The sequence below is a fragment of the Numenius arquata genome, chromosome 1, assembly GCF_964106895.1.
Source record: "Numenius arquata chromosome 1, bNumArq3.hap1.1, whole genome shotgun sequence".
In the NCBI taxonomy this organism is placed as follows: Eukaryota; Metazoa; Chordata; class Aves; order Charadriiformes; family Scolopacidae; genus Numenius; species Numenius arquata.
This window is the reverse complement of record NC_133576.1, coordinates 123963349-124251706: the sequence shown is the minus strand read 5'-3', so window position 1 is coordinate 124251706 and position 288358 is coordinate 123963349. Positions and strand designations below refer to the sequence as shown.

Here is a 288358-nt window from a genome sequence, read left to right as displayed (position 1 = left end):
AACACATGTTTAGCTTACCTCAGTACCCCAGCCCTGGCAGGACTGGATGTTTGTTTTCTCCAACACGATTCTGTCAAATTCTGAGTAACACACAGAGTGACATCCTAGGGAAAAGCACCAAAAAATCTGAATGAATATTTTATAGAATTTATAAATATTTTTTCAGCAGTGAGAGCTCATTACAAAGTTACTTTATGCACAGGGCAGAGCATTATTTACAGGCTTCATTTCCCATGCTAGATCATATGGACTATTTTTCTCTTGAATGTAAATAGGAGAGCTTGACACTACACAGGTTTACACTTTTTAATCAAGTAAAAATGAAAGGAATAAATCTTGTTTGAATATTATTATATTTATTCTGTAAATTATATTCTAGATACTTAATTCTTGTTAATTAAAAATTTTAACTAAAATGGATGTCCATGATCATGTTTAGCTGCACACTTTCAAGAAGGAAAGTTGTTAGTGTTTTCTAAGTGTCTTTCCAAAGGTCTTCCTGGCATTTTGTCGATACTAAATGCAACATTGTGCAGAGAATGTCAATAGGAAGATTTCCTTGTTGATCTCATTTATATTGACAAGCATAGCTCATGCCTGTTACGTACACAGCATTTATTGACCTTATCATGCATCATGACAAGCATCATTTTCTGCTATTGTACTAATTCATGTCTGAGAAGGTGGGTTTGCTAATATGCCTGCAGACACTTTAATATTAAAGTCATGTAGTGGCTATGCTTCCAAATTTTTTATTCAAACAAACAAAAAAAGACAAAACATATTTATACGCAGGCTGTATGGGCAATATTGGAATCCCAGGCTTCATTAGAAGCTCCTTGAAGTCCAAATGATTCTTCCATTTTACCCATAAAGGTTGCAGACAGAGGTTTGGTCATCTCACTTCATATCTTTACTGAAATGTTATTAGATAAGCTTACTTTAATGTTTTAACCATGATATATGGACTGAAGGTGATGAAACTCCTGCTGCCCTTAAAATTCCTTTTGGCTTTCAGGAAGTAGATCACCAAACACAAAATTCTTGTCAGAAACACCTTCCACTGCAGACAACTGAGGACACGACAGAGGGGTTTGTCATTCCATCAGTATGGGAACTGCTTCATTGGAGAATATCAGAGCTGGAGGTTAGGCGACCTTGAAGGTTATGTCTGGAGTACCTCCATGCATGAGCTTGTTGACTGAAGAAGTCAGTTAGGGTCACCTTTATTTTTCCCTCTAATCATGCCTAGTCAAGTGGCCATAAATACAGAGTTTTCCAGCCAGCAGGCGCTGAATGTTATACTGAAATGTACCAGAGTGGGGAGAAATTGCTCTAAAATTTGCTTTGAAGTTGCTAAGGAAACCATCTGCCTCCTACCATATTGGTTCAGTGTAGCTTTAAAACACAGCTTTAGCTCCCAGATGTCTATACAGGGGACTTTTCACTGTCAAGGGAGGAACTGAAGAAAAAGAATGAAAGGTTTACCTACCACCAGCATATAAATGATAATTGTTTCTGGGTGAGTTCAAAGTCTAATTTGTGGCATGAATCATGGGGCTCTATCTTGGGACTAGACACCTATCGTTTGACCCATGCTTTTAGCTCCAGCTCACCCAAAAATAATTGTGAGGAGGAAGCCTGGAAGACCTTTTTTTCCTTTTTCTTGTCTCCTGGCCAGAAAGAAGCTTTCTGTTTCAAAAAACAGTAAACATTCATTCCTTTAAAGTTCCACCTTTTGAAACGTCTGCCTGAATTTTGGCAACTGGAGATGATAGATTAGCTTCCACAGTCCCTTCAGTCGAAGAAGGTGAAAGGAGAATTTAAGAGTCATCACAAGCTCTTTTAATAAGCAACAAGCTTATTCCAGCTGAAGAACTGGATCCTTTTGGAAACAACTATAGCAGGCAGAAGAAAGCAGGCTTCCAGGAATTCACCAGAAAAGCTGAGGATTGGAAAAGTCAGATTTGTTTTTAGATGGGAGTAAAAGAGCATGCAAAGCCAAGAGCTTGCAGGCTATTAAAAAAAAGTAGACTTTTCTAGAAGTCTGACCTTGATACCAATGAATGATAAAAGAATATCATTATCCAAAAACGATAGGAGGAAATTTGAGCTGGAATGAGACAGGCACAGTTAGAGGGATGCCTCTGAGCAGGGCCCTGGGGCTGCATGCTCACAGAAACATAGATCCTGCAATATCTTCTTTCTAGATACCATATACCATCTCCTAGGTATCACATGCTGATCCCTCAGCCCTGGTCATACTGATAAGCATAAGGAAATAGTAATTTATTTCTCACAGCAAACCTGCCTGGCACACTCATTACAGTGTGATCCAAGAGGAAAGAATGATTCATATGATGAATTAGTCCTATGAAAAACATAATTCTATCTCTCAACCCGTGTTTAACAGCAGTGGAAAAAAACCCCCAGCCTTAGTCTTTGTTGTTTATATACTGGTCTAACAGATGTTCACAGTCTTTGTGCCCTTTTTTCTCCCACGTGAATCTCTGTACCACCACATCGTAACTCGTCAGGGCATAAAGTGTTTAATTCAGTGGCTGGCCAAAATGAAATACTACTACTATTTAAATTAATAAATACTACATTCCTATTATAAATAATACATGACTATTTCTATTTTTAGTGGTAACCAGGAATGTTAAACAAGGACTACTGTACCAGACAAGCATGAGTTACTGTACTAGACACCAGAGGAAAAAGTCCTGCCATCTACAGTGCTGGCAGGTGATAATGTCAGACAGATAAATAAATAGATAAACGTTGGACAGAAGGTGGGAAGATTTGCATAAATCAGTCACAACAGAGAGTACAGACATCATGCTCTACAGTAGTTCCTTCCCTGTAGGAAATCATGCTTCTTCACATTGCTGTGTCCCAACTTTCAGTGGCACAGATAATGTCTGCAGACTTAAAGAAATGCTAGATGTAACTTCTGTATTATTCCACAGGGGTTTTAATTCTAATACATCTTTATTCATTAGAAATGTGTTGGCTTTCATTCCTTCTTATATCCCATACTCACACAAAAAATTATTCTCATTTCTGCCACTTGAAAGTACAAAGTTGACTCCCTCCAAGCAGAGATGCAGCAACAAAGAAATGCAAATGAGCAAGTGTATACAAAAGTCTCCCCCAAGATTTCTGATCTTCTTTCCTGAAACCAAAACAAAGAAGTTTTGCTGAAGGTGAAGGCTATTCCTGACAACAGAAGATGTCATGGCCTGAACTGTTAGTGTCCAGCTACAGGAAAAATCACTGACTCAGGCACACATATAACTCTCAGTCCCAGCCGACACTTGAAGTCCAGAGATGCTGTTCAGCTGAAGTGGGGACAGACTTTGCCCAGGCACCCAGATATTCTCCAAGCAACACTAGAAGAGAAACCTTGGGTCTGCACTACTCATTAATGTGGACAGAAGCAAGCACTCTTGCAGAGTTTCTCTAGGACAACCGTGCTCAGTCTGACCATGAGATATCCCACGTGCCTCCACCACATGACCACATGACTGTCAGGCAAACAAGATAATCCAGGGTCCTTTCTCACATGACCCTAAAGGTGCACGGCACAGGGCTACCCAGGATTTGTAGACAGCTTGATCTTTATACACTGTGGTAAGGGAGTGATTGGTGGTGCAGGTACCAAGAATTCATGAGTCTGTATTTGGGAGTGTGCTAAGATGTGGACTAAGTTCTGTCTGAACAGTGTTCCCAAAAGCAGTGCAGTGATAGCACTGAAATTAGTTCCTGATTCAAACTAGTTTATTTAGAGTTATACACTTTTTCTGGAATGGTAATGGTTAAAAACAGCGTTAAAGCAATAAGAAACATTTGCGACTCAAATGCAGATATTAAGGCTGAGGGAGACCACATTTCATGTTTCCTGTGGTTTGCCTCAGAGCCTATGGCACATTATACTCAGATTTTGTCAAATAAGTTTGACTAAAGCTCACTTTCTACACAAAAGACTTTGAGTGATATGAATCATCATCACCTAGAAGCTCCTTTCATAACATTATATTAAATTAAACAAAAGAGAACAACGAACTAGATTAGACTTTGGGAACCACTGAATCTAGTCTCCTGTTCTTCAGATGAGAGTTTAGATGAGCTGTTCTGTCTTAATATAAACTAGTGAAGAGATAGGCTGAAAGTTCCAACAAAAAAGATACCTTTTAGAAATTAAAAAAAAAAAGAAAAATAATGTTATTATACAATAAAAAATCTCAGTAACAATAATAACACAGTTGCAACCATTAGCCACATATTTCCATGTGTGAATACAGCACCCCTCTTCCTGCTGCTATGGTCAGGCTGCCACTGCGCCTCTGACTCATAGGTTGATGGCTTCAGTCTGGTGTGAGTGGAGGGGGTTCAGGAAGTTGTCAGCATCCGGAGTCCTTCACCAGGTGGAGTGGATTTCTCTTTCTTCACTCTAGGATCTACTTGGGGTCATTCTATAGGTTTGTTAGCTCATCTATACACTTCCTTTTTCTTCATGGGCCTAAAATGCCATGTTACGTATGAATTTACTGTATATGGTGCATTTTAACGCTAGGTACTTGTTCTTTGTTACTCCTAAACCCAGTTTTGTCCAGCTCTACATCTACATTTCTTTAAATAACCACTGATGAGAGACTCTATTGCACTACAGACATGGGGTCTTTAGTGCAAAACCTGTACCCCATCTCTTAATCATCTCATGCTTGCAGTCCTATCCACTGCATCCTGCAGACCCATTTTCCAGGTCTCTGCTATCTGAAAGACTGGAATTTATCCACACCACATTATAAGTCACAATCATAAATATTTCATTCTACATAGAATGCCTACTGGCTACTACCATCTATATAAAAATTATAGTTATACCACATACAGGTAAGCAACAGTAAAAACAAGTTATACACGACTAATTGATCATTAGGAAAATTGCTGTTGTGGTTAAAAGAAAACAAAGCTCTAGGAAAGTCAAGAGAAATTTAGAGAAAACCTTGCCAACTCAGTACAAATCCTGTGGCCTGTTACTAGTAGCAGCAGCATTGTATTACTAGGCTGCAGGGCTACAGATGAGACAATCATGATGTGACTTCGTGGTGGGTCTCTGAGCTTTTACTCTTTTGGCATTTCAGATAATTGTACTGTTCTCTACTTCTGTTGTTAATTCTTTGGCTGTTTTTTTCCATTGATCTAATTGTTATTTTTATTTTCATGACATTTTAGATATACATATGTATAAATATAAAATGAATACCTGAGTAATGAAGGAGTTTTGAAAGTGGGACCAAATTAATCCATTGCCAATGAAAGAGTTACACGGGAAAAGAATTTTTCTGCAGAGGTTTTAATTTCAGAAGAATTTCTGTCCTATTAAGTCCCACTAGCAATAATATTAAAATGAAAATGGAGTAATGGGTCTTGTAGAAAGATCTAGAGGGGAAATAAAATTGAATTAAGGACAAATTACTTGGTCCAGTTTTGATGAACACATGGACTTAATATGATGAGCAAAGATCAGAAGCTTAATTCAGTGGCCTCATTTGAGAGTTAAAGAAAGGCTTCAAGCTACATTACATGCAAGTCAATCCAATCTGCTTATGAAAAAAAAAATAATGTTATCCCATTCTATCTGTTTCCCTGAAGGAGTGGATCTCAAAAGTGTTTAGTGTATATGCACATCTCAACCACAAGAAAACAGAGAATGGAAAATGTAGATAAGCAATTTATCTGGGTTTAGGTGGTTAGGTACGCTTATTTATATGAATTTATATGAAGAGGAATAGGACAGGGGATGAGTAGAGAAGTTTTGTCTCTGCTTGCAAATCTTTGACCTGGAGGGTGAGAGCCCACTCTCCGTGGGCATGTCAGGAGGAGACAGGAGGAGTAGAGATCTGCTGTGTTTAGATTATGGCAATTTACTCCTCACCTGTTGTTCCTAGCACTGACTGATAATCACAGAATCACAGAATCACAGAATTACATGGGGTTGGAAGGGACCTCTGGAGATCATCTAGTCCAACTCCCCTGCCAGAGCAGGTCCACCTAGAGCAGGTTGCACAGGAACTTGTCCAGGCGGGTTTTGAATGTCTCCAGAGAAAGAGACTCCTTCACCTCAAAGTTCGGTGCTTTCTATTACCTGCAATAAAAATGCTGGCATTCAAGCTATATCAGCATATTTAGAATTAAGCACAAAAGAATCAAACAGTTCCTATTCTCAAAAAAAAAAACAAAACCAACCCCACCCCAAAATGATGTATATCTTTACCAGCCTGCCTCAGGTTATAGTTATGTGAAGATATAGACTCAATAGTGAAGTATGGATGAAAAATGTGTCTCCTAATAGACAGCAAGCTCTTCAGCAGCCTCATCCTTATTTGAGTTGACATTTGTTCAAGTAAATAATCAGAACCTCAACCTTATTACCTCTGGCAGAGTAGCCTGTGATCTTGTGTTTTCATAGTGATCCACTGATCATAGAATCATTTTATTGTAGAAGGTAATCGGGATAGTTAGGCATGATTTATCCTTGGCAAATCCATGCTGACTATTCCCTTTTATCTTCTTGTCCTCCATGTGCCCAGCAATGTCCTCCAGGAGGGCTGACTCTCTGACTTTCCCACAGGCTGAAGTGAGGTAGACCAACCTGCAGCTCCTGAGGTTATCTGTCGGCCTATTCTGAACATGAGCGCAACATCTGCCTTCCCCTGGCCATTGGGGAACCTTCTTCAGTCTCCATGATCTTTCAGAGAAGATAGAGAGCAGCCTTGTGAGGACTTTATCAGCTCTTTCAGCACTACTGAATGCAGCCTATTGAGTCCAATGAACCCATGTGGGTCAAGTCCTTGCAAGCATTCCCTGACTCAGTCTTCATCTACTGCTGGTCATTCTCTTCCTCCCTGAAACCTTTCAAAGGAGGCCTTGGAGAAACTTAGGCAAAAAAAAATAACTGAGTACTTCAGCTTTAAGAAGTTTTTTAAAAGTCTACTGCAAGGTTGTTGTGTGTTCCACTACACATTCCTGTTAGTTGTGGGAACACTTAGAAAATCATTGGTAAAGGTCGTCTTTTCAAGACAATCAACTTTGTAGGATGTTAGTTCATGCATACAAATTGTATAGATTTTTCACTGCCTGAGCACGAAGCCTGGCAGAAAAATAGATAATGAGTTTGAAACAAGCATTGCAAGGTGCAAGTACATCAGTCAGTATCATACGTTTTCTTAGACACACATTTTGTAGCAAAAGAAATCTGAATCATAGAATCACAGAATCATTGAAATGAAAAATCCAGCCACCCTGCTCAAAGTAGGGTCATTTAGAACAGTTTGATCAGGTCTGTGTTCAGTTTTGAATGTGTCCAAGGATGGAAACTCCACAACCTCTCTTGAAAGCCTGTTCCACTGTTTGATCATCCTTATAGTAAAAAAGCTTTTTCTTATGTTTAAATGAAAAAATCAGGTTGAATTATCTTTAGTCTTACTTGATGGCATTCTTGTTAGCAAATTTTACTCTGTGAGAGTTAAACATCAGTATAAGATTCATTTGACCTATCATGGAATAAAATGAATCTTTCAAATATCCTTCTTTCCACTGATTATAGAAAGGCATAGACAGATGAGTTTAAACATCTAATTCAGATGACATGAATGGTACCAATGATAACTTTTCTTCCATAGTACCACACAAAGTCAAAAATTAAAAAGAATAAAGACCCCCCAAAAACCCCCTACTTTTTCTCTAGCCCTCTGAGTTGAAAAGAACTATTTCCAGTAGCTAGGATTCAAAATATGCAGCTATTCTGCTTTTTTTTTATTATTTTGCTTTGCTATACTTTGCTTATCCTCTCTACTGATGGAAAGCATCTTTATGGGATCCCTTGTGCTATGGGAATATCTTATCCCGCTCCACTTGTAACCTCTAAACCTGTTGGCTAACTTCAACTAGACTTAAGCTGGGAGAGGCATCACGAGAACCCAGCACCAACAAGTTTTGTGAAAATCAACAGATGGTTGATAATGAGGAAAATGAGAACCGAATTCAGCGTTTACCCATTTTGAGAGGTAATAGACAGCTGACCAACCTGCCATGAACACCAAATGGCCAGTCAGCGCGCTCATAATTCCAACCTATCTACATGATTGTTGTCATGACTGTTGACATAATTCCAACCTAGCTACAGGACGTAATTGACATCATTCCAACCTAGCTACAGGACATGAGGCCTCACCTCGAGTACTGTGTGCAGTTCTGGGCCCCTCACTACAGGAAGGACATTGAGCTGCTGGAGCGTGTCCAGAGGAGAGCAACCAAGCTGGTGAGGGGTCTAGAGAACATGTCGTATGAGGAGAGGCTGAGGGAACTGGGCATGTTTAGTTTGGAGAGGAGGAAGCTGAAGGGAGACCTCATTGCCCTCTACAACTACATGAAAGGAGGGTGTAGAGAGGTGGGTGTTGGCCTCTTCTCCCAAGTGAATGGGTTCCCAAGTGAACAGGACCAGAGGAAATGGTCTGAAGTTGCGGCAGGAGAGGTTTAGATTAGATATTAGGAAGAATTACTTTACTGAGAGAGTGGTCAGGCACTGGAACAGCCGGCCCAGGGAGGTGGTGGAGTCGCCATCCCTGGAGGTATTTAAGAAAAGTGTAGACATGGCTCTTCAGGGCATGCTCTAGTGGCCAAGACTGTTGGTTTGTGTCTGTTGGTGAGTGGGTGTGGGGTGTGGTTGTGGGTGTTTGTTTTGTGTGGGTTTTTTTTTTGTGGGGGGTTTTTTTTTGTTTGTTTGTGTTTTTGTTTTGTTGGGGTTTTTTTGGTTGGACTCAATGATCTCAAAGGTCCCTTCCAACCAAGAAGATTCTGTGATTCTGTGATTCTGTTTCTTGCCTTGAAAACAGAAAGAAGTCAGGGAGCAGAATAGTGAGGAAATGATATGGGGCTAAGGGGAGCAAGATGGATATTGAGCATGTGACAAACTAGGTGGTATCATGGGAATTTAGGGAACCCAGAGAACTTGGGGACAGTGCAGAGGGAGCAGATGGGGACGGATATAAGACATAATCTATGAGAAGTGAGTTTCAGTAGCTCCACACACTGATCCACATGGTACCTCATACAGTGAGGAACTGAAATGCGATTGGCCAGGCTTCAGCCTGACAGCAAATGCCCTAATAGTCAGTTTCTGCTCTCAGTTATAGTTCTATAAAAGGAGATTAACTCCCCCGTTTGTTATTTTATTCCTAGTTATCACAAGGTGACCCATCTGTTTATATTTTCTCACGCAATGCATGGTTATAGCAAATTGAAATCCCCATGAAATCACAATACTTTGCATATACTTAGCAGCACCTAAGAAACCAAGAGTTTCACAATGTCATATTTCTACTTGTCAAATAGGAGACTACCATCTGATTAACATTTTAAGTGTCAGAGTTGCTTGGATGATACATTTAGTAAAACACAGAATAACTTCAGCCATATGCTTTAAAATACTATAAGAGAGAATGGAGAATTAAGCAGAAGCAGAAACCTAATCCATGGCCAAGACTTTAAAAAGATGGGTGCCTACATTTAAGCTCTGAAATCTGTAGCTACTCATTTTCTGAAATGGATCGGTTTTCAAAAAAGCTGACAAATCCAGACTACTCCAGATCCTAACATCTGCAATGATGCAAGGAAATCAATCTGATTTGGGATCAGAATCCTTTTTTCAGTTAATTTCTTAGGTGCTGACACATGGAACCCTGGTGTAATCCCTTTGCTTTTCATCAGACAAGAGAAAAATGTTACCCCTTTTCTTAGCCTGAGAACCATTAAGAGGGAACACATGTAGTAAGAAGCACATAAACCAAACTCTATTCACTAAAGGTCAAAATATGCCTATTCCATACATATTACAGAGTCAGTTGGTCTGTGAGGATGTTATAGGAAACAGTCAAAAGCTTTGTTAGTGTTGAAAAACCATATCCACTGCTTTCCCCTCCTCCACCAAGCTAGTCATTTCACTGTAGGAGGTGATAGTGTTGCTAAGGCCTGATTTCTCCTGTGTCTCCATGTTGACTACTTCCCATCACCTTCCTGTCTTTCATATGCTTGGAAAGAATTTCCAGGATTATTCCAGAATTGAGGTGAGGCTGGCCAGTCTGTAGTTTCCTGGGTTCTCCTTCTTGCCTTTCTTAAAGGTAGGAGTGGCATATGCTTTCTGACTGTCCCCAAAAACCTCCTCTGATCACCACAATCTTTCAAGGATAATTGAGAGTAGCCTCACAATCACATCAGCCAGATCCCACGGCACTTCTGGGTGTATCCCATAAGGTCCCAGTGACTTGCATATGTGCAGTCTTGTTTTAATGTTCCCCAGCCTGATCTCTTGCTTCAGACTTCCCCATTGGTTTCAGGGTCTGGGATTCCTGAAGACAAACCCTACCAGTAAAGACCAAAGCAAATAAGGCATTGAAGGCCTTGGCATTTCCCATGGCCTTTGGCATCAGGCCTTCTGCTCCATTCAGCAGCAAGCTCACATTTTCCCTCATCTTCCTTTTGCTCTTGAGGTACCTGTAGAACCTTTTCTTTCATGTCCTTTACAGTTTCAAATTCAGCTGGGGTTAGGCTTTCCTAACCTTGTCTGTGCACTCTTGGATAGTGTCTCGATAGCCCTTCTGGGTCACCTCTTCCTGCTTCTACATCTCATATGCTTTCTTTTTGGTTTTGGGTTTTGTCGAGAGATAGCTGTTCATATATGCAGACCCACTGCTACCTTTGCTTGATTTTGTACACAGTGGGATGGACCAAATTTGAGCCTGGAGAAAAAAATCTTTGAAAATCAACCAGCTCTTCAGGACTGTCTCCTCCCCAGGGTCATATCCCATGGGATTCTTCCAAACATCCCCAAACAGGTCAAAGTATGCTCTCCTGAATCCAGGCTTGTGATCCTGCTATTTGCTTTGTTTCTTCCTCTCAGAATCCTGAACTCCACCACTCATGGTCCTGCAGCCAAGGCTGCCTCCAATCTTCACATTCCTGACCAGTCCTGCTTTGTTTGTAAGCATGAGACCCATCTCATCTCATTGGCTCCTTGACCACCTGTGTCAGGAAGTTGTCTTCAACACTGTTCAGCAACTTCCTGGATTGCTTGTGCCCTGCCGTGTTCTCCCTCCAGCAGATAATGGGGTGTTTAAATTCCCCCATGAGGACCAGGCCCTGAGAATATAAGACCCCATCTACTTCTTTTTCAGCCAGTCTGTAGTGGATTTCTATCACACCATTACCCATGTTTGTCTTCCCACTAATCATCTGTTCCAGTCCATGTCCATTCTTCTAGTGCTGATGCATGGGAAGTACCCATGATATAAATACATTATTCCAAGCTAAAATTCAAATTTGTTTCCTGTCACAAAGTCAGACACAGCTACTATGTGGATGGGAGAGGGAAAGAAAAGCCATACAGAAGAGCAACCTCTATCTTACAGTATGACTGGTGTGCACATATTTATATTGCTATAAAAAGGGAGCAAGGTGGGAGGTCAGAGGGCTGCTTTAAGTTCATATTCACTTTGGAGGGGACAAATCTGACAGCTCCTTTATATCAAATTCTTACTGTTACCTCAACTAATATCACAGTACCATGTGCAAGGAGCTATATGGCCTCCCTCTAGCTTGACATCTAAAATATTAACTCATAGATATCTTGCAGAATGAAATAAGGTCCCTTCAGTCTCCTACACTTAGAGCAAGCAGATTACAAGTGCCCTGCAGACCTGAAAGTAGTTTAGCTAACAAAAGTTTCAAAAGGCATCTTATAAAACATGGTCTATTGGTCATTTGTCTCATTACCCTATGAAAAGGACTACTAATTTTCCTATAATTTTCTGAAAGAGATGATTGTGATATAATCAGGAAAGGTTGGATCTGAAATATTTTGTGAGAAATAACTTAGCTGAGTTAAAGCTGGACCGGTGACAAAGATAACCAAGGCTGTGTTAACTAAGGATGTGTTAGCTAAGGATGCAATAACATCCTTAGATATAAGGACAGAGTGAGGCATAAAACTTGTCTGAGGCATGTGCATAAGTATTAAGTTCATCACACTCTGATGACCACTGTCAGACTGAAACCACAATAAAGTTTCCACCTTCTCTTTTCAGCTCTGCTCACTATTAATAAAAGCTGCACTGATTCCAGTGGGAATACTCAAATGAAGAAGGTTGCTTGTATTAACAAAGGTTCAGAAAAACAGATTTTCCCTTTAAAACAGAGAGTATATATCTGCTTTCAGAAAAGTATTCATCATTTATCATGTTTGACAAATTTAGACAATTTTGCTACCTGAACTATGTTTCCCTCTTTGTTTCTTTTAATTTCAAATGTTTTGTTTGAAGATACAGCTTACTTTCACCTTGGACACACTGCATCTAAACTGCCTAAAGTGGAGCTAGACTTGTCTAGCTTGATGGCCAGCACAATATTATTCCCCTCAGCCCCTGTTCCTCCTGCTAGAGAAAGACACAGGGCTGCAGCCATTCTTCACAGTAGCTACATGCAGCTAAGCAAAAAAATGAACTCAGGGAGCCATAATTTCCTAGGGACTTAGCAATCCAGTCATGTCTGATCAGGTTTACTGAGCTCTTTTGAAAATAAATACATAAATCTGATTGTCTACTCATGTAATACCTAGGAAAATGTTCCAGTGTTTCAGGGTAAGTCCAATAGCATATTTGACAATGTTATTTCTGCAGATGTGTAATACAATGTGCTTTTTCAGGCATTTGAGTGATAATATCCATTACAGTGTTCTTCAGAGTTTTACAAGGTTGCACTTATTCTTTTTCTTTTTGTTGTCATGTATTTAAGTGCCCTTAACTGTAGTAGACATGTTGCATCGTATTACCAACATTTCACATTATTATTTAATAAACAGCCAAAAAAGAAATGTCAGCAGGATGATTATACTTTCACATTTCACTGTGCCAGTGAGGAACAATGACACTGCAATCCAATAAAAAAGAACTGCTACAATAGGAAGTTGAAAATACAAGGGGGCAGCCTAAAAAAAAGCTGGATTGCTTTTCTGCAGAGAGTACAGGCATTGCTTTTGAAAACACAGTGGAAATTTCTAGTTTTCTGGAGGAAAAAGTATTTAGATACATCACAGAACTGAGAGGGGAAGTTAAATCTGTAAGTTCACCTTTAGGAAGCAACTGTTGGCATTCAAACTGATACATTTCTGCTTTTGGGAGAAGCAAAGTGAGCCCTGTGGGTAGATGGGGAAATAAGAGACCAAGGAACAGACCAAGAAGGATCAGGTTAAAAAGGAAACCAGAAAACAATGTGACTGAATGCTCTACAACTGGAAGGCAGAAAGGTTGAAAATAAGAAATGGACAATGTGGAAGGAGAGCTCTGGGGGAAGAACAGAGACAAAGTACACAATGTACATCTTGCCACTTTTTAAAAGTCACAAGACAGCCAACTGTTCAGATAAATAGAAGTGCAAAGAATCAATAAAATTTGAAAATACAAAAGATACATTTAAGATTTGTTCCCCCTTTCTTTTTGTTGACTTCAGTTTTACATATATGCAGATCTACTTACAGCGCTGGTTTATGCAGGTGATAGCTGTCTGAAACTGGGACTCTTCTGCAGAGTCTACAAACATTGCTGAGCACAACAGCTTCCATTCTCTGCCTGGGACTCTACAATGTTACCAAAAAACCCCTTTACTTATGCTCAGAAAAAAAATGGTGTATACTGCAGGGGAAAGTGATTTTTAAAATACTTTATGTCAGCATGTCTATTGCATAAATAAATGTTGAACACATTGCAGGTTACCAAATTCAGACAGTTTGTCTGAAGATTTAGGCACCTAAATTTAGGTATCAGCACAAGCCAGAAATTTAACCTTTGATGGTAACCAATGGAGATTTGGCCAGTACACATACGGACTCTGAGGAGTTAATTGTCTCCTCTAAAAGCAAACACCTACATTTGGTCAGGTAAACTGCTCTCTATACTCTGTTGGCTGACTTGATTAGATCTCCCTTGATTATAATGGGAGCTTAGATGCCTGGTTCAGAGGTTAAAGGTGTTAATAGCAGTCTTCGCACTATAATTAGACAGAGAGGAACCCTGGTATGCAGCGGAAGTAAAATATTCTAACTTGCTTTAATAGCTTTTCTAAAATGGCCCCCAGCTGGACTGTCATTGTATCATGTAACTGTAGATGTCCGAGCATTTATATGAATCTCACCCTTAAATCCAGAAGTATATGAGAACATCGCTTAATTTCTCATTAAAAAATAAAAATAAAAATTATTATCTAAGAATTTCAAAATCAAAAAGCACACTTTCAATTTTTCAATTCATTATGATTACGGCTAACAGTAAGCACTTCTGGCAAAAGGAGAAGGGGAAATGGAAAATGAACTGTAAAAAAGAAAGGACTTTTTGGATCCAAGGCTATTGTCAGACTTGATAAGGCAAAATGATTCTTCTGCGTGGATTTGTTTTGTTTTGTTTTGTTTTTTTAATTCTCTAGTTTTATCCATTTTTCTAACCTAACCAGGACCTGATATGTGACTGACTGTTTCCTAGCTGACTGTCTCCTAACCAAGACCTGATATGAAGCTACCTATACCACAAAGTGCTAGTAACTGGCATAATTTTGCTGATTTGCCACAGGTTTGACTGACAGCATAGTTTGATTAGAGCTCAGCAAAAGCATACATGTAAATCAGACACAAAACCCACACACAATGCCAGTCCAGATGCAGACCACTTCGGAAAAGCTACTAAAGCAATTCAGAACAGTCCATTCTTGCCATGCTGTAGAGTGTCTTCTTCCTTAATTGTAGTGCAAGGACTGCTGTGAATTTCTTTCAAGTTACTCTGAGCCAACTGAAAACTTTTTTAAAGCAATCTCTGCTTTAAAGCAACCTTCAGTAAATTGCTATAATTATTTTTCTAGCTGAAACGATTAGTAAATAATTGAAAATTCCTTTTTGATGCTTTTCAATTATAAATTCATAAGCACATTGTTAGTTCTGGCAGCTCGTGATTTTTTTTTCCTCTTTTCTCCCTAAACGGGTTAGTGCTCCCAGAAGCCAGTAGGCACTGCATCTTAATCAGGTGTGAGCAACTGGGAATATTAATTTGACAAAAAGTAGAATATAAATGAATGTAGTGGGTTTTAAGTATTTATGATTGGTGTGAAACAACAGTGCTCTAAGTGTCAGTCTTTTCCCTGACCCATCAGAAGCTGGGTGCTACTTGAGTCAGACCCAGCTTCATCAAAAGATGTGCTGGTCATCAGACTTTTGTCACTGAGAGCTACCTAACCAGGTATATGAATAATGATCAGACGATGGGTAATGAACACAGTACACCACAGCTCTGATGCAATTTGAATCATGTTAAACTGAATACTGAAAGAAGAATTGTTAATTGAGGGAAAGGACCTTGTGGCATACCAAGTTGAATTTTGGCAAGTTGTTTTCACTACCCACAATACTGTTTTCTTTCTTATTCAAACAGATACCCTAAGAAGTTTCTGAAGATTATTTCTAGCAGTTTATGAGATAAAGAAGAGAAAAGTAGGTAAGTAGACAGAAAAGGCAGCCACATATCTGGGGAAGCAGTATTTCACTGACAGCTAAAAAAAAAAAAAAAGTATTATACTTTTATAGTTTTTTTGTGGGTGTTTATTTTTGTCAGTTAGGTTGATGGTTGGACCAGATGATCTTGAAGGTCCCTTCCAACCTAGAAGATTCTGTGATTCTGTGAATAAGCTTTTTAAACTTAGCCTCACAACAACTCTGGAGTGAAACAGCATATTATTTATTTAGTTGTTTTGGTTTTGGTTTTGTTGGTTTTTTTTTTAATGAGAGGACATTGAGACCAAGGTCCAGCTTGCATACGAAAGTCTTGAAAGCATTAAGTCAGAAGTCCCTCTGCTCAGAAACAAATCAGGCTACTGGAGTCTATGACTTGCCACATGAGAGTAAAGAAATTACTCCCTGAAAGTAGTTTCTTTCCTGGGTTCATACAGCAAATCAGAATCAAAAGAATTTCAGAAATATTCGGACCTCCTGGCTGATGCTTCTAGATCTAAAGATACACTATTTTGAAGTTCAGAGGAAATACTTTGGAAAAAAATCCCCATCAAGCCCAATTACATCGAAAGCATAAATGTAATCATGAAAACTCAATTCAAAGGGTATTTTACCTTGTCTTACTTTATATGTCTGTCTTCTGTGTTCCTCCCAATAACGGAGAACTCATATAATTTAGGAAAATGTTTTCACACTATTTCCAAAGACAGAACCAGAAAATCCTAGGAGTCAAAGGAAACAGTTCTCCCATGTCAGCAGATCCACAAGTTTCAACACACCAGGATAAGCACCCAGAAGGTATCAACATCCAAACCCAAATAGATAAGGTGCCTGAGGTTCGTGTTAGTGAACTATTGGCACACTTTCTTCATCTTCAGAAAGACAAAACCTTTAGTGGTCATTTCCATTTTATTACCAAGTCCATAGCCTTCTTGTCATAAAAAACCCATGCAGCTATAAAAAAGTTTACTCTTGTTACCATATATGCTTTAATCCTTAATTCCCCACAGCTTTTCCAGTCTGGCTAAGGTCAATGCCGTCACCCCAACAAAAGTAACCCTTTCAGAGCCAAAATTAAGTAAACAAATCAATAATGCTTAATTATTAAAGAAAAGTTGATTTCTCAGCTAACGTAGCTGGACCTCTGTCTTCCAATTCCTTTTCCACAACATGGAGTTTGCCATTTTCAAAACAATCCACATAAGTTATTCTAGAGTAACCTCGGTGTCCAGTCAGCTGGTATTTCCTTCCCAGTAAACCCTCAGGCTGGCAGCCTCCCAAGTGTGCAACTCATGTCTCCTGTGTGTGAGGTACGTAGGAGGCAGCTCTGTCGTTGGTAGCCAGCTCAGAAGATTCCTAAAGCGTAACTCATTAGTTCTTCTTTCCAAGTTTTAGTGAGGCAGGTTGCCTTTCCATATGTATGAAACAGTACCTTCTGACCCGTGTGGCAAGCATTTCCATAGGTTGTTTGTTTGGTAGGGAGTCTTAGGAGGAACTGAGAAGTAGCTCAAGAGCAGAGTTACAACAAAGTGGGCTGCAACTTTCTTATTTCCAGCAAAACAAATTTTCATGGATCTCCCTGCTGTTTACAAAGTATCCAAGGGAAACTATGGCATAGTGGGGCACCAGAGAGAAACTAGTTCAGAAGGCATCATCAGAAAACTTTGGAGGGAGGTGCCCACTAATGCCACCCGTAACTTCTGTCAGCCTCTACCTCTGACCCATGGGAAAGAGTTTTGAATGTTCAAGAGGTGCCATCTTGCAGAGGTGTGTAGTGCTAATTGACGCGGCTCGTTGTAAGGGCTGTCTTCTGTTGTGAAGGCTATCCTTGTATTCTCCACTTTGGCTGGTGCTTGTTCCTCCTTGAAACTTCTACTATGTGTCTGAGAATGGGCACAGTGCCACCCAACAGATGGTCGTAAGTGTAGGCATGCTGGAAATCTACTATGTACAGATCTAAAGCCAGATTTCTCCTCCAAATAGGAAAATTGTGTAGAGCTTCTACATTCTTTGTTAGCTAAAGTCATCTCTACTTTAAATATCCCCAAATACTTTCCAGCATAGTCACAGTGACTTTTGGGCTCTAATATAGAAAGATAAATTATTCCTGAGGGTGGGGAAAGAGATTATGAGGGATGTCTCTATGCAACAAAGTTGATCTCTATAAAATGTGTGGTGGTGAAGTGGAAAATGAACTTTTCTATGGTTTTCAAGTTCCTCCAGAGGACAAGTATATATAGAGTGGACGAAGAGGCAAATTCAGTCACATGTGGAAAAATTCTCAGTTATCTGAAGATTTTATCCCTGTTGTAATTATACATTCCACTAGGCTCCCACTTGCTATACAACATGGCAGGAGGCTTGTTCCTCTCAGATCAAGTATGATATGAAACAGTTTTTTGGTTTTCATGGCTCAGAAGCTGGAATCTAATTTATGCAATGCATGTAAAAGAAAAAAAAAAGTAATGTTATTTTCCAATGACAACCCAATATAATCTACATGTCAGGTTTCTCTCAATACAACCAGCCATTGCAGGGCAGTTCATATAACTTCTTTACTATTAACATTTTACTTAGAAAGAAATATTTTCTAGGAAACTAATCTAAACTCTTTCCTTCTTTCCCTGGCCTTGCTTTCAGTTTTTCCTCAGCAGCTTATAGCATAGAAAGTGATTTTCCTGTTCACTGCTTAATGCCATCAGCCCTGGCTGGTTTATTGCTATTTTTTATCTCCTTATTTCAGCACCAGTATAAGACAGCTGCTTCAGTAGCAATCACAGGTTCAACGTGTCTTACAGGTTTTGTTTTCAGTCTGAATGCCCTTTTTCTTCTGCTAGCTGTCTGCACTTCTCACCACACATTGCCTCTTTCTCAGATGGATCTCTGTGATTTGATTTCCTCTGCTTTACCACTCTTCTTTGCAGCTGCTCTAATCTAATGTCAGGGTCTCTTGGTGGAAAATTGATTCTGCCAGGCCTCATTGTGGCTTTCAAGGGGTTTTGAAGAAACATGTATGAGCAAAAAGGGCAGTGGAGGAAGCAATGGCTTCCAAACATTTGTATTCCAAATTGATGGTACATACCATTTTAAGGCAGAAGAGATGGAGCTTCTGCTCCATATGGCAGGGTGAACTCTCTGTGCTCAGGTTTATCTGTTATTGAAAGTATGCTTTAAACTCTGCCAGCTTGCCTACATAAATGAGGGCAAAGCAAACACACTGCACTGTCCTGACTTCCTCAATTAGCATTCCTGGCTTTCTGACCTTTTCAGCACATCTGGAACTTCTAAATAGGCTGATCATGGGTAAAAAAAAAAAAAAAGAAGCTGTTTGTAAAGGTACCTCTAAGGTGTTAAAAATCCTAAAAATCCTAAACTGAGTATTGTCAGGTCAGTCTAGCAGCAGCCAATTTCAGCAGGAATTCATCTGGCTTAACAACTAATGAAAAATCTTTCTATCATTTTTGCATTAAGAAAGTCACATCCAGGACCCTTGAAAGTTAAGTTCTAATAGACCTAGTTATCCAGTCCCACTGCTTCTGCTATTTCTGTGGGTTGGCAACTTCTGGTAGAGTTTTTGAAACATAAGTGATGCCCAGCTGCATATGACACTCCAGTCATATCAAAAGATAAAGCCCGTTTACCCCCTGCAGTATATCCATGGATAAAAACTTTTTATAATGTCTGTACACAAAGGTCTGTGATTCCTAACACCAGGCATTGGGTACTCAGATGTAAAGTACAATACATGGAAGATTGCACTTTTATTTGTGGAAGAGGCTATGCACAGTGATTTTGCATTTGAATATAATCACTGAGTGAACTGGAGACCATGTATAATGTGAAAAATATCTTCTTATTGGAAAGTATGTGTTTCATAGATGTCAAGTTTACTGGGGTTACAGAGAGGGACTCTGTGGTGGGTTTGACTTTGGCTGCCTGCTAGACCCCCATCCAGCTGCTCTATCACTTCCCCTCCTCAACAGAATAGGAGGAGAAAATAGATCAAAAAAGCTTGTGAGTCGAGATGAAGACAGGGAGATCCCTTACGGTCATGGGCAAAACAGACTTAACTTGAGGAAAATAATATAATTTGTTGCCAATTAATAACAGAGTAGGGGAGTGAGAAATAAAAACATAAATAAAACCACCTTCCCTCCAGCCCCATCTTCTTCCCAGGCTCAACTTCACTCCTGACTCTTCTACATCCTTCCTCCGAGTGGCACAGGAGGATGGGGAACAGTGGTTGAGGTTAGTTCATAACACTTCATCTCTGCCCCTCCTTCTTTCTCATGCTGTTTCCCTGCTCCAATGTGGGGTACCTTCCATGGGGTACAGACTTTCACGAACTTCTCCAACGTGGAGTCTTCCCATGGGATACATTTCTTCAAGAACTACTCCAGTGTGGGTCTTTTCCAAGGGGTACAGTCCTTCAGGAGCAGACTGCTCCAGTGTGGGATCTCCACAGGCTGCATCTTCCTTCAGGGCAAATCCATCTAATCCAGCATGGTGTCCTCCACTGGCTGGAGGGTGGATATCTGCTCTATCATGATCCTTAATGGGCTGTAGGGGGGCAATCTACTTCACCATGGTCTTCTCCATGGACTGCGGGGGAATTTCTGCTCCAGTGCCTGAAGCATCTCCTCCCCCTCCTTCTTCACTGACCTTGGTGTCTGCAGAGACGTTTCTCTCACATTTTTCTCACTTGTCTCTCTCACAGCTCCTGAGCAGCATTTTTTAGCCTTTCTGAAATATCACAGAGGTGCCACTAGCATTGCTGATGGGCTTGGCTTTGGTTGGTGGTGAGTCTGTCTTGAAGCCGTCTGGCACTGGCTCTGCTCACCATGGGGGCAGCTCTTGGTGTCTTCTCACAAGCCACACCTGCAGCCCCTCTGCTACCGAAACCTTGCCACAAAAACCAAATACAGGTTCTTAAAGGAGTAATAGAAAGGTGGGTGGGGATATCAAATGTCACACAACCTCATTCCAGGAAATGCCAGACAGACTTGGTGAGCACCTAGAAACGTTGGTAGCTTGTTAGGGTTGTGAATTCTGGCATTTTACAATGTTTCTTTATCCTAGAAAGAATTTATGATCTGTATTTGAATTAATTTTTTTTAATTAGTACACTGCTATCATAGGCTTTGCGGAAGAGCAACACTGAGATTTCATAGGCAATCTTATGCTTCTTGGAGGAACTGAATGCTCAAGCACTGTAAATATTTTTGTCTAATGAGCAAGTGTGGGAGGACAATGAAGATGAAGGGCACTTATGTAAAACCATGCCCATACTGCAAGTTCTCCTAGTAGCAACAGGTGGTGTCATCCATACAATTTGCCAGCACACATTATTCAGGCCTCCAATTCAAAACCAAAACGAGATCACAGTCCTCTAAGGGTCTCTGTGTGAGTCTCCAATTGAGTTATAGCTTGGGCTTGCTTTTCATTGTTAAATCAGTAGCTTGAGGATCTGAGGTGGAACACTCATAGGGCATCTTTGTACCAGCAGATTCCCCTTGAGTTCCAGAATCAGAATATGCAATACCAATATAACTGGCGCAAGTATACCCATTTCAGGAAGGAGCAGCAAGAAGCAAGGGGCAGAAAGGAGGAAAAATGATTACTTAAGTTGGCCAGTACAGCTAAAACTCGAGTGTTTTGTAAATTATGTAAGCCCAATGCCACAACAATGCAAGATAAACACACTGCGGACCTTTGACTTCTTTCGCCGTATTATTTTGTTTCAAAAATATATGTTAATCAATCTTCACAAATTGAATACTGACCACTAGATAAAGGCTAGAGTTTCTGGACTCAAGCTTTATGGTGATGTGCAGTGATGTCTGCATAGCACCACACAATATCTTTTAGGAGTTATCCTTATACAGACAAACTTAGACAGGAGAAATGGTACAGCCATGGTAGCCATGACATTTTATTATCAGGTCCTGCTTCTCCGTCTGAGAGGAAGGATGAATTAATGCCATTGCCCTGCTTTCAACAACGAACTAGTTCTATTATCAAAGTAATACATTGCCACATTGCCATACATTTCTGCTCCCACGAGTATTTTGATCTATGAGCATGGGAGAGGGAAGTTTCCCAGTAAATCTTCCCCCATATTATTAGGTGTACGGAGCAGGAACCCTCCACAACTATCAAGTCAGTTCTTGTTTCTTTTTCTAATGAACAACAGCGATCCATTAAAAAAAAAAAAAAAAAAAGAGGGATGTCTTACTATGTAAGGTGTACTTTGTACTTTGAAATTATTAATGTCACAGTGTATTAGGAATGTCTTTGAATGGGGTTGCTCACTATCTGAATATTTTTCAGAATTTTTATTTACACTACGGGTAAAATTTCAAACTTTAAAAAGCTTTACAAACTTAAATTTGGTCTTTGCTGGTTTTCTGTGTGGAGGGATGGGAGAAGGAATGAAGAACAGATGCTTTTAAAGCCAACTCCTGAATTTCTCTCTTCTACATGGTAATCTGAAAATGCAAGGGACTGAGCTGGAAATCCATTTAGCTCCTTTCTTTTGTTCCTTTCTCCATCTGCGAGATGTATTATTTGTGGGTGAATCTGTGGAAAATAGGAATTGGAGGAAGTTTGTAGGTCTGCTTACCTTAGGAGGAATATAGCATTCCCAACACAAGAAAACCAAAATTGAAAGTCTAACTATGCATAAGAAAAAAAGCATTATCAGGGAACAAGAATGATATAAAAGAACTGGCAGAATTCTACCTACAGAATCTGTTCACAAAATCTGAAATCTTATAAAGTTATTTGGGCTATTCAGAACATGAAAATAGGAGAAACAACTTTAGAATGCAGAACAGGCAGTATATGGACAAGTGAAATGTAAAGTCGGTAAGTACAAAAAAACCCCACAAAACTACTTTTCCTTCAACAGATGAATTAGAACTCTGTTTGCTTTATCACCTAAGGAAAAGGAGCTGCACACCATTACAGATAGATCACTGGAACCTCTACTTAATGCATCACAGTAATGGAAAAAAACCAAATGAGATGTCAAACTGCATAAAAAATGGGCTGGGGAAGAATATCGCAAAAGTAATGCAATTATGATGCTAGTTTTACAATACCAGCCACCATTTTTTGAGAAAAATTGCACAGAATTATAGAGAGCTTGAAAGAAGGCCATAATTATTAAGAACACTGAAAAACATTTAAAGAGAGATTGAAAAGAGTGGAATTGTTTCCTTTAGAAAGGAAATTAATAAGAGACAATAAGAAATAACTGTACTAAATAAAGCAATGTGATAGAAAAGGTAGATGGGGAACTTCTGTTTCCGCTCTCTTGCAATGCAAGAACAAGGAGATATGCTAACAAAACAGAAAGCTGGCAGAATGAAAACTGATAAAATCCATTCCCTGCAACAGATAATTAGACTGTGGAGCAAATACATTGACAGAGGTGCAATTGAGGTCCAGGATTCTGCAAGGTTGAATGAAATTTGCACTGTTACATGAATTAATGCCAGCAAGAAAGTCAGAAAGAAGATAAAGCCTCTGTTTTCAGGGCTAAACCCAGCCTCTAACTTTTAGGCATAGGTAGAAGGCTCTCAGTACCAGACTTTTTTATTTTTCATATAGATTGCATTTCTCTCTGCTATTAGTAAGATTCCCACAGTATGGCCAATTGAATTTCTCACATAAGTCTATTTTATAGTGTTGTTCCAACTGCATTTTGGGTCTGTTCACATAACATGACAGCATTGCAGATGGTGTAAAAGCCTACCTCCAAAAAACAATTCAGTCATCACTTCCATTTTCAAAACCCAGGGATGAGTCATTCCCCTCCCACAGGTAAACGTATTTGTATGAACATCAAACTCTACAAACTTCTATGTATATCCTCATAGTGAAAAAAATTGCGGCAGAGTCCTTCTCTGTATTGATAAAATTCAGGTTTCAGCCCATCCTTAACCACTCTCCCATTTAGCAAATCAAGAAGATGTAACTCAGAGTATCCAAATGGTACAACAGCACAACACTGGATATAAGGGGGGACATAAGAAAAAGTTTGTAAGTGAAGGAATGAGAAAAGGGTTCCTTGGAGGGAGACAGCAGCTTGGACAGTGTCTACCATAAGATTCTCACAGAGAAGCAGTTGATGGGCTGGACAAGCAGACAGTGAGGTGGACTAAATACTGGCTGAACATCTAGACCCAGATTGTGGTGGTCAGTGGCATGAAGTCTGGTTGGAGGCCAGTAACCAGCGATGTACCTCAAGGGTCAAAACTGGATCCAGTCCTGTTTAACATCTTCATTAATGACCTGGATGATGGGGCAGCATGTACCCTGAGCAAGTTTTCTGGTGACATAAAGCTGGGAGGAGTGGCTGATACACCAGAGGGTCATGTTACCATTGAGAAGTACCATCAACAGGCTGGACAAATGGGCTGGCACAAACCTCATGAAGTTCAACAAGAAGTGCAAAGTCCTACACTTGGAGAGGAACAACTGCCTGGCACCTGTATTCACTGAGGGCCACCTACCTGGAAAGCAGCTTTGCAAAAAAGGCACTAGGGATTCTGGTGAACACCAGGTGGAACATGAGCCAGAAATGGGCCCTTGTTGCAAAGAAGACAAATGTTATCCTCAGCTGCATTAGACAAAGTATTGCTGTGTCCTGCTTGCTGCCCACTGAGACACCTGGAGCCTTTGCTACAGAACTGCTCCAATTTGTAGGGGACAAGCTCCTGTAATAGTTCACATTCCAACTCTTCCTTCACTGTTGGTGTGTCTGTGTTTGCATCAACCTGGGTTGTTGTTCCCAAGGCCTGGGGCTCAACAGTGCTGGTAAAGATAGAGCTGAAGAAAACGTTGAGAACCTCTGCCTTTTCAGCACTGTCGGTGACTAATTTACCTCTCCTGCGTAACAGTGGGCCAATATTTTCCTTCTGTTTCTGCTTGTTGTTTACTTACCTGAAGAACCCTTTCTTGTAGTTTTTTATGTCTCTGGCCAATTTCAATTCAAGCTGAGCTTTTTCTTCTCTAGCAGCATCTTTGCAGGCCCTGCAACACCCCTATAGTTCTCAATGGGTATTTGTCTGCTTTTCCACCTCTTGCATGCTTCTCTTTTGATTTTGAGCAGACTCAGAAGCTTGTAGTTAAGCCAAGGGGGGTCACGTCTCTTGCTCCACCTACTTCCCTTACCTTGTTTTTGTGTTTCCAGGAGAGTGTTGAAAAACTCCCAGCACTCGCTAGCTCCTTTATCCTCCATGAAAACTTCCCACAGAATCCCTCCCAGCTGAGCTCTGAGTGAGCTGAAGTTTGCTCTTTCAAAATCTAAACCCTTCGTCAGTACTAACCTTCAGTGTTCCCAGCAGGATCTCAAACTCCACAATAATGTGATCACTGCAGCCAAGGCTATCACTGAGATATTACAAAGCAGGTTTTCTTGGTTTGTGTGTACTAAGTCCAGCAGTGCCTTGTTCCTGGTTGGCACATCTAATGTTTGTATGAGGAAGCAGTCCTCTATGCATTCCAGGAATTTGATGTGAGCTGCATATTGTTCTTTCAACAAATGTCTGGGTAGTTGAAGTAACCCATAAGAATCAGGTTCTCTTGACCCAAAGCTTGCTTAAGTGACCGCTATATTCCTTCCTTGGCCTTATTGTCTTGGTTTGGAGGTAGGTAGCAGATGCCTGCTGTAAGATCCTCCTTGGAGATGACCCCTCTGAACTTGACCCAGAGGCATTCAATAGGGCTTCCTCATTAAGACTGGCTGTACATTAAAACTATACAAACATACCATACAGGAAAATTTTCACAGTCTATTCTATGCCAGTTCTCACTTTTTTATTTTCTCCTTCTTCCAAATTAAAACCTATATGTTTGTGTAGTTTTAATTTCAGTATAACTCTTCCCTTAGCATTTTTCTAGCTGGTGAGATTCTGAGACATTAATGGAATATGTCAATGTTTATTACTATTAATACAGAAATAATCTAAAACAATGTGTATCTGTGTCACAGCTGCAAATATATACTGTATTGTTTTCATATAAACTCATTTTATCCATTATGGTCAGACCTCTAGCCTTTCTTCAGCTAATGGGGTGATAAACTTTAAAGGAGTAGCAGTTTCCTGAGAGCTGAAAGAATGGTAGCAAATTAATTTCACCCCAACTGTATGGGAAGATACTGTGAAGTTTAATGTGAGAAGAAATCACTGAGAATGCACCATTACTAGTTAGACTTACTAGGGAGGTATATCTGTGCTGTAACAACTTGTGAGGAAGGAAAGCATCCACTATTGTTTACTAAGACTTTTAAAATTAATTATTTTACAATGACTATTGCATGTCTGAAAGATATTAGTTACTTTTAGGGCTCCTCCATAAAGACTTTATTAGTTTTCTGCATGTGAAGATAAGGCTTCTGCCATAGTGGTGCAGACGCTCACAGAGAATGTTTGTTAGATAAACTGATTTATTGAGATCTCTGCATAAGATAATACTCACAAGGGAAATTGAATCTCTCAGATGGGACGATCAGCTGCTGTCTGGTTGGTGATGGGGGACCGCAAGGGTCATTGCAGCAGCATCTTCAACTGGATCAGGTGAGGCACCCCAAACGATAGTCATGGGGATTTTTTATATCCAGCTGAACTACGGTCCTACATGATCACACCCAAACAAGCAAGACACTGATTTTCTTCAACTATGTAAAAGCTTTTCCTTTCTTAGCTATGTACACAGGACTTTCCTATGTGACCATTCCCACATCTGTATAAACAATTTCTAGTGACCACAGGTGTCCTATTTATGTACAGTTTGGTCAATTCCGCTGTGGGAATGCCCTCAGGGCATCTCTGGGAAGGCCAGAGTCACCACCCGGGCTGTTACTCAGCCCGCCAAGGCAAAGCGGCCATGTCTGTCCTTTGGTTTGTGCACAGCAGCGGCTGCCCAGGGGGAATCTGCAGGGCTGTTCAAAATGCCCCCCTGGGGAGCAGCTGTCAAAATCTGTCAGACACTTCATAGTGAAGCCAGGAGGAGATCAGCCGAGCACTTTGTTGCACATCAGTCCACTGAACCGAACCAGTCCCGTGTCTCATAGATGCAGAGACTGGCTGGAGAGTTCCTGCCCATCCCTTCCCCCCTGCCGCCCAGGGAATGAGTGACTGCGTACACTGGGAGTGCACACAGGCAAATCCCTGCTATAACACTTATAACTACAGGGGAAACTCCTTTTTCATTTTTACATCAAGCTTACAAGTTAAATCCTGTAACTCTTGCCACAGTAGATATATTTGGTAACCAGAACTTCAAAGGAAGGACTGAGATCAATATTTGAGTCTTTTGTCAGCCACAATCTATGAAATTACTGTAGTTACAGAACAAATTTCATGTTTCAGCATTACAATGGTGTTCAGTCCTCCTCAGGATGCTTTGATGTCTCAGATTGTCTTCAGGTTTATTTTTTAGTTTTCCTGTCTGTCATGATGAAATGCAGAAAAGATGTGATCCCACCACGAGCCCATTGCTATTGGTCAGAGAATACATATTTGCTCATGCTGATGCAAAGGGAAATCAAATAAATATCTCACAGTTTTCATGACAATTTAAAATGCCATTTATTTCCCTGCATATTAAATCACTACTTCTTCCCCCTCCACTCTTATTTGCCTTGTTTCTTTTTTTCTATAGCTCATGCATAATTTCACACCCGCATAATTTCTGACGAACTAGGATTTTGCTTATCAATTTAAATAAAGACGGACCATTCAAGGAAACATGCAGACAGCCATTTCACAGGCTGAACTGAAGGGGCCTGGGCTGTTTATGCCAGTGGAGATTTCTTTTTTGCAGCCTGCTAAGAAGCCTTGTATTCTTAATAATAATGTTAAAAGACTCACAAAGCAAAAATCAAGTGTATAAAACCCCATGAGAGGAAGAGTAGAAAGAATTTAATTCAGAAGAGAAGCACAAACTGTGAGCATGTCCTGTGATGAATACCAGGCAGTTTGAAGCAAAGGGCTCTTAGAAGTCCTTCAAAGGTAAATGTGATGTCTGTTTTCTCTAGTCAAGTCCGTGTACTGTGCAGAATTGGTGCCCCATCAGGCATAGCAGGGTTACATGCAAACCTTCCTGATTGGATCCTACCAAGACGCCTGGTAGCAGTTCTTCAGGAAGGCAGTCAACATCCAGACATGGAAGATGAGCTTTCCCCATCTCTCATGCCCCTGGCGAGTAAACCCTGGTGCACACCCAGTGATGCTGATAGGAAATAGATGGTTGTCAGACTGGAGATCAAAAGGAGACAGATCACTCACTCACAGAGGATGAACAAGACAGCCCTGCAGTCCGTGCAAAGATTTAATATTACATAGATATAAAGAGCGAGACGTGCTGTTACCTTCCCTTTATCAGAAATAAGAATGACCTTGCTAGAAACAGGATTTGCTCCAGCCTGAATATCGGTTGCATCTCACCATCTCAGCTCTGGAAGATATTATTGCCGTTGGTATTAGGGAAAGAGGGGTGTGAAGCAGGAAAGTAATACTAGAAAGCGGGGAAGAAAGGACACTCCGAAAAGCAGCTGTGCTCCCAGAGATCCACTAACCTGACATTTGCCTAACAGCTTGCTGCTATTATGCATTGTGTGCAAGACCATGCTCTTCAGTTTCCAGCTGAGTGTGTTTGATGTGGTGCTGTTTCTCCAAGGACTCGTGCCGTCTCAAAGAACTGATCTTACTCCCCCAGATTTAGGATTATCACCAAAGGTTGTTAAACATCTGAGCAGCTTTGGACTGAAAACTGCAGCCTTTGAGATACTCTCCTGTCTATCAATCTTGTAAAGCTGTCTAGACTGTCCCAGGAGAGGGGGTGGAAGTGTAAATCAGATATATGTGGAAATCTAGAAGGGTAAATCAGATTCTATAAGCATGTCTATGCAACATGGTATAGGGTAAAAATTCCACAACATTTCCAAGACAAAACCCCAAGGACCCTCTTGAAACTCCAGTAAGAAATGAATCTTTCCTTCTTTGGAATTCAGTAAATGGCTGAAATCTTCTAGGAGCTATGTTCAACAGTTCCTGAGCTTAAGACACAGTGCAGCTAATACCATGCTGAAACAGGATCACAACATGCAGTAGCAGCACAACACACCACATGAGGGTAGGTCACGCTATTGCAAAATAATTTATGCAAGGAGAAGCACTGGCTGGTACCATGGAGGTAATTATGTTTATTATCTGTGAGCCCGTGGTGACAGCGAATGTGCACTGCAATAGCTATATCTCACCAACACAGTAGTCACCCACACTGCTGATGTAGTCATGGTCATTTTACGAATTACAACAAAGTAATATCTGAGGAATGTTATTAAACTTGCTAATCTAACAGTGCCTGGCACGTGGTTTTAGTATTCCATTATTTACTATTTTAGTTTTTTGCGATCAAATGCCTGAAACATCATTTCCGTACCAGGGCTTTACTCTGGTCCTGCAAGGAAGAGCAATTAAACATTCCAGTTTAACAGTAGACAGATCTGAGTGTGGTTCCCTGTCTTGAGACCACAGACTGGCTGCATTCTTATTTTTTTTCCAAAGATCCAACTGTGAAGCTAATGCAGGAATTATCTCTCTGGACTACAGATTTTGGATGAGTGTGTTTATGGGGGTGCTTTCTAGAAAAATGAAATTGAACCTGCAGAGCTCCATGCCAATTGCTTTGAACCAAGCCTGGATTTCTTTCTGTAAGACATTTTCGACTGAAAATAGAAATATTGTCTTGATGAAAAATTATTAGATAAGGATTTTTGAGCAGTTATGAAGATCAGACCAAGTGATACGGATTCTTCTGGGGCAAGAATCAATAAGGATGTCAAAGCACGTGTTGTCTTTGGGCTGTGTTCACATCACCTGCTGCTGCAGCCACCCACCCATCCACGGCTGCTTCTCTGCCTCCTGGCAATGAGTGGGCAGCAAACAGGCAGGGTAAGGAATGACAGAGCGCCCAGATATAGATCCCATAGCGGATAACTTCCCTGCTGGTCTGCTGGCAAAGCCAGAGGAAAAAAGCCCAAGGAACCAAAACTCCTGATACTCTTACTATACAAGTAAATTAATATTCTGGACCTTATTTTGTTTAAGATACTTTGCCATTATACAAGTCAGCTCTTGGGTCAAGATTTCATGAAGTGCTGCATCAAACTCTGCAGACCACAGGCAAAGCCTTTAAACCGCTTGCCTCTTTGGCACTCCTGCCTCCAAGATCATTTTGAAAGCAGCCAGTTGTGATGGGAATTCTGATGTCCCTGTTTTCCCATACTGATGTGGTTTGCTCCTCATTGCTCTATTATCCCCTGGGGCTCGTGGTATATTACACTTACATTTTTCACTGGCTGAAGCCACATCTGTTTGGATTTTATTCTCTAGTTCTTCTTTTTTCACTTCACCCAAGTACTTCCCCTGTATCTCTTTTTTCAGTCTCTGAGTATGCCAAGAAATGAATCTTTATGTTTTCACCACTGTGAAAATGAATTATCTATGACAAACTTTCTATGTAGCAGAAATGGTCACCAAATATGTCAAACTGAAAAAAATCTGTGCCATCGTGAGCCATTTTAAAAAATATATCAATGATTGCCTTGGTCTGATTGTTCAGTAAATAATCAAGCAGTCAATATTTAAAGAGTAATAAAAAGAATGTATATATTTGGTGGAATTTGCTATAGAGAAATTTGAAAAAAATTCAGCTCAACCCAATCAAGGCCATGCACAGAAAAAAAATATATTTAAATTACGAACTGCCTTTTTTTTGTGTGAAATGGCAAATGAAGCTGCATTAAAAAATAATAAACCTGCACAAAAGATAAAAACACTGGTTTCCTTTCACCAGGAGGGCAGCCTTCCTTGTCTTTATGTCATCCTCCCCGTTACTTTTCCTCAGTCTAATGTGACTATGGAATAGTTTTGCCGTGGAACAGGATGTTCCTCACTTACAGCCTGTACTTCTCCCTGTCACCCATTTGCTTTCCCAACCTCTTCAGTAAATGCTATTAAAATAGCTCTGAATAGTTCTGTATACTTTGGTTAATTGCATCCTTCTCGCCTCTTTTTTTCACAACTATTTTGCTTTCCTAGCCTTTACATAAATATTTACTTCTTACTGAATTTCTCCACTTCATTACTCCTTTTAAGACCATTTCCTTCTAAGTCCACTTCTCCATTTACACCACAGCATCTCCTGAGGTGTGTGGGGAGGGAAGAGGAATTCACAAGCACGCATAAACTGCAATCAGTGAGTCATTTCACTCATCTATTCATTTCTGAGTGAGATGCCACATTTTTCGAAATTGACTACAACGGAGACTAATTAAGGAATTAAGTTCCTAACTGTACGGAGTGACACTGAAAATTGCAGCATGCAGCCTAAAGAAGGAATGTATTTTCATGGCATTAATTATTTACATAAGGGAAGAAAATGAGGGAGAGGATGGCTACGATTAAGGCAGAGGAGTTCTCACTGGGCAGTGAGCTGAGCTGCCTGCACTCATTAGCAACAGAGACTGTAAAGAATATCTCGCACTATTCAGGCGTGAATAGTAGTGAAATCCACCATTGTATTTTGCAGTCACCTTTGAGTAGTAGCTCCTTGAATCCTCTTTAATCAAACAAATGTTGTAGCGTTAACCATTTATTAGAGAGGAGGGACAGTGGAGTGAAACGTGTCTTTCAGAAAAGAAAGAAAAATAAAGGTTTGGCTTTAGCTCAGTGTTTATTTCAGATGGCTGTTTTTGCACCCCGGAGGAACAGCAGGGCAGAGCGCTGCCAGGGAGCAGGCGAGCCATCGCGCTGCCTCTGCTCCTCCTGCATTGCTTGCCTGTCCTGTTGGTACATGCTGGCATCTCCATGGGGTGCTTCCAGAACCTCAACAGGTTTTCTGGGGCCTGCAGGGCTCTGGTCTCTGCTGGGCTCTCTGGGCACACGTGTGTGAACAGTTTTGCTGGGTCAGCCTGAAGGTTCATGTAGACTGGTATTCAGTCTGGAGACATGTTGTGTGCACAGCAGAATAGGGTTTGAAAGAGAAAAATCAGTGTTATATGCAAGCACACGCCTGTCCTGACTTATTTCCACAGTACTTGATCCTCCCTAGAATGTCCAGGAAGAGGTTTCAAAAGGGAAAGGCAAGATGAAGCACTTACCAGTTTCAGCACCCTTCATGTAGTATTCAGAAATGTAGAGGAAACAACAGCAACTGTGGCAATGAAAACTCTCTTAATGGAAGCATCGAACTTATTTTTAAAGTGAATTGGGTACTACTACTCTCCTGGTTTAATCATCCTAAATTCTCTCTTTTGGAGCTGCTCCACACCTCAGAAAAAAATTGTAAAGAGCCCTAAGCCAGACAAATAAAGATTAAAAAAATAAATTTATCTGTAGTTCCCCTCGTGGAGAAACAAGCCCTAGGAGCAGCCCAAAGCTGCCACAGGACAACAAGAGGAGGAGTGGGGACCACCACAGCCTCTGGGGAGAAGTTATACCCACACCATTGTCTGTGACAGCCTGCAAGGGATTTATCTTATTTGACACTGTTTTTTCATCTCCTCCTACTCCTGACCACCTCCCAGTTCCCTGTGCCACACAGAGGAGCCTGCCCCTGCCACGTGAGTGTACGGCAATGTGCAGTGAAGCCACACGTCAGCAGGTGAACACCGTATGTGTCCATTAACCAAGGCTCCTGTTGGCAATTATCTGGTCATTTTTAAGATTCAACAAGCATTTTCTCTTACAGGCTTTGTTCTGCAAGGAAATTGCGATGACCTCAGGGATGGGATATTGATCAGTGTTATCAGGTGCTGCAAAGCCAGACGAGGCTCAGCATCTCCTGTTTTAGAAAAGGAAAAATGTTCATGTTGTGAATATGTTGTGAAGACTTGGCTGAAGGCCCCATTGCTTTGCAACTGTCTGCCCTCACACCAGCCTTTGGCATAAGCGTCAATGCTGAAACCTTCCTGTCACTACACAACATCTACTTCATTTCTTCAGCCACTCTTGCTCTGAGGCCCTGGGTAGGAGGTTTACAGGCTCAACCACTCTTCCCATGGCGGTGTTGGTTCCAGGCACTGCAGTAGCTGGAGCAGCACCATCCGCCCTGCATCAACACGTTACTTGTGGTCAGGAAAATGCTCCAGGTGCTGCAAAAAGATTTGCTTTCTCTGCTTCCAAATCACATTGTGGAACCATAAATGTTCATTCACTACTTCAGTGTGATGTGTGATGAACAGTGGTTGCCAAAAAGGTATACTCGGTGGCCAAGAGAAGGGGAGACAGCACTTCGCAAACCAGTGGCACTTACCCCTGGCCCTCCACCTGGTTGTGGCTGCTGGACGCTGGACAAGGATGGTGAACCCTAATGCCACCTTCTCTCTGAGTCTCCGAAATATTGACACTTAAGCATGGTGACTAATGGGTCTGACCAAAGCCCATCACACAATCTCTAACAGGAATGTCCTAGTTAGATTAGTAGTATGGGAAGACTTTGAGTGGGTTTTTTTAATGATTTGCAGACAATGAATTTATTAATGAACTAGTTAAGTTTTTATAAATTATGCTAAAGTTAAATATGGCATTCTTCTGTGACTACTATCTATTTGCCTCACGAAACTGTAATTAAGACAATATTGATTTACTCCACACTTCCAGTGTCACAGATCAGTTATGGCACTGACATTTACACAAGCTTATTTTGACCTGGAGCATGCAGCAAATACTTGGCCAAGTTTCATAGTTAATCTATATAACACTTCCTGGAGGTAGTTATCTGCTATATACAATTAAAAGTGATTAGGTCTTGATTTTACAGAGTACCTGAGAAATTCATAGCTTTTCTGAGATAGAGAAGAATTTTGCTTTATTCTAATATAAGATAAATCTGAACCTAAAGAGAAGAATAATCCTTCCTTTTTCTACCAATAATCTTCTCTTTACTGGCAGAAAAAAATGTCTTCCTCCCTTGAATGCCAGCACACACATCAAGAGATAATTCTTTTCTCCTTATAAACTACAGTCTCCAGTGCTCAAGCTAATTTTAAACCCCTGCTTATCCTGGAATTCAAGATTATTATTACTGCTATTGATGGGGTTTCAGCAGCAGAATTATATAATGGGCTGTAACATTATTCTTTCATGATTTAAACAGAAACTCAGCACCTCCTGAAAACAGATTTCTGAACTGTTTTCTACAGGTAACAGTGGCATCTCTCTTCTTTTGCCCTTAGGAAGTCCTACCTAGCCTAGCTAATACTCCATCTCCTTCTTCCATCTTCCAGTTTTTTTCTAGACTGCTATTTCAGGTGGATTTGTGCTCATTTCCCTTTGAGCTGTTCCTTGGATTCAAGCTTAAGCCTAATTTCATGCATCATTCTTGGAAGACATCATTACTCAGCTGTGTACTGCTTTGTGCATAGATATAATCAGCAATAAAGCAAGCCTTGTATGTAATACAACACACGTGCATGCACACACACAAATTTAAATTTGGCACGTTTGCATTGCATAGCCAGGATTTACTGTGTAGGCTTCTTAAAAACTTCTGCCATCCCAGTGTTTTCTGAAGTCCTTTGAAATGGAGATATTTAGTATTTGTACTGCCTACTGTCCTTCTATAGCTTCAGTATACTGAAGGTTTTATAAATGAAGGTCTAAAATCCTTCCTGCATATGTACCACCTGTAAGAATATCTCATTTGGAAATAATGCCGTTGAAATAATACAGAATAAGAGCAAAATACAGGTCAGTTTGATAATATGCTTACAAAAACAAAGGCTTAGCATAACCTGTGAAAATACAAGTGCCCACATAATCCTGAACACGACAATTGCCGTTTTGAACACATAGTCAAAGATCTTAATGGGACATCTCTTGTTCATCATAATAGCCAAGTGCAATATATGAAGTTCTTATGAAACATCCCTTTACAATTACTGAGAGCTGACCACAAGTCTGTGATGAAAGAGGCAGCTCGGAGTATGGGAGGATCAGCCTGCAATCTATAAAGCTATTAATATGAGAGGAAGATGTGGCTCTGACTTCAAACTGGGCTCTCTTTCCTCAGATGGCGACACTTTTATTGTTGGAGAAGCAGCAGTGTGACATTTCAGAGCATTTTCCAAATGCATTGAGCATTTTTGAATATTTCTGTGTGTTAGTGGGGGAGGTGGAAAAGCTCTGAGTCCATTTAGGGGAAGAATCTATTAGAGTCTGGGATATCTAGCACAGGATGTCTTGTTGGTATTCTGATAATAGAGTCCTTAGTAAAGGGAAAATCAAGACAACTTCTCTAACACTCTGTTGTCTTCAGACCTGAAAGAGCCAGATGGGTCAGAAACTGTAAATGCATCTGGCACTAATGACAGAGAAGTGAGAAATGAAGCTAAGCCTTTTGTCATAACTCATTATCCACGTTAACCCAAGGCAAACACCTGAAAGGAAAGAAAAAGAAAAGAAAGGAAGAAAAGAAGGAAGGAAGGGAGGAAGGAAGGAAGGAAGGAAGGAAGGAAGGAAGGAAGGAAGGAAGGAAGGAAGGAAGGAAGGAAAAGAAAGAAAGAAAGAAAGAAAGAAAGAAAGAAAGAAAGAAAGAAAGAAAGAAAGAAAGAAAGAAAGATGTCCTAAAACTAGGAAGAATTATTTATAGGTATATTGGAACAATTAAATAATATCAGTAGCATAACCTGTACGACCTGCCCTGTAACGACTCAGGTGTGTGGCAACAGGTCTGCTTTGTACCTGACACATGGCCAGGCTGCTGTCACCGTGGAGGGACCATCTCAGGCTTATGAAACTCAGAGCTGAGCAGCCACATGCTGCCAATCACAGGACTTTGTGACAGGGAATTCAAGATTGCCAATAATGTAGTCAAGAGTCTCTTTGGCTGAAGAGCATTGCGCTCAGCTTCCCGCACCGCTGCAAGGGTTTCTGAACACCACCGTTTTCATGTGCAGCACAATAAACTCTGCCCAACTCCAGACAGACAACTGAAATCAAAGCTGGGTTTGTTCTTTCACTGCCACCATAGGACAAGCAGTCTATCTGCATCTGGGCACTGTCGGATTATATTGATTTTCTGAAGGTAATTACAATAAAGCATGTTAACAAGAAGTAGCAGCCAGAGCAAAGGACTACTGTTAACAGAAATAACTGAGATGGGAGGAAAAAATGCAAATTTTATAATATTATGTCTATTTCCATGGACACATTTTCAGGGTCAAATTAAATAAATCAAATCACAGTTCTGTTTTACTTGCTAATACAAGTACTCAATTATATTACCGTATTAGGTATGTTATTAAAATTTCTTTTACTATTTCTCAGGATCATATCTGAAGCTTTATTTTTATCATTTGCGAATGTACTCTGGTAAAAGTCATCTTGTACACTGATAAAAAAAAAGACCTCTGATCTTAGCCTGGTTAGCTAGTTTTCCCTTCAAACAGTGAAATGTTTTTTGTCGGGGAAATTAATTATAACCTTAGAATGATGTAATTAATTCAGTTGCCTGAATGCAGTGTCATTTCATGACATCTAAGAGCTTGAAGTGGCATTGGTAAATATGGCTTAGGATCTACAGAAGTCCTTCGGCCACTTAGGAGCTAGAAGCCAAGCAAGTTGAACTAGGGCATCTCAAATGCAAAAGACATCTGCGTTTAGGAAGGTGAATCAAGTCCCCTTGCACAAATATTGATATTTAGCTTGATTTCTCACATTTTTAAGAAAAATCAGTAGTACAAGCGATAGCTGGAGGTTGATTCTAGCACCACAAAACCCAGAAAAAGGTACAGAGAATCACAACCTGGTTCTGTCAAGAGATACACTAGATGGCAACTCAGCCTTTTCTATCTCTTGTCTGTATTCTTGAGCTGCATTCCTTTCTGCCTCCTTAGCCTAACAGAGCAGCAAGCAGTGTGAACACTTTGAACATTTTTTATGGTGTTATATTCTGTACTCAAAGACATACTATTGCATCAGGTACACTTAAAATGTTTTATATATGCTCTTTAAAAGATGCATGGTCCACTGGAAAAGAAACAGGTTAATTAAATAATCATATCTCCTTTAGGCTTTACCTTGCTGTCAGTCACAGGAATACACTAGTTTCCTGAATCCAAATAATCAGAATTAGGCACAGAATTCCAGATGTGACCCCACAAGTACCTTATGCAATGATATTGATATTTCCCTGTATCTTTTAGAAACATCTCTTTTGTGGTTGCATTTGATTTTCTCATATGACATTAGTGGCTATAATCATACACTTCTCAGTCAGTACCCTTCTATCTCTTTTTCTTCTTCTGTCATTTCTAAATTATAAGCTTCCAGTTGTTACAGGAATACCTGCAATTAATCTTGGCACACATTACTTATCCTTTCATCCTACTTCTATTTTATGTGGTCTGAAGGCCACTCCATTCTTCCCTTATTTCATTTGGCTCTTACTGTGTTGATAACAACTCCCAGTTTTGTGCCATCAACAGATATTGTTTCTTTTCCTCTCTACTTAGGTCTTTAATGAAAATATTGAATCAAAGTGGTCCTCAACTTCAGTTTCTGTTCTACTTAGCCTGTGCATCTCACACATGCCTACATTTTAGGAGGTTAGTAAAACAGAATTAAAGTATGTGATATGCTCACACATACAGAGTGAAAAAAAGCATTTGTCTGTGTAGACCTAAGTGAATAGCTCCCTTATTCACTACTAATTTTCTCTGCCTCTGTACAGAAATCAGGGAGGGATATTACACGTAAAAAAACTTAAGCAATCCTTTTTCTTTCAAGTTGTTATTAACAATGTCTCAGACTTAAACGTTAAACATGCAATGTCTGTCCTCCAGGTACTCGGGTAGAGTCAACACACAACAGAGTGTTTTCCCCATCAAGATGATGAAAGACCCTCAAGGCTTTCTTGTAACACCAATCTCGGCCCATCATTGAGTCTTTGTTTCCTTGGTCTATGTGTTCTTTCCTTCCTAGGGACAGGGAAAATTCTGTGAAAGATCACGAGAAACTTGTTTGTGCTGAGACATTTCAGCAGAAATCTTCCATTTTCATTTGTTCCCGTATGAAGAACCACCAGATGGCCTTTCCTGCTCCAGCCAGTATCCTTCTCAGTCTAAAGCCCTTACTTTGTATGCTTGCTCCCAGAACACAGCCCACCTCTTGTCCACCAGACCAGCTCTGATGTCTGTGTACAGTTTTTAACAGCAAGTTTTCAGTACGTTACACTATCTCCTCCTGGTGTTGATATGACTTTCAATTCTTTTCCTCCTGTTCTTCCCCCAGCCTGCAGATCATCCTGGACTGTCTTCTTTCAGGGTCTCCCATGTAAGAATAAAGGTTCATCTGCCCAACAACTTGTCTGCAACAATATCCATAGGGAATGCTACACAAGGGAGAGCTTAACAAAGTATTTTGAGATCTCTGGTTGGACATCCGCCAGCCCTGGTCTCCTGCAAAAAGGATTAGTGGCTTCCTGAGCTGACAAGAGCAGGCAGCTCAACGTGTTTAAAATCAGCTGATGAATCTACCCTCCATCAGCTTTTCTAATTGCTTCTATTTTAGTCTCTGAAACGTTCTATTGGCACTGAGAGCCACAATTTGATTACACACTCTATGAAAAAAAGTACTTTCTCTTGCATTACTTGTTTTTAATCTGCTGCTTGTAACCTCATTAAATGCCCTCTAATTCTGACATTCTAAGCACAGAATAATTATTTTCTATCCCCTTTCACCATAGTAGTCAGAGATCTTTATCATAGTCATGTCTTTTCAAACCTGGGCAATTCTTGCCTGTTTAATTCCTTTCTGGAAGATATGCAACAGCTTTCATAATTGTTTTTGCCCTTGTCTGTATCTTTTTTTATTTCTATTGTATCCTTCTGTGCTCGAATTACCTGCACTGCATACAGGCATTAAGCTGAAGGCATTCCTTACATCCATACATTCACATAAATGAGTTTTATTGGACAAAGTGAGATCTCAAAATGCTGTTTTATATTAATAGAAGAGCAACTCTCCCAGCTAAAAAGACTCTGAGAATTGTCTTTCTCCTAATTTCCTGGTTGACACAGTATTCCCACTGTAGATCAGAACCGACGCCCACATAGCAGCATTATTCAAATTTCCACCTAAACAGTCTGGAATCATTTTCTGGAATAATTTCGAAGAGAGGAATAGGCAAATTATTAGTCTTGTCTTGGAAAATGTTCACCAGGCTTAAAGCCAGCTGTGGAAAGGGCAAAAATCACTGAAATTTTGGGATAGGTTAGACCATCCTTAGCTTTAGCTTTAGTCTTAGCCACACAAAAGCCAGGCACATTCGGTACTGAAATGTCAGAATCAAACTCCCCTGCCAACATTTTGAATTAATTGAAATTCCATTTTCTCCCAGTAATACATTCCACAGAAAAATATTGCAACCAATTCTAGTTAATGGTCTTCTGTAAAAAAATAGCAGAGCAGAATGAGTCATGTTCTCAGTTGGGGATACAGAAAAGATGAAGAAGGAATGAAAAATTCGGCAACATGAGCAGCATTTGTAAGTCTGATGACGTTACAGCGTGCCAGCTTCCTTTGTTCTTGCATTGGTAGCAATGAGCTAGTGTCAGTATTTCATTGTAATGTCAACCGTTTTCTATCTCTGTCCTCCAGGACTGAAATCTGGTTCTGCCCTGTTGTTCTACAGAACCAAAAACTGAACAATGACTGGAAGGAATTACCTGTTATAGTATCACCCAAACCAGACATTTTCTTTCCAACAATCTGTCAAATTTCTTAAGCACCTTTGCCTCAAAACTCCAAAAGTTCAGTCAAGAACAAAGGCTTTAGTAAGGTTTTTATACAGCAGTGTTCACGAAAATCAAAGCTTACTTATCAAGGGATACACACAATGTGTATTCAAGCATCTAGCATTTTGTTACAACGCATTTTACTAGTTTACTGTTTAATAATACATTTGGATTTGTTGTCTAAGGTGAGGTTTGAGAGCTAGGAGTAAAAAGAGGTTCTTTTCCACAAATATCTTCATTGACTTTTTGGACTGTTTCCACTGAATTGGGTTTTAGTATATATTAATTCTGTTCTCCATAGGTAAACTGTGAAAAGTAAAAAGGAAAATTTCCATGATTCATGATGACTTTTAATAGACTTTTGCATGATTTATTGATGTAAATATACTGTAAATAACTGGTTGGACATTAAAGGGCAAATGAAATGTTTTTTCTTTAACAGACAATTTGGAAATGAACAGTATAAATAGAACATAGTCATCACCACTTTATTTTATGTCATTCCAATCTACTGTCAATTTCTTTTCATATACAAATTCACCTTTTTTGAAATCTTGAATAACTAGAAATCTTGCATAATGAAACATGTTATTTACACTGTATATGACTCACAAAAATTACAAATAAAAAGTATACAAAATGATTAAAATGTATCATTACATGAAAAGCAAGGAAGATATAATAGATGTTCTGATTAACTATAAATGCTTACATATTTGTACATATATTTCTAATCTGAAATTGCTAGATGATATATCTCATGATTTTGATGAGGAATACTGGTTCTTATGCCTGCACTACTGGAGAGGAAGCAATATTTCCAGACATAATGAGCCACTTAAGAAACGTTTATGAAACTGCATAGGATGAAATGTAGTAATTTTAGAAAACAAAAATAAAATATTTGACATTGTAAAATATAAGCAATTTAATCCATGCCATACAGATACATTGTATATTAAATCAATAGTGTAAGATGGCATTGTAAATAAACCATAACAGAGCTATAACATTTTAAAAATAAGCAATTCACATGGCATTTGTATCATAAAATAGCAGATGTATGATATTATTTACATTGCAAACTGAAAAGATAGTAACCCCATGAAACCGCAGCAAACAAATTGTTCAAAACATTGATCACAGACCTGATTCATAAAATACGTAGGAATGCATGTAGAATGTATGGAAAAATAAGTCCTTAGATATCTGAAATGCTGCATTAGATACTGGGTGTGCGGCTCCCACCTACAACCACCCGATGAGGTATGGCCGCAGTCCCACCACCCTTGATGTTTGCAGAAGGTCTGGCCAGGGCACACTTTCCATGAGGCCCCCACACCCCCTCAGCTACCTGTTCACTTGAGCACACGCAGGACTGCAGCCTAAACGGCCTGTGGAACTAAGCTTTAAATCCAAATGCAGGTCAGGGGAAAGCGCCGTCTTGTTCCTACACGGAATGCATTACACATCCATGTGCTGGACTTTGATTCCATTTAAAGACTGAGCGTTACCCATCAAATATAACACTCGCAGAATCAGACCACTGATGATTTTGTACAGCAAGGAGTGTGGGATACGGTTTCAATGATCTTTGCAGACTTTTACCCAAAGACTCCTATTAGCCATAATAGGAGTCATATGATTTTGCTTTGCAAGGATTGCCGGGAGGTAGGAGGTCTGCAATTGTTCAGAAATTTGTGTTGTCTTTCTGGCATGGCAGTAATGACCAAGGTTTTGACTGTGCTGTAATAATCTGCTTTATTTGTGAAGGCTTAGGACTGCCACAGATCAGTCCTGATTCACAATTACATTCAAAGTTCCTAACACAAAACCTTGCTGCGAAGTGAACCCTACTTGTTGAGACCCAAGAGGGTATTTGGGTATTGACCATTTCAGCAACAAATATTTAAACAATGGTTATTAAAAAGGACAGTTGCCTCCTGCCCTGTGGCAGTATTATAGCTACTCAGTATAAAATTTACCTGTGGAAATTCAGATATGACTCCTATGAGATGGATGATGAGTGTTGACCATTGTATTTGAATGGTGTTAGTTCCACATGTGGCGAAGGCAAAAAAGGAGGTTTAAGAGAACATGAAGCTGACAAATGAGCTCTACCTCACAATCCCCCTCATTTATCTTTCTTTTTTTTTTTCCATTTTCTTGTTGTTCCAGACAGCTTTCATGAAACAACAGAGAGTAGGTGGTACCAATGACGTACTCCTGCCATCTGAAATTCCAAATGCTGCATGTTTTATCTTAGTATTTGCCAGTCTGAAATGCACGACCATGTGTCTGCATGAGCTGAGCAATGTGTCAACATGCATTGTGCCTGTAGACATCAACTCTACAGCATGAGTCCAGTGCACTCGCAAGGCTGGTCTGCCCCTCGCAGTAAATCCAACATGTCCATACAAAACTCTTTCTGACCCCAGATACAGAATTGTCCTGCACATGTTTAGTGTGGCCTTTTATCCAGGATTTCTAGACATTGGGCAGCCCAATCAGAGCTATTGACATGGTTGAAGAGATGTCAAAAAATTCCAGACAGACAGACAAAGGTATCACAAAAGTGATGAAGCTGCTACTCTTTCATGTGGTAGCGTGGGAAGGCAAGTTTGCAACATACTACCAAATGTAGTCTCAACACATGAGAACTCAAAGAATGCAAGGACACAGACTTAAACTAATTTTTTTTTTGCCATTTTAAAGGACGAGAGAACAATAATAAATACAGTCTGGATTGTACCTTGAAGCACCTGGCGGTGTAACTGAACTGATACTTGTTATGTTATTGCAGTGCTTAGAAAACCAAGCTCTGTTAATGAAACCCAGTGAATTAGCTACATTTGTGACAATGTAACTTTTTTTGATTTGAAGATCTGTTGACTTCAAATGAGAGTATGTGGGGAAAAAAAAAATGTTATGAGTAACTGTTATGTGTATCAGCAAAGTCTAATGAGTTAAAAAAAGAACTAACTTCCTTATTATACCTTTATTATATACTTATACTTATTATACCTTTTTTTTTTTTTTTTTTAACTGACTACACGCATTTATTGAGTGTAAAATTTCTGGAATTGTCTTAATATTCTGTCTTCCTGGATCACCTCTTCAGTGATTTAGCTCTGAAATATGTAACAGAGGTGTCCTGGTCACAATTAGGAACAAAATGTACTTGAATGGAGTTTCTCTGAAGAAACATTTTTTTCTGGACTAGGTCAAATAAGGTGAACACTGACTTGAAGGAAACCTTAAGATTTATGTTTTTTTATAAATACAGATAATTTCTCCATTACAGTAAACTTCCAGATAAAATGGGAAGCAGAAATTGGAACAGTCTTTGATGAAGGCTGGTACCAGTGTCCGTGGCAAAGGCTTTATCAAATATGTTGTATTGACTGTTATAATGACTCAAGAAATTGAGAAACTGACTAAGCATGCAAGATCTTCAGAATTTACTCAGCTGAACTTCAAAGGGTTTTGTTATTTTACTGATCACTAATAACTCATAAATGAGATTTTGGATCTATTTATCTTTATGAATCAGGTACTGTGCAAAGGTCATGCACTAAAATAGCTCATTACTTTTCCCTTTCAAATGCATTAATGGGGAGTCAGAGTAGGATGGAGCCCACCACAAGTTAACTAGAAGCATGAGAAAAGAGTATTTGTTGAATAGAAATGTTACTGTTAGTATTTAGACATTTGTTAGTATTTAGACAAGGCAAAATTTGCTTGGTCCTGCGAAGAACAATAAAACCTGTGTTTTGATTATAAACATTTATATGAATACTAGCCTAAAACTAGAGGCATTGAAATAGAAGATGTATAGTATATTGTATATTGCTTGTCTTATAGAGTGTACCTTATGTATCTAATATGGTGACAAGAAAATTTTTTAGGACAAACTAAAAGGACCTCATTGTAACAAACACCATTATAGCAGGTCACACTATGAAAGCAAGATATGAAGTCACAATGCAGTGCAGGCATGTCATTTTGGAGTGCTCTTAGAAGGCTGTTTTATCCTTCTGCTGTCTGTTAATAACACGCCTGCATGAGTCTTGTAAAGTTTTTTCTTCTTGTTTAAGACCTTCAGTAGCTTTGGAAAAAGGAGGGGTAAAAAAGACAAACTGTTTGCCCTCGGTTCCACTTGCAAGAATCGTGTCACTGAAACCTACTCAAAAGGAGGCAGAAAGAAAAAATTAAGAAGTATCAATAAAAGCTGAACAGAAAAAGGCCATTTAACAAACAATTTGTTTCTTCTAAAGAAGCCCCAGGCTATTGGCACTGTTTGCATTCACCAGAAAAAAGAAGCTGCTTATCAGACAGAGACTCAGGAAAGGCATTCACTGATCTCTGTAGCCTGCAAGATTTACAGATAGCCTCTGCTGTTGCATTTCCCAGCAACACATGGAGAAAGACCCCTTGCTGTATGGAGGCCTGTGTAAACAGTAACTCACAAAACAGTGATTTTAGAACAAGAAGAATAAACTTTAGATTACTTTTTTTTTTTTTTCAGAAGCTCATAGGGTCACAGCTATCAAGATATACATTCCGTTATAGGATGAGCAGTACAAATGTTAAAGCTTTTAAGACCGTATGTAGTTCACTGCACACACAATTTTCCCATGGCCTACACATATGGCACATCAATTTATTACATAGACTCATGTTCCCACAGAAGGAATAATACTGAATTCTGCTGTGTTGTACTGGTGCTGTAGCCTTGAATAACTTGCTCAATGACACAACACAGGCCTGGTTAGTACATACATTATGCACTTCAACTGCTCGCAGTCAAAGACATAAATGACAGAACCAAACTTTACTGTTTTGTTTTCAAGTAGATAAGTCTTTGGTTAGTAATAAATTCAGTTGGTTTGGGGAAGCAATCGTAACTGAAATAGTAGTTTTCAACCAGAGGTACTTACTGTAACTTCCAGACCACTAAGACTGCCAAATGAATTCCAATAAAAAAACTGAAACACAGCATGCGATAGTTTGTATGGGCTCTACTTCTGTTGGCAGGTGGATTTCTTTGCTGAACAGCTAGGACAAGTAATCAGACTTGATTTTGCAATTAATCCCTTGGTTTCAGTGCGAGAAGATCTTGGCTTATATGCTTTGCTGAGCTTTTCTGTCTATGCTAGCTTGCAGTAAAACTCTAACCTGCCATATCCCTTCCCAGTAGACTGCAGGTTGATGTTTTAAAATAATGTTCAGATTTACATAGTACTAAAATTAATCTCTTAACCATTAAGTTTATAGAAATTTCTAAGGACACCACCTTACCTCCTCTGCATATTACTAAAATGGAAATACTGACATTAATTAGATTATCCTCATATCTGTAAGAAATTTTATACAAACTGCTTAACTTCACAAACACCACAGTGCTCTAAACCCTGATAGAGCTCTAGTATCATTTAATGACACCCAATATTAATTTAATGCTAAGTATCCTTTGTTGATAGTGCAAGGTTGTAATCTTGTTACTTAGTACAGAATGCTTGTACAATTGAAGTTCAAGTCTCTTCAGAAAAGCTTTATAGGACTCACTAAAACAGTATTACAGAATTACACAGAAAACATTTGCACCCAGGAGAGATTGGTCCATTTCCATAGGAGTGCACTTTGAGGTGGTCAGTCTTCACATTTTAGGGGTACCAATCATTTTTATCCAACTTGCAGAACAGAGAAGCTTGAAACAAGACAAGCAGCAATTCTCAGCATTCATAAAACTGAGGTTAAAACTGCACTGCAATGCACTGCTCCTTCTCTTTGTTCTGCTCTCAGTAAAAGACAGACCACCAATATGTGGCTCATAACTCTTACTAAAAATTTCCACTCCTAAACTGAGCATCATGAACTCAGGTGAACACCCATCTTCCTACAATAATCCAAATTTTTTACTCATACCTACAATTCACCTTCACACGTCTGGCCCTGTTATTGGATCTGTTTGTGACCATCTTAGACAGGAATTAGCCCTCAGATTTTACTTTGGCAACACTGACATCAAAGGGAAAAGTTGAAAGATACAACTCTAAGGCATCAATGATTAAACATCCTCTAGAGTTACTTGCAGAGGAAATGAAGATGAGGCTGAATGAACTGCTAGTTAAATCACCAATTTCAGAATTGAAGGAGGCTCCTCGAAGAAAGGTTTAAATAAGTACCAGAAGTACGAGATTTTCCATTGATGGTTTCATGAATTTCATGGGTTTTCCATTAGATGGAGAGTCAGGATCACAATGACAGACAACTGGAAAATTGTTATCAGTTCTTCTAGGTGAGATATTACATGCAAAGTTCAATTTGTTCTCAGAGGCTTTGGGAAGAGACTGAACTATGACTTGATGATGAGCTCAGTCTGTGAAGTTCATGCCAATAACACTGACTTGATTTGCAAAAGTTTCTCTTAATCATGAACTTATCTCACTGAAATAAATATAAACCACCAGAAGATTTTTAGAAATCACCAGAACATTCACTTATTTCTCTAAAATTGGCCCTAGAGGCAGAGCAAAGTGGAAAAGAGAATAAGGGGATTATTTGTGGCTGTGAAACACTGGTTGGACTCTCCAGGATGGTGGTCTAAAACAGTTTAACTTTTGGGTGTTGCACCAGTGGATTGCACAACCAGACTACACACAGCCTCTCTGAAACACTATGGAATCCTGCAACAAGGAACTGCAGAATTTTAGTAAACTGGGAAAGGTTAAAATCAAATCAAGGCATGTAAAGTCAGTCCTAGCAGTGAACCCCACCATATTCAAAAATCACAGTATTAGTTCTTTTAGACTACTTGACCAAAAAATTCATGTGTTATTAATCTCTGGGCTCTAATGTAATGGAGATTTAACAACTAAAGGGATGATGATGACCATGCCTCTCACTGAAACAAGGATGGATGTCAAGGACGCATGATTTGATTCCGAGCAATCCTAGGAGTAGGTGACAATAGATCCATAGTATCTCAAGACAGCTATCAGAAACGGCAGTGTCCACATATCTTGTATTTTTATTGCTATTTTTCTACATATTTTACCAGTCATATTATGTTCTGTAAAATATAAAGTATGCCGTGAAAAGTGTGCGTAATGTGTAGGATGTGCAAAGCAGATAACTGCTGGTGCTGCTTGTCCTGACATTTCTGTTTCACAACTGAACCTTAACACTGCAGTCATAATGGTACACAGTGATTGCCAGACAAGTGATATTGATGCCAACTAAATCCAAAAATCAAGATTACTTTTGACCTCTCAGAATGATGACCAAAGGCTTCTGCAAGAATAGAATTTGCAAAAACAACTCTAGCTTATAAGATATATCTAAAAGACACTGGGCATAAATGTTTTACAAATATTTTTCACAGTGATTTGATTTGCTGACATGTTATTATTTATACCCTACACTTGCCAATGCCTCAGATCTTAAACGAAGATATTTTACAAAAGATGTGCAAAAAGACACATAGTACAGAAAGAATTTCTAAAGTAAGTAGTGAAGATTACTCCTGAACTATACATAGGTCTTGTTCTGAATATAAAAGTAAAAATACTAACTTAAGTCATAGTACAAACTGAATGCAACTACTGCCAGCCCTGTCTGCAGTTGAGACCCAACCTGTACCTTGCAGAACTTTTCACCTTGACTAGACAAGCTGGGGCTTGCTATCTGCAGTGGATTACTGCTCCTTCAGGATCATACGCAGTATGGTGGAATTGCTCTGCTGTAGAAAATACATAACTAAAGAAGAATGAAGATTAAAGAAATGCTTGGGGTTTTGGTTTTGGGTTTTTTTTTAAGTCCAAACAAGTAGTAACACTAATTTGCTAAATCACAGCATAAAAGAGACATGTAAAATGCAAATGTTTGATGTAATGAAAAATAATTATCCACTTAGTAAATATACGCTGAGGTTTGGAAAGTTGCTTACACTGTATCTCTCATACTAGTTTAGGGCTTTCAGAGTTTAATTTTTATTTTTCAGTTGAATAAGTTAAGCAATAAATTATCCTCCCCTCCCCAAAGAAGAAAAAAAAGGTTAAGCCAAAGCATCTTCATTTTTAGTATTCAACTAATGGCTTTAACATAATGACTTTCGCTTCCTAACTTAAGGTACATGACTTTGAAAGGACTGTGGTCAAACTGAAAGGAGCAGCTGCCAAGGTGGATCTGGAAGGCAAATAAAACAGTATCAAGACTAAACGCTGTCATTCTTCCAGTTGGTGACTCCAATTATTTTTAATGTAATTTTATGGGTAACTTGCTTTGAGTTAAGCAGTTTTTTGTTGCTTTTTCTCCAGATGTTATGATATTTTGATTTACCTTCACCTCTGTTACTGAATTCATCCTTCTCTGGCAAGCACATAATGTCTATTTTTAGCTGTATGAGCTACTAATCCAGTTTCTCTGACAACTGCAATTTGTTGGAAGAAACGACTAGTGTTAAGTTGTCTCAGAGCTATGAGCCCATTTGAGAAATTAGCTTCTTAGCTGACCTTTAAAGCAAGTGAGAATAACGTGCCTGCAATTCCACAGGGTTTGGATTTCATTATCACAGCAGTGTGTATAAGACAGGGTGCCCCTGCTGCACAACTTTGTCTCTCTGTTTTGTTTTCCTGGTAATTATAGAAACCGTACACTGTACATGGAAAATCTGCAAGTTTTCTCAGCTCTTGAGGACAATGCTATTTCTAATTCCTTTTCTCTGGAGAGGATGACAGTTCACAGTGTGGAGGGCTGCATACTATTGCTTCTTCCCAAGAACTTTCTCACGGCCCCCCTAACCAGGACTGCAGTGAAAATTACCACAGATGTCTAAGGATAAGAATGGCAATTGCAAACTGAAGAGTGAAGTATGGGAGCAGTAGAGCAGAGTGGCAGCTCTCATCCTTCCCACTCACCTCCCATTCAGAGTTGACCCAAGATCCTGTTGGAGAATCTGGGGACTCCAAGTATGTATCAACACAGGTACAATTTAGGACAGGTCAGACAGAAGCTTTAGTAACTATGACTGTAGTGAGAGAACATTCTGCCAGCATCTCCCCCTCTGCTCCCCCGTTCTTTCCCGAGTGATTGTAGAGACCAACCTATATACAGTTTCAGAAGAAAGAAAGAGGTGAGATAAAAAGATAATTTCAATGTTAAGAAAACCAGATATCCATTCCTGGGGGGGATGGACTCCTTAAATAGTTTGCTAACTGCCACTATTCTAAGAAGGAATCACGCAGTTTATGGAGAGATGGCTCTTCGTGGAGCCTATAGGAGTGGCAGACCAGTATTATATTACATTAGAAGAGGGGAGTTAGAAACAATCACATATGGCTAGCTTTTAGTTGAAAGCAATGTTCTTTTAATTAGGGTAAACTTCCTATCTAGACCTCTCAAATCTTAAATATCAATAATTTTACCACCACAACCCTTTGAATCTCTGGTTGGACCCCAGCCTTTGCTCCTGATGTGTTTCTTTCAATATATATTTGCTGTTCTCTCCCATTACATCCTCTTGTTCTTATCAGCAGTGGAATTCATCTCACCTACAGTACAGCAGCTAATCTGAACTAGTCCTCCACCTCCACACTGCAGTCACTGGGGAGAGAGAGAAGAGCACATCTAAGGCAGTGCTTTATCTCATCCTTAACACTTTCTCTAGGAACGATCATTCTTTGAAATGCCAGGATGTCTGCACTGACTGTAGAGGGAGCCGACCTGACTAGCTCAGACAAGACATAATTTTAAAATCCCTAGCTTTATGTTAGCTGAATTTTACTCAGTCTTACAGCAGTTCCCTAAATGCTTGGTGCTCTAGAATATAATTGGCCCCAGTGTAACTTGGGCTGAGCAAGACATAAGAATAATAAACAATATTCCAGCATCAAAGACATTAATGGCTGGAACTTAGTGAGCCTCTAGCAAGGCAACATAAATGCCATGTATTGAGATAGGAATATTGTCTAGACTGGGCTTTGTTTAGACTTCAGTAAAAGGCACAATGCTGACACGTTTTAGGAAGTGCATTTAAAGTCTTGTTTTGGGATGCAGTGTCTCTTTTAACAACTGAGTTAAATCTAGGCCCTACCTAATCTGATCTGCTTGGCATTTTTGCACAAGGTGCTTGGTGAAATACTGCTCTCTTTGAAATTAACTATAAACAACTGTTGGTTGAATATGCTTTTGAAAACTCCATATATAGGATTGTTTCTGAAGGAGTGGTGTGAACTGTAGATTATGTCATAGACCTTGTATCTTTTTGTTATGATACAAGTCTTCCATGCTTTCTTTCAGTTTAGACATTTCTAAACTATTTGCTTACAAGGCAGAAGAGCTTCCATTTTTTTAAAGTGCTAACATTTAAGTACTGTATTCCTACATAATCTTTAAAAGGCATTCTTATTATCACCTCCAAATTTCTACCAGTTGTAATGTGTCACATCTAGTTTTGCATTCAGTATCAAAACTCATAGAGCAATTCTGAGTCCTGCCTCCAGAAAAGTCAAATGATACAAAAAAGTGGGACATTCTTTTTTGCATTTTGCATTTAGAATTTTTAGACTTTCTTTTTACCCCCCCAATTTTTGTCTGCAACTAGAGATTCAACTCTTATTTAAAATACAAAGCAACTTTCCCTCCTCCAAAAATAGTCTATTTCTCATGCAATTCTACCTAGAGACTATGGACTCTAAAACTCATACTAATGCCTTGAGAGCTCATGACATGATGTACAGCACTTTCTTGCATTTTTGATTATACCCAGAATACTCTGGGTCATCCAATTTCCAAATACACGAAAGCTGAGAATCAGCAGCACATCTATGTACAGCAGCTCTCTGCTACACACATACATCACTTTTTTCAGGTGTTTTCTCTCTGTTGGCTTCTTACCTATACACTTGCAGGACCTGTGAGAAGTTTCCAGAGGGTAATGTTTACACATTTAAACACTGGCAAGTACACGGGACTTGACTTAGAGATGTAATGAGAAAGTAAATCTTGGACTCAGCTTGACACTCCCTCAGAAGATGAGCTAAATTGGAGGGAGTTGTCTGGGTAACTCTTTCTCTCTTAGGATCCCTCAAAACTTTATAAAAGTGGGTAATGAGCCTCATTCCCATTGAAGACCAGAGCATTCATACACTCACAGCAACACATCTGGTAGCATCACCTTGAAAAAAGGTGTAAAAACCTGCATAAATTAGAAACAATTCCACATTTCATCCTCCAGCACAGGTTAGCAGTAGGAAAATGCACCTTTGCTGCTGCTTGGATATCTAGAATTTGCTTTCATACATCATTTCAAAGGAACATAAATAATATGGATTTATAACCCACATTTCCATAACTTATTTAGGTATTCAGAACCTCACGATCACTCAGCAAAGTTAGGTTCAACCTCAACAGAAAGAGGTTGTGTTTAAGCAGAAAGAATGGGATTGAGAATTATCTCCCTTATGTGACTACCTCCTCCTTCTTAGCAAATGCAAATAACCTGAACTAAGCAGCTGTGGTTTAAGTGTACAGTTTCAGAATTTTTTAGCCAATCAGAAATGCCATAGAAACTTTTAAAATAAATTTACATGCACATACCTCCTTTCTCTTTTCCATATGATCTGTTCTCTCAAGCAATGTCTCACTTTAAAAAAAAAAAAAAACTCTCCTTGATAATTATTTATTCCTAACCATGTTCTGCAATAAGCTCAGAAACTCTGATATTGATTTAACAGTATGTTCCAGTCTCATTAGGGAAGGAAAAAATAATACCTTAGAGGTATACTGGTAATAAACAAATGCCAAAATGGATTAAACAGTATTCCTCCTCTCTGGGTATTAATCAGTTTTAGCATCTGTTTACTGTTGTGTATAAAACAGAAGTTATCCATTATATATACCTGCCTGTTTTATTGCTCATATTTATCATTCCTGGGTATATCTTACATATATTACTGGTACTGTTGTTTCTAGGATGGGAGACCGGTCTTATTCAGTGGGCAGTCTTTAAAATACTTTTTGAGTATACAACTAAAACTCTTTTCTAATCCAGGTCTATAGCTCTGATTTCGCTCTTCCTTATTTAAGTAAAAACATATACTTTTAGAAAACTAACAAAAAGGCAACACCTCACAAAAATCAAATTATTCCACTACATACTCCTCTCCCCTGGGGAAGAGGATGGAAGGACAAACAATACATGGTATTATTCTGCCATGTAATGTTCTGCTAAAAGGTGGTTTGTTAAGGTGATAGGTGGTGTACAAGAATCTACACAGAATAGATTAGCATGGCTTTACTTATTGCTTCAAGAGAAGTCATTACAGAGTATTGCTAGGGAATAATTATCTAAAAAAAAAGTAGCTCAATGTGAGACCTTCTGCTAATGGAATGTTAATTTTGGGCCTACAAATTCACAAAAGCACAAAAAACGTATGTTAATGATAACCTGGCAACTATCTCTCTGCTCTTTAGAACTTATATATATCTTATTACCTTCTTTACTACAGGATAACTAACAAGGTTTATGTAGGCATTCTGGCATATAGGTCAGGTGAAGGTGGCACAGAGGTCTTGCATAATTGGGCTAGGAACTCAAAGCTTAAAAGCTTTGCTAAATCACAGTCCTAATGGCATCCAGGAGTTGTGATTGGCAGTGCTGTTATCTTATGTAAAGGGTTCAGACATCAGAAGGAAGAGATTTCCAGAACTGCAGTAGCCACTGTTCTTGACAGTCACCATGGCTACCATATCAAACCTTTATTTATCCTGGAATATGCTTATCTATCCCTCTGCCAGTTAGCTTGATGCAATTTATTTTGGCCAATGTGAAACTCTTAAAGCAGCAAAGACTAAAAGGTTTGAGACACAGCAACTGGGCTGGAAAGACCTTAATTCAGTGGGATCAATCTCACTTATGTTGGCCATCTTAAAAAATAAATGTCTACTCAAAGTTTGTCATCTGTAGTCACTGAGAAAGTTAAGCACATGCAGTGATTTAGGCAGCCTCATGCTGTGTCTAGAACAGAGGGGACAAGTGCCTGAAGCATTTACCTGTTCCCTAGTCTGCAAAGGACACTTGATCCCTGGAACGTTGTAGCCGAAGTGGTCCAGAAGCAAGCACTGCTGCAGCCGAGGCAGCCAGCATGTCCCTCTTGATGCCCTTTCATTCTGCTGGTAGCCATAAAGCAGGAAAGACACTTGTTTCTCTGAAATCCTGTGTCTTCTCTTTTTGTCCAAAATAAAACATGTTCAGCCTCACTCTGCCTTTGGAAGCCAAAATCCCAGGAGCAAACAGCCGGTTTAACATCTGCCTCTACTGATCCTTTTGTTAAGGCTGCCAGCAAAGTTGCCACTTTGCATCACTTATTGCATTGGCCCCTCTAATGTGAACCCCAGCCCACAGGAAAGCAGACTGAGGTGCCTCATGCTGTTTTTCAGAGGCCATTTTGTTGCTATAGTGACACAGTGATACTAACCTGGACCACAGATAACTGGAGGTCAGCCTTTCTAAGCCACGGGAACAAGTAAGCATCTGCAGAGGTGAATGATCTGTCACCTATGACTGAATTGTTACATTCCCTGGTTTCACAGTTTTGCTTGCTTTCATGCATGATTAACAGTCAAGCACAAAAGATCAATCACGTATATGAGGTTAAACAGTTTACAGATTTTTGTTGTAAGGTTGCTCATGAATTGCAAATTAATAACAGTGTTAAGGTGGAACTCCTAGCTGCACAGATAAATTTAGTGTTTGGGAAAGTTAAAAGCATGCCATGGACTCCTATTGTACTGTCTTCTCCACCCAAATCCACCAGTGACAACTTCACTGCAGTTTTCTCCCTTTCTAAGGATGTGAGTGCCTACTGTGTCACTGTAGCAGTTTTGTCTTTGCAGCAAAGAAGAGTAAAATCAGCCCTTTAATCCCACTTATTCTTTAGATCTAAGCAGCCATGTCAACAACAGATGCAAATAAGAATAACAGGAATTGCTCACTGTCTATGTCACATGCAGCATGCTAAAGGAAGGAAAACAGAAGTTTTTTGAAGAGCAGAAGCATGACCTAGAGCAGGAGACAGCATGCAAGGTGATGGAATTATGAACAGTAGCAGCAGCCGATCAACTCCTGCCTGTCGAGTCTCCTGCACGCTCAGCATCTTCAGCTCATCCACAGCCTCTGCTGTCACTGGCACCCTCAATCCCAGTAAAGCGCTATGAATATTACCTTGAAGGAAGGGAACCAACTGTTTCTGCGTTTGACAAGCTTTTTTATGCTTCTTGTTTTGTTGTTAATTTCAGCATGTTGCTATTTCCGATATTACACTTGCATGATTTTGTGAAACATCAGACAACCCAAAAAACAAAGCCAGAAGCTCTGAGACTGCATTAGAACAGGGAGTTAGCTCCTCACTGGGCTCTGAGTGCCCAGCAGAGGTGAGGTAGTGGCCTGAGAATGGAAGAGAAAAACCCAGAAAATGCCATAAATTTGTGATGCTGCTGTTGGATTACAGGCTTCTTGGCAGGAGAGTTTGCATGAAGCAGGCATGTGTGACAGCTTGTGGCAGCTGAAGAACCTGAAAGCTGTTCAGCAGTTAAACTTGCCCAACAACTGGTTTCATACTCATTTGAAATTCAACATAACAGTTTCGGGTGGGGGTTTTTTCCCTTCATTTTTAAATTGTCTGGGAGAAGGATCTATTCAGAGGCAGAAATACACAATGTGAAATCAGTTAGCAGAGCTTAAGCCTCAGTGCAGTGCTATGATACTTTTAAATGCATGTAACGTGTCATGGTTCTGCACTGCTTGCTTTATACAGAAAAAATGAAAGAAGGACATTAATGGAAAATAGAGAAAAGGTGGTTATATACCTGATAGCGCTGTTGGATGTAAGCACAGGAGGAGACAGCATTGTGGAATGGCACATGCACACACATGAACTGCAGTAGGACCTGCTAGTGACTCAACTACAAGGATTTCTTCTTCAGAATAGGAAATTCCCATACAAGATTTCCAAGGTTTGAAAAGCTTTGGTTTTCTGTTTGCAGAGGCATGTTTCCAGGCTCCAAAACGCCTTTCCAAACAGACTCAGATCTGAAACTGTATGTGGGAATGAGCAGTTAAGCCAAAACCACAACCACAGTTAATGACTATTGGCTCTTTGGAATTAAAAAAGAAATATCCTGTGGGATCCTGCAAGAAATCCACACTTTGAGAGTCCTGGCTTAGCAGTAATTCTCCCATGCAGAGTCTTTTCTCTTTGAATGGCAGATATTACTAGAGTGATGCAAAACAAAATTTATCCACCACTCTACCACTTCCATCACTATTTCCTTCTTGCTCTGAGTTCCTGACCTCTATGCACCACATCACAGAAGAGCCTGCATGATGGGGAGCTTCAAGAAGATGGAAAAATCTGACAGAAGATCTGTAAAAAGTGCTCTGGGGTAATGACTGTTGCCTCTGTTTACTTAGGCCTCATGACTTTTGTACAAGAAGTTGGCCACTGGGTTTGCCTCTGTGGTCATTCCATGGTCCCTCTGAGCCTGGAGCAGAAGGAACCTGCACACAACAAGCTTGCGGCAAAGAGACCGATGGCCCCAGCTACAGTCCTTTCGTCATCCCTTACATCATCCTTCTTTTGCCCTCTACGGGTAACACTCAGTCGATCTCCTTCCTTCCTCTATCTTCAGAGAGGGTGGATTTGTTTCATACAGAAATTCAAGACAGCAGACGTTGCTACTTGCAGCTACGTGAAGAAACAGGCATGTAAATTCTTAATCAGAGGAACAAAAGATCATCTGTTTTATCGGAAGGAAAATATTAGAAAAAAATTCCAACTATGGTATATGATTTCTGCATCCATTTCAGTACCTCTAACCTCTCCACCTCATCATCCCAAGGTGGTGTATATACATATACCCAAGGGGTATAAAAACTCTGAGAACCTTTTTATTTATGAAGACAATGCCAGGCAAATGAGAAAGTTTTCCTTATCATTAAAAGTACGTGGTGTTGAAAAAATGTTGAGTCTGACTACCATCTAATTGACTTCACAGCATCAACCTTGATAATAAATTTCATTTCACTTAAAATTTCAACCTAATATTAAAGGCAGTGGATGCAACTACTAAGCTAAAGAGTGCTGACAGTTTGTTTTACATTTTTCTCACACTGAGATAGAAAAATGTCCCTAGAAAGCCCACACTTTTTTATTAACTTCCCATGTCATAACACAGAAACCAATAACACAATACTTAGCATCAGTGCTGAAGTTCTGGACACATTACCTTTACACAAACTTATAAAAAGCATAGACTCTATATTCTTATACAGTAAAGCTACTCTAATTTGGGGAGCCAGATGATTTATTTGCAAACACTGCCATTGTCTCCATGGTGATGCCAACACCAATTTTCAATTTTTGCAGTGATCTCTGTGATTATAAATTTCTTTATAGAATAAACCCCTCTTGAGAGGATGAGGATGGTGATACAAAATTTTTTACATTGCTTCTCCAATTTGTTAGTAGAATTAGCATTTTTCTATCATTTCTCATAAAAATGTTTCCATAGATCTACCAAGATCAGCCAGAGAATTAACCTAGACATTTTCTATTGGCAGCTGTAAGAGACAAGTTATTGAGCTACGTGCTTTTGGTCTGAACCTCTGTTTGTTCTCCTCACACAAGACTACTACTTCTCACAGGTGGTGAGAAGAGAAAAAGAGTCTGGCCAGAGAGATTGGTACTCTGACATCAGCACCTACTGAACAATGCGGATGTGCCAGTGAAGTCAGAATGAAATTTCAATCTATTCATAGCTATCTGAAAAATTTTCATTCTAGGGAACAAGGAAATTACATCAAACCCACTGCTTTATTAGCTGGGAAACAGTGTTCCTCTTCCAGTTGTGAAATGTGAACTTTGCTCCATTTATGAGTCTTGCATGTGTCACTGGTGTGTCAGGAAACCGATGCATGCTAAATCCTGTGTAGGTGCAAAATAATGGCTATAGGCTAAAAGTTGTCATCCTATGCAGAAAATTCTCAGATCTGTAGTTTGGACGGAAATTCTGCAACCTCAAGCTAAAGTAGTTTTTGTTAAGTCATTTTTTAAATAGTCAGTAGAACTGCAGATGCTGTTTGTCAAGGCAGATAAAAGATTAATACCTCCAATCCTAAGGATGCTCTAATACTAAAGGAAGAAATCTTTAACATCTGTGTTCCTCTAGAACGTGAGGGAATTTCCATTTAAGTAAATTTCTCTGCTAATTCCCATGCCTCTACTCTCTTCAGGCAAGAAAAAAACCACACCTGCTTAATAAGTTCAGATGTCCTCTACGTGCTGAAGTCAGTATAGGTTCAAGATAGTCCTTTCTCATCCAGAAAGGCTTCCTGGAAAGGAAGCTTGAAAGATGTTCAGCACAGTCTAGCAGTGCCACACTGACTTGTTCCCACTCTAACATGGGCTACAGGTCAAAGGGGAGAAATACAGAACCGTCAATCCTGCCACAGAAAGATCTAACTGGATAATTTGGACACATGGTGAAAGTTACATACTTATTTTCAAAAAATGCTTAGAGTTTTGTACTCGAGTTTTGTATAAATACAAAAGTAAACTCTAATTTCTGGTCTGGATTATAGGAATGCAGAGCTTCCCACGCCTCCCAGTACTGTTGAGACTCTTCCTCGATTTCAGTGAGCTTTGATCAGGCCCACATAAAGCTAAGCCACTTCAGAATCACTGCACAAGTGTTAACTAACAATCTGCAAGAGCAGAACAACTTCGGCCCACTTCAGTATGACTGTAAAGGAAACCTGCAGAGCAAAACTGACTGCCATTATCTTTGAAAAGGAAAACCTGAGAAATAAACAAAGCCTGAATATGTGCCTATTAGGGGAGAGATCCACATCTTGTTTCAATTGGATTAATTGAAGACAATAAAGCTATATTAATTTTCAACAGAAAAAAATCGGCCTTTTTTTTTCTTTTAATTGACATGGACTCATCTAAATCTTGAACTGCCATTTGCATTAAACCTGGGAAAGTATTGCCTTCCCTTTTCAAGTGCTTTATTTTTGGTCTACATTAGATAAAGCAGGGGACCTTCCAGCCAATCCAGCAATAGAGGAAATTTCCAGATGAGCATCATTAATAAAAGGTAGGATTTTCAACAATCGAACTGATGTAGGAGCACAGGTCCTATTAAAAAAAAATGTAGAAAACCAGTATCCAGAGAGCTTCCAGTGTCTACTGGAATTCCTCAGAATAAGTTTTCACAAGATCAATTTTTTAAAAAAAGTCCAGGACTCCTACCAAAAATCGGTTTGACTGATAATTTAGTGGGAAACAAGCCCCATTGAACAGAACTTTTCTGTTTGTCAACACATCGATCTTCTGCACTTTGTTTGCATTGTCCTGGAAGGATTGGAAATACAGCACTGTAGGACAAATATTGAACATTTTTTTCTGTAAGCAAGACAGTGCTCATCTAAAGCTTTAGCATAAACATCAGGTAAAGAGATTTACCAAAGTGGTTTTTTTCCCATAAAATATCGATATTTTTGTTGCCAAAAAAGTCGAAAAATGACTCTTCCCATTTGTATAGCAATAAGGTTTGATAGGTAGAATGTATGAAATATACAGTAGCTTCCTCTGAAAAGCTATCTAAACTCATTCAGCTTACAGTATGTGGAATGTAATTATCCAGAAAGTGAAATATGTATAAAAATAGGTAAAATTCCTACAATATTTGTATTGAATTATAATTCCTCCTGCCAGGAAGGTTACAACAGCTCTACAGTATATGTATGAAATGTTTGTTCATAAAGTTAAAAAACATCATTACCTTACTGAAGAACACATTAAATGTAGGAATGCATAATCAGAACTGACTCTCAATTCTGCTTAGCTGGTGCAAATCTACAGAGAACCATCATCCTTTCTGCACAAAACAAAACTAACCTCTAATTTGAGAGTTGGGGTTTTCTTTTGTTTTCTTTTGTTTTGTTTGTCATAGAGGGGCCAGACTGAAGTTTATAAAAGAAATTCCTCTGGAAGTGGAAGTACGTTGTTTAATTTTTTTTCCTTATCTCCACTTTTTTTACTGACAGCAGTCACCCACCTTTTAAAATGATTATTGCCTGATATTACATGGAGCTTTTACTGCTTGTTCAGAACAAGGCAGTGAAATAGAAAGAACCTCCAACTCCCCTGTCATGACCCAGTTCTGGGCTTGTGCTTTTTTGACGAGTCTTTGATCTGCAGCAGGCCTCATAGGCTAGTCTCCCGAAGGAACATGGTGCCAATGTTGTAAGAAACCTTTCTCACTCTGGCAGACGCGATGGAGGGTTTTGGCGGCTTCTGACCACTTTTGACCTCGAGGAAGTAACAGATCCCAGGAATTTCCTTTGGAAAGTTTTCTGGAAGCTCTTCACGGGAACGAGGGATAAAAATAAAATTTTCTTCCTTTTTCAAAAGCCTAGGAAAAAAAAAAAACAAAACAGAGGGAAATAAAAACTTATAAAACACAGTCCTGAAACACCTCTTTGAAAGAGATTGATCCTTCGTGGTCCCAAATAAATAACATCTAAAAAAATCCTAAGCTAGGATCCTCAGCTGATAAATATTAACATGGCATCATCAACTTCAAGGAGCTCTGTTGGCTGAGATCAGCTGAGGAGATGGCCCAAATAAACACATTCTCTGAAAATCAGTGTCAGCGTTCAGAAAGTGCTGTACCAGAAAGGGAAGCAAATTCATAATAACCATTATCCGTAACCATTATCCATAATGTATTATTTGGCTGACTTAAAACTCTCCAGTCAGGCCAGTTGTGCAGAAACGAACATTTCAGAGTGACGATTACCATGAGGTCTCCTGCTGGAAAGTAGGTATGAAGGTGACAGTGCTTGGGAGCTCTCACAGGTAGAAGCAGGGTGGTCAGTTTGTGCCCTTCTCATACTCAGTAGTATTGTATTTCATAAATTAGGTTCAAATACAGCAAATCCAGCTTCAACATAAACCAGAATCAAATCTGACACTATTCATCAGAAGCACCCATGGGTTTAATCTGGGCCACCTGGTTGAGGTCAAAACAGGATCCAGGTTCATGTGAGCCATGAAGCCATCCTCCAGGTGCGGTCACACAAGTGGTACATCACAGACATGACCATACTGCCTTTTGCCGTTTGTCCTCCGTAGCGGAGAAATCTCTGTCTGGCTAGATCTGAAAGTTTAGGGTCTCTTTGTCAAGTACCTTCCCTGAAACTAGCTGGACTTATAAAATAAAGAAAATAACTCTACACATTTTCTTTTTGTATCCAGTATATTAAGCTAGGGGTATTCAGTCCCTTGCAGCGTTGATAAGAGGGGTTTTGAGATAATGGTAAATTCTGAGCACAGTTAGATATATGAAAGCAGTCTTTGTCTTTTCCCCTCCCAAGATATTTATTCTTTCTCTCAATCAATTTGAAGCTCAAAAACATTAGTGGGAGAAACTTTATTAGCTTCAGTGGATTTTGTAATAGGTTGTTTATTTAGCGTCTCTAAAGCTGATTTCTGGGAAGTAAATGAATTAACGAATCCTGTTGCCAAGAGAATTTTCCAGGATTCTCAGCACATGTAATGGCACTTCCTTTACTGAGTATTTTTTGTGCATTTTGGCTGAGACATTCTGTGTGAGCTCATTGAAATATAAAGGAATTTTCTTCACAGCTTTTAAATAATCAGTTGGCTATAAATCCAACGATGTTTTTGCCTTTGAACTTCTGTGGTGGTCTTTGTTTAGCATGCCGTTTGAATGTCATAATCTATTTTCCAGACTGTCAATTTTATGATCAAAATACTGTAATCTTTTCTAAATTGCATGAGAGTTTGCAGAGGCCTCTACAGAGAAGCCTCTCTCTTTTCATCTCTGCAATGCTTGTGGTAAATATTTTGTGTTTTAAAACTACAGGCTGAAATAACTCTTCACTGCTTCCCAAACTAGATTTCTGCAAGCAACAGCTGAACTCTTAGAACTTTCTGAGCTAAATCTGTAAGCTTTTGCTGCAGTCATTCTTCCCCAAACTGACTATTCACTATGGAGCATCTGGCCTTGCAAAAAATCAATGGTTTCCTTCTGAGAGCCTAACATTATCTAATTGTAATGACAGATATACAAGTCTGAAACTGTAAAATATATATATTTTTTTTTTCCTTTGATTCAGTTTAGGGCTGGGACCGAGTTTAGCTGATACTTCACACTATTTTCCTCATAGAAAAAAAAGTGCAAGATATTAATTAAAGGCCTTATTTTCACCTGTTTTGTGAATTGTAATTTGGTGGTGATGAAATGCTCTGAGAGTATCAAGGTGCCAAGAGTGATGGGTGACTAGCCAATTAGTCCTTCGGAAATTCCTCCACTACTGTGCCTTTGATAGACTCCACATCCTGTATTAAGTGCACCATTTGAATCAGCCTTTCACCCTCAGAAATTGTCTAGCTGACCTTTATTGAGATAACATTTCAGCTCCCAAGTAAGCACGGCAGGAAATCATCTTTACCAAATGCTAATGGAAGATACTTATGATCATATTCTATCCTACTTAATTTATACTTTTAAGAAAATAAAATATTTGCTGGCTCTTGCAATAATATTACTAGAAAGACTTCAATCAGGATAAAAATGGCCTCTTAGCATTCTCCTACAGAACAGGTTCTTCAGATTCCTTAAATATATTGGTCCCGATACTTGGTTTCCCAGGCTGAGAATGAGATCATAGTTCAGAAATTGCCTCCCATTTCTTATAGCTTTGTGTATACACTAAAGAAATAAGTTATCTGCTAATCCTCTCTGCTTAGCAGTGAGGATATTTTTCTATTTAGGCCATTCTTTATGTTAAAAAGAGAACAGTAGCCATTGATGGCCATGATCCAGATCTACAGCCCTTTCTAAATTTCTTGTTTTCCTTTTCATGGGTACTAAGAACCCCAAAAGATACTTCTGCCAAGCAGCTGAATGAATAGTGCAGATCCTCATCAAGGGCAATGCCAAGCCACACAATCAGTTTTTTCATTTCCCCTCTGACTCAAGGGAAGAGCCAGTGTAAAACCTTCTGTTCTGGAAGATTTCATGGATGGTGCCACCAGTTCTGGTTGTTTGTCTACCTTGTGGACCATTCTCAGAGCATTTAGTTGTGACTAAGTCAGATTGCCTCTTCTGAAAGTCTGAGAGCACAATCTATCCTTCACCTTCCGGAAATTATATGGCAGTTTGAACTCTACATAAAATGTCACGGAATCACAGAATCACGGAATTGTCAGAGTTGGAAGGGACCTCTAGAGATCATCTAGTCCAACTCCCCTACTAAAGCAGGATTTCCTATAACACATTACTCGGACTGCCCAGATTGTCCCATAGTCATAGAGCTTAAGTTGAGGTTACACAATCTCTGCAGCTCAGGAATATGCAGAAAACAACTAGTCTGAAAATATTCCAAAACATTTATCTCAGCTGTGGTTCCTGCATCACTTCTCTGTATTTCCCTTAAGAGCACTATTGCAACGGATATTTTTATAGTAGGTTATTCACAGGTTCAAAATTCTGGGTTCCACTCAAGTGGCTGGACATACAATTTGCAATTCAGTGCTCAAATTGTGAGGATCAGGCTTCTCAAGTGTTCCTGTAAATTGACCAGTACTAGGTCTGCCCTCAGCTTGTGCTCTTCATTGATGTTTCAGCAGAGGAAGAATTTCTTAAACGCTGATTTGTAGTTGACTAGCTTTGACAGCTTCCCCTCCTAACCTGAAACCTTCCAAAATTGTTTAAATTCTTGTTCTGTCCCTTCCTTAGCGGAAAAGCTGTTGCTTTCAGACACAAAGAGATGCTATCTGAGAATTATCCCATTTATTTTTTTCATTTTCAGTTCCTTCATTTAAAAAAAGAAAAAAGGTGACAGTATATGGAAACAGAAAATGTGGTTATTTTCTAGTGGAAACAAGAAGCATTTCAAGGTCAGGAGGTTCGTGTGTGAATGAAAATTGGGATCATACTTAGTGGGAACCTTGAAGAAGCTTTTAAAAGCTGTAGCTCCTTTTTTTTTGCGTAGATGAAATGATAGGGTAATTACATTTCAAACTATTTTGGCAAAACCAGTCACATCTTCATCAGTCAGTTCCTGTATTAAGAAAATGAACTAACAAAGATTTGTTACTACAGAATTATTTGTTGCAAGGCCCTTTATGCTGAATCCATGCTTTCCACAATGATTCTTACTCTCTCCATGCCCAATGGAAAGCAGTACTACCTCTTTAGCTCTCCATCTCTCACGGATGTCAGACCTTTGTACTTATCACTGGATGCTGCTAAGATTAATTAATACTCACCCAAAAAAGGTACCTCTGCTTGCCCTCAGGCTCAGCAGAATGGATGGCTGCAAATATTTTAAGATTTTTTTTTTATGCAAAGTGGGCTAATCTGCTCCATTCCTTCCCAAAGAAGATACAACCACAAATTGAAGGATCTGACCAAAAGGGAGGAATAAGATGGTGAGAGGAGCAGCCACTTAGCAGCTTGGAGGAGCAATTCCTTTGGAAATATGAAAGAAATAATATTTCCTTCAGAAATAAAAAAGACAATCTTCTTTGAGAATTGTTTTTCCACAGTAAAGGAATAAATGATTACCACATGTGCTAACTCAGCTCTAGCTGCTTTGAGAAACAGCAGTGCTGAGGAAGCACTTGCTTAGCTTTAGCGTGCTCTAATACTTTGAGTTCCACCATGAGGGCTTCAGAGGACATATTGCCTGTGCAGCATCTGGAAACCTTTGAAACCTCCTCCCCACTGATGGGACTAGCGCTGCTGGACATGGCTAGCACAGGTTGTCACATCCCAGCAAACTTTTGAAATCCCAGCAAATGCAAGCAGGAGACGCATGTTCAGCTGCAGGAGCCAGGGACACTGCATAGTTTGTGGTGCTGAAATCCCTGTCTTTTCTCCCACCCTTTACACCAGGCTTGTCTTAAAAGCCACCTTCAGGTCATGCAGTCAGGCCAAATCCTTCCAGAGCCAACAGACAGTAAGGAGCAAGCAAGTGATGCTGGTGGTGATGCAGCACATCCTGTGCCAGGCTCCTCTGCTTGCTTGCCACTTGCTGTCCCCTGACCACAGGAGCCGGTCAGGAGTATTAGTCCCCAGAACAAAGTACAGCATCTCCACCTGCCTGCATGGTTTGCTCCCCTCGGTCTTCCTCAGGCCCTCCACAAAACATACAGTGGGTATACTATACATCACAGTTCCTGAGATCAGTGCCATGAACTGATATATATAGATATATAAAAAAAATGTATTATATAACAACCTTCAAATACATGTTCATATCTAATTAGATATGAGATTAATTACAGTACTTGCTGATTCAATAAACTATGTAACAGGAATGGAATATTCAAGTAAGGTATTAACAACAGCCAAATATTTATTCAGATTTGGTTCTCCATATATATACATTTTAACCTCTGTATAATGAACTTCCACGTACCATAAATAAAAGTCACGTTATGATAAGGTTTGGCTCGTGCAAATTGCATGAAGTTCAACCAAGCCAAGTGCAGGGTCCTGCACCTGGGACGTGGCAACCCCAGGCACAAATACAAGTTGGGTGGAGAATGGCTGGAGAGCAGCCCCGAGGAGAAGGACTTGGGAGTGCTTATGGATGAGAAGCTCAACATGAGCAGGCAGTGTGCACTGGCAGCCCAGAGAGCCAACCGTGTCCTGGGCTGCATCAGGAGAAGTGTGGCCAGCAGGTCTCGCGAGGTGATTCTGCCCCTCTACTCTGCGCTCGTGAGACCCCTCCTGGAGTACTGTGTCCAGCTTTGGAGTCCTCAACACAGAAAGGACATGGACCTGTTGGAACGGGTCCAGCGGAGGGCCACGAGGATGATCAGAGGGATGGAGCACCTCTCCTATGAAGACAGACTGAGAGAGCTGGGGTTGTTCAGCCTGGAGAAGAGAAGGCTCCGGGGAGACCTTATAACAGCCTATCAATACCTGAAGGGAGCCTACAGAAGAGCTGAAGAGGGACTCTTTGTCAGGAAGAGTGGTGACAGGACAAGGGGCAATGGTTTTAAATTGGAAGAGAAGAGATTTAGATTAGATATAAGGAAGAAATTCTTTACAGTGAGGGTGGTGAGGCACTGGAACAGGTTGCCCAGGGAAGTTGTGGATGCCCCATCCCTGGAAGTGTTCAAGGCCAGGCTGGATGGGGCTTTAAGCAACCTGCTCTAGTGAGAGGTGTCCCTGCCCATGGCAGGGGGGTTGGAACTAGATGATCTTTAAGGTCCTTTCCAACTCTAGCCATTCTATGATTCTATGATTCTATGAATTTGCTGAATCTGAGTCAAAAAAGCACCTACTCAGAACTGAACTTCAATGTAAACTTCTTTTAGGAAAGAAGTTTTGTATAGACCAAAATTTGAACAATATTTCTAAAAGAAATGCCATGCACTACAATAAAGAAGAATATGCACTTCCTTGTTAAATATAGTATGCACCAAGAAAAGCAAAGTGCCCGGGTCAGTCTTCCATAAATGTTACCTTTCACAGGGATAGCTATCAACAAAAGAAAAGGTTCTTTCTGCTCTACCTCTTAAAGAACTGTAAAAACTGTAGTTAACCTTGTTCACATCCACCAGTTAATTGGTACCATCAGGAAAATTTAATTAATGGCTTCCCAAACAGTTTATCAGAAGACTGTCTACTGCTGGATGGCTGAGCCCTACCTCTGTGGCAATAAGTGTCAGTCACTTCACCAGCTGGACATCTGGTGTCATACATCTGGTTTGATGACATACACCAGCTCATTTGTTTCCATATGAATTTAGATGATAAATTATTATGGCACTCAGAAATATTGGTAGGCTTCTCATAAAATACACCGTATAAAGATATGAATTTGCTATTGTAATGCAAAAAATCAGGCCCCTTGGTTCGAAATTTTAGTGGCTTTGAATTTCTCCCTCAGTTTCCATACATGCTAGAAAGACCAGGAGACTGAAAAAAAGCCTATGTCTGCATGGAATTAATTTCACATTGTACTTTTATTATTATTCTTTAAACAATGGAAGTTTGTGTATTGGTGATTTTCCTTCATACGGATCAATTCTAATAAAATTATGAAAGGACCAGCCTTGATTTTTTAATGCACTATCACATGCAGCTCAGCATGGTGAGTGTCTCTCTTTGACCTTTAATACTTTTATTTCGCACCCACCTAAGCAGAAGGAATAGTGGGTCTCTGCTCTTTGGGACATTAGAGAATTAGACTCAGTGAACAGGACTGCGCCATCACTAGTAAAAGGCCCCAGGCTTCACATTGATCTAACAGCGCTGGCCTCAGGACTTGTCTGGATTTGTCCAGGCTTAAGCTTTTTGTAGTGTTAGCAGTTGTCTAGCAGTCAGACTATTGCCTAAATATGTTTTAGCTTTACTTTAGCTGTGTGGAACTGCAGAGTAACATATATTACTAATTGACAGTGATCTAACACGGAGTTATTCTGTGTAGAGAAAACTACCTATAAATCTCAAATAAAAATGTAGTTTCACAAAGCAGAAGCACAGGCAGACAGCAGAGGCCCCAGGACTGTAATCACAAATCACAGTGACTACAGGGGTGCAGTCTCATGGAGGCAGATGACACCAGGATCAGAAAACCAAGAATAAACAAGTGTGTTTTGACTAGACCTTAATTAGACTAACAATAATTATTTGTGTCCATGTATAAGCTGTGTTCCCTTTCGACAGCTATCCCTGTCAATAGCTAAATTGCCTGTCCACCAATATGTCTCAGGAAAGCACACATGGTGAATTGACCAATATAAAAAGGAACACTTTTTAGAGGATGCTCAGAAATGAAATTTAAAATAATCTGAAAAGGCTCTTGGAAAGCAAATCCATTTGTTTATCCATATGAGGCAGAAAAAAAAATATATATGGATGTAGATATATATAGATGTAGATACAACCTGCAGAAAAAATAATATATAGAGAGATATAGATAAAGCCTGTAGGAAAAATCATATATATATAGATATAACCTGTAGGAAAAATAATTTGATTAAAATAAAAATCTATAAGGAGTTTATAGAAACACATAGTTTTAATTTTAAATGCTGAGGGGCAATTTAGGGAGGTGAACCAGCAGTAACCTCACTCAGCTCAATAAGGAGGTACACTTGGTTGCTCTCCTAAATCAGATAAGGACGTGGAATACAGGCTGTTCATCTTTGCCTAAGCTCAGGTCCCAGATGTATTGCCCAGCACATGATAATGGAAAGTATCTGTACCCAGTGCATGATGCCAGAAGCACCTTTTCCATAAGGGAAATACGTTCTGGAAAATACCAGAGGTGGAAAGAAGAGGAAAAAGAGAATTCATTTTTAAATACAGTTACTTGACAAATAGCAACAATTATGTTTACCTGCTTTTGATAACTGCTTTGAGATCCCCAGGCATCACATTGTAATACTATTAGGGAAACAGGATGAATGTAGGTATATTATATTAATATCTGATAAACATCATTATTCAAGGCTGAAACAAAGAATTAAAAAATATTTAATCTGTCTTCTGTTCTGAAGAAGAGTCTCATAAATCTCATTATGTTTCCTTCCTGAGTATGGAAAATAGGGTAATTTTATTCAATTCAGGATAATGTAGATGAATTAAATAAACCTTGAGCTAGATTTGCCAGTTTACTAAAGGAACAGAGAATGTGTTATTCTTCCATTCCTTCCTGACCACATGTTTAAACAGAGACCAGTGTGGGATCCTCTACTCCCTCTCCAGCTTCCATAGGCTTCACTGGAAGTTTTACCAACACTGTTCCAGTGCATTCATTTTACAATGCTCAGTGATTCAAAGCAAATGAAACGAAGCTCTGTAATCTTTCAGTCAAAAGACCTGACCTGAGCCAAGGGAACAAGATATTTTGACCGGAAGTGAGCTCTTATCCCCAACAGATTCAAAGGCCACCTTTGTAAAAGGTTCTGTTTCACGCTGCAGAGCTTTGCCCAGGAGGTGTAACTGGAGCAAGGCTGCCCCAGGTTCACTGCTGCTGCTAGGCAACACCACATCTTATAATTTTAGACTCTGAATCTTACATAGGCAGATTACAGGCTCACAGAGAAGCATCTGAAACCAATAATAGGCATTCTAAAGTGTGATTATAATTTGAATGCTGATGACGCTTTCTAATGCATAATCTGTACTGTAAAACGAAAGCTGATGTCAGACATGCTTCCAGTATCTGTATCCTCTGTAAGCACAGAACTTGTATCAGAATTTTCATCAGGGGGCATGGTAGAAACAAATATGTAATGATAAATGCCAGTAGTTTTAATTAATTGAAAATTCTGTTATTTTCATACTGATTGCAGAATTATCTACTTTGGAAAAGACTGCTTTTTTAAATAATAAAAATATTGAGTACACGGCAGCACAGTATGATCAAATAGAAGCATTTGATGGAATATAAGGTCAACTATAAAGACATTTCAGTTTGTGATGAATCACTTTATTTGGACACAGCAAATGATATACTCATGCAAATTATATTTAAGAAAAGTTTATTTAAGATACATCAGATGACTAGTTGCTTATTTGGATAGCACCAGTACATTACGTTCAAACCTCCTAGATCACCTTCAGAAGCTCTGAATAATTCTGCCCTATAGACTGTTTTGTCACTGCAGTCTCTCCTGGCCACTGTGTCAGCAGTGTCATTTCTTGACTTCTTCCCTGTCTGCTCTCATGCTCTCAACCACGCCAGAAGGTATGGTTTAAATCTAAGTGGCCTTATGCATATTTATTTATTTTCACTTATTATTTCCGAAGCATGTTAAATAAACAAGTTCATAGCCTTTTCATCATTACTTTTGGCCATTCATCTTCAATGATAACTGACTCTCATTCAAACAAATATTTTCTTGCCATTTCTCCTTCCTTTACCTGTAACCATGTGTCTAGCCTATTACTTGCACTTGAATCTCTCTGAATTGAGCACTGAATTTGTTCAGCACATAGCAGCAGATTTTTTACATAGCACAATAATGCAGATAACAAATACACAAACACCTGTATTTTGTTGTTTTGTTTTGCAATTTTATGTCATAGCATATAACATATAGTGACTGCATCATAAGTCACTTTTCTGCTATCTTCCCTTTTTGAAAGCAACAGTCTAAACTTATAACTTTCTAGAAGATAAGCCGAGACATGATGATCATATAAGGTGAAAGTTTGGCCATCCTGAAACGAATGGTCCTATTCCTACTGGATTTCTAGGATTAAAGGGAAGTGAGAAAAATTGTAGCCCACTTTTTGATACAACCTGGAAGATAAACAGGGTGAGAAAATCTGACTCATGTTATGCTACTAGGTCTTAGTAAGAATGCTCTCCCAGCCCATGCTACCCACAATTGACTTGTTACAGTTTGGTATGACCAATGGCAGCCAGGTAGAGATGAGACACAGACAAACAGAAGCCACCTTCTCTGTGCCACAATGTACTCAGAGTCAGGAAAAGGGCAACATAAAAGCACGGATTTCTAGCAAGCTCCATATACAAGCCCTCACACTGCCTTTCCAAACAGTCTTTTTACCAGCAACGTGATGAAAAGAAAACATAGAATCATAGAATGGTTTGTGTTGGAATGGGCCGTTAAAGGTTATCTTTTCCAGCCCCTCTGCAATGAGGGCTGGAATTTAAAATTCCATTTTAAATTTTAATTTACATAGATAGATATGGGGAAAAATAATATTAAGATTCACAGTTCTGTATAAGAAAGAAAAAAAAAAAAGAAAACTAGTATTGTTTGAGCAATTCCGTATAGATTAACCACAGAGAAACAGTCCCAAAGCTGTACTTCAGAAAATTACTTCAGATACAGAATGTCAGAAAAAGACTAAGATTGAGATCTGCCAAAAAAGTGACTACGTCAGTAGTAATCCAAGCAGCAGAAATTCTAATAGTCAAGCTGTCAAATTTGAACAGTAAGGAACACCTTTTTAATTTAGGAGCTGTTCCTCCTAACCAGATTTAATCAAGCCTTCTCTCTATTTGCATAATTTCTTCAAAGAGCTAAGGATAATGCTTTGCCATTTTCAATCTTTTTTCTTACATTAAGAAAATGCTTCTATCAAGTGTCTCTTTACAATGCTAAACAAGAAATTTTGTCTTCAAGAAGGCATAAAAACTTTTTGAAAGCTTGGCCTTGCTGGCAAAATTAAAGACTTTCTTCTGAGCCAGTGGGAATGTTCTTCTCTTCATCAACTGTTTCTAGTGGGTGGAACCCAAATCCTTAGCCTAAAGCTGTAATAGTGAAAAAAAAAAATATGGTGGTATGGGAGACGTATCCCACTTCTTCTGTTGCACATTCTTTTAGGCAGGAATGGTTGGCTGTCCTGTTGTGCTTCCTTGCCTCCACTGCTTGAGTTCTTTGGACATGAACATGGCAAACGAAAACCTGACAGCCCGATGCAACATCTCTTTCCAGTTGTTCTGGTGCCCTGCCAACTTTCTGTTGAAATTCATGTGTTGAGGATAGAGCATGTTCCAAGATCAAACTCAAAACAGGCGGAAATAAAAACAGTGCAAAAAGGCTAAGAGGACTTACTGGTATGTGGTTGGACTGACATTGATGCGGCGTGGGTGACTTCCTGACTCGAACTTGCTTGCAAGGGTGACATTGTTCCCAAAGAGGCAATAACGTGGCATTCTTACACCAACGACACCGGCCAGCACTGATCCTGAGTGAATGCCTATCCTCATCTGGAAAAACATGAGATCCGTGTCAGTCTGTCTCTCCTGTGCTGCCCACAGTAATGTCATTAGTACTTATTTAGACAACAGTCACAGCAACCCTTTCAAAGTAAAAAAACAAAACAAAACAAAACAACAAAAAAAACCAGCAAAGAAGAAAGAGTGAAGTGGAAGAAAACAGTCTCTCCCATTCCTCTAGCTTAAATCAGATGAAGTTAAAAAAAAAGAAGAACAAAAACATGGTTATCTTTTAGTAAAACCATTTTCTTTTCCTGTGCATGTTTGCTGGAGACCATGACAGTCAAAACAGGAATCACAAATGGAATAGGATGGGATGACCTTGAGTTACTGCAGTATCAGCCATCTGATTAAACAAATAGATACATTACAGAGGGTTATTTCTGCCACCACTTCTAACACAAGCTTTGAAGTAAGACTCAAATTTTCTCAAACTGGCAGAAAGAGTAGTAAAATGGTGTGAACGAATATGTTACTTTTATTTTCTTTGCATTTTTTTTGTTCCAAACTCCTCAAGGTCTAAGGTCTTTGTCACTTTGTCAGACTAAGAGATATTGCAACGGTGAAGATGCTGAAGATTAGGACACTAATTTTAAAAATAGTTTTATCTGCCCCAAAATAAGGAGGAATAAATCTCCAGAAAATTAAAAGAAACCCATGTGACTATTCTAGCAATCATCTCCTACAACTGCTGTCTCAGATGTGGTGATTACATTGATCTGTAATGCTTGGAGTCACCATCCAAGTTTCTTTCAGAGTGAATATCAGAGAACATTTATTCTGCATAAATTTTAGCAACCAACTGTGTTTGCCAAGAAAATCATTTTTACAAATAGGAAAGTCTTTTTCTCTTGCTAACATTAAAAAAATGAAATGAAGATATTTATACCTTGTGAGGATACTCTTACTCATGGCAACTGGACTGCTGCAAAATATAATAATGTGAGGAAAATAAATAGCAGCTGCTAAAACAGAGGGTCTGATGGGGTCTGAATGAGTGACTTAACTAATACTATACTCCATATGGTCCTTTGGCTTACTCAATTCACAGTTATCGCACTCTGCTTTTGTCTGTGAATCCCCCTTTTTTTTAATAATACAATACATATTTACTCAAATACAAATCAAAAAGTCTTTGTTAGCATTTTTTATGCTAAGAAAAATGCCATCATTTTATAACCTCAGTTATACCCTTGTGGCGTATATTGGTATATATTGGGGTGTACGAACACGTGGGACCCCATATTATTTCACTGACTATAGTTCTTCCCATGTATCCAAGACTTCTACCATGCAGCTAAGCACCCTTTTCAACTTTTTTCCTCTCTTATATGTCACAGACAATGGGTATAGCATTATATCTGCTATACACTAAGCCCATTTGTAACCTAAGAACATGTTGTCCTGCATTCAATATGATACCACTTACAACATTCCCATAGGCAACATAAAACCTTCAATCTTCACAATAATGCTGTTAATTACCAACTAGGATTTTTTAAAAAAAAATCTGTGAATAAATAGCACTTGAATTTAATTGAGCTTTCAAACCTTTACTATAGTTTGGAAGGCAGCTACCGAAGTACATCAAACACTCTATCTTATAGAGCTGGGAAGCACCCACAAACTTGCTTCAGCTGTGAACATCAGTGCAAAGCCATCACATCCACATTATTTTGGTCATATTTTGGGGCATGGAGATTTCCCATTTTTGCCACAACATACATTTGAACTCCATTGTTCATTTCCAGAAAAAAAAGGGCTCCTGCAGTCAAGAAGTGAGCAAACAGTCCTTTTGCATATTAGTGAGGTCAGTACCTGCCCTCAGCAAAAGAAAATGAGCAGAAAGTCTTGTTCACACAACAGCAAGTATGCTGTCACCTTTCAATAAATAAAAAATATTTACAATTTTTTGTTTCTGTGAGATGGGAGAAGGATTAGTTATTTTGTACACAATTTTAAGAACAGAGGTAATGTTACCTATTTGTTCCACTACTCTTCACATTCATTTAAGAATCACAGATAAACCACTTGCTTTGACCTTTGCTAGGGTAATTCAAGCACATGGGAAGGCTGAATTGAAACTATAAGAAAAAGCACTAGCTTTATTTTGCTGTTGGAAGGCAGGACTGAGAATATACATTCAAGTGGAAGGAAAATCCAGGAGGAAAAAATGTTCCAATATGTATTGGGTTTGCATGACAAGGTTTTGGTAGTGGGGGGCTGCAGGAGTGGCTTCTGTAAGAAGCTGCTAGAAGCTTCCCCCATGTCCGAGAGAGCCAATGCCAGCAGGCTCCAACACAGACGTGCTGCTGGTCAAGGCTGAGCCCATCAGTGATGGTGGTAGTGCCTCTGGGATAATATAGTTAAGAAGGGGAAACAGTTGCTGCACAACTGGGCAACTGCAGCAGCCAGAGGAGAGGAATGAGAATGTGAGACACACAACTCTGCAGACACCAAGGTCAGTGAAGAAGGAGGGGGAGGAGGTGCTCCAGGCACCAGATCAGAGCAGAGATTTCCCTGCAGCCCATGGTGAAGACCATGGCGAGGAAGGCTGTCCCCTTGCAGCCCATGGAGGTTCACAGTGGAGCAGATATCCACCTGCAGCCTGTGGAGGACCCCACGCCAGAGCAGGTAGATGCCCAAAGGAGGCTGTGACCATGTGGGAAGTCTGTGCTTCTGGCAGGAGCAGGCTCCTGGCAGGACCTGTGGCCCTGTGGAGAGAGAAAAGCTCAAACTGGAGCAGGTTTGCTGGCAGGACTTGTGACCCTGTGGGGGACCAATGCTGGAGCAGTCTGTTCCTGAAGGAGCACCCTGTGGAAGGGACCCACATTGGAGCACTTTGTGAAGAGCTGCAGCCCCTGGGGAGGACTCACGTTGGAGAAGTTCATGGAGAACTGTCTCCCATGGGAGGGACCCCATGCTGGAGCAGAAGAAGAGGAGTGAGGAGTTCTCCCCTGAGGAGGAAGGAACGGCAGAGACAAAGTGCGATAAACTGACCACAACCCCCATTCCCCATCCTCCTGCACCAGTCGGGGGAACGAGGTAGAGATATTAGGAGTGAAGTTGAGCCCGGGAAGAAGAGAGGGGTGGGAGGAAGGTGTTTTAAGATTTGGTTTTATTTCTCATTATTATGCCTGTTTGGTCTGTGACATTAATTGGTGAGTGATCTCTCCCTGTCCTTATCTCAACCCACCAGCTTCTCATTATATTTTTGCTCCCCTGTCCAGCTGAGGAGGGGAGTGACAGAGCTTTGGTGGGCAGCCAGGGTTCAATCCACCACATGAGAAAATGAAAATTACTTTTGCAATATATGCAATGAAAGCTAAATTTTTTGTTGGTTGTTTTTCTACTTTCACTCTTGAAGGACTTCCCTTTACATGGCCACATAGTATTTTGTCATTCAGTACTTTGGTGACAGAGGATTTTCAAAGGATTTCCAAATCCATCAGTATTTCCAAATTCTCAGTAGCAAAAGTTTAGTCTCCTTTGACAAACCCAAACCCCATTCACACAGTAAATGCTTTCAAGATCTTTTCTCATGATTGTCTCAAAAAGACACTGGGGAAATGGTCTTTGTGGTTATAATTTTTCTGCCTGTGCCAAGGAAACCAGTTGCAGATGTTACACTGCCAGACTTGCTGAAAAAAAGTACAAGCTGCTATACCACCCTTAATATCACATATTTTCCTTTGCAAGGTTAGGTGAATGAAGCAAAAGCCATGCTAACTTCCACAGAAAAACTGAGGTTTGGAGCAAAAATAAATGGATATTTAAAATTTCATTCAGGAGGATACAGGTTAGATCTTCTGTGAACTGCTTGACTTTCAGAAGGGATGAGACAGAAGAAGAAAGGAGACAGCTTTTCTATTTAACATAGTGTGTATCTAAAGAGATTTTTAAAACCTTTGGTTTGGCTGAGTACATAACATTTTGTGTTCTGTAATATCTTTGATTTTTTTAATAAACCTGTTCCTACAATAGCAAAGGTAGATGTTTTCACAAACAAAGGTTAAACTACATAGAGCTACCAATAAGAGTGTCAAAAAATGGTTTTCATTGGGTGCAAGAAAGTTAATGTAGGTTTTCTTATCAAACCATATAGAAAAATGCCTGATACAAGACAAAATTGCACCAAGAACGGCTTGCAATAGATCTCCACTTACGTTTCCTTATATGGGTCTTTACAAGAAAAAGCCCGCAACACTGATGCAGATGCCATGAAGTATTCCTTAGTGTGTCTTTTTATATTAAGAATAACCATTATATTGGTCATATGTTACTTTTTAGTGAAATATGTTTTTCATAAAGATGCCTTTTCAAGATTTTATTTCATCTGCAGATAAGTTAGCCTGGTTTTTTCCTCATTAAGTGGAAAAATGTTGTGTTAATAGCTTAAGCATTTTTTTTAAGAAGGAAGAAAATGTGTGATCAAGTTATTAGCAACAAGATACTTATTGGTGCATATCAACCTCTCACATTAACTTTGCAGAAAAAGAAAACCTGGCTAGAGACTTAGAACAATAACAACAGTTATATATGTACAGTTATAGTTCCCAAGCTATATTGTATATGCAGCCCTTATCAGTGCTTTCCCAGAAAAGTTACCATTACATATTATTAATAAGATATGAAATGCAAATTAGATGGCCACACTAGGATGCATTATTTGTCTATAATAATCATATTTTTCATTTATGTTCTTTAAATATATGTGTAATATACTATCACACTGAAATTCAGCATTTCTAATAAAATGTATGCTCTTCATCTGTGCTGACTGCCCCTTTATCTGCCCTTAATTATTTGGCTAATGATAAAAAGGCAGCATATAACTGAGACCAAAGGTTCAGAGGCATCATGCCTACAAATGGAAAGACAGCTCTTTGAAAACTATCACATAGAGAAGATAGCTGTGGGAAAAAAAACAAAACAAAACATAACAAAACAAAACAAAACAAAAACCAACAAACCAACCAGAAAATACTAGACCCCCATAGTTAAGGAACACTGAAGAGATGGACAAAGGCAAAAGACATTTTTAGGGGAAAACACTGGAAGGCACAATGGGGAATGAAACATGAACAGGTGTGAAAAAGAGCAAGTGACCTGCGAGAAGCCTTTTAGATAAAGAGGAGCAAATTGAACTGGCTGTAATGGAAAGATTAAGAATGGAAAATGACAGGAAGAAGAAAGATTAATTAATTTCATCTTTGCAGCAGCTGTGGCAATAGTGAGGTGGGGAAAAGCTGACGTGTCAGAGGTGTAAAAGAAAAGCAGCCTGCATTGATTGATGGAGGATGAGAGGAAAGACATAGCTATGTGGAAAGGAAAAGAAGCTTCCAAAATTCTTAAAGAAAATGTAGCAGTATTTGGATATTGCCTACAGGATCAGGCACAGGGAGCGGAAAAGGTGAATACCAGATGGGAAGGATAGTGGTTTTGTATAATAGTGATAGATAAAGAAAGTTCATAAGGAAAGATAAGGAGCACTGGAGCTATGGTCATCCTCTGATGGGGAAATGTGCAGAAGTGGTATCAATGAGAACTGATAGTGCGGACTGGACTGAGAGAGAAAAGTCAAAACCAAACAGGAACAGGGATGATAAAAATATTTTGGTTTTCTGAAATGAAATCCTATTAATGTGTTTTTCTGATGTAGTGAATCTTAGAAGAGTTGTGTGTTACCCCTTAACACCTCATGCCAAAGCATGATTTTTCTTTTTTATGGGTAAAAGTGCTGAGTTTTGTTTTGTTTTTATCTGCTGTTCAGTTTCCATCACTTCCGATATCTTCAATGCCTTCTTTGGCACCATATTGAAAACCGTATTCCTCCATCAAAATAAAGCCTATTTCAAGTGAGATGAAAGTAAATGCAACATTGAAAACTCACAACCCATCTACACTAAGTTTATGGTGAAGAGGCACAAATATTTTATAAAGAATAAAGGCATGTAGTGCCATGCCTGAAGTAAATTTCATCATTGCTAATTTATTCCTTGATAACTTTTTCAGTTAATCAGTATGTTCACAGTAAGCAAATCCAGTAATTTGCTTTATGCTCAAAGCTGTTGAGCTTTTTCTCTTTTGAAAACCTGTTGAAAAATACATTCTCCTTTCCCTCTCCTCATTTCCCCACAAAATTTTCGTGGAAAAAAAACTCTGACATTAAAATGCAAGTGGAAGGACACCATTCTACAGTCTGAGAAGTAGTATTTGTCTCCTCAAGAACATTTTATAAAACCTCCTCAAATCTAAGATTTTGACCAATATATGTCTGTATGTTAATAACCAAGAGAACACATTAAAACCCATATTTCCCTTCAGTCAAAACTGAGACACTCAATACAAGACCTAAAAATACTTCCTTTATTAATTAGACCACAAAACAATGGTTCAAATTGTAATGATTCCTGAAAGGAAAATTAACTGGTTTTTTTTAATTATTCTTCAAGCTTCTTATGTACATGATGTTGTGGAAAAGTGTCTGCAATCTTGGTTAAGGGCTTACAAACCTATTTTCAAAGCATAACCCGTGCTTAATTCAGAAGAGGAGAAAAGAGACCTCAGAGACATCTTTCCTGATAGGCAACAGCATGAAGAATTGCATAAGGACATGACAGTGAAGAAAGATTTCTGCATTGAAAAGAAAAGGCTCTTTGTGGACAGTATTGAAAGCCAGAGTAGGAAAAAAAAAAAAAAAAAAAAAAGAGTGTGTGGATACCTTTCTTTTTGTTTGCCAGTAAAGAGTAGTTGATGTTACAACATGCAAGCAGACTTTCCAAAGGTGCATGTAACCTGTCTTCTGATAAGCACAAGGCAAAAATACATGCTTATTTCTTCTTTGCAACCAGTAATTTTTAGTTCAGGGATTTCCTGAGCCAAAAAAAATCCTTTTTGTAGAGGAAAGGTGTTTGTTGTTCACAGTTCCTCCTCAAATATATAGCATAATATTTCATGGGAGTGGTAGCTGTACACATTCTTCCCACCACACACATACAGAGAAGGACCTTAATAAACAGTTCTCACACTCAGAAAAATATGCTCCCATGGTAGAAAGAGAAGTCTCAGATTGCCTCATGGCTTAACTGCATCCAGGACTCAAAATTCATTTTCAAAGAACTGCCTGCCTTACACAGACCTTGAGCTGAAGAAGTGAGGGCAGGCTGGGAAGTAGGTGAGACAGTTTAGAAAGCAACCACATGCAGAAGTAATCCCCCACTCAGCCAGCCTGGAGCATTTCAAGTGTTAATAGAGTGACTGACTGGCAGCTGCACAAGACTTTGTGCTGAGCTGGTAGCAGAGCTCAGGGCTGATACAAGGCAGTAGCTGTATGGAAATATTCACAAGCACATGGATGTCCCAAGACAGCAAAGCATTTAAATACAATAGGAAGTGTTCTGCTGGATCAGGACTTTTGACATCAGGTTCAATAATGTAGGTGGATATCTGTACACTACCATTTATGAGACAAATAAAGCACTTTCTGCCCTAACATACCGAGTGATACTCTGAAGTCCTTTAGTAAGGGACCTTCTCCCTTCTGTCCTGGCAGCTGCCTTCAGAAAGGAGAATGTCACCTCTCACAGAACACTGTAGCTATTAGTCCGTGATGCAGTGCCAGATCCTTTCAAACAGAATGTGCCAAATTCTGAAAGATGCTATCTGCTCTAATATTTTGTAGCAGCTTCTACAACAGTGCTATCTCTGAATCTCAACATATGCCTTACACAGGGACATTTATTTGTAAGATTTATTAACACAAAATAGACTCTACAGACCTCAGAGCTCTAAAATCAGGGCCACACACTGGTGAGTCAATGTGCCTTTCTGCTCCTTCAAAGAGCTGCAAGTTGACAGGACTGACAGCTATGCCCTGACATATGCTTTAGTGTGTGGGTTATCTGTATTCTTAGATAGATTTATAAATATCACAGTGTCGTTCTGGAAAGGGACATATGACAGTACAGCTCACTACAGAATTGTTGCCAAGGAACAGACCTGCTCAGAGGAAAATTTAGATCACTTTGAATTTAACAAGGTGCTCTATAGAACTAAACTACAGGATATATTTCCCCCATATTTGAACAACGTTTAGAGAAATGAACACTTAGCTTTTTTCTAATGAGAATTTCCTAGATTTCTTACTCATAGACTTAGAATTACTCAACCTGTCTGAAGCAAAAGACATAGAAAATTATACAAGGACAATGAAAAATACAATAATAAAGTAACAGACTGAATTCTTTGGGATCAATAAAGCCATTATAATAGTTACTGGGTAAAGCAATCATGTTGTTTGTGTAAAAGACATACAACTAAATTATAACCAATGTGATGCACATTACATATGTACATCCCGGGACTACAGTCTTGGCATACAGTCATCTCTACTGAATGTGGAACAAGGAGCTACGAAACATTTCTACATAAAGAAGCCCCAGACTCGAAGGATGAAATTTCTTTTCTCTTTCCATTTAAATTCTTCCACTGTCATCTAAGTCAGCCATGCTTTGAATAGTGGTTGGATTAGATGACCTCCAGAGGTTCCTTGCAACTTCCTTTATACCATGATTCTACATTTCATACCCTGTGATGAAAACTTATACCCCTGTGAGTCTTCATGAGCAGTATGAAGTAGACGTAGATGAAGTAAAAATCAAACCCAAAGACTCAGACTAGTTTTGTGGGCTCACTAGTTCTAGCACCAAAGGAAACTTTATATTGGGGTAAGGTTTTTTGGGGGCCAAATTCTATCCTGAGGCATCACATGAATTCACTGTGGTATTGCTCAGGGTCTAGGTTAGAAGATGATGTGGGTCATCTGTAAGAAAACACCTGACCAGAAATGATTTACTGGGGGATGAGGGGAGTATAAACCATGTAAACGAGAATTTCTAGAGTTGCTGAACAAATGAATAAGTCCTATATCTTTCCCCTAAGATCCCAAAGAAAAGACGTTAATGTTAATGTGCTTCTTCATAAGCTGCTTCTCTCTCACCAATAAAATGTTGCATTTCATTGCTGATATAGCATTTAATCAAAAACATTTTTTATTGTTTTCTTTGAATAGTAATTTCCACAGCAGGAATTTAATTACTATGTGAATCTGTGTGTTCAAGCACTTAAAAAAGAGCTAATCATTCAAGCAAGCCCACATAGCAGTGGAGGATTTTTCCCAGCCTCCTCTCCACTGACACCCAAAAAAGAAAAAAATTCATCAGAAAGTTCTGTTTGATCCTTAGTGTAGGAGGACATCTTTGCCTCACAGTGCCATCATATGACATATATTGAATGGATTGGGTGATATTTTAACAAGGATAAATGACACATGCTCAAAATATTTAAGGGAACAAAAAAACTGTATGGAAAAAAAAAAAAGTTGGTCATAAGGGTTTTAACCTTAAGAAACAGCCTTCGATACTTTTGCTAATTTAGTCATTTAAGGTAGACTTCGTCTAATTTCAACCACCTAGACGTTAGGCAGCCCATTAAGTAGACTCCTTCTAAACCAAGGAGGTAAATAACCTTAAGGATGCAATTCTTCACACTCCAAAATTGGCACCAAGGAAGGGCTGGATCAATCACTCCTGCAGGTGTCTAACCCACTTGGTGGAAAAGAGAGGGACATTTAATGGTACGCTTAGCCTGGACACCTCGTGCACAGACAGTTAGAGATAGGTGAGAGGAATCCAACCCTCTGACTGGCAAAGTTGACACATTTCATCTTTGCTGAAAATGAGCTACACTCCTGTGCATAAATGACCAAAGAAACAGGTGTTGATAGACAAAATCCCATCAGAAGATCACTCTATTTGTAGAAAAGCAGAAATTTCTTCAGATATTTTAACATAATGGTCTTTGTATCTAGCCTGCAATCTTTGAAATTGTAAAATGAAGTGATCTTTCAATGAAAAAGTCACGCTTCATTTTTTGACATATACATTTTTTGACAATAATACATGCTTTTATGCATATATGAAATTCATGTTGATCTGCTTTGAGAATAACTTGGAACTAATCAACAAGAATCTACTGCATAACAGCTTTAAAATCCACAGAAGCCATTGACATATAAGAATCTTACAGGTTTACTACTAGAAGCAACCTTATCTAGCCTCTGTACAATAATGATGCATCTGTCACTGAGACAAACGTAATCAAGACAAAAGATTGATTAAACCCCCTCCTCCATATGGACACAGTAGACATAACATAAAAATCAATGGGCCAGGTTTTGCAAGGATGCCTGTTCGTAAGCTGGGAAAGATGTAGAGACTAGATCCTTTAGCACCTCTCGAGCTAACAAAAAATATATCCAATTAATTATAGTCAAATACTGGAAAAAAGTCAACATGTGCCTTCTTTTGAAATACAGTAAATCAAGGAATGACCACATGGAAAGATAAAAGTCTAAAACATCCCAAGCTGTGCATAAGGAGTGCTTAGTGTTGCAAGTTATAAAAGCTAAAAAATAGTTTTCTTCCTCGAGAAGAAACTTAGGACGTGGCCATCATCATAGAGATTTGAATACTAAGTATCCAGCATGATCACTCTTTCTCATACGTAGCTAAAGGATAAATTAGCTTGTAAAGTACAGAAAGGTTCCATATGACAGCTGGGACATACAGATACTTTATACCATATACATTCCAGTGTTAGAACAGCTCACAGTATTAGACCATCCTTACGCATCTCACTCATCTCTAAAACAATAATGATGCTGTATTCCTTTGTTTGTTCATCAGTCAATTTTTAAGAACTTAAATTTCTAAAGATTTAACACAAGAGAATATAAGAGCAATATTACCCTCCAGAGCTGGCAGGTAATGATTAGCCTAACAGGCAATGGCAATTGTATACAAAGAGAAAAGAGGCTCTGTGATTGTACAGATCCTACAACAAGACTCTAAGACTTCACCTTAGCTATAATGGGGAAGAGTTTTGTTAACACTCCTTACTGGCCATTGTACTTCACTGTCACGGAGCTTCAGATTTATGCAGGGAAAGTGAATTTCCTCCTCAGTGAAATCAAAACACACATTCGCATATAATGATTTTTTGGAAGTCTGTCAGCCAGGCAAATCCACTGAGTTGAGAAAAACTACTTCACACAACAAAGGGAATGAGCATGAAGAGAAAGGGTGCTGGTTTTCACCGAACTGAGGATTTTCGCAAAGCATTCACAGACTCTCATGATTCATGTATAGCCAGCACTTCAGCAGGTTGATCAAACTTCCTTGACACCACAAAACAAGTATAACAAAAGCTAACATCAGAACTGGGAGAATATTCTGTACAGATCTGTTACCTTCACTGAAAGTCTAAGAAATTTGTAAATAAAATGGTTAATGAAATCAACGAAAAATAACTCTGTAACTCATGTAAATTGTAACATTTTTTATTCCTACACTCAAGTTGCAAATCTACAAGCAATGCCTGATGATTATTGCATGTCAGGTGTGCCATGAATGGAAATGAGTTACTATTTTGCTGTTTGTTTCAACTGCTTTAGATAAAATTGTTAACTGCACTGCGAGTTTAAGAATATTTAGGAAATTTGAATGTTACACTGTTTTCATGACTAGAAAGATTTCAAGCTTATTTTCAAAGCAATTAGCAGATGAAGACTTGATGATGTCAAGAATATGACAAAATCCAAACACATGGAGACAGTTCAGCAGATCCATTTCAGATGAAGGTGAATCACTTAGGGAAGGAAAGGCTTCAATGTTCAGTCTAACAACTTTCCTTCACTTCATTCAGTGATCTCTCTCTGTGTCTCACACTTGCCCGCTCCCCATCCCCCGAGACACACTGATAAACAACAAAGCATGGGAACACATACATCTGTTTTTAGTTTGAGCATTCTGTAAAAAATTGCAATCATAATACATATATTATAATAATTCTTCTTATATATTTTATGCATTTTGCAAATACAAAAATCAAAACATGTTAATATGCTTAGTCGAGATGACCTCCACTCATCTTCACAAACTTTTATCAACTAATTTATTTTTCTATAATCCACAAAAATATACACACACAAATAAAAGCATATTTGTGCTTTTATTTGTGTGAGTGAGAAGGACCAAAAAAGAAAAAGAGACTTTAAGCCTCAATTATCCTTGCATGCTCTTTTGAAAATCACTAGACAAATTAAACACTAATTTAGTTTTGGATGCAGTAGCAGATGATAGCATGGCATATCTATAACTTCATTGTTTGTCACTGCTGCCCAGCCAAACTTTAATGCCGCTAATTGGGCGAATTTGGCAGCTGAAGCACACAGATGCCTAGCCCTAGATTTTGCTTATCCAGCATTATCATTACTTGCTCCTTTCCCACTGTTGCTCTTGTCTGATTGTGCTTTATTTGGAACTCTTCCAGTCAACTTCTTCACACAAAGCCGTATCTCTTGGTTCAACCTTTGTAGCTGTGAACTCCTTTACCTTTTAGTCCTGTTCTTTACACCTTTCCTTCCAAATGCATGCAAGATATATTTTCATGGAAAGAGTCCCTTTCTCTGGTACCCTATGTTTTTCATACCCTACATATATGTCATATATGTAACTAATGTAATTGAAAAAAAAAAAGGAGTAAAATACACAAGTTCTTCTCTCACAAAAAGCAACCAACTCAACAATCCTTCTCCCTTAAATTGCTAATAAAAAATAAAACATATTTGTGTTTAAAAATTAATTCTTGTATCTGATGGTTAATGTCAGAAAAGCAGAAAGAAGCAGCAACCATTTGAATTACCTGAAATAAAGCGTAATGTCCACAGTAAGAAAACAAGAAAAAAGGATGAGTGGAAACTGATCTTTACATTAATGGGTTTGTTAAAATGAACATTAAAATTACTGACAATAATATGGACTTTTCATTAAGATAATATTTTTTTAGTAGGTTATCTGCAGAGAGCATGCAGCCAAGACAAGCAAAAAAATTAGCTACCAACCTTACTAATAAAATAATATTTCTTTTAAAATCAGTAAACAGCAGAAATGACACTGGAAAGCTAACTATAGCTATGATTATCTATAGAAGAAAAAAAAGAAAACTATTGTTGATATTATTGCTTCAAAGTCTATCTTTTAGCCTTAATAAATTAAGGGAAAACAGTTGGAGAGAAAGAAATCATTAGACATTTCAGTGACCCTTGCTGCAGTTTGGTGAAGATTAAATCATGTCAGTTTAATCATTTTTATTTGTATTTAACTTGAGTTGAAATTAAGTGGATAAATGAAATAAGGTACATGAAATATGCCTGAACTTCATCTTGCTTGTTCTTGTGCCTAGTAAATAAAAATAAATTATGCTGAATTTTATTTACTGTATTCGTTAATGATCTGCAATAAACAACACACACTTGAAATTAACTGATCATAAAAACTGAATGCATCTAGAAATAAACTCCAAATTAAAAATACACAATACAAAAGAGAAAATTGGAGAATTCTGTGTAACGTCTCCTGAGTGAAGACCAAAATGAACTTTAGTTAACATGCAATCTGGTCACGTAAAAAAAGTAATATGAAGGGGGTGCATGAACATCATATGACACTTTAAATAGTTCCTTCCTGCAGAATTCTAGTTCAACTGCACAAAGAATATTAAGTTAAAACCTAGGTACTGTCAACAGGAGTGATTTCTAAAAAGATCAACAATCTGTTCAGATCCTTGAAAGGATTTGTTTAAGGGGGAAAACTAAAAAACCCATAAATATTCACAGCTTGGCTAAGTATTACTCAATAGGGAGAACATGATAATCATCTACAAATATCTACAAGGTGTTAATGTCAAAGAGGGAGCTATGGCAGATGGGGACACAACCAGAAATAATAAAATGGAAATGAAGACATAGATGAATATCCAGCTTCCTTAGGCCTAAATAGAGTATATTAACAGTAGCAACAGTAGCTGTGCTCAAGATGTACACCAAAGTCAAGACAGACTCTTATTGGCATATCAGGATCTAAATCTACATTTGGTCTTTCAAATCACATACAGAGGAGGCATTCAGTCTGTGGAACAAAATCAGCCCAAGTGAAAACCTCAAAATGCATTGAGTGTAGACCTAAGGGCCTCAGCACAAACTCCATCAACCCAGTGATTCTTTTCTGTTGCACTGATCTACTTGATAAGCAGGCACACCTATTGGATCATCAGTGGCAGGGGAAAGAGAGCAAAACGTAACATTAGCCAGCCAAACCTATAATCGTGCATTTAAAAATTTACTTTCTAAAATTCTAATCAGCAACTGACACTTTATAACAATTAATTAATTACTAAGTAAAAATATTATGGCTATATTAGAAATGTTCAGGACTTAAATGTAAAATGAAAACAACGACATCTTTAATTAGAGTAGTAAGGCCCATAAAATTAAGAGATTCACTTACATAAAAACGTTGTGATGAACCTTGAATGAAATCAGTCAAAACACATTTAAGATTTCTCATTGCAAGACTGTTTAATCCCAGAAGCTTCCCACATTAAGGGTTTGGCTTCATACATTTCAAAGCTGTAGCACTTTAAATTCCAATTACTTCATAAAAGGTAGGCAGTGTGTGTACAAAAGATACTTGCAACAATAGACTGCATTACGGTGTGTCTCAAAGCTCACTATAAAGCAGCTACTACAGTGGACTGTGTCTGATAACTCACCACAATTTTTCTTTATTTGGTACTACTTAGAAATTGATCTTGGTTTGTAAGCAAATTCAGGGAATCCTAATGCACTTCTAATAATCCCCATGGGAAAGATGAATAATGTTCAGACTACGTCTTCCACAGACACCATTCCCCATTGTAGAAATGTGGGAAGAGTAATTGAAACTCCTTTCCTCTTCTCTGAAGTCAATTAATTATTTTCTATAAAAATAAACATGGGCTTTCTTCATATCAGCAACCATCCAAATTCATGTAGCTGAACTTATTACGCAAATTTGAGCAAAGGGAAGTAAATCTTCTCCTTTAAAGCATACACTTCATTAATGTCTGTCTAAATCATAGAACAGTGTACTTCAAAAAGCATGCAATTTTTTTAAAAAGTATGCCTATGTGTGAAGAAACTGTTAAAAAGAAGGTACAATTTCATATTGATCAGGAGGAAATGTTGCCAAGCAAACCCAAGTTCTTTGTACCTCTAGTTTTTGCCAAACCAAGAAAGGCTATTTTTCTATTTGACATATGTTAAAAGCTACTACCTGCACTGTAAGTTTCAGTGAGGCACGCAGACTCCAAGGTATGTTAAGATGAGCTTGTTCAGATCTGATCCAATACAGACACAGAAGCACCACACAGCTATTGGGTCAGCCCAAGGGTCATGAGGACTACTGTACTGACTCAAACCATGGCAGTTGTCAAGACCTATGAAAAATTATCAGAACATGACAAGTGCAGAGTGACACCCTTCCAGCTTTCCTTGCTTCCAACCAGTTGTGACTCTGGGGCTTTTGAGGTGAAAAATATAACAACTTCTGCTAAGCCCCATGTCCTGTGATGCCCTCACTAGACTCTCACGGCTGCATATTTGCCTCTCCCTTAATAGCCAGCATATTTCTGGTCTTCTTTCTTTGCTAGATTTTTTAAAGCTATGCAGTGGGTGGGTTCCTCAAATGTTCATTGGACCGAAAAGAGGTTTTTGTTGTAACCCTCAGGCAGTAATTAAGGACAGCTTACTTGACTGCAGCTATTTTTTCCTTGGTCTGCCATCCTTGCTTTAACACCAAGGCAATGATAAAACTGTCCTCTGACTCAGCAGCAAGAGTCCCTGCTCCCCTCTACATATTCTTGACTTCATTTAAACAAATTAATTCATTAGAAATTTGGCATACAGTGGATTTTAAAATATTTTTCATAGGAATGGAACTAGTTCTGTTTATCATGGAGACATCTGGAAATCCTCCCCAAAAATCATTTCTGAAAGTCACTTTTGATAATGTGCCATTTCAGTGGAGGCCACAAGTGGTGCTTCTGTCTGATAGATTTTAAAACAGAAGGTACCATCAAATCCCATGGTTTGGCTGACTGCATTTCCACCCAGTTAGCCCTGTGCTGACACTGACAGCTGACAGCAGGCTGCAGCAGATCTCCTGGATTACACACAGAACAGTGTTTGAACCTTTTTAATGAACTCTCACTGACTCAAAGGCTGCCTGAAAAAGTATTTGGGTCAAAGGCAAGGTAGGACAGCAGAGGGCAATGCAAACTGGTGAGTGAGCAGTATGCTGTGGGATGGTTAGAAAGCCTGGCTTTAAGGAGAACAGCTATCGGGAAGGGAAGAGGGACTGTAGCAGTTAAAGGCACAATACAAGATAAAACACAGGCCTGTTTCAGGGCATTCATGGGAAGGATGACAATGTCTGTTTATCCATATTAATCCAGGGGCATTTTAAATGCTGTAATTACCAAATCCAATAACCAATATGCCTGGGCATAATCACGTGGAGTAAATGAGAATCTTGTTTATAGAAAATGCTTTAAAAGTAAAATTCCAATGCAAGACAAAACAAAGGAATGGGAGAGGACGAATGCGGAGAGGGGGAACCAGTGTAATTAAGTTTTGATAGGTTAAGCCCATAGTGAGACATGCCAGCACAGACAAAGATGCATATCTGGTTTTCATGCATCAGTAAGAATTCCAGATGTGTCACAGCAAACGTGGGAAAACTATAATTGCTGTAACAGCATTGGGTTATAAAGGTATCATCTTCTGTTAGTCCAAAGTAATGAGAGAACACGAGTCATGTTCTCATTTTGGAACCTTGTCCCACTAAGTTGGCAATATCCTCAGGAAGTAGTTGCATCAGGATGTGAGGGCATTATTCATAACATTGTCATTACTGTGCAAGACACATCAGGAGATGGACTTAGAAATGTTTGCAAACAGAATGAATTAAAATTAATGCTTTATCTAGATGGCAAAATAAGCTATATTCATGTCTGCATAACCCTGCATCTTGCTGAGGAAACCACAAATCCAGTTAAAAGTTTGCTCTTTGCTAGTGTTCTTGGAAAGGAAGCAGCAGAAAAACTGATATCGCAGACCTCTCTCACAGAAATTTCCACAAATTTCAGTCCTTTCTACAGCCTGTAAACCTGCTCTTTGTTTCTTAAGCACATGGATTTGCTGTTCAGAGGTGTACAATCACCTCTACCAAGTTCTTCCTATTGGCTTTTTTCTCCTTTTCCCTTTTTGGGAAGGAAGAGGGGAGGGTGTTGAGAAGAATTTTTAGGAAGCTGTCAGGATTCCATATTGCTTTCCTGTCTTCAGAAGACCAAACTAAAAGTAGTCATCTGTTGCAATTTGGTCGTAGCTCCAAACAGATGCATTTATTAAAGGAATAGTAGGGCTGGGGGGGGGGGGGGGGGGGGGGAGGGGGGGGTTGGATGTCCACTAGCATAAAGTTCTAAAACACGCATTTCTTTCTCACTTTCTACTTTCTTGAAAAAAACTTTTGATTCTTCTTGCGAAACATTGTTTAGAGCTTAGATTTCATTTGAATACTAGTGTTACATGGGCTGTGCAATGATGATGCCTGTTGTTAGGGTTAGCAAGAAAAACATTCAGTTTTGTATAAATTGCAGTTTTTAAGCATCTTCTCTGTGAAACAAAACTGAGTTCCTTCAAAATATTAAATGAGAAAACCATGACAGGCTCAAGAACAGCCCTTATGCTATTTTGGGCTTAATAGTACTGACTCAACCTGGAGTGTGGGACTTTCACCTTTGCCTAATGTACACCATGGAGACTGAGCTTGGTTTTCCACACTCAACCACTGGCAGCTCTTAATGCCTTTTTATCTTCCCAGAAATGCCACCCTAACCCACAGAACCTTTTGTTCTATTAAAAGATCATTAAAAGTAATGTACTTCACAGGAATTGTAGGTTTAAAAGAATCTGTATTTTCATGTATGCAAAACATACCACCAAGAACAAACTAAAAAATAAATCTCAGATGGCTCTACTTACAGAACTGTCAAAAACAGAAAAAGAATAATATAACTGACACACACTTCTACATCAAGGTAAATTGAGCCCTATACTACCATTATCCAGGATGCCATGGTTAGCCTCACTGATAACGAAATTGGAACATCTGCACTGTCTTATATTTGCAGTTTGCAGAGTGTGGCTCCATAAGCTTGGGTAGACATAACTGGAGAGACAGTTCTACTATGAGAATAACCTTTCTCCGATCTGCAAAAGATACATTTTCAAACAATTATTTTGATTCTGAATGGCTGTTCATTTCTTTCTAGTCATGAACTATCAGACCAAAAAACTTACTCACCGCGTTCACTGGGGAACAGATCTTTGCAAAATTAACCTCGTCTCCTGTAAACAATAGTCTTCGTGTGTGAACAAGAGCAGGCTTTATTATTTAGCTATTTGCCATTCATTCTCATGCACTAAAAGCTTTTCCTCTGTCCAGGGAGCAAGAATGTCACATAATTTAGGTAACCAACACACACAATGCAACAAATTGCAAAAATCAAGGAAAAGTTCATGAAAAACAAAAAGACTAAAAATCCTTTGGCAAATGCTCAGAAATAATGAAAGCTCTGAGAACAGAAGAAGGATGTTATAGTCTCCTCAATATGTTTATAATTAGCAATTTCACAAGCTCCCTATGAGTCCGTTGGGGAGGAAATGGCAGTATATAAGCAACCATAAAATGTTGTAGGGTAACCAGACTGAAATAGATACCATGACCTCAGTCATAGCAGAATTTTTGCACTCTCTTTTGTTGTTTTTGTTATCTGAGCTATCCTAGCTATTAAATGTGCCGTTCCTTCAGAGGAAGAAGTTGACATTTAGCTGCAGAGGTCTGGGACTAGGAATAAGCAATAAATTAGATAAGAATGTAAGAACAACTGTACTGTATCAGACCAAATGGCCATCTAGTGTGGCCCTGAAAGCAGACATAGTGCTTGAAGACAGAGCTCAGTATGCGAGGGATGGTACCCTGGAGACAAACGGGGTTAAACGAAGGACTCACTGAAGCCTGTGAAAACTTTATTCTAATTACAGTAGAACAAAGGTTTCAGAGAGTGCCAAACAGAATGTAATCATGCTCTGTTCTCCCCAAAAGTTTAAGAAAAGGGAGACTGTAAATTAGAATATCAAACAGGTTCCAAAGAGACATCAGGTTTTGTGGTAAACGCATTCAGAAAAAAGAAAACAAAGTTTGAACTCCACATCGTCTTCTTTTGATTTTCACCTTTGAGAAAGTTCTTATTCACAGATAGCCCTATAAAATTGAGACTGATATTTTGGAGTTAGAAATAATGGAGTTGTCTTCATCCCACTACAAAATTTCAGGGCTTACAATACCTTGCCCATGTTAAAATTAATATGTGTTGAAATTAAATTAATTTTTGTGTTTGAGAGTTTATACAGGAAAAGGGAAGGACTCATTCATTAACTTGGGAAACATTTTTATGTTGTTTCGGTGCATATAAGCTAAGAATTTAAAGTGACGTCCTCACAAAATATCCATCAATGTATCTACAGGAACTGTATGGATTTCTTAGGCTTCCACAGGCTTTACAGTTGAAATTGTGATTATCGCAAAAGCTAGGTTAAAAAAAAATCACTACCTGAACTCGCATTCTCTTGAACACTTGGCTTACTGGGTCTTCTTTCAAAAAAGTAGCTCCACTAACATATTTTGAACTTATTTTATACTTTTATCATTTAATCATGAAACACTTGGAACTATTGAAAAATGGCAAAATGAAATGGTCAATGATCATTCCTACCTTTAGTCATAACAATAGTCTTTAAGGCAACAAATCTGTATGCAGATCAGTCACACACGGGTTTGCTACATCTGGCCTTTCATAAAAATATATGTGTGTACACACACACACACTCTCACGCATCTATATACGGAATATTTATATATATTTAAGGAATGATTTCAGTTTGTTCTGATGATTCGGAGTTTTTGTTATTATTGCTTGAACCTAAATATAATTGTGTGTAGGATGAGAATTGGCTATTAGCTAATTTTCTAAGGTGAATAGCTGCTAGCATTCATTTCAGTAAGTCCAGACAGATACAGTTTTCTGGAGAGTCAAAAATAGACCAATTTAGGGCTCGTGAGCATCAGCTAAAAGTGTAAAAATTCTGCAGTAATTTGGTAGGTCAAGTCCTTCACTTTGTAATTCAACACGAATAAGGTAGATCCAATTCTTATATAATATAGGCTCCTTATGCTCATTAATAGTTGAAGAAAAAGCTGCTACATAAAAAAAATGTATTTTTTAAAACATACTTAATACTTCAGGAAACCACGTGTCCTATAAACAAAAGCTCTCACAGATTGGGTTAGACCTTCAGAGTCGTCCATTCAGGAAATTCATTCCATGAAAGTAAAATATATAAAAAGAGAAATCCAGAGAGCTGCTCAGCAACTATGGCTCATGTCAATTTTAATGCCTCAGAAACATTCCACATGCTTTTGGTTTTACAAGATGGTACAGTCATACCACTTCGAGCAAAGTCTTGAAGATGGATATACTTGTAATATAGAGAATCACTCTTTCTCTATATATCCCCACCCCAAGTCTCTACAAACTAGTAGTCAGAAATGGAAGTTTAACCTCAGAAAATCAAAGGTTGAACAAAGGTAACCAGATGCAAAAGTTTTTCTACTCAAGTCAAAGGACTTGAGCTCAGCTCCCAAACCACTCAGATGCAAAAATGTACATTTAGTTAGCCAAGTCTGGAATGTTTCCATTATCTATAAACCCTGCACTGTTTTTGATTAAATGAATAGGAGTTTTGGTCTAAAAGAAATCTGAATAATGATGTTTTCCAAGTTCAAGCAACCAGTGTGCTGTGAGATGACGTTTTCATAATATTGGAAACAAAGTGCAATAACCAGTTACTGAAGATGGTTTATAAAGAGACAAACAAAAAATGCAAACAGAAATAACAAATAAATAAAAGATCAAACTCCTATAACCAGAGACCATAAAAACAAGTTTTTGAATAGACCACCTACTTTAAAGTTTGGTGTGAGTAGTGATTTTATTTGTCCTACTTGTGAGGCCCCACAGATGCCTGATTTTCGGACCACAAAGCTCAATTATTCTCTGACAATCGGAAAACTTCTTCAGATCAGCATTTTTTCAGAAAAACAAAAAAAATTACTGGAGTAACAGGGTAATATTTGTGCAATACATATTTTATATTTATCACTGTCATAGATCATAGTCAAAAATCAGAAAAGACTTCTTGAAGGCAAGGTTAAGTAACAGTTTGCTTCTATTAAGTAAAACACATTAATGCTCTACAGAAATTATATCATTTCTACAGAAATTATATCATTTCTACAGAAATGATAACTCTAACTCTTCAAAGTGTTTTTTGTGGCTACAGAATGATTCCTAAAGGAAATAACAGTAATGAAGAAATAACAGTAGTAAAGTAGTAACAACAGCAGTTAGTTCCTTTCCCAATGAACTTTAAGACTGAATGATAATTAAAAATCTCCCTATTTTTAGGATTCTTGTTCTTCTGGTAAAGGTATTTATTACTTTTTTTCATTCATTTTCTAAAGGTAGCACAAATGGACCTACTATAAAGTAAGCTGTCATGGAAAGAAAAACAGCTATTTTACAGACAGTTGACAGAAAAGATACTTTTTTTTAAAGGCACATGGGGATTTAATTACTCACTTTCTATTAAAATTAATGTAAGAGGTGTCACTAGTTTCACAGACAACTGAAAACTTACTCTTTTGTAAAGAACATGTTATGTTTCCCAGATGAACATCAAATTTTAAGAATAGAAACATATCAACACATTACCTGGGACAGAATAACCCAAGATCCCAGCACAGTCTACGATCTGCATGGCTGGGGAGCAGCCTTGCTGGCTGGGGGTCCTGGTGGACAACAAGCTGTATGGTAGCCAGCAGTGTGCTGCTGCAGCAACAAAGGCAAATCAGATCCTGGGCTGCAGCTGCAGGGGCATGACTAGCAGGGACAGAGACGTGATCATCCCACTCTACTCAGCACTTGTCCAGTGCTGTGTCCAGTGCCAGTCCCCACAATTCAAGAAAGATGTAGACAAACTGGAGAGTGTCTAAAGAAGGGCCAGGAAGATGATCAAGGGACTGGAGAACCTGGCCTCTCAGGAAAGGCTGAAGGAGTTAGGCTTTTCCTCCCTGGAGAAGAAAAGGCTCAGGAGGGATTTCATCAAAGTATTTCAGTACTTAAAGGGCAGCTACAAAGAGGACAGAGACGCTCTCTTCAAAAGGAGCCATATGGAGATGACAAGGGGCAACAGGTACAATTTGCATGGAGGTTTCATCTTGACATAAGAAAGAATTTTTCTTACAGTAAGAACAATCTGTCACTGGAATAACCTCCCCAGGGATGTGGTGGCGTCCCCATTGCCGGAGGTTTTCAAGATGTGATTGGACAGGGCAGTAGATAATCTCATCTAGGCTTCTTCTCCCACGAACAGGTGGAGCAGCTGATCTTTCAAGGTCCCTTCCAACCTGGCTGTTCTATGATTCTATGATGTTTGATAAGTTCTGTTTTAATCAGGTTTTGTCATTTTAGATTTTAAGTTAATGGTGAAGGCTTTAACCAGTATTAGAATATTTACCTAATTGTCAAGAATTATCTTGCTCACTCTAAGAAAACTATATCCCAGTAAGAAATTATCCAGGTCCTTGTGTTTCCTGGTGTGGAGATTTTGCAGGAAGGAAAAATGGGATCTCATAAATACATCACTTCACATATTCCTCCTCAGGGTTGGTTCTTTTTCCTGGAACACAGCTTCAAACTGAGACAAAAATCAGGTCTTTCTTCAGGATGATTATCACTTGGGCCACTTTCTTTTTATTAACCTGATCAAATAGGTCAAAAGCTAGGAAGAAGCCAAAAAGCTCTTTAATTAACTGAATATTCTTAGATTATTTGTGCCTTGTTTTCCTTTCTTCTCAATTCAAAACTCATGTCTTTGCCTCTCCTCTCTTTTTAAAATATTAAAGCAAAACAAAAACCCAAATATGAGATATACCAAAGTATGGAGATTGTTTTGTTTTTAAAAAAAAGTTCAGGTTGTTCGATATGAAGTATCTGAAGATGATTATTTACATTGAACAACTTTTACCCTTGTTTAAATTTAAGGAAGATATTTGAACAGAAGAGGCTGTCACAAATTCCTCTGAAGTATTGGCATTTTTTCCAAAATACTCTATGTCTCATATGAAAGGAAGCTGAAATACCATTAAACATTTAGTTTATGGATTTATTTATGACAGGAAATACATTCTTCCTTAGGGAACTAAGCTATTCTGAAAGAGTTGAATACTGTTGCTGAACTTGTCAGCTTCAAACAGAAGGCCAAGTATCCACCCCCCATCTAAACTGTTCACCCAAATATAGCACAGTGTAATGACTCACTGTTTAGCACAAAAAAATGACAACAGTTATGTGATAGAGTTTTTCAACTGGTGCATAAAACTGCAGACTTTGACTTTTCTTCTCAGAAGTGTGGATGTTGGAGGGAACGGGGGAAAAAAGTTAGAGAATTGCCATTAACAAATACACTTTCTTCTTAATCTTGCAGAGGAGATGCTGGCAACTCCTTCTAAAAATCCTGTAACTGTGGATGCCAGAGTATGGAGCCAGATCTGCATAAAGGTTAACATATCTGCAGGATTACCCACTGGGGCTGAGAAAGACTGTTCTCCATGAGAAAACCCACAGGCAGCTCTTCTGGGACTCTGTGCAAGGCTCTGCTTGCAGTCCGGGGTCAGAAAAGACAGGGACTACTGAGGTGTTCTTCCTCGCAACATGGAAAAGCTTTGTGTCAGGGGTATCTTTCCTGCAGTAGGATAATCCTCCCAGCAAAATTACATTAAAGGGGCAAGATAATTAATAGGTCATGGAGAGGAGAGCTGTGCTCTTTAAATGTGTAACACAAGATATGCAGTATAAAAAAGTACATGCAGCTCAGCTCCATTTTTTTTTTTTTTTTTATTTCCAGTGCACCTTATCCAAAACAATTCATGCAGTAGGAGACAAAGGAGAGGAGAGAAGGAGGAGATGGAATGAGGCCCTTTCTTCAATCTTTTTCTCCAGCCTGCATTAGGGTGAAAGAAGAGGGAGCCATGCCAGCACTGCCACATAGTGCATGAATACCCAATTTGCATTATCCAGGAGGATATATTACTTCTGCACATTGAAGGGTTCCTGGAGGCATAACACCATCTCTTGCTTCTAGAGGGGGTCAGATCAAAGGAGGAGGCAGGTTTGCCCTATTCACTGCTAAAAACTGACACTTAAGGCACGTTATTGCCCCAAGTAAAGTGAAACATTTGGATTAGGAGACTCCACTGTTTGGACCCTTGGAAGAGAGAGAAAACGAAGGGACATCAGTGATGTAATGGTGGTTCTGAAACAAAACTACTGCCCAGTGTAGAAAAGACAATGTACATAATCGAGATTACAATAATAAATAAGTATCACTAGCACTGGCCAGAGGAGGCTTTCTTCATTTTAAAGCAGGCAGAGCAAAAAAGCAGATGCAGACAGCTCGGTCACTGAAAGGAGAGGCAGATGCTGGAGCAATGCAGCACAGGGCAGCAGCTGCCTGACAGCATCTCAACAGCTGGAAACACAGACCCTCAGGTAGCAACCACCTCTACAGCTGTAAAGGGCACGGCATTTTCCCCTCTGCATCCCACTCAGAGGCCTCTGGGATCACCTGTGTCTATTAACTCAGTGAGGTGGCAATTCAAGCCTAGCAGCATTTTCTGTTCATGCTTATGTGGTCAGAATGCATAAAAGATAATAAAGCACTATTTTTATGCAAAATCTGTGTGTGTTTCTCAGTGTATTACTGCTTATCTTCTGTGAGTCCTTGTAGGTTTGTGTATTGTCTCATATCACTACTTTTATTTAGGTTTTGTATAATGTTTTCTATCTCTTCTCCAACTCAGGAGATAAGAAAAACAGTCTTGTAGTTGATAGTGGAAACCTGACTTTTAACTTTTTATATGACAGGAAGACACCCTGATTGAAGCAGAGAACAGATAGGACTTAGGACTTAGAAGAAATAAAAGTTCAGGACTCGGCTACCTTGTGTTCCCTAGCCCAACCCTTTAAATGCTCACAGATAATTTTAAATCATATGGGGTTTCATATTTTTTATATATATATAAAACCACTAATGTGGCAATTCTGACTTTCTAGGGATTTTTGCCCATTGTTCCCTTTGTAAAGATGTAATAACATTAGCTTCCTGTATTTCCAGTGTACAGCACAGATTTAATTATTTATTCACATGGTGGATTGTATTGCTGTTCTTGTTATTATTGCTTTCTTTTTGTCTGAATAAAGAGTCAATGACAATAATAACAGTGGGAAATTCCGGCTTCAGATGGAAGTTCTTAACTGCCTGCAACAGTCAAAACCTGAATGTGAAGTTTTGGCAGCTGCACAAAGTGCCCCAACCCAAGCCTAGGCCAAAACAGTATCATAGGATATCTTCCATCCTAGACAACCAAGAATATAGGGTCTTTTTCATAAAGAACAAAATTTCAATGCTTTATTCTGTTTAAAGTCGTTGTCTTCTTTTTTTTTTCCCCCAGGTGATTGTCCTAGTAACTAATTTATTCACTATTCTAGAGTAAGTTTTTCTCTGATCAGAAATTCACCAAAATCTGGTAAATTTGCCTGGTAAAAATGTGGCAAGACATTTCTATGGAAATTTTTGATTTTGATCGTTCAGTGTTCTCAGCCAAAAAGTGCTTTCCATGGAAAATTCCCAACCAGCTCTACTACTAGCCAGACATCTGGAGTATTACTTGGAGGCGTTTGTGTCTGGAACAACTGCTGAACCGTGAGAATCAGACCAGTGAGAGATGTCACACGGTGACCTTAAACCTAACCCCACAATCCAGCTGCACATCCTGTGGCCACAAATCCCATGCAGGAATCTAAATCTTGAAATCCTCGCTGTTGTTCCCCGTGCATGTACTCATATCACCTGGAGAAGGAAATCTGCTCAGCGTGAGGCATGAGGACAAAGTTACAAGCTAGGTGCAGCCAGCATAGTAAGGTTTTGTCTGCCTAGGGGAACAGGACATATGACTGAATTATAGAAGCATTTCTATACTCAGCTAAATCTAAATACTATAAGTCACAAAGAGTTGTGAGCATATAGAAATCACTGCAAACCAATAAACAATGGAAAAGTCCACAAAGTGCCCCGGGTACCTACCCTGGTTTCTATCAGTATGCTTTATCTTTGTCATGGAGACAAGTATAGACAGAAAGATGCTTATGCTTCTTACTCGCAAGGACAATAATATCAGAGAAAACACAGCGTGAGAGGAGAATGGCCAGTTCCAAAGAAAAAACCTCTTTCCAGTGATCCTCACATTATTAATTAGCTCTCTGCTCCTCTTTCAGGTATCTTCCTCTCAGCAGTCAGAAACAGAATATCTTCATAGCCTTCTAATTAATTAACTCAAGTTGGGCTCACACTGGGTTGCCAATCCTGATAGCATGCCTTTGTACCCTGCAATTGCATGCCCAGCAGGCTGACCCTTATCCTGTGCAGGATCAAGTCCTGGTAACTTTGAAAGTTTGCATTTATCATCTACTGCAGACTTTACCTAAGTACCTGATTAAAACAAGAAATTCATGTCACCTGAAAGAATAGCCAACTCTTTGGGAAACTTCCTTCTTCAGTAAAATAAATATGAATCTAATTTTCAGACTGGCCTCTTCCACAAAGCTGCTGTTGTGCACCCACTAGTCATATTAAACCCCACTAACCCTTGTTATTGCAACATATATGCAGTAACACTGTCATACAGTGGGTGTACCATGAAACTGGATATGTCAAAGTCCCTTCAAAAGAACAGAAGTTGCAAATAATAACTATGGGTTTGATTTTTTTAAAGCAATTGATAAAGATTATTATTAAAATCGGACAAAAGGAAGCACTTGAGTGAAAATGATTGGAGGGCTGAGAAAGGTCTGAATTTTCCCTTAGGGTAGCCTAAAAAAACCTGCAATTTCCCAGATGCCTGGGTAGACATCCTGCGATACAGATCGCCTCCTCTCATTTCACATTTTCAAAGGCACTGGGCCAAACTGAGGTATGGCATCATGAACTCTCCTCAAGTCCAGGGAACCACAGCCAGGGCTGACTTTGGCTCACCGTCTCCGGTGAGAGCATGTCTCACATGCTCTTGAGACAAAGCACCAAGCTTCTCTCAGAGACATGCAGCCCTGAATGCTCCTCAAAGGAGTTGTGCTGCCCTAATGTTGTGCCCTAATGTTGCTGCCCTAATGCCTGTGAAACTAAGAACTCTTCTACTGGCTCATTGGTCATTTTTAGTAAAAAAGTCTCTTCAGGCAACTGTTTCTTCTGTGGAACTGTTTTTTATTTTTCTAACACAAGGAAATTTCTAATTTGAAGTTATCCAACATGAAATAGGATATTATATACCTTCCAGAGTCTGATGTAGACATTAGGTACGAGGCGAAGTTGCTAGGAGACCACAGATGGAGAAAGGAGCATTGCAGTAACGCAACAGCTTTTCACACAGGGCTGATGAGAACGCCTGCATCAGCAGTCAGCCTTTCACAATTTAAAACAAAACAGACAACCTTTTACTGCTTACGTAAAGATGCACATTTGGTGAGGATCACTAAATTGTTATAAAACTAGCATGCCACAACCTAAATTAAAAGCAAGGCAAGAAACACTGAAAAGGATTACACAAACAACACTTGCTAAACTACTCTCTCTCATTTCATGTTTGAGAATGGCTGCTTCATTTAGAAACTAATAAAAAGTGTATATTCAAGCAAATGTTGGCACTTTAACTCTACTTGTGTTCTGGGCCGAAGTGCCATTTTGCCATAATGCAAAGCGGAATACTTAATGAACCAGCAGAAGATGCTACGCACACTAAAATTCATTGCCCGTTTCCATGTTATTTAGAAAAGCATGTCACTCTTATTGTGGACATGAACCATTACAATCCACAATAAGGGTCTCTTCTGAACCCTCACTCATGAGATAGAGTTCCTGCTTATTAAAATTTACTACTTGGCAAGCAGAGATTAGAGGTTTATCAAACTCAGCTTTTCATTGTTTCAGTCATCATAGAATCATAGAATGGTTGGAAGGGATCTTAAAGATCATCATGACCACAGGTGTTTAAAGAGACAACACAAATCAAATCATAGTTGTAAAGTCACACAGCTTAGACATGTTACAGACATGGTTCTACTTGAAAAACATTATTTGTCACATACATTGTATGTATGGGAAGTTGAAGTATGGAAAGTCTAGATAGCATCTAACATTCACATGAAAAGGCTGTGACTGAACAAAGATTTGAACCTGTGTTTCAGCCTAGCTCTTTCCAGCGGGATCATCCATCCTTCTGAGAGCTCATTAGCCTGTTCACCCTTGAGGTAGGACTTATCTGACAAACACTGATTCAAATAAAGTAGACACTGAAAACATGTCAGATGAATATAGACTCAGACTTACTCTCTCCTATTTAAAGAGGGAGCTACAGCGACAAGTTAAATGTAGCAGTTTACACTGTCAGTGTGTGAATTTGGATGAGTTAATCCCACTTTTCACATGAAACGGTCCCTCTGCCATGCTGTTCTTATTTCTCTGGCTGATAGATGAAGACAGGCTCTTGTGTTGATAGTGCTAATACCAGACTACATTGTTTGAGTGCAGCTTATCAATGCAATAATAAAATAGGTTTGGCAAGGCACATCTGAAAGTTAGAAGCTGCAAGTACATCAAGTACTCTATCTTGATAATGAAGAAACAACTGAGCCGAAGACCAGGTTACGTACCTTGCAAATACAAGGTCATGTCTACCCCACCTGATAATAAATTAATCAAAATGAAGCCAGTATTAGCTAAAAATTTTTTGCATTACTCTATTTAGATTATTTCATGAACTAGTCACTAGCAGGTGAGCAAAAAGAAAGGTGTGGTTATGTATTTGCTTCAGTTTGTGATTACAGTATTTACAGGCCTAATTCTCATGTTATTTTAACATAATCATTTGAAAGATACATGACATTTTTCTGCTGTAGAGGAACATATTTTAAAACTATTTTGAACTACTGTGGTAGGGCCCAATCTTTATGTTTTAGACAGGAATACCTGTATATAACAAATCTACATAATTGTAGTTAATTTCAGCAGCTTCATGTAAATCGTTTACTTTTCCTCTGTGTGTTCTCAGTTCTGTATCTCTTCACAACTGTATTAGGACCACCTTCGTACACTGTAAAAATAAGCAGGTAATCTTAGAGAATAATGTCTTGGGAAATCTCATTAGTCAAACCTAGGTACAAAACCTAGGTACTGCAGCAGCCCGTTTAACAATAAACTGAAAAGGAAGCCTTTCTGTTTCTTTGGGATATACACTGCACATAAATTAATTGGGCAAGATTTGAAGTATGATAAAAAGTGATGCCACTGATAATATCCTATGGGTTTTAACACATCAAATGAGATCTGCATTGTGACCTTTATCTCTAAAGGTCAATGCTGTGGAGAATTCTTCTTACAGCATTATCTCTAGCTATTAAAATTAATGTACTTCCACTTTATCTAAAAAAATGTAACAAAATATGAAGCATACTCTGAATTCAAGTAACTCTCACTTAAATGTAGGAGGCAATTTTAAATCAATATTTTCAAACTACAGACATAGGGCACTAAGAATAATTAGTTATACAGAACCTAAATCAAACGAGTGCTTCCGGACTAAAAAGTGTTTTGCTGAAAGGATATAAGCGTATATTCAATTCTACATGCAAAAGTCCTTCTTTTGTACTAAGGCCCTAGCTCATGCAAAAGTAATGGGATTTTGCCTCAAATAGAACCGAGTTAAAAAAAAAATCATACAGGGACGTGAAGCCTTCTCCATCACCTACAGGAGAACGATCAGCCCATTTTCTGTCATATTTCTTTCAAAAAGAGCAGACAGACTGTGTTGTAACACTGCTGATAGGATTTGTGGAGGCTGCTATAATATAGCTCACTCTCTGCAAAGCAACATTTTTTCATTACCCTGCAAATCACAGGCGATTCGTGCAGGTATAAGGAGTGCAGGCTCATGGTCTCCCTTCTGCTCATGCAGGTCTGCTGCCTCTGGCTCTTCTGGAAGTATCAAATGCCTGAGTATGTGCCAGCTGCACACCATGGTGCTCTCATCAGTGCACTACGAGCTCTGACTCAGGGGGCAGGAGCATCATCTGGATATAAACCAGACCTGCTTCATACACCTTGTCACCATCCTGAGCTCCATCACTGTTTAGTGGCCACACAAACATTGCTTTAAGAAGCAGATTTTTCATAAAGACCACGTGGCTGTACAAACAAGGTATTTTTGTGGTTGCTACAATGAATACTTTCAAACGATAACTGTGTACCCAGCTAACAAACTTCATTTGATTGCCTGTTAATGCACTGTACAGGTGAAAATCTTACCCTAAATTCCCACTTATGTGATATGGTATTCTTTCATTAATTCATTCATTATTCATTCATTCATTCACTTTTTCTTCCTAACTTCTGAGACTGTAAGTGTCATTCAATAAGATATCCACTGCTATCACGAGGATGAACATTTCAAGCACTACAAAAAGTAAATATTTGCGTTCTGGTGAATTCAGTCCTAAGATGACAACAAAATACATCCATCAAAGTAATTTAAAAAAAAAAAAATATTCCATAAACCATAATCTTAAAGTCAGCCATATCTAGTTGAGTATTCATCAAATAAAAACCCGCTATATTTAATTGCCGTTAGGTTTCCCTAGAGCTGAAATCTTTCCAATCAGGACAACGCAAGCAGATTCATAATGACTCTGTCTGGAAAAAATGTCACCCCCTAAGTAACTAGCCTCTTAAATGTTCATCATATCAGTCACACTCCACAAATCTGGGGAATAACTTCTGGACTCTTGGTTTCCAGTGGTGACCTCAGAGAGCTTAAACAAGAGACGGGCCTCTGGAAAACAAATCCACTGCAAACACCAAGGAGGCCTTAGCATGTTTCTTTCTTACTAGAAAACACAATCAGAACAGAAAAACTGGTATAATTGTTAGGCTACTAACAGAAATAGAACTTCAAATAACTGTGCTGTCATGTATTATACAAAGTGGCTGAGAATCATTTCTTCTATTTAATCACGGCTCAAAGTTTTGGGGAAAGAGAAAGCAGAATAGTTGTTTACTCGCAAGATCAGAGGTCCTTTATTTTTAAGAAATATGTTTTGAAAAATTGTCTCGGACTTAGTGAAGCCATTGTCTTACTTTTTCAAAATAGCTGCTAGACTATCCTGAAGACTAAAGTCAGAATTTAGTCTCAGCAACCCATGAAAGTTGTCAATTTATCAAAAGCTGGGCATGAGGGAAACTGTCCTCTGATTTCAAGTTCATTTCAAATATTCAAATACTGATGTAGATTTTTCAATACAAGAAAACAAAAGCTGTGTCAGCATTCTATATTCAACACACTTGGCAAGGACTCAGGAAATGTGACTTGTTCTTGGTAACATGAATCACAGATAAGAATTAAGGTCAAAATATAGTCAAAATACCACACTTGTTTTGCCATCCATATCATCAGGACTGGGTCAAAGTAACCACATTATAGTATAATTTAATTCACCGTTTAGAAGTGAATTAATGTCTTATAGCCTACATTGTGTACTTTGTATCAAATGTTAATGAATATTTAAATATTTTAATGAAAAACATGAATGTAAAATGTGTCACACAGTAAGTCTCCTATAATGGTTCTGAGCTGAGTCCATAGTAACTGTTACACATTGCTAGAGGTTCCTTAAATTTCAGGTAGATTATAGAAACCTAGAATCCTGAGTTGGAGAGACACATAAGGATCATCAAGTCCAACCTCTGACTCCACACAGGGCAACCTAGTAGTTAAACCATATATCTAGGAATGTTTTCTGAACACTTGGACACTGACAGGTTTGGGGCCACGAGCACTTCCCTGGGGAGCTTCTTCCAGTGCTTGACCACTTTTTCCTAATATCCAAGCTGAACTACCCCTGACACAGCTTTAGGACAGCACTATGCACATGGAGCATTTGTTAATGGGAATCTGTGACACAATGGGCACTTTCACCTTTTTTTTTTTTTAGTGAAAAACTGGCAGCTAACAAAAATAGGGATCATTCTAGCCAATTTAACATTGGTTAACATTGGTAAAGTCATGCCAACTCAATTTAGAAATAATACATATGTTTTCAACTGTGACGATCATTGACATAACCACTAAGAAAAACTATGTGTTCTTTGCTATTTGTAGGAGGATTCATCTGACAGAGTGTAGAAGCTTACAGTGTAGATATCCACACTTAGGCTAGGTCCATAGACTCCCCTTACAGACAACTGAGAAAATACACATTTTTAGGGCGTGATTCATCTCATCCTAGAGTAGGCACCTAAACTAGGACAAATTAAAGTAGACTTCTCCAAAAGCCCTTATTTGAATAGTTTTACAGGGTAGACAACCATGTGAGAGGAATCTTAATCTTCATATATTTAAAATCAATTCAATATGCCTCTATGAAAGATAATGTTTTAAAAACATGATTTACCAGGTTAGGTAGAAAGGTAGCAACAGCATCGTATTCTTTGTCACTGAGGAGATGAGATTAATTGGTAACACCATCTCTCCTGCCTCAAAATCTGTTACACCTAAAACTAAAGAGACAACTAACACCCACTGAGGAGCTTCTCAGTACTTCTACTTTCAGTTTAATTACTATGAACTGACTTTTTTTCTTCTGAATTCTAAAGGAGGTTTATTAGCACTTTTTGAAAATATTTGGTTATTTTGCCTAGCATTTTATTCTATGCAAGCATTTTTCCTCTGCACTGTCTTTATAGTCTTTCTTATATAGGTTTTCTTATGCAGCCACTGAAATCATGACGAATTTTCTGAAAAATAAGGACACTGGTAATGAAAACAGTCACAAACTGTGTCTCTCAGAGTAAAACATACACCTTCAAAATTTCCCCACAATTGCAGCAATCACTCAAAAGCAAGTGAAAAGATGGAGAGGATCTGGGAGACTGCTCTCCTAGCATGTGACAGTGTAGCTAGAATGTATTCGTCAGCTATAGTCATTGAAAAAACAGAGAAATCAAACGATCCAGAAAATCTCTTTTAATAGGATTAAATTAATATATGTTTGAAACAGTTCTGTATCAAAACTGAAAATGCTATCTCTTCTGATATCTTCAGACATTTGTCTTTTAATGTTTATTGTGTGAACAATGAATTATTTTTTTTTTTAAATTTCTTAAAGATCCATAGTCCAAGATACTTTTTCAGAAAGCTATTCTTTGGAATATGTGGACATTTTTCAATAATAAAATAAATATTTTATTTTTACATTTAAAAAAATCCATCAACATTGATATACAAAAATAAAAATATTTCATCCAGAACTCAATATATTTTCATTCAAATATTGTGTTGCCATATTTAATGGAATTTCTAGCTTGGTTGCCTTGCATCCACACTCTCCTTTCTGGGCAGAACAATTCACTTAGTTTAAATGTCTCTTGATTCACCATACACAAAGACTCCAAGGAATATAGTTCAAGACATGACTTAACTAATAGATAGAGAAGAGTTGGAACTGAGAAGTATGCAATTTTACTGCTCAAGGAGCATCACAGAAACATCCATGAATACATTTTTAACAATTTAAAAATTTTACCTCCTTTCTGTCAAGTTTTTAACTTTCAAAACAGATGTTTCAATTTTTGAAAAAAAAAAGGAAGTATTTCAGATGCAACCCTCATTTTTTAACAGACATGAGGAATTGTAGTTTACAAAGTGCATTTCAACCATGATGTAAATCATGCCACGGGAAGTCTGTCCAGCCTTCTCATCCAGCTACATATGGCTTTTGTTGTAGGCTTTAGTCAGTATTGAATAATTGTTCTACATAATCCCCCCATTTTCTTTGAGAACGAAAGGTTTGTATTATGGGAAGAACAATTCAACCAGAAACAGGAGTGAGTACACATAATGAAAACAATGTGTAATCTGACCCTTGAAAAAGCAAGGCACATCTATATCTCCATGTTTTTTCTTTCCCCACTGAATCTCCATTTTCTACCTAAACATTACCAATTCCAAATGCCAGCAGCTACAAGGTTAGTGTAAGATCAAGAGAAGCAGAACAGCAGTGGAACTTTAAAATGGTACAAAAGGACACATGGTTTTCCACCTCCTGCTACCTCCTGTACAATCTAGAAGGAACTGGAGTTGCGTGGGAAGGAAGCACATTAACACTAAGAGCAGGCAGTCTACACATTCTTTTTTCATGCAGGTCAACAACTATTTAGAAAATAGGCATGTGGCCCCTTAGAACTGAAGAACTCTGAGTGCTTCTACACGAATACTGAAGTTCAGGTAAGGAGCCTACTTCTGGAGTGAATTTCCCAATTGTCACTGCACTGTGCTTTGACTTGGGAAGTCCTGGATCATGTGAACTGTCTTCTTCTCACGCTAAACTGAATTGAAAGAAGGGCTCCAGGAGTGCATCTAGTGCCCTTCAGCCACAGATAGGCATTCAATGCATATAACAAGGCAACAGCTAGTCTGTGTGGTCTGCTGTGCTTACTAAAGTATGGCTTAGATTACATGATTGTTGATGGGCACCACTGAAATATATAAAACATTAAAAAGACTGTGATATATTGATGCAATTGGAACTTCTCCTATCAATAAGCATATTTCTAGGGACAGAACACAATGGAATTAATCAGCTCAAAGTACCATCAACTAGCTGAGAACAAAGAGCAAAGCAGTTACCTTAATAGGGCTCCCATCTGGAGTGAGAACCTCTTCTGAAAGCTCCATCATCTTCAGTGCCATCAGGGCAATGGCTTTAGCATGACTAAGGCTTTTCTTATGGAGCCCTGCTGCAACGCAGTATGCATCACCTATTGTTTCCACCTGCAGCAATCAGACAAATCTAATGTTAAAGTATGATAATGAGAAGAGATACCTACCATTAGTTATCTGCAATCAAATAGCATTGCTTAAAAACATGTGAGCAAAACATCCATAAAATAAGCAATTAGACAACGGAGCATAATTACCTGAGTTTGCAAACAGGTGCAGTCAAAACCTGACACGCGATTGCATAGTGGTTCATCACCATCACAACCAAAGAAGATCGTTACATCTAGAACAGTGTATGCCATCAGCTGAGATACGACATTTTCCCAGAGCAGTATTAGAGAAAACTCTATTTTCTTAAATGAGAAACTGCTTGCAGCTTTGGTTGACACTATCCTGCCTGAGTTTACTCTTGGGTAAGAATAGTGCTACATGATTATAATTCATAATCATTATTTGCTCTGCTAGAAAAGTATATCAGGAAGAAAATTAGAAAAAGCAAAACATCGCCATAAAAAACAATGAAGAGTCTTCCTGGTATAGGGAGAATTTACAAATAGATACTATTGCTACAGACTTGACTGCATCTGTCTCTGTTATTTTCAAATAAGAATTGCTGCCTCTCTACTATGCAGGCTACCTGACAGTGAATTCCCTACCTTCAGGCATCAAGTTCAGCAGACTAATCCCTCTGGTCTCTTCAGACAGGCCTTGCCTCTCTCTTATCCTTGATTTTCTTTAAAGAAAGCTGTCCCTCAGGAGGAACCGGGAGCAACAGAAATTACAGAAGCCCTCTGGCTCCGGATAAAGGCAGCCCAAGAAACACTGAAGCCCTTGAGTTCTGCAGCTTTATTGACAGCATTGTGTTTTGCACTCTGCTTGCCCAAACATCTGCAACGTGCTCTGCACGCAGTCCATTAACACATGCCCAAGTAGACTCAGCCCCCAAGGATTAGTTTGGTTTTTGCTACATAACTAATCCGGCTTTCACCTTGCCCATAACACTACAGAAATGCCAGAAAAGACTCCAGCAAAGACTAGGGTGAGAAGAAACATGTGCTGAGCAAGGAGTTATTCAGGGAATAAATAGAGCTGATTCTTCTCTCTGCAGGGATTCCACTAATATTAGTAGATCTGGGCCTTCTCAGCTTAATTTCCAGTCCTGGTAGAATTGGAAATAGTATCTCAAAAAGTAAGTACTACATGTAAATGTACCCAGAGCATGAATCTACAACAGCAGTATGAGCAAATACTGCCCACCATCAAACTTAACAGAAGCTGATCCAAGCCCATTGCCAAGTTTGGCACCTTAGCCTTTCCTGCTGGTTGTGCAGGAGGATATATATAAACCAAGGGTGTCTCATGAGGTGAGAGCTGAGACAGCTGTTAGAGCTCCCTCGACACTTTTGCAAGCTCCTAATAGCACTTGTATACAGAAAAAACATGTAGGAGCAATCAATACTGCGGTCTGCCTGCCTTTTTTTACACAATTCATATCTCAGGGTCTCCGTCCACAAGAAGCAGAGACTCCCAACTCCCTGAGGGAGAGGAGGTCAGCTTTCCAAAAACAAATGGATGGGCAAGTACATTGCGATGGCTGGTGAAAAATGTAAAATCTAGAGAAGAAAACACACAAGCACAGTGAGAAAAAGTATCAGAAGTTAAAAAGACACTCTGTATGGATAAGAAGTGAATAGAAAAAAATGCTCTGAATTAGAAGGAATTAGCAGAAATCCAAATATCTGCACATTGTCATCTTTGAACAGGCTGCCCAGAGGGGTGGTGGAGTCTCCATCTCTGGAGACATTCAAAACCCACCTGGATGCCATTCTGTGCAACCTGCTCTAGGTGAACCTGCTCTGGCCGGGGGGGGTTGGACTAGATGATCTCCAGAAGTTCCTTCCAACCCCCACAATTCTGTGATTCTGTGATCCTTGAAATTGTGGATGAACATAACCAGTTTGAATAGAAATAAAGGTATTACTAAAAAAGAGCTGAGTCTATGATGTCAAATAGAAAAAAATGAAATACAAATTCTGCTCTTTGTTGAATGATTTAATTTCACAATGACTTTTCCAGTCATTCAAGTACAGATCTGGGACCATGTACTGTTCCTGCAATGTTCAGGCAAACTTACTTATTTTGTTAGCATCTTCCCCTTTGGAGATTTCTGTAGCTGTGTAAACTAATTTAACAGCTAAATTCCAATCACTGAATGAGGAACGTCATTAGAGTTACATTGTACATATCCGTGTACTACCAGAAAAATAGGAATGACATTGCTTCATGTTAATCTTCGTCTGAAAATAGAAAGTATAATAATACCATTGTAGGATACCCTTTAAAGTGCTTGTCCCTATGAAGTTTCTGTGACAGTAATACTGGAGTACCAGGGGAATGACTAGGACTGTTGAGACTGACCTGGTAGTTGAAATTGGATGTGATGAATAACAATAAGGTTGTCTAATGAGTTACTATTCTGTGTCCCTGTTTCAGCCACTAGAAGATTTTCCCTAATTAAGCATTTAAGCTGAAATTTCCATGCCAAGTATCTCCATCAAATTTTAACCTTGCTTCAGTCCTCCTTCAAAATCAGATTTGGCAAATTTTCCAACTGCCTGTGTCTTTTATTCCCCAACCATTTTTTAAAAAAGCTCCAGTTCTTATAGCTCCCTAATTCAGTTCATTCATGGCACTTTGATTTCGTCTTCTCACATAGAGTCATAGAATGGTTTGGGTTGGAAAGGACCTTGAAAGATCATCTAGTTCAGCTCCTTTGTATGGGAGGGACATCTTTCACTAGATCAGGTTGCCCCAAGTCCCGTCCAACCTGATCTTGAACACTTCCAATGATGGGGCATCCACAAGTTCTCTGGGCAACCTGTTCCAGTGTCTCACCACCCTCATTGTAAAAAAAAATATCTCCTTATATCCAGTCTAAACCTACCCTCTTTCAATTTAAAACTGTTGGTCCTTGTCCTGTCACTATAGACCTCAGTAAAATGTCTCTCTCCATCTTTCTTATAAGCCCCCTTTACATATTGAAAGGCCACAACAAGGTCTCCATGGAGCCTTCTCTTCTCCGGGCTGAACAATCCCAACTCCCTCAGCTTTTCTCCACAGGAGAAGAGTTCCAGCCCTCTACTATTTTTATGGTCGTCCACTGAACCTGCTTTAACGTGTCCACATCTTTCTTGTACTGGTGACCCCAGAACTGGATGCAGTACAACCTGGATGCAGGTAGGGTCTCACAAGAGCAGAAAGTAGAGGGGGAGAATCACCTCCCTTGACCAGCTGGCCATGCTTCTTTTGATGCAACCCAGGATATGGTTAGCTTTTCTGGGCTGTAAACACATGTTGCCAGCTCATGTCCAATTTTTCATCCACCAGTATCCCCAAGTCCTTTTCTGTAGAAACACCATCAATCAATTCATTGCCCAGTTTCTATTGATATTGGGGATTGCCCTGACCCGGGCGCAAGACCTTGCACTTGTCCTTGTTCAGCTTCATGTGGTTATATGAGAACATTAAAGTAGAAACTGCAATGAGAGCAATACATTGCACTTCAGAATTTCAGGGTGTGAGTCAGACGCTCATGGGGAAGAAGGGGATTTCTCTTATCTCAGCTGAGGAGCAAGAATGGGACCAGAAAAACAAAGCACTGCTCATAGCTCACTCACTCACTCCAAATTATCTGCCAGCTAGATCCTGAAATCACTGTGCACATCAGAGACCAATTTACTCCATAAATATTCAAGTAAATGTCAATAGGATTAACAAAAAAGGAAGATAGTACTCAAGGTAGTTAAAAATAGAAGCAGTCAGTTCTGTTTGATGCTATTCAAGATGATGATATACAGTAATGAAACTTCAGAGGCAATCTCTATCTTATGATAAACAAACCTCTGATTTTTTTACTTTGTAATGTGAATATTGCAGTGCATTATTATAGTATATTTGATTTTTATATCCTTTCTAGATACATGTGCAGGAAAAGGTATTTTGCTATCACTGTAAGACTGGAATACAGCATCCTGATTCTTTTAAAAAACAAAATATATTCTGTTTCAAATATTTCAGCCATTTTTTGTGTATGATTGACAGTTTCACTGTTATTGCAATTTAGTACATTTTTATTCTATTTAAAGAATGGTTTCTTACTACTCTTAATATTTCTAGCCATTCACTGACAGCCCGAACTACTCTTATTTATTTTTCATCTCTTTTTGCTGATTCACGCTCACTGTTGTCAGCTTCACTGCAGCTTTCATTAATTGAGAACTAACATATAGTACCATAGCAAAGAAGTGAGGCTGAACTTAGATTTCAAAATTAGATCAATCCATAAAAATTTAGGATATAATTTTTTTTCTTAATTAACAAAGGAAGAAGCCAGGAACGATTGCTATAAACTGCTATACAAAAGTATCTTTAAGGCCTTCTATAATTCTATATCAAATCATTGGAAATGTCCAAAAGGTTTTCAGTTAGGCCCTCAACAAATCAAAGATTAAGATTCATAATTATTTGAAGTGGTTGTGTGTACTCTCCAATTCAGAAAAAGCTTCTTGGTAGATATCCTGAGACTGCTGAATACTGTAGAGTGACAATGCATGTCTTGCAGCAGGAAGCAAACAAAAATATCTTCTACTTTTGGGAAGTCATTTTCTATGTACCCAGGCTCTGTTTGTCCTCGGTAGATTCAGTATGCCTGTTTTAGACATGAACGGTACTTTTTATAGAAGTAGAGCTCTACAGTAGTTGTCTTACAGTCACTTATTCTTAATTCAAACAGATTGTATGTGGAATATGACTTGCAGATTAATCTGGTAGCCCAACAGAGAGAATACAATTTTTCCAATACTAATGTGTCCAGAGAACAGAGGTTAATGGACTGTACCCTGGGAAGCTCCAACAGGTCTCTTCTAACTACCAGTAGCTAAACCTTGCGTTGAGCTTTGTTACTTAACTGGGAAACTGGCAGTTATAGCTGAATGATGCTCCCCGGGTATAAAGTTGGGGTGTTGATTCAGTGACAGTTCAGAAAGGAAAATGTGGTTTACTGAAGTACCATTCCTCCTTCTTTATTCTTCCTCATGAGTGCATGAATGCGCACCAGTCATTACACATATGAACTTTTACAAATAATGAAGAACTAAAGTGTCACACTTCATTCCACAAACTTACACACACAGGGAGAGATACCATTTTGTAAGTGAAACCTGTAAAAGTAAGTCTAAAGATTTTAATCTAAAATACTGAGGAATCGCAACAATCTATGGACTCTTACCAGCACCTTTTTCAAAGCACAGCTTGGGAATAAACATAAAAAACGTAATCAGAGGGGTCACTCTTGTGGCAATTCTAATCTAAAATTCCTACAGCAACCAGAAATATTGAGACCACTGAAAGAAGTAGCTGGAGGGAGAGCTGGCTCTAGTTTTATTCTTGGATTCTCACTCTTCTCCCTGTCTCACTGGGAGGGGAGCTGGTGTGTGAGTAAATGGCTGCATGGCCCTAGTTGCTGGCTGGGGTTAAACCATGACAAGTCTCTTAGTGGGAATGAGAAAAAAGACTGTTGTAAGAGGTCCTCCAGCACCTTTATGGTCTTCTCTGATCTTTGACCCTGGGTCACAATTTAGCAAGGGTTCAGAATAGGCCAGGTTCTAATATAGTAACTAAAAATAGATATTCTTCAGTCCTTTCCATGTCTTGATTTCTTATCCTCCATTTGTAGAGTAACAGATATTTCTTCAAATTCAGTTGAGTTTCCAAAAGCATCAAATCCTGCTCATGTTCTCACATGTTTCTGTTATTTTAATCACCAGAAATATTTATTTCTGCTTAAGTAATATGTGTTCATAATTATTATAATTTTAAGTTGGCAGGAAAACTTGTAATATTAAACAGTTTCTCTACATGCCACACCCTGTTTACAGCCACAGTATATAAAGTGTATACGCTATATTTAGCTGATGAGACTCTTATTAATAAACTGTTTCTTATCACTTATGAGCAATCTGCCAATAGCCTGAAACTCTCCTACTGCTGGGAGATAGTCTATAAAGTTTCATTTTATAATATTGAAATAATAACAAACAGCAATTGCAATGATATCAGTTTACTCTTCAAGAGCTTAAGAGTGAGAAAAACAGAAATAAGCAGCAGGGAAAGGGGTAATGGCTTAGCTAATTGCAGTTTAATGCTCTTCGCCTTCCTCACTTAACTTTTCTCACTGAAAAAACTAACTTTTCTGCTTCTTTTTCCCTGCACAGAAGAGCATTATTCACCTTCTTAAAATATTTGTCTCTCCTTTCACCTGTTGCCTATGCATGTTTCCCCTCTCCTAACCAAATACAGACACATTTTTCTAGGTGCATGGAATGTGTGCTAATTAGTTAAGACCTTTCAAAACACGATATGTAAAAAAAAAATCTAGAATTTTACTGAGTAAATATATATGCCTTTTCTGACAAAATCTGTGGTTCTTTTCCTTGTAATAACATTATTTGCACTCTCATCAAGCTTGCAGTTGATACCAAACTGGGGGGACCAATCAATTTGCTCCAGAGCAGAGCTGCCATCCTAAGGGACATGGACAGGCAGAATGAATTCCCAGCAAGAAACTCATGAAACTCATCAAGGATATGCAAAATCCTGTCCCTGGGAAGGAATTTCCCTGGAATGGATACAACCTGGGGCCAGCTTCCTGAGGAGCAGTTCTGTGGCAAAGACCCTGAGAGGCTTGGTGGGCAGCAAGCAGCACATGGGCCAGCAGCGAGTCCTGGGAGCAAAGATGGCCAGTGATGGTCTGGGCTTTATGAAGAGAGACTGGGGGAAGTGGTTATCACCCCCTGTTGAGCACTCATTAGATCACACCTACATACCGTGTTCAGTTTTGGGCCCCTCAGTACAAAACAGAGATAGATAAACTGGATCGAACTCAGTGGGGGCCCACCAAGATGGTGGGGCTGGAGCACCTGCCCTGTGAGGAGACGCTGAGGGAGCTGGGCTTGTTCAGCCTGGAGCAGAGATGGCTTTGGGGGACCTAAGAGCACACCCCAGTGCCTGTGGGAGGTCCTCAAGGAGACAAAGATGGGCTTCTCACAATGCTGCGAAGTGGGTGGGAAAGAGGCAACAATGACATCAACATCCTTATAGATTAGGAAAGAGCAAAGCCTGTGAAACTTATTGATTACAAGATCTCACTCAGATAAAAAGATTTTTGCAAGTTTTTTAAAGAACAATCAAATAGTTCTGCAAACAGTGAGGATTTTCATAGATGCTTCAGCAAATACAGTGATAAAGAACATAATCCTTGTATTTTAGGGCATAAATCTCAAAATGAAAATGCTAGAAAGAAGTCTGCCTATGTATCTGACATTTCATAAGTAGCTCATGGGGCTTCTTGTACTTCTTTGAGTACCCACGTTCAATACTGTCTAACATGGACCATTATAATGCACCAGTTACGGTGGTTTCTACTGTAATCCGAACTTTAACTACATAGTACTCCCTGTCCCCTAATATATCTATTAGCTATATCGATAGTTATCTGAAATTTCAGTTGTCCTAATGTTTTCTGTCTCCCCTGACATCTGGATAATTGAGGTCATACTGCAGTCACTGATTTTTCTCTTTAATACTGTATCTTTTAATTTCAGGAAGAAAAATCTGCTATATAAATTACAATTGAAAAATTAAATATGACAACCATCCACACTTGCTGAACTTTTCATGATGTAATATTTAAAATACCCAAGGAAACATTAAAGTAGTGGCAATTTTTTTTATTATTGTTATTTTTCCTCCATTGGCAATAATGAAATATTTTCATTTTTTTCAGATTTGTGACCTATATTCCCATGGAAGAGAGGAGAGGAAAGGAGAAGAGAGGAGAAAGAGAAAAGGAAGGTAGGTAGGAAGAAAGAAACAAATTTTGCAAAAAAAGCCCTTTTTTTCTGTATGTTTTTTTATAGATTACTGCTCAGCTGAGCCAAAGTTGCATTGTTTGGAGCTGCAACACTGCAGTTTCCCTGGTGATCACCCAGCAGATTAGTGTCTGCCAGAATGCCAGCTTTTCTTTATTGTTCTCTAATGATGGTCAATAAAATTACCACCTCAGTTTCTTTGGTTGATGAAATACTGTTAATATTTCTCTTCTTAGCTAAAAGAGAACAGAATCAGCACTAATGTTAAGGACCCTTGAATACTCCATTGCCTCTTACAGTCAATCCCACATGTTACTGATTGTTTCAATGGGAGTGAGCAATACATAGTTTTTTGGATGACAATCATTATATCCATTTGCAAAAGTCATGGAAAGCCAAGCTTTGAATTAATCACTAAAGCATTCTAAGAGACCCTATTGAAATACAGCACAATATTCATGCTCGGTGGTGATGGGAGTTATTCCAGTGCCAATATAACAAAAAGCAATGAAATTAGGCAGGAAAGAAATCACTTAGGTTGATGATTGTATGACAGAAATTAAAATGCATCAAAACTTTACTTTTTCAGTTAAAATGGACTCTATGCATTAAACAACATAGAATGGCATTAAACTGTATTAGTTTAATGCCATTTTATGTTATTTCATTTTAATTGATACGATAACTTAATCATGTTAAACATTAAATAACTGTAAATATACACCACATGAAAAGTAGAAGGCACAAGCAGGGAAAAAGCAATATTTCAAGCACATAGGCTGTAAGTTAGTAAGATGTAGACTACACAGGTGAGACCTCACCTAACCAGAGACACCTCTAATATAGTCATTTGAATATGAGTTATTGATTTTCAATTCTCTTTGCAGTCAATAGACTGAAATGGGAACTCTAGCAGTCATCTGACCGGTGCTAAGCATCTCCATCAGGAAAAGATGAATCTCACACTGAAGAAGATTCACACTCGCCCTACAAAATCAGACTTTTCTCTGTCAACTATGAGGCTAGTCTAGATGACTAGTTCTATGTTATAAATAGTATAGTTTCATGTCTGCCTCAGAACTAGAGAAGAGAAAGGTCTAAGAAGACTACGTGCAGAGGCAGAGGGGCAGACTGAACATGGAAGGACACGGAGGAAGGTGAATTTTAGAAGTAGGACAGAGCAAGTTCTGGGAAAACAAACAGTCCTTCAGGAAAGCTGATCTCTAGACAGAGAGATGAACCAGTAGAAAACCTTTCTACACTCCATATGTCAGTTTCCTTTCCAATCTTAGAGATAAATCCAGGCTCAGAACAGCATTTATTGGAGAATATGAAGTGATTCTTATGATTACATTCGCAACAAATCAATGAATTCTAGCTTATTAATTTTGTTTTGATTTTAGTTTAATTGCCTGAGGAGCAAAGTCAGGGTATGTCCCTGGTTTCTCTTAGTCAAGGTCTGTATGTACTCCTCAGTGTGGACTTACTGGAGCACATCTTAACTTCCTGCACACCCAGGTTGAATTTCCATGGCAGCATATAAATATATAAAGAGCTGGTTTCTTAAATCTCATCCCAGCATGAAGCCAGGATTCAGCATGGGAATGAACCTGAAACTGGAAGCTGGGAACTGTTCTCAGGTACTGCAATAAAGAGCCATGCTTTCCCAAAATTTTCATTATCTTGTTCATCTACATTTCATTTCATCTGCAAGACTGAACTACATAGTACCTCAACACTGTATCTTTCTTTCTGAAGTATCTTCCCTCTAAAGCAATACAGCAAAAATCAGCCTTAAGATTAAATCCTTGTAAGTATAACTCTATAAGAAACCTTTGAAGTTATTAGTATCTCCCAATGGGCTTTTCTTTCATCTGTTTTCTGCCCTAAGTTGTACAGCAGGAAAACTAGGAAAAGGCCATGGTACATGGAAAAGTGGTGCTTTAGCCTTATCATTTGGGTTTCATTATTCCTGTCCATGAGTTCTAGTTCAGCAGCAAACAGGATACCTTCTTAACTGCTATGGGACAAAAAGTGAAGAAAAGGGAGATACTTTCCATTCTAGTTTTACACTGTCAGCAATCTCAGCACTCACCACAGGGAACAATTTACTTAATATCCATGTTCTACCTCAAGACAATACTGACATCTCCCATATTTCCATCTGCCCAAATTCTCCAAAACACATCTCTGCAAATCAGTAATAACCTGACAACATTGTCATTCAGGATTGGACTCACGCTACTCAGCATTGGTCACACAAAAATTAAGCCTCTAATTTAAGATACTCATCTATGCTCTTTCTATAGTCTCTGAAGAAAAAAATGAACTTCCAGGGCATGATGTATTCCATCCTGAAATCTGTAAACCTCATTTTTTACCCATTTACTACAGCAGGACCCAAATGTCTGGATCTTTGCTTAATTGAATGCTTCTGTGCCCATTTAGTATGCAAGACCCCTCCCATACTTTTTCTGAGAAATGGCTGAAAACCTGGTTTGTGTGGGCTACAATGGCCACAGACTAGGACAGCTTAGTTTGTGAAATGCTCAGAAGACTCTAGATGAGCTGTTATGCATGATTCATTCTGTGCCTTTGAAAGTGCACTACCGGGTACATGTTCCTGCCTTCATAAAGAACCCCAAAACAGGAAAAAGATTGCATGGGTGTGTTGACTGTTAGTGCTAAGATACTGTTTGTCAGCACAACAACAAGACCCTGTTTAGCTCAAAAAATCCTGTATCTTGGCATGCATATTTTGGCATGCAGATCACAGATGTTATTAATCACTAAGTGGGAGGGAGGGCAGACATGAAGTATTTTGGGCAGCTTATGGCAGAAAGACTTGAATAAGTCACTTAATCTAAAATACAGATTCTAAGGAAAGAAATTACCAAAAAAAACCATGCAGGAGAGAAACTAGATAGGTTATTCCACGGAGAGGTGAAGTATGTGTGTGTGATCTTTCTCTGGAGGTGGTGTAAGTGCAGTTCAGGAAAGCCTCTACTGAGCATGGCCTAAGCATACTTGATCCTGAGGTAGCTTCGAGATCTACATTTCTGTCTACACAACAAAGAGTGAATACTGTCCTGTTTCAAATTAATCAAAACCTGTTTGTTTTCTTGATGTTGTGTGAATTCAAATTAAAGCCTAGTTCTGTTAGCATTTTGAAGTATTCTATATGTTTTTCCACTGCACAGATTTGGCAGAAAAGCTTTGAAACACAGTTGAATTGTGCAACACTGAAGCTTAACAATGTCTGTCAGCTTAAAATACTTAGTTTTGGGGGTTTATGCTAGAAATTAATTTTACATGTTGGATACAATATTATTTATAGATTCCCTATATCTCTGCGAATCTATAAAAAACCTCCTAGTTTTTAAAGGTTTTAAAACTTTTCAAGATAGGATTTGAGAATAAGACTGTCTTCCAATGGACCCAAGAATCTCCTTCAGTTTCTACCTTAGTGTTTCGTTCTCTTAGCTTCTGCCTTTCAACTTTTCAAAATTAACTCCTAAGCAGTGAAATCTTGTGCCTAAGTTTCAAGGTAACTCCGCAATGCTTTTATGACACTGCATTCTGCTTTTGGAAATAGTTCAGTGTCTGGAAAACCCCTCCCACATGAGCAGAAATGTATTCCATGTGTCCAGCTATGAAGTTCAGAAATCTGCTCATCTGGCAAAGCTCATTTTTTAAAAGAAATGTCTTACTACAAATCCCAGCTTCTTTCCCGAGAGCCTAATTATGAATCAATTTCTTTTACCAGGCCTGAGGGCATTTTATTTTTACTGAGTTTAATGATGTTACATGCTGGCAAGTTCAGGAGCATTTTGCAGGAAGAGCTGTATCCAAACTCCTTCTACAGCACCTACTTAGCAGTCTTAAATATAAATCTTTCAGTATCCAATATATGGAGGAACGCTTTCATTTACACATTAATTCAGAGTGCTGTTTTCTTTACGAAGGGAAAAGAGACAAATAGTACTTGCTGTGTAGACTTATGATCTATTATTTTAAAAGATTTTTTTCACTAGTTAAAATAGAGACATGCTAGAAGACAATTTACATGATGTCAACATTAGGTTTTAACACAACAGTCATGTAGTACAAAAGTCATAGTGCATAAGTGATTTCTGTCTTCTGTAGGCAAGTATGAAATTGCAAAAATCCCACCAAATATGTCTGATGAATAGAAAATGTCCTGGCTGGCACTCTGCCTTATGTGAGGTAATTGCAATGTAAAGAACTGTTCAACAAAATAAGCAAACATTAACAAAATCATGCATAACTTAAAATACACATTTCAGTTTAATGTGACTGCCTTTCTCCAGGTGTAAGAGTGGTATTAATTTGCTATAGGTATCCCTGGTATTGAATCTGCTTCTGAACAGCAACCTCTTCCTCAAGGTTACATAAGCTTTAATTTATGTCTTTAAATTCATATGTCAGCTAGTTTCTCTTAACTTATCTCAGTATCCTCCATATTCGTTTAAATCATTTAAGAAATTAGGGTGCAGTTCTGAATGCTATTTGCATGGATGAAAATGCTGCATCTTGGTGTACTCAGCTATACGAGGGGCCAACCATATGCTGTCACAGTTGTGCTATGTATCCTCTAGATCTGACACTATACTGGACTGTTTAAATGGAAATAGCCTAGGCTGATGGAAAATGAAATCAATTTCCTCCAGACCCTCAGAGGGACTAAATTTTGGTAAGTGGAAAAATGTGACACAAGAAAACAAAGGATTTAAGTATTAATGGTGGGTTTTACAAAACATAGCATCAGGGACACCTGTATGCTGCAACAGGGCATGCTCTTAGTCATTGTTCCTGTCCAGACACTATCTCTGGGCTTGCTCCTTGATGTGGAGCAGGGACACCCAAAAGAGGATACCCTTCTGTGTCCTGTACAAATAAAAAGTCAGGATATGGCCAGGGCTCACACACAAACTGAGGACTTGGGAAGCACTCCCAGGACCTGTAAGTTGGGCATAGGCTGTAAGGATCTCAGGCAGCTTGGGAGAAATGGATCGGGATACTTATAAACAAATGTGTTCTTTTCAGACAAGAGAAAAGCGGCAGGAGAGACACAAAAGAGAAAATATAAGTAAATATATACAAGCACAGTATTCCTGAAGAAGAAATTATATACAGAAGCAGAAGTCCTAGACTCTTTAGAGGATTCTTGGGTGATGAATTGCCTAATGCAGGGGAACATGCGCAGATGTTTTAGTGCTTTGTGCAGGTCTGTATGTTTGTAAAGTAAAGAATAACTCTTCTGGAGCCCGCATGTCTGCTTCAGTTGCACATCTCCCTAAAGATAAAAAGTGTAAATCCTCCACAAGGCTGCAGAAAAATACATGCTTAAAGTAAAGGGAAGTTTTAAAATATCCTGGAGCTTTTGGGTGGTGATACACCAGATATGCAGGGAAAATCCAAGGAACCTTTTGTGTTTCTTTTTTTTTTTTTTTTTTTAATTTACCCCAAGAACAGTTCTGAATTCCCCCAAAAAATAGGTATCCCGGCTTTGCCCTGACTTCATACTGGAGTGAGACACAATTGTGTGCCAGCAAGTCCAGGTGCAGCCAGAGAGTTCAAGGAGAAAGTCAGTGTTATAGCCTGCTAAGAGCAAGAAAAGAAGATTTGGGAGCCCTCCGTGGTGGGATCTGAACAGAGCAGCATGCTGAAGGGGAGCTCTACCAGACTGGATGGCACCACGGAGTTAGTTTCTGGGCAATGGAAGTTTTCTCCCATTACGCATTTTCCTCTATTACACATTCAAAACCCACTGACTTTAAACTAACAGGAAGAAGCAAAACCTAGTACACCAGTAATCCCCAAAACTGCATCTATTCATCTTTAAGAAGGTATACTACAATATTGTATGCATATCATATTGGTCATATAAGAGTATCAGAATAATTTACATATTTTAATTGCATTTCATAATAATCTTCATTCTGCAGATGCCTAAGCTGAAGCTAAAAGAATTTGAAACCTTTTCAAAATGGTCATGTAGTTGCACTGAACTTAAAAGATTAAAACTGCAGAAGAGAGAGAAAGAAGACAAAAATAGGGGCCATCGTAGATTTTACATGAAAACTTGGAGACTATGGTTTTTAACTTATGCACCATAAAGACTGGAAAACCTCAGAATAGTCTGAAGCTTACAACTCCTGTCATTTTGGTATTCTTTAGTCATTATAGCATGGATAGTAAGCTTAAGAACATATCTATGAGTATGTACAAATATCAGTTCTCAAGGAGGGGTAGTCATGGCACTGAGAAAGTACCAGTATTTCTTGTAAAATGAATACTGATTTCAGCAACTTAAATTACCAGTATAAAAATGTAAAGTTATATTTTCAGAAAATGTGAGTTTAAAATTACGTTCCTAAAAACCTATCAAAACCTCAATATAAACATTTTTCAGAACTGGTGAGTATCAGTCTCGAATGATTGTAGAGCAGTCCAGACTTCCCACCCTTTTCAGTCTCAGGTCTTTACAACAAGCAAAAATTTAGGGTGTAGCCAGAGTTAGGTGTATAAAATCAGAAAATGAAGATCTGACATACTAACTGTAACATTCAGAAAAATAAAATAGTATCATTCAGTGTAAAGTAACTGAAATAATGCTGCCAAGAATAACAGCCAAGGAGAACCCCGAGGAAGCTGGTAAAGGAATTTGCGGTGTATGTGTGGCAGCACTCAAAGACAGTGTCAGTTTAGCCAAATAATGAAACCAAAAAGAAAGCAGAAATTCACATAACAAAGTTGTGAATTCTAACTATAAAATTAACCTGTGGAATTATATTGTCTTATTCAATAAATTTTCAATTAACATTTTGACAACAAAGATATATAGTAAAGAAATTTTGGCAGCTGACAATAGTTCATTTTTGAAAACATTTAGGACTCTTTGCTTAGACATGGGAAGTGGGACTCAGCACTTCACAGCAAGTGAAGTTTAGTGTTAGGGGAAAATCTGCAAATGTCTTCAAGGACAAATGCTGCACTGTCCAGAGAAAGGACAAAGAAATTAACACCTACAGGAGCTGGCTTGGTGTTACCTGGCCAGCAAATATAGCCAACCCAGCCAGTGCAAGTATGGCCAATAAAACAGCCACAGTACATGCTGCCTTTACTCCACACAGAAGCTTAACGGGGAGGGAGGGAAATGGGGTTGTTTCAGAAAGGAAACTGTGGGAAAAAGAGTTCAGAAAGCAGGCCTACACAGGCAAAAGTACTCAACTAGAAAAAATATTTTAAATGATCCGATGACAAAGACATATTACTTGGAGAGAGAAACAGAAGCTGCAGGAATCTTGAGCAGGGAAGATTTCAGCCTGCAGAGTTAAGTTTTAAATGCCAGCAGCCATGGCTGCACCATATCTAAATAGCTTATTTGATAAAGAGATGGTTTAGCTGGAGCATTGTTTTCCAGCACTTGGCTCATAAACAACAGGAACTCAGATACAGAGAAAACCAGGTCAAACAAAGACACAAACAGTCAGGCCAATCAGTATATATTTTACCCAAAGCAATTGCTTTCCAAATTTACTGAGATCTTCTCTCTACCATTACTTCTGCTCCTGGAGTCCATGTTTCTACTTGCATGTCCACAGGCGCTAGCTTACCAAGCATCTGCATCTACATTACTTTGATTTGAACTCTCTGCTCAACAGCATCTTTTTCTCCCATTCCTCAATTCCAAGCCAAATCTAATTAGCTCAGAGAGTCTGCAGCACCAGTTTCCAAATGCATTGCCAGGTCTCAGTTCTCTCACATCCTCTCCCTTCTGTGATTACCCCAAGAGTGTCCCTCTTGATCTTTTCATCAAGGCTATATGTAAGCAGATTCTTTCTAAAGTTTCACTCTCTAAAGCACAGAGACTTCCAGATTGCTACAACTGTCACTCAGGCTTGTATCACCATGCATCTCAATTACTGCAATGTTCTCTCTCAGCTTGGACAAATGTAATCTGTCATTTCTGGTATCCATTCAAAACGCTGCTGTGAAGTTCATTTTCTGAGCCCATCATCTGCCTGTGTCATTCTTACCTATGCATCCATCCATTGGATATCCTTTCCCTACCTCATCAGTTATAGCTACTTATTTTCATTTCCAAGAAATTTCAAAATCTAATTCTTCCCTCTTCAGCCCTCTCGAAGCATTTCTTATTCTGTATCCCACAGCTCATTATGCTTACACTCTGTCTGATGGTAAATGCAAGGATCTTTGTTCTTCTTTCTGTGCCATACTTTTCTGTAAACATCCCTGAATGAATAGTGTGAGACAATTGAAAATATTACATTCGTTGTCTGAGTCCAAGATTAGAAGCAACAAGGTTCTGAATTTAAAATGCTGTAACAGTACAGCTTGGTGAACAACTTGCAGCATAGAATTTATTTAATTAATTTTACTTAATTTTGTGTTTACAAAACAGTGAATTTGGTATTCAGAAGTACTCACCAAATGATCTTTGCAAATTATTCTTGCCATGTTGCTTAAAAACAAGCAAATGTGAAAATTGATTTGTTTTGATATATTTATGTCACATGATAAATTTCTGTAGCCTAATTACAGGAGTATATCTTAGAGGCAGGCTGTAGGTACAAATACTGGTGATTACATATCTAAAATTCACTGCCTGACAATGATTTCTAAAATTATAGCTGTTGTGGTGGTGATCATTCCTAGCAATAAACTTAGCTTCTACAATATCATCTGAAACAAATGAAAAAGATATAAACACACAAGCTATTTTTATTTTTAAATGTAAATCCTTTTTCAAAAGAATTGTCATGTTATTTTAAGCCTGATTCTCTAAGGAAAAGAAAAAGGGTTCATTGCCTGAGTTTTGTCTTACTGTAATGGTTAACTGAGGCATTTCCTCTTAACCCCACAGTGACTTTTTTAGGCTTCCAGTTAAAAAAACAAACGAAAAAAAGATTTGGAGGGAGAAAAAAAAGGTACACACAGCTCCAAAATAGCCACAGTGTACACTCCCTTGCTTATAGGTGGGCTGTGAAGGGAAGCAGGGAATGTGTAGGGCTGCTCAGGGGACACTGGAGTAGGGAAATGGAGGAAAACCCAGGATGAAAGGGTCTGAGAAAGAACTGGCTATATTAGAACAGGAACAGTGGAGAAAGTGTGTTAGAGGTGTAAGACATCCTTCCATAGAAAAAAAGGTTTTGTTTATTCCCCTGTTCATAGAATTACATGGGGTTCTTAACTTTCTGGAGTGTTTATTTGTTTTCTGAATGTATAAATCTTACCTTGCCTGTCTCAGCAGCCATCACCTTATTTCACTTTTCAGGACAGTATTTCTATACAGTAAGATATTTCTATCTGAAGTGGTACAAAGCTAGGTGAAAGGCAGAAAGGCATGGTCTAAATGATATGATATTCATGACCTACATATAAATATTCCTTCTTAGCATTCTCACAGGACTGAATCAACCTTCCTTCCAAACAGGTCATAGAGTTTTACGTACTTTATTTCCTATTCCCATGCAACCATAGTTTTCAACAAAGAATGTCCTGAATGCCTCAAAACAGCTAACTAAAATTAATCATCTGGGAAAACACTAACTGCACCCATGTACCAGATACAGCATATGAAACAAGGTCACTAGATATCACTCTTGACTGTGGGTCAGAAGTTCCTCAAGTCCTGTTCTCAGAGCTGGCTCAAGACCAAGTGCAGCAATATCAGACTAACACAAACTGAGATCAAACTTCCCATCTTTTCGGACTATATCACCATAACAATTTTCAAATGAAGGTTGGTACCTTCCATTGTAGTCATCTCCCAACATGGCCTTTGGCTTCTGAGCATTAGTAACACAAATCCATCACCCAGGAGCACAAAACTTATTTACAGAGTGATCTTTTAATGTGGTATACTGTCCTAGTAACCTATACCATGTTCAGTTCTATCTGTGGTATGTATTGTAACTTTTCAGATACAATTATTATTTAGGTGGGTAATTAATATTTTTGGATGCCCTTTAAAGTGCATTTCAGGCTATAAAAGAAAGTGACAGCTGTCTTCTGAAAACCTTTTCTCTATAGTCTATCAATAAATTCTATTTGAAACAGTTTGAAAACTGATTATTTAGTTTGCAAGCCTCAGGCAGAAAATGAAGTCGATATATAATTTTAAAATTTCAGGTTTTTTTCTTTGGTGCTTTCAGTTATAAAAATAAATTTTCTCTGCTTTTACTAAAACAAATTTAAAAGTACTCCATATACAAAACATATTCTCTGTATATTTCACAGGATAGTTACACAGATAATATCTTAACTGCATTTATTAAATTCTACCTCCCCTCTTTTTTCTCTCAAATACATACTGGACACCAAATCCACTGAAGAGAAGTGAAGGTGATGAAGTCTGTAACAGGACCAACACATGCGACATATCCTTTTCTGCAGAGCAGTAAAGAAGCACGGCACCCCTCCCACTCATTCCATTTACTATGAATGGACATCTGCCATCCTCTCCCTGTTTTTCAGTGGAAACTTAAATCTCTTATAACACTTTTTTTAGTGAATGCTCTCCTCTTTGTGGAAAATTTGAATTCATTCAGGGGAAAGATAAGGGCCTAAACCCTACAGTATTCAAGTTTCAGCTGAAACAGAAAGTATTTGAGTGCCTTCCAGGAGCTGCAGCTTGGGCTGGGATCATCACTGTGCATTTCATCTCCCTTAGGACACTGTGGCTGATGTGTCACCTAAAGGAAACCAGGCTATAATACAGGAGGTGTACATTCTTATAGGAAAATGAGAATATGAGACATGTATTCCCATGGGGGAACTAAGATGACATCTTAGCATCAATGTATTTGACTTTCAGTGGGCATATTTCAGTTTTATTTTTGTAACGTGAAACAAAATTATTGCCTCTCCATTTTGATATGGAAGGTCTGTAATTTAGGAAGATGGCTACAGGCATCTTAGTTTCAATTAGATTTTGCTAACGTAGGACTTGAGCTATTACCTTGTAGATATCCAGGAATCCACACTGATGGTCAAACCGTGTGTAGAGTTCGTTCAGCATGCTGATGACCTGCATGGGCGTGCACTGCGCACAGATGGCAGTGAAGCCAACAATGTCTGAGAAGAGCATGGTGACATCATCAAACTTCCTGGCCTGAACCTGCTGCCCCTGCCACAACTGCTGAGCCACTTCTTCAGGGAAAATAGAAATAAGGAGATCTACTGTTTTCTTTTTCTCCTCTTCCAGGGCTTGGTGTGTGCATTCTAGTGTTGCCTTCAGTTTATCCATTCGTTTTTTCAAGCCATCCTGGGCTTTTGCTTGCTCCCCGACCAGTATGACATCGCGAGTAGCATCATGGATAGGTATGTCTGAAAGATGGAGGCCTCGGCCCATCAGTTCGTCCAGCTTGTCCACACAGGGGGAACCCAGAAACAAAATTGAATTTGATTCTGGCACATGAATCATTTGTCCTTTAATTTCCATCACCTGCAAAATAAAAATAGAATTTAGAAAAGGAAAAATTAGCTGATAGATATGGATCCCCGTTCTACTTTCCCCATCTTTCCTCTTCAGCTAAAATGATAAACTGTAGCCTGTTATATAGAAGCCTCTTACACTCATCTATTCAAGCAACGAGATTCACATAGTCTCTTCACCAAGGTGAGTCAGAAAATAGCCAATACTGACACAAAAGTATTCCCAAATCAGATGGTGGATTCTATTTTGCAACCACAATAATATATATTTCTCAGAATGGTGTGTAAATGCTGCTTCTAAATTTTGCTCTTGGACTGTAACTCGCCTTAAAAGCAAATTCCAGAGTAGCTCCTTCTTAGCTATAAATTGTAAAAAGCACAAAATTAAAATGAAATTATGACTATCTGAAAGCAAGTTATTGAAATGGTGCAGTAGATTCCATTGATTTTCAGCAAAACAACTACTAAGTCAAATGTGGCCATGTTCTAGAGGAATCAAGTAAGAATAGATATGAGAAAGACCTCCAAAGATAATGAACGGCATGGAAATGTGCACCAATGCTCCTATTTATTATTTGCCTTCTCAAATGCAGCCAACTTGAAGGCTGACATTCTGTCGATTTCTTGGTGATAGAGATTCATGTAATTTGTATTTCCAGAATAGAAAAAGGAACAGTAGGAAAGGAGTAGCAGGTGGTTTGTCACACTGGTTTATAGATTTTCCATCTGCCTGTTAAATGGCTAGATGTTTTGGATGTTTTGATTGTCGTCCAGTGGTTGATACCAATCAGGCCCTGGCTTGTTACCTTTTGCTCCACGATGGCAGTCAAGCACAAAACTACCAGACTGAAACAGACATTGAAAACCAACTGTAATTATATATTTGACATTTGGGGCTACATACATTCTGATTTTTATTAACTTACAAAAGTAACTGTCAAATATTGCAAAGGCACATTTCTCACCTGAATATAGTATTTAAAAAACAAAACCAAACAAACAGAAAACTAAGATGAACATGTTTTGTTTACGCAGAAAATAATTAAATCAGATAAACTAGATCTCTTTGTAAATGCAGCTTGCCATGAAAAACAATCATAGTTAATGTTTGCATTCCAGGACTGCACAAAGACAATACTGTGCTAGGTGAACTAAAAAACACATGGCCCTTACCCCAAGGTTCTCATTATCAAAACAGGCACAATGCAAAAACCTTGTGCATCTACGCACAGTGTTAGGCATCAGAATGCCTTAAATCTGTATTTTTCTATTCCACACAATCTGCTGAAATAAAAAGGTCTCCTCCAGACACCCTTTCTTTCATCGTGTAGGCATTCCCTCACTCTCACATGATTCATTTGATCATTTAATCCTCCTTCCATCCATAATCCTCCCAAGCAAAATAGGAAAACCTCAATCAGAGAATCCAGAGGTGTCTGTAATAATGATGTGATTTAAGTGCCCAGAAGCCTGGAAGCTACTGCTGAGCTGACAGCTACCCCTACATGGTACCTTCCATGTTTGATGGAGATGTTGGAAAGCTTCTGTTTCTATTAGGGACTTCTTACATGAGATAATATGCTGTCATTGCAGATCCCACTGCCATTATGGGGACTGAGCTTATCCTGTTTCCATGTCCTTCTGCCTCCATACTTCACCCTGCTAGCAACCTGACAGATGTAACTTCTGATGTCAGCCTGTGAACTCAGCAAATGAAAGTAAATGAAAGTAATTTAAACTGTCGGTTCTCCTAATTTATATTCCTGCACACCTACTAATATTTATATTTCTAAGCCTTGTTTCCTCAGCTTCGTTCTGTGAGAGCCATGTCTGTGAGAAAGCTAGTCAGCTACCTAGATCGGCAGATTTAATGCTCCAAGACTAATTGTTCTTTTTAATTTTTAAAACATATAGCTCCCTGCTCAAAGCATAAAGGAAATGGGTGCTTTCTTCATGCATGTAGCCTCACACTTTCAAAGGGCACATACAAAATTGTTTTAACTCTGAAGTACAAATTGCCAAATGTGAAATGCATGGTGTGGCATTTCTAAATTCTCTTCTTATTTTGTTCCCCTTTGCCAGAGCATTTTTCTGTTTTCTGTTCCTAGAAGTTCACCGGTGTGCAAAATAAATGTATCTCATACTACCACTTCTCTCTTCCACCTCCAGGTGAAAACAGGGTGTCAGCTCAGGGGAAGAGAGTATGACCACAGACCCTGGCTGAGCCAGCCTGGCCTGGGGGTGGGCTGCTTGTCAGCAAGGCAAGTCACCTGGCTTGGAGCCGTGTTTCTTCTGTGAACCTGCTGTGAGACTAGAAGAAAATTAATGCATCCCTCTGTGCTTCTGCTTCGCCTTTGTCAATTTGAGGTGTTAAACTCTTTGATGTGATTTCTGTCTGTGTGAATATATTGTGCCAACCTTCCCTGGGTGGATTCTTCTCAGGAAACACTGATTGAGTGAACAACGTACTAAGCAAGCACTCTGGAGTCCTCTGCTCTGCTTCTGGGTAACCCCACGCAAATTATCAACAGAGTGTTTATTTGGCCTTTCAGCACAGCAGGAACAATAATATTGACCACTCTACAACACACTTTGAGACTTTGTGTGAGAAGCAATAGAAGGCACAGACAATCCTGTAAAATGCCTAACTAATAATAACTTGTTCTTCTGCCCAAGTGAGTTGAGCCCCTGCTTCAACAAGGTTGAGGGTTTCTAGAGCAATTTTAGAAACTTTTGGAAAGATATTCTCTCTACAACTGCTCAGCTTCCTGAAGGTGTCAAAGGTTCAGTGCTATTTTGACTTTATCCTCTGAATATTATTACCATTTGCTTGCTTAACAAGAATTGTTGATATTTCCTATCACCTCTTTCATGTTATATTACTGATCCTGATGTCCTGCTCTCTCTTGATGACTGAAGGGTTTTTTTTTTAAAGAAACTAGCCTGCTAGTCTCTTCATGTTACCAAATCAGAGAACTGGACACCAAAAGCAAAGCTGCCCCGCTTTGCCTGGGGAGAAACACTCAGGTCTTGTAAAGCACAATAATAGGGAAGAGCTAAGACTGTATCACTCTCCCCAGTTTTTGCAAAGCCCTTTCCTTTCCAAAGAAGTTTCTGAGATGATTCAGATGTTCTCCAGAAGACTTACGTCTGCAACTGTGATCCTGCATAACCTCCATCACTTTTCTTTGGACTCTCTTGCCTCTTACATCTTTGTCTTAAAGTATAACTGAATGTAATGAGACAACGGATGTGTCTGAAGCTTGCCATAGCAAGTCACACCTATGGGCATCTCCCTAGCACTGGACTGCTTTACACCCAGACTGTAAGCCTGTAGTAAATCAGGATTACAGCATCTCTCTTTCTTGTAAACAGGGAAAGACTGAAACATTTCTGGCATCTGTTGTACTTTATTATTGCTGCATTTCATTGCTTTCCTGTCTCTTTAATTATATTCTTACCAAATAAAATGAGACTAATTCCACTGTTTTCAGAGGACATTCTCCTGACCTACAGTGGTGTAAGAGAGTGTTTTGAAAGGAGCAATAACACATCATATTTTACAGGATTACGTTGCTGTGAAATGACAGTGCAGCCTAAGTAGCTCTAGGATGAAAAATAAAAAACCTATTGCTGAATTTTACCTTCACTGTAAATCCACTGCAAAGAAAGGGGAGCAAACAGAAGAGACCCTGCTTCTCAGGGGTTCTTTCAGCTGCTCTCCCCAAAGGCCCACCCAGGGAACGTGGACTGACTCTACAGCTGCTGTTTGAGAACATGAGAGAGTCTCCTACTGTGCTGTACACCAACAGCTACTTCATTAGGTACACAATATCCAACGCACCGCATGTTCTGGATGCTAGCCACCCTAGGATTAAGTATGGATCAAAAGCTTATGAATCAAATATCAACTCCACTGCCTAGTCTTTAAGGAAAAGCATAGGGAAAGGCCTCATTTGTTGCACTGATGGAAGACAATACTTCTCAACACAAAGACAGGCACTTTGGAACAGTGACTGCAAGCAGGTATACACAACTTCTGGAAAATATTAAGGGAAATATAAGATGGTATTTTTGAGAAAGAATTGGGGTTTTAAAAAACAATTTTCTTCATCATTAGGCCAGACCACGTATTCTGCAGCCTCTGCAATCCACAAATTTTAATGGAGCTGCTGCTTTGACTTTGATCAGAACATAATCTCTCCTGAACTCTGATTATAGCCTTCTTTTTTTAGTTTTTTTTTTTATCGGGATTGGGTTAGGAAACTTACAGTGCTAGGCCACACTTTTGTAAACAGTTACACATGCATGCTTGACTTCATACAATTAACAACTTCAGTGAGAATAAACAAAGCTGCTTCTTTCACAGGCCCATAATTATTTAGAGAACTGGGAAGACTGGGGGAAAATCATCTTATGACAAATCAACCTGGACACCATCACCACTTCAAGGTAGAAAGAAAATTACATAAGCCAGAAAAAAAAAAAAAGCATCACTGCACACTGAGGATGAGAGTATAGGATGACTTTTTAAAAGGTGAGCCAGCTGCTACCTGAAATTTTAAAGCAGCTGGATTCAGTTCTCTGAATGTCCTACAGAATACATGGCAGTGTCTCAGCAACATTTACAGAAAGATATTCCAAAGTATTTGAGCAATTAGGGGCTATGGGGATTTTGTGAGCACTGGACAAGGCAACAGGACACTTCCAGAAAGAAAGGTAATGACTCTGCTTGTCTTGTCTCCAGGTGACATATATAGAAGAAGGGCTGCAAGTATGATGGAAGACACCGGAATTTCAAAAAAAAAAAAAATCTCTTAAACTGGAGAAATAGGCTAATACCCATGGGCAATGGATATGCTTAGGCAGAAATAATCAAATGCAAAAATGCAGTGCTGAAGAAGATTGCCTAGAGTCTACAGAGTGGAACAGATGAATGTACCCAAGGAATCATGCTGTCATTAAGAAAGAAAACATTATACAGGACTATGTAAACAAGAATATAGCTTGCAAAACACAGGAAGTAATCCTTCTGCTCTGACCACCAGTGTTGAGGACCCAGATGGGCAAATCTCTTCCTGTTTGATATAAAAAAGAGGTGGATCAATTGGAGAGAGTCTGGTGAAGAGCAATGAATGTGATGACAGGTCTAGAAAATAGACCTACAAAAAAATTTGAAAAATTTTGATGGTTTACCCCAAAGAAGAAAAATCTCTGGGTGGGGATATGAAACCCTTCAAATACACTAAGAACTGATATAGAGAGATCAGACTGTTCTACAAATCCAGTGGGAAAAGCTTTGCAGAAAAGGATCTGGGGGTTCTGGTGTATACCAAGTCAAACATGAGCTAGCAATGGGCACTTGCATCATAGGCTAACAGTACTCTGCGTTCCATTAGGAGGGGTGCTGCAGCAGGTCAAGGGAGGTGATCCTTCCCTCTGCTCAGCACTGGTGAGGCCACACCTGGAGTGCTGTGCCCAGTGCTGGGCTCCTCAGTACAAGAGAGACATGCACATGCTGGAGACTACCCAGCAAATGGCCACAAAGATAATTAATGGACTGGAGCATCTCTTATATGAGGAAAGGCTGAGAGAGTTGGGACCATTTAGCTTGGAGATGAGAAGGCCCAGGGGAATTTTACCCATGTACATAAACACCTGAAGGGAGAGTGCAAAGATGACACAGCCAGGCTCTTTTCAGTGCTGCTGAGAGACAGGAACAGAGGTAATGGGCACAAATTGAAACACAGGAGGTTCCCTGTGGAATTAGGAAAACTAATTAGGAATATTAGGAAACACTTTTTTTTACTGAGGGTGACCAAGCACTGCAACAGGCTGCCCAGGAGGGTGTGGAGTTTCCATCCATGGAGACGTTCACACAGTCCTGGGCAACAGGCTCTAGGTGGCCCTGCTTGAGCAGGGGGTTGAACCAGATGACCTACAGGAGTCCCTTCCAACCTCAACCTTCTATGACTATGATATGAACAAGAAGTAAAAGGGTCAAACTGAGTCACACATGAGTTTCATGTGGGATATTCTTCTTTTCATAAGGACTGTGAGAATGGAAACATCAAGTGGTGAGGAGCTGGAGATCCATGAGACCTGCCAAAGGTGATCAGTCTTGCTGGCAAGCAGAGGGATGAACCAGTGACTTAACAGAAGTCTAGGTGGAAACAGGAAGGAGAGAGGTAGGACGGTATCATTTTGCCTTCAAAGAAAAACTACACAACTTATTTCTTTGATAATTAATGTAATGGAAGTGTAGATAATGTGGATTTTTTTTTATTCACTCAGTTTACAACTAAACTAGTTACTCCTCTTTTTATGGGAAACACCAAAACCAGGTGCTTCTAGAATAGAATTAATGTGATCTGTGTAAGACATTTAAGTCAGTTGGATGAATCGTGTCCCATGTACAGAAATACATACATTTCTCTGTTGTAAAGGGAGCACAAGGCTTGGACATAGATGCCTACACTTGTCAGATGAGTCTACCCCCACCAGAATAACTTCATGTCATAGCAGTAAAGATATTCCTGTTAAAGACACATAAATGCCATTATATAAGTACATTGAGGGAAGTAGAAGTCCTCTATTGGTCTAACAGATTTCTATTTTAAATGCTCCAAATCTCAATTCAATTAGTTAAACAAAAGCTGGACATACCCATAGAGTTAACTCTGCCCTGTGGTTGGCTGACCACCAACACAAGCAGAACACAACTCTGACCTTTATAAGAGAAAAAGGGATAGCCATTACAACCTCTCCGATACTCCAGCTCTGCTTGTGGAGTGGGGTAAATCAAGGCCACAGCCAGCAGAACTAGTTGTGGAGAAAGATCCATGCAAATAAGAAAAATTTACATTCAAATAAAAAGCCCTGTTTTGCTATCTTATGATGAAAAAAAGCATCTAAATTCAATATAAAAATCATAACAAAACACCAGCTTCTATTACACCTACGTTTAATTGACAAAGCTAAGAGAAATATATATATCATCTCATGGAATCACAGAATCGTGGAATTCTCAGAGTTGGAAGGGACCTCTAGAGATCATCTAGTCCAACTCCCCTGCTAAAGCAGGATTGCCTAGAGCACATTACTCCACCAAAATGAAAAAATATTTTTTCAATTGATGCCTAATGCAATTGAATAAACTAGTCAGTGTTTGCTCAGCACAACTCAGGATGTGCTCGGGTTCTTGTGAAAGTATAACTCTCAGGATTTGCTTACAAGTTTGGATTTCCAGCTCGATGCATTGTCAAAAGAACATTATTCCCCACAGCAGCAAAGTGACTGTTACAAATTTCTGGTTATTTATAGAAATCTCTGGGGTGTTACATAATGTGCAACAGTCTCCAGACCAAAGTGAGCAAATTTAACATTTCCTATACATTGTAGGTACCTTGCGAACATAGAATGGCAGCATGAATATTGTCGGGAAGCCACCTTTAGGAAATCCAAAATTTTAGTGGTAATCATTCAGGTTCTAGAATGTAGAAGAGAGAGTGTGATAATGAGAGAACCATTAAAATCCTTCAGTTGTAAACCTGGGCATCCAAAGCAATTTCTTGACATCAAAAGAGTAAGAGTGTGGCAGATTAAAAGCAAACAAATTAGCGTTAGATAGGACCTTTTCCACATGAAGCACAGGTATGCATGGCAAGTCAAAGCATGGGGCCATCTGTAAGGAAATGTGAAAGGGGAAGATGTGAAGATGGCGGCTCTATCCTTTGCACATTGCTATTCAAAGTAACTAGATAAACAAAAGGAAACGGTGGATTATAGCTGAAAAGATCATGACAATTTATAATTTCTCCTTTCTTGCTCCAAGACACAGAAATTTCTTTTAAGATGGTACTCCAGAATGATCCTTAGATATGCCCAAGATAAATCTAGCCATGAGGCATAAAAATCATGCAAAGACGACTCCTTCAAAGGAACCACTTTCTTCACATGGTAGCGAAGAGCCGTAACTCAACCCTATGTGTGCCTGAGTCAGTTCCCCTTACAGATGCTCCCAAGCGGAGGAGCAACATGGCAGACGGGCAGAGCAGCCTGACAAGGTGCTGGTGCCAGGCTGCATGACACGGAGGGACAAAAAACTGTTGCTAAAAAAAGAGGAAGAAACTCCCCAGTGAACCAAAGATCATTTCAAAATGCCTTTTGAAGTCAACACACTGAGATTAGTTTGGATTTTTTTCATGAACAAGTAACTTCATATACCTCAAAAGGATCTGTCGGGGTCCTGAAGGCACCATTGGCCTGACTGTCCCTGCCCAGTCCCCCAGGGCTTCCCCTGTGCTGCCCGCTGCCCAGGACTCCATGTCAGCCCTCTGGGGTTGTCAGTCCCTGCCCCAGCGATGCTGCAGCAGGACCAATCTCCAGCTCTCACAGCCCTGCCCTGCCTGGCCATAGGCCCCGGCTAGTCCCATTCCCATCCTCAGGGAGGTGCTGGGGCTGTCCCCAGGCCCTGCCCATCCACCCTGGGGACCTCCAGGAGTCCCGGCATCCAGGGAGCCCTGGTCCTTGCTGTAGCAACCCAGAAAAAATTTTACCTAAAACACCTGACAGTGTTCCACGAGCACCTGGACGACTTTCTTAGCCATGTCATTTAGTTTTAGGTAGTCCTGTGAGAACCAGGGAGTTGGACTCAATAATCCTTACAGGCACCTTCCAACTCGAGACAGTCTGTGATCCTATGACTCTTTGTTTTTCCTTTTACTGCAAAATCTATTTAATCCCTTAAGACTGCTTTTAGGTCACACACTCTTCAATTAGCACGGTAGTTTTTTAGATATCGATAATACATCTCACTGCTGCTTCATTAAAAGCTAGGATACCCTATGCAGATACACAGCTATCCACCCTAACTAATAACGCAGAGTTACAAATTTACCACATCAAAGTTAAAAAAAACCGTTTGTACTGGTCAGGAGCAGAGCAGTGAAAACAATTTTCAGGGAAATGCCCATTTGTTCAGCTTAAGATCTTTCTTTCCAATGTTCTTGATTGCTTCTGGCAATCAGATGGAGCTGGCCTGGCTCTTCATGGATGGTGGGGTTCAGAAATGGTCAGATTTCTGCTCTCAGACCAGTACTTGGCAGCTGAAGTTACGAACTGTAGGAGCCACATGCAACTCCTCAGTGAGATTTATATTCTTGACACAAAGTGTAAAATAGACAGGAGGATTAACTGCTCTGAGAAGCTGCAGATTCTGGAGAGATTCCAGCTTATGGGATATTTCACCATTTTTTCATGTAACTTTGAGTCAGCCAAGAGCCTTTTTAAAAAAACCCTGAAAACCAGAAGCCCTGCTGCTTGACAGGAACTGTGAGAACAGTGGTAGAATAAACATCCTCCAAATAGGAAGTCCCCAAGCCACACAATTGTATTAATTTTGCATTTCAGCAAAAGCAAAATGCCTTTTTTGTACTTACAATCCCCCCTAGTTTGATTACAACAAATCAATAAAAGTTTAAGGGAAAATTCTCATATTTATTATTGTCTCTGTGTTTATGTAAGACAAATGGAAGAGAATTACACTACATTTCCAATGAATGTATGTTAAACACTACTTAGTATTTTAAGTCTTTCCTGGGAAAAATAACTGGATTACTTTTGTTGCATTTTTCTTTCCATTTTAAAAAAAGGATGGAGAAGGGGAAAACAAGAATGTAACATTTGAGAAAGTCATTAAGGCTCTCTAAAAAGTTGGTTCTTCAGTTCAAATCAATCTCCATTAGCTTGATAAGGAGTTGCACAGTTTGCTAATTTCACAGAGGTAAAAAATATGCTTGTTACAATTAAGTTACCTGACATCATTATGTCAAATGAATCGGTATATACCCTAATACAATACTTTTCAAGCCTTCTTCTGCACCTGCTTATATTTAAAGAACATTCACATGCATTATTTTTATAATATCATTTATAATATTATTCCTTGACTTCCAAACATTTCTTCTGTGCATGAATCTTACAATGTACTTAGTCAAAAGAAAATGTTGTAAATCTTGAAGCAAAGTTATAGAATCATAGAATTGTCTAGGTTGGAAGGGACCTTTAAGATCACCTAGTCCAACCATCAACCTAACTCTGATACAAAAACATATCTCTAAGCACTATGTCTACTCATCTTTTAAATACCCCCAGGGATGGTGCCTCAACCACTTCCCTGGGTAGCCCATTCCAAAGCTTGATAACCCTTTCAGTGTAAAAATTCTTCCTAATATCCAATCTGAACCTCCCCTGGCACAACTTGAGGCCAGTTCCTCTTGTCTTATTGCTCGTTACTTGGGAGAAGAGACCAAGCCCTGCCTCCCTACAACCTCCTTCCAGTTAGTTGTAGAGAACAATAAGGACTCCCCTCAGCCTCCTTTTCTCTAGGCTGAACAACCCCAGCTCCCTCAGCTGCTCCTCATAAGATTTACTCTCCAGACCCCTCACCAGTTTCATTGCCCTAGATCCTCATATTTTGCTTTTGGCGGGGTAGGGGCAGAGCAAAGAAAGAATCTGTGGAAAAAAGAAACTGTGGTTTCAGTTCTTGACTTCTGGAGAGTACATGATGAGTCTCCAGCTCCTGAGGGTCTGTACCACAGACCAGACCCCAGCTGGCTGGGTGTTTGTGGGGGTAAGCTCAACGCACATAATGGTGAGTCTCTGGTTTGCCACTGGCTTTAATGGTGGCCAGGCTGGTCCTTACCACATCAGCCTTTACATAGACAGCTCTGTACATGCTGAATTACAAGCAGAAAATTCCATTTCTGAATGGAAGAAAATGTACCATCATTAAGTACCTTTGTCTGCTTGACTGCAACTTTGAAACCTTGTCTCTCTTTTCTTTTTTGGAAATTACTCTACAAAGTAGCATAATAACCAGCACCCAGAGCAAGGTAATATTCAGCACATTCCACTAGACCAAATTTTACAAAAAATCAAAGCATCTGCAGGGAAATGTTTTTATGATAAAAATCTAATACAAATTAATAAGAATAATTTAAGATTGCCTTTAAATTAGAACATTCTGTTGTTTTAAAACAAACGTGTAATTTTATTTTTACCTTTTGTTTACATCACAAACCCAGCACCAAAGATTTTTCAGTTTGTTTTGAATTATTTAACAAAAAGTCTAAGACCAGTTGAGTTATGCAGCAGCAGCAGTAGCTGATTGAAAAGTACTAAAGGATGAGCAAAATCCTTCCTATAGCTTAAAATTCCTCCTGTTCCATACATCTAGACTTTTTTTTTTTTTTTTTTTTTTTTTTTTATGGTGCTGCTGCCGTACAGGAGTGTGTAGTAATGCCAGGGGAAAAAAAAAAAAATTACCAGGGGCTGAAAGTCCTCTGGAGACCCTTCTTTGAACTGGGCCCTTCTTTGCTTGATGTTTTGCAAACACACCACATCTCACCTTTGTGATGAGCTTACCCTGCAACATTCTGCTTAACACTCAGGATAATGACAGAAGTAAGATCACCGAGACTATCTTTCTGGTTAAAAATAAATGCTACATACATACGCATGATCAAAACTCTAATTATCTCATGCCTCATACCTGTAAAGACCTTTACAATTGACAAATATTATTGGTTAGTTTGTTAAAGAGATATTTTTATTTATTTCTATAAATGTCAACCAAGCAAGATTATGGAGGAATGTGCCAGTACACTGAAGGCAGTGAAAAGGCACCCATTTTCCACAGCAATGTTACTTTTTGGATTAGTTCCTACCATTCTCACCATAAGATTTGTGCAAGTGCACAAATCAGTCCGGTACCTAATCCTTCCAATAAGAAGTATTCAGCTCCTCGCAAAAGGTTCTTGTTTGAATATGATCTGTCCCCGCTGCCTGAGATGACTTGCTAGCAGGTCATTCTGTGAATTGCTAAATATTTTTCTTTCCCAGATCCAGGTTAGTTTGTTTCTTTGTAGAAATTGTTTTTATCAACACGCAATTAAATGGTTAAATGAGAATATATGTTTATTCATGAGAACAGCAGGCAATGAGCAGCAGAAGCAGCTTTCCCCTTTGATCTGTGCAGAACAGATATATATAGCAACCATTAGGAGATGTGACATTTCATCACCAACCTAGGTATCCTAAAATTCCTGTGATTAAAAGATCTCTTAGCCCATGCACTAACTGGCTTGCAGACATTCTTCTCCTTTAGGACTTACAGGCTCCAACTCTTTCCCTATTTCATCTTAAGCACATAAATTTGCTCTAAATTCCTGCCAGCACTGCACCAAGGAAACTGATTAGATGTGGAGGCCTCTGTCGGTATTTTCACTTTGTTTTTCTCTTTATTACACCATATATCAAGTACTTTTGCAGCTTTGATAAAAGACTCTATCATTAGAATTTGATATTGAGATTAATCAATTGTGATCTCTTGGTGCAGTATAACTTTTAAGAACACCAGGAGAAGAAATTTCTTCTTTTCCCAGTCCAATCATTCTTAAGTTAGATATAATTAGAAAGCCATTCTACCTCTCACCAAAGTCATTGTAAAGATATCCAGCTGGTTTTAGTAGGAATTGTAACAGGCCTTTAAAATTAAATTTTCTGTATTTTTCTTGAAAAGGTTGAAATCCTTTCAGGGTGTTCAACACAATATATTACAGCATTAGGAGACCTTTCATCCATAACTTTCTATTAACTACGATATTTAACATGTACCAGTATAAGACAATCTTCATGTGGTGCCTCTTACAGGCCATGTTAAAGATCTGAATTTGGGAAGAATGCATTGGCCTAGTTTAGTAATCCCAGGTTAGGGGTGTCACAAAATCCACAATGTATTTATTTTACAGCCCATCAAGAAATGAAAAGCAAAGAAAAAAATTGAAATGCCTTTAAATTAATTTTAAATAGAACATATATAGAGTGTGAAAGGGAATAGCCAGGTGTTGTGAATATTCACCTTTCTGTATGCATTAAAATATCTGTTTTGCTACCATTTTCTTCATTAAAATTAATTCATTTTTCCTTGAAATGATAACAAAAGAAATTAAAAGAATTAGGCAGAAGGTGATATTTTAAAACCAAAACATGGTCTCTGTTGCCTTGTTTATTCTAGCACAAATTGAAGAAAGCAATTAAAGCAAGTTGCTTGTATGACCCAGGCTGACAACAAGACAGAAACACAAAGCTGTCCCCAAGGTCTTAGCTTCTCAGCATTGCCGCCTAGGGGCCACAGGAGCCTGGAGGAAGGTTGGTCCTTCGAGTCAAAGGTATGGGCCAAGTGTGAGCGAGGATGCAAATGGGAGGCCCAGCTGCTACAGAGAAGAACAAGATCAGTCTAAAAATGTCAAGAACTGCTGCATTAGGAAGGTCCCCACTCAGCTTGAGGATTTGTGTCCTTGGATACCTCAAAAACCGCAAAACTACTCAGTACTCTCTGTGTGTAGGCAGACTATGAGCCAGCCTAGCCCCAGAAACCACAGGACCACCCTAGCCCAGTGCTCAGCCTTGGTTGAAGCTCCCCGCTGAAAAGCAGAAAATATTTGCTCAGGCACAGCATGATGCTATCACAGCTACCTGGCTTTTGGACCAGGGCCAGCTTACCCATGACAGGCTGAGAGACTGAGTGGAGCTAATGAAAAGCTGTCTGTACGCACATTGACAGGACCAGCTTCATCTAATTTATGCAAATACTGACCTGCATCTTATTTGGAGCTGTGAATTCCCAACAGGGCAGAGCACTTGATGAGCTCCCCAATTTTCAGCATTTTGACTCCTATGATTCTTTGAGTGTTAAAGCCTTTAAGCCTAAAATCCTGATTTCAAAAGTCAGTTTTAAGAATGAGATCTAGATGCCTTTCAAAATGTCCCTCTTTGTATATCTGTTCTCTTTGGAAGAGTCAGAAGCACTTTCCTTTTAACAAATAGTCCCCCACACTATTGACTGGGAAGTTTTTAAACAGCTGCTGGAGTATTTTATTGTAAATATACAAAAACAACAACAAAAAAACCCCAAAACCAAAACAACAAACAGCCAAACCCAAAAACATTATAAGAAGATCCTCCTGAGTCTAAGACCATGAAAAATTGGAAAGAAATTCCTTTAGGAACTAAAATGATCCTACACTGCTGAGAGCAGCGCACTGATTATACTACTGCTCCACATTCAACAGCCTCATTTCGTATCACATCTCAACTAAGGCAATTAAACTAACAGTCCTCTCTCCGTGCTGTCTGATAGAAATATGAGGCTGTGTGCTACATTTGCAAAGGCAGTAGATAGTTACATAAAATCATAGAATGGTTTGTGTTGAAAGGGACATTAAAGATCATCTAGTTCCAACCCCCTGCCACGGGCAGGGACATCTCCCACTAGACCAGGTTGCTCAAAACCCCATCCAGCCTGGTCTTGAACATTTCTAGGGATGGGGCCTCCACAGCTTCCCTGGACAACCTGTTCCAGTGTCTCGCCACCCTGACAGTAAAGAATTTCCTGATATCTAATCTAAATCTCCCCTCTTTCAGTTTAAAACCATTACCCCTCGTCCTATAAATACTTAAAGGGTGGGTGTCAAGAGGATGGGGCCAATCTTTTTTCAGTGGTGCCCAGTGACAGGACAAGAAGAAATGGGCCCAAACTTAACATAAGAAGCTCCATCTAAACATGAGGAGGAACTTCTTTACTTTGAGGGTGGAGAACACTGGAATAGGCTGCCCACAGAGGTGGTGGAGCCTCCATCTCTGGAGACGTTCAAAACCTACCTGAACATGTTCCTGTGGACCTGCTGTGGCAGGGAGGTTGGACTAGATGATCTCCAGAGGTCCCTTCCAACCTCATATCATTCTGTGATTCTGTGATCCTATCACTATACTCCCTGATAAAGAGTACCTCCCCATCTCTCCTATAGGACCCCTTTAAGTACTGGAAGGCTGCTATAAGGTCCCCCCAGAGCCTTCTCTTCTCCAGGCTGAACAGCCCCAACTCTCTCAGCCTGTCCTCATAGGAGAGGTGCTCTAGCCTTCTGATCATCTTTGTGAACCTTCTCTGGACTCACTCCAACAGGTCCATGTCGTTCTTATGTTGGGGTCCCCAGAGCTGGACACAGGTGGAGTCTCACGAGAGCAGAGTAGAGGGGCAGAATCACCTCCCTTGACCTGCTGGTTATACTTCTTTTGATGCAGCCCAGGATGCAGCTGGATTTCTGGGCTGCCAGTGCGCGCTGCCGGCTCATGTTGAGCTTCTCATCAACCAACACCCCCAAGTCCTTCTCCTCACGGCTCTTTTCAATCCATTTTTCCACCCAGCCTGTATTTGTGCTTGGGATTGCCCTGACTCACATGCAGGACCTTGTTGAACTTCATGAGGTTCACCCGGGCCCACCTCGCAAGCCTGTCAAGGTCCCTCTTGGCATGGACTAGCCAGGAAGGTGCTTTGACAAAAGTTTTCCAGACATACCCAGGCTAGATGTAGTGCTGTTGCTGCAAATGGAAGGGGATGACGAGCCTCCTGCTTGTCACGTTGTTTGAAACCAACACCACATCCAAGGATGTTACTGTAGAAATACAGACCCCTAACACTGTATTTAGCTGTAATTCAGCAGTGTGTTTTCTGCAGTGTCATCAGCAAGCTTCTCCCAGGGGCTGTCCCCTCCTCTTCTCAGTCTCTGCTAAGGTTATTAAGGACCCTGCCTGACCTTTGGTCGCAGGAGCGGGGGGTCCTTGATGTTTTTCCTTCAATAGCTCTTGAAAGAAAAAGGACCCTGCCTAGAATCTGTCATGAAAAAGATCCCATGAGAAGACCCTAAAAGCAAACAGACTCTCTTTATGGAAATTATTTTACCTTTGTTTTTCCAGTTTTTAACTGGAAATCTGCAGCCTCCTGTGGTAATGATTCACCATAAGGCTAAGTTTTATTAAGCATCTGTAGAATGTACTTCCTCTGGCACGTGTGTTTTCATTATTTATTTGGGTTTTGCTTTATATGGCCTGTCATTGACTCACGTAAACTCATATGGTATAGACTTATTTCATGCACAGACACACTCATAAATACCTCCCTCAGCACAAGTCATGATCTACTTGGACTCAGCGAGCAATCAGGCCAATGTTGGGCCTAGTAATACACAGTTTTGTCTTAAATTATTTTGCACCAATACCAGATCTTGCTAGAGTGCTGTACTGCACTGTAGTATATAGATTTTTCCTACATATTTACACTGGAAATCCCATCTTCTCTTCTAAGCATTATATATTTATGTTTCATTGTACTCAAACACAAAAAATATAAATATTTCCCTAGTTTTCAAATATAACTTGCAATATTTCACTAGACATGGTGTCCTCCAGAATGTTTAGTTTTTGTTATTTTATTATTTTTCACAATCTCTTCCTAAAGTATTAAAAATACATAAAGCACTTTAAGGAATATTAAACATTATCAAGGTAATGATTCTATGAAACGAAATTCTAACCTTCCAAATGACACTGGAAATACAGAATATAGGACCTCAGCTTCTCATTCATGATCAAGTGATTTATTTATAAAGTTTAAATAAGTAAAAATAAACCAATTCTCCCAAATAATCTATTCTTGCACAGTATTCCATCAGAAGAATAATCACCCAAAAAAAAAGGGACAGTAAAATTTAGCAGTTCTTAATCACACTGCAACAGCCTTTTGATTTAAATCAATGGGATTATTCACAGATGAGTTGATTTCTTTAAAAGGAGAAACTATTCTTGCATTCACTGAGGAAATGAGAGAAAATGAAGATGATTACCCAGCTTCAGGTAAGAGGAAATGGCACAGAAAAGCAGACTGATGACTGCCTATTTCTGTGTTAAGACACAAATTCTCTCACAAGACAGTATGTTACCTTTTGTTTAAAGTTTTCCAACTGCTTTTAAAATGCATGGCTCTCCAGGAGGGATGCTCCAGAGCTGTAGCACTGAGAAGGCCTAATCTGAAATCGTATGAAGTTAATGGGGAGGCTGTTTTTGACAGCAGCACGTGCTAGGACAGAAGGTCGCAAATGAGTGGAAAATCCCTCCCTTCTCAAGTGATTAAAATACATTCATCTTTTATTGGAGGAAACAAAAGATTCTAGGTTATATCTACCAACATACACTACAAGTATACATTGAGTCAGTTTATTATACTAAATGGAAATAGTCTGGCATAAACAACTCTCTGATGACATTTGTGATTTGTCAGTCATAGCTAAACAGTGTAACTAGCCATTTTCCCCAATTTCTTCCCACACATGTTTGTGAAAGGAAATAACACCCTTTGCTCAACAGGCAAGAAAATAAGGCATTGTTTACCAAAACTCATTTTGATGTATTAGTGACTTGTGAAAAGATGGAAGAATGAAATCTCTCTCCTTTCCGCTTTGGCTGATGGCCCCACAGTCAATCTAAAACACCTTTGTATTTCACACACAATAACTCTACTGAAGTGCGTTAAATGAGCACAGATTACCAAGGCACTTCAATTACGTTTAAGGCCCCAGAATAAAAATCCTGACCTAGTGAAATAAATGACTAAACAGCCAACTTTACTATGTAGAGAACTCCACAGCAGCTTCTTTTCTATGCTATGAAATTATGTACTATTTGAAGATTGACGACAATATATAAAATACACCACCTCTGCTTATTGCAATAAACTTCACTTTTTTTTAATCTTTGTTGACAGTTTCATATTGAAAGCTGGTTTTGCCACACAGTTCCAACAATGCCGACTTTAGCAAGCTCTTTGGTCACCCTCAAATACAGCATCCCCCCAAAATAAGACTGATAGATGTAACCCTAATACTTGAGAAAACAGTGACAGTAGCTGGTCCAAAATATCCCAGGAAAATATCTTCTTTGTGTCAGGAAATGATGATTCAAGGAAAGCAGGATATTTCATGGGTATACCTTAATTAAACCAGAGGATAAAACAAAGTATGTATCCACATGGACTCAAATTCAAAACTCTTCAATTCCATCATGAGTATAAATGAAGTGATAAAATATAAAATGAATGGCTTTATTGAAACACTTTCAATCTTATTGAAAGTACTGTATTCAAAAATTTATGTTTGTCTCAAAATTTTGAAAAAACAAGTTATATTCTTAATTTTTGCAGGAAAAAAAAGAAGTGAAATGTCAGAATTCTCTCCAGTTAAGGAAGTTGAAGTTTTGATTATTGCTAATAAAGATAGATAATTAAAAGATCACATTGTCTCTATGGGGCACTATACCCTGAGCTGTAATTAACAGAAACAGTTTCCTCTTCAGTGGTTACAGTCAAAAGAAGGTGGTAAAGTTATATTGTTTGAAGGCATATATCTTACTCCATACAGGCTAAGAAAATAGTCTTTTCAGATATATCAATACTATCAGATTGAAATTAGGTTCAAGCTGTAAATTCTTTAATTAAATCTACCTTTGTGATATTTGGGCCAGCAAGAACAGAAATACATCTTTCCTGATGCAGCACAGCAGATTTCTGAAATTCATCTCAGATGAATTCTGGCCATTCCTTTCCACTGGATATTCTTTATCAATCCTAACTGGCATACCACTAACAGAAACTTATTTGTTTGCTTTGGCTACAGGATGTAGCACCAAAGTGATTTCCCCCTCTTCATCTTCATTTTGACCATTGTACGCCTACACAGGTAACATCAGATGATATTTTTCTTAGAGCAGCAAATGTCACATGCCATGCTTTCTCATGCTGATGCTGCTGTGCTATTACTCTCGTTAAACAGCCAACTCCAGGAACAGTCTGTCTCTGGCAAAGCTGTATCATCTTCACACACTTTCTGACTGGCCAGTCTGAATTCCTGACACAGAAGTAACGATTATCCTATGCTTATTCATACATCAACCTTGGAATACAACGTATTCTTTCTAAGAGAGGTTGATAATACACCTTTGTACTGGCATTATGATAACACTAAAATTACAGTACTAAATTTGCTGTATTAGACTAAACCATGGTCCTTCTACTCCCCTGCCCTCTGTCTGCTGTTGACCGATATCAGACAACCCAGATTAAGTCACTAGGGCTGCTGATGTATTTTGTGGGTGAGGAGAGGTGCTTGGGCTTATGGGGTTTTTTTGAAGGTGGTTTTGGGGGTTTGTTTGGTTTTGTTGTTTTGGGTTTTTTCTGAGAGCTATCTTGAGAAAGTCTGAAAAGCTGCTGCTTGAGGTGAGGAGGAAGAGATCAGGACTTCAAAATTACCTACCTAGAAAGCCAAATACCTCATTGTGGGATGCTAATGACAAAGTCACACTGGGAGCTCTGAAACAGCAAAATCAGAACTTCTCTCCCGATCAAACAGGTTTGCTGTGAGAGGTTCTCAGCTTTGCTTCAATGCAGCTAATTTTTTGTGTTCTGTAATCTGGTTCTGATTTAGCCACTAATTGCTTTCCCTTTCTTATAAAACCAGATGGAGAACTCTTCAATGAGATTACTGTTGTTAGTCTTTGTTCAACATTGGGAGTAAAGAGTTTTTACTCCAGCCCATAGCATTAGGGGTTTCCTAATGCCTTCAGAGAATCTAGTTTCATCTCTTCGGTAACTTAATTCTCCAAGTTATCTGAGGCCAATTTCCAAATATATTCTCTCTCATTACACTGGTAATCAACAACAATCTGCTGTCTGTATCATCTGGCAAAAACATCTTTAATCTGGAAAGGGAGTTTGCTTTTCTAACGCTGTTCGGTCATCATACTTGTCTCCAGCCTGCTTTTTCTTTTTTCCTTCTTTCATATCATTCACGATAAATGGCAGCACTTAAACCTAACAAAATAAGACTAAGGACTAAATAAAAGTAGTAATCCTAGTCTATTTACTGTAATCTCCTGAGATTTGATTTTAACATGATTATTTTTCTCTTCCTTTTATTCTTCATACTAAACTCTGGCTTTCCTCTTAAACTTTGGCTAGTGTTTTCAGGAAATATCATGTTCTCATCTTCAGTAGTATAAATTTAAAATAACACCCAGTGCAGTAATCCAACTTATTCCAAATGCGCAGCAGTGTAATAAAGCAGTATTTGATTTACAGCTGCTTCCACAAATTGACTCCGTTGACAGCACCAAACTTGATGCTTTTTCCATTCATGCAAAAGCCAAAAGGAAAAGAGTTTTTTGCCAAGATTTTCATTAATCTTTCTTAACTTTAAGGGCTTCAATAAACATACATGTATTTCCAAACTCTGGTATTTTACAGGATTCTCCTACTTCATTCTACTTCCAATTGCAGAACATGGGAAGTCTTTTAATTTGATCAATCAGACAATAAACCACACAAAATCTATTGTTTCTCTAGCCAGAGATTCTTCTTCCATTTACTCTAAAAAAAGTTCCAGCTGTCCCCAAAAGAATACAAGCTTGTAAAAGAAAGGTGATCATGAGTAATATAATGAAAAAAAAAAAAATCTACACTAAGAAAATTGACAAAATTCTCAAAAGCAACTGCTTCTGGACACCAAGATTGGAACTTTTTAAGAGAAATAAAGTTTCATGGGATGAAAATTAGGGCCTTTGAAATACTTCATGTTCAGCACTCACCATCATACTTGCATACCTCGGTTCTCATATCCACTTTTTTTAAACCTTACGAAAAAAAAAGAGGCACAACATTAACCACAACATTGTGTTCCATTAGTGAATTCAGGCTACCTCAAAGCTATAATATTTTTAATGAAAGATCAAATTGTGGTGTAATGAATTCAGCTCTGGGGGCACCAACACAGGAAGAAGATGGATCTTTTAAAGTCCAGAGCAGGGACACAAAGATGATCAGAAGGTCAGAGCACATCTCCTACAAAGACAGGCTGAGAGAGTTGGGCTTCTTCAGCCTGGAGAAGAGAAGGCTCCAGGGAGACCTTATTGAGGAGGGACTCTTTATCTGTGAGCATAGTGATAGGATGAGGGGTAGCAGTTTTAAACAGAAAGAGGGGGGATTTAGTTTGGATATTAGGAAGAAATTCTTTACTGTCAGGGTGGTGAGACACTGGAACAGGTTTCACAGGGAAGTTGTGGAGGCCCCATCCCTGGAAATGTTCAGGGGCTGGATGGGGCTTTGAGCAACCTGATCTAGAGGGAGGTGTCCCTGCCCATGGCATGGGGGGGCTGGTACCAGATGATCTTTAAAGTCCCTTCCAACCCAAACCATTCTATGATTCTATTTTTTATTACAGTAAACTATTCTGGATTTGTATTTCACATTTATATTCTTTGTAGAATCTCATTTCATTAGTGAAATGTGCAAAATAAGGTATATGAAAACAAAGACTAGAAACGAAATCCACTTCATCCTTCCTCTTGGGGTGCAAAGACTGCCTTATTCATTTCCAAAGAGAAGACAAAATTAATAAAATGGATTACTATTTAGAAAAAGTAAATATTTTTATGTTTTAAATTATGTAATCTGTAAAGTAATTTGGAGTCAGTAACATTTCATTTTCAGCAGGTATGTGTGTGTTTTATTCTGTTTTGCATGGAAGAAGAGCAGGTTCTACAAAGAGAAGAGCATATATTGTCTTTTTAAAAAATGGAGTAAAAAAGGATTAAATATAATAGAAGATTCATCCTCATGTGGCTAGGAGTCCTTTCCTTCAAATCTTGGATGATTCAAGACTATATTTAATCTGTTTTCCTAACCTTCCAGTGTAATTCCTCCTTTTCTGGAACCTACGCAGTATTAAGTGTAAACAGATACACTACTAAAATGTAGTTTCTGACGCACATGTACAACCACATAACAAATCTAAACTTGGCTTGATCATCTTTTCTTGCCATATCTTTGCGTATCTTCCCAAAGCAGCCTCAGTAATTACTGACATCATGTGGCACAATTACGGACTTTGAATCAAAACAAAAGGCAGCAGATTGCAATAATTTTAGATGGTAATGAATCTAACATTAGATTATCAGAACTCTAATGAGAAACAAGGTGGTTTGAAATGGCATGCTCAAATCAGAATTAAATTTTGTATTCCTTTCATAAAGATGAATAATTTAAACTTCCTGAAAGTGTTATAATCTCTAAATGACAAAATGTAATGGCTCTTGCCTCACAAATAACATATCAGACAGGACATACAAGGACATATATGCTTAATTCATGTTGTGTTAATTCTTGGAACATGTATACAGCTGAAAAACAGACAGCTAAAATGCATATATACAGAAAACTATAAAAGAGGATCCAAGAACATAAATCGGTGCCACCTTTAGCTATTTTGCATATCAGAACTTTCAAGAACAGTATTATCTTTTTCCCACTTTTATTGTTTGAATATATTCCAGATTTCTAAGCACAGTCTAAGCATGGTCCTTTCTTGTTTGGAAAAACTGCAGCAAAAATAAATATGTCAAGGGTCATATAAAAAAATCCATGCCAAGTAAGTTCTTAGCTCTGAAATGTAGTAACTCAGATCGCCTAAGAGCTCCCAGATTATCACTGCGCCCAGTCAAAATTGTTTTTCCACAAAGTTAAACAATATAAAGGATCCTTCCAAGATTTCACATTAAGATTCTGCTTTCCATCTAGAAAAGAATCTCCCTTCCTTTTTTCTTATAACTATAGTACAGAACATTTGTTAGCTCAACTACAACTTTTTCAAGCTAAAATCCCACCCTCAGTGCAACTATCAGCACATGAACTTTTTCAGATTTTGCTTTGCTTCGATCTGTTACCTTCATATTCTTCACTTTCATTACCATGAGTTGTCTAAGATTCAAATAATGTGTTTCTATATCTTCTATCTATAGCACCTTGTGGGTGCTATAAATAATAAACAGCACCTTGTGTGCTTCTTCAGAATCCAAAGCTTCAAACAGTTACGATTCTGTCAGGAGTCACAACATGTAGGACAGTTAAGCAACAAAAAATGAGCAATGGATAGCAATACATGTCACTTTGTTGCTATTTTTAAATTTCAGGATAAAAGATTAAAAGCACCAGACAAACAAAAACTTCTTTTTTTCCGGGATACCGTACCTTTCATATCTATTACAGACTATGTTATATTCCATCTGTTTCCATACATAGACTGAAAAAGGAGTTAACACTGGGGAAGTCTTATTGACAGAGCCAATTATATAGTACATTGCCTCGCTAAAAAGAAGCATGAAACCAACTGGGATAAATCCTTCTTGTTTATACTGATATCTACAAAAATAAGCCCATTGAGTCAATGTAGTTACACCAGATTTACAGCACTGTGATTGAAAGCAGAACTCTTTGCTGTCTTGGCTGAGTGAAAGAGGATTTGGCAGGAGAAAAGAAACAACCATTAAGCAAATTCCAACTCTCTTCTTACTGAAGAAGTCTCTCTGACTTCAGTGGAAATAGGATCAAGCCAGCATTCAAGCTCGATCAAACTGCTCTTTTTTTAATCTAGCAATTATTGTCACATTGTCTGCAGAAAAACAGCTATTAAAAGATTATAAATGTTCAAAGAAAAATTATAAAATGTAATCTCTGCAGCCATAGAAAATGAAATATTCATTTTCTTTAAACTAAGTCTCTTCAAAAAACAACTAATGAAGAAGAAGAACTGCTAAAAGAACAAATATACTTTCTGTCAGATGCTAATATTGTCGACATTTTTCCTCTTGGCTGAACTCTGAAGGTAAATTTGTACTTAGCAGACATAATAAAGCAAAAATGAGAAATTATATCATTACTGTTAGCCAACCATGTCCAATTTTATACTAGTTTTCATCCAGCAGCTTGTGCCCCTTTAATTAAAGAAATGAAGTTAATTTGGCACAGTCTGTAGCATGTCTTTTTCTCATAGGACAACGCTGAAGCCATCTATTCCATTAGCCAAGAGGTTTAAAAATCCAGAGACTGTTGCATTTGTAGTTCAAATTGAATAGCCAAATTAGGGAGTTAAAATGCATGACAACATGGAGAATGTCTTTTAGTAGCCTGCCATTTATAGCACAGACTGCATGAAGGGCACTATATTAAAAAGTATTGTAACATCCCTTAGTTGTTCAGATGTTACTGTTTTACAGAACCGAACCAGGAATTTGGTTTTCATTGTTTCAACATTTCATACGTTTTCCCTCCATTCTACTAAAAAAAATGTAGCTTGAGAAGTGATCTACGCAAAATCATTATCTCTGTTATCTCAATTATTACTGCTGATTACACAGAACCAAAAGCCAGCTCCAAAGGAAGGATTTAGACACCTAAACCAGGATTTCAGCAGCCTTTTGGCACAAGCCCTAAACTGCAACCTGAAAGGCCTCACACAGTGATCAGCGACACATAAGCTCCCTGAGCATCTCCCTGCTGGCCCTAAACACACTGTAGGTGCCTGCATACATATTGCATGTCCCAGAGGTACTCCAGCTGGGCCCGCAGCAGCCAGCCTCCCACCTAAGATATAACAGAAGACAAGAAAGCAGCAAAGCCCAGCCTCCCTTCCCTACAGAATCTCATAAGGGAATGTTCTTCAACTGCCTTGCTGTCACAGACAGCACTGATTTCTCACTCACAGACATCCCTATTAAAAAAGATAGCAGAGGAGGTTGTTATGCCATGTTTTGCATAGTAGTCTAGCTGTAAATACACTTGCCAGAAGAATAGATGTGGGCCAAGCTCTCATCGGTCCATAGGTACGACATTCACATCTGTCTTTGGGAGAGGATTCTGTTTCTAGATGCTATTCAGGTGCTGGGCCTTCTCTTCTTGCCCTGATTTATGCCCTGGGTTCCAGAAAGATGAGGCATTTCCAACAATTTCCTTGCAGTCTGCATTTCCTATTGCTTCACAGCAATGGAGGTCTCAGTTTGGACTCCTCTCTGCCATCTCTCCCAGGTCTCTTCTCAGCCCCCTTTGCGAAGAGAGGGATGTATTACCCAGAAGTTAGATGCTTTACTGCCTGTTTCTCTTTTCAGAGCAGGACTGGGATTTTAGACCCCTTCAGCAGCTGAGAACAGGTGAGGGCAGGCAGACCCCGCTGTGCCATCTCCCTGTGTGTGCTCCCGTGGGAGCCAGCCCACTCCCATGAGGGATGTGAGGGAGCTCGCTCTGGGTACTGGCTCTGCTCTCACCTGAGCTTGCAGCTGAGGAAACACACCATGAGCATCAGGACACACAACACAACAGAGGGAGGTTTGGGTCATTGGTTTTGGCAATGCTATGGTCTTTTTAAATTCACTGATGAGCCAGTTATCATGAGGTAAATGGGTGTGAGGTAAATAAAATAAAATAAATAAATGATTCCTGTTCCTAGCTGATAGATCTGCTAATTCCTCTTATGAATCAATTTGTAATGACTCCCAAGCATGTAGCTATTTTTTTTTGTTTGAGTCCCACCTAATTTTCATATGGATTTCTCCAGAGCTAATCAGGACAATTCATCAATCTGGGCTGTTACAAAGGAAAATTAAAAACCTTGGATAACAGTGCTTTTATGGTACATTAAACAAATGTATTTCAGTTGATCTCCTCTAAAAGAAATCTGATATTCCCACAGATAACAATAACTGTTCATTATGACCTCTGCTACTCATATCAAGCCTAGATGTTTTTGTAATGGTATTATTGCAAAAATATATTTTTTTAAAACATAACCATTATTAGGATTTGCCGTGGAAGTGAAGTATGCTGCAAATAAGTGTCTCATATAAAATAAGTGTCCCATTCATTCATGGGGGATTGTTGTTTGTTTGGTTTTGTGTGTTGTGTTTTTTTGTTTGTTTGTGTGGGTTTTTTTGTTTTTTTTTTTAATGTAGTTGGACTCGATGATCTCAAAGGTCCCTTCCAACCACTAAGATTCTGTGATTCTGTGATTCTATTTGTTCTTTACAGAAAATGAAACATGCAAAGCTGACACTTTCCAAACATGCTGCACTATTTGATTCTGTCATTAGTAACAAAGATTGACTAGTGATTTGTGCCTATCATTTGCTAGTCAACAAAAATTGCTTTATCTTTTCTGTAGGAAATAATTTAAACATGTTCTGATCTGTTCAGTTAATGAAAGAGTGAACACACCTCCTTTCTGTATCAAATATATCTTTGGAGAGGAAATAATATTATCTGTGGTCAAATCCTTGAGTTTTGGTGCATTCATGACGATTCTTCACTTTTCAGAGAACCATTTAAGCATATGCCATTCTTCAAGAATGCACTTAAATCTAACTGGTCTACTGATGGGTAGCAGTACTTGACTAAAATCAATGCCAGACCGAAAAGCCAATTGAAGCAAACGAAAGAATGTTCTGCTCTTAGAAAACATGTTAAAGATCCAGCACATTTAAAAAACTTTGTACAGCTGTCTCCTAACACTAAAGTATATCCAAACAGCATCAAGGAAGTATTCAATTTTCATTATGTTCATACTTGAATTTTAGATGATCACAAACATTGAACAGCCATTAGTCAGTATCTTATGGTTGAATTATGAAACTAATGTCAGAGAGAGTGAACATATGTACTCTAATTTTAACAGAATACTAATGTTATTATGTTAAAAAATAGAGTTATAATGGAATAAACCCTTTTCTTAAAACATTAAGCTGCTGTCAACCAGAATAAAAACCACATAGGTGAGACTCAGAATGTTGCACTAAAACTGTGCTACTGTGAAGAAATAAGACTTTGTAAACATAACTTAATGAAGGGAAAGCAAACTGAGGGAGTAGCTATTTCCTTTTAAAAAAAAACAACACCACCAAAAACAAACAAACAAAAAAAACCACCCAACAGGTAATGGCCACCAAAAGACAATGAAAAAGGAGTAAGTAAAACAGATATTTCAATAGTCATGAATATGACAAATCCCTGCTAACTACTCACTCAAATGCATGGTGAACTATTATCAGCACAAAGTGTTACTGTAGTTTGCTGTCTATTATCGCTCCAGACCTTATCGCTCTCTACAACTACCTGAAAGGAGGCTGTAGAGAGGCGGGGGTCGGTCTCTTCTCCCAAGTTACAGATGATAGGACAAGGGGTAATGGCCTCAAGTTATGCCAGGGGAAGTTCAGGTTAGATATTAGGAAATATTTCTTTACTGAAAGGGTTATCAGGCATTGGAATGGGCTGCCCAGGGAGATGGTTGAGGCACCATCCCTGGAGGTATTCAAGAGAGGAGTTGACATGGTGCTCGGGGATATGGATTAGTGTTGGGTGGTGTGGTGGTGTGTGTGTGGGTTGTGTGTGGTGTGTTGGGGGGGGGGGGGGTTTGTTTGGTTTTTTTTTTTTTTTCATTGGTTGGACTAGATGATCTTAAAGGGTCCCTTCCAACCTAGGTGATTCTGTGATTATTTCACAGCGGAGCACCACTTTTCAGCATTGCCAGTTGTATGAATTTGGGGGTCACATACAAATGAGGATTCATACATCTAATAAACATGGTGCCGCAAAGCACGAAATGTAGGTATTAAATTCACTGGCCAACACATTGGCATTAATAGCATTTGAGGTGCCCTGTGGTATCACTCTTGGCTTCCTACTGCTGCTTCACAAGAGCACAGGTCTCCCACACTTCCTGCCAGCCCTGTGAGGGCTTCTCTTGTGCTTTAGGGCATCTCCGTCATACCAGATGACACAGTGTAGAGAACTGAATCAAGCCCTGGATGCCTGTTTTCCTGTACAACTAGCCGGGGAGATGCATATGGCTCAAGAGGGTAATTTAAAAGCCTGTATGTTCAGCATGTAGCCAGACTGCTAGAACAGTGATATATCTGAGATTTAAGATTTCTCCTATTTGCAGGTACTCCAGCAAGGTGTTTTCAGGATTCAAAACTAAATACTCACAGATTTTCTTTAAAGATCAGGGTTCATTTGAACTAATTTCCTACACCTTTCACACTGACGTTGGATCCTGCACAAAACATAATGAAAGTTCATACAGCTCATAGCAAAATAATTAAAAGCAGAATGATTGAATCATTTAATTGTTTAAGTGAAATAGTACATTCAGATGAGAAATGTCTAGTACAGTGTTTTAATTTGGATTAGGATTGCACTTCAGAAGCAAAGCCTGGCAGTGCAGCCTTAGAGAGCAGACTGCTCTCCAGGAGCTTCCCTGCTGAACTCCATGTTCCAAAGGGCAGCCAGCCCACAGGACCAGAGCCTGTCCACAGTAAAACCCACAGAAATACAAATCATGTAGGTGCTGAGTACTCAGCAGTTACTGTTTTGCCCCCAAGGTCTGCTCCTAGTGCTCCACAATCCTTGCTAGTGTAGAAACAGTCATCTCTCATGCCTGGGTCTGTTTCTAATTCAATGTTTATATAAAGTAAATTTTATGAATAATCTTGGGAGTCAATTTTATGTATGCCAATCTGTCTGAAGTGCCCTTTTCAGCATGCAATTTAGGGGTCCTGGATTATTACATCTTAAAATTATGCCAACCTGCTAGCATATGTACCTAAAGCTAAACTTGGAAACCAGCTATGAAATTGTCATGACCCTAATTATTCTTTGCCTAGAAACTCAAGCAGTAATCTTATTCAAATGCTAAATGAATGCAGCACACTCCTGACGGACTGAGTGTCACTTTACCCGGGTAGCCATGAGTGATCTGCAGCAGTGGAGAATCAGGCCCTGCATCATTCCTGTTCGTCAAATAATCACATTGTCAGTTGCCATTAGTAAGCACTGCTTATGTATCACAATTATGTAACTGCTTCAGAAAATAATCCATTTCCATGATCACAGAATTCTATTTGTTTTACAACATAGACTACAGGTAGGATTTTCAAAACCACCTAAATTTACAATGTACAAGTCCTATTAAATATCAGCTTGGTCTTTGTTCGTACCTCAACAGCTTCTGAAAAGGCTGTTGCATTGCCATAGAGCATGGATGGTTTGGTCCTTACCTCAAGCAGCAGTTTATCACACCATGTTCTATGGTTGCAAATAATAAAAGTAGTTGGCATTATCTCCTCAAAGTCAGCTAGCTCTGCAATTCCTGAATTATAATTAAGTCCATTATAAAACTGGTATTCAGTATTTAATATTTAAGCCCTCTGGCAAGGCATTAAGTTGAGACATAGCAAAGTGTTTTTTCCAGATCACATACAGGTTTATTTTTCAATAACCATAACCTATCTAAGTGTTTAAAAATTTATTTATTGAACAGAAGTTATAATCCATCATCAGTCTCGTATACTTTTTCCATGGTTATGAAGACTCAGACTTAGACCAAGACAGTCTAACTCTCACTGTGCATTTCACTATGGCAGAGTGGATATAAAATGCTCATGGCATTTTGTGTGCACTTTTCAGTCCCTTTCATTAGTTTGTTTCACAGGTCATTAAGTACATGCCACTTAATTTTGCCCAGTTCCCTGCTGCTGGAGACAATCACATCATATAGTTAATTTTCCTAACCATACAAATTGCCATTTTTGAAGCAGTTAGTTTTTTGAACACATGATGAACGTCAGCTCCACCTGCTGCAGCCCTACAGGAGACCCAGGCAAGCTCAGACATGATAAGGGTTCTTGCCACCATCACACCAACAGCCAGGTATGCCCACACCAGATGGTAGGCAGCTTTCCAAATCACCCAGGTGAGTTTCTTCATCCTCTCACACTTCTATTTGTGGAAGGAGCAATGAATTCATAGGTCTACCACACCAGCATGTGGTGTAAAACATATAAAACTCTTCACCAAGGAAAGTAAGGACATTTTCAGGGTGGTGAGATGATGTCTTTGTAGTAATTTTCTTCACACAAAGGGTGCTAAGAGGCTCTGATTAATGAGGCACAGTATAAGAAAGGTATGTCAGGAGAGCTGGTGCTGGAAAAAAAAAAAGTGATTAAATACCCACAGCCAGCAGCCTGGGAAGATCCTCAGTTAGAGGGCCTGTAAGCTCTTAAGATACCAACTTTCAGCTGAGTTCAAGAAGACATTGCATTATTTTTTTCTGTTTTTGTTAGCAGCTCAGCCAGCTAAAAAGCTTCATGTTTGACCATATGAATTGTAGATGAGTAGAACTTTTACTCAGTCCTAACCAGTTCATTCATAATGCAGTGACTGAAACAGAACTATAGCACAACTTGAGAGACGTATTAGAAAGCAAATAGGATGACCTTTCCAAAGGAAAATAGAATCCTTTTGAAAGAAACATTCAGCGAAAGGCAAGAACATGTATAACAATTGGAAAGCCCTTGGCAAAAGTTTTTTCAGAAGATCATAAGGAAATATAGTCATTGGACAGGGTAGTATTCTATCAGTGCATGAGTAGGGTAAGGGAAGGGATGGAAACCAGAGTGATCAGTTTTTCAAAGGAGGCCTGTTAAGATGAGGATATTTAAAGGAATTACGTTCCATTTTTCCTTAATGATGTAGAAAAAAAAAAATACCAAAACCCCACAGTGATATTGAGATGGCAAAACTTATAGTTAACAACTATAAAGTAAGCAGCCAGAAAGGCTGGAGGGGATCTTTAATATAGCCATTAAAGGTACTGAGCTTGTAAGTGTAATGATCCTCTCTCATAATGAAGGAGGAAGGCAACATTCAATGCAAAAAGAAAGAGAATTAAAAGCAGAAGAGGGAATGTTCTTTTTATTTAACACTGAAAAATAACCTTATTCAACTATTGAAAAGACTCATCCAGACAATGGATTTAGTAAGAGTTAGAAAACATTTAGTCTTTTATACGGATAATGAAAACATCCAAAGTTAATCCATTAAAGATAGACTTCACACCTCACACTAGACAGAAATTCGGAAAAAATTTCCCCACCAAATACGTTAGTGTGCATTCTACCTTTCAGCTGCCTCCAGTTATATTCTGCCAGTCCCCAAAAGAGACTGGATTAAATCAATCAGTCATATGGTAGAGACATATGATCCAGAAATACATCTCTTGCTATTCTTCAGACCATTATATTCCCCTGAAAAATGGGTAATGCAACCTGAAAATACAAATGCCTGGTAATCTTTATGTTCCAGTAACCCAGACATCTTCAGGCATCTTCTTGGTAGTTAGAAGACAGATTTAAGGCAACTTTGGCATTACCCTGACTGGGAGGGGAGGAATCCCAGGAACCTCAGATTGGAAAGAACTGTCAGGAATCTAGACCTCGCAACCACAGAGACCTGTGTGATAGCTGCATAATTCAGAGAGGCCCAAAGAACGTGCACCCCACTTCACACTAGGGACCCCATAACATCGCTTAGCATTAGACTTACCATCTCTGGCTCTTGAGTCTTTCCCAAAAACAACAATGCCACAGGAAGAGAGCAATAGGGATGGAGTCATCACCTTTGGCCTCTGTTTTTTTGCCTTCTTTTCTCCTCAGTATCACCTTCTAAGCCATCTTCACCATCCCAGACTCACATTTTAAGGTCAGAAGCACTGATAAAGCCACCACAGGCTCAGGTGTGGGGCTCACTGATTATCTTCAGAGAATTAAGGCATTCCAGTGAATATACTACATATATATGAATATACTATTTTGCTGGTGCCTTTTTTTTTTTTTTTTTGAAGTGAGGAATTTTAAGTATGAATGTTCACAGGTAATTGAGCTATCAACACATAATTATCTGTGTCCTTACACCGTGGGGAAAGCATTTTTTTCCTAAATGTAACTTAAACAGATGGCAAAGGCCTTAATCTACTTTATTAATTACACGTGTAAAGAGCTGTTCACTGCCATAAGCCAATACCATCTAAACATTTCAGTTGTATTACTCTTCACACCCTGAGAAATTTAAAAAACAGTGACTAAAGCTGTTCTGTCTGCATCATAAGCAATATTACAAGCCTTTTTTACTACTAAAGGTGACAAACATTTCCCATTAACAAATCTCATTTTCCATTGCTCATAACTTTGTCATTCAAGCTGAAATTTTCCATTTCCAGTCTCTCCCTTGGGCTGTCATGGCATTAGAGAATTTACACCAAAACGGTTTGGGGCCATTTTAAAAAAAACACCAAACAAATAAAAAGTGCCCATGGTTAAAGCAAATCAATCCTAGTAAAGCAGGAAATAACAACCCTTACATTAGTGATTTCTAGTACTTTTGTGCATAAGAGCACGAATTTGAAATTTAGCATCTCTATCAGACATGTGGTAATGCCATTCTGTCAATTCATCCAAATTAACAAATGCAGAGACCCTTTAAAAATATGTTTATCAGATAGCTGGTAGCAGATTTCAGCAGATATATACCCTGTGTGTGCTATAACCTAGGGCTGCACAGACATTTTCCTGCAATTCCCCCGGGTCCTGCATTTTGGTCACAACAACCCCAGGCAACGCTACAGGCTTGGGGAAGAGTGGCTGGAGAGATGCCCAGCAGAAAAGGACCTGGGGGTATTGGTGGACAGCCGGCTTAACATGAGCCAGCAGTGTGCCCAGGCAGCCAAGAAGGCCAACGGCATCCTGGCTTGTATCAGGAATAGCGTGGCCAGCAGGAGTAGGGAAGTGATTGTGCCTCTGTACTGGGCACTGGTGAGGCCTCACCTCGAGTACTGTGTTCAGTTCTGTGCCCCTCACTACAGGAAGGACATTGAGCTGCTGGAGTGTGTCCAGAGGAGAGCCACCAAGCTGGTGAGGGGTCTAGAGAACAAGTCATATGAGGAGAGGCTGAGGGAACTGGGCAGGTTTAGTTTGGAGAAGAGGAGGCTGAGGGGAGACCTCATTGCCCTCTACAACTACCTGAAAGGAGGGTGTAGAGAGGTGGGTGTTGGCCTCTTCTCCCAAGTGAATAATGGCAGGACCAGAGGAAATGGTCTGAAGTTGCGGCAGGAGAGGTTTAGATTAGATATTAGGAAGAATTACTGAGAGAGTGGTCAGGCACTGGAACAGCCTGCCCAGGGAGGTGGTGGAGTCACCAACCCTGGAGGTGTTTAAGAAACATGTAGACATGGCATTTCAGGGCATGCTCTAGTGCCCGAGATTGTTGGTTTGTGTCTATTGGTGGGTGGGGTGGGGTGTGGTTGTGGGTGTTTGTTTTGGTTTGGTTTTGGTGTTCTGGGATTTTTTGGGTGTGGTGGGGGTTTTTTTGTGTTTTTTTTTTTTTTTGTTGTTGTTGGTTGGACTCGATGATCTCAAAGGTCCCATCCAACCAAAAATATTCTGTGATTCTGTATAATTCCAGATCTGGGGTACTACACGCACCACTGGGTGAAACCACAGGAACTGAGCGTGAGGAGATCACTAGATCACTTACCTTGTACCATCATTACTTACCTTTCTGGACAAAAAAAAAAAGAGGCAAAATGAAAACAGAATCTGTTTTATCAGTGTACAGACAAGATAAAACCTACTTCTTCCCAAGGAGACATTTCTAGGCATACTTCTATACTTTTAGGGAGCATAGTTATCTTGGATTTGCTCAACATCAAGCTACTGTTCTTAAAATATACAAATATTATTTATATTTTTGCTAGTTAACAATGCAAAGCTCTAATTTGCAAATTTGTATCATATCACACCACAAAGGCACTCTAGACTAGAGTTATTTATTGATGACCTTTATAGGTAAATATACACAAGACTTATTAGCAGTGTAAAGTTAAAAATTAAGAACTGTTGAGAATATTACCAAAGATGCAGTAAGGATCCTGCTTCGGCAGGAGAGTTGGACTAGATAATCTTTATGGTCCCTTCCAACTCTAAAAAATTCAGTGAAATTCAGTGAAATTCAGATCTACGTTACTTCCAAGCTTTCGAGACCAATTTTCAAAGAAATGAGGTTAATAGATTTTATTTACAGCAAAGATCTAGTTGAAAAGACCAAATCAATTACAATCTTTGAGAATTTTGACCAAAAAACCCAGTATTTTTGGAGATTTTCCCTGTGTTAGACATAGACAACATGACTCTTTGTACTAAATTTTCACTCCTGAACCACAGAAATAGAAAATATCAGCCTTACATCGATTGCAAAAGTGGCGATTATGTAGTGAGATAGCAAGTCACCTTTTCCAACTGATCTATGAAAGCCACTAGCAGTTCAAAACTCCAGGAGCAGTATTCATGCAGAGACTGTTCTTCCAATTAGACCATAATTTAATCACTCATTTCTATAATGCATAATTGGCACATTACTTTTAAGATTCTTCTCCATATTTCATCTGCTGTATTGAGTTTCAACACACACACACATCTCGCACACACACACAAAAATAATGAAAAAATTCCTCTCAGTTGCAAATCAAGACAGAATTTTCACTGAAAATTAACTGTGCTGCACTTAAATTATTCCAAAGCTGTTATGCAGGAGTCACTAGGAATAATGATTTACATGTGCAATACTGTTAGCACCACAATACATCTTCAATAGAAATCACATATGAAAGATCGCTAAATGAAGATAGCCTTGCCAGACTATTTTGCTTTGAAAAGAATGAATGAAAAGAAAATGGAAAATCTCAAATTGGTATAAATACAACAAAGATTAACTTTCCCATGTGAGAAACCGTAGTAGCTTGTAATACTTCACAGGGCTATGGCACACATGCATTTAACAATCTATAGGTAGACAAAATTGACATGTTATTATCCTGCTGGAGGAATATTCATTGTCTCTTTTAAAAGGCGTATGAGCTCATGGAAACATTAGATTTGGAGGCAAGTCAAGTATAGGACTGTGTATAGTAAAACATTATGATGAAGACAGTACCTGACATGCCATAACCTACGCTGCAGGACATGCTTTACCTTGCAATGATTCTAAGGTATCACACTCAATAAAAGCTGTCCAAGCTACTATGCATTTCCCAAAGCGTAAGAGTATGCAGGTGAACTGTTAGGTTGGCATAGTGTATGCCCTATAAATAATACCAGCTCTGCCTTACGGAAACATTTTCATGAAGCTGGTTCATGACACCATGTAGCTGATCCTTGAACCCTTTTACTGTGGTCTCTAAAGTAACATAAATATGCATGAGTGCAACACTCACAAACATGAAGCCATGTACTCCAATTGTAATAAAGCCTTGAAAGCACTTTAAAAGTCAAGAGCACGGCCATCTTCTAGAGGGTGCCCTTTGCATTAGAGATGTCAGGCATTGCAGTTAGTGAGCAGTTATGAAAGCAAGTTCTGCAGAAGTGAAGAAATGACGACAGAGCAAGAGAAACTGAACAAGAATTGAAAATTCATGCATACTGCTATGTAATGAAGACCCTCTAGAAGTAAAAAATGTACTGAAAATACTTTGTAAAACAAATATAAACCAAAGAAAGTTGTTTTAGCCTTATTATAAAAGCAGTGTGGATGGGATGTCATGATATCACCTTTTCTTCTGAAGGAAAGATGACAGAGGGCAATCCAAGGCACACAGAAAGATATTTAGTAGTGTCACCATAGGAACCATTTTCCAGAAGTGTGTAGGAGCAAAAGAGCCCGAGTGATGGAAGCATTTAATGAAAAAAAAAACCACAACCCAGTAACAAAAACCTGAAATGTAAAATCAGCTACAAAGTACTGTGACTGGAAGACAGCTGAATCTGTGTGGTGCCTGATACATGGATAAATCAAGATTAGAAGGAAAGCGTGGTTCAATTCAATGCAAAGACATTGCAGATGCAGAGTAAAATATGCAGTCATCACAGAAGGAATTTTTAAAGCCATCCAGAGGACTGCACAATGAGAAAAAATACATATCTTCCACACATAGTAAAACCAACTGGCACCAAGAGCAAGCTGTGTTTCCTTGGAAACATCAAAACAAAAGTTATGTGACTTTCAGTCAGCAATATTTTCTGAGACAGAAGTAGGACCTCTGTTAAAAGCTTGATCTTAGTATTATATACATTTTATGTAAACCCAAGTAATTGCTCTGAAATGAGCAGTCATTCTGGTATAAAATCACTATGAAATCAAAAAATTGTTCTTCAGATTGTAAATATGGAATTAATTTTATTCACAAAGATCTATTTTTGTTATTATATATTTGGTTTTGAAAATTTCTCTGTTCCAATTCTTAAATTTTCTGGATAAGTATATCACAAATCCAAACTGGGATTTTCAGCGCATATATATAGCAAGTCAAATTAAATCTTTTTGGTTCTGAGCTACCCTGAATCTCACAGACTTAAAATGTCAGGGCAAAGTGTTTAAGCTAATTACTTTTAATAAAAAAAAACTATGCATGGAATACAGCTTTTAAAGAACACAGCAGTAGCAGCCAAAGAAACAATATTATCAGTCACACACTTAAAGCAAAGCATCTAGAAAGGCAAGCCCATGCAGTGAACCTCAGCTTCTGTATATGTCATCTCAAAGCTTTGAGCTTTCAACAGGCTTTATGGGTTGTGATATAGAAACAGTATAGGCTAAGCTATGATTAAACAGAAGAGGAGAAAAAAATCAACCATTCCCATTGGTCTCATATGTCATCTGACAGTCTTTTACATTAATGAAATCTTCTTCTGCCTAGGGCATGGCAAATCGTATTTCCTATCTCATAAGAGAGCTCCCTAACCATCAGGACCTAGATTACTGTGGCTTATGAGTACCTTCAACACTTTCTGCACAACAATAAATGCATGCAAGCTAACAAAAAATACATTTAAACAGATTTAAACAGGAAATTAGAGAATGTCTCCAACCATCAGGGGAGTAAAGTATTGGGAAAGTCTTGCAAATAGGAGAACTGGTGGCAAAATAGAATCAAATAGATTTAAAATGGCACTTGATCATTTTATGAAAGTTGCCTGCAATCACAGGAAATTGGACCCTTTAGGGTCCTAAAAATATTCACTGTTACAGGTATTATGATGAAAAACAGTCAACAGAAAATGAAAAATTCATTTTAGCAAAGTCAGAAGTACTGAAGAAACAGAAGTAACTATTACAGAGGATGAAATGGAAAACAAAAATGCCTAGAACATTGGAGAAGCAGTACATTACATATTGGTAATTGGCAGAGTACATAAAGGTACTAAAATAGTTGAATATAGGCAAAAGAATGAAGAAATGAAATTAATATAGTGCTACAATCTTTTAGATGTGTTACTTACCTCATAGCTGTGAGCAACTAATTTACTCTTTCCATGTTACCTCTTCGTTAAGTACAAATGGGACTAATGCCTACTTTACTAGACAGAGATAATGTGAAAAGTAGCTACTCTCCCTTATGTGTCCCATCAGTCTCTAATTTGCTACAGAGCCATAGACTCTAAACCAAAACTCCGTATTTGAAAAGGAAGTATTATTAGTTCTGAGTTTTTTAAAAAGCTGTTTTTTCCTTTTAAAAAGAGAAATACATTACTAAAACATTAAATGCAATTTAAATCATAAAGATTTCCATGGAGAAGGTGCTGAGTGTTTTACCTCCTGGAAAGAAGAGAAGGAAAACACACACTACATCAACTGATATTACTAAGAGCAAGGTAGTACCATGAAAATGTGAAGGCATGAGCAGGAAAAATGAGACATTTTTTAAATGTTGCCAGGCTATAGAGTTCCTGAGATGAGGGCACAAGGGAGTCATACTCTTCTCAAAACAGACTCAAATGCAGGTGTATGTGTGGTAAAATGAAATGAAATGAAAAATTTGGGTATGAGGATGGAAATTCTGGAAACAAAGTCCGTGCATGATACCTTCCTTGATTCTGGTAGATATGGTTTCATCCACCAAGTTGGATTTTTAACCACCAAGTTTATTATTTTTAACGCTTTAGCATGCCTAGGAAACCAATTAATTAGACTGGTATTTTGTTGTGCTGTATAACAGAGAAAAAAGATGATCCTGCCTCAAATAATATAAAGTCCATATTAAGTTTCTTTTTTTCTCTGTCATATATGAAGGTCAGACTTTTATATAAAATTCCATTTGTTCCTTTGTACTGTCTGAAATGGATCATGCTCCATTCAGACAATAATTATCATTCACAAATATTCTTTATTTCATTAAAGTAATCCAACATGAACAAAGGAGAGACTTCAGTTACAGCACTTCAGACTTACCCTGGTAATCTATAAGCAGAATTTGGTTTTGTGCCTCTAAGACTCAATTTCACTGTGAGAAATACAGACTCACCCGAGGAGGAGCTGATAGGTGCTATATCTCAGCAGGTCTCTTCCCATAAAGCCTGGAAGGAGCTGGAATTAGCCCACACCATTTGCACCCTCACCTCAAACTGAAAGCTGAGTTACCTTAATCCATGAGCAAAAAGTTACTTCTGTTTCCTCACCTTCATCCCCATCAAAAGATCTGGTATTTTAAGAAAATTGCAAGATCCACAACAGCTAAGCACAGGTTAAGATAATAGTTTTGTACTGAAGAAATGGTAAATCTAGACTAGGTAAATCTAGATAGTGGATTACAAACTAAATTGTCAAAGGGGACAAGAAAAGATGGACATATTTGTCTGCCACTCCACATATTCAGTGCCTCACCCTAGAGAAAGAACACAGCGAAACACGCTGTTACGCTGACCATGATTTCACATGCCATTTCTGGTTTTAAAGGCTTGTTCTTGCAGACAAACCTGCAAATGAAAAATGTTTTTGGTTTTGGTTTTTTTTTTTTTTATTGGAAGGGCTCTCTATTGTCCCAGCAGATGGATTCAGTTCAAGGTCTTTGTTGACTGGATCTGAGTACAAACTATAAATGGCTTCGACTGTGAAAATGATATCAGGGCTGCTGGCTTGGCCTTATGTCAACACATAGCATGCTTATCATGTGATGTTGTATTTAGCCAACAATTTCATACCAAAACAAAGAAAACATTTTGTTCTTATTGCATATCTGAAATAGACAAACACATAAACTTGCTCAAACCCCGGTAACATATTTATTACTATAGCTTATCTTCCCTATGAGAGTACATTAATAAACAAATAATACTTGGACAGTCACATCATAACTGAAAAAACACATAAAATGTCAAATGTTATAATTTCACTCCAGTCATCAAGTTACATGAGAAAAACTTTGTCCTTTAAAAATATTTTTTCTGTGTTTCTTTTTCTCTTCCTTCTTATAGCATCAATGAATTTTTTAATTAAAGAGCCAGGGAAACTTCTAAGACACCTACCACAACGAGGCAGCTTGTGGCAGACCTGTAATACAGATGTAAGGAAGGAAAAAGAAAACCATTGCACATTCAAAAGCCTCAGCTTTCTAATTTGTGGTGCACCAGGAGGTGCTTGTAGCTATGCAGGCTGAAGTATCACTGAAATCTCAACAACTCATCACACCTGCTGCTTATAGAACAGGGACCCCTGAGAGGAGCCCGGATGCTGAGCTTCACAAGCGAGCCCAAAGGGCTAGAGCTCTTTTCTCACCGGTTCTTTTTCAGAGGATGGTAGGATTGCCACTCAGATGTATTAAGAGAATTCAGGATTTTCTTTTCCTACAAATAACATTTGTTTATATCTTGGTTTAGATTTAAAGAGTCAGAATAGCTCCACTCTACTTAGTATTGTGCAGTGTCTAATATATACAGCCTCTTACTGATTTACACATAATTCTATGAAGATTTTGAACACTTCATTTTACAAGAAAATGGAATACATATGACTCAATAGACCTGTATTTTCAAAAATAACAGAGAAAAAAACATTTTAAATCTCTAATTAAAATTATCTAGTAAAAGCATGAGGGAAATTTGCCAGCCAATAATAACAGCATTACAAACCAGTCTCATTTGCCAGATAACGATGGAACTTCAACTGCAATTCTACACTTCAAGGATGCTTCCTCCAAAGCCTACTGTCCTGAACAAAAATCTAAATAACTGGGAAGTAATAGCTTCTTTCATCTAAAGAACACTTTTAATGCAGTATCTCAAATTGCTTTTCATGTTTTAAATGTATAGGAAATAAATAAGGTTTTATTTAGCAACATGGATTCAGAGTATCAGATTCAGAGACTCCGAGATTCAGATTTCATTTGACACTGACAGGCAAACACTTCAAAAGTGAAACTTTGCAAATGTCTAACAGGATGCAGGTACACTACACACCCTCGCAATGTGAACTCCTAAAATCTATGTTTATTTTTCATTTATCAGTGCTTTTCCTAATACAAGCATATGCAAATAATTATATATATAGTCTCACTGTCCAGTGTGCAGTTTGTCCATGTATTATCAGAATTCTACAGAAGGAGCACTGTGTTGTCAGGAACACATTATGACTACCTAAAGAGTATTATAAACAAAGATTACAGATATTATGCTTTTCTGAAAGCAAACATGACCATGTGCCATATTTTAGATCAGTTAAGATATCATTTTGAAAATATTGTATTATTAATATTATTAATAAATTCAAAAGTACGAAAATTCTGAATTTCCAAATGTCAACAGTGGTATAATCAAAATATGTTCTGATGACTTTGTTCATGTGTTCCTATTTACTTATCAGAAATCTTTAAAGTAGAAAATGAAAACCCGTCAATGAGAAAGAGAAAAGAAAATCAAGCAACGTGGTACTCTCAAAAGTAAGTACATTGGTGGATTATCAACAGCATTACGTTGCATAAGTAAAAAGATATTTCTTCACCTCTTCTTTTCAGACTTCTGTGAAAAGCAGATAAGAAAGGCTACCATATAACTGTTCTTTCTCTCTTAAACAAAATGCAAGATAACAGAAAATCAGACTTTCTGAATTACAATTCAATTTTAGTTTTATAGTATGGTGCTTCTGTCATTCCAGCAATAGGCTACTTGAAGCAATACATTTTGTGTGTTTTCACCTTAGGTAAAATCCTTCCTCTTTCATAGTAATTTGCACAAATCCTGTTAAATTTAGTGGAGACAGGACTTCTCTTACAATGAAGATCAGCGTTAGTTAAATAACTGTGCACCAAGCCCTTCTGCAAGTGCAGTGTCAAGTACAAGACTCTGCCTGACTATCTCAGCCTCTTATGTGTCTATATCAGAACTCATTTGTTTCCTAGAGCTTTTTGGCTCTTCCCAAATCCCAGTGTTTTACAAAAATACATCTGTAACAAACAGATTCACAGTAAATGGTTCCCAGCAACTAGGGCATTTAGGTAAACTTTTGAGGGTGTTTCTGACCCCAGTTTAACACAATACTTCCCTGCCCTCTTCCTGCCCCCTCCCCCCCCCCGACCCCTCCAGGAGAGGCTATTTTAAATCTAGATCATTTTCTTGAACAAGAACAGAGAGTTACATTATTAGCTTCTTCTCACAGATCTGCAGTAGCAGATTGCCAAATATCCTTTACTGATACATTTCTTCAAAGGGAATAAACCTACAAATTAAACTCATTTCTCAGTCTTACTTCTGCTAAAGGGAAGACAGGTTTACTCAAGTCCTTTATAATCTGTGGTGCGATATCAGTCCTGCTCAGCAGAATGCCTTATTTCTCTTCATTTTGTTTATCTCAAGTGGGAAAGCACCAGCCAGCCTTTAGGTAGATTACTACCTACAAATACAAATGCTTGAAGAATGACACAGGGAAAGCTCTGTTAAGTTTAAACTCCCAAGGCATTTTTTTAATGTTTCATACAGCACTTCTTTCAAAGAAGTAAGCCTCATGCTTTTTAATCTATGTAGGGATCTGAAACTCTTTTTTTTTTTAATTCCATAACGTTATCAAATACTGATCATCTACAATTTTCACTTCAGCAGCAGACACAATTAACAAACACATGCAGATACCCTAAAAATGTTAACAACTCTGCAGCTTCTTAGGAAATGGAATGTGTTTTTCCTCTGCATGTAATCCTCCTGCTTCCCCAGTCATGTGCGAAAGCTCTGTTTGAAGAGCAACCGCTAACACTTGCTCTATAATACACCATAGAAAGCAATTAACAGAGAGAAGCATAAGGCCATCTCTAATCTGGCAGCTAGATATTTCTGACATAAATTTGCATATTGCGTAGCCAGGAAAAGTGTTACAATAAAGTCTCCTTTCAGAAAAGGACCCTAACTAGGAAAGTACCCATGCGTCTGCTTAAAGAAGCCTCCTGAGTATCTACTACTGTGAAGAATATTCATGGGGGTAAAAAATTGCAGTGGTGCATCCATTGATTTGGATGACTCGCTGCCACAACAGCTAAAGGGTTCAGGCTTCTCAGTGGGTTCACCAAGAAAGGACCTGCAGACCCAGAAGAACCACAACTGTGTTTTGTTCAAGGAGAATCACATTGCACAAAAAAGCCTTGCCCAGAGAGGGGAGGAGAACTCCCCCTGCTCCAAACTGCTCATGAAACATGAACTGGAGGCGGTTATAGATAAAGGGATTCAAAGGTGGTCAGAGAGAGGAACATGTTCCAGAATATTTTGTTCAAAAACATCCAGTAGTCATTAAGTGATATCAGAAAGAAAGTCCTTGTCGTAAGAAATTCTTTTTCTTATGTTCCTTGCATTTCTGCTACATCCTTGCTAAAGGCATTAAACTACAAGCCTGGAGGACCTACATCTTATGAGCTTCTCAAGCTCCAGGAGGGAGCAAGGTGGATCAGACATAAGTTCTGGTTTCTCTCACAGACAAAATCAGGTAGAAATTAATAGGGATGTAAGGACAGTGGCATTCACTAAAACAAGATAAACAGAGTAACAGAGCATATGTCATAGACAATCATAAATGGCTATGTTATACACAGGATCGTAGCACATTGAGCTTAAACTGCTAACTGAACTGTTAACTGAATGTGTCTGTGCTCAACTATGATATATTAGGAAGTTCTTGTATTTTTTCCCCACATAGTACTTATCTGTTTAGAATCTGAGCAATCCAATGCGGAGACTATGTCATCCTACATATCTACATACAGGCATCAACTATTACCCTTTGGGGTAATGCCTAAGGATAAATAATAAAGGCAAATAGAAAAGATACCTAGGGACCTTAGCTGAAGGACTGTTTGGGCCTCTTCCACGTAACGTCATGTCCATCTGCATTCACATTAAGGAATGCACCTTCGGAGCGCAGTTTCAGTCTGAAAAGCTTATCTTAGATAATGTTTCCAGCTTATATATTGTCAGAGACTATTGATCAAATCAAATCCTGGAGAACGTCACAAATGACTTAATGGTGTTTCACTGCTGACTTAGAGAAAAGTAATGAGGTATTGGATCCAAAAAAGGACACAAGCCCCCAAACAAACAACATTTTATGTGTTTTTAAAACTGTTTTTGTTAGGAAGAAACATAGTACTCTGATGAGAAAAGGGTGCTACAGAGCACCATACCCCTCTGTAGCTCTGGATGAGAACCAGTACTGCCTAGCTGCAGCTCAGGCAGCAAGGTGGAGTGGTTTGGGAAGAAAGGGATTAGAATATGAAATGCAGCAAGAACAACAGTCACCTGGTGTGGCAGCTAAACATGATGTCAAGGAGACACAGTAACTCACTGTATCAGTTGTCCCCAGCAGGTACAGCACCAGGGGCACCGAGCAGCATGCCTGCAGGGAGGCAGGCATATGGAAAAGGCATCCCTGCCTGCACAAGAGCAGTTGCCCATTGCATCTGCAGGGACACGGTGGGGGCTGCAAATCATGGCCTTTGGTGATCATCTCCTGCTCCTGCAGGAACTCCCGCACTCTGAAGTCTGTAAATAAAGTAAAAACATCCAGGATTGTCCTCTGGCTTGGTGACCAACAGGCAAGGAATGGTGTGGGTCCACATGACTGACCTGCTTCACCCTCCCAAACAGAGCAGTCATTTCCAGAATCCCCCTGGGCAAGTCTTGACCCTGGGCCAGGAAATGTTTGGGAGATTAATAATTGGTACTATCCAAAATCATGTCAAGGAGCATCTCACCATTTAAGAGGACAAACAATTGTTGCACAGAGCCTCCAAATGTTTCCTGGTCACTAGCCCACACACTTAGGCAAGACTTAGGCATGCAGCAGTGGTCCTCACTCAGCTGAGATACCAAAGAAGCCTGAGCTCTGAAATGGAGCTGTCAGCTGAGAAACAAGAGCTCATTCAGATCTACAACATCCCTTCCCCAGCATAATCAGTCTGGAGGAAGCAACACTTCTATAAGGTCAGTGGCTGTTAACCAGCCACTCACGCTCTGGGAGAATTTAGGATAATTTCCATGCCCCAAGAACCCTTGGGAGGTTGCTTTTCTGCTGATACTGCGGAGGCTGTTGACCCGCTGTCAGGCAGAGCTGCAGCACTGCTCAGCCGAACAGCCCCTGGGTGCCAGCATGGCTCGGGCACCGTGTCACACCAGCAGCACTGACTTGAATTCTTGTTCACAGCTGGCCAGGCCTGACCAGTTTAGAGGTGGAGCTCATCCACATTTTCCAGCCAAATACCCCACAAGGTATTTTAGGGTTATCTGTGCACCCACTATTTTTCTGGCCAGTCCTCCCGATACAGAGTTCAATACACAGGAGCATTGGGCTAACGTGTCCTTCAAAGACTCACCCAGCAAGACTATTCCCATATAGACACATTCTTTCAATACCAAGAACTTTTGGTGATAAGAGTATTTTTAGGGGACATTTTTATCTGCACTACAAAAAAAAAAAAAAAAAAGATCAAACTTTTTGCAAGATACCGTCATTTCATCTCAGATACCTCACTCAGGTGTTGCTTCCCTTGGCAGACTGCAGGTTAATTCCCTGTATGGTTTGATTTTTTAAAATGAGACCTATATTAAGATAGTATTAACAATAATTTAAATATATCTATTTTGATTAAAACATCTGAAGACAAAATCTTGGATCTGTCCTGTTTTCTTAGTTAAGTCATTTCTTGATCAAGTTCTCCTTGACTTCACACAGAATTTATAACCTTACCCAGTGGTTTCTCAGACTAGCATCTGGCAACTTCAGTATAAGATCTGCCAGTGAAAGGAGCCTGGGGTTTGGCCAACAAATAGCCACTTGTAGCTGAAAACAAATGCAGAAATAAACACTTGGGGGTAGGGGGTAGGGGATGGGAGGGTGTCAATCCATTCTTTCACCTCATAATTTCATAGAGCTGTACTTTGGCACAGGTAGAAAACAATGTGTTGGTCACTTCTTGTTATTAATTCACTTGTAATTTTGTGGACTTTTCCCATAATGAGTACTACAATCTCTACTTCTACAGTGACTATTGAAATGAATCTTAAAATGTCAATCAAATTAACACATAATAAGATAAAGCTTACACAATTTTTTTAAGTCACAGTTTGTTGAATGGTAAATTAATTGTTTAGAGAAAAAGGATTTTTTTCTAAAAAAAGAAGATAATTATTTATAATTGCCTCTCTTTTAAACTAAAAAAATACAGTGATACAGTATTGACGAAGTTAACACCTCCTATTTAGAAATAAAAGTCTAATTCCCTGAACATGCCATATGGACAGCTTCTGTTACCAAGAGTTTCATGCTCGAGACATTTGTAGGAGCAATCACCAAATTTATTTTCTGCATTTAATGTCAAATTAAACTTTATTTTGCTCTCCTTACTCAAAATAAGTACCCTTCTCCCAGAGTAATCCTCTTGAAACTGGGCTGATGATAACTAGTAAGACAAATCAAGAAGTAACATCTTATTTAGGCTTAAATCTTATCTTATTAAGGCTCCACCGTGGCCTCTGATTCCTGGGGGTGTTGGTGGACAGCTGGCTGAACATGAGCCAGCAGTGTGCCCAGGTGACCAAGAAGGCCAACAGCATCCTGGCCTGTGTCAGGAACAGTGTGGCGAGTAGGACTCGGGAGGTGATGGTCCCCCTGTACTGGGCACTGGTGAGGCCCCACCTCGAGTGCTGTGTCCAGTTTTGGGCCCCCTACCACAAAAAAGACATCGAGGTGCTGGACCGGGTCCAGAGAAGAGCAACAAGGCTGGTGAGGGGTCTGGAGCACAAGTCTTATGAGGAGAGGCAGAGGGAACTTGGGTTATTCAGCCTGGAGAAGAGGAGCCTGAGGGGAGACCTTATTGCTCTCTACAACTCCCTGAAAGGAGGGTGTAGAGAGGCGGGGGTCGGTCTCTTCTCCCAAGTCACGGGCGACAGGACTAGAGGAAACGGCCTCAAGTTGCGCCAGGGGAGGTTCAGGCTGGATATTAGGAAAAATTTTTTCACTGAAAGGGTTATCAGACATTGGAATGGGCTGCCCAGGGAGGTGGTTGAGGCACCATCCCTGGAGGTGTTCAAAAGACAGGTTGATGTGGTGCTGGGAGACATGGTTTAGTGATGGTGTTGCTTTTTGTTGTTTTGTGGGTGTTTATTTTTGTCAGTTAGGTTGATGGTTGGACAAGATGATCTTGAAGGTCCCCTCCAACATAGAAGATTCTGTGATTCTGTGATTCTGTGATTTATCCCAAGCAAATGTAACAGGTTTTGGTCCCACACTATCAGGATGACATACTTAATTTAGAATTGTAACTTGATTTATGTTATCAGTTAGGGGTCAGAAGATTCTGACCACATCCGCTAGCACTTCTCTTTGCTTTTATACTCTCAGGCACACCTCACTACAGCAATACTCTCAGAATGAATGTGTTTTTATTGTTACAGTTGTTTCACGGCACATTCTACAAAAAAAGTTTGGAATTTCTGGACAGCACAAGCAGTGGGCTGCTAGGATGGTCCTTCAAGTCCTGCTAGTCTGGTATGGTACCCTGGTGTATTCATCACATTTGATGAGCCCATATATGATTATATGACACTATGGGAAAAAACAGAATCAGAGCAAATAAGTCAGTTATTTTTAAATACTGTTTTGTACTAATGGATTTGTCAGTGTTATTCCCATGTCCCCAGAACTCTCTGTGGAGTTCCTCATCACCCAAAATGGCTCCAAAAGCCGTTCAGGACCCTCTGATGCTGCTGAACATAGCTAGGAAACCTCTCAGATATTTCTGCATTTTTGGCTGACAGAAAATATTCTCAGCTATTTTATCCCCATATTCCCAGGAACAAATGCCAGAAACTGAATGTTCAAGACACAGAAGTTATCCAGTGACTGAATTTGAAGCCTTCCTGAGCAAAGAGGAAATAGACTGAATCAGCAGTCGACTGAGATGAGCGAAAAAATTTGATCCCCTTTTAATGATATGTTCCATGCTTCTTTCACATGAAAATTAAACAGCAGTGCCTGTCTGCACAGCACTGACAACGTCCCATAGTCAGTATTTTTATAGCATATTTTTCATTTAAAATGAAAAACTAAATACAATTCAATGAAGCTGAAAAATCAAAGTTCTTTGAATATGAAGTACCTCCTTTAATATTTGCCGAGCTCTGGTATTTTTCCCTTTGGGTTTCAGTGGAGCTGAAATAAACATAGCCTCTTATGTTCTTTTCCTGGTAGCTCTCCTTTATTGGCATAACAGAACTCTGGGAAAAGGAGATCTCTTCATTCCTTTTGCCTGACTTTTGCCAGGTGCAATGTCCATGGAGGCAGAAAGTACTTTCACAGGGGAGTCATCCAAAAGCCTGAACTGCAAAGAACTCAGAGACACAGTAAGCACAGCTGAGAATTATCCCCAGGCTCTGTTAATCAATTCAAACATTCCCTCTGCTGGATGCCTTTGAGGTAACAAAGCAGAAAGCACCAAGGGTTTTACAAAAAATTTGAAGCAATTCTTTTATATTTAAGTAAAACGTTTAAGATATAACTAATCTAGAATTCACTGGGCATTTCCCATAGAAGTTTTACACTAATACAAGGAATCAGTCTGTGCTCTATCAGATGAGATCAGTTTTAATATCATCCCTTTCTAAGCAAAGTCATGCATATAAGGAGAAGCTACTTGACAATTTAAATCATCCAACATTGTTTATGGGGGAAGGACTAAAAGATGAAATAAAGGGCAAAGATCCTTGGCATCAGTGGAAGGAGGGGACATAACTGAGTCCCCTGATCCACACCTTATGCCTACTCTGGGGCCCATGTCTCAGTGTCAACGATCTACCCTTCTCAAACAGAACCAAAACAGCAGAACGTGCTGAGGTGTTGCAGAGAAGCCTACCCCCATCACACACAGAATGAAAAAGAAGCTAGTCTGCCCAGTTTTTTCTTTCTTCCTCAAGCCATTGAGCATTCATTTGCTTTTGTTTTGTGACAGGCATATTGGTCCTTCACAGCCATGACTGAAGGCCTCCGAAATCATCTCAATTTGAACATCTTTGCCCATTAAAAGACCTGCTTAAGAAATAGATTTATTAATAGATTGTTTGCAAATTTGGGCTTATTCTTCAAATTCTCCCAAACACAGCACAGGCCACATCTTTTTATGCTCTAAGCTTTTATTTTATGATTTTTCACAAGGAGCTATCTTTGTAACCTGTCAATGTAAGCCATCTTTTTTAAACACTTCAATAATATTATCTGTACTGTCTTAAGGAGGATCCCCTAGACCTACATTTTCATCAGAACAGACATTTTCAGAGCTACCAGTTCAGCATTTGAGGAGGGAAGTGCTAGACTGAAGTACTGAGACATGACATAATCAGACCCCAGCAAGTCCAGACACAACAGCAATCCACTAAAGCACTGGAATATTTCTAGGAAAATGCTGTTGGAAAGACATAGCAATTAATAGCTAAAATCCTTATTTATGCAGATCAAACTATATGTTCATAAGAGTCCCTTCTAGGCACAACATCTTTGGACCTATAGGTAGGGCAAAAAGGATTCAATTTCTAAATGTTTAAAGAAAAAGAAAGATGATGCAAAAATTAAAATTAAATCTGTTTATAGTCCTGATAGAGTTGTCTAGACCCTGCTCTGCTAGTGGTCCCACAGTAGACTGAGAACCATTACAGAAAAAGCTGCCTGTCCAGTGTGAACAAGAAGATAATTCCAGTTCTTAGAAAGAAAGAAGTAGAGGAACAAGTATCATAAAATACATAAAACTCACAAGGCAGATAGAAACTTCATTGGTCAAAATGTTCAAAATAATGTGTCATCACCTGGGACTGAATTTTAAAATGTTTACTTCTTTCTGAGGTGTTGAAGTACCAAATGTTTATTATTTGTTTGCAATCTACAAAGAGCAACAAGCGTATTCTGTTTTCAACTATTACAGGAGGAAAATTATGTATTAGGAATATCTTACATGCCTGTCCTGAGTCTGTGAAAAAAGAATATTTAATTCTCTTTTCAGATACTCATTCTAAGTCCTCACTTCTAAAAGCCAAAGGTTAGTGACAGGAACAAATAATATAAATATTATTTTATAGGTTAACTCATTTCATTTTCTTTAATCATGATGATATGAGGTGGGTGTTATATATTTTTTAAAAGGAAATGTATCATAGATAGTTTTAGCTGGAGAGAATGTGAATATATATGGTTATAAAATATATACGGCATATACAAAAAAATGATGAATGAGACAAACTACAAAATTTGAGGAATCCTCAAAACAGTACACTACAAAACTCTGGATTATTTTTTTTCCTTATGATGGGGCAGACAGAAGAACCTGGGCACATCCCTGTGTTCCCTCTAAGCTGTACTTTTGTGATTTATGTAACTCCTCCCTCTAACATGTTCATTACTGAGAGAACTTCTCTCTTAGCATGCCCTAGAAACCCACATGTGATGAAGGAATATTCCCAGAGTAGCAAATCCAGTTATCCCACCACTAGTCTGCCTGGCTGGGCCGTACGCTTGAATGATGACTCCATCCTCAGCAGTGCAAAGAACCACAATGGAAAGGCTCATCCTTCCTGAGTACTCCTGACTCCTCAGCACGCCATTTCACCATTGCAAAACACATGCCAAAATGATGATTAGAACTGCTGGCGTGGACCACCTGCCTGGCAATAGGTGATCTGCTGTTATTGAGACTGTCAATCACTGCCCTTGGAAGACTCTGGAGAAAAGAGCAGGATAAATATCGCACATCCTTGGCAAGAATGAAATGCAGTAAAATGTGACCTAGTCATGCCATTTTCCACTCTGCATCCATTAAGGTCACCATTGCTGCTCAAAGATAATAGAAAACCTGCACCTAAGTATTAGCAAATCAGCACCTGGATTTTGCAGGTCATTTTGCAAATCATTATTATCTTAGTCTTTCATGCTACTGAAATTGGTAATTATTCCTAGTGGGGCAACATGCAAAATAAGCTAGGTGTTACTTCACAGTAGCATTTCTTTTTATTCGAGTCTTATAACCTCCAAAATTTACGATATCTGATTAAGCTACATTCCCGGAATGCAAATTCCCAGGTACAAATCAGAGGCAAAGTAATCTTCTGTCAGCTGTCTATTCTGCCTGGGTTCATGGCCCAGCAAAACACCAGCAAAGTCCCTATTTCATGGAGGGTTTCAGAACTTCAGAGCTTTGCCTCTAAGTGGAATAAACATGCAGAATCCAGGACAAGAGGCAAGCAGAGTGAGCATGAGTACATTAACGTATTTAGAGTCAATCCATGCTGCCAACTACAATATAAACTCAAAAGACTACATATTTAAGAGATAGGATTGGAGGACCCAAGCAAAGTAGTCGAAAACTGGTCCAAAACTACCAAGCTACATTCAAAACAAAATCAGAAGGGAATCCCATGGTCCTAATTTGAGGTTTCAAGACAAAATCTAAGGTGAAGGGGAAAAGTGGAAAGCTTCCTGTCTACTCCCTGGGCTCCTCGGCGATGCAGGGCCACTCTGCAAGTAACCTGGAGTAACTCAGGCTTGCTGTCAGGCAAGGAGCATGCTCCAGGAGCAGGGTTAACAGGAGGTTTTGGCATTTGGTCAGTAGAAGTGACCTTGCAACTGAAAGCTGCCAACACAGGTAGTGGCAGGTGTTGCATTTGCTGCTCCTCAGAGCAATAAACTTAGTGTTTATTCTCAGAGGCACACCCAGATGTTCCCACACCCTCTAACTTCCCACCCATGCACTTAGGGGAGCTCATGCACAAAAACCACTCAACCCACAGGGAGACACTTGGGCTTCTCCTCTTCTTTCTAAGGCCACTTCAGCCTCTGCAAAGAGAAAGAAAAGAAGCCTTAGCTTGAGTATGTGCATTGCCCAGTTGCGAGTGCCAGGACAGGAGGGAGGAAGGTAAACAGTGACTGAATGTTTCTACTTTAATTCAACCATCCCAAGGAAAACGGCTTTTTTTTTTGACATCTATCCAGATTAGAGGAATGTGATGCCATGAAAAGCACAGTTGCTCAAAAACTCCCATAAGAAAATGAAGAAAAGGATAAAAACATACTGTGAATAACCAATTCTTAATTTTAGTCACTAGAAGAGAGAGGCAGAAGAGAGGTTTTCATTCCTGAAAATCAAACTGAGTTGTGCCTGAGTATTCTCATTATGTAATGTAAAAATTAATGAAATGCCCGTTTTTGTTCAGGTTATGACATAGTTTAATTTAGAAACCCATTCAAAAGCCTTCAATCAAGTAGAGAAAGATGGACATTATCATGTGCAAGCAGCTTCCTTATCATAAAAAAATTATACGAATCATAGGAGGGGAGAGTTCACCATGGAGTCAAATTGTTTTAATAGCCACTTGACTCAACAAAATAATTTCCAAACAGCTTCTTTGGTTTTCAGCTAATGGAAAAGAGGAGTATATTATCTTTAGATTGTTACACTTCTTCTTGAGTCCTATCACCGAAAATATATTTTAAATGGCATTTTCATTGGCCTGTCTTAAAGAAGAAATATTAAAAACTCTGGGCCATTTTCCCAGTGTTATTAAAGTTCTCCTATGCACAAGGGCTAGTGAGAGAAGTCATGTCATCTATTGTTTCTTATAACCCATCACAGTCTCTAGAAGCAGTCAAGCCAGCCAATCCAATTCATCTTGAAAACCATCAGAACCCAAACACATTTTGACAAGCAACCGGGTGGGATGTTAGCATTACCAGAAACAGAAGACAGAATTTGACTCTGAGAGCTCCAGGAGCCTGCAAAGCAACGGGAGCTTAGTGTCAAAGGCTGACTTACTGTGAATAAATCAGCTCTGGGAAAAATTAGAATTCCTAGATTATAAGTGACAGATGTCCCTCATGCTAGAATGACTTCCAGGCCACTTAATTTGAATTTTATTAGGAGAGGATGAAAAACAGTTACAGAGCAAAAGCAAAACTCTTCAAGATTGTATGTGGTGGTTTTAAAATTAGTCGGCCCCTGTCAGGACTGCTCATTTCGTTCATTTGGTGCAGAATAAAAATAAAAAGAAGCAGATAAAGAATAGACTCTCAATATAAAAAAGGGAAGAATGTACTTCCTGGATTTAAAAAAGTGTTATTTATTTATACAGTTTCCGATGGTCAAAAAACACAATGGGAAAGTGTTCTGCTGAACCAATGGGTAAATAGGCTTCTTTGTCAGCTGCTCCACTCTGCATATGATGTCCTCACAGACCTGGCTGAAAGTGGCCACCACTGAGAGAGGTCTAATCTTCATAGTTTCTAGTAAACAGTGGACCTTTTGTCCACAGGATGCCACAGAAGCCAACAGTATGAACTTCCCCTGGTTCAAAAGGTACTAGAGAAAATTACAGAGGAGTGGTCCTGCAGGGACTATCAGGTGCCACAAACTGGATGCCACTGCTAGAAGATGTGCTTTCATCCTGGGAGAGCTAAAAGCTGGAAGGGTGTATTACAGAAAAGAGCACTTGCCGGCTTAAACTTTTTCTTATATTTTTCATTCAGCATTGTCTGATGGTCACTGTGACAGTCAGCATGCTGGACTGGAGGGACCTTTGATCTGATCATACATGGCAAATACACAGTTGAGGGACTGAAAGGAAATACCTAACTTAGAGATAGCGCCTCCTCATAACATGGAAGAAGGACTAGATTAATAACTCCATAGTTAAACAAAACAATGGAAATGAACAGGGGAAATTCCCACTGGCTCGCACTGAATCAGCCTACATTTTAAAATGAACAGTTGTTTATTACTCAGCATTTTTAAAAATTGGTCTATCTATAGACTTTAGGATCTGACTTTCCAGATACAGTTTTTTAAATCTTGGCTCTGGACTGGTTTATTTTTATTTATTTTGCATTTATCTAAATCAGTATGCTGGAACAAATTCTTGCTGGTGCAGCCTAGCTCATCTACCACAAACCTCTCCTCCCCACTGACAACAGATGAGGTGCTGGCTCAGACAGCCTGCACAATCAGTAGAGCTATAAAAAACTGGCACTACCATTTTGCTGGACATTTTATCATTACAGAGTTGGTGTTTCATGAAAATCTGAATTAAATGTGGCATTTGGAACTTCTTGCAATATAACATTTTCAGAGGATTCTTTTTGTCAAACCCAATGTTTGTATTTTTTAAATGTTTTGTTATTATAATTTACAATGTAAAACTTTGTCCTAATAAAAAAGGGAAGAATGTATATATTTTATATCTAAAATTATTGAATTAAATTTTTTAACACAATAAAAGTAAATTATTTTCCAGAACACATTTTGCTGAACTCCTGGGGAAGTTGTGATTTTAGTAAAATAGCATATTTAAAGAGAACACAATCCACCAGAAAAATTCTGGCCACCTTCATTAATGCAGTTCTAGGTGCCAGCTTTATTCTTAGACAAGTTCTCTAAATGAAAGTGTTCACAGTAAGTGAACAGTAAGTCAAAGGCCGGTAAGTATCTTTATAACTGATTTATTTCAAAGGTGGAAAAGAGCTGTTAATCTGAGCAGAAGAGCAGCAGTACAAGGAAAATACAGCTGCACAGTATCTGGCAGGGAACCAGTAATTTCTTTCATGGTGCACTTCCAACTTTCTTGCCAACTGCATGACAAGTCACAGTTTCAGAAAGGGACCCACAAACCAGTGCTGGCAGGGCTTGTCAATCTGTGCACTAAGAGGACTGGGTCCGGGTCGAGGACCCGGGTACACGGTGGATCTGGGCATCCCCGTCTCCTCTGGATCTGACCAGCGCTTATAGCACAGGTGTGACACATGAGGAGGGTGTTAGCCAGGGAAGGAAAACCAGGAGAGTCAGTCCTTGTCTTCCCATTCAGCCAAAAAGCAGCTCCAGCTACCTCGCTGCACTGTCAAGGAGTCAAGTATTTATACCATGTCACAGAAGGCCTTGTTCATTAGTATAGTCAGAAAATTACTGCACTCGGGAAGTACCTATCAGGAGCTTCCAGCCCTTGTCTGCTCAAGAAACGGTGGCAGGGCAGCCCACCTGCACTCACATGACATATGCAACTTATTGCTGGGTTGTCAGCTGCATTTTGTCTTGTTCTTTGCAAAAAATAAAGACAAAGTGGAAAATGCCCATGATCATTTTCATTGAAAAGTTGAAATGTGGCCTCAGTGGCAACTAAAGAAGATTTGTGCAAGTCTCGCCATTAAGGTGAGGGGGAAGGTATCAGGCTGCTCGAGAAAGGCAAAATCATTAAGTCAGCAGAATCAGGTAACATCCATTGGGTAGCTCTGTGAAAACAAATAGCATATACAAAGAGACGTGGTAAAAGATGATTTGCCTTAAAAACAACAGTGACTCACAGAGATGAGGAACTGACTTTAGTGGGAAGTCCTGCAGAAGCTTAGATGGGAGACAGCAATGATAATGCCACACGTCTCAGTAGTGCAGTGCTCAAAGTAAAACTTTGAAAGAGTCATGTTAACACACTCTCTACACAGGTGAGATAGTCACAGAGAGACTTGGATGCAAACACCCCATTTGCTTTCCACGAACACTTGGAGGTGCTGCCAGGGAGGGAGCAGTGGTGCTTCCCAGACGGTGACTTGGCCAGGAGAACCCACCAGAGAGGACTGTGATGTGCCTTGAGGAAGGCAGCTCCTGCCCCTCTGTGTCCCAGGGTGCAACCATCAGTTCCCTTGCATGCCAGCACCTTCATGGATCGACTTCACAGGGACTCTGGAGCACTCCAGCAGGCAAACTAAGACCCAGTCCTCTCAATTTAAGTTATATCTTAATCCATATGTGACTCCAGTAACTTTCATTAAACGCTTGCAGAGTACAGTTGTATTAACCATGTGTGCAGCTACAAGCAGTCAATCCCAAATAGTTAATTGCCACAAGAAATGTATTTTTGATTGTTTCAATAAATAATTGCTTCTAGAAGGAGAGATGTAGAAAGAGTTTCCTTAGAGAAGTGAAAAAGCAATATTTGTGATCTTGTTATTCAGGAATAATACCCAAAATCTGGGAAATGTGACTACATGCAAGTGAAGCTCTCTGGTTAAACAGAGGAAAAAAACCCTGAATAAAAATTAGTGTGAAATGTGAAAAACAACAGAATGTTTGTACAAAAAGTAAAGCAACAGGGCCCTAATACTTCCTTCAGCATCTGGGTAGTACCATACTGCAAACAACAAACAATAACAAGAATTTAACTGCATGGGAAAACTGGAAACCTCAGGCGCTGATCATGCTCAGCTTTTATACACCTAAAGAGCTGTATGCATACTAGGAAACCTGTTCTAAAGACATTCATAATTGTTCATATAGACAATTTTGAATGTGCATAATAATCAAGAAAAAACTCAAAGCATCTGTGTGGATAACTTGATCACTGCAGAAAATAAAATGGAAGGACAGTAATAAGGAGGGAAGAAAGGATGGAAGTAAACCATGACATCCTGTCTTATTCTGGATTATTTTGTACAATTTGGTTCTTATTCTCCACAAACTTACAAGTGTATTTAGTTGCAAACTTATGATAAGTTCAAGTAAAGTCAGTGAGACTGGTGACCTAATAAATTTATACAATTTATTTTGCAGAATAAATGCTTGCATTGTCTACATATATCCATTGTATAATGGAGACTGAAATATCAGCCAAACAAACATCAAAACATTAGATTATGACCCAGGAATTTGGATGGTGTTGAAAATTGGGACTAAAGCTATAGAGTCCATGTTCTTCAGATGGGGAGTTATTTTTCCTGTTTGTTCCCTACAACAATGGGATCCTGTAAATGCTCAGAGCTCCAAGGAACAGATGGTGACATATAAAATTAAAAAAATGTTCCTGAGATGTTGATGCATGGATGCATGAGGCTGGGCTTCTGCAAAGGTGTACATCTATGCAGGAAGAGCTACCTATTACCCAGACCGCAAAGGCCTTAGGTCAGAAATTTAGGATAGTGTTTAAAAGCCAAGTCATTTATTTCAGTGATTCAAATCCCAGTAAATCGAAGCACACAAATGAGTCTTTGCATAAATGGGACAAGCACTAAGCACACTGAAAGTCAGGACAGGTGTTTTTGTTAATTTGCTTCTGGGTGCTGAGTTAGGGAAAGATCATGATTTGTGACTTCTTTCATCTGAACACAGAGCTGGTGACAGGACTAAATGAAAACTGTTTTGTTATTCTTTCTCTCTGCAAGCCTGAAAAAAGATCTAATTTATGTATTGAAATGAAGATAAAAGTGCTTTGAAGAGAGTCTGAAAGGTCCTCTGTTCATCACAAAGCCTTTTAAAACATTTTTTTCCTTTTGTGGAACCACTGAGACATCTGAACAGCTTCAAAACTGCAGCAGAGTTGTCTGGGTCACATCCATTCAACTGCCATTTAAAGTAACCAAGTCTGAAAAGTGTTGAGGTTATTGCAGAGTCAGAATTTTCTAAAAAATAAAAAGAATAGCTGTAAGTGGGATGCAATCCCATTATAAACTGAATAGAGGTGTGTGGCAGAGAAACAGAGAAATACCTAAGTCAGTTACTGCTAACTTTTAAGCAGGGTCATGCTGGCAGCATGGATCTACCTGCCCAATACATGGATCTACCTGCCCAATATTCAACTTCCAAACAAGTTTTGCCAAATTGAAAAGAATTCCAAAATGAGCTACATGAGTGACATGACCTCTGGGAAAATAATACAGCATGCAGTTCCCAAGGCTCAGTCTATTATTTTTTCATCCAGGATTTATGAAGGAGTTGAATATGACATAACAGCATTGCCGTGTCACTCATCTCAAAATCTATGTAAGCAAGACAACCACAACCTCTGAATCTGTGCAACCTTTCATTTTGGAAAAAGAAAAGGAAGTACCCAGCAAAATGCATCACATCCTCAGCTTCATTTAACTACTAACAAAGCTTCATTTAACTACTCATAAACAGAAACTTTTGGAAAGTGCTTATAAAACGTATGAATCAGAAGAAAATACCACTTCAGTTAAACTGATGTTCTCAAATTAATTCCCATGCCTGCAGTACAACATTTACCTCAGATCACTTGCACTTCGTCATCACCCTTTTCTCTCTCATTTACACCTTATTGTTGATGGTACAGAACAAGCTTTTGAAATCAGAGTTGCTTCCCAAACTGGCTGCTAAACCCTGCCTCCAGCAAGCTCCACTTCCTGCCACCTCTCCTATCAGTAAGCCACAAGCGTATGAAACCTGCACAGGTAGAAGAAAGTTTTGTTTGTTTAACTTGTTAACTTGTTTAACTAGATAGGAAAAAAAGTTTTTAAAGAGCCTCTATCCCCCCAAACTTTCTTCCTCTTGAAAGTGATTTACAGCAGATTCATGGAGAGCAGAAATTGGTTGAAGGGCTGTGGCTCTGTCCCCGGGCAGAGGAAGGTGACTGAGAGGGATGGGCAGGCTCTGAGAGAGGAAGGAGCACGGCACAAGCCTCTTTCAAAGGAGAAACAATTGTGCTAAAAGGTAGCTCAGAGCCAACACTTCCAAATTTTTCACACAACATTTCCTTTTCATAATTAAAGACTAGGCTGACTTTGAGGACAGATTCTGAAAAATAAACTCCCATTTGGTTTTAAATAGGTTGAATTACATCAATTCATACAAAATGAGAAGCACTAGTTTGCTTCTCTTGGGGGAATATGTTGTTTCCAGGGTAAAACGCAGCAGAAAGATGTTTATTGGTGCCAAAGAGCAGTGCCAAAGAGGAGCTGGAAACATTGCTGCTGTCAGAAGTGGCTATATTTTGAAAAGAACCCAGAACTCGATATGCAGTTACCATGGGAGTCTTTCTGAAACTCTGGCCCAGTGTAGGTAGCAAAACAGAGGTGGACTTTCTCAAGCTATATCCAGACCATCTAAACTGCAAATATGGCACCCATAGGCAGAACTTAGGTGTCTAAGTATCCAGTGTGATTGAGATTGACTGTTCTTGGGTGCTATCTCTTAAAAACCCTGAAAATCAATACTTTATTCACTTAGGGCAGTGATATTTCCAAGACACCCACATAAAGGCTTTCAGTGTAAGCATTAAGTACAAGTGTTTCGGTGCATAAACCTGGAACCCAACTTCACACCAAAAAGCTTTTCCGTAATTCAAGGATATGCAATGAGACAAACTCCATCCAACATTTGGAGAGGTCTACTCTAGAAGACATGTTCTCACCTTACTCACTTGAGATGCACTGAACTCAACATAGGGCTCACTAGTTAAGGTAGCTCTCTTCTAAAACATCAAGGGAAGAGGTAGTGCAGGAGGACAAGTGCCTATTTAAATGACTGGGAAGCATTAAAACTGGCATAAGTGATACTTTGTACTGCTTACAGTTTTGGTTCTCTCAAGTGCAGGGTGAGAAATAAGAAGAAACACAGAGGAAAGCACCATTTCGAAACAGGGATGTAGGATATAATAAAATGGAAGCTAAACCCTGCAGTGAGAGTCTTTCAGAAAACATACTCAAAGCTATTCCCTAGTAAATGGCTTAATAACTCCTATTGTTATCATAATATAGCTGGAGTGAAATTAAAGATTAGATATGGGCATTTTGTAAAATTCTTCACCCTTTTGATTTACACTGCACTATTCAACTCCACAGCGCAGCATTTTCTGAATGGCAATGTCACGATTTGCTACAACATCACTGGCAAAGCTTATAAATAATTTAGGAAGATATTCACTTGGCTGGGGAATACCACTTAGCCCCTCTTTGCAAAGCATACGTGAGCTTTCAAGGTACACAGGACTTGAGATGCTTCTCTTTGAATAAATAATCCTCTCCTATCACACATACATACAAACATCCCCTTCCAAATTAATGTTCTTACCTTATCTTTATTTTCAGAGCCAGAATCCTCACGTTTGGTGCGAATGAGAAAGGGAGTAGATAATCTCAGGAGAACTCGTTCAAACGTGGCACTGATCTTAGGAGAAACTATGTCGAAGCAGTCTTGGAATTTCAAAGTTTTATGAGTGTCACATCTGAGCTGCTTCCTAAGACCTTCCCCAAGCTGCAGAATCAGCATGTTTGGATCAAACATCAGGTGAAACGGGAAAGCTCTGCAGAAGGTGCTGATGCTAATCCTCAGGTCTAAAGGGGACTGGGAAGTTCCCGGTGGAAGTGCTTTTGTAATATTTGCATTTTCATGTTCTTTGATAAGGTAAGTCAGACAGCTGCAGTTACCTGGGTTCATCCCCTCTGAACACAACTTATCATTAGTGACCTGTTCTACTTCCACTTCCAAGCGGTAAATCTTCTTTGCTGCTGCTTTTATCATTCCCATCATTGCAAATCCAACAATCTGATGTGGATGAAAGTAATGAAGCATGAGATTGCCTTCAGGGAGCTCTTTGCATAGGAAAGAAGGGGACTCCAGGGTGGCCTGTCTTCCAAATGAAGTTCTAATGTGCTCCAGCAAAGCATCAAAGCCATTGAAGAAGTCTTGAAGGGTCCCACCTACAGCTCGAAGAACTCTTTCATTCTCATCAAAGCAGATATTGAAGAATTCCTCCCCAAACTTTTCTTGCATTTCCTCAAACTTCAAACCTATAGGACAATGAGACACTGATTAACAACATAGTATTGCTACTGTGTTCTCTGTTCTCTGTTTGTTCTCCCCTTTTCTCTATTTGCCCAGTATTTTTCCAAGTCAGTGAGAGTGGCTTTTTCACTGGATACCTACCCACAGGACTTCTGTTTTCTCTGGCAGTTGGGAATAACCCTAGAAGCCATTTTTGCCTATCATTTTATGTCCTCATACTTTCAGCTTGCTGTCCCAGCCACTAACTTGTGGGATTTACACTTGTCTGTCTCTTTTTCCCTGCTGGAAGCCAGAATACATTATCATTTCCTGGACTTTTGCTTGTCACATGAAGTCTGTGTGAATGCACCCAGCCATGGGTACATGCCTGCCCTTGCTGACCTAGCCATAAACAAGGCTTCTGCTTTTATAGCCCCTCTGTTCACTGCCTTGGTGAGGGATCCAGCTCTTACCAGCTTGAAGAATAAGCTACTGGGATTCAAAGTCAGGCCTTTGGCTTTCAATAAGCAATGTAAAGCCCTGCAGTCAGGTGACACTTTAGTATCTGGGAGGGGAGGGTTGTGGATTTGGGGGCTTATTTTCAGACACAATACTTTTGTTATTACAGCTATTGGGCACTGCCAGAAGATACAAAGGAATAATTATTTCTTTTTGTTGCTTGCAAAGGAAAGCAAAGCCTTTCTATTTTAGGCTTTTACACTCACCCATCTTTTAAGAAAACCCTGCCTCTTAGAGTGATCTAAATTGCTAGGAAGATTGGACACCTCTATGATTTCTCACAACGTCACTTCAAGTCTCCATCACAGAAATTCAAAAGTTTTTGATTTACAGTGGTGATAAGGCCGGTATTGCTGAAGGCATGAAAAAATACCAGTGATGAAAGCCCCTGGATATAAATGTGCATGAAATCCTATGCCAGTTTGTTATTTACCATTTTAAGAATAATCTAGAAAAAATAATTTTTAGATGGTTATTAAACATTTTCCTCTGCCTTATTTTAGGGAAGACATGCTCTGTTAAGTTTCATCTGTATATAATCCTTGTATCACACAGCAGAGTGACAAAATTAAGCAGATATGTTTGCATTGTTCTAAGCTGTAATAGAAGAAAAAGAAATATGAATCACTTGTATGTGAATTACAAATATCCAGCAAGAGTTTTCAAAGGAAATTAATACAGGCATTAACAACATAGTTCCTCCAGTGTATTGAAATCAAATCTCATTTTGGTCAACTAGACAAACACCTGAAAAATTTATCTTGGATTCTGACAGAAATGAAGGGCGGTTATTTATTTCCTAAGGGCATAACAGGCCCTTTATTTTAGTATGTATTCAGCATGCTTTATAATATTGATAAGATCCCAGTGGATCACTGAACTTCTCATTGTTTGTTTAGATTGCTTGTAGGCTTTTAAATTTGGAAAGACAGTGTGATTAGTGACTTTCAACTGGGTGGATGAGAAGCTCAACATGAGCCGGCAATGTGTACTGGCAGCCCAGAAAGCCAATTGCATCCTGGGCTGCATCAAGAGAAGTGTGGCCAGCTGGTCGCGGGAGGTGATTCTACCCCTCTACTCTGCGCTCGGGAGACCCCACCTGGAATATTGTGTCCAGCTTTGGAGTCCTCAACACAGAAAGGACATGGACCTGTTGGAATGGGTCCAGCGGAGGGCAACAAAGATGATCAGAAGGATGGAGCACCTCCCCTACGAAGACAGGCTGACAGAGCTGGGGTTCAGCCTGGAGAAGAGAAGGCGCCAGGGACACCTCATAACAGCCTTCCAATATCTGAAGGGAGCCTACAGGAGTGCCGGAGAGGGACTCTTTGTCAGGAAATGTAGTGACAGGACAAGGGGTAATGGTTTTAAATTGGAAGAGGGGAGATTTAGATTAGATATTAGGAGGAAATTCTTTACTGTGAGGGTGGTGAAGCACTGGAACAGGTTGCCCAGGGAGGTTGTGGATGCCCCATCCCTGGAAGTGTTTAAGGCCAGGCTGGATGGGGCTTTGAGCAACCTGCTCTAGTGGAGGTGTCCCTGCCCATGGTAGGGGGGTTGGAACTCGATGATCTTTAAGGTCCCTTCCAACTCTAACCATTCTATAATTCTATGATTCTATGATCATCTTAAGGCAGTGTCTAAATTGCCTATGCACACAGGCATAGTTGTAACGATCAACATTCACAAAGGATCTGACCATTCCACAGCTTTGCAAACTATCTGCAATGATATTTTTCTCTGGACCTTCAATATGATTAATAGCAGATTAAAATGCATAAAATTACATATATAAACAGGACAACATAAAAACATGACAACACATATTTTATAAAAGAAGTAATAGTAATAATTTGGGAAAGTTCATTCAAATGCTATTACTCATAATCAAATTTGGTCACTAAACTAGGTTATTACAAAAATATTCCCAGGATCTTTTATGACCACAGATGGTCAGATCTGCGGCTAAGCCAAAAGAAAGTACCTCTGGTACACAATGCCCCCTAATATCCTGACTCAGAGGACAGTGTGCCAATTCCTGACTCATTACCACTACGTCTGCATAACAAAGTATTGTAGCATCTTCCATAGAAATAGCCACTATAAGCCAAAAAGAATTAAATTCTAACCTACACCAATAACATTCTCATAATTGGATGTTAATAGCAAGGAGCTAAGAAATCATTATATTCATATGTATACAAAAGCCCATACCCAGACTTTTAAATATCATTGTTCTGTAGAGTAGTTTTGGAGTAACATCCCACAAAGTTCCCCAAAGACATAGCAAAGGTGAGTTGTCTTTAATGTGTATTATAAAATTACAGTAAAACAGTTGCCCTGGCGCCACTAACTGAAAATAGCGTATGCAGAACTGATCACTTGTGTACTTTACTGCTGCACATGTAAGCCTTTCTCATTATCGTTAGCAGGAGCTGTATTTTAGTATTTGGCCTGAAGTTTTGCTGATTGTCTTAGATTGGTCTTGTTGTCTGCCCTGGAGGACTGGTCATTCAATCTGGACACAAGGTACTGACTCCAAGCAACACGAATTATATGATGAAATTCAGGTCAATGACCTGGCTCAAGGACATGCCACTACTTTTAAAAACATTTTAGCTTTGAATTGAGTTACACACAGTACCAGCAGAAAATTAGATTAGCTCAGAATAGAAAAATGGGTATGCCCAAGCTCAACCAAACTGCTTGTCTGTCTTAGTTGGGAATTTTCTCTCTAATAATAGACACTATGAGATACTGAGAAAAATAAACAAAGTCAAACAACCTTCTAAAAGAAACAAGTGTAACGTATCTAGTGGGGAAGTTTATTCCTAAGCCTTACTAATAAGAGGTCAATTTTTGCTTGAAGCATGATGGTTTTTCTTTAAATCAAAAATCGTTATTTAAATTCCTATTATACAAACACACATAAACTATTTTTTCTTGATTTCTACAAAGCTCTTGGCTTCAGTGATGTGCTTGTATGAAGTTGCACAAAATACTAAATATGTATTTTTACTGACTTATTCCTGCCTCTCCTATTGAAACAAATTATGAACAGAAGCACACACTTACCTAACATTAACTCTGTATATATTTCATCATAACATTTTTATTTAGAACCACATAAATTATCCCAGTCTTTTGAATATCTTCTGTGAAGTTTCTCCCTGCTCCTTTCTCTGTACTTCTATCCGTTTAGCTTTCAAGAGACAATAGAAATTACCATCATCATCACAAGGATAGAAAATATCAGACTGCATCACATTGCTGTTCAGCTGCTCTGAAATCTTGCCTCAGCAGTGATTGGTATCAGATGCTATCGAAAAACTGTAAAATCTGATGGAAAATCATGAAAAAACATGGTTTTGAGGAAGCTCCTCCCTAATTGCTACAGTAAATGTTTAGCTTATTCACTGAAATGGATGGAAGTACCAGATCGGGAGATAGTTTTATTACATATGGAAAAACCTTCTTGTTACAAAAATTCCCAGAACTCATTGTCTCTACAGTGCATACTTTACTGCATTTGGAGACTTCCACAGGCTAATTATTATCTGTAAAAACTACATTCAATATTATTTCCAGTTCCAACGTATTCATTTTTCCTTTGTTTTTTTTTTCTTTTATTTTGAGAAAAGACAAATAAAATCTTCAAAATAATCTTCTTTATAACCTTCAGGTTATACATCTGCATAAACAGTATCACCTTTTCAAACCTGTCTCACATTAAATTATTTCTCTGCATCTTCATTTTGTTTTCATTTTGATTTTGCAGTGGAAAAATTCAAATTGAAGATGGCACTGAAAATGTGAGTCAAGTTCTGTTCATCAAAATTGATTACCAGCTATTCCTTTCTGAAAAGCTGGCATTTCCATCTTTCTTTTTCACTATGAACCTCTAATCAAAATTTTCGTTCAGCTGCCCAGACAAAAAAAAAAAAAAAATTTGAGATCTGTATCCATGCCCAGCACTTCCAAACGCAGAGGCCACTGAACTCCCATACTGCCTCATGCATGACCCCAACCACCACAGATAAGACTTTGCAATGTGCACTAGCTTGCAATCAGTAAGTAGGAAAGAAGTCTTCCTTAGTTTTACCAAGACACTTCACTAAACAGTAGTGATACAAAATGAGCCAAAATTCATCCCAACATTCTCTGCTGTTGTCCAAGGGAAGCCGTTTGTTATTTTGAGCTCCTATTATTTACCAATCTGAATGTACTGAATATAATTCTGAATGAAATTCTAAAAAATCATCAGTCTCAATTTACTTTCCTCATGGAAAGTGATCTATTGTGTTCCTACCGCTTAATCCACTTCAAGAGGAAAAAGTGCATGTCCTAACTCTAATAATTTTTTCCACAGTAGTTTCTTTTTGTTACTTTTTTCTTACAATGTCATTTTTATTCTAGCCCATACTGGACAGAAATAAAATATGAACATTGTAGAAAGAAACTGAGGCAAAGCAACCATAGAATGCTCTGGGCCTCCATTACAAAGCACTTTGGGATCTGTGACAAAAGTACTATATAAGATCTATTATTATCCTTTGAAAATGTGTCTCGAGGACATTTGGAGAAGAGATCCTATACTTGTGAGCCAGGTTCAAAATTACCGAAGTCTTTAAGCATAGGCTCAAATTAAGTATTTCACTGAACTGGAGCAGAAATAGATGACTTCATCCTGTAATAACGTGCTAGTAAATGGTCCTCTTCTTCATTTTCTTTTCAGCAGTTCCTGTAAACTGTGAACCCACTACAAAACGTCAAGGAACTAATACAGTATTTCTAAGTATTTTGTACATTACTAAGTGGAGAAATTAGATAGGAATCTGTTCCCATAAAGAAAGTCACAAATCACAGGCTCTTCAGAAACAAACAGAAGATGAATGATGTGACAAAAATGTCAAAGTAATCCATTATCTTGCAGAGCATGCAGAAGCAGTTACATGCCGTCCAGTTCTTCCTTAACATAAGTCATGGAGACAATGGTTGCAGAGTAGCCAGCATCTGATTCCTTTGGCATAGAAAAATACCTTTTTTTCTGGGATACTCATTAAGAATCTGTAAATGTCAAATATTAAAGGGATGGAAAAATTCAATATGCAATTCCAGAACTCATACTGTGGAAGGAAGCAGAATTTGCCACGTTCAATTATAGCAAATACCTCTTAAATGTTTTTGGATTAACAGATTTTTGGCATGAATAAGATCTTTTCCTTAAACAGTCTTTTGGACAGAAAGCCAGGTGGCAGTTCAGAATTCCAAAGCATAATACAAGGTGGTAAGGAAAGCAACGTTTATTCTCTCAATACAAAAGCTTTTGATGTGTACAAGCTAATGCAGAAAGGTACGTTTGATGAATCATTTGGCTTTTAAGTGAGCCTAGTACAGGATCTAATTACTGTATAAAGAACTTTGGTCTTACTTCATTATGATGGTGAATGTGTATCATCCTGGGAATCCAGATAGTATTTTTAAATTATCATTTTTAGTGGTTTTTATATAAATACAATAACATCATTTTGTACCTTTATATATGGTTTTGACACAACTGTAAAATTTGTACTACACTTCTCTTACAGTGCCTGCATATCTTTCAAGATTTCATAAAATAAAAATGAGAACTATTGCTTAAAAGAATTCCTCACACTTGTTCATCTATAATACCTGCTTTATCCAATTTTAATGAGCGCTTTCTTTCCTTGTTAAAGTGACCGTCTCCTCTGACAAATGATGCTTAGAAATATCATTGTAATTACCGCCTCTTGGTAAGGACCTGATCACCTGTGTTCAGCATACATGTAAAAGATTCTGCTCTGACCTACTGACACAGGAAGCTCAGCTGAGCTATTAAGAACAGGCATTGTTCTTTTTTTTTTCCCCATATAGTGCTTTCATTCTGCAGGCAAAGACAAGCTGTCTGAATCAGGACATCACCATTTTGTGTCCCCCATCTCATCTTGGAAACCTCACTTCTCAGATTTGCACAGGGTTTATTAAATGAAAACTGCAATCACTAGGTTGGTGATTCCTAAAAATAAGGCAGATCCAGTTTGTTTCGTGTTAAATCTAGAGATCAAACAGCAATAAGCACAGAGTTGTTTAATTTGCTTTTGCATTAAAATAAACATATATGTCTTTGAATTGACATGGGGAGCAGAACTCCACTTCTTGGAAAGAAAAAAATTGTAATGAAATCTAAAAACTTTTCCCATTAAATGAAAAATCATCTCTCATAATTCCTCACATACACAAAGGGCTCAATTCAGCTGACTAAATATATATAGATATATGCCACTTGAGTCTTCATAAGGCATCCAAGACATCTACAAAAGGACTAATACATAGTTGTATCTGCCAGGATATGGGACTCAGGGGAGACCTACACATTTTTGAAGGTTTGACAGAAGGCACACAGGATACCCCACAGCACCTAAAATAATGGCAAACACCTACATTTAGTCAATGAATCATGCCCAGAATGTCTTCTACTTCATAAATAGACTTCTACAAGATGTCATTGTTCATCATAACTTCAAACTGCTATCTACTGGTAGTTCATCTGCTTTCTAACAATAAATAGCTCTGATTTGAGAAGAGTGGGACGTCTAAGGCCATTTGGTATAAACACTTGTCCTTTTCTAATTTAGATGTATTCATTCAGTTTTGAAATCACATGAATTATATGATTTTTGTTTAGATTACTTTTGTATTGCCAGTGCACTGTAACATCTGCTAAATAATAGGAGTCCTGTGTGTATAGCTTAGACCCCCCCAGGATAGAGTTCCAAGTACTATTAAAATCCATTAGTAACGCTAGTCCTCTGGGCCATGTAACACTTCCTTATACGCCATTTGTAAACCAACAACTTTAATTATAAATCAGGCTGTGTATCCTAAATTAGTTGCATCCTAATGACTATCTACAGTTCTTAGTTCAAAGGAAAAGGAAAGTGATAGTTATTTATGTACTTTAAATATATAAACATTTACAGTTTTTAGACACCTGCCAAGCAGTCAGTGTGCCAAACCTTTGTCCCTCTTTTCCAATTGCATCACCTGGTCTAACCTCACTGTAACCTTAGATCTGTCCTGGCATCTCCTTTTCAGCATACTTCCTGCCTCTTTAAAGGTAGTATTTCTCAGCAGTGATGTGCTGTTATTATTTAATAGCTACCAGAACAACTCCAAATTTACTCCCCTTTAACCACAGAACACGGGTAAGAGCTGAGATTTTCTTAGTTTAATAAAGGAATCTCGAGGTCTTCAACTTTGACAAATGTACAGAGAGCAAACAACTTTTATAGAATTATGCCCTTTGCACTAAATGAAGGAACAGCCCTGCAAGATATATTTAGACCTGAAGTGATTTGCTCTATATAAAGCAGCCTACAGCACATATCTTATTCGGTGGTGACAAGCAAATGTGACCCAGAGCAAGAGCTCTCTAAACCCCTACATCAACTATGGATTCCACCTCCTCCTCAGTGTCTCGGCAAGGCTGAATCCAGAAACATGATTTATCTCCCCGATGGCGCGGGGCTCTGGGCTGGGATTCCATGTAACTTATCACTGGGGGATTCAGGAATCCTCACCACTGTGGCATATCATCCTCCAAATGGAAGACACCCAGAAAGATATTTACTTAGAAATGACAGAGAAGCAAAAACCTCACACCACTCTCAGAAACAAAATCAAGAGGATAAGCATTATTATCAAACTGTCAGTTAAGAATGCCTAACAGGAAAAATTATTGCAATGCATTTAAGCCCACATGTGGATCTGACTTAGCAGCCATTGACATACGCTTTGAATTTTTTAAGGAAAATGAGATAACTGTAGTAAGATTTTAGGAGCCAAATTTTCATAGGAGATGAAAAAGAATTCTGTTGTATGAATTAATTTCTAGTATAAAAAAAAAGGAAGAGAATGTTTTTCTGCATCCTAAGCCATGGAAAGACAGATAAGTGCAATTATTTCTCCAGGCCTCCTTGTTGAAACAGCTATCTGATACAAGTGCATTTGTAACTTCAGGCTGTGCACCCAAGGTGTTGCAAGTATTATTTATGCAGCTTACATCGCATGGTGTTGCAGTACATACAATTCAGACATTGCAGTTTAATACGCAAAGAGGCTTTCAAAGACAACATTTCTTCCATGTCATTAAAGATTGTGTATGAACAGCTACTTCTGCTTTGCAAATTTTGCACAACAGGGTTTTTTTATAGGTATTTATGAATATAAATCACTTTTCATTAGTTTTACTATCAAAGTTATGACAGATTACAGAGTTCCTCAACAAGATACAAAGAAGCTCCAAAGAAAATGCTGATGACTTTTAAAGGAAAACAGGTAACTCCCTTCGTGAAACTCCCTTTTTTTTTTGTGAAGGATTGAAATAAGAATGAAAAATAGTTCACATTGACAAAGGCTACATCAATTGTGTGCAGTGTTTGAAAAAGAGTGTTTGGAGGGCGTGAGGTGAAGACAGTACAATTTTTATCTAGTTTGTGCATTTGGGATGCACGAAACATCACACTATGTATCAGAAGTACATAGTGGGATTGAAAAATGAAAAGCGGGCATTTCTCTATTGCTTCATAAAACTCAGTACCACAGACCTGCATGGAATATCTGTGCAAAAGATAAGTAGGAGACAGGTCATGAAGGCTTAATGTCCCAAAATAAATTCCTTACAGTACAAATTACAGACTAATAATTTTTAAAAGTTTTCATCCTTATTTTTTTGTTGCCAAAGTTTTAATTTGGAAGTACCTGTGAGTCTTCTCCTTTTTTCTGACTAGCTGCAATTAAGTAAAAACTTTAATCTTACTTGAAATCAAATTATTTTAAATTATGGGGACAAAAGCAGTCCCAAACAAGATTTGGCTGTCATTGCTCAAACTGCTGAATGTACAAATGGTATGAAAACATCTTTGCTTTGAGAAGGTTAAAATCTGAACAGCACTGACATATGGTTTAAAGGATTAAAAAAAACCACTGTTATCTCCATTATACAGATGGGAAATTGAGGCACAGAAAGAATACAAACTTGTCCAAGGTAAAATAAGAAATCTCTTCAGATACAATCTTTCTCTCTAACATACCTCAGTATAAATTTATAGTCCCCTAATAAAGAAATGTGGTAGTCATCCATATAATATACTTCATCATAGGAATCTTATTCTTATCATTATTTCTAAAATAAGTTGAAACTAACACCACCAATCTGCTCTGAACACCACTTAGCTAGCCAGCTAAAAGCATTATCTGTCCCAACAGGATAAAACATACCAGTGCTTGTTCTTTGAAATACTTTCTTTCCAACTAGGAACTTTACAAAGGCTCTCTTCAGAAGCTAGGATTTCTCTTCTCTTTTGCCCAACTTCCAATATACTGTCACTTGTTTTTCCTTTGGATGATATGCTTATGAAGACACTGTAAAAGTGTGCACACACCAATTAAAGAAAGCAGAGTCCACCATAAAGCTGTCTGGACTATTTTCAAAAGGATACAAAGTTAAATTAAATACTCCAGCCTCAGAAGCTGTCACCACAAAGGAAAGCTGTGCCATTGATCTGGTATCAAACATGGTTTACAGCATGTGAGCATGGTGGTCATGGCTCCCTTAATTACAGTGGATTAAAGCAGGAAGAGCTCTATTGATGTCTAGACTTGCAGCAGGAGCAACTCAGCAAGGAGATGAGGAGAATCGGGTCTTTCCACTGCAGGAAGATGGTGTCACACTTTAGTGATGACTTGACAGGAAGAAAATTCCAGTATTCATACATGATAAATGACATGCATTGAGCTGAGCATACAGCTTGCAGCCAGCACTTTGCTGTGAGCAGTGTAAGCACCAGGACCATGGTGCGAAGCATCTGTTTACAGTCTTTCAAGCTTACTAATGATCTCAGCATTTGCTGTCTTCTGATGAATAAGGAATGCCAGATGACTGTTTTAGAGGCAGCTAGAGGGTCAGGAGAGGTGAAGCATGTTGGCATTATCTAAGGTGAGAAAGCAGGATGTTGCTTCCAAGCACCTTTAAGGAAACACTTTCTTCCAGCCCTAGGCAGCAAGTCCCTGTTACCGCTCATACAAATAAACTGAGAGCCAGATTTGGTTCAATAGTTTCTATAGCCTCCATCACAGTCAGGTTCATTCTTGTCTCCTGTCTCAGTAATGCCAATTGCTCTAAGTACACACCCCAGCGATTACATCCTTCTTGCACAGAAGTGGCTCTCACTAAGTCCTATTCAACCAGAAAAATAACTGCATATGTGAGAATTAATTACGAGCCTCCATTAATTATTTACCTGTTGTGATATGAGTTACAATTAAAATGAAGAAGCTGGTTTAACTGCTCATTCCCTTATGTTCCTGTCCCAGATAAGAAGGAAAGAAGTAGTGCTTTTAAATTATCTCAGTGTTTTGCTCACATTGAATTTTTTTTTTTTGCTATGAACTCAAATTCATTCTTTAAAAGGTGAGCTTTTCCAACAGTAAATCACTGCAAACTTTTTTTCAGCAAAGTCCACCTTAATAATTTCCCAAGACAGTAACCTCTAGACATTACCCCTACGCCGTGATCCCAACAGTTGGATTTGCCCCTGACACACATGCACTTTGAGGATAACGCTGAAAAAACAGGCTGCACATTACTCAGCCATGCTAAAGGACCAGGACTAAAATACTGATTTAAAAGCATATTCATAACTATTTCTTAGAACACATACTTTGTGTCGTGGTGAAATATCTAATTATGTGTGTATAATATTAATACACACATGATAACTTTAAAAGTCTTTACTTTGCCTGAGTCCTGCCTTATCACTCATAGCATTTGTTTCTGAGAGTAAGCATTCAATTATTTTAAAATGCAAACAAAAATATATGGTAACTAATACTGGACATATTTACAGTTTAATTTGTTCTACATTCTCTGCGTGATGAAATGTACAAAGTGCCAAGTACCGTGTCTTGCCAGCACAAGTTAAAGGCACTCAGAACCTCCCTGACAGGGAGTAGCATCTTGCAGAATAAGGTACGTGACACCCGAAAAAAACCATTTTGAGTGTCAGTGAAATACAGTCATGTCTCAACTAGAACATGTTAGGTGTTTCACAAAGGGCACCAAGTCTGTTAACGGTTTGAGATAGAAAAGACAGACATGCAATGCATATACCTCCAGAAGGATTTTAAGTCAGCAAGATACAAAGGTCCAGACCATAGTGTGGGCAGAATATCACTTTATCATATTCCCTTGACATGGAAGGTAAGTCACATCTTTAATCATAAAAGGTCAGATTTCAATGTTGTGCCTCCTGTTGAAGAAAATCTCTCTAACTGCATAAACCCATAAAAATGTTGCAGGTTTACCCTTTATACTACCAGCTCAAAGGAAACTTACTATGAACCAAAATACCATCTTTTGTGCCTACCACTCTAACTTCAGCAGTCTACTGAGACCTCCAATGGAACAGCAAAGAGGGTTTAGATATTACAAAAATTACAGCCCCAGAGAAGCCATCTCTGCTCCAGACTGTGCAAGGCCAGCTCTCCCAGCCTCTCCTCACAGGGTAGGTACTCCAGCCCCCATCAACTTGGTGATCCCAGCTGAATTCCCTCCAGTTTATCAATTTTGCTATGGTTTTGGGCTCCCAACATCCAGCTATGGTCTAACAACTGCTCAGTAGAAGGGGATAATGAGTCCCTTCAATCTGTATCCCTGCTCTTGTTCATAGAGCCCAGACTGCCATTGGCCACCTTTGCTGCCAGGACCCACCGCTGGTCCATGTCCCTCTTGCTGGCCACCCACCAGGGCCTTTCCCGCAGAGAAACAACTACAGCAGCTCTCCATTTGCAGACTTCCATGACAGCAGTAGATGGCAAATGGCAGCGCTCCACAGCTGAAGCTAGATAGAAGTGGGCACACAGACAGCTACAGCAGTTCAGCCGCTGTGCTGCATGTGGGTGAGCTGTGGTCACTTGACCTCAGGACTCAGCTCAGACACACATAATACTGATAAACACATCGACCAACATGACCACTTTCTTGTTAGTAGATGGCATAATTGCATACAGTTAATAGATGAGAACACTTCATGTCTTAGAACTTTCAAAAAGAGTTATTGTCAATTGTTACAGTCCTGGACGTAGAGCTGGGTAACATCAGCTTTGCTACACTGCAAGTGGCTATCACAAATAAATCAGGAATTACTGCTTTGAAACAATTAGCAGTTACTACTTTCCCTCCTTACAGTTCCCTGTAAAATGTAGACAACTGCCCAGTGGTTAAAGCTCAATCTGTAAAGTTTACTCTAAAACAAGGAAGATTATCAGTTTTGTAGGAGTGAAACAGTTAAAACAATCCCAGTCAAAAATTAAGTTCTTAGGTTTTTTTTTAACTTTTTAAGACATTTTTATCAGCAACACGGGTCTGACTGAAAAGCAGTAAAGCTAACTAAACTTGGGAAGGAGAATAAATCATATGGATAAATCATATGAATGGATGCAAATAGCCAGCTAATTTTGACACCTATTAAGACAATTGCACTTCAGTGACAGATGACATCATCTTGACATGCAACATTTCTGAAAGTTTACTGCAGCAAGCATTCTTCAATATGAATGTAAGTCTTCAGAATGTTTCATGTCTCAAGTACATCCTACTCTGTGGTTCTCAGGGCCTCTATCTACCAGGCCCAGAGATGACAAGAATATCTATTGTTTTGTAGAACCCCTATAAATCCACTTGAGGTAACTCCAAGACCAAGGCCTGAACAGGTGCAAGTCCCTTTGGACTCAAAGCCTTTGGAACTTCTCTAAGTCGCTGACATCAACCTGAGTATTGCACAATACACCTCCACTGAAAAATCAGTCTGGATTGTCTCAAAGGTGCAAAATACGTATAGAAAAGTAGACAAATGTAGTAACAACGCACCGATATGTAGCTGCCTACATCCTAAATTTCCTTTGTTGGAGCAAAAATTACTTGGTTCATTGTTGGTATTAGGATGGTCAGTAAACTTTCCTTCCAACTAAAGCAAAAAAATTCCCTTAAAAAAATACATACCAAGTACATTAGCCGTACACTGGAGAATTCCTGAGACATCTTCAGTTTCTTCATTGCCAGAGCAGTCTGTATAGGAGCATCTGTTTGATATATTGTGAAAGTTCTTCTCTGCATCCCTGTAACTACAGTAAAAAAAAGAGTTTATAAGTTATAGCATATCCTTCTACAAATGCAAAGTCAACAAATGTCTTTCAGAAGTGGCAGTAAAGGATGCCTTTAGCGTCCCTTGCCTCTTCCCTCTTCTCCCCTCCCCTTTCCATTTCTGCATTATCACACGTACAACAGCACATTAGTAGCCTGGGTATCTCAAGTATTATACTAGAATCTGTAACGAAAATGAACACATAAGAATAAGGGCTGAAGCATAAGGGAAGGGTATCAGACAGATCTGTCTTATACATCATTCCCACTGGGGTGTTGTCTGTAACAAAGTTGTACAGTAAACTCCAAGCAAGATGTTTATGAGGCAATGGTGAGTATCTAATAAGAATAATAAATCTTCCACAGCACATTACATTAGCACTGCAAGTCTAAAACCTAGCTTTCTCTGTGGATTATCTTCTGAAAAGTTCTTAGCAGAATGAAGGATGCCAAGCTGCAACTCACTATCAAGAATAAAATTTGTGCTATAGCCTGTTAAACAAAAACCCACCACTGATGAAAGGCACAAAGCTATGATCTGACCAGGAAGAAAGCAGCTAGCATCTGAATTACTCTGATTTAGCTTTGCTGGATTGGTTTTCTTTAATTCAACAGAAACGGAACAGAAGCTGAAACTATGTTTAAAACAAAGCTTTATGCAGGTGATAATGATGACAGAAGAGGGAATACAAGTGAAGAAAATATTGCAGCCAAGTGATAATGCACTTGGCAAAATATACAACTGATTTAGCTCATGCACAGAGCAAAGCTTATCTAATGACTATTTTGTTAACAGTTTTGTTATGCTTTCATACTTTGTTTATACTCCGTGAGGCCACGTCCTGACAGTGTCGGAGCTGGCCCAGAGCCCAAAGTCAGGGCCCAGCCGCAGGGCCCAAAGCGAGGAGCCAGGCCTCATCCGCCAGTGCCATCCACTCCCTGGATGAGGCCTCCCTAGTGAGGTCACTCCTCACCTCCCATCCTGACCAGGACGGGAGATTTGATGAACATTTACGTTGTATGGGGTGTAGTGCCCACGTGCCGGTGGAGGCAGCTGTGGGGGACACTGTGAGAGAGGCCAGTTCCAGCCGGCTCCAGCGGCCCCACCACAGGGCACAGCTCGGCCCCTCAGACAAGGCAGCAGCGCCTCTGGGGAAACGTGTTTAAGAAAGGGTAAAACACCTCATGGTGGTGTGAGGGGTGAGGAAAATAACTGAGAGGAACAGCCCTGTGAACGCCAAGATCAGTGAAGAAAGTACCTTACGTCTGTGTAATTAAATTTAGAGGACTTGTCATATGGCACAGCCATTTAATGGCTACAGACACGCAGCCGTTGTATTCTGACTCTGTCGGGAAAAGTAAGTTATCTGTGACAATAAAATACTTGCACAGGTAAGGAAAATACTTGTGCAGGAAAGGAAAAGGTTGAAAGGAGATTATTTTAATCAATGAGATAATGTCTTAGGTTTTCATGATGACAGTTGCTATTACTTTCTTTTTACTCCTCTGTCATCCATTAATTCTGTGAATGAACTCAGCACCTGGCTTTCAGCCCTGCTTCTGCAGAAACCTTCTGCAAGTATGTAACGGTGCATGTATGTAACACGCACTGGTGCAGGAATTTGCAAGGTTTGGACCTCAGGTAATAGCATAAGTAACTTTTCCAGCGTTCTCAGCTGGCTCTGTGAAAAGAAAATTGGAGTAGATCTTATACTTTTACAAAAAGATTTCCTATTCTCCTTACATAGGAAACATCACTGTTAATGGAGCAGTTGTGCTCTGATAGGATTGCATGGAAGCAGGACTGGACATCAGTTTATTATTAATGTCCATAGTATGTATAGTTACTCCAGAGCACCCCTAAGAATTTGTGACAAAAATTAAAAAGCTTGACAAACAAGGCTGTGACTTGGGAAGCGTAGAGGAAAGCATCACCATGCGCCTTTCACTACCTCACATTAACACTTACCCAATAACTTGATGCTCAAAATACTGCAGTGTCCTTTGAAGAGTTTGCCGAATGGTCTGAGGCTATGGAAGAATAATAATAAAAAAATCATAAGACTAGGGAAGTACAATACAGTTTTATTATATTATATTATATTATATTATATTATATTATATTATATTATTATATTATATTATATTATATTATATTATATTATATTATATTATTATTATATAGCATTTAACACACTATTTTTCTCCATTTTTATTCCTTCTCATCTTCTACCTGCTAGGTGTCCATCATAGCAATGGATATGAAATATTATTCATTCTTTATATCTTACTTCACCATTTAAATAGGAAGGAATTTTACAATGTGACATAATAAATACTGCTTACAAGACTAGTTGTGCATAACAAAGGAACCACTTCAATATTAATTCTAAGAAATTATCACCCACCAATTATCTCATTATTTTAAAATAATTAATTTAAAATAGTTTCAAGAAAATGTTATTATTGTGTGATGAAAGTATCACCAGGAAAAGGCATTGGGTTTTTAAACTTTGTATGCTCCCGAGAGCATTTTTACTAAAGGATGTTATAAAGACACAATTTATTTTGGCTTACTTTCCTGACAAGTTATGATTCTCCAGTCATCTTTCAAAGTACCAGGAAACTCAAGTTCATCAAAAGAAAATCATTACGTGCTTCAAGCGTTTCTGTGCTATTTCATTTTTATAGGTGTTCACCAAACTACGTATGTGCATATGTGTTTATTTGCATTATTACTACTATTACAATGTTCACCAAAATGCATATATATTTATTTTCTTTACTACCACTAATGCTGCTGCAACTGCTCTTCCTATTATTTTGAATTAATTCATGACACATCTTCAGGTAAATAAATAAACTTTGAAATCTTCCAAAATGACTGGTTTGTATCAAATCTGAGGTTTTTCACCTGTCCATTCTGCCCTGATGCCACAGGTCAGACAAAGGTACACAACTGGGATTTATAAGTCTTCCTTCTGTATCAGAGGCACACAGGGATATTTTGACCAGACTTGCAGCAGCAGACACTCAAATTTTAGAGGTATTTGGTATTTCCCTACCTTTTGAAAAAGACATCTAATCGTTTTGGAAAGTAATAGTTGAAACACCCCTTAATTACAGGAAATTCATTCTAAAACCACCATCATGTTTGAAAGTCTCAGATTTTGCTTACTGCTGTACAGATTCAGCAGTTCAAGAGCTGAGCGTTCTTCCTACTATCACCCATGAGTTTGCAGAGGGAGGTACCTGTTTTGATGACGGCAAGAATGAAAAAGCGTATACCAAACTGCATTAGGTTTGTACAACAGTAAAAATTTATTTTTTATTACCAATCTATAAGAATGTGTCTACCTTGTTGAATTCAAATGTGTAGAAATGCATGCACTTAACAAAAATAAGCTCAAACCAGATGTAAACCTTGAAAGAGGTTTGGGTTTTTTTGTTAATTCTGTATCAGATAATTACTTCTCTTCTCTGTGGGATCTAAGTTTCCTGTGCTACAAGGCATTAAATCTTACATGTTGTCTTGCAAAACACAATGAATAAAACCATGACATATCAAAAACCCATTCCCTTTTCAGTGGTAGAGCACATATAGAAGTCCTTAGGCCTGATGGTCTACAAATATATTTCATGGCACGTTCTCACAGAGATTCAGAAGCTTTCTGTGCTCAGCAGGCAGAAAAATCCATTCTTCATATATAGAAAAGATGTAATTTCCCACTCTAGGAACCAGGCAAAGCAAAATGGCTTTAAGCAAAAAGGTCCAGACAGCTGCCATCGCCCATCTCCATAGAGCATTTCCCTCAGCCTCACTCCCTACACACAGAACATTAGTACTCCACCAGCACCTCCTCCGACATGAAATGGGGAACGGTAGAAATGTCTGATTGTTAAATTAAATCTCCCTTCTGGTTCTCACGAAGTGTTTTTACAGCAAATGTATGGAAGGCAGCAATGCCTGGTACCACAGCAGAGACAAAGGAAAATAGCTTCTTGTCTTCTCAGGAAGTTTTGTAGCTTATGACACCTGAGCAATCCTCCATAGATTGCCTTTGCCTTTCTCCTGCCTGACACACAGATGTTGCACCTCTTTACCCATGGAAAAGTCCCTCTGAATACCTCAAGATTTGACCACACAAGCAACATCCGAGTCCTCAGCTTGTTTCATCAATAGACCTCCATTCTCCTGCAGTACTGAATAAAAAAAAATAAAAATAAAAATAGCCCACATACGGTTAACTCTCTCTTCTGAAAGCTAAATCATCTGCCTACCTGTTGTCAGAGAATTTTATACAATCCCATGAACTCATACTCCTTTCTACTCGCATCTCCTATCAAATCTTAGAAATTAAGTACAGACAGAAAACAGGATTTACAATTAAAACACTGGTCATAAACAGAGCTCTATAACATGTTCACACCAGTATGAAAACTGGCCTGAGGAGCCACAAAGTCTTTCTTCATTTCTGACAAGAATTATTACGGCATGTCTCTGTGCACGGTTTAAAAGCCGCTGTGTTCACCTTCTCAGTTTGCTCTATTTCATCACTGGTGAATGTCATTTTGCTATGGACGTAATTCTGTAACTATGGCTACGACTAAACACAATGGAGCGATATAACACCAGCTTATAGCTACCTACAAGGGCAGTTTGGCGTACCACTTCTTCCACTACTGACTCGGCATTGCCTATGAGAGAGAGAGTGGGGAGGAAAACATTTACACCTCTTTTCTGCATCCAATGGCAACACAGGATGGAAACATAGTTTCCGCCATTTGGGGTGATAAAAGGTATCCTGCCTCTAACAATACACCTCTTCTGCTGCAATGTACATCTATGCCACGCAAGTGCTTATTTACTGGAAAGGTTTTAAAGCTTCAAAACCACTTAAAATGAAAGATTTAATATAAATGTAAAATAGTGACTATTACCCAAAATAGTAAATTTTAACAAATAATTTTTATTATATTGATTAGGAATTATATCATGATGAAAGGAATAATCACATCAGTTCACATTTCTAAGGGCAACTCAAATTAAGACATGCCAGTATTGCTATCGTTAACTGTAAATTAATCCAGGAATTGCCACACCAGATCATATCCAAGTTCCATCTGGAATGACATATAAGGTAGAAGGGATTCCTTCTAGTGGATTTTGGTTTGGCTGAAGTCCCCAGTGAGTACCAAGGCCTGCCATTTGGAGGCTTCATCCAGCTGTCTAAAGGCTTCCTCTGGTTTCACTTCTTGACCAGCCAGTGTATAGCAGACATACCACCACACCACCCTGGCTCATCCGACCCTCACAATCTGGGCCAGCTTGCTCCGTCCAAAGGCAACTGCCCACACACTGCTGCCACTTCTTTGCATAGAGCGCATCTCCTGCTCTTCACCTTCCCAGCCCACCCCTCCTGAAGAGCCTGTGTCCGTCCCCTGCAGCATTCCCATCCTGAGAGGCATTCCACACGAGGATGTGTGCAATCCCACAGGAGGTGCAAGCTCAGTCTATTAGACATCAGGGGATGTCCAATGACACTCATTTGCTCCTCATGCTGCCTGCATTTGGGCACAGGCTCACCATCTCCTATGGCTTTTCCACCTGGCAACTCAGCGCTGCAACCAAAGCCCACCACCGTTGCACAGCAGCAGGCAGCGATACTGACCGTGGCAGCCCTGCTGTGAAAGCTGCTGTGACTCTGCCAGACACCACTGTTTCCAGGATGCACTCGTAGAGAAATCTGCCCTTCTTGCTACACCTCACCCAACTCTCCTGTAGTATGAAACTGCTAGAGGAATAATAGCTCCTCAAAAATCCTTTTATGACTAACTGGCGAAAATCTTTATGAAAATATTTGTCTAAATGATCTTGAAGTATTCCATGTTTTTTAACTCAGACAACTTTCTTTGAAAAAGAATTCCAGTTTAAATATTGTGTGCAATTTTTTTTTCTTGAGTTTAATTCTTCCTTCTTTTAACTTCATTGCCTCCAGTTTTGCAAAGGGGAGAGGACTTCCACTTTAATTGCATCCCTTGTTATAAATGTCTTTCCTACGGCAATCAAATGTAAGGTTTCCAATCTCCTCTCAGAGGACAGAGACTTTATCCTATTCCCTAGCCATTTTCTGTTGCCTCTAAAATGTCTTTTATTTGATCACAACACATTCGGAAATACACAGTAGGGCTCATCTGCCCAAATGTAGGCACCCGAAGTGATTAATTTCATCCTACAGTTGGCATCTAATACATGCCTGAGGACTCAGTCTTTAGATACCCATTTCTTTCTTTTGTCTACAAAAGATGATGAGTGATAGCTTTAGACTTAGATATCTTTTAAGTGTTTAAGTAAGGACAGACAAACCCCACGCTGAGGTGACAGACCTGCACACAGTATCCCAGATGACTCTGTCTAAATTTACATAAATGCAGTTTCAAATTCTCTGTCCCATTCCTTTTGCATCCTAAGATAACCGGAGAGAATTAGAGAAGAAAGGGACTGTACGGAACAGGGAGGTCCGAGCCAAGAGAGCAGCCAGGTACACAGACAGTTTCTGCATAACCCTAACAAGGCTTCAAAGATTTTTCCTGGCAAAAGCTAAGTGGCTCCTAGCTGAGCCTCAGAAGCGCTTCAGCAGTCAAGTTCTTAAAAACTTGAGTGCTTAAAATTTTAAACATGGAAGTTGAAGCAGTGAAGAGCATAATAGGCTCAGCTAGAAACCACTTTGCTTCTATCAGAATTTCTTCGAAGAAATCTGTCTGGTAAGGGGGCTCCTCTGGGCTCTTGTGCCCTGGGGAGCTGCAAAGTCCTTCCTAGAGGAATCCGCACTTCTGCATATGGGAGAGGCAAGCTACCACAGACCTCAGCCAAATCAGCGCTTTGATGCTGAAAGTTTTACAAACCTCAAATTTGTGGTGTTCAATCAGTAACTCAGCAGATGCGTAAGACTTTAATTGCCAGCTTCACTGCTGGTGATTGTTCATTAATGAAAAACATTTATTTTTTCATATTTCAGCACCAATTTTAGTTGAGTCTTTAGGCATAGGTGATTACAGATCTCTAAGTACACACGAGTAGGTGTGCACCTGGCCTATCTGGGAGGAAATAAATGGCAAAATAGTAATTTTCGCATCCAATCTGTTGGGGTTTTTTTAATATTTACCCCAGATCATAAAAGCAGTGGAGAATTGTTATTTCCCTGTCCCTCTGGTCATCAAAATATTGATGTTAAGGAGGCCATAAACAAAGAACCAAGGCTCCAGCTGAAGATAAACATTTATCAACATTCCCAAATGCCAGGAGTGGGGAGATAAGCATTGAAATTGTCGCAACCAGGGAAAAGCAGAATTGAAAAAGAAAAGGAAGGGTCCTTTGGCATCCTACAATTTTATGATGATGCAGAAAGAAGGAAGACTCCCTCGCAGGTCCTCGCGCATCCTGCACAGCCAGGATCCCTCCCTGTCCCCTTCCCAATAGCTGAATAATGAAATGAAAGGGCACAGACAGAAATCAAAAAAGGAGAAGCAGAGCCCCAACATAAGCAACCATTTGAAAATTAAAAAAAAAAAAAAAAATCATCTTTGGGGGCTTAATAGTGCTTTTGATAATGTAATCAGGAAAAAAATCTATTTTTACTCTCTAGCTTCTGAACCTTTAGGGTGCACTCATTTTTTTCTCTGTAACTGTACAAACCAAAAATATATTTTTTCTTCATGAAAACCAACTTCCTGAGTCCAGAGGTTTGTGCTTTAGATAAAAGCACCGACTGCTTGCAGACCTCCATGACTAGCACCAGATTTAGTATCAAGAAGGGAAGATGCAGAATGCCCAGGAGGGAACTGTTTGGGGATCCAGAGTGGGATGACTGACAGCTGGAGGCCAAACAAGCTGCCCTACAACAGCTTGTGAGGATCCAGACAGGACCAGGCAAGAACACAGCCCCTGAGCTCAGTACCACCTGACACCTAAACCTGAGACCATTCTGCTCCTTCAGTTCATGCAAACTGGGGCACTGTTTACAGAGAAATACTTGTGCACATAAGAGACAATGCCTTTAATTTAATAAATAACATTGAGACTAAGAATTTCACAGCATGCTATTTCATGGCAATAACAATGCAAACACTCTGAAGAAATAGAGCAGAGCTAAATAATAATTAGAAGTTATAACTCCTGCATCCCCAGCTGCCTTTCCACTAGAAGAATCACAGACATTACGGATGGAAATTGCCTATTAGATCATCTAGTCTAACTCCTTGACAGTGAAGAATAAATATCTCAGGGTGCTATCCATTATTATACTGGGTGGCATCACTTTGTTCATCTTTGAATTTTAGCCATGTCTGGAATAGATAGAAGATCTGTTCTGTGCTGCAGAAAGAATGTATTCAGTAGGTAAGAACATAATAGATGATCTACTGCTAATGTTACCTGTTCACCTTTTAATGCAACTCACATCTACTACATAAAATCATAGGTGTTACTCTAGCAGACAGATAGGAAATGAAAGGCTTTACATGTCAGTCTTTCTCAGGGAATTTCTTCTGCTAGGATACAAAAAAAAAATTTCCTCAGTATAACTGGACCTATGGTTATCCCTTTGAGATCTATAGACAAACCACGCATTTTTTTTTTGTCTTCATTTTGAAACTTCATTTGAGAGTTAGCAAGCAGGCACATCTAGAAGGAATTTGGATATGAGATGGAATTATTTCTTTTACTCAAAGTGTTTTATAACAACCTTTAGCGTTAGCACAAGAGGTAGAAGGGAAGAGAGGGCTTTTCTCTGCGTTGACATTTTAGGTTTCACCAGGAGCACACTGGACCACTGTGAAGTGGTAACTGTCTCTGCTCAAGCAGTTGCAAATGAAGGACATTCACCCTCATTTTGATGGAGCCATAACTGCACACTGCTACTTAGGGACATATATTGATGATCATAATGTTCCCTTCTACTTTACAACATCCTTCTCTCTTATTTGCACCTGGGCACTTTGGCCAGGGGAGACGCAGAGAAGTGCAAAACAACTGAGATCAATTTTGTGGGATTAACACTGGTGCTGCCACGCTCTGGTTTGTTGGCCAGCAGTTGAGATCTGCCTGTGGGCAGGTCTGATCCCCAGCAGGGAGATGCTCTCTGCTTCCAAGCAGCAAAGATGCCTGCAATATATAAATGGTTTTTATCAAGCACTTCAGAGAAGTCGAGAGTTCAGCCTGGCACTATACAAACATTAAGAAAGCAACTATTACTACAAACAGTACAAGCACTAGATGTCAAATATTCAGACTCACCCTAAATAAAATTTCATCAAGGTCAATACAATGCGGCAGGCCCTCGGGTGCAGCTAAACTGATTTCTTTAATATTTTATTTGCTGAGGCTGAGGTTCCCTTGCATGAGATGTTAAACTACCAAACAAGACAAACAGTCAAAAGCCACCGTGATTCTCATATTGATAATGTTTTCCAGAATGTTCCTGTTTAAGACACCACAGCTCTGTTCCCCACTATGAAATAGCAGATTGGCTGGCTACAGACTGCTCATGTGACCTTGTGTATAAACAGCTTTTCTCTCTGTTAAATTGAAAGATACTGGGGAAAAGTCTGATTTTATTATACTTCAAAAAATTAATCCTGTTTGCCTGTTGGAGTTAGAAATCAGGAGTTTCTCATGGGGTATGACTTTCTTCAACATTTTTATGCTTTTTTTTACTTTCCACCCTCATTCATGAGAAGGAGGTTACTCATGTAAAGCTCATCCAGCCTGGGATATTAAATGATTAAGCTCATCATATTGCTGATATGGGTATCATTTGACATGACCTTACTTCATTCAGAAAAATAGCCAGAAGTTATTCCTGCAACAGTAGAGCTTAGATACACTTGATGGGTTAATGTGAGTCATAAGGAGACCAGAATACTTGTGCAAAATTTTTCAAAATCTTATGTAAAAATCAATTTGTTACCTCTCCTGTTAGCGGCAACAACTTGTTATTGCTCCTAAAAGAGTAGCTGTTCCTTGAGAGTAAGTGGCAGAAGTTTATGAAGGAGCCACATTCAATTTGAGCTGCTGTATTGCAACTTCTCCACCAAAACCCCACCTCCACTCACTGGAGGATTCATTTGCAATTAAGCAATTTGAAAATACAGTGGTTCTGTGACATAAGTAATAGCCTACACAACAGTCTTTAGGTTCACTTTTCTCCCACTGTTAGGAAAAAGGCTGTATTCAAAAAGACAGTTCTTAAATTCAAATTGCTTGGCAGCAGCCAGTAGCAGCTTCCTCACTTAAACAGGAAAAAAGTGTTCTTACTTAAATGTGTCTTCAACTGGGCCTTTAAAGAATAGCAGGAATAATTCTGAATGAACAGGAAAGTATACGAGAAGCGATTTTCACTTCATAATGTTTATAAGTTGAAGAGATGCGTTGCACAGGCCATTCAGAAAATAAAATCAAACGGAAATGTAAGTCAGTTTAATGCTGTGTCATGCTGTAATTCTCTTTCCAGAAGGATCAGTACAGCGCTTGGGGGTACACAGTCTCCTCTGAATGCATGCCCAGTCACTCTCAGCTGCTTTAGGGTAGTCCATGCCCCTTAGATGGGAGCTGAGTATTTGACTTCTCAAATCAGTAACAATTTTTTTTTTTTTTTTTTCTGATTTTGATTCTATTTTCAGCCTAGTATTGGATACAAGTCAAGATAGAACTGGAGCAAATGTGAAAATTGCTGCAAGGAACTGGAATTCAGTAAGATACTAAATGGCTTTTCTACAGAATAAAACTGTGTCCACTGGTGCCAGGATATCATTCCCACATAGCAGAGCTCTAAAAGGCAAAAAAAAATTATGTTGATAATGAGTACCATATAGTATCATCATCTCTAGTTATCAAAATTTATGTCATTGTGAGTGTAAAATTCATTCCTTAAAATGGAACACAAAAATAAAGCTGAAATTAAAAGAAAAATATATCATTTAATTTGCTTGTGACGTACATGTAATTATTGCAGCTGACTTCTTAAAACAAGGTGATAAATCAGTGTTCTTACTAGGTTCCCAGCATTTTATTATTTACCTCCAAAAACCTGAACCCAGCCCAGTGAGAAGGGCACCTGTTTGTTTTGACTGCAGCTGGATCTGGCTCCAGATTTCTCTGATACAGTATGTAACCAAAGACCCTTTGATGGGTGGTTCAGATGAAGGAGGACAGAAGGAACACCTTTGCCCAGTCAGGAATATGTTAGGGTGGGTTTAGGAACATGTTAGGGTGGATAGGAGCTGGCTACACAATTGTGGGCTCAGCTTTGTGGGAACACCACAGGCTGTGAGAGGGAAGAGCCTGACACGGGGTAATAAATATGGAGCACTGTTGGCCGTGGTCTTGTGAGATACAGGTGAGATACAAGAGCTGAGTGTGTGCAACATCCAGGTTTTATTGCACTGCGCAGCTAAGTTTGGTTCCACAAAACATCACTTCACGCTCAGGCACTGAGCACAGCCCTGGCTGGGCAAGGTTCCCCTGACTCTTTGGTCTGCAGCACCCGGCTGTGCCCGGCTGCTGGGAGACCCTCAACCCTCCTGCTGTCAGCACGTCTGTTCACTCGGGGGGCAACAGGGCAGCAACTCAAAGCGATGTTGAGCATATGCACAGTTAGCTTGTTGAGTGCAGCTGTGAGAAAAAGTTGCATCTCTTCTTGCATCACCGCTGCTCTGCCTTCCCTGCCCGGTGCACCCGGCCTCCCTGACCTTCCCCAGCACACCCTACTCATGAATGCCAGCGGTAGGGGACATGTGGAGGTCTCCTCATCTTCTTCATCACCACATACTTTTCTCCAAAATATGCAGCTGTTTTGGTGGAGGTGAGCCCTATTATCCTCCTAGTTCTGACTGTTAAAAAATAGAGGGCTTGGGGTAAGCAAGTGCCAGATGAACAATGTCCATCCTTCAGCCATCCAGGCATGTCAGGAAGCCTTTAGGAACTCACAGGAACATAAAATGACCTGTGCTGATTGAGGATCAGACCCCTACATCCTCTAGTACAGCAACTGCAGGCAAAATGTATTTAAGAAAAAAGTTTGATAATTGTGTGTGCTGGAAAGTGCTAGAAGCTGTTCTCCAGGAGCCAGCAGAAGGGTTGGATTAAACACTGCAACACAGGAAGGTTCACTTTTTAATCTTTTCCCGCAGTTCCACAAAAAGTAATATTTGTGCAAAGTCACACTCAGCTAAAACTTGAGTCCAAGATTACAAGTGGTACAAAATGCAGTAACTTCTTTTCACTATATTTTAGTGTAAAATATCTCAAATGCTTCATTACTGCATTTTACTCTACTGAATCTCTTTCCCTTGACAGTACAGTTGTGCTAACTCATGAATACAATACTAATATTTTCACACACATCTTTGCACTACCACTCACAAGACCTAGACTGCTTGCACAGCCTTCTTGCCACTCTGCCCCATGGAGGGAGATCTTGCTCAGCTCCTTCACCCCTCAGATGCTTCCTCCTGCTCAGTTTGAGGCTCCCTGCAGCCCCAGAGCAGCTCTCGGTACCCCCTGCTACTGCCACATTGAGACAGCATCACCCCGGAGATCTCTCTGCCTGTCAACGGCAGTATTAAACACACAGAAAGATTTATTTTCTCAGTGGAAACAAACCAAAAAAAAATTTTACTCAGTATCTCAATCCCAGCCATTTTCAAAAAAAAGTACAAAATTAAGGCTAAGTATAAACACCAGGAACCTGTAGCATCCTTCAACTTTGGAAGTGTTCAGCACTGGGATGGGAACAAATTGCTCCTGCATTCACGTTGGAAATGAAAATGTCAAGCCATTGCAGGCAATATACATGGTATATACATTCACAAACACTTGTATGTACATAAATATATTTTTATACACTCAACAGAGACCTGTATCTATAGTATCATGGAATGAAGATATATCTACATCTGTAGTAAAAGTACTAAGGCTTTTTGTTCAGAAAGAACATAAGTCAATGCACCCTTCAGACTTGCCTTTTAATTTTACAAATAATGGGAATGAGTCCCATTTGACACTAATTTTATAGGCAAAGTAGGTTTTTTTTAGTTCTAATTAAAGTTATTCCTGATTTATATTAGCAGATGTGCCAAAATAATCAGATTCAAATTGCTAGACATATGGTGACTTGACTTGTTGCAAGAAGGCATATATTCAATATCACAGCACAGATTCTCAATAAGAAAAGAATGCACCAAAATAACAATGCACCTGAACAGTGATTTCTCAGAGTGAAAAATGAAAAGACAGGGGACTTGATTCTTTTCTCATACATCGACTGTGACTACATGACTTTTTAGACTTAACCACATTAATTTATGCCAAAACATGTAAGGTGGAAGGGAAGCACAAGTCACAATGCCAAGATAAAATGGGAAATTTTAAGCAATATGTATCCCATATTAGATTTTAAAAAAAAACACCACAGGTTTTCAGCAATAATGGTTGCCATAATTATCTTCCAAGGAAGCCATGGAAGCTGTTGCTTGGGACACCAAAGCCAGGCTGGATGAAATTTTTGCATTCTTAAATGAAATTTCTCTGAGAGCAGGAAGGAAAGTGGACCATAAGATCTATCAAAGTTTTCCTTGTCTCTTAATTCAAAGAATGTGCTCATTTAAAAAACAAATTCACCAACTCATCAAAGCTGTAAAACTAATTGTCTTTTATAGCAACTCAATTCAGGAGGTAACAGTCAAAGCTGAGAAAATAAAAATACTAAGGTTATCTAAAAATACTGCACTGAGCTACTTCAGAATACTTCAAATATTTTGGGTAACACATGCTCTAATTATACCGTTGTATTATTACCAAATTAAATAGCTTCATTTTTTTCTGTACTAAAACAAGACAAGTCACCTGAGATACCATCTATTAATATCAGCATTACAAGACCAGATTCCCAGTGGAGTGGGAAAAATCAATGGGAAATAAAAGTCTTAACTGAAACTGGATGGACTATTAGCTTGTAATGCAGGCTAATTTCTCCCATTAAACAGCTTGTCTACTCCCGTCAAGCCAATTCAAGAAACACGGAACAGAAAAAAGAATATTAAAACCAAAGCAAACTGCTAGCTGATGATGATGAGACTCGCAAGTCTGGTAATTTCCAAAGCTGGATAACAATATGCAAAAAGATGATCCAATGCCACAGCAGCAGATATAGTTGTCTTACAGATTAAGACTACTTGTTGCAATTAATGTTTTATACCTTAACATGTTAAAATATCTCAGAGACCAAACAAGCATTCAGTTGCAGCTGAAACTTTCATGAGGAAAATTTAGTGATGGTCACAGAGGTATTTGGAGGAGCACAATTGTAACAGAAAGGGCTGCAGAAGACTCTTCTATTTTACATGAATCTATCAGAACTCCTCAGCCACTGATTTCAGTCTTACAAAGTGACACCAGCATGTTACGGGTTCTATCCAAATTCACTGCTTATTTTAGCATACGCAATGCTTCATTGATTCTCAACTACAGGTGTAGCTATCCAGTTAATCATAAGTCATGAATTTTAAAGTACACTTTAAAGAAACTGATCGCCCAGGAATGTCAGCGCATCTGGGAGGCACAGGGAAATCTGTTGCTGAAATATTTCTGAACACTAAGTCAAAACTTTGTTTTTACCTTGTTCAGTATGGAAAAGCTCTATAAATGTAAGAAGTTCACGTCTCCTCTACACTGAAGGAAGAATGTGCATGCCATGCATCATATAGATATAACTTTTTATACAAAAATGTTGCTAGGGTCAGACAGCGATAAGCACTTTATGATTTTACGATTTTTTTTAATTCAGAAAAGGATTCGGGAGAAACGAAAAACCCAGCTAAACCGGCAGCAGCGTGTATTTGTGCCTCCCGACCCGATTTCCAGCACCAGGCTGCCAAGATCCTTTCTCCCGCCGGTTTGCGGGGCTGGCAATCCGCAGCCGGGGAGGGCACGGCGGGGCAGAGGGCTGCGGCGGCTCGGCGGGGACGCCCGGCAAAAGGACGCGGGCACCGCCGCCCCCTTCGCGACACGGACCCGACCCCGCGGAGCCGCCGGCGGCTCTGCGCGGCGCGGAGGGGGCCGGGGGCGGGCGCGGCGCTCCGCGGCCGCGGGGCACTCACCGCGGGGGCCGTCAGGCGGCGGATGCTCTCGCCCAGCGAGTCCAGGTTGACCCGCCGGCGGCGCGGTACGCGGCGAGCCCCGGCGCTGGCCGCGGCGGCAGCGGCGGCGGCGGTGGCGGCGAAGGGGGTTTCGGCGGGGCCGGGGGGGCTGCGGCTGCCGTTCCAGCAGAGGCGGGACAGGGGACACTCGCCCTCCTCCTCGGGGCTGGTCTCCGGGCAGTCCGAGCCCAGCGAGCTGAAGGACTCGGAGGAGATCTTGCGCCGGGACATGGTGCCGCGGGGCGGCGGCGGCGGCTGGGCTCAGCGCGGGGCGGCGGGCAGCCGCGGCGGGCAGCGCTGAGCTGCGCGGCCGCGGGGGCGGCCGCCTCGCATGGCCGCGGGTGCCCCGGGGCTGGAGGCGGCGGCGGAGGCGCCGCGCAGGGACCGGGGCCGGCGCAGCTCCGCGCCTTCGCCGCGCCTGGCCGGGGGAGCGCGGGTGCTGCGCGGCGCCGCGCCGGGAGGCTTTAAAGCGGCGGCGGTGGCGGCGGCGGCGGCGGATGGTGCCCTCCTCTGCCTCGGCCGCCCGCCCTCGCTCTCCCCTCCCCCGGCTCCCTCGCTGCTCCGCGGGAATCACGTGTTGTTTGGAGCCCTTTCCCCCTCCTCCTCCTCCTCCCGCCTTCCCCCCGCCCCGCTCGCCGCCTGTCGCGCTCAGCCCCGCACGCCGCGGCCCGCAGCCCCGCTCCCCCGCGCCGGGGGGATGCTGCCACCGCCCCCGGCGGGCGGCAGCACCGGCGGGGCGGACCGGAGCCGGCGTGCAGCCCGCGCTACCGCCGCTAGCGGCCGCCGGGCGGGCGGGCAGGGTGCTCGGCTCTCCTCCCGGTGCTTTGGAGCCAGGAGAAGGGGGCAGCGGAGAAATGGGCTGGTGTCGGCGGAGGGCTCCGCGGGGAGCGGCTGAGGGCGCCCCGGGGCGCTCCCGGTGCGGGCGCCCCGGCCCCGCCTTGCCGCGGCGGTGCTGGACAGCTCCCTGCGGCCGGGGGGAGCGGCGCGGGCAGCCGGTCCTCCTTCCCCTGCCGGTCCCGTACCGCCAGCGAACTTTTCCGAATGGCATTCGGGAAGCTGAAGCTTAGGGAAAAGAATGATTTTTAAAAGCTGGAAAGGCGAGATGCTGCCGTCAGTGTGGGGAGAGAAAAGTTCTTCTCGTCTTTGTGCCAGCGCCGCTCCCGCTAACACTGCAGGTCACGGCCGAAGAAAGAAAATAAGAGAGTAAATTCATTCCCCTGCAGCAGCCCTGTGCTGCAGCCTTGTAAAAGGTGAAAATAGGGGGAGGGAGGGCACAAAGCAGAGAAGTTTGGACATAGGGTGACACCCTTGAAGACAATGCAAGGTGTCACCTTCCCAACTTTCCCTACCCATGCAGTCAGTTTAAAGGCACCTTGAGAGTTTCGTGGCCCTACTGGTAACCCCACGTGGTCCTTCTCAGCAGAAAGGCTCCAAGGAAATATGATCTCAGCTGTAGTGGTTTGTCCTACCATCAAGGTAGTCAAGCTTGTCATTACTTTATCTTCATTCAAACAAAATTTATTTTAAAAGTCACCAGTTTTAAGACAGTTTTTACTCTACCTTTCCACTGTATTATTACATATGTTTTACACCTTTATCCTGTTAAATGTCTGAGTGCAGCCTAAACCAGAACCCACTGGAGAGACTGGGAAGATGTCCACAGGTATGAAGGAGATTTTAAGCATGGCCCTAAGCAGCACAAACCGTGTGTGTGCTTTCAGAAGGGGCACAGATTTGTGGCTGAGCATGCTGCTTTTAAGTAGGGTACAACAGCTCTTGCCAGGGCATTGCCTTCAGTGTAATCATCCCTGCTTCTCTTGGTCACTCAGTTTCTATTATTATTTTTTTTTCCTATAGGAATATATATATGGAGTAAGAGAAGCAATGAATCTCCTTTTGTCTTGCCATACTTTCTAAATTTCTGGGGCCTGAAGCCTGTGCCTTGAAAGGATGTCTAATAAAGCTGGACTGGTCCATACTACCTTCTGGTGCCTTATTAAATAGCACAGTTGGGATGCAGAGACTTTCTTTTTGCAATCCTGGTGATGCCCTCAGCAGCCCTAGGACAGGAATCAGATGTGACTTCACCTGGAAGTTAATTGACACATGACCCTCCAAATCCATTGTCTTCCTCCGTCTTTCCTCCTCTAGTGAATAACAATATTCATCAGTACCTGAGTGCAGAGACACAAGACAGTTATTCTGCCTGCCCTCAGTCCAAGTTCCTGCCACAGAGGAGGTTCAGGAATTAAGGGGTCTGGACGGGGTCCAGATGGGGTCCTTTGGTGCTTAACACTATTCCTAGCTCAGGGATGTTAAGATGTTAACTTTCTTCAAATGCTTCAGTTTCCATTAAACTAATTTCCTTCTCGTAGACCATATCGTACAGTCCTCAGTGAAGCAAACTTCCACTGGTTCCCTGGCTGATGCAGTGACAGTGACAACTGGGTAAAAGCCACATAGTTTAGCACTGAAAATGCAAATACATATTTATAAGTCTAAACTGCTAAAATACTGAAGTGTCAACTGGTTCCATGTTCAGTACTTCAGCTGTAGAGTAAGCAACTTGCTTGTGGGCATATTTGCATTTTATTCAGCACTAGGGAAAAACGGTTTCAAGATGACAAAACTGACACTTTTTAAGCCTTTGGTTTCCTTTTTCTTAAACTTTAAAGTAGCACTTCCCAGTGCAACTAATCATTAGCGTTTGAGTTCCCCTTGCAGCATTAAAAACTACTTTCTTCATGCCCCTCATGGCCATATTCCTTTTATGTCTGTAATGTGGTGACCTTGAAATGGGAAGGGAAATGCTTTGCTTCAGTGACTATTCCTGAGGTCAGGATTATTATAACTGAATGCACTCGTATACAAAACCAACTCTTCTCAAGAATATAAAAGACATTTTCCTTTAGCATCAACATAGCGAAGTTCACCACTCAGAGTGAAAAATGCCATTAGGGCTTCAAGTCCCAGTTCTTCCAGCTGAAGCATCATTTTGAGAAAACCCAGACTCAGTGTTGCTATTCTGTGGCTCAGCTACAACCTTTAAAACTTGTGGAAGCAAGGCTGATATCCACCTGGTCCACTTGCAAAGATGTTGGTAATCTGCATAATGCAACTCTGTTTGGGATTCATGATATAAAATACATGGAATTGGATAGAGGCACCAGCTGGAAAAGTACCAAACACCATCACAAGATGGTTTGAGCTAAATAGAAATGGACAGCAGAAGATCCAAGATGATGCAGGTCCTGGAGGTGAGTCTGGTGAGGCCAAGAAGTCATTCAGTCCCTGGGTAATTATTCTCATTTTATTCCTTGTGATCCAGATGCAACTTTGGCAAAAGCTAAATACCGCAGAGGGTTTCTTCATCTGGCAGTCAAATGCCTTTGACAGCACATAGACATAGACAGTTACAGCACATAAGAGAACAAATGTTCTTCCTTTATACGTGTCTCATGAGCCCAAATTTGCAGTTGGCACCTTACTGGATGAATAGCAGAAATGCCTGTAAAATGTATAAGGTTCATCAAAGCAATGCCTATGTAACTCTTCTATCACACTACAACAGAGTGCAATTTATGTGTCCCACATGTATTGCAGACAGTTCAGAGAAAAATAACAATCTTTTTCTTTTATAATCCCTAATGTACAATTGCTCTCCTAAGAAAATTATTTTGAAATGCACAAATGTTTTATAAAGTTTTATCCCTTTTCACATTTTTGTCTTGGTTCTAGTCAGCAAAACTCACGATACTGAGTTCAACCCTGACAGAAAATGCATGGTCTTTAATTTCCACTAATTGCAACACGTTACTTTATTATTATTTATTCATTATTTTAATCTATCTGTTATTAACTTAGCATTTCTCATCAGACATTATATGCTGGAGTTTTGATGTTATTATTTTTATTTACAAATGCTGTTTTTCTGCAGTTGGAAAATTAAAATAACAAAAACAATTTCATCATAGTGCATTTCATTGTCCTATCTGCATTTGTTGAGAAAATGTAAGTCAGTCACAGAGTGCCGGAAGAAACTATTCCCACTTAGGGATTAGTCCCATTTTAGGGATTAGTCATATATATTACATAAATCACATATGTATTTCATATCATTTTACCTATTACATTATGTGGCTTTTTTATAATTATCTTTTTATAGTACTGCTGAACCTATAAGTACTTAATTTTCCTTTAATAGAAAAGATTGTTGTCCTGGGATCAACGTCTCCCACAGAGAAAGTAAACATCTGTTTTGCAAAGCATTTCTAAAGCAGCAGGAGACCATTACCCTGTGACAACATTCCATTACAATTACTTTATTGCAGTCAGGCAAAATGAGTGATGTGTGGCAAATTTATTCTTTTTTCACATTCTGCCAAACCTTCCTGTTCTTTATCCAATGACTCCCATCTGGAGTATTGCCTGGAAGGATGGCTGGGGCATTCTACCATTTGTCATTAATGATCTGTTGAGTTACGATTGGCTTAAAGAACAGATCAATTTTATGTTTCAGCTACTCAGAAATAAAGTTTATGTGCAAGAGATAGAAGATTCACATTGACCAAAGCTGATGTTCTAGTAATCAGGTTATGTTTGAGTCCATCATGTTGTGTGGTGTATTACTGAAGGAGTAATGAATCTATTTTTTCACCATGGGATGACATAATACATAATGAAGGCAGCAGAATCTGGTTCTTAATGCTCATAAAATGTCTTTAATCTGTGACCCTCAACTCACTTTTAAGAGTTTCGTTCTTGTGGATGAGAAAAGCAAAGCACCAGTGACTGATATCATGAGTCTCACACTACATAGCAGATCAATAGCAGAATCAGAAATTCCTTGTTGCCTAATCTAACTTCAAGACAACTTTATTCAGAATCAATTGGCTTGAAACATGAATGGCCAGCAGCAGATCCATTTGTAATTTCAGGGGTTTCACTATAGCAGCTTGCCAAAGAAGGATCAAAACAAGATGCCAAGGCTACGGGAGGAGTTATGTTACAGTGACATCATCACTATTTCACAAAAAAAATGGTGGAGGAAGCTGCTGAGGGAGTGAAAAATAACAAGAATGCCCAAATAACAGTGCTTTGACTCAGATAATTAGGTCAAAGTGAGGTTGCAAATCTCAGGGACAACTGACAGCATACAGCTTCAACTAATTGTCTAGAAGGAACACACAGCTGGCTAAACATTCTGATATAAAAATTTATAAATTGTAAAAGAAAAAAATATATATCAAAACCTCTTATTTCCATTTGGCTTGCACAGAGAGCCAAATTTACTGAATTCAGCACCAGCTGAAGCAAACTGAACCTTTTCTTGATCAGCACTCATCTATGTCCTGAGTATTTAATAGGTAACAGAGGCCCCGTGAGTTCTGCTTCAGTTACCTATAAACTCCATCCAAATTTATTTAAAACACCAAAATAAGAAGATGCTGATGGGCATCTAGATGCTGGTCTAGAGTTAACTCACCCCAGCACTCTCTGCAGCTGAGTGAAGCCACTGTTTATAGAAGAACAACTCTCTACAGAAGCCACTTTGTTTTCACTCTTGCAACCATATTTATCCCAGACAGACTTCCCACTATAAGCAGTTTTTGTAAGGATATCGTTGTCAACAATCAGGCTAATCCAAAGAAAATATAATGGTAGCTACATATGAGATGAAGGTCAATTTCCTTTCAAGAATCCTCTGTATCATAGTGGAAGCTCAAACAGACATTTTTGCAGATTTCAGGAACAGGTCCCTGCACTCTTCATACACCACAAGAATCCAAGACGGCAAGGACTTTTTGCGTGTTAGGCAGAGGTTGAATTAAACCAGGACCCCCACATTTTCTCAAGTGGCTGCTAAGGCTGCCTCATCTCCCAAGGGAAGGCAGAGCTGATGGCCTTGAGGCAGGGTGCCCCTCTTCCCAGTGCTCTGGCTTGCTTGTAGGAATTCCCCTTAGTGGCCTCTCACACAGCCCATAATGTGTTCCAGGCAGCACTGTGGTGTTCACTGGGCTGGAGAAGGGCCAGGAAAGCATCTAAGCATCTCTGGAAGAAAAGACAAGGAGTTAGCAGGTAGGTCCTGAGAAAATTAGGGTAGTGACAAAGTACTGAGCAGCTTTTACCAGGCATGAACCTGACCTGATGGAGGAGTAGTTTGCCAAGGCAAGCAGTGCTGTGCAGCATCTGGGAGACAACCAGCCTGCAGCAGAACTTGTATGAGGAAGGTTTTCCTGACTAGCTCATCCAGGACCTGGCTGGGAGCATCACAGCAGGTTCCACCAAAGGAGGGCAAGCTGGTGTACATGGTACATAGTGCTGTACTGAGTCTTCTTTGGTGTCATCTGAGCAAGCTGGTCATTTCCACAAACATTACACTTTTCATAGAATCACAGAATCATACAATGATTTGGGTTGGAAGGGACCTTAAAGATCATCGAGTTCCAACCCCCCTGCCATGGGCAGGGACATCTCCACTACAGCAGGTTGCTCAAAGCCCCATCCAGCCTGGCCTTGAACACTTCCAGGGATGGGGCATCCACAACTTCTCCGGACAACCTGTTCCAGTGTCTCACCACCATCACAGTAAAGAATTTCTTCTTGATATCTAATCTAAATCTACCTTCTCTCAGTTTAAAACCATTACCCTTCACCCTATCTCTACATTCCTCATCCCTCCCTATCTCTCCTGTAGGCTCCCTTGAGGTACTGGAAGGCTGCTATAGGATCTCTCCGGAGCCTTCTCTTCTCTAGGTTGAACAACCCCAACTCTCTCAGCCTGTCTTCATAGGAGAGGTGCTCCAGCCCTCTGATCATCTTCGTGGCCCTCCGCTGGACCCATTCCAACAGGTCCATGTCCTTCCTGTGTCGAGGGCTCCAGAGTCAGTCACAGCATTCCAGGAAGGGTCTCACGAGAGCAGAGTAGAGGGGCAGAATCACCTCCTGCGACCTGCTGTCCATGCTTCTCTTGATGCAGCCCAGGATGAGGTTGGCTTCCTGGGCTGCCAGCATGCACTGCCAGCTCATGTAGAGCTTCTCATGCACCAACACCCCCAAGTCCTTCTCCTCAGGGCTGCTCTCCAGCCATTCTCCGCCCAAGCTGTATTTGTGCCTGGGATTGCCATGACCCAGGTGCAGGACCTTGCACTTGGCCTGGTTGAATTTCATGAGGTTCACACGGGCCCACCTCTCAAGCCTGTCCAGGTCCCTCTGGATGACATCCCTTCCCTCCAGTGTGTCGACCGCGCCACCAAGCTTGGTGTCATCAGCAAACTTGCTGAGGGTGCACTCTATCCCACTGTCCCACTTTTATTACAGTTCAACTCTTCCGACCTTCTACCAGATGTTTTCCAATTTAAAAATTCAAAAATGTAAATCATTGTCATTAATGTTCTCTCACCAACTGGCCTAAGATTAACTCACACTGGCATCTTGTCTGATTAGATTACCTTTTTCTTTTTTATCTTAATGACAGGAAATATTTTACCCAGACTTGTTTAAAAGTGAGACCTCATATCGTATAATGAATGGGAACACTTTCTGTTGGAAGCTTCTTTGCATCCTATAATGGATGAACTGATTAACAAATATCTGCAATGACTTGCTCCCATGAAGCATAAAAAGGAATATAGAGTTTTTACTTACATATAGTTTCAGCAAGAGGAGAGAGTGAGAGGGGGAGGGAGAGAGTGTGCTCATACCTACAGATGTAGATAATAAGAAACCATTAAGATAGTACTTGAGCAAATAAAAATTATCTACAATATCTACCTACAGGATATTATTCACTGAAAACAAAGTCAGCCAAAATGTTGTCCAAATGAAAGATCCTGTTGAGCTTCTAGATAAAATCTATTGTAATAAAATCTATTCTATTTTACCCAGAGATGGCAAATGATCCTGTTGCAAAAGCAATTTCTGCAAGCAGGAAAATGTAATGTACATAGCTCCTTACAATGCTGGTACGGCTGTCCTGGCCTTTTTCACTAGATGTATCTTCAAAGTAAACTTCAGTCTGCCTCTGCTTATTAGTGCACAGCAGTTTTAAGTACCTAGTAGTGTTCAGGAACCTTTCCAGATGTTCAGCTATCTATCTAATTGCTGATGTTGTGGCTACTTCTGTAAAAAAGAATTCTAATATTCTAGAGAAATTTTTACAAGATTTGCAAAATATGGTTATTTAAGTTTTAGCATCAGTTCAGAATCCACTTTTCTGTTCCTTCCATTCTTCTCTTGCATCTTTAGTCCTTGAAAACTTAATTGTGCTTTTTACCTCATTCTTCACTTTCACTTGGCTCCTTAGAACAAGGCTACAGGTGAACACCAAGGTAAATTATTTTCCTGTCATTTAGTTCCTGTCACTTTGTTTTGGTGAAGGAATACAACTTTCAAATACGAGCACTTGTGCTATTCAGAGCACTCTCACTCTTGCTGATGTTACTTAGCATCAGGATACCACAATTTCATATTCCAAGGTTTATTGTGTTCTTTGCAAAACAGATCACAGGTTCCCAGAGGAATATTTTTATGCAGAGAGTAGTGTGAATACTAATGGAAAAGCTGCTCACTGAGAGTGTTTAAATAAATATATTTTATAATGGTAACACAACTGGAAACAAATATATATATATATATGTAATTTCAGCTTTAGAATGTGAGTTGGACCCTGTCTAAAGTGTTGGGGGGGGGGGGGGGGGGGAGGGAGAGAAGGAGGAAGGAGACAAACAAACAAACATAAGGAAAATATAGGGGAAAAAAACCAATTCTTTTCTCTATGAAAATTTCCCAATTGATTCTCAAGTCCTCTTTCATGTCAACATATATTATTCAAAAATGTTTGACAAAGGTAGGTTACTGTGAGGAAATCACACATCTGGGGGGGGGGGGGTTGCAATGTGTTTTCCATAACATCAATATTTCACTTCTGTAGCATGTTCCATTCCAAACTTCTCAAGGCGATTTGCAAGCAACTACAGAGCAAATGTCTGTAATGTGAATAAGCTTGAACAAACAGCCACAACTTCACAGTGGATTTAAACGCATTGTGAGCCACATCCAGTAGTTTTCATCCCTCCTGATACTGGGGCTGGGGTGCTCAGCACCTTGCAGGAAATCCTCAGGACTTCTCTGAATCAACCTCTGGGTGAATCCGTCTCAAAACCTTTTACGAGAAAAAATAAATCCACGGGTGACATACATACTGCTATAACAGGAATTTAACTGCTTGTAGCAATGCAAAAATAAATTCTAGCTACCAAAAACATTTGCTGCTAAAGGAATACTGTTTTAAAAAACTGGTCTCTTTAAATAAATAAAACAGATGAGCAAAGTATTTTTACAGAAAAGTACCGTTAAGAGCTTGAAACAATGAAAGTGAGTCTTAAGAGAATGGTACTTAACAGTCTGCAATTAAAGCTGACAGGTGAATCAAATATATGGAATATTTCTCTTAAAAAGACAAGGTAGATCTAAGCTCTCACTACAGTGGTGCAGCCAAGTGCCTGGTTTGCAAAAAGAGTGAGCACTGCATTTCAGATTACCCACCAATAAAGTTTTCTATAATATCGGTTCTTCTCTTGGTTCTTCAGTAATAAGATACAGCTAAAGCTAAATCCCAGAAGTTAAAAATACCTTCTGTGAAGCAATAAGAACTTGATTCCAAAAAGGTAAGAGTGCTAATATAGTTGGTTTAAACTACTTCTAGTACTAATCTGTGCACAATGCAAAGCTCCTGTAAAATACTGTGCCCTGATTTTACCATGAAGTGAACTGTATGCCTGATGTATCATCTCAAATTGTCCACACTGTTTTTCCTTCATCCACAAGGTTTGTCTTCAAAAAGTGTCATATTTTCCATCCACTGACAATAGTTTACATGACTCAACAGGAACAGGGTGTCAAAAATGTTAAAAAGCAATATCTTCCTTGATTGGATACAAATGCAATGCAATGCAGCAGAAAGAATCAGGTTAACATTGAAAACATCCATGAAACATCCATTGAAAACTACCTCAAATGCTGGACACCTCCCCAGATTTTGAGAAGCACTTTGAACTCATTGCAGGTGAAAAGTAGGAAAAATTCTCATGGCATTCCTGTGTTAACCTGTGCGGTTCCTCAGGTAGCAGAAATTAATTTTTGCTCACCACAGAAGCATTAAAATGGGTTAATGCAGACAAGATTTGAAAATTAAAGAGAAAAATGTGAAATTACACTAAGGCAAATTATATGGGCATGAATAAGAAACACTGATCTTATTGCCAAGTAAGTTCCCTAACAAACAACTTTTAAGGAAATTTGTGAAATCAGTAACAAAATCACTACGCTACTGTCTGGGGTATCTTCCTCCCTCTCCACTGCTGCCAGTAAATCTTAAATATTTCAAGTTTCAAAATTTTTTCCTCTCTTCTTCTTTCCCATCCTTTCCTGTCCTGTTCTGGTCCCTGCTATTTATTAAAAAAAAAATAAAAAAATCATAGAATCATCTAGGTTGGAAGGGACTTTCAGGATCATCTAGTCCAACCATAAACCTAACTCTGACAAAAAATACCATCACTAAACCATGTCCCCCAGCACCATGTCAACCCATCTTTTGAAGACCTCCAGGGATGGTGCCTCAACCACTTCCCTGGGCAGCCCATTCCAATGCTTGATAACCCTTTCAGTGTAAAAATTCTTCCTAATATCCCACCTGAACCTCCCCTGGTGCAACTTGAGGCCGTTTCCTCTAGTCCTGTTGCCTGTGACCTGGGAGAAGAAACCGACCCCCGCCTCTCTACAACCTCCTTCCAGTTAGTTGTAGAGTGTGATAAGGTCTCCCCTCAGCCTCCTTTTCTCCAGGCTGAACAACCCCAGCTCCCTCAGCCTCTCCTCATAAGACTTGTGCTCCAGACCCTTCACCAGCTTCGTTGCCCTTCTCTGGACCTGCTCCAGCACCTCAATGTCTTTTTTGTGGTAAGGGGCCCAAAACTGGACACAGTACTCGAGGTGGGGCCTCACCAGTGCTGAGTCAACATAGAGCTCATTAAATATTGAAAAAAGTAAAATTTCAATTCAAGTAGACTGATATAAGTGTACAGATGTATGAAACAGAAGCAAAAGCTCTTATTTTCATGTTAGTAAGGCAAGTGTACCTGTTACTATTAAGCAGAGCAATTTCATCATACACTGAACACGAGACGTATCTGGGAAGAGAAGAATTTTCAAGGTAATTGGGTTTTAAACAGTGTGAAAAGTCTTGTGAGGGGTCTTTGTACTGAGCAAGTTTCAGCTTTGGTAAAACAGAAATATGGGTGTTAGAGAGAGATTTGATGTTACAAAGGCAAATTAGAAATGAATAGGTAAAGGATTCAAATATTGATATATGACTTATCAAAGCAGAAAGTTCTGCCAATTAAAACTTGCCAATCTGGGGTTAACTTTTCATGTATTTTGGGGTTTTATTGGAAGATGCCAGATTCTGATTTTGCATGAAACGAGAAGTCACTCCAAGGGAATGTCTGCTACTTATAAACAACACATTGTCTATTATGGGCCTGACCAGAAGCTGAGTAGCTGTTTATAATTCCACATTAAGAAATTTAACAGTATAGAACTTAACTTTGCTAGCAAATTCTGGGAAAGGACTGGGTCACAGTAAACTTCAATCAACATTACAGCTCTTACACTCTTCCTTAATTATTTTTTTTACTTAAAAATGAAATTTGACTTAGAAAGGGATTTGTGTTCTTAATTTCTTCTTCTGAAAACTTTTTGGTTTCTTTTACTGTTGATGAGAAAGCAATGTGCATAATGCATGCATAAGACTCTACATTGAAGACAACACTAATATTAGAATTTTATTATTTTAGAGGACTGGAATTTATGAGGTTTGAGTGCTTTTTTTCTGGGTAGGAAAATGAAGTTGACTAGCAGAAGGAAAATCAGGCTCTACTGGGAACAGCTGAACCGTAAACATGAAAGCAACAGGATTTTAAAAGGCAAGGTGATAAACATCGTAATGCTATGGAGGCTCTGCACAATCTTGATGGAAATGAGAAGAGCAAGAAGCCACCGTGCTTGCAAGAAAAATGTCACAGGTGGCAATATTCATCTTCAGCCCTGGAGAAGTGAGTAGAATTGGTGGAGAGAGGAGATTCCACTCCCAAAATGTCAGGGAGCACCACTGCTCACCTCAGCATCACAGCCCAGGGCTGGGGATAGAGTTTGGAGCTGGGTCTCAGTGCAAGAGATAGGCCTGTTCCTGCCTTCATGGGGTCCTGGGGTGCAAGCCCACCCCTGCCTGCCTCAGCACCCAGCACCCAGTGCCTCCCAGCCACCCACCCAGGCCCCTCGCAGCAGCCCCCAGATGTTTTGCTGGCTGGTTCACACGGCCAGGCTCGATGCAGCAGAGAGAAAGAGGGGGTATCACTTTGGCTCTGGGAGAGGCAGGGAAAACATCAGGATTTCTGCCCATCCCAGCTCTGCAGCTTTTCTGCACCTTCATGGCTATCAGATGAATTTCACACTCTGTACATTGCATGTCTCTCCCAGGAGGACTGCCCACCAGTGTGAGACCCATGGCCTTCAAGTCTGCATAGGAATGTATAGTGATAGCATTACTAATTTCAACAGAAAATTAAATCTCCTTTTCAGACCGCACCTTTCCTTCTGAGAAGAGAAAGAGATTGAAAGTCACATTAGTTAAAATGGCCCTGTGCTGGCTGGGGGAGCTACAGCTGTGGCACACCCTGGTTATCCTACAAAATACATTCCCAGTAAATCCTCTTCTCTCTGCTATGTCCTCCGCCTTCTGTAATTTAGCACACAGAAGAGAGTCCTCAGCAGAGAGGCAAAGGACCGCACAAGGCGTGATGTGGCCATACCCATAGAGTTTAAAAGCATATGTCCCCTCCAAGTAGAGTGCAGCTAAAATCTAGGTCTAGAGACAACCCCCAGGGGTTTCAGCGAGGCCAGGACGTAGCCTCATCAGTTAGATTAACAAAGGGAAAATGATGAAACGCACCCAAACTACAAAACTGTAAAAATACAAGAATAAAATGTGGTGTTCTACAGCTGAGAATATTGACATTATCAAGCAAACACCCCAAGCAGCTCTTACCTGGAATAAATTTGGCTGAATGCAGCCCATTTAGTGTAATATACAGGACTCATTCAGGTTCTGAACAGTTTAAGCTTTTATTTTACAATGCATATTTCTGTTCCTCCTGGCTATGAATATAACCTTGAAACCTGACCAACACAGGAGTTCCAAGAGTTATGAACTCCCCTGCTTCCCATTACTCCTACTGGCATACTACCTTCAAAGTCTTAATAATATTTTAAGGACTTGTATTAGTTATTTTATTGAAAACAATTTTGGGAAATAAAATAAGAAAGGACTGGAAACTGCTACAGAGAACAGGAAGAGACATAGACAGGGAAGAGAAAAGACAAACAGAAAATAAAGATATGGAAGGTAGACATTAAATGGGCAAAAACAAAGCAGCCCTTGGTGTGAGCATGTTGCCCAAAACCCACCCATTACTATAATGTGAGAGTCTGAGCCAATAATAAGTAAAAATAAAATCTAAATATCCACTGATTCATCTGGTCAAAAGCAAAAACCTGCAATGTAGGTATTTACCTTTCAGCTAGTACCTACACGGCTCTTTACAGTCAATGCACAAAAATAGGCACTTCTAAGGGTGAGGGGGGAATCATTTAGTCCTAAAATAGATGGCTACAAATAGGTCAAGTGAATCACTTCTTGAAAATACCTACTTCTTTCAATCGACTCTGAAAGGAACCTAGGGTGATTCGTTTCATTGCAAGTGTTTATGTCACAGATAGCTGTAATTAGATGAGATGATCATACCCCCAACCACTATGCAAAGACAAGAACCTTCTCTTCATCTTTATATGCATCCCTCATGAAGACAGTGAGAGCTTCTTTGTGGATTTTTATTGCAGCTCAGACTGGATTTTGGTCCTCTTTACCAAATAGATTGCATTATGTTTATTAGGGAATACAAAGTTATATTTACTGCAGTCAGATACTAAAGTAGAACTATTAGAAAAATTAGTGTAATGCCTGAGAAGATGTTATAGATCAATGCAAATATAACTACCCAAGCCTCCATAATTCACCTGTAAAAGGTTTAATATAAGCACTACTAATGTACAGAATTATTGTGGTCAATATTGAGAGATGGTAAGATTTAGGGCACAATCCTATTTAAAATCTCTATGTAAGTGAAAACAATGGCACTTTGTAAGAATATCAAATATTGAAAAATATTTTGACCATTGGTAGATGTTGCATTTTAACAGCAACACTCAAAAATAGAGGCTGATGAGCAGTACGAAAGGGAAGGCTACTGGGGTGCTCCCACGCTCAGCTGCAGTTTGTGCTTACTGAAGCATTGGGTGCTCAAACAGCAGCAGCCCCACTGTTCTCTAGTTCTAACAGCCACTGAGGAAAAAAAAGCTTTCTCCAAATATTACCACTTGGTAATGACAATACTGCCCATCATTTAAAGCAGATCAGTAACTGATCTGATACTGTTTTGTTGTTAGATATAAATGGTGGGAAGCAGCATCTCCAGAGCAAAACATCAGCCTCACCAGATGGAGATCCACACAGCTTGTTTTGGAAAGGCCAGGGTGCCACAGCCAGCTACTGCAAGAAACCTTTCTGCTCCCTTCAGCTGATTTCATGTGCTTTTAAAGGACACTGAATGAGTTCCTTCCTGTGGCAAAAAGGAGCTCTCGAGGAGCCTGAGACCTCCATAACACATTGGTGCTGCTGGCTCTCACAGCTACCCAGGGCAGGAGGGCAGGATCAGGACCTGTGCTCAGGCAGACTCCCACTGCAGTGCATGCACTGGGGACAGTGGAGACAGCCAGCTGGGACTGGGATAGCCGCCAGCCCTGTGACCTCCACCACAGCCTGACAAACCAGGTCGTTCCTCAGTGTCCTGTCCTCTTCCTCTTCTCCCATGCGGCTCCACAGAGCTCTCTGGAGTGGAGATGATATGTTCTTTGCTAGGTTTTCCCCTAAGCTGAGAAAGAGCCATTTATTCTCTTATCCTAGGGACACAGGGTATATCAGGTAATATTAGGTAAGGACACAAGCAAAGGACTAGCAGACAAAAAAAAAGGAGAAAAAGGGTGCTCCTTTCCCTTTCTTCAGCAGAGGTAGATGCCAGCAGCTGAGACAAGGTTCTGTGCTAGGGAACAGCCCTTATCCTTGACTCACTTAACCTTCCTGTCAGGTTTTTCCCCTCACACAAAGGAGCCCTCGTGGAGCCACAGAAAAAGATAGAAACAGCTAAAGAAGCAAGTCTTAGTTCTACAACAGCCTTCACGTCAGTGGGAACAAGGGAATACTTACAAGCAAGGGAAGGCAGGGTTTGTGAGCAAGAGGACAATACCTCACTATGGGAGTATTTGGCTGCATGACAAATTGTGTAAGATTAAATCAATGGAGATGAGTGGCAGCGGAAGGAAAAAAAGAGAGTAAGAATCCCTGGGAAATAGAAGTGCTTTTCCTCAGGAGGAAAGAAGAGTCTTTCTTTCCAAACCAGTGGCAGGGAAGAATTAGAAATAAAACCACAGCCACTGATTGACTTATTTCCACAGAGTTTCATGGGAACTGGAAGGGAAAAAATATTTTTTCCTGTTTTTTTTTTTTTCCTATAATTTTCTTTTAGGGTATCTATTGCTATTCCTGCCATTGTGCCAGTTAAGGTTCCTAACCAAGGCTTTATTGCCTTGGTACTTTATTGTACCATCACACTTAGATTGACATAAGCACATGACACAAAGTATTTCTGCTCTAAAGCCACATTTTGAGCCACCTCAGATATAAGCTTGATCAGAAATTTATCCAGAGCAAAGATTCCCATGGATTTGAATGGTCCTCTGCATCAGAGTCCGTGTATACAAATTGTGTTGGGGAAGACAAAGGAATGCCAGAGATAAGCATGTTTGCAAAAGCATCATGTTGTGAGCATCAAGGCTGAGCAATGGAGTGATTTTGTGATATAACTGAAGAGCCACAAAGAAGCAAGAGGTGGAGGGACAGGCAGGGAGCCACAGGTTTTCTTTTCTCTTCCCACAATCCAAGTAACAAGTTCAAAATCTAACATTTTGCAGTGTGTATGAAAAAGGAGTTAGAATAAACAAATATTTTACACCTATGTACCATGTCTTTCCATTTAAGGTTCCAAGATCAATCTCAGAGCTTCAGAAAGAGCTGAGTATTATAGGCTAATTAAAACCAAACCAACAAGCCTGAGCTTCAAACCTTATTAATGTAACTAATAAATTATAAGGACTGATGTGCAAAGGGACCACTGCCATGAGAAAGGTAGAAAGGTAGTCAGGGTTTGGTCAGACTGTCATTCCAGCATCATAGGACACAGTGCAAGTACCCTCACGGACAACCATGGCAAGTGGTCTGAAAGTATTTCCTACTTGATGGAAACCCCAGCTACAACTCAAACACATGCTAGGGCCAGATCTGCTTCCATGGTTGTGTTGGAGCCACCATGTGTTCCTGTCATCTTCCTGGGCTGGAGAGCAGCTAGAGTAAAAATCAGTGAGGGCACAGAAGGTTATGGTCATGCAGCCACAACGGTAAAAGGACTTCAGACCTGCCCCCTACCAGGTAGGTCACGCCTTTAGTGCTGTGGCATGCTGAAGGGATCTGTCTTTTGCAAGATTCAGATGATGACAGCCCATTGACATTGTCAACTGAGGGCAACCTCTCTGTAACAGCCCTGGTACAATGACAGTGTGAAAAGTAAATCAAGCCCAACATATTTATGTTAGAAGAAAGTCAGGTTTACATTTACACTGTAGGACTATGGTGTTAAAAAAATATTCTGCTGAAGTTTGTAGGTTTTTTAAAGATTAAAGGTAATTTTTAACTTCATAAATTCCTACAGCAAAGACAGAAGTTTAATTTGTCCTCGTCAGCTGTGATTTTCTGGAGAAAACAATTACCATGTATTGTTCACATGTGCCAAAATCCTGCTGGGTTTTCCCCTACGCCTCAGTCAGGCAGATAACACGTGTGCTCATTTCCAAGAAATTCTCAGGTGTAAAATGGTACCTCTGTGAGCAGAGAAATTCTCCAAAATGAAAGTGATATCATGCTTGTGGATATCTGTGGCTGGCAGAGATCTGACAGACCATAATTTTATGGAGAATGTACATACTGTGTTGTTTGATGGCCTTTCTAGTTAGCAGTTCCACTCAGTATTGAATCACACACCCCCATCTGGCACACCATAAATTGCCATCATCTGTCTCTGGATGAGCGTCCCCTGCCTTTGGGACTGAGAGAGCGCAGAATAGCGACAATGAAACAAACACCTAAAACGGATTCATCTGGCTTTTGCCTGCAACAGTTAAAAAAACCAGCAGAGAGCTGTGAGGCCAGCAGCGGCACAATGAATCACAGTGAAACTCCCTGCCGTCGGGAAGAGATGCTGTTTTTTCCCCCTTTGTGCTTGGCTGCTTTTTGCACAGCAGCTTTCACCTGTATCTGGCTTTTTGTCACAGAATTACTGAAAAAAAAAATAATAAAGCCAACCAGCCAGCACCAGCAATCAGCAAACTATACCGGCAATGAGCTAAGAAAGGCAAATGTATTAATATGGAGGGAGACATTAATATGACGGGAGACACCCTGCAGCTCACAACCACACATTAGGCTGATGCCGCGCTTTAGAGAAAGGGTATGCCAGGTGAAAGCAGAGCTCTTCCCTGTGCAGTACATACAGTCGAGTGTGAAAAGCCCCCAGGTAACCTTTAACGATTCACTGGTTTCCTCTAAACATTTTAAATACCATTTGACAGAGTTCGAGACCAAATCGGGGCCAGCCGGCAGGTGGCCACCACCCTGCCGGCGGCTGGGTCAGCCCTGCTGGCCACCACACACGAGCTGCTCCTCATTACACTTGCTCCAGTTTCTCTCTGTGCTGGGGGAATTCTTCTTCCCTGGGCAAAAAGCAATGAAATGTTCTCTCCACCATGGATTTCCCTTCCAGCTGTTCAGTTTTCCCTCCTCTTGTGCAGTTCCTCTTCACAGTCAGATCCCCCCAGTCTCCTCTGTGCTCATTTTCTGTTCCCCCAGCGCCTGCCCTCTTGTTCCACCTCAGACCCCCCTTGCAGTGAGACGTTGGTGGTGCCAGCCCAAAATCCTGCTGTCACTCCCCTACCCCCTGCCATCACCCCAGGCTCTTCCCGCTGCCTGTTGGGGCAGAGAGGCTGGCGAGGGAGAGGAAGGGCTCTGCCTGCCAAAGGCTGCAGGGAGGCGGGGAAAGCCCCCTGCCACCAAAAGTACTGACAACCTCAGTGAAAGAAAGCAATGCCAGGGCCTTTCTGCTACTAATGGCTTTGGCAAAGATCCCTCCAGGAGGACTTCAGATGAAAAATATGTTTTGCGAGTGTCAGCATGGCACCAGGCATCTGAGCCCCAGCATTCACCTCTTGGTCTAATTTTTCTTTTATGGATCCCACAGCCATGGACTAGTCTCCAGAACAGCACCTTTCTCTGGTCTCTGAGTGTTTTAAATGTTTGGACATCCGCTGTTATCTGAGTTTCGTGCTGAAACATCAGCAAAACATGGATGACAACAAGGGGGACACGCTTCCTCTGCTGGTGGAGAAGCCTCAAATTGTTCCACAGGATTGCAGCTGGCATGAGCTCTGGTACCAGTGGGGAACTTGTTCTGCAGCTAATTCACCCTGCAATAATTTTATAAAGCGGGTCTTGGGGCAGGAGGTGGTTGGAGAGAGGAGCAAAGACAGCACAGACCATAGTGGTAGTGTGACAGAAGGTTACCCACCTGCATGGACAGGAGAGGGTTAATGAAATCGAACTAGAAGACAATTGCTGTGGATTTCAAAGTGAGGTATCTACCAACTGCTAGCTACATATGACTGCAAAATGTCTTACACCCTGATTTACTGTTTACTACTGCCACAAAAAAAGGAATGTTGTTTCCAAGCACATTACTTGGCCAAAGAGAATTTGTTCCAGGTTTCCCAAGACCAAAAAGCCCAACAACTCTGGAAACCCATCTGAGAGCTTTGCTTGTTACAGCAATAGCATTTTTATTACCCTGATTTTCAAGGAAGGTGTAGCATATGCTATTGCACTGTCTGCATGAGGGTATGAACCTCCCTAGGTCTCTCCAATGACCTCTGAACCCATTGGCCAATTTTAGACAAATAGGAAATGGACTGGGCACAAAGATTTCATGAAAAAGGCAATTTGGTAGAGAAGGGAGAATTTGCTGGTGCCCTAACTGAGGCAATGGGGGCTCTGGGGCTCGTTCATTACCAATAACCACAGATTTGTGAGAAGTCAGACTTCCTCTGTTCTTCTACTCACACTGGTACTTGTTTTAAATCTGTGGCTAACTGATACACAGTCTATGCTAAAATGCTATCTGTTCTGACCACCCCACAAGGCTTTAGTCTACACCCTGTCAAGCTGTACTGATATTTTTAATACATTATATCAGATCCGTAGGTTTAGATTATGTCCCTTACAGGCATAAAGTTACTTGTGGTGCTGGTGTTGGGACCAGGAGTGAACACAAGCTAGGAACACATGGAGACTTATAAGGGGCATGTATGAAGGCAGCAGGGTAGAGCAAACTTTCCACATAATGCATGAGCTCATAGTCCACAGAGAAATGAGCATTGTCCAGAAATATGGCTTTTGTGCTCGTGGGGGCTCCATAAATCTCTTGGACCTCCTGCCCTGTGACAGGACAGCTAAATGCTCTGGGGGGTAAGGGATGATTCTCATTCTTAGGCAGGCTGGCATGTCCTATGACTGGCATGTCCAGCTGCATGGCTGGCACGTCCAGCAGCAGGGGCAGAGCTGGTGCAAGGCTTTCCCTGACAACCAGACAAGACCTGCTCATTTGGAGTGAAAGTTACCCCTTCGCTACCCATTCCTACAAGGATATGATGAACCTGTCAGCCTCACGTAGATGTCTCTGATACATTGTCTGAATTGCCTATGTTTAGGGAAACTGATTCACACTCTAAATCACTCTACGTCAATTAAGTCATCCAAACCTAAGCACCTAGTACCAGCTGAGATGCATTTAGATGTTTTTATCTGGAAATGAATCCAATTTTGAGTGTCTGTAACCTTACAGTTGTGGTCTAGACTGCTCTCTCCATGCTTACCAGGACCAGTGCATGGCCATGAAGCCCACCTAAAGGCAACCCTGATTCCTTGAGCTGGCAAAAACAGCCCAGGCAAACACATACTTGGCTACCACATCACTGCAACTCCAACCTACCCAACCAGCTGGATCAGCATCTTCCAGCACTTCCTCATCCCACGGAACTGTAAGCTCCAGAGTCAAGCAGGAAAGGGCATCAGCATGGAGGGTAGAAGATTTGCAGGAAGCCATAGGTAAGCAGGAGCTGAGATACTTTAAAATTTATCTTTTCCCGTATCACATAAAAGGATTATTTCCAATACATGGCCTGAACTGCTGTTTCTGGGCCATTAGTGAAAAGGAGACCAGGTAAATGCTCTGCTGTAGGCACTGCTTCTCCCACTGCTTACTTAGATTTTTCTGAACTTTCTCCCTTTTGTTTGCAAGGCAGGCATAAAAGTGCATGCAGGCTCTCACAGACAGTTCCTGTTAATGAAAGTACTGAAATATTACTGTTCATTAGCATGGTCTCACTTATTTTGCACATTGCTTATAGAGACTCAGCTGCCAAGAAGTTATATTTTTAAAGCAGCAGCAGCAGCTATTGAACATCTATTGTGTTCCTTTAACTCTGGTTGGCTCCTCACTATAGGCCTTCCCTGCTCTCCTGATGTGCCGAAAGGCCAGTAGAGCTTGGCTGGCTTCTTCATCAGAGATTGATAGAGCAGGTTTGCAAAGGGGGAGTCCTTTCTGCAATTTTAGTAAATGAAGCCTGCTGCTGTGGAAGGTTTCTGTAAATGAAACCTGGCTTGACCTGAATGCACAAACTCTTCAATTAAATCCCACAAGGCTTGCATATACCCTATGGAAGCCTTGTTCTGAAAGCATAATGCTAATATTATAATATCATAAAGAGTTGTCTCCCCCAAGCCACTGCTTTTTCTCTTGATTGGCCTATGTTCATTCACACTTTGAATGCATAAAGGTGAAAGAAAATAGAATACATAGACCATTTCCAAATTAATCTCCAGACTCCAGTTAGCCTTTAACTTCAGTTCAAATAATTGATCAACACTAATCCAACTACTGCAGTTAAAGTAGTCCTCATGCCTAATTCATGTGATTGCATCTTTGTAAATGTATGATGATGTTCTCAATAAGAACTTTAACACTGCTATCTAAATGTGAATAGATAAATGGCCTTTCTAGGAAAATCCAAGTGTATTTGTTAGAATTACTGTTAGTCCATTCCAAAAAATGGTGACGTGTCTTGCTTTAAAATCAATTTATCCCTCTTCAGTAAACGAACTATTTCTGCGCTAACAAAAATCAACAATAACAAGAAAGATGGAAACTGCTGAATAGCAACATGTAAGATACACTAGGCCCAGTTCTCACCTGACTTGAATCACAGTAACTTTGGAACACCCCTGTTGGAGCCAGCTAGGTTATGACTAAGTTGTTTCTGCAGTCCCCTGGCTTCACCTGCCCATGGTTGCACACATTTTGCAAGCAAGGGGCACTGAGCAATATCAGATTTTGCTCTGCCAGCCTCTTTCTCTCTTGTTCATTTCCTGCAGCCAAGAGTAATGCTGAAGAATCTCTCAGGAGACACGTTGCTCACAGTTGGTGGGTGGAGTGCTGTAAGCCAAGCCAGCATCCTTACAGTACCACAGTATTCAATATCTATATCAGGCTTTGGGTTTGCAACTAATAACTCGCCTGCCTGCTCTTGGCAGATGACTTCAGTGGAAGTCCTGCGAGCTGAGGGGTAAGTAGCCATGCGTTACTTGAGTGAGGCTCTTCTCAAGTTGACCTCTGTTGAATTGGTCACAGACACAAGGTGAAATTCACGCTGCGGCAGCTACAGTTAAGTGGTTGAAGGATTTGGGACTATGTGAAATCAGAATTTGGTTCAATATTTTTACAACTCTTCACATTTTTACACACACACAGACATGCATATGCAACCACTATCAACTTTGGAGATTTAATAGTGGTTTTTTGTCATGGGTATTGGCAAGATAATAACTATAATAATATAAAAATACCAATATAATTATAGCACAAAAAGTATGCTCTCTGTAGGTATTTTTTCTGTCAAACTTTCTTACAACCCTGCCTGTTTTATTTGTGTTAAATGTGAACTTAATTAGTAATCAGAATTCTAGGTCTTTCCTTTCAATTCTAAACCCCCGGTACAAAATATTTTAATACCTTTCTTTTTCTTCTTTGTAACATGCTTAATGAGGCATTGAAAATTCAACTTTATACTTGATAGATCTTTCTTGAAAATATTCTGAGAAGGCTATAATTATTTAAATTTTAGTTCATAAGTATTTAAACTACTCAGAAATAAAAGAGCTCAAACCTAATTAATCATATTTTGACTAATAAAATACTGTAAAAAGTGATTTATGATGTCTGAATATAAACGAATGTACTGAAAATTTAGGGTAAGTGAATGGTTTGCTGTAAGGATAAAGTTTAAAGACAACAAGCAGCTGAGAAAAGGAAAAAGGGAACGCCCTGCAGTCACCAACAAGCCTTGCATTAGTCAGATCTGCAACAAGGTAAGCTCAGACCATGGGAGAGAGAGGGTCTGTCTTTAAACCTGCAGATTGTTCCCATGCAAATGCAGAAAAGATGAAACACCACGCTTAATAATAGTGCTAGTGCACCTTGACCCAATGTGAGTGGCAACTTCTGGGTTGGAAATCACAGTGAGCTCATGCCTATGTTAGGGTACAAATATGTTCTCATATGTATACATTTTTGCCTTACTCCTTCCTTAGTCATCCATGCTGGAATGAGGTGACAGAGCTCACAGCAGCTAAGCAACTCACTTGGACTACTCATTTGTTCAGAGAGGAAGATTAGGACTCTTTTAACCGTCATTTTAAAAGCCTTACACTCCCATATCACAAAGCCACATCTGGTCAGGGAGCTCTGGCTGGAGACCCGGTGCTGGGTGCCATCACTGAGGGCTGCTCCACCATACCTGGGGCAGATGGGGGAGTGGATAGACCTCATTGCTGAAGCAAGGTAAAAAAAGCCTAACTCTAGTTAAGCACCAGAATAGACTGTCTAGGGAGACTCTGGGATGTCCATCAGAGAAGATTTTTAAAGTTAGGTTGGAAGTCCAGCAGCCAGGCAGGGCTAGACCTGCATTGGGACAAGAGGCTGGAATAGATGACCTCTTAGCTTTTCTTAGATCAGTATTTTTTCTGACTGTGTCACAATGCTGCTGCTCAGGAACCATGAGAGCTGTTGCATCCCACTAAGAAATAACCCATGCAGGTACTTGCAGCTCCGCAGACCCTCAAGGAAACGTGAGAAGAAAAGCATCACTGTGAAATAACAGTAAGGGCTGCTGCTAAAAAGAGTTGTTACTCTGCCTGTAGGAAATGATGACTTCTGCACAAAAAAGTCATTTTCAAGCAATGTCTCGGCTTGATGCTCCAAGTGGCCAAAAATACATTAGGAGAACAGTTTGGGCATCCTTCCATCTCCTTATGAACTCAGTGAACTACCACTGCAGAAACCCCTGTTCCTACTAATTAAGTGGTGTGCATAGAGTGTGTGATGGCACTCGAGTACCTCTACTTCAATCTTCTCTATATAGGTTTGATCGAGGTTTGATGAAAATCAAGTCACACAAGAAATATGTCCTTTACAAATGTTTCTGATGGCTCCATGGTGGAAAATATTCTGAAAAATGTTACCAGCTCAGGGATATTTGTAGGTATAGTAAATATGGGTAGACCAGGGGGGTCACAAATCACAAGGAACTAGGCCATTCTCATGAGCAAGGCAGGAGACTGTGTTGGTGAATGGGAGATGGGAGTCCAACCAGGGATTTGGGTGATGCTGTAGGGGTGACAGCCCTCCAAACTGCAAGTCATGAAGATAACTGTTGTAGAACACAATCGGTTATTTTTCTCAGCTCCTTGCTTTTTCCCCCTGCGTCGTACTTCTTTCAAATTTATGAAGAATTACTATATTAACTTCAGCTTTTGTCACTGGATTCCTCTGACATCCAAATTGCCTTTTTTTTTTTTGGAGGGAGATAAGTCCTCTGCTTAGGATTGTATTGCCAATGGTCTCCCAAAAAATTCATCCCTATTGTCATCCAGTCATCTGGCTGGTCTCCTCCTGCCTTCCTCTGTGTCATGGTTTAACCCCAGCTGACAGCTAGACCCATGTAGCCACTCATGTAGTTCTTCCCCTTCCTTCCAGAAGGGCAGGGAGAAAAGGAGAGGAAAGGAAAGGGAAAAAACCTTTGTGTGTTAAGATAAAGACAGTTTAATAGATCAGTTACAGAAAAAGGGGAAAAACAATTATAATATTAATGGTAAATGAATATACAAGATAAAGTTACACAACACAAATCACTCTCACCGCCCAGTGAATTGGTTGTCCAGCTCGTCCTGAGCAGTGATCACAGATTCCTTCCCCCAGCCAACCCCCATTTATGTATCAATCATGGCATTTATGGTATGGAATATTACACCGGCCATTTCGTTATTCTGTCTATGCTCCTTCTCAGCTTCTATAGGAATCTGAAAAAAGTCCTTCACTAGTATAAACATCACTTAGCAAGAACTAAAACGATATGCATTATTGACATTCCTTTCATACCAAATCTGAAAACACAGCAACCACTAGGAAGAAAATTAATTTTATCTCTACTGAGGCCAGGATACCCTGGAAAGCAGAGGTCATTGCCACCCTCATTCCCCAGGTACCATCCTCACTCCACATCCACACTGTTCCTTCCTAACCCAGCTTGCACACAGGCACAACCGCCACCAGTGAGTCCCCAAAGCAAATGCCCCTCTGTCAGAGCAGTGACCACCAAAGACATTTGTGGGAGAAACAATGTAAAAGATTGAACAGTCTGTCCAGGTGAAGTGTGTACTTTGGTGTTCTCGCCTCATATGGTTAAATGCCTGAAAGAAACAATAATTCTATTGCTGCTGCTGGCAAATGATTATTAATTGTTTCCCCAGTGCTCAGCACCATGGTATTTTGAGAGAGAGATAACGAAAATTTCCATTAGCATAAGAGCTGGGGCTGTTTTTATGGGATTTGAAGAGCCATTGGTCAACTCGGTCCCAGCAAAGACAAGTTCTTTGTAAAGAAACTCACAAAAGAAAACCTGAAGGCAAATAAGAGGAACCCATTAAGCACTAATTGCAAGTCGTGTCATTACTTTTAGGTCTAGTTGGGCATTCCTGGTTATAATCTTCTAACATTATGCATAAGTTTGTGCAATACTTTAACTTTGGGGGAAGGGGAAGGAAAGGGGAGGGCTATAAGTAGGTTACTTACCAAAATGGCAGTTTTGTGGTTTCATCAACATGGAATTATATGCAAACTGAGAATGGGGTGGAATCGTCTTCACATTTCCCTCTCCTCTGCATGCTCTCTTTTCCCCAAAAAATGAAGGAAAGTATTTTGGAAATGTCAGTATATTGGAAATGGCATTTTTTAAATGGAACATTTTGTGTTTTCAGGAGTGTGTAACTAACTGGTTGAAATTTAATACTTTTTCTTTTTTTTTTTTCCAAAAAACAAAAAAATCCTTTTACAATCCCTTTACTTTCACAAACACCCTCACATCGCAGGACTTATGGAATCTAGAATACACAGGAAGTTTGGGGTATAATTATCTGAATTCCACAGAACTGATCCAACTCTTTTTTGTTGGCTAAGATTAGCATCAGACTTCTCTCTTGGTGAATTGTGCGAAACAGCTGCACTGAGAATCCACTTTCTGAAGACATACATTACAGGATGTTCAACCACAGATGTTATGGGATGTTCTGTCTCGTGTATAGACAGATCCCTTGTAATACAAGGTGAACACAAGTTACTATTCCCTTTCCTCTAGTCTGAGTGCCCTATCTGCCACGTTTAGAGATTTGGATATTCGTGTTTGTTCTCTGACCCCCATAAGCATTTAAGAACTGGCATAAATTGGAACAGCTTCACCAGGAAAGAAAAATCCACCTTCGGTTCTGACACTTAAAACATGTCCTAAGGATGTGGTTGACCTTCACTGCAACGTGTTGCAGCTCGGACAGAAAGGAGACTTGAGCCCAGGCTTTCTCACTCAAAGCCATAGCCATCCTTGTCAAATCAGGGCACTCTGTTCTTACATGATGTAACTTTAAATTTCATTTCCAAATTTTATTTCCATGACTTCAAACTTTCATGGGAATTAACCTAGGACTGGAGAGATGTGAGTGTTGGTCTTTGTACCAAGGAGTTTTTAGTTTATAATACATTATTATACATTCACACAGTTACTGGGTAAATTGCACAAACATATGCTAGTGCAAAAAAACATAACTCAAGACTCCTCTCTATGTAGATGGTTTGATTATTTAACAACAAAAGCTAACTTTCGTGCTCCAAGGTTTTGATCCAATTAAATTGCAGTGCTTTCCTATAGGGAAGTATACATCTTCAGGGAGCAACAGAAAGTAATTTTCGCAACTGACCTTATAGTCTGGTAGTTTGAGCTGTCTCCTGTGAAGGCAAAAAGGCAGATTGGATGCCTCTCAGGGAAATCCCTCCTGCCTCCCCCATGAGCAAAAGATCTATGCAGAAAGCAATTGCATAAGTGGAACTATTCCTTGATCCAGGAAGAAATACTGTCTGCTGCTAAAATTTATATAGGATGCAATTCTGATGCTGTTAATAGACATGATCTATCACAGTATGGTCTGAAATATCTTGATAAACTGAGCCCCTTAGAGAAATCAAAATACAGATCTCCTGTATCACTTCTATGTGTGTACCATTGCTGTACCTATGTTCAGATTTAGGTTTTAGGCACTTGGCTTGAGTCACTCTCCTCTGGCCCATGGCAGATGGGTTTCTACCACTGTTTGACAGGAATAAAGTTGGCTTCTCCAGCTCTCCCAGGTACTTTTCCACATCACTTTGACAAGCTGTTCCACTTTACTGGCTATCCACAACCCAATACAGGTCGTATCTTCCCCAGCACACTTTGTATAACCAGGCTCCATCTCAACAAAAGCAAACAGATTTTCATTTCAGTATCAAGACCAGCAGATGTTACCAGGTCTAGAAAATAGAGATAATCAGAAGAAAGGATCAGTGTTTTAAACAGTCACTGAAATGACAAGAGAGAAACTCCATGTGTCTGGACTTCTTACAGAAGTAAAGGGTGATCACACTAAAGGCTGTCCTCACTGAAGATGTCTGTTTCTACTTATTCACTGCAAGCTCTCCTTATAACCAAATGAGATAAAAGCCTAAACGTATATGCTAACTACCATTTAAAATGTCCCAGGATAGCCAAGACACCCTCACGAGGCTGGTTACTCTCAAATGCTCAGTTACACTCAAAGTATATAAATTTGGTGTCCATTCTTCTCCCTTGACAGTAAAGGCAATCTATACCTCAGACTTAAATGTAGATTCCTGTCCTGTAGAAGTGAAGCTCTGATCAAAGGCTGTCCAAGAAAAATATCACAGTTAGGTATCTCTCTGTGTACAATTGTTAGAATACATACTAAAGAGGCAGAGGAAAAAATACAATCCAAAATCAAAACAGAATAGTTTAGCAACTTCTCTCTGATCTATTCCATATATTATCAGGAAGAAAATACACTGCTTAAGTGTGTTTGTGTGTGTTTGCATTTAGTGATGAAAACAAGATGACTGATAGGTTTCAAATATATGAAGTATTTGGGTGACATTTCCTACAGAATAATACCACAGTTTTAGCCAGGACAAAACTGAGACCCTTTACGTACTTTAGAAAAACCTTTATACGAGAAGTGTGTTTTAAACACTTTCTGCAGTTCTGTTAAGGAAGCTAGAATAAAAGTGCCGCTCTCCTTGGTGAAAGGTCAAACAGCATGTTTCCACACTGAGTCAAAAGTAAACTCAAGACACCTTACTACCAGACAGTCAGGTTTCTTCCTTCAACAGAGATAGACATAAATACATAGGAAGTATCTCATGGTAAGATAGTATCTCAGAAAGAAGCATGAAAGAAAAGGTGTAGGGGTAGAAGAAGCATCAGAAATTACATGTAAACCTGGAATTACTTCTGCTGACTGAGTGCCTGCTCATATTATGCAGGCTGACAAGCAACATTTCCGTTTTCCAGTTTCTATATCCATTTATCATTTTCACTCAGCACTCCATCGTAAATCTAAAGAGCACCAAAAACTAAAGGGCAAACATGAGAAGAGATATACAACTTCACTCTGTTTTATAGCAATAAAAGGGCATTTTTAGTTCAGCCTTTCCTTCTGTGTTTTGATTTTAGACTTTGTCATATATTTAGCCAAGTAGTTCAACCCAAAAGAACTGATCTTGGGCTTCATTATTACAAAGGTCACACATAAAAGGTGCAAGAACTGCTAACCCAGTAGAAAGGTATCTTGTAGCTGCCCACAGAGAGGGTGAGAAAGGTATCTATCCCAGCTCTTTGTTCTTTGTTTCCTATTTCAGACATTTTCAGCCCAGCTTGTATCAATACCTACTTCAGAAAGTGGGAGTCTAATTAAGGGAGCTCTTCCTTCTCCCTGCTATCTACCCAATACAACACATGTTCCCAGTAATTTGAGCATACCACCCCTTACCAACACAGTGTGAGTCAAGGAACGTGATTTTTCTTTCCTTAGGGACCCGTAAGATTCCCCAAATTGAACAGAATGACAGTCAGACTGATAACATCTACTCTATTCTGCCTGTTTTAAATAATTTCCCAGTCAAGTACTACTCTCTATGGGGGAAGGAGTCATACACTTATTAATTCACCGCTAGAGCTTGACAGTCACTTTAAAATGTTCTCCAAATCTAAGATGTGGTGCATTGGGGACTCTCAAACTGTAATATGCTTGGAGTTACGGCGTTTTGTCTTCCCAAGTAACAGGTACATGTGATGGAGCCCTGCTTTCCTGGAGATGGCTGAACACCTACCTGCCCATGGGAATTAGTGAACTAATTCCTTGTTTTGCTTCGCTTGCATGAGCAGCTTTTTCTTTATTTATTAAACTTTCTTTATCTCAATTCATGAGTTTTTTGACACTTTTCCTCTTCGGAGGGGGAGTGAACAAGCACCTGCAGGGTCTTAGTTGCTGGCTTGGGTTAAACCACATCACAAACATAAATTAACAAAGAGGAATCCAGAGACGTATCTAAAGTCCAAACTTACCCTTACTATCCAGTCTACTTCTCTTAATTTTATCTATATATACATACACTCACTATATATATTGGCCTTAAGGAAAGTAAGTTATGCAAAAGGATACCTTCATACCAATATGTTGCTTGGATAGCTTTCTCCGCTACAGGTTTTACTATATGTGCCAACGCCAGTTCATGTTCCTTCAAGGACTGTCTGCTTCCTGAAGTTTTTTCCTGGCCATCATTTAGAGTCTAGACTGCAGCTCTCCAAAAGTACGTATCACCTCTCTACACATACTTGTACAGTAACTGGTACAGACAGGATTCCATTCATAGAAGGTGCACTTTCATTTTTGAAATTATGTAGTATATTCATCAAATTTATATTTTTAAAATAAAATATTCCCTTCAATATGGAAAGTAAATTCCATATTTTTAGGCCTAATGAGTTACATATGCTGCTATATAATTCAATGTCCACACATCATTCTTAAGGGTTTATCCTTTTATTAATGTCCCAGATCTTCCTTCCATCTTCAATTTGTGTTCAATTTTATTCTGCTTTCCAAGGTTGGAATTTTCTCATCACAGCCTGGATTAAAGGGAGATGCTTAAAAACACCCAGGTGCATTATATTGTTGCTGTCTTTAAAAGCTTTGTAAATTTAACACTTAAAGTTGAGGGGTTTGGGGTTTTTTCACAATTTGTTGATAATATTAAATGAAGTTACAGGTCCTAAAAGACAAAGGAAAGAGGGGCAATCCACATGTTGTCCCCTTAATTCATCATCAAGTGGAAGTGTTGATTCTGTAGGTGGCACTATGAACCAATGCTTCCACACAGCACTTGAAGTTACAGTGCCACACGTGAGACCGTCCTTCAGAAGAGGTGCACAGCTGAGGTCCTGACCACGTCGTGGTTATCAACAGACTCAAAGCATTTGCTGTAAGAGGGAAGTTGTTTATATGAGTGAGTTGTCCAAAGTGAATCAGCCGATATCCACGGGCAGACATCCAAGGGAATCCAAGCTGCTTGTTCATCTTTTATTGAGTGAGCCGTGATCTCTCACACATTTTTCCCAGAGTTGAATCTGACAAGAATAAGATATAGCTTATATCCCTTTTATTAACTTTTTACATTCTGCAGATACTAACAAAGGAGGATGTATAAATATACTGATATAGAAATAAAATTAGGTGGTACAGAAAATATGTTTCCTTTATCTGGTATCTTCTAGTCACAGTGGCTGCTATATCTGGAATGGAGACTTACAGTTATATTCTATTCCCTTGGAGAAGATCAAGAAGTGAGCTTTTGCAGAAAATAAGGTTTCTGATTTCTTTGAGAACTGCTTTTAGATTTTTTATGACAAGGAAAGATCTGTAGGGAATATCAAAAAGTTTACTGGGGCATCTGTCTGAAATAGTTTTGTCAGTTGACTTGGGGAAAAAAAACCAAGAAAGTCTGTGTGGTATGAAAAAGCTCAGATTGCTGGGGAACGTCACCCATTCCTATGCTGCTGACTTTTCCACATGCGTTTTTTAAATTATTTATTTATTTAGCAGGTTGCCCAAGCAAGGCCGAAGGATGGGAGAAATAACTCTGCTTAGGAAAAGAAACTGATATTCGCTGAAGATTTAGAAGGAAAGGATACCTCACAAATTAAGCTGGCACATACCAAAGAACCAGATATTTGGTGACCAAGCTTGCCAGTGGGAAGGCACAAGGATGTCATTTGGCCAGATCTTTCCTTTTGCAGAGCAATTGGTGGCATTCATGTGCAAATCAAGGATGTTAGAACAGTTGGTCCTGTTGCAGGTAAATGAAGAAACCCAAATATTATATCAAACCCAGCCTGAGCTGCCCTTGGCATGTGTTTACTGAAGGAGGAATGAAGGCAGATTTAGGAAAAGTCAAAAACACATTCACACTGATTTCACTGAAAACTGTCACAGACATTGAAAATTGAAAAATGCTGCTGTTTCTCCTCAAAAAGACCAAGCTTTAAACAAATTGATACTTCAACCAGTCTCAAAGTACTGGGTCTTAATCAGCTGCTTAAAATGCACTGTGGCTCTAAACACAGTGCGCTAAAGGTACCAAAACTAAAGAATTTTATGAGTTCTTGGTATTTTACAGCTGTAGCATTTTCAGGGGATGCCATGTGTTCTCCATGGGGTGCTTCACACAGAGGAAAATCCCCAGAAGATGGCAAGACAAGTGATTACACCTGGCAAGGACCAGCAGAGAAGGGCCAGTGAACTTCCCATTTAAGAGGTGTTTCCTTAGGCAAAAAAGGCTATGGTCTGGGGTATAATTCCATGGGTGGGCTTGTCACTAACTATTCACTAACTAACTGATCGTTCTGGTAGGGACCTGGTCCCTTGATGAGACAAATTAGAGTCCTCAACAAATGGTAATTTTTAGGGGCTTCAAGTCATCAAGGAAGCTTGAGCAGGAGAGAAGAGCTGAGGGATCTGCTTTTGCAGAAATGAGATAATTTTCACTGTGGAAACAGCTAAGGAGGGCGGAGATGGGCTGCAGGAGACCTGTGTGTGACTTGAAGGAGAAGCCATGTGCAGAAGTGCACCATATTCCCTGGAGGACTCATGAACGAGGAGGGAAATGAGGCATTGAATTGTCTATGGGTGTTTTACAGCTGAGTCTTGATCTGTGTAACTCTGAGTTGAAAGTGGGGGTTTTTTTGAAAGATCTTAAAAAGCTTGGGCATAGTTTGCTCTTACGCAGCTGTCCCTAGGGAGAAAATTGTAAATTCAGATTGCTTATGGTGGAAACTCTTGGAAAAAATTGTATTTAAACTGATAAACTGCTGGCAGTCTGAAGAGACAGCTTCATTACAGCTGGTCTGGGGCTGCTGGGCTACACACCCTCATCTCATGAGGAGAGAGGCAAAGTGCCTATTCTGGGCAGAGAAGACAAAAGGAACAAATGAGCTACAGTCCAATCAAATGAGGAAAAACTAAAGAGAATATGGATCCAGATGCAGCAGGTAAGGAAGCTTTCCCTAGGCACAATGATTTTAAGAAATAAAAATTCCCATCTGACTTTTCAACACCAGTAAGTAAGTGTTCCTAATGAATTTGCCCCTTATCTCAGAGGTTTTGTAAAGCAATCCATAAAATCCATTACTACTGAGTCATTTTTAGCCAGCTGATCATCTGTGATGTGTGCAAATGGATTTTTGGACTGTGTGATTGATCATGTAGGTCAGGTGATGCCAGCCGCACTCTCCGCATGACACAACGGGAGGAGAATGGTGAATAGTGGCTAATGGATACAAAAAGTGATTATTCTTGTTCAAGCATGGATTTTCTTGTTGTCATACAACAGACAAAGAACATACGCAGATATGTTCTTTTAAAGTATGTTGTAACAATTTCTTATTCATATTTCATAGAAGGGTATAACGACATAACAACTGGGTCATACATTTCTTAGTCTGCAGAACTACAATAACCACCATCCCACCCCACACCCCAATTGTTGTTCCATTCAATGCATCTTTAGATTAAATAAAAATACAAGAACTTCCACACTAGGTCCGATCAGAGGTCCATCTGGTCCCACAAACATGGCAGAAATAGTGATAAATATCCAGTGACCCTTATACACTCTTCTGGCCTTCGGGAGGAACAACCTGAAGAGTTTCTCTTCTGGAGGACAAGAGATAAACCAGAGTATTGCCTTTGATGTTAATGAGAAATTTCCACTAAATGCTTTAATTTTGGAGAAAGAAAACCAATACTGAAGGCAAATATATCTTTTTTTGGAATTACTTTGACTTTTATTTAGCTCTGCCTTTGTGTGTACTTAGGAAATTATCAGGTGAGAAGAGCCAGACAGCCCATAAATGGTGAGATCAATATTCTATAATTACAAGACATGCAAAACAAAACCTGAAACTTTCTGTTCTGTTTTTCAATTAGAAGTGTTCTTATAAATTTTAGGTGTCAGTGACTGTTTTCTTGTCATAAGCCATGTTCTACAGATCATTATATATCCAGTTGTACAGTTTGGAAGGTAAAGGAAATGCCCAAGAATAGCTTTTTTTTTTTTTTTTTTTTTTTCCAAAGAACAAGCAATACACTTCATTTGACCATGTTGGAAAGAATATGAAAATTCTCTTGTACAAAACTTGCAGTGCCTTAAATAAAAGAACTTCTTAAATCAGGCCAGCCAAATCTTTACAAGCAATCACATTTACAACAGACATGCATTCACCTGGTTTTGATAACCAGCCCCAGTGTACATCACAGTTCTAGGGTGCACATTACAGACTGCTTCTAACTAATTAATTCAATACAGATTCCTTTTAGCTTTTCATTGAGAAGACCTTGGCTGAGTCAGAATGGTGAATAACACTAAAAAAACTCTTTTAAAAGAGAGACAGGGAACCAGTGTTTCATGCATTGGTATTAGCTGTCTAGATTAAAAATTAATTTCCATGGAACTATAAGGGCAAAGAAATCAAATGTTGGCTGGCACTCAAAGGAAATATATTCTTGTTGAACCTCTCTTAATAGCTGGTCATTAGGAGAAAAAAATTGCATCCACAGCTGAAAGTACTATGATTCACAGTCCTATGATCCAGAAATCTGGTCTGCATTGTCTTTGTTTCATCTTTCATAAAACAGTCCAGCATCCTAAACTTCAGAGCTCAGTTGTATTATGCAATCAAATTATACAATTCCAGCTTTTTTTAAGCAAAAAACACACAGAACAAATGGATCAGCTGTCAGAGTTTGCAGTGACCTGCCTTAGCAGTTCTATCTGAAGGTGTTTATGAGACATTCCAGTGTGCACAATGGTTATTAGACTTTAATGCATGAATGCTTGAATTCTGCGTGCCTTTGGCCACTATTTGTTGACTCGTGTCCTTCCATTTTCACCTCTTGGGCAGTTGCCTGCCTCTCAAAGAAAAAAAAAGTCAAAGACGACATTTCAAACCCAAGCTAAAGTAACTATGGGTCAAATTTTGCTCATTCACAGAACTAAACTACCATTTTTACTCCCCAAAGCCACAGAGATGCACACAGGAGGAGAATTTAGGATGGGGTTTGCCATTATATTTACCATTAATTAAGGATTTATGATCACTAGTAATTGTATTATATGAGAAGATACTTACTATTTGGTGGGGATTTAAGTAAAATTTAATATTGTTGCTGAAAAGTTGTCTATATATGAAGTAAATGCTGCTTAAGAAACATAACTGGCCCTCACCCCATCACACCTGCACATCTCAGGTCCTTTAATACAACATTCCTTTGGGGTGGGGAAACATTGCCGGATCTTTTTTGCAGCCAGAATCAGGTGTTAAACTGGGAATCTCGATTCCAGCTGCATGAAAGGACTTAAATAACACCTCTGGCCGCCTGGCTCAGGGTTACAAACCATGACTAGCCTCCTGGGACTCGTCTGCAGCGGATGAGGAGAGGAAAGCACCTATAGCAGGGGTTTAAATAGTCCATTGTTCCTTTGCAAATGCTAAGGTCTGGTCTGAAACAGATTTCAGTGTGTTGCCTCTCTGCTTGAGATGTACCCTCCAAAACAGGCTTCAGCTCCCAGGTTGTCACCTTTCTGCTGGGTACAAAATATTGCCTCACTCCTCATTTTTAAGCTGAAGGTGATAGAAAAGGCTGGTGGTCAGACATAAATTTGAGCCCTCCTGGGGCTGGATGAGTTTGGACTGACCCCCTCTCTTGCCAATGGAGTACCCAAACCCCTGGGATGGCATCAGGGCTGCCAAACAATCACTTCTCACTCCTCCTGGGGACTCTCTCCTCCCAATTGTGAGAGCAGATTTGAAGAATAAGAAAGCAAATGAACTAAAAGGAGCCTTTGTAGACCAATAATGAGGGCAGAGGACATAAAGAAACCTGGATTTTGAGACCTTATTCTTGAGATATTCATCTGGTTTTACATTAAACTATCAGCAAGTGAAATACAAATTTTAATGTTGGGAGCAGCCAAACATAAAGGTCTGTATCTAGGAGCAAGAGATGCAGTCTTCGTGGTTCCTGAAACACAAGGGATGAGGGGTCAAATTGACCAAGCTGGAGAGCAGCAAGGTCTCACTGGGGATGGCAGCAGCAGCGCAGGGAAGCAGGCAGCAGCTGCAACTCAGCTCATTCCTGTATACAGATATTGCTACTGGAATAATTTTCTCAACTCAAAGATCTGACAAAAAATCAGAGATTTTTAAAAAAGATTAATTAAAATTTCTTGAGGGCTAGGAAAAATACCTCACAAGGTTTAAAGCACTCTTTGTGGTTCCTGTATCAAAGAGGAGGCTGGAGAGTGACCTGACTGCAGAGATGTTCAGTACCTCATTCCTTCTTCATCTTACAGAGAAAAAAATGAGTTGCAGCAGCTAGAAACTGATGTCAGATGCATTTAAATTAGAAATAAGGCATACAATTATAAGAACAAAGATGGTTAACCAACAGAACAAATGACCAAGGAAAATGGTATGTTCTCTTCCCTTTGAGGTTTCTCATGAAGACTGCGTGACTTTATGACATTATTTGTGGAAAAATACAAGTCCTTCTGTGATCAAAGACAAACTGCTGGGTGCAAAGTAGGGTGATGGGTCCTGCTGTATGCAGAAGGTCAGACTAGGTATCAGTAGTACTTAATGAACAGCAACTGATGCTAAATGCATATGCTATTAAATGTATGTAAAGGGATAATGCCCAGTTGCTTTCTGTGTGAGCAGAGCACACGGTATTGTGCCCTGCTGTTGTAGTCAGGCTTCCTCTGTATGAAGACCAGGGCACAGTGGTGCTCACCCGTCCCTTCGCTTGACCAGGAGGTGGGGTGCAGTCCAAGCAGATGCCAACATCCAGCAACCTGGAAGCTTAGACATAGCCACTGAAACTACCAATGTCCATGATACAGTGAATTTACAGGAGATCCCTGGCCCTGATGATTTTCATATTTAAATATGCCTCTTTGCAAACAAGAAGAGGGGAAACCAAGCAGGTACCTACACAGGGAACGAGGGCTCCTGTGGAATATTAAGTTCTACATATGCTTGTTCAACTTTCATGTGGAAATGTCCTTTCTGTGGGGTGTGGTATAGTAAGTCAGTCAGGATACCTGTTGGCTAATCAGAGTAGATGGGCTGACAACAGCACTAGCAGGGAGAGGTAGTGCCCCAAAAACGTGACATGGTGTGGTGGTGGCTGCTGTCCTCCCCCATCCCAGTCCTCCTTCTTGTTAAAGGCTGTGGTGCCACAAACAAAACTATGCCCCTGGCTGTTGGGGTTGAGGAGAAAGGGTTGTCCAGGCCCTAGGTTATACCACAGTGACTCTGGCAGCACACACAATCTGCCCAGCAATCTGCAGGACATGGGGAACCCATCCCTGTAGGTACAGGCTCAGGGTGCCATGCAGCTAGACCCTAACACAAGCGTTTCAAGATTTACTGCACATGTTCACAGTGACAGCAAAAAACGGTGACAGAAAAAAAAAGTAAAAAAACCACGATAGAAAAAGAAGTTACCACATGGGTGTCTTCACAGCAAGAACAGGACAAAGGAGCCAGCTGAGGAGATGGTTATCCATGGCTTCCATGTGTGAAACATAAGTTTCCCTTTGAGTATTTGTAACATTATCTTTGGTCCCTAAGAACTAAAAGCAATCAGTATATGCAGCAGTTGTTAAAATACAATGCAAGTTATCCATATGGAATATGCTGGCTTCTACCAGTGATGTCTGTTGCTTCTTAGTAAGCAGGAAGGAATAACTCATCATTATAATATTTACACCCCATTTTACAGTCTGTCTTAATGTTGGTTCCCAGAACCATAAAAAATCCTCAGGATCTCAAGACAAAATTTCATATCGTTGCTCTAATTTGCCTTGTTGAGAAATATAATGATGCGTCAACACACTAACACAAATGTAATGCCTGCATTGCATACAAGATAGCTACTTAATGTCACTATCTACAGGGTTTTATGCGTAGTTCGAAGAGATAACTTTGCATCCACGTTGGCAGCTGGTAGTTAAAATTACGTACATGCTTAGTCTCAGGGGCACATTTTCATCCCACACTGTACTAGAATAATGCAGGTAATACAGACACAGACAAGAGTATGACGGATATAATCTACAGCACATAAAGCCAGCTTGCAGAGAAAGGAAGATATTTTTTCTCAGTGCTCAGGAAAGAAACCAATACAGCCAGCTGATATTGGCCTCATCCTGTGCAGGCTATGCTTTGCCAGGGGACTGTGCTATGGTGGCCACAGTGTCACCTCCTGCCGGGAGGACAGGGGAGCTGTCAGTCAGCCAGAGTGTCTCTCAGGGAGCATGGCTCATTGCACTTCAGGGCATGTGCAAGATTTAATCTTAGCCAGTGAAGTGCAGAAGCACAAGGGGTATGGGCCACTTCTCATCTGTTGCAGATAAACAGAGCTGAAATTAGGTCACTAAGATTTGAAGTTCCTCTATGCAAAAGTAAACAGACTTACCAAAAGGCCAAGTAACAGCTACATGGTAGGCTGCCCACTGTCTCAGTTAAGTCAGGCTTGAGGCAATGAGAACCCTATATAAGCAGCTTCTCAGCAGGCAAAGAGAAATAGCAACCCTATCTCTAAATCTTTACAGATCATGGAAGTGTCTGGTTATGTTATTCTCATGAATAAGACACGCAAAGAGAGTTTAATATCATAGAATGGTTAGAGTTGGAAGGGACTTTAAAGATCATGGAATTCCAACCCCCCTGCCATGGGCAGGGACACCTCCACTAGAGCAGGTTGCTCAAAGCCCCATCCAGCCTGGCCTTAAACACTTCCAGGGATGGGGCATCCACAACTTCCCCGGGCAACCTGTTCCAGTGTCTCACCACCCTCACAGTAAAGAATTTCTTCCTAATATCTAATCTAAATCTCCCCTCTTCCAATTTAAAACCATTACCCCTTGTCCTGTCACTACATTTCCTGACAAAGAGTCCCTCTCCGGCACTCCTGTAGGCTCCCTTCAGATGTTAGAAGGCTGCTATGAGGTCTCCCCAGCGCCTGCTCTTCTCCAGGCTGAACAACCCCAGCTCTCTCAGCCTGTCTTCATAGGGGAGGTGCTCCATCCCTCTGATCATCTTCATGGCCCTCTGCTGGACCCATTCCATGTTTATATTCATCTATTTGTAGAGAAACCAAGTGACCTAATGTGTAAAAAAATCTCTCTTTAGATGAGAAGGTACAAGCTTAAGTCTCCACAGGAGAAGGAAAACACTCTGGTGAGGTCTTGTACAATCTCACAGGTTTCTGTGCTCTGCAGTACACGTGCCTCACAACAACACATGGTATGGTCACTCATATCAGGACCAGGAGATGACAGTGACCTTACCCACTGCCTGTGAGTTCAGTTGTACCTGGCACAGACACCTTCCTGCTAGAGATGGGCAAGCCAGAGAGGGATCTTTCACCCTTCCCATTCCCAGTGGTACTGCAGGTCACGGTACTCCTGCAATGGGCTTCCTCCCAAAATATCACCAGCTGAGTCACATCTATAATTCTGCTGTTCCTGGCACTTCTGACTTGCCCAGGCAATAGCAGAGCTGACCTGCAGCTCTAAGGATTTGCTCCCAACCAACACTTTCCATCTGATTTTCTAAGCAGAAGGTATTATTTGGGGGGTAAATTAGTCATGCTGCAGCAGGATAGAAAGGAGCTTTTCTCCAGCAGGCAAAGACAGACCTGCTCACCACCTGTCAGCTCCCAATTAGAGTTAGGTAAAATCCCCTGGCTCTAGCATATGCTGAAACTGTCATTGTCTGACAGATTACAACTGTCATCAACTCTACAGTCTGGTTTTATTGGTGGGGTTGTCTTTTTTGAAGAGTTCAACCACCAATGAGGCTGGAGCAATGACTGTGACTGGGGTAAGCCCCTGCTCAGCAGCCCTTGGGTTTTTAATCAGAAAAAGCAAAGCTCTTCTGGAATCACTTCATTTCCTTAAAACCTCTTTTGTCAATATTATTTTCCTGCCTTTCTATCCCATAATCAATCAAATCAGTCACCTGCACTTGATGCCTATGCTGTCCTTTGCTCAGGCAGTGAGGCTGAAGACCTTTCCTGCGTGCCCCACACCAAAGCGGATAGAAAAACAAAACCGGCAACCTCTCTCCTGATCATGCTTTGTGACACCTCTCTCTGATTCTTTGGCCCTCACAGAAAGCAGATCAAACCCTGTATTCACATACGCTCATGTAAGTTTGGCTACCCTTCACACTGTTCTCCAATGCATGATCCAATTCCTACATATTGATCCAATTCCTACAATTCCTACAACTCCAATACCAATTTCCTACCACATGTAATTGTCCTGCCTTGAAGGAACTGTTTCTATTTCTGTGGCTAGGTTTTTTTCCAATGTAATAGCTAAAACTGCTTTTTGTCCCAGTGACAAGCACCCTGTAAATAGGAAATAGAAGCATTTGCCCTCTTGAAATTGGAAAGAGAGGTCATATTAACTTGACAAGTTCTAACTAATGGGCTCAGAAAAGGCCCATTAGTTGGAAATTAGTTTCTATTTCTACTGAGTGGTTCCAATGGTTTAAGCCCAGCAGGCAGACAGGATCACACAGCCGCTCACTCACTCTCCCTGGTTGGTATTGGGGAGAGAATCCTGAAAGTGAGAAAACTCATAGGTAGACATAAAGACAGTTTAGTAAGTAAAGCAAAAACCACACACAAAAACAAAGCAAAACAAGGAATTTGTTCACTAATTTCCATGGGCAGGCAGGTGTTCAGCCATCTCCAGGGAAGCCGGGCTCCATCACATGTAATGGTTACTTGAAAAGACAAATACCAAAACTCCAAACATCCCTCCCCTTCATTCTTCTTCCTCCAGCTTTATATGCTGAGCGTGACATCACATGGTATGGAATATCCCTTTGGTCAGCTGGGGTTAGCCGTCCTGGCTGTGTTTCCTCCCAGATTCATGTGCCTCCCCAGCCTGCTCGCTGGTGGGACAGTGTGAGGAGCAGAAAAGGCCTTGACTGCTGAGCAACAACCAAAACCACCGGTGTGCTACCAGCACTATTTTAATCCCAGATCCTAAACAGTTGCTAGTTAAAAAGTTAACTCCATCCCAAATGACACCACAACACTGGGGTGAATTTCAAAGTGCTAAACTCTTCATAGCAGCCTGCATAAGCTCACCCATAGCTTGATTTGTTCAGTCCCCTCCAAGTACTGGGTTTTGGCCCTAGAATATTTCTGTTCTGCACAAACATGTTATCCAGCAACTGCTCAATACAGGGAGCTTTTATTCTTAGTTACAAATGCTGAGTTTTGTAACAAGTTACAGAAACTTTTAAATCAGAAGGATGAACTTTGTATCATTGCAAATGTCTTCCTTTTTGTGTGGTTTTTGTTGTTTTTCAGGTTTCTTCCTCCTCGTGGCTTTTCTTAAGACAAGTGTTTCACATCTGGGCCTTGGCAAGTTTGTGGGCTATGCTAGTACAGTAAGGAATATTTTTTCTCCTCTAACTGTAAGCAGGCAGGAAAGAAAATACTGCCAACTGCTATGGACCCCCCAAGGAGGCTTAAGTACCATTGTGGGTAATTTTACCTGGAGAAATTTATTGAGAAGCAAAGGCAATGCCTAAATATAATTTTATTTGTACGTTGCTCATTTCAGTAACATCAGTGTAAATATTCCCTTTACGTGAGCTTTTTTCTCCCCACTGAGAGATTGATGGGGGGCCTGGGAGAGGCAGGAGGGTGCTCTGTGTTGGGTTACACTGTGCGACATTCAGGCACACCAAGGGACCTTTCTCTCTCAGCTCAGTATGTAGCAAAAAATATCACTATAATCATCACAGGGGAGTGAGTCAGATAGAACTGCCTTAGCCAGATGGAAATCTACATCCCCACAACGGGCTAGTGGGAATCTCACAGCACAAACAGCTCAAATAGTGCTTTTCATCCCTGGTGCAAGTATGCCATGCAGAGCTTTTTCCTGAAGAGACTGCTGGTGCTGAGCATACAGCAGGAACGCATTTTCTAGGCACAAAGCTGTGCTCCCGCACACGCCTGATGCTTATCTTCACCAAAGGCTTTCCAGCTTGACTTAAGAAGCAAATGCATTTGGAATACTTTCCTTCTCTCTCTGAACCAGACATCTTCAGCTATGCCTCTGAAGTTTCACACACACCCCTTTTCCATTAAATCCCACAGCACACAGCATCTCTTTGTTCCTAGAAAGGTTGTTACCATGCAGGGGGCAAAACTCAACACAGCTGCACTCATTCTTCACCGCTGTTAGCAGCAGCAATCATCTCCCACTGTTATCTTTTCAATTTTTCCTTTCCCAGATGCAAAAGGAACCCAATCCTGCAAGACAGTGTGAGCATCCCTAGAGGGCTTGAGCACTTCCATTACTCATCCGGATCATCTAGACAGATCTTTCTATATTTCACTAAACAGAAAAAGCCACTTACTGTTGTTCGGCTGTGAGGATTCTGTCTGCTACTGATGCAAATAACACGTTCAAACAAGGGCTTTCTCGCATATAGCCAGATTCTTACGATCTTACCTTGTAAAGAAATCATAATCCTTTGTTACAATGACTGGTCTGCTTCCTCAGTAGCTATAACAATGTACATTGTACTCAATAATAAGAAAATGCAACCTTCAGTAAACCTCAGAGGAGTAAAAGGTGCCTACACTCTTCAAGGAGGAGAAGACACAGCACAGACTGCTGCTCAGAGCAGCCGCTTTACTGCAGCATCTGTTTGACTCTGGAAATTAAAGGCATGAACTGAACAAAGTTAGAGGAATTAGGAATTTGCCAAAGACGATGGTTTTTTGGAGAAGAGGCTGCTTTTGTGTTGTGTAAATAAACATTATCTCTCAGTGTAATAAATGCAAGATCAATAGTGCCATAGAAACGAGCAACGGGTAGCATTCACGCTGCAGCCTGTTAAATGCTCTTAAGGTGTGTCCGCACCGGTGCTTTGGTTCAGATCAAGAACTCACATTGCAGCTGCCCCTTTTCCTGCATTTTGGTTTACATCATTTACATCCAGTTCGCATATCAGTGGATGCAAACTGGATCCTTTCAAATAAAGGTTAGCTAAAAGATTCCCTGGACCATTCCTGTCCTTCCCCACCATTCCCAGCACCAAAATGACCAACACTGTCTTCTGAAAGTGCCACAGTGTTGCTATAATGTCTGTAGCCCGCCGAGGGGATCAGGAAAGTGGGATCACAATCATATTTCTGCCCCGCAGTTACTGGGATTGAAGGGTATTCCAGTAAGCACATGGAGGGGTGGGTCTGTCCTTTGTCCTTGTCATGGCCACAGTAGGGAAAGCTGTCTAAAGCTACTAACCTGTCCAGCGTATTGTGTCTGTGCCAGGAGGAGGCAAGTCACACCACCTTTCTCTGTCCTTGGACTATAGGAGAAACCTATGGACTGGCTCACATGTGGACATGTAAAACTAGGCCAGATAATTTCTATCTTTTATGTCTAGACGTGTGCAAAGAGCAGAGGACAACCTGACTTGCCTTAATAATTAGCCACACCTACAAAAAAAACGTGTTTCTCTGGCAAAGATTGCAGGGTCTGATAGACGGGGCAACCATGGCCAAGGAGCCAACGCAGACAAAGGTGTTCAGGGCCCTTGAAAACCTGGGGTTCCTGGCTTCGCAGGATGAGTAATGCCTGTTGTAACCTCAGTCCTGACTCAGGTGGTGTCTAGGAGGGGGTATGAGGTGCCCTGACTGCAGGCTGACAGTAACTATGTAAGCACGAGGTTTCTAGCAGGAGCAGGCTTTAACGCATTGCAGAGAAGTTTTGTTGCGTGGAAGGGGCAGATTGACTCACATCAGCCTTGAAAAGTATGTATTTCATGGTGAAGGTAAGCTAGAACTAAAGCCATTACCTGGGCTCTGTCCGCCTCAAGTCATTAAATGAAATAGGCCTGATTTTAAAAAACAGTGTTGTAGTGCGGCAGCAACTCTGGGCTACTGGGCAGAATGGCAGTTTGCGTTAGGAAAGTGACTGCCTTTCCAACCTCTCGGTCAGTGCATCCCAGGAATGCTCCCTTATTATTCTGTGTTGGTTAGGATGACATGTTTAAATAGAAGAAAATGAAGTGGGTTTCATTTAAAGAAAGCTGTGAGCATCTGCCACAAACCCTCCCAGCAATGCAGCACCACTCAGAAATGGCAAATTTACCCCTGGATATTCTGGAGCAATTTTCTCCCTTTTCCAAATATTTTCGTTTCAGATGTGTCGCTGCTGGTCTGGGCTCACCTGCCCCTGCTGCAGATTGCACCTACACGGGTGTCTCAGGCTTCCCTCCCCACTGAAGGACCACACGGTGACAGAGGCTTGGGCAGCTGGAGGGGCCACTGCCAGCAAGGCTGCCTGCATGGGGACAGGGCAGAGCATCCCTACTACTGTGGAGAGCCTTGACACAATTGAGCGTATCAGACAGTCATTTATTTTTCACCTAGTGCAACAGGCTGTCACGTACCTGTCTCAAGGTCACCAGTGTCCCACTCCACCTGATTCTTCTCATCAGAGGAGAGAGCTGAGGAATTCTGCTGTGATTAATAACTGTATCTATCCCCCTGGGCTTATTTTTTTTCCTCCATTTTTAATTTTATGTTTTGCTTACCAGCTGCTCTTGTTCATTAAAAAAACAAACCCTCTCTAGTTCTTATTATCACCATATGTCTGCTGGTTATTTGAGAAATGAATGCAAAATACATTTAAAGGATTAGTCGAATCATGATAGCAAGAAAGATTGAAAGGCAAAAAGCTAAGAAGATGCATGTCAGACTGTATCTTCTTGCTGCTACACATGGTCTCCACAGCTAAACCCAGAACAGTCCTCCCTCCCTGTTCCACTAGTGCCTCCACAGCCGCAATGAAATCACAGCAATGTCTCTGCCTCTCACCAGTTCCCCAGCAGAGATTTATTTTCCCCTCACTCTTTCTCTGGGGAAGTTACTACTGACCCGAAAGCGACTTTGAAATGTGAGCCAAGAACTAGTGCTAATTGGATACAGTTGTTTCTAAAACACTTGCAAAGTTTCACAGGGCTGTTCCAAACCATTCGGAAACCTGTGCAGCACAAAACACAACCAGCTGTTTTTTTCTGCTTCCCTCCTTACAACCCTCTCTCAGACAGAGCAGCCCTCAGCATGTGATGTTTGAAGCACCATTTTTTTTTCTGAAATCTCTCTATAGTTCCACATCCAAACACATTTATTTAATTTAAACTGTGAACACAGATAATCAGTTTTCTTTGGGACATAATAAGGCAAAAAGGCTAACCGATTTCTTTTCTCCAAGAGCTTCTGTCATGCAACAAACCCCACTCCAGTATTTATAAATTCAGTCCCCATCCTGACATCCTGATTGGTAAAGGAGAATATAAACAGCCCAGAATTTGGCTTGTCTTAACGCCTCTGCACTTCTTCTGAGAGTGTGACATCTCATCTGATGTGCATTACCTCCAGCAGCACACAATCCCTTGGCAAAATGAACGTGTCCAGATTTCTTAGCCACTCTATTACCATCAGACCCAGAAGCAACAGAGCTGCTGACTGACACTTTTACAGCACTGTCATTGAAATTCATTGTTTAGTGCAGATCTGCAAATGGCTATGTTGAAAGGGATGAAAATCTCTATATTTATTTATAGATTTATAGAGTCATTTTCATATGAAAACCTATATATTTCCTCTGGCAACTGAACTTGCAATATGAACAACATTGCCGATGATGGTCCTTTGTTTGTTTGTTTGTTTATTGGTCTTCCATAGGAAAAAAACAGCAAGCCAGTAATAGTCTGAGAAGAGACTTCCTGCCCAGAGGATACAGGGAACAGGAATGGCTCTAAGTGGATCTTCCACAGCAGAAAATCTTATTTAGAATAGTAACAAAAACTTGCAGTTTCTCCTTAGAGGCTGAGCATATGCTGGAGGTGGGTTATTTTCATTTTCCCCTGAAGCACACCTGGAAAAACTGAAGCACATGAGTCACTAAAGATAATGCATGAAAACGTTGAAAAGGCAGGAAAAAAATCCAATTCTTCTGATCACTCACTCGGCGTGTTGCACAGAGGACTTCTTACAATCCATTACAGAAAATTTAAGTAGTAGATGGATTGCAATAGTTTAGGGGACTGGGCAAAAACACTAAGGTAGAAATAGCTTGCGGTGGGTGCAGGATGATTTATAAGGTGTTTATACTGGGCATGGGGGGAAATACATTATAATATTTTGATTTAATGGTTTATTGCATCAAATATTCCTAAGGTTCATATAAAAAAAATATTTAATAGCCAGCTTGGTTGATGTCAGGGAAAACTCCAAGTGGAATTTAATTGTATTCAAAATACTTCAGACTGTGTAGTTAATTCCTAAAGTACATGATTTTTTTCTTCATTGTTCCTGTTATTCTCAGCAAGGTCTCACTGCCCCCTACTCCAGCCCAAGGGTGCAGATAGAGACCTCTGACTCCTGCAGCTGGCAATGGGTGCAGGAGCCATGTGACATACAGCTGTGACCAGGCTCCTCGGGTTTGCCTGGAGTGGGTCCCAGCGAGCAGCAGGAACCCCAGGGCCATGTTGCATTTCCAACCACCCGCCTCTGCTCCTGTCTCCCTCCTGGTCCTGGGGCTCCCTGTGCATCCTGGAGAAACAAACTCACCTGAACATCAGGCTTACCAGTTTGAGCCCCAGCATCACCCACAGCCCCAGAAGAGCTGAATGGGTGCTCTCAGCAAGCTAGTATTTTCCCCTCGGGCAGCAAGGCCATGTCTACTTTGCCTAATTACTCCTCTTGCTGAAAGGATTGTTGCTTGCAGGACGGAGAGGAACTCTGTCGTGATGGTAGTTGGTTTTTTTAAACAAACATATTTAGGGCTTGAGTTTTTTAGATATTTTAATTTGATCTCTTTGGGGGGAATTGATGAATAATTTGAAAAATGTGTTGAATAACTACAGCATTAAAAACAGATGTGGTTGACTTATGACTGTCACTTAGTACCGAGAGATCTTCCTGCCCTCTGTTACTCTCAAAAGCGCATCTGGTGGTTCCCCTATGGGCAAACTGTGATGCAAAAGCAAGTCCGAGTTTTCATTTTTTTGTTTATCAAATCAGACTTTCAGGCCCAGATTCTCAAGGGTATCCAGCAGTTACTAACTTCCTTCTGGAAGGTGGGGACAGGCAGTCTATGTTTTTGTATAACCGAGCCTTGTCGTTTCATGTGCAGTCTAAGTTCCCGAGAAGCTGTCATTTAAAGTGGCTTCCCTTCCTATCCCTTCACTTTTCCTGAAATACATTTCTTCATCATTTCCTAAAATACAAAGCTGTTGGAAAACACAAAGCTTTTGATACAACCATTTCCCTCCCCCAGTGGAATGAAACCTGCATCATGGATCGGGACCTAACAATGGTGCATTTCCAGACAATCAAGTCTCAGAGAATTGTTTTCCTTTGTACATCATTGAAAAAGAAAGAGTGCTCAGCAATGAAAGGCACCAAGTGTACCAAAGCAGAAGAAATCTGACATCAGAGCCATGATGAAATATCACTATTACCATGTGTCTACAGATTTACAGGAGTTCGTAAATTAAGCTGGCGTAGCTGTAATTACTGAGGAACGGTTCTGTCTTCTTAAAATGTTCTTTCAAATTGACATGAACCCATTTGGAAATAATGTTACTCAGCACCAAGATACTACATCTTCCAGGGGCTGCTGTGCTCATGGGTGGTTTGGGGTCTTTTTTTAAAACCGTCACTCTTCTCAGGTGACAAGGGTGAGGATTTAATGTGGATTACTGCTGTGATTCTTAAACAATTGCAAGCATCCAAGCAAGACTGCAAGATGCTGTTATGACTCCATTTGTAGGATACTGGTGGAGAGAGGGCACTAGCATGTGAAATCATTCTTTCTCTGTGTAACTGATGAGCAGAGTGCCTTTTGGCATCCATACTAATAGACCAGTTCAGCATAACAGTGGCAGTTTATTTTCCAAACTTGAAGCTTGGGTCACCCAGCATCCTTGGCTGATTTTCTTTACAAAATAAACAGAAAACTTATCTTTTCTCCAGAGAATGTCAGACCATTTCAAAAGGGTTTGTTCTTTATGGCCCTACAAATTTTGATATTTATTTGTTATACTTAAATTGTTACATACGTCTTGTTGATGGGAAAACTAAGGCAAAGATCAAATGAATGTCTGAATACATGGATTTGTCTCTGTACAGTTTATTGAAGTCCTTACCTGGATTTGGTGTTGCAGAGGAAACACTGGCTTAAAGCTGAAACTAGTGTATTTGATTAGGGTGCAAGTTCATTAATGCTGGGGTGAAGCTGGGAATGAGAAAATAAAACAAAAAGGCCCCTGCCTTTGCCTGGCACAGAGCTTAGCACAGGGAGTCACAAGGTTGGGGACAGCAGGCAGGCATAGGAGAGGCACTGTAAATCGGGTGGGAATCTTTGTGGCACGCCAGCATCATCTGCATCAGCTGCATGCTAAAACAGCAGTCCTGCCTGCTGGGTTGCACTCGTGTCCTGGAGAATAGGTACTTTATATCTTAACCTGGAATATGGTACAGTGACCTTGATTTCAGCCTTCCTCTGATTAGGCTGCCCTACTTTCTGCATCTCCCACTCAAACCATGTCTTTATGTGAGCAGGTATTTGTTAAATGAGTGTCTGGAAAAGGCATACTTGGCGCATAATGGTTATTTTTACTGGAAAATGGCATCTGCAACAGCAAGCCTTCTTTTTTAAAAACTGCGCTAGTCTGTCTATCAACACCTCAGTGGGGCTGGTTTAATTTAATAACTAGATTTTGCATTTCTATAACTCTCATAGGAGTCCTCAGTGCAGCGACAACAGGCAGTGTACCTAATCAGCCTTTTTGCATGTCCCTCTCCTTGATGTGTGTGTCTAAATTGGGGAGTTTCAAAAAAACAATCGATGACTGCTACAAGACGAAATGAGCTCCTAATCCTTTCGCTTATTGATCCAGAGAGTTTAAGCCCTGTAGGAAGCAGCAGGTTCCCTCACCTCGCCACAGGTCTCACAGCTACTACACGATATTTTTGTGTTCCTCCCCAAGCCTAACAGTCTCTGTTTGACTGGAGTCAAAGGCTGTCCTCCAGAGAAGTGTGCACCTCTTGCTGGGAGTCCTCAGGAGGTGGAGACCCGGCTCCTTCCCCGACTGCCTGCTCTAATAGCTACTCTTGACAAGTTAATATTAGTGCATTATTTTTCCTCACTCATATTTTCTATCTTCAGCATCCAACCACTGGACCTCATTATACCTTTTTCTGCCCTGAGCTTAACAAGCCATTTGCTAACTGATATTTTCTTCTTGTCAAGGTTTTCACGATCACAATCAAATGATGTTTCGGTTTTATTTCCAACAGTCTAGACAAACTAAACCCTTTGAAGCTCACAAATTTCAGCATTTCCTCTATACATTACATCCTTTTTTGTGGTATTTTCTGTGTCTTCAGCAGCCTTTCTACATCCTTTATAAAGTGCATGTTAGGACCCAATGTGTCACTCCCCAGAAGCACCTCCAGTGACCAAAAGGAAAGCAGGATAGCCTGGCTCAGTTGCATACATCTGCTTTTAGTCACCTGAATCCCTCCCCTGAACCATTCCCAGGTCCTCAGTGTGGTTTCCCAATGCCGTGCATGCAAAGATAAAATCATTGGCTCAGTCTTACTTGTTACCCCTCTCTTGGTTTTGTGCTCAGTGGAAGCTGACAGGAGATACCAAGTGTTAAGGCAGACCTCACTTGCTAGTGTTTTCACCTGGAATGAGCAGAAGGGAAGCTGGATCTTCATTTGAGGCAGGAAGGGCAGCACAGAGTACAGCACTCTGGGTACGAATGAGAGGTAAGTGACAGTCCCTTTTGCAGAGCTGAGCATAGTCTATAAAATCCTTGCTCAGTGCCTATCAGGCCCCATCACGTCCAAATCAGCCATTTCCATACAATTTGCATTCCTTCAACCTTTTTCCTCCTAAGTCCTATCTTACAGGGTTATTTCACACCAGCATCCTCCTGCAAAGGAGCTCTGTATTGGTAGCCAGACAGTGATAGCGATCTGCAGCATGTCACCACCGATCAGAAGCAGCTGCTGAATTGGACTGATGGTTTCATCAGTTGATGCCCTATTTAGTTTCATGTTTCACCCTAGGCACACAGCTCCATCCTGCATATGTTCCTCTTAATTATGTCTTCTTCTTGTGTTTGTACCTTGGTAGCACTGGAGCTTCTCAGCAGGGTGGGGATGACACAGCACAGACTTGTCCATTGCTCAGATACCATGTAAAGGACATGCAGATACACAAATAGAAGTAAAAACTGTTGTTTGTTTTCATCTCATAAAATAAACAAGGAAAATCCAAAAAGAAATAGGATGTTATGGAGCAAATTTTCTGAGGAGAGTTGCTAGGTTGTACTAAGCCTTGCTTTTAGTAGGGACAGAATTTCCCAATCCTGTAAATACAGACCCGTGAAATGACCCTGCAGCTACAAGTGGTATAAAGCTTTTTTATGGCCAATATTCAGGAGAAAATGTTGCAATACCTCCCTAAGTATTGTTTAACTGGTGAACCTGGCAGGATCACTGCTTGCAGGGTTTTCGTGCCATGAAAATTGTCAGTGTCTGTTGGGTGCTTCATGTTATCAGATAAAACAAAGCAAACCATTTCAAGATAGGTTAGGGAGTTTGAAGAATGCTCTGTTTGCACACCATGTTTGTACACCCTCTTTCAGGATCCTCGAGCCCCAGCTAGAGGTACAATAAAGAGGAATCTTGCTCTGGGCTGGAAAGTTAGATACTTGCTGCTTATCTCCTGTCAATTTAAACAGCCAGCGTTTATGCATTGACAAGGCAGCTCATAGGTCACAAATGTGCTCCAGCAGTCAGAGTCACTGCTGACAAATGAATCAGTGCGCAATGAGACAGCTGTTGGCATCGGGGATCCAATCCTCCTCTCGTCAAAATGCTGGGGTGTGTGGGCAGAGGAAACAGCCTGGCACAGTCAACACTCCTGTGGGTTAGGCTGATTTTCAGGAGTTTCCTTCTCCTTCCCAGCAACATATTTGAATGATCTAGAAAGGTTTACAGAGAACAATAAAAAAGGAGGAAATATCCCAGACTGAGTAATTCTACATTTACCTGCAGAAAAGATAGGCAGAGTGGAAGGAGAGGACCATGGAGCTCAAAGGATCTTTATCTTTATCCCAATGCTCCCACTAATCCGTAATTCACTTTAGACAAATCACTGTGATGCATTTTTGTTTTATCTGTTGACAATAAGTTCTTCCAGACAGGAACTCCCTGTGCCTTTTCCAGACAATGTGACATGTATCTTATTTGTGTTTCTGGACATTAATAAGTAAGAAGTAACACTACTTAACTGTTTAGTCCAGTCAATGCATTAAAGAGTTATTTTTTCAGAGCTGCCACTCTTATTGGTTCCAATGGTACTCAGCACTGAAAATCTTCATGTGAACTTTTAAAAAAAAAAGATGATAACGATGCTGAAGGTGTCTATAAAAATCAGAAACACACTAAAATACAGTACTAGGAAAAAAACCTCATCATCTTTCTTAGAGACAAGACACTAAATAAACAAACAGATGAGACTTGAGATAAAATTAAAGCTTCTTGTTCCCATTGGAAAAAGCAAGCGTAAGAGTAGGAAGTATCCAGAGACTTCTGAAACCAGGACTTCTGTAGAAAAAGGTTGGGCAGTATATACTGGGCAGTATACAACTAGTCTGCACTACATTGCATTTTGGATTGCATTATTTGATCTCCCAGACAACTAATCTTGAATTTAGTTGGGATCCTTCTGGAGCAGAATCTACAAAGATAAACTTAGTCATCAAACCACTACTGAGAGTCTACAAATAAAGGGGAATATAATGCAGTTATTAAGGAATATAATATTCCAGTTCTTAGTCTGAATGAGAAATAAGCTATAGTTAATAATTATAAAGCTCCTGAATTACTTGTAAGGTGAAAGAACAAAACATTTGGATTTCACTGCAACTGGTCTGCTCTAGCAAAAGTGAAGGGTTGCTGCACTGTAACTGTGGCACGTGTCACCCCGATCTCAGCAGTTAGAGTCTCAAGAAAACATGTCCCAATCATGCAACAGCTCAAGAATTTCACTATTGTAACTCCCATTATCCAAACCAGAATTCACACACGGATACAAAGGAGTCTGTGTTTTCTGTGAATATCCATCCATCTTGGTAAGGCAATAGGAAGAGGATGGACATGCATGCAGACTGCAGGTTGTTACCTGACCAATATAATCTATTTATGTGTTATACATGACATTCAGATTTAGCAAAATCATGAATTCCTGTCAAAGAGAGAGAAAAGTTTCTGTCATGGTTATAAAAACATAGCAAGTGCTACCTGATTCCCAGGTTGCCTGTCAAAATCATCTAACTCTGAAGGGTATGACCGACCCATCTCGCTCGTTCCCATTCATTACACTAAGTATCAGTTTTAAAGGTCAGTCCTGAGAATTCAATGCCAGCAACTAATTAGCTTAGTGCCAGTCATGCTACTGGATGGGCAAGAAAGGGAGCAGGGGTGAAGAACAAAGGGAATCAGGTCTGGACAATAATTCAAAGTTTTGCCATTAAAATTGACCAGGCAATAGGGATTTTTGACCATCAGTGCCAAAAGGCTGAAAACTGCCATTGACAAATTTAAGCCAATTAGCTTAGTGACACTAACCCTCTGCCAAGAGAGACTCCCTTCCCTGTTCACCCCATGTTCGCCTGCATGGATGCAGAAATTGTTCTTGGCAAAAACAACCCTTAGGTGCTGTCTTCCAAGACTGTGATAGACAGAGGCCCTGCGAACTGACACATGAATGTGCCTGGAGCACCCACACACTTCCTTCATTGCATTTTTGTTGGCAAAAGGTACGCATCTGAACCTTATCAAGGGCCTGAGTCCATTAACCCTTGACTGTGTAACAAGTCAAAGCAGAAACTGATGTACTGCAAGGTCCATGCTGACAGTTAGGTATTACATCACCTCGCAACCTCGCAACTCGCAACTCCTCAAAGAGGAGGCTGAAGGGGGACCTCACTGCCCTCTACAACTACCTGAAAGGAGGTTGTAGAGAGGTGGGTGTTGGCCTCTTCTCCCAGGGGAATAATGACAGGACCAGAGGAAATGGTCTGAAGTTGTGGCAGGGGAGGTTTAGATTAGATATTAGGAATAATTACTTTACTGAGAGAGTGGTCAGGCACTTGAACAGCCTGCCCAGGGAGGTGGTGGAGTCGCCATCCCTGGAGGTATTTAAGAAACGTGTAGACATGGCACTTCAGGGCATGCTCTAGTGGCTGAGATTGTTGGTTTGTGTCTGTTTGTGGGTGGGGTGGGGTGTGGTTGTGGGTGTTTGGTGTTCTGGGATTTGTGGGGGTTTTGGGGGTTGTTTTTTTTTTTTTTTGTTTTTTGTTTGTTTGTTTTTTGTTGGTTGGACTCGATGATCTCAAAGGTCCCATCCAACCAAAAATATTCTGTGATTCTGTAACCCATGGCAGCTTTCCAACATATTTCTTTAGAGAAAATTCCCATTGATGTCTTGGCAAAGGATAGAAAGGATCTTATTCCTTTTCTTTATGCTCAATGGATCAAGAGTTAAGCTTCTTAAAAACTAAGTCATTTATTAATTAACCACAGCGGAAACACTGGAGAAAATCCAGCCACCATCTGCATAGCAGGAAGAAAGAAAAAGCGTTTGCCATATCTAACGCAGCTGCAGGTGAGCTGTCAACACTGCAATCACTCTCATTCTTGACATAATAAATATTAACATATTACCTGCCTCTGTTTTCCTTGAAGGAATAACCATTGAAGGAAAACAGGCAAACAGAAGCAGACACATTCAAGTATCTGGCTTGCAGTATAAAATTCTCTTTGCATCAAAATAAAATGCAGTTGCAAAATAATAATTAAAATTGTCCCAGTCTCAGTGGCAGGGCAAATAAGTGCACAAGGGTGAAATACTCATAGAAAAACATTGTCCCGTGTGTGTGATGAGTCAACCTGCACTGCACAATGGCAGCTTCATACCTACTGAGATCATGTTCAGAGTAGTTAATTTATGTGATTATTCAAAATGTCACTGACAATTAGAAGTCCTGACATTAGATCAGAATTTGACAAATATGTCACGCAGAGAAAGCAGTACTTTGGCATGGGCAGTGAGCTGGCATACATATACCAGAGCTACTGCTTTGTGCTAGAATTGGAGCAGCACTTGGAAGCCAAAACAACACCATGGGACAAATATCCACATAGGATTTCATTCTGCTCAGCTCTCTATACGCTTCAAAGCCAGGTAACTACTCTGGGCTCCGTGTGTAGGCACCGGAGACAATGTCTAAAGTGGTGGGACTAAATCATCACATGGAGACTTGAAGCAGAGAGAAAACTAGACATCTGGTTTTGACTGAACACCAAACTTGTATGTAGCTATGGTTAGGTGAAATGAACCTTGCAGCTCTCTAGCTGAGCTTGAGTCTGCTTTAGCCCAACTAGCTATTGACATGTTAAAATAATTCAGCAGTCAATATCCTTGCTGCAGTGGCTTGGCATGGGCTGGAGAGCCAAGTGTTTGCCTAGCTTTGGAGGTTGGCTTGAGGGGAAGCACGTCTGAGGTAGCATGGGCTTCTGAAGTGGTTTGTCACTTCTGATGTGCTTTCTCCTGGTGTGACTCTGCTCCTGATAGCACTGGACTTACTTAATTTGAAGCTAACCTGGCTTCATCTCCATGAGCTGTAGGTATCTCAAAGGCATCATTATGTATGTTCCCGCTGTGAGAAACCATCCTGATCTCAAATAGCTTAGAATACATATGGGAAAAATATGGACAGGCAGTGAGGTGAAGTGACATGATTTTGTTTGATGGTATCCAGCAAATTAGTGGAAGAAATTATGGCATAAAAGCTGAATCCTGCAAGCACAACAGGAGTGAACATGCAATTATAGCTTAATCTCCCTGTTTGCTCAGCCCAAGGAGAGCCTGAGTTCTTTTCACATGGGTATTTATAACATGCAGCCTGTATTATAATTGTCCTTTGAGAGACTAAACTTCACGACATGAATAAAGAACAGTAATACAATGACGTAATTTAATTTTAGAGTGTATTTCATACAGAAACATGGCAAGTGTCCTATATCCATTAGCCCTGGAAGCTGTGTCCTTGACACCAACACTGGCAGTGATGCTGCAGGAGCAGCAGCAAACCGGCAGTGATCCAGAGAGCCAGGCTCTCTGCTGTGCCTAGAGGGACGCACCAGCTTGGTGAGACTGCACTGCCTGCCAGTATCCTCTCTGAACACAGGTAAATGCAGGCCACAGCCAGGGTCTCTGATGGCTTTGTGACATGTCGGATGAGGAGCATGTGTCAGAGACATGGCCTTATGAAACCTTCCCCCAATTTCTGCAAGAGAGCATTAAATAAGAGTAGCCATTGTCCTATGGGATAAATACCCAAATTAAACAAGGAACAGAAATGTCAGCAGAAAGAAAGTGTTTCTCCAGCATCACTGCAAAGACATGCCACCTCCTGAGAGAAAGGAAAAAGTATCCAGAAACTCCATAAGCATCAGTTAAATCCTTACTAAAGACCAGAGGCATGCAGACCAAGATGCAAACGCCACTGACTCTCTCCCAAGTTTTAGAGCTACGTCTTATTAAGCAGCGTAAGCTGCAAGTCGGATCTTATCCTTCAGCTGATCCAAACAGCCAGAGCTGGATGACACTTCAACTCATCTGGAGATGAGGCAATGTCAAGCTCTCCCAGTCAGAGGATTGCAGGGACAATCAAAATCTGGTGAGCAGTACTGGTCAGGACCTTCAGATGTGAAAAGAGCGGAGCAACAAGGGCTATTCTTGATCCACCTTGGAAAGGAATATCACTGTCGCTGCTACTGAGACCAAAACAGACCCCTCACCATCTGTGGCACTTTCCAGTTTCCTTGAAACCTCTGGACACATAACACATCAAGTACTTCCAGGGTGCCGAGGATGTATGCTTTCCTTCTTTGTAGCAATGACAACCACAAAGAAGTCCAATCTCTGTTTACATTAAAGGACAAAGGCAAATATTGAAGTCCAACATCTTGGGAAAGAGATGTCCAGAGCTATGTACCAGCAGCCTAGATGACTATTTACCAAGTTGTTATGGCTTGAAATGAGCATTGCTTTTATGACCAACTTTTGATTCAGCACTGAGTGCCTCTGTGCTGATTCCCTCTGAGGCAAGAGCCAGTTTTGGATCACAGCTTGGTTTGGGGAAGCTTTATAGCTTGGATACTTTCTCTGGACGTTTATTAAGCAGACTCCTCAAGCTCTTTCTGTCAATCACTGTGAGGGCACCAAGTGCTGTGTCAAATTCAGCAGAGCTTTGCTACAGCATTTTTCTCCTGTAGACTCTGAGAATCACCTCCAGGCGATCTACAAAAAAAGTGCTGCTTAGTGTATTCCCAGTCCTTTTAAGGACTTGCAGAAAAGGAATTGTTTACCCATCACTGGAGTTTGAGATCTACCACCCATATGCTCACATTCACTCTGTAGCCTCTTTACTCTCTCCCTCAGAGCCCTGAGTCATCAAGATGATTGCTCAGTGCCAACACAGGCAACAGCCCAGCCGTTAGTCACAGTGTGGAGCATGAGGGCTGTGAGATACCTGCATACTCGCCCAGATACTGCAAAGGCAAAAATCTCCAAGCTTTCTGCATGACATTGCAGTTTATAAGAAACAAGACTGAAAGAAAAAGTATTTTATGCATTTCAGGGAATAGTATACAGTAGAATACCTACTATTCTTACCTATTCACTTACCAGTATAATTGTGGCAGGGAATATAACACAGCTGACCCTGACTGAGTCAGAGGAGCTGACTGGGAACACAGCAGTTTGTACCACTGCTAGCAGGTGGCTCTGGGAAGAGTTGTACTTGCTTGTGCTGCTCTTGCAGCCGTGCACCCTGTGTTATCCCACACATCTGCCTGTGCACAAAGTTAACAGGTAGTGCTGGGTGAATAAACTGAGGTAAGTATATGGATTCCTCCACCTCTCTTTGGGCTTTGTTCACCATCCCCTGGCAGTCCCAGTATAAATCCCTACTTACTAGGTTAGCAAGCCTCCTGGCACAGTTCGTGCCACACTTTGTTAGATGGATCCTGTCTTTCCCCCTACCCTGCTGTCCTCATTCCCCAAAGAAAGTAATCAGAGCTTAAGTCCTGTCTTGGACACAGGCTACACAACCGAAACTTGACCCACAGGATACAAGCACTTTGACCTGAGACTCTCTCTCATCCACCAGTAGAGAATCCCTCCTGGGCCCCCATGGCCTTGGGCCCTTGTCACAAAGGCCCGGTAACTACCCTTGATATACTGAAGGTCTTCCCAGAAGAATCACTAGTGTCCTTGTGGATGAGAAAGCAAGGGGTAGCAGTCTGATGACTGGATAAGTCTTGTCAGTCTCTTTAGTACATCCCATATCACAATTCTGGTCAAGCAGCAAATCTTCTGAGACACCTATCCTGGCAGGCCAAGGGTGCCCCTGTCACCCACAGGAGGGAGTCTCCCACCACTGCCATCAACACCTTCCTGGCTCCAGCGTATAGATCAGCCTCAACCAGCCCAGGCGACTCCCTCAACACAATCTTCTTGGCTCACTTGTTGAGATCCTCCACCTCTGCAGGTGGTGAAGGAGCCTTCCTCCTATTACAATAATTCACAAACATCCCCACCATGGAAGTTCCCATCCCACACCTGCCCAAGGATTGCCTTTTGCCATCCATCCTTCCATGAAACACGGGGCTTGGGGTCTTGCTCTGAGGGGCAGACTCCTGTTCGTCCTACCTGATGCCATGGACTCAGGTCCTCCATCAGCCCCTTCACATGGTGGCTCAGCAGCTTGGCTGGAACATGACCACTACAGAGATGTGTAGATCACCCCTGTGGAGATACCAACCAGCTCCTGGGAAATCTTGGCCTTGCTAAACCAAACTAGTATCAACTACCAGCCTGCCTGGGACTTTATAACATTAAGGTTTCTTCAACTACAATTTAAATTAATTTATTAGAAAAACAAAGTTTAAAGAAGTAACTCGTATGCTTGGAGGTAAGCATGGAGACATGAAAAAACAGCTCATCTCACAGCTGCTTCTCTATCTTGTTTAGCTTCAAGACAGTGTTCATGTCCCCTCTGAAGCCCACCTAATGCCCCTGATAACTTCTGCAGCTCCTCAAAGCTGCAGCTTGGTCCTCCTGATGGGGCCAGCATTACCCCCTGGATGAGGAGAGCTCTAACAAGAACTGCTCGCCCTTCTCTTCCTCTTCCCATGCCAGGATGGCAGCCCTCCTCCCTGTGCCTCTGCTCTGCCCCAAAGAAAGGGTGTGTGTCCCCAGCAAACTGGGGAAGGATTTTCCCCCATGGAAGCAGAAGGACCTCAGAGTGGCTGCTGCTCCTCGGGTCTCCACCAGCCTGGCTGGGACTGTGGTGAGTTCATTCATGGGGATGTAATGAGAGCTGACAACTGCTCTGTGCTCCCACACGATGCAGAGCTGTATGCAGAGTCTGGGAGATTTGTGTCGAGCTCTGATCCCCACCTGGCTCCTCGCCGTGGACTAGACCATCTGTTTTGTGGCAGGGATGGCATGCACAGTAAGCACCCAGTGCCTGGAGATCTGTGACCAAGACATCAGTTCCCATTAACACTGGTTGGTCATCCACAGTCAACAGCCTCAAATCAGCTCCCAGAGAGATCTCTCTCACTCAGACTGGAATATATCACGTAACACCAAGCCGGAAGAGATGCATTCCCCCCCTTTAAACAGGGGAAGAACAGGGTTAGGTTATTACTAAATTTCATATATTCTTCCTGTAATAGGAGCAGAAGACATGAGCACATGGACTATACAATACAGGTGCCCGTATTTACCTAGGTATATTCCACCTGAAGGCATGACAGTTCAGATACCTGTCATTCATAATAAATAATTTTAGCAAGAAAATTTAGCCCCATTCTAATAAAGCACCTGCTCATGTTTAATTTTGTGTTGACAGCAACAGGACAATTCATGCACCTATATTAAGCCTATGTTTAGTTGTCTAATTGAATTGCAGCAGCAGCGTATATTTAAAACCTCAGGAAAACAAAAAAAGAACTATATACAGTGCTAATTAGATGAATCATAATAGTTTTGTCTGGATTTTGTAGAGTTTCAGCTCACTCTGCTCACATTCGTGAACAGAGCAAAACAACAGGCAAGGTTAAATACAGATCCTTGATAAGCCACCCTCACGTCAGCCTGGTCCTTCTATTTTCTAAGAACCACAGGGCTGGCCACTTGAAAGGACCCCCTCCGTCATTCCAGCACAAATTTAATATTTCCAGGCTCATCTTTTATGAGCCAGTCCATTAAGATTGTGAAAAATTTCTGGATTCACAGGATCATACTTCCAGCTCCTCTAAATTGACATTGATAAGCATTGGCTATTGATAGGTATCACAAAATTTTTGCATACACTGAACTAAGGAGTGCTTTAGAGATGCTTTAAGTACTGTTTAAAATATTGTAACTATTTTTAAAACTCTAAGTCAAGAGAAGTCAAGTCGTATAGCTCTTATGGCTTTATATAGTGGATAATAAATCATATCGAGACTGAAGGAGTTAAATTTATACTGGCAATAAAAGGAACAATAATCACAGGCTGCATAGACCTGCAAGGTAACAATATACATAGAAAATAATACACATATAGTATCAGAAGCAAACAGTTATTCAGAGTCTCAATACAAGTAAAACAAGAAGTTGAAGTAAAATACGAGGGTTTGGGTTTTTTTCTATAACTAGAAATAAGCAGAAGAACAAACTTTTGCAGGAACATAAGACATTTTTACTGCAGATAGAGTTCAGTCATTATGATAAAGGTTATGGGGCCTCTAAGATTTTCATGGCATTTGAAATCCACTGTCCAGCCTCGTTATTAATAGACAAGCCATGAGATGAGCAGGTTTTATTTAGGTAAGTGCCACCCTCACACTTCTAATTGCAGTCCAAATCCCTCATTCCTTAAAGCCCCCAGATCCTCTTTCCCTGGCCCACCCACCCGTTAATGGACCTCTGGTACCCACCTGCACTCCAGCCTCTGTGAAACAGCAACCACCTCCCCTGGCATTTATTGTACCCAACACACAACTGATCACGCTTACTGTATCCAGCATACCAACATGGCAAATAGTTGGTGTTCCCTGGGCACTGTTATAGGGAAATGGCAGTAACAGGGAGCAGCCCTGTAGCTATTCTGCTTATGGACATCCAGAACAGTACAGCCACAGCCTAATCCTGTCTCAGATAAATGCTCTTCTCACTGCAATGAATTTTTTAAAAAAACCCTGTTTTTAAATAAAAGGAAGCCCATATCTTCTTATCATTGACTACTTGCAGGCCTAAGCACCCACCCAAAGTAGTGCTCCTGCTCAAAGCTGAAAATACCTCAAGCCTCCAGACTAGCAATGATACACTGACCCATGCAAGGTGGCAGAGAAAAACAGGTTACTCCTCCAGCAAACTAGTCTGGTGACTGAACAGGAGACTGAGCCAGGAGACACCAACTGCAATTTGACCACCAGGAGAAGAGCCTGAAGTCAATGTGGCAGAAGAAGGTCTGTGGCAGAAGCAACTTTCTTGAGATATCAGAAATCAAAGTATTTGACCAGAAGTTGAAGGATGTTTCCCTTCGCAATAGGGATGACAACTTACAGCATAGAAATGATCTGTGAATCAGGAACGTGGTCCATGAGAATAGAGAGGGACTCTATGCTCAGAGATAGTGATTTGTCCCAAATACCTATCCAAAGAGAAACTAGACAGATTTTCAAGCTCCTTATGCCTGTGCCAGCAGTCTCAGGAGCCAGCTGCACCAAACAGCACTTCACTGCCCCTCCACCACCACAGCAGCCATTCCTTCTGCAAGAGAGGTGGCCTGAAAATGCACTTACATGAATGCAGCTTCTTCATAAACACAACCCCTTCTTTCTCAGCTCCTCTCCATTTTGTATTTCCCTTCTTGATCACCATACCCTGCTCAGACCTTGGTCCTGCCCTTGCAGGATGAGGCCCTGCTCCTGCACCACATTCTCACCCCTTTCTGCTCCTGCAGCCTCAGCCTTTTCCTTTTCAGCCACCACTGCGTCCTCCTACCTACTAATGTCACCATTGGCTCTGAATGAGGCCACAGATCTGTCTATGCCAAAGAAACACTCAACAGAGGCAATGACCAAGTAGTTCTTAGTGTAGTGGAGATGGCTGGAAGGGGTCACTACACTTGGGAGATCAGGAGAATTGTAGCTGGCTTCACCAAAGAAAGAATCCTCAATTTGTAGTAGACTCGGTTAGAGCTGGCAGAAGGTGCCTCAATGTTGCCAGAATTTCTTCCCCTGACAGGAGTACGTGAATATTTCTCCTACGAGAAACAGAACCCAACTGAGTATGAATGGACTTTTAAAACAGTGCACAAACATCTCACTTCTGTTCCCCTTAATCCTGTCTCATGGGATGGGGACTTCTTCCTCCAGCAGCCTCCCATGAACCTCTGAAAGGGTGAGTGAAGGGACGATTCAGCCTCCTGTGAGCACATTCCCTAGTCTGAGTGCACAAGTCCAGAAAGACAATATTCCCAGGGATCCCTTTGGTGTAACATTACACCACAGGAGTCACCACCAACAAGATATTTTGACCACTGCGGGAAACTGGGAGACAGACCAGTTGTCCCACTGCACAGCCTGATCTGTTTTCTAAAATACTTTATTCTTGAACACAGTAGTTAGATTTGGGTTTTTTTCAGTATTTTATGCTATGGACTTGCCCTATTTTTAACCCAGGTTTTACCCATAGAATGGGATTTGCCTGGGCAAGGGAGGTTGCTACATGCTTCTTGCTGCGGACAACATCAAGCTCAACATTTCTTGGCCTTACATACTTGCAGACCATCTGTGAAAACTCTGTTGGGTATGAACTCTGCATTTGAAGCCTTCACATGATAGATTGGTTACTGAATATGCAGGGATTCCATAAAAAAACACTCAGAAGTATAAGGAGAGCAGGAAGGCTTAATGACACATGGATCAGGATCTCAAAGTTCAGTCAAATGGACTTGCTAAAACAGCTTCAAAATGCAGAAATTCTTGTTAATCCAGCAACAGTAATGCAGCCAATCTTACCCTAAACATTAATTCAAATCTGTTTAGATGAGTTTGCTAGTGGTTTTGTGCTCTGATGATGAGCAAAAATAAGGTGTGAAATGTTTCCTGTTTTCAGTTACCCATCCTGAATCTGTCTTCTGCGTATTAGCAATGTCAGGAAAAATTATACAGGAACTTTCTTTAACTTTGTAGTGACGTACAGCAGGAGACAAAAAAACCTAGCTGGGTACATAAAGAGGTGAGAAACAGTATATAAATGACGTCTCCCAATACCTTGGTATCACAGGGGAGCACAAAGATAGTGAAGACCTTGAACATTCTTGGGTTTCTTTCTGTTGGCTATTCAGCTGGCATGAAATCAGCACACCTCAGTACTGAAAGAACAAAATATGCAGACCACAAAGAGTCCAAAAACTCTTTTATATTATCCATGTCTATAACACTTAAAAAAAAAAAAGTTCGAAAAAAAAAATAAATCCCTGGTGTCAAACCAGGACAGCTGGGAAAACTCACCTGAGGAGGAGCTAACAGTCCAGACCCAGTGATCAAGCTTATTGCCTGGCTCTCTTTTAGTTGATAGCATTAAAATGCCCACAAGCTACTAAACAATTAGTACACATAAGCCCCATCTCTGTTATAGAACAGTATCAAGAAATATCTTCAAGTTGTGACCTAGAAAAGCAAACTGGGTCCTAAACCGCTTAAGAGAATTGAGGTGAAAACACCCAAGAGGGCACTAGACTGACTGTCAGAGGAAATCTTTCTAACTGGCAAATCCTTGTTACTTGGTGAGAGGCCCAACAATTAAGGAGAACATTTAAAACTAGACATGAAGAACACTAGAAAATGCACAACATAGACCTGGGAAAGAGTTCATCAGCTTAATTCCTGTTTCTGTTCTCATGTATTTTGCACTCACCAGCATGCTTTGGGAAGATAAATCATAGAATCATTTTGGTTGGAAGAGATCTTTAAGATCCTCAAGTCCAACTGTTAACCCAGCATGGCCCAGTTACCACTAAACCGTGCCCCTCAGCGCCACATCTACATGACTTTTAAATGTCTCCAGAGATGGCGATTCAACCACTTCCCTGGGCAGTCCGTTCCAATGCTTGACAACCTTTTCAGCGAGGACATTTTTCATTATATCCAGTCTACACCTCCCCTGGCACAGATCTTGCCGGTCTATAGCTTACACAGTTCTGTAAGGTTTATAAACCTGAGCTTGCAGGGAAATGGGATTCCAGAAAATGTCTGAATGCTGCAAGCAATTCTGCAATGTGGGATTTAAATCTATTTTGCCCCACATGAGAAACTTGACTGGGTGACAACTGTGGCGTTCTTTTTGTCAGCAGAAAAAAATGATTTAACTATTCACCGCACATTTTCCAGGTCTGTGAAAGCCTTCGGGATTATGCTGGAGGAAAGATTTAGTTATGTTTCTATGGAAACCATAACACTTATATAAAAGGTTGTTTAACAAGCAAGACACTGACACTGTATCTCATTCAAGGTGAGCCACCTCTGAGATAAGTCATTGATAAACTTCCAACCGGGTTTTCAAGCCTGGGAGGACACCAGAGGATTTCTTACACCTCTTAATAGGAGTGAGACTCAGGAGGAACTGCTGGATGACTACTTAGCACCAGAGCATAGGTGTTATAATCTCACATGGAAAGTTGCGGTCATTTGGCTGGACTTTAAAGGAAATTTTTTGTCAGGTAGATCATACAGTAATGAATTCCTAAGTTTATGTCTTTCTCACTTATCCCCTATTTTACACGTGTGTAACTTCACTAACTCCAGTATGACCCAGAGGACAAATACAGTTATGTTGTTTCATAAAACACTGAAGTGTTTGTTCCCAGCTGTTTGTTTGCAAACACCTAGAAATAGAAGTGGTATTTTCTTCACTAAGTTAATACTTCTCCTGAGGTGAACGTCTCCTTTGACATTAGGAAGAGCTTTGTCCCCTTGACACTGCTCTTCCCAGTAAGCACACAGAAGTTGCTGTTGCAGTGAAGCACAAACACCATAGTTGGCGGGAATCAGAATTTATTTTTGTCTTTTTTCCTCAGAAAAGATGTTCAAATCAACTTTTAGAATATATTTCATGTTTTCCCATTGACAGCAATTCCAATCATATTGTGGATGCTATAGCAATAACTTAGAAATAATAGAGCTGGTCTTCTTTGATAATCACAACATTGGATTTGCGAAAGCCGAGAAGGAAAGTTGTTTTTCAAATTACTTCTCATTATCTCACCATAAAAAGTTCACCGACATGAAAAAAATTGCTGGAGGGAGGAGCAAGGATTAAAATACATTTCAGACACAACGTCAGACGGGGGGATTAATTTTTTAACCTACTCCCACTACTTGAGAAAGTGCAATAGGTTAAAATATTTTTTGACGGCATGGAGAGACATTGTCCCTTAGGGTATGAGTGGCCCTTCCAGGATTTTAACAAGGATAGTCACTAACATTTCTGTCAATGCACTTCTAAGTCATTCACAAAACAGCTGCAGAATGCTCTCCCCGAGAAAGAGATCAGCAGAAACACAAAGGGGTATCACAGACCTGTTCAGGGCCTGATCCTGAAAGGACTCGCACAGTAACTTAACTTCTCGTACTGTCGTGTTCCCTCTGAAAAGGTTATTTTCCACAGACTGAGTCAATAAATTCACGCAAGTGTTCTTGCAGCACCTTCCCTTGTTTTCTGTGCCACACAGCCACCAAAGAGGCCATCGGTGTCTGTTGTGACAGTTCATGTTCATGAAGGAATGCACTAAAGTACCACTGCTCCATCGCTGCCATTGAACAGGTTTTGCGTGATCAAAAAGAAATCGTTGTTGCTCTTTTGCTGGAGAGGCCCAGTTGTTAGTGCAGCCAAATGTCATCAAACTAGTTGAGTTGTTGCAGTAGCCATCAAACCTCAGCAAGCTATACAGAGTATCCTCTGTATTGTAAGGTGCTGTGAGGTGATTGAGGTCTACCAGGTTTTGCTTCAGTAGGATACAGAAAGCACAGGAAACATGCACTAAAAGAGAAAGTCTCTAAGAAAGGTTCCGTATTTTCTGCTCAAGAGAAATATGGTTTCTATACATCTGGTGTTGCCACTTTGCTGTTGTGTTTCTGAACTGCCAGACAGCCCTTTCCTTGGGATCTCTTGGCTCATTCAGTCTCCCCAGCTTTCGCTGAGCCAGGGAGATACCCTCTACGCTCCCTTCCTGCCAGAAGAACAGTTTCTAACATCACTTGCTAGTGCCTGGACTGCTTTGGGTAGGCTCCGTTTCTGCAGAGCTGGAGACAAAGCAGGCAGGTACAAACCAGGCAACAACTTCTCAAACAAAAAGTTAGCATTTGACCACAATACCGTAGATAGACAGTCTTGTGCGGCAAGGGCATACCCATAGGCTCAGTGATGCAAGGGAGGATGGAAGCCAGAATTAAGTCCTTCATGAATCATCTCTACAAGGCTCTACAGTTTTTCTCTTCAGGACCCATGAGTTAATATTCATTGCTGCTTACATGCTGTAGCAACTTTTCCAAATAATTATACTCAGAAAATTCTAAAACAGATGTTTTCAGTTGTTTCCTCACTGGTAATCATGCTAGTTAATTAGGGTTGGCTTTAAGGGCTAACAAAGGTAACTATGGCAGATTGAGCATGAGCTGCATGGTGCACATCTCCATCGTGTATAGCATTACCAATCGTATGAAGCTAAAGCACCTTCAGCTGTTTTCTCTGCATCTCACAAAAACCTAATAACTTAAGTTTCAGAATACCTGTGATGGACAGAATATTTATTTTTCTCATGCAGTGGGAACAATGCAGCCATAAAGGCTGATTTCACAAGGACAACTTTCTAGAAGCAGTCTCAAAGCTTGGTTCACTCAAGTATCACTACCAGCAGGTTTGTTCTGCACCTGATTCAGTCTTATTCAATAGAAATGGCTTTTAAAAATCACTTCTGGAAAGCTCCAGACCTGCTGGTTCTGCCAGCCTCCCCAAAAGCTGTGCCACATGTATGTGGATGGGTGGAAAACTCCTCTTTACCTTCCCCAAGCCTAATCACACTCAAGCCCCAAAATTGCCACATTATCAGTAGATGCAGGGAAAATTCTTGCTTGGTCCTTGGTCTTGCCCCTGGTTCCATGGTCATCCCATAGAAACTGGCTGGCTGTTCTGGCAACATGTTCTTTACTCCTAGATGTGCCAGCGCCACAAAATGTCTTTTTGAAGTCATGTAGCTGTGGCTGCTCACAGTTTCCAGCTACGTACAGTTTCAGCCACATCAGTTCCAGCATGATTTGGTGGTGCTTTTGTAACTTTGTTTCAGTTGAGTTTTATTCCTCCACCTTGAGTACAGTACATGACTGAGACCTGATCAGCTTGAGATTCTCAGCTGCAGTCCCACCCCATCTTTTCTGTACATCAGAAGAGGCCTGGCTGGATGTATTCTATCAGTATTCAGATGAAAAAAACATCCCCATTTGATTCTGAAGTTGCTGACAAATACATGAGAAAGTACATGAAGAGGAGGCGGTATTCTGTTTCCAAATATTTCTTGGAACAGCTCTCATTTGGAGTGTCTATTCACACACCAATGTGAAGCTGTGTTACACCCAGAACAACAGGAAAGTGTAGAAGGTCAATTTTACTGATGATGTGAATAGTTCTTCCCTCAGTGCAACCTCAAAATCTAACAGAAACATTCATTTGCTGAGAAGAAGCAGATGTTCAGAGCCCTCCAGCTTGGCCTACCCTCTGGAGAAGAAATGTGCGATACCAAGTTCAAGTGTTTCAATTATCTACATATACATATACATACACATAAGAAAACAAGCACTACTTCTTGAACAAGTCACTCAAAAGAAGAGTAATTCCTGATTTTAGGCACTTCAGCTCAGCAATAACGGCCATTCCAAGAACTAACTCTCTTAGAAACCATCCCTGCCTGGAGAACAGAGAAACTACCAGACCTTTTTCCCCACATGTAACTGGCTGCACACACAACTTAGATTCACACAGCATATCTCTCCAAGACACACAACTTACTCACATTAAGAAAAAAAATTGTTAGTGACAATGATCAGACAATATTGCAATAAGAAATACTTGATGATTTTGTTGGTCCTACTTGCTCTGGTGCAAGGTGACCAGTAGTTGGCCCTCTAAGACTACTGTGAAGTCTTGCCTGAGCAAAGGGATTCCCCAAGCTTTGGAAGATGATGCAGGTAATGTCACCATGATTCCTGTTCACTTTGACTGAACGAAGCCTGTTTTGTTAAGATCAGTGCAGCTATTTTTATTTTTATGTCCTCAAATATCACGTCACTAATTATACTGGGTTGTCAGTTTACAAACTGAAACGAACCCTATCTCATAAGAAAATGGAAGTCAAGCAACTAGACGCAAATAAAGATACATCCATGTGTGGGGTTTGAAAACACGGTCATTTTGGAAGCTAATTTTCTGTGTGGTCACAGTTAACCCCAATTAACTGTGATAGCATCAGAATTTAGTCTTAATTTAGTTTTGTTCAGCTTGTTAGGAAAAGGTTGCTACTTCAGGGGTTTTTTTTGCTACTAAGTACTAGAGCTGAGGGATTTGAATGTTTATAGAGAGCTGAATATATGACAAATAAGGATTTTTTCAGAAACTCCCAAATGGAGATGGAAGTTACAAAATGCTTCCTTGAAGCTAATAATCCCTTGTATTTTAAGTGCTGACTGGGCTGGTTTTGCAAAATAAATGTTTCTTTTAAAAAACAGTTGCATACTTAGAATGTCTGCAGTCAAGAAGAGGACTGAAAGTAGTTAAAGAATCACCTAAAATATACCAAATTATAAAAAGCCAGCTTAAAAGGTTAAGAAATAAATCAGATCCTGAGATTAAGTATATGAGAGCTATGCAAATTTGCAGCAGAAGGTATAGCTTGAAAGTTTTATATTAATTTTTTAAAAATAAAATCATTCAAACCCAGGAATCTTTCTAAAATTTCTTCTTGCACCACTGAGGCTTTGGTAAGTGCTTCACTTGAAGTAACTTTGAATGATGTCATTGGAGGTGCATCAGTGCACTCCAGCTGTGCCTCAGGAAGCAGAAGACAGAAAGCAATACCCTGTACAGTACAGACAGAGCCAAGAGAAATGTTTCATTCTCCGTCTGGTTGCAGTAGACGCAATCAATCCTGGGTTCCGTACGGTTGGCTTCTCTGCTCATCACCCACCACTCGGAAAATTCTGTGGTGTAAAAAAACGGGGACGGGGAGGCAAAATGACCCCAGTACCATGAGACATTGAGATGTGCTCCAAATGACAGCATTGGAGAACATTACCAAGCACCAGACATCCAATGACTGCTGTTGACTTTGCCAATAAAATTCATAGTCATCACTTTCCTGACTCAGAGAAACTTTTTATTGCAGCAAGCATTAGGTACTGAGCACTGCCACCAGAGACAGTACACAGTTAGACAGACCAGTGATCTACTCAAAAGCAAATCCCCGATTTTTTTTATCAAAACCCTTTTAACCAAAGTACACACCATATTTACTCTATTCTTTTCCTGCCGTATTCCATTCCTCTTAAAAGAAAATACAGTTATTATTTGAGTATTTTTTGAGGTAAGTTACGGGAAGAAAATTTCACATGGGTGAAGAGCCAGAGTGTTGATGGCTGTTTTGTACGTACTAAGCAGAGGATGTGAACTGACAGAAGGAGCCTCCATCCATCAGCTCTGTGCTCCTCCACATGGCTGTGGTCCTGGACACGACAATCCCACAGCCCAACCCCTAGAGAATGACAACACCGTGCCCCTACCTTGTTTCAAGTACACAAAGATGCATAATGCATTGCTTTGAGGGAAGAGCAACAACTGCACTGCCTAAAAGGTGCTCAAAGAAACAATAAGTCTTCTCAAACTCTTGCCAGAGGGGCCCGGTGGTTCAGACATTAGGGTACAATAATGATCTCCAGGCATGATTTTTCCCCAGATCCAGAGCACATCCTTTACATCTATCACATCAGGACAAGGTAATAAATTCAAGCTTATCCGGTAAATTGGAGCATAAAAAACGGATGAATGACACAGAGTTTATTTTTAGTTTGGATTCTCCCCATTCCATTTAGAACATGAAGCCCAGAAGCAACAAATGAAAAAACAAGTCCCACGAAAATGAGTTTTGCATTAACAGCTGGGTGAGGCAGTGGAGCACACCACAAAGCAGCAACAAAGGAGGTTTGAGGAGCTCACCCAGCGTGCCACATAGCCACACTTAGGCGGATGCTCAGTGTAAGCATGCTTCCTAACCATGTTCCCTAAGGCCAGAGCTCAGGTATGAGCTAACAGGTTTCTTGTAAAAAATGACTAAAAGTTTTGAGGCCATTTAAGTTGAATGAGAAATGATACCAAACCTTTCATGCTTCTCATGAGCCCACCCAAATTTCCATTTCCCCTCGTTTAGATCGTTTCGCTCTCAAAAAAAACCAAAAAAACCAAACCAAACCAAAACAAAACAAAAAAAAAGTTGAGAAATCTGTTCCTCAGCTCTGAACAATTGTCAGAGATTGGGCATTTTCGCAGTGATATACCGGTAGTTGCATGTTGTGACAATTCTTGTGAACATAATCCGCTCCAGTAACTATGAGAAGCTATGTAACATAGTGGTAGCGGTAAAAGACATCATTGTCTAAGGTGTTGGCTGGTATGGCAAGATGCAAGCAGTCAAAACATCACAGGCAAGACCCAGTAGAAAGCTAGAACCAAGCTTTACTGGTGCTTCATTTGCTGTGGGACATGTGATCTGTAGGCAGTGATGAAAAAGGAGCAAGTGCTTATCTACAGCAGAAGAACTTCACATTGTTGAGTGCTGTGTCATCCTGAAGCCCCTGTGGGGGCTCTACCTTGGTCTGGAGACCACATATGTTGCACCTTTTGCTCCATGGGCCAAATCTACCCCATGATAGTCCATCACCTACTAGCACAGTTGCATCGGAGCATCTGAACTGGATGTTGTTGGCTGCTGTGTCATCACCTCCTCCTTGGGACTTCTCTGTTCTCAGTGAGAAGGAGATCAGGTAGCCTCCCGGACAAACCTGAAAGCTGGTCCAGGTACCCCACCTGACAAAAAAACAGACAGAAGAATATCTGGGCTCTGCAAACCATGGCAAAGTTCTCCTTCTCCTTACCATGCTGCCCTCAAGCTTAATGCTTCCTTACTCACAGTAGCGACTATCACAATGTCCTGCTGCAGACTGCAGCCCCTTACTTTCTCCTTTTTTTTTCCCTTCTCTTCCAAGAGTGCTCTTTTCTCTTTATTAATATCTCATCAGAACAACATCAGGGAGTCCGAGATTGGATAGTTATGATTCTGGTAGAAAGTCCAAGGACAGCCTTGACACATGTTTTATGATGAAACCTCGACCCGTCTGACAAGCACACACCTGGCAGCAGGGAGACCAGACACTGTCCCACCCAGAGGTGCAGTGCTGTTCACTTCGGCAGGGCCAGGGCTTCACCCAAACAGTTTATAAATGTACGGTTAAAACCCTGTTTCCTTGCATCTGCCCCATGGATTGCATATTTCCAAGAGGGACTCTAGCCATGCGACATTGCTTGGGTTGTTCACAGTGCTCTGCAGCAACTTCAAGAGCAAACAGAAGGTGGTAACGTGAAGTAACTGTGTTTAATTACCCTAAAAATGAATGAACATAAAACCCAACCACCTGTTTTAATTTACTTTATACCCCAGCACTACGCAGACAAAACAAGTCAGAGAAGAGAACCCTGCAAATGGTGACAGCTATGGATATTTTGTGAGCTGGTGCATGACAAGCAAGGGAAAAACCAGCGTTACTTACTCCCCCACCAAGGACTCGATGACTGAGTCATCTTGACAATGCAGGCGTATGCCATTCAGAGCGGTGTCATCTCTTCCAAACTGGGAGGGCTCCACCTGCAGTAGAAGATACACAGAGAGAGAGGTGAAGGCAATGGGGAGAAGATGCAGGGAAAGTCCTTTAAGTGCCAGTCATATAAAGTCCCCGTTCCTTTCTGTAATGAGAAAGAGAAAATGCCTTGGGAAGCACACGGGAAAAGATGTCTGTCACATTGGGAAACTATAATGTACCTACATAACCCTTGTAGCGTGTTCTTCTTTGTGTTTCCTAACTATTTCTGATCTAGTGTGCGAGGCAAAGACTCTGAGACCCAGGAGAGATGCTGGAGGAGTCTGCCTCTCTCCCTGACTCCAGCAGCAGATTTCGGCACTTACATGGCTTCTCCCAGCAAAATTAGCCACATGGAGACCATGTATCTGCCAGCACACCTTTATCCAGTTTAAGAGCAAAACAATTCTGGCAGTAGTCCTAGTTTTGCTGTATCTAATGGAGACGTCTTGTCCTTAAAAAAAAAAAAAAATCATATTTTTCTTTACTGTTGTAACTATAGTGGCATTTTCTAGACTAAATTTTCCAAAAGACTCATAGTTCTATATACAGGGTACCATACTCAGGAAGATGAAAAGCTCTGTAGAAAGTCCTTAGACTCTGGAGAAGACCCTCCTGGAAGGTAAACAGCTGTATACCAGGGTGCAGGGACAGGAGACAGTGGGAAATAAGGAGAATTTTACCTTCAGTGCAAATCCATTGGCATAGCCATAGCAGCAAAATTGGCTATTCCCCCACTTGCCCCAGTGGCCTCCATTGGGCGCAGTGAGGACAGAGGTGTATTTACGTGCCTCAGTGCCCAGGGTGCAGAGGGAGAGAAGCAGGATGAGGGTAGCTGGCATGAGGAGCTTCGTCTCTTGCACTCTTCATCTGCTGAAGAAGAGCTGGTATGTGGACAGGGGAATTTATACCCTGCCAAGGCAGCCTGCCTTTTCCCACCAGTCCATTGACAAACACCACAGAAACAATAGTTTCCACCCCAGGCAGTGACACAACACTTGCTGACCTGCTCGCAGTGCCCATGAGGAGCTTCCTTGAAGTACAGAGAGCTCCACAGCCAACATGCAGCAGATGCTGTGGCTACGGGGGTATCCACCATCACCGAAGGGCTATAGCGAGACCTACGTGCTCCTTGCAGTGCTCATGGTGCCTGTGAAGCAACTTGGCAGAGGCTTGGTATCAATTCCTGCTTCTGTCTATTCCTATATTTGGCCATGGAGATGTTTGCCTTTTGATGGAAACTGTCATAAAAATTGTAGTTATTGCTAGATGTCTGGCAAGACAGGTCACATTATATGAAGAAACACAGGGGACCTGGTCTTGAACAAAGCAGAAGTAAACTCAAGCCTTGTATCTCCCAGCACATTGTATTGAATAGTATTCCTGGTCAGCTTGACATATGTGCAGGGTATTTATAGTTTCAAGGTAATTCTTTTCACTGTGATTTTTATTTCAATATAAAACACTGTGCTTTGCAACAAGCTTAACTGAAGACAGGCACATTGGAATGCCCATGGTGATTTTCAGAAAGACAGCAAAATAAATGCCATTGGGAGGGGAGATGGAATGCAGGTTGTCCAGAAAAGTGATACTGAACTTGAGCGCACAGTCTTTGAGGATGCCAGGGTGCAGGAGGAGGTGAATTTGAAGCACTGGAGTTGAGGCTCTTTTAACATACAGATAACCAATGCTTCTCAGGGCTCTTAGTCAGGTTTGGAGGATCTGGTAGAAGCTGTTTCTCTGTTCAAGAGGCAAAGAGGAGAATACATATGAGGGAAGTATCTCAAGGCTCAGGATTTTATAGCAAGATGGGCTGCCAAACCTTGACTTATCAGAAGACAAAGAGTCTCACTCTTCCAGGTTTCTCTTTTTATCTCTGCTCTGCTCCCTCTGTTCCTGTCCCATTAAGAGGCAATGTTGTCTTTCCCACTCTTGGCTCTGTACTCCTCTTCTGCTTGTCAGTGTTTTGTGCAGGTGACAATATCTGCAACGGAAATGATGGGAAGCTGGACAAGCCTTTCGGTGGAAGACACCCAAACAGCACACCATATGATGGAGGTACAGCCTGTTTTCCTTTTTAAACTAGGGCTTTCATCTTGCTTCTCCAAGAGGGGTGTCAAAGCTCAGAGGAAAGGTGCTTCCCCCACAAGGACCGTGTAATCACAGCTGGCGAGCCAGGTGTGTTTGCTCAGATAGGGTCACACGGTGGCAGCTGGGGACACCCAGACCTGCTCCTGGCTGCACATGAATGGAAAGAAGCAGAAGGAGTCAGAAAAGAATGGTTGGGAGCTGATGTTAACAGCACAAAAGAAGCAGCAGCATCCCCACATCTATTTCTCCTTTGCTGGCCCCAAAACGTCTCCCTTGGCTGCTTCACCTCTGGCAGCAGTGATGCAGACCCACAGCCTGACAGGACTCACCTACCCTCAGATTCTGCTCTCATCAGGAGATTCCCATCTTTTCCCAGCCCCAGAAGGAGGATCCGAAGGCACAGGGAGCCCACAGTGTGATGGGGAGCAGGGTGAGACAGGAGAGTGGTGAAGCCACCTTCAGGGATCTGGCTATGAGAAATTACTCCAATGCACACTTCAGAAGCCTCTAAGGAAACTCAAGCCCAGGACAAGCCCTGTCACTCTGGAAGTATCATTGTCCCCATTCATAACCAAAGAAAGTACCTGGTAACCTGGGGTGCCAGAGGTGAGCTGCCTTGGACTTGATTTCAGAGTACACACCTTAGGTAGCACTTATTATGTACAAATGCCATTGATTTCTGTTACCATGTAATGGTGCTGATTTTGTTCAGATGCCTAGAAAAGTTTTCTAAAATCAGTTAACCTCAAATATAAAAGTAAAAAAAACCCTCTACATTGGTGAGATCTGGACCTCTTACTGACACATGTACCCTACTTTCTCACTCCCTCTCCTGTATTTTAATATCCTTGAAATAATGCCAGAACATAGTTTTAAGGAAAAATGTCAAACTGATGAATTTGATTAACAAAACATGACTGCACTAAAATGATGATGATGCAGGGTATTTCATGCTTTCATTATTCATCCAGCTGAGTACAATTATTTTTGCAAGCAGAAGAGCATAAAAATTATGCCACTATTCTTCAGCTTTTATAAATAGTTCTAAATATTTAAAAATAAATAGATGAATATAATATTAACTGGATTAATAATTTTATAAAATTAATATTTTGATGCAATGAAATATTTTAAATCTATATGGAACAAGCAAAATAATTTTTTATCTATACTATATAAAAACATATACCATACACAATTTACTTCATTTTATGCTGTTGTTGAAAAAATGATACATTAGTAGCTCATGAAAACGAACTAATTTCCAATTTTTACACTTGAAAATACCCCAGGAACACAAACTTTATTCATCACTGTTGTGTGTTGTCTTTCTCATATTCTCAGTTTCTCCTGTTCATGTACATCTGTTCCTGCCCAAAGGACAATGATCATTTGAGAGACTTCCTAGGCTGCCCAGCCTCAACCTATAGCTTTTGAAAAGCACAGCAATAGCCTGTAAAGTCATTCAAGACCACACCTGCTTCAATTTTTTCATGCCCATTTCAGTCTCTGCTTTCCATTCACAGTCCACATACCTCCACCCTGCTCCTGAAGGTCTGTCAGGAACTCTGCAAGCCCATGGAGATCCTGATGTATCTCAGTGTGGTACTCTTTATGTTCTGAAGGTCACACACTAGGGTCATTTCTGGTTTTTACTTCCTTTAAATTGTAAGGATTAGGCATTTTTAAAACCTAGTAATGAATATTATTTCTGTGACAGGCAGAGGAAATCATAGGAATCAGTTCCTATCACCTCCTCTACTATGTGTTTTGTAGAATTCCCTGCAAAAGATTAAATAGACTAATTTTGAAAAAAAATTGAAGTTTCTTTTATCAACAAGACAGAAGTAGAAATGAACACTGCATTGAAACTTTCAGCTGTTCATATTACCCTCCACCTTGGACAGTCTTGCTTACTTGTTCGCAGGATCTAGCTCACACCAGAACTTCCCAGGAGCAGGGAGGAATCTAGTATGATGGTTTGCCAAGAGACAGAAACGCAGGACAAGCATTGTACACCAGTGTCCATAACACACATGAATCAGCTGATCAGACACAAGCAAGAACTTCTCCATTACAGTCTGACAAGTTAAAAAAAGTTTCTTGTGATGTGAAATCTGCTCTGTGTGCCAATATGAGGGAATTTCCATCTTAGATTGAGGTCCAAGGTCCACATCTGCTCATAGTTCAGCTGCCAGCTGGTCCTCTGGGCTGGGGGGGTGAAAGCAACTTTTGGTAAATTTATTTTCTCTGCAAGTGAATAAAACCTACAGGAAACCCAGGTGGATCAAAAACTGGCCAAACGGCCAGGCCTAGAGAGTGGTGATCAGAGGCATGAAGCCTGGCTGGAGACCAGTAACTAGCAGTGTACCCCAGGGGTCAATACTGGGTCCAGTCCTGTTCAATATCTTCATTAATGATCTGGATGATGGGGCATTGTACCCTCAGCAGGTTTGCTGATGACACAAAACTGAGAGCAGTGGCTGATATGGCAGGGGGGGTGTGCTGCCATTCAGAGAGACCTCAACAGGCTCGAGAAATGGGCTGATAGGAACTTCATGAAGTTCATCAAGGAGCAGTGCAAAGTCCTGCACATGGGGAAGAGC

The 288358-nt window shown here is 40.0% G+C and overlaps 2 protein-coding genes across 3 annotated transcripts; both read right to left on the bottom strand.

Moving 5' to 3' along the window:
- Positions 1-58438: 58438 nt before the first annotated feature.
- GUCY1A2 (guanylate cyclase 1 soluble subunit alpha 2) lies at positions 58439-213378 on the bottom strand. Of its 2 annotated transcripts, XM_074145245.1 has the most exons (11): positions 213026-213378; positions 199839-199900; positions 197729-197850; positions 183436-184154; positions 124185-124670; positions 105156-105299; positions 85700-85706; positions 77746-77781; positions 77528-77550; positions 70082-70263; positions 58439-58907 (listed from the first exon to the last, which is right to left on the bottom strand). In XM_074145245.1, exons 1-11 carry the CDS (start codon positions 213293-213295, stop codon positions 58700-58702), a joined length of 2259 nt encoding a protein of 752 aa, XP_074001346.1. In that variant the 5' UTR covers positions 213296-213378; the 3' UTR covers positions 58439-58699. The 2 variants fall into 2 exon arrangements, with proteins under 2 accessions (XP_074001346.1, XP_074001354.1); XM_074145253.1 differs by lacking the exons at positions 77528-77550; positions 77746-77781; positions 85700-85706 and having other exon boundaries at positions 70082-70236.
- A 69170-nt stretch (positions 213379-282548) lies between these two features.
- LOC141466295 (vitelline membrane outer layer protein 1-like) lies at positions 282549-284503 on the bottom strand. The gene is made up of 3 exons (XM_074150132.1): positions 284345-284503; positions 283575-283669; positions 282549-282834 (listed from the first exon to the last, which is right to left on the bottom strand). Exons 1-3 carry the CDS (start codon positions 284501-284503, stop codon positions 282549-282551), a joined length of 540 nt encoding a protein of 179 aa, XP_074006233.1.
- Between the last annotated feature and the right edge of the window lie 3855 nt (positions 284504-288358).

Bases quoted from the DNA above. Each gene is read 5' to 3' on its own strand.
- LOC141466295 (XM_074150132.1), bottom strand. From the start codon at position 284,503: ATGCCAGCTACCCTCATCCTGCTTCTCTCCCTCTGCACCCTGGGCACT. The intron at 283,670-284,344 runs GTAAAATTCTCC...CTTCTACTGCAG, and splicing joins CCAATGGATTTGCACTGAAG to GTGGAGCCCTCCCAGTTTGG. The intron at 282,835-283,574 runs GTAAGTAACGCT...TTTTTTTGTCAG, and splicing joins ATCGAGTCCTTGGTGGGGGA to GTGGGGTACCTGGACCAGCT.
- GUCY1A2 (XM_074145245.1), bottom strand. From the start codon at position 213,295: ATGTCCCGGCGCAAGATCTCCTCCGAGTCCTTCAGCTCGCTGGGCTCG. The intron at 124,671-183,435 runs GTAAGAACATTA...TTTATTTTGCAG, and splicing joins GCTCTGAAAATAAAGATAAG to GTGATGGAAATTAAAGGACA. The intron at 58,908-70,081 runs GTAAGTCCTCTT...TTTTTTTCCTAG, and splicing joins GTCAGTCCAACCACATACCA to GCTTTTGAAAAAGGAAGAAA.